Raw genomic sequence first — 288,358 nt, 5'->3', positions numbered from 1 at the left:
AAGATAAAACGTCAAGAATGGTCCAAGAAATATCTTAAGACTGATTTTTCAAAGGTTTTATGGACTGATGAAATGAGAGTGATTCTTGATGGGCAAGATGGATGGGCTAGAGGCTGGATCAGTAAAGAGCAGAGAGCTCCACTCTGACTCAGACACCAGCAAGGTGGAGGTGGGGTACTGGTATGGGCTGGTATCATCAAAGATGACCTTGTGGGACCTTTTCGGGTTGAGGATGGAGTGAAGCTCAACTCCCAGACCTACTGCCAGTTTCTGGAAGACAACTTCTTCAAGCAGTGGTACAGGAAGAAGTTGGTATCGTTCAAGAAAAGCATGATTTTCATGCAGGACAATGCTCCATTACATGCATCCAACTACTCCACAGCGTGGCTTGGCAGTAAAGGTCTAAAAGAAGAAAAAATAATGACATGGCCACCTTGTTCACCTGATCTGAACCCCATAGAGAACCTGTGGTCCATCATAAAATGTGAGATCTACAGGGAGGGAAAACACTACACCTCTCGGAACAGTGTCTGGGAGGCTGTGGTGGCTGCTGCACGCAATGTTGATTGAAAACTGATCAAGCAACTGACAGAATCTATGGATGGAAGGCTGTTGAGTGTCATCATAAAGATATAGATGTGGCTATATTGATCACTATTTTTTTAGGATTTTGTTTTTGCATGTCAGAAATGTTTATTTCTAAATTTTGTGCACTGATATTGGTTTACCTGGTGAAAATAAACAAGTGAGATGGGATTATATTTGTTTTTTATTAAGTTGCCTAATAATTCTGCACAGTAATAGTTACCTGCACAAACAGATATCCTCCTGAGATAGCCAAACCTAAAAAAACCCCACTCCAACTTCCAAAAATATTAAGCTTGGATATTTATGAGTCTTTTGGGTTGATTGAGAACATAGTTGTTGATCAATAATAAAAATAATCCTCTAAAATACAACTTGCCTAATAATTCTGCACACAGTGTAAGGTCAGCTTGGCATAGTTTTACACAGACACTCCCTGTCCACATGGGCCCATGAAGGCACAGTGGGTGAGAGGGGGTGGCCCACACAGTCACTGATGTGGCACCACGCTCGCTCACATCCTTGACAGGCTGAGAGGCCCCTTTCATTAGCTCCAGTGAAATACAACCTTATCAGCCCGGTAGAACTACCGCCAGTTCCATGTTCGATATAAGCCCGGTCCGTTAACGGGAGTTATATCAGGCCATAAACCAGCCCCGTTAATATGGAAAATTAAACTAAGAAACGGACATGTGAATTTGTGGATCAAGGTAAAAGAGCAGCCCAAGGTTAAATTATATATTTAATCGCCTTAATGACACACTAGACAATACACTATATACACAATGGTTATACATATATCAGATGTCATATATTAGATATGCAAATACAGTTTATAGTACAAAAGATATAAGTAGATGGATCATGTCAATTACTGGTGTAAAGAAAGAAATGAGAGAAAAAATGAAGGTAGTTCCCGGCACAACCAACTGAATAAAAAATATATAAGTTTATTGAATCAAGTTAAAAGTGCATTAAAAGTTAAAAACTTCAACACCTGCACCTCAAAACCTCATCACCGTTGTGATGCTCGACTATGTGAGCGCGGGCCTCAGGAGGCATCGGCTTCCAGCTGGGTCCAAGGTTCTTCACAGCACGCTTAATCGACTTGACCCCACATTCCAAGTGGACTGCACTAGCTTTTATCCCCTTTTGGGTTACTCCCGTCCTGCCCTCTGGGCTGAATCTAAGTCACCACCCCGTGATCCTGACAGCTAAAGACTTCAAAACTTCAGATGGATCATAACTCCTTAATAGACGGTCCTAGGGAGGCGGTTCTGGTGCCATTGGATCCAGCCGGGTCCCTGCTACGCATTAAGACCAAACACAGCTTTGCTATCTGTTTTCTACTAGCTATTCTACGTATCTCCCCACCCTGTTGGGCCATAATGGATCAAGACCCTGGAAGGTGTCCGATCCGATCTGGGGAGCTCGGAAATATACACGATGTACGGCTACGATGTAGAGTATCTCCATAACTCTTTATGAAATCATAGCTGACTTAAGCCAATTTAGACCACACGGTATCCACATGGCAAGCAAGCCTTTTGTTCAGAGCTGACCTGCTCAGGGTGTGAGATCTGTCACTCACAGCCTTTGAACATTTGACCCCCCCCCCCCTGCTGCTGCTGGGTGTTCAGTTACAACTGCACACTGAAGGGGTTTATATAATCCCATGCCAAATAGGATAAAAATGATTGACATGGAATTATATCTCCAATATTCTATACAGGAGATACGTGTCACTGAGGATGCTAGCTTCAGTGATATGAACCTGGAAAAATGTTCCAGCACACTAAGTTCTGAGAGGGGTTACTAGGCCATGTTAAGGGCTGGGTTTTTGTGGACATCTGAAAAGTGAGTGGGAGGCTGTGCTCATGCTAAAGAGAACTGAACCATGTCTTTTGTTATCATGAGCGGCCAGATCCCCACAGCCAAGCAGACTGTACTGTATGCTATTTTTATTTTCCCGTTATGCCAGAGGGCCATGTTTATTTCACTTAACTTAGCACTGGTTTATGCAATACGTTCTTTAGTAAACCAGTGGAAGATTTAAACGAAAAGCATTCCTGTGTCTACCACTGTGAGCAGCCGAGTAAGCTGATCTGCCACACAACCTATAAAATAGACTAAGTGCCCAGAGGCAGGTCACACTTAGTCTAATGCAGAGGCGTCGCTAGGGGTTCAGCTCAGTGGGGGCGAAACTTCTAAGTGGGCCCCTAATCAGGCAAGCATGTTTACAACTACGGAGGCATACACTATTAGTGGGTATCGGGGAACCTCAGCAGATGACCACGATGTTGATGACAATAAATCACTATGCAAAGACCAATACCAATATTACCGCCATATGGTGACATATAGTGGTAGTTACCAGTCCTGAAGGACATGTAAGAATACTGTGCAGTTATATAGAGTGACTTACAGCTGACGTTCTTTCTGATGGAGTCATTCATTATTCCCGTCTTTTCCATCTGGTCCAGACCGACATAACAACTTCTCCAGCCACAATTTATGTGCAGAGTTTACACACAGAGTTTACAGAGACTTCTCACATTTCCAGCACCGTCCTCATCTATTCCGAACCTGCACAAACTCCTCATCATGCTGAAACGCCAATGCTGAGCCGCTGCTGCCGTATGTGTCCCTATTACTACACCTGGTTTGAGGTACAAAAACAGTACTCCTCTTACTTCCCCACATAATAATACCTACCACTGTGCCCATTGCAAAGTAAAACGCCTCCCTTGTGCTCTCTAATTGGTAAAACAGATCCCTAGAATATATTAATGCCCTTTGCAAGTTCCCTAGAAAATAGTACCCATACTTTGTCTCCTAAAAAGTAATAATGCCCCTTGTGTGACTGTTTGACGCTCACAATAACCTGAGTGTCCCTATAGTAATAAGTGCTCACTTAATATTTAATAATGTCCCCTGAGTCCTCCTGTACAGCTCCTCTATACACAGTATGATGGACCCACAGCTCCACCTACACAGTATGATATCCCCACAGCTTCCCTCTACACAGTATGATGTCCCCACAGCACCCCTCTACACAGTATGTCCTCACAGCTCCCCTATACACAGTATGATGTCCACATAGCTCCCTTATACACAGTATAATGCCCACACAGCTCTCTATACACAGTATAATGGGCCCACAGCTCCACTTTGCACAATATAATGTTGCCTCAGATCCTCCAACACAGTGTAATGCCCCACAGCTCCCCTATCCACAGTATAATTGTCCCACAGCTCCCCTATACACAGTATGTTGTCCCCACAGGTCCCCTCTACACAATATGATGTCCCCATAGTTCCATTTTACACAGTAAAATGTCCACACAGCTCTCTATACACAGTATGATGGACCTACAGCTCCCCTATACACAATATAAAGTCAACACAGCTCCTTTATGCATAGTATGTTGGGCATACAGCTCCCATCTACATAGTATGATGTCCACACAGCCACCCTATACAGAATTTGCTATCCCCACAGCTCCCCCTATACACAGTATGATGAGCCCACAGCACCCTATACGCAGTATAAAGCCCCTCAAATAGTATGATGCCCCCACAGTAGTCTTCACTCTTTATGATGGGCCCTACAGTAGCCCTCACACTGTATGATGGCCACACAGTAGCCTCCACACTGTATAATGGCTCCGTAGTAGCCCCTACACTGTATAATGACTTCCATACTGTGTGATGGCCTCCACAATAGTCCACACACTGTATCATGGCCCCCATAGCAGCCCCCATTTTGTGTGAGAGCCCCCATAGTAGCCGACACTCTGTATGAGGGTCCCCTTAGTAGCCCCACTATATATGAGGGCTCCCTTAGTTTCCACCACTATGTATGAGGGCACCCTTAGTAGCCCCCACTATGTATGAGGGCCCCCTTCGTAGCTCCCACAATTTATGAGGGCCCCCTTAGTAGTCCCCACTATTTATGAAGATCCCCTTAGTTGCCTTCATACATAATGGCCCTTACACAATATTAAAATAAAAAGGTAAATATGAAGTTGACGCACCCCCTGGGCCGCGTGTGTGTGGGGATACCCGGAACCGGACCCGTTGTGGATGCTGGGGGTTGTAGTCCTTGCATGGCGGGGACCCGGTCCCGTGGCTCAGGGTGGTCAACCCAAATGGCGGTCTATTTATGTGGTTTTTATGATTATTAAATGTCCGACTACGCCACCCGTGGATTGCAGGGCAGACCGCTGAGGCTGATGTTGGGAGTGCAGCAGAGGATAGTATAACTCCCCACGGGAGGAGTATAGCCTCAGGGCAGCAAGTGTGGATGTTGGGGGTGATGGCGCGCGGGAGCAGCAGTAACGACACAGAGTCCTGTAATGCAGTCCAGGGTATTTACTCACAGTTCTTTATCCACGTTACTACAGCTGGTCATAATGTCCCACGTCGCACTGTGTTCACTAGGTGAGGAGCTCGGCCTACTCCCAGATAACTTTGGAGCGTTTCACAGGACCCCCTTTATGTGTCCTTTCTCTGGCCTGTCGTACCCCGCCAGTGACCTCGCTTCTGTCCCGCTGCCTCGGGCCTTCTTTGGTAAACCTTGGCGCTAGTTTCCCTGACCCTATATGGTGCCTTCCTAGCGGGTGTAGCGAGGGGCTGCACCACATGAAATGTCACAGCCTCCGGTTTCTAGCTGAGGGTAGTTCCCCGCCTCCACTAGTTTCGGGGACCGGTCTCCCCCTTTGGCCTGACCCCCCCTACGCAGGTAGATTCGGGCGTGCGGTGGCGACTCGCCGGTCCACACCCCTCGGGTCCCTTCGTTCCTTGTTCCTGGAGCCTCCTCTGCTCCTCTTCCTTCCTCCTCCTTCCTCCAGGCTCCGGCCGCTCTCTCAGGCCTGCCTGTGGAGCAGAGCTCGTCCTGAGCCTCTGCTCCCTGTCTTCTCCTCTTACTGAACTGAACTTCTCTCTCTTTGCTCTTTCAGTGCTGGCTGGGCCTCACAGGCTAGGCCCGCCTCCGGAGCAGAGCCCCATGCAGAGGCCCTTACTCTGTCACTTCTTCTCTCTGACTGAACACTGAACTAAGATGGTGCCCACTTTTTATACCTCCCTCTCAATGCACCCAGGAACTGCCCCCTCCCTCCTATGCACTACAGGGTTCCCCCCTTCCTTGATGTTCCCTCCCCCCACTCCAGCCAGGGACAGGGACTATCGTGCTCTACTTGGAGCATATCGGTGGCCCTGCCCCCCGGAAATGTGGTGTAATGCATGCAGGTGTCGGGGTCCTGATCCACACTCCATCCTTACCTGGAAGTGAGATATCGCACATCTGGTTGAGATGCAATACCTCTGTAGCGGCCGAACTCTCGGGGCGCTACAATATTCTCACCAAACTCTGGTGAGTCCAGCTACAGGGACTCTGAAATCGTGTGCATGTTGCCACAATGACGTTATCACGTCACTCCGTCAGGGACCTGCAGTTCTGGAGGTTGCAGGCCTAAAGTGTATAACATGTGCTCCTAAGTATATATAGGACCATGTTCTGGGTTCCTAAAGTGACCTGCGGTCTACAGAACTGAGAGTGGTAGTGCAGGGAGACCATATCTCCCCGCTCTACCGGAGAGTTTAACTGTATCGGTGTGCGGCACAAGCCAATACAGTTAAGGGTGGTGGTCGCTCCAGGTGGGCCCCTTCAAATCAGGGGCCCGAGGCAACCGCCTCCTCTGCCCCCCCAGTAGCTAGACTACTGACCTATCCCATTAAGCCCAAGGACAATGTCATTCTTACACTAATACCTTCAGTAAAATGACACATTAACCTTTTGAATTCCATACCAGTGACACGATAACATTAAATGTTCCATTAGACTGTAATCTGATTACCCAAATTGGAAAAGATTTGAACAGCTCATTCCTCCTCTGGAATACTTCAATTCCTTCTATACCGGATCATTAATTTCCCCGTCCAGCTTTTCAATGAGACAGGCCTAAAGTCATAAATAGGAACAATGCATTTTCTTAAAAAAAACACAATTAAATTGTAATGGTGAACCAGACTGAAGAGAACAAATTAATGTAATTTGGTTTGGCAGCGCTGCCATGTTTAAATTTGCACTGAATCCAGTTTAACAATTTTGTTTTATTGGAACAACATTGAGGTCTCATTTGTAGTAATAATGATAGAAGACGCTTCCAGGAACGCTCGAAAACCTGACAAAATACGGGACAACTGTGGCGGCTGCATGTGCTGGATGTAATCGCTGGATTTACATGTGCTCCTGATTAATGGAATGCTTTGAGATGTTAAATCCATCTCCACAAATGCCTAATTAATCTGCTAATCTCCACTTTCATTCCAGCCTCCCGAGTGTAAATATTTGTAATTATTTCAAACATGGCAGAATCGCCCCTCAAAGGAACATTTTGTTCTAATGTACCCTGTGTTATGCTAATACGCTGAGATCTGTCTCCTTTATTGCACATTTTCATACCTTGTAAAGTGCAATCTGCTAAAAACACAATGCAAGGAAAAGCGTCGCTGCTAACGCAGTTAATAAAGCAGAATGAATGTAGCGTGTCAGGGAATAAGACACTGGGGTTAAAACTAAGACAAATAACACTAAATGCTCCTCTTTAATAAATTACATTTCTCATGAAATAACAATTCTGGTTTACATGTTCTTAAAATCCATAGTTTTTGTTACTTAAGTAAATTATGAAAGTGGATCCTTATGGCTGAATATGTATTGTGCTAGCTAGACTGGGGTTCCCGAGTCTACGGTAATATATGGTTTTCATTCTTAACTCCCGCAAGGACTTTGCTATAGGAGGATCTCCATGTTACAATTGCAACAGTGATGAAAGAACAATAGCGAGATCAAACATGGAACATTACATAGCATAGAACCATGATGCCATGACAGGAATATCAAGCATGGAAAAGAACTGTGGTCACAGGAAAGAAAAATGGTCACTGATCAAAAATAGTCACAGGTCAGAAAAATGGTAAAGAACTCCAAGAAGATGGAGAAAATGTAATGAGGAACATGGAGGACCAGAACAAGCTAAGGTCAGAATCAGGTGATACTAGGAACAGTGACCAGGAGCAGACCAGAGTCCAAACCAGAACACGCCAGGAACATTCACCAGGGGGAGGACAGGGTCGTACCCAGGACAAACCAGGAACAGAAACACCAGGGTCGTACCCAGAGTATATAAGGAACAGCACCGGGGGTAGGCCAGGGTCATATCCAGGAGATAGGAGGAACAATGACCAGGAGCAGACCAGGATTGTAACCAGGAGATAGAAGGAACAGTGACCAGGATCAGGCCAGGGTCATAACCAGGAGATACCAGGAACAGTGACCAAGAGTAAGCCAGGGTCATAACCAGGAGATACCAGGAACAGTGACCAGGAGTAGGCCAGGGTCATATCCAGGAGATAGGAGGAACAATGACCAGGAGCAGACCAGGATTGTAACCAGGAGATAGAAGGAACAGTGACCAGGATCAGGCCAGTGTCATAACCAGGAAATAGAAAGAATAGTGACCAGGAGAAGGCCAGGGTTGTAACCAGGAGATACCAGGAACAGTGACCAAGAGTAAGCCAGGGTCATAACCAGGAGATACCAGGAGCAGTGACCAGGAGCAGGCCAGAGTAATACCCAAGAGCTAGAAGGAATAGTGACCATGAGCAGGCCAGGGTCATAATCAGGAGATAGAAGGAAGAGAGACCAGGAGCAGGCCAGTGTCAGAGCCAAGAGATATCAGGAACAGAGACAAGGGGCAGGTCAGAGTCATACCCAGGAGAAAGAAGGAACAGTGACTAGGAGTAGGCCAATGTCAGAACAAGGAAATATCATGAACAGTGACCAAGAGCAGGCAAAGAGTAGAATGAGGAGATACCATAAACTACGACTAGAAGTAGGCACTGAACGAGGTAAGGAGATACCAGTAACAGCGGCCATGAAGAGGTCACAAAGGAGCCAGGAGAAACCAACAACAACATCCTTGGTAAGAAGTGAAAGGTACTAGGAATAGACAGAACTAGGAGAACACATTAAGGCAGAATACACGAGCCAGTCCTGGCTAGAAACTGAACCAAAAGGTCTTTATCCAGTGAACAGTCAGGATGAAATAAAACAAGCAGAGGGCTCTGATTCCTGAGCAAAACAACACCATCATAAGGCAGAATAGCAATGGTGTAGGGAGTTTTGTGCCTTTTCTCTGTTAATAATCCTGGAAAATTTGATTTTGCAATTTCCTATGTCAGTGGGGTCACTACATACTTTGAAAAGTCCAATCAGTGATGAGTTTAAGACTGTGTAGGGACACATCTGATTGACAAGGGAAATGGTAGCACTCAGTTGTCAATTCTTTGAGTTTCAGGAGGAATAACAGAGGAACACATAACACAGACGTTTTTTTTTTAAAGTTGCCCCAGAATTGTTATTGTCTGAGTCTGGGGTTGGAATTTATTATAGGTCTGGGTTCAGAAATTATTTGGGGGTCTGATCTGAGCAGCATATTTCTCGGGATATATCTCACAGAACATTTCTGGGACAATGAAGTCCAATGATCACTGTCACATGGTGCTGACACAGCATTTTCAGGATTTGCCCTCGCTTTTATCCACATGTAGTTGCCATGTAAACATGAAAACTCTTTTTGTCTTGAGCGGCTTTCTAAGAGGGCCGTCAAGATAATTATGTTCTGTTTTGGAAGTGACTGTACCCAAGGGGATACCGTAGATCTCTTGAGGCTTATAAAAGATTCATCAAGATCATAGTGGTTCTGCATCAGTTATTACGACATCACCAGGTTGTCCTCGATGAAGACACAGCAACGTCAAGACAAGACATGAGTACAACAATAGATCCTTGAATGTGTCGTCCGCTCTTTTATTAACGCTTTAATATGCTGTCAACCTATTCAGGGGCATTGAGTATGGATATCAGTATTGTAAGGCAGCGCTAGTCATCTTGCTTGGGGGACACTCGATTCACCGGGTCAATTAAAGCACACATGCAATGATTTTCCGGTATTTCACAATTCAGCATTTTATTACACTTCATAACTGCTTATAACCGAGTCCATCTCAGTGGCTCGCCGACATATTACACATATAATGTCCAAGAGCCTTTCCAGTGACCGATATGTCCACTTGGCTCCAGATACAGCCTTCAGCAAGGTAACAATATAAATGTCCACATCAAGTAGTGTTTTTACCTTTGCCGGGTCGTAGCTGATTCAGTCAGATTTGTTCTGCCACCGCTGTGGCTTTACGGCTTCCCATATGGGGGTCTCAAAGGCTACTGGTATGTTTTCACACATAACATCCAGCCTCTGCCTTCCAGGCTTCACCAGGCCTCACTAGGCCTCACTAGGCCTCACACTCTAATGGTTTCCCCCACAGGGAACAGGCCTCACACCTTTCACACCTGTTTCAAAACTACCAGGGTTTATATATCTTCCAGTGCACACAGGACCTGTGCTGATGTCAGTCATGTGATCAGTCACCTGAGGGGGAGGTACATGGTCAGCCAAAACACACCCTGGACCATTACAGTAATGCCGCAAGCCGCTGCATTACAGTATGTTCTAATAGATTGAATGAAGATAATGGAGACACACTTAAGACAAAAGAAAGCGTCATTTACCAACTAGAAGAACAGTGAATGTTCATGCTGCCCAAACCACTGGAAGCATGAAACAGAGCCTGGCTGCCTGATTCCAGATTTTCAATGTTTTCCTTAGTTTGAAGGAGCCAAGGAGCCGGACGGGAACGGCGTCAGACTACTCTCGTCTCTGCCTATGGTCCCCGTTTGGCTTCTGCCGGCACCACTTTAGTTGATTATTAGGTCTCTCTTGTGTGTACACATGGAGAGACATGTCTATCAATTAGATTAGTACAGGGAGAAGCCAGCCACGAACAGTGCCAGACAAGTCTCGACTGTGCCTTTGGCCCCATCCGGCTTCTGACTAGGAGGTGCATAAACATGGTGAGATGTCAATCAACTAGAGCAGTGTGGGGAGAAGCCAGCCGCAGACAGCGTCATCTAGCCTCATCTCGGCTTATAGTCCCTGGCCAGCTTCTGCAAGCGTCACTTTGGTTGATTTGATCTCTTGTGCGTACAAATGGAAAGATCATCAACTAGAGCAGTGTAGGGGAAAGCGCTATCTAGTCTTGTCTCTGTCTATGGTCCCTGGCCGGCTTCTGCTGGTGCCACATTAGTTAATTAGCAGGTCTCTTGTGCGTACATGGAAAGAGATGTCCATCAACTAGAGCACTGCGGGGAGAAGCTGGCAGTGTGCGGTGCCGGACTAATCCCATCTCTGGCTATGATCTCAAGGAGCTCTTCAAACTAAAATATACCAATTGTGCCGCCAGGCTCTGATTCATGCTGCCCGCAGTTTGGATACCATGAATCAGCTGATAAGTTTCCTTTTAACCTTTCCAACTGCTTTTTTTATAAATCACTCCTAGCGTTGGTGTAGCTTGGGCTCTGTTCACACTGCTGTCTTACCTGATGAAAAGTTTAGCTATTCCACCTGCCAAAATGACAGACAACGCAAATGTGGCACCCTGCTACTACAGGTACCACAGGACCCAAATGGGTGCATGGACGGACTTCTCCACAAGAGGCCCTCACTACATTACAAACACTTCCACCCTTCCACCTCATACGACCAGAGGGAGCCCTGTTAGGGATATATATATGGAGGGTTGAGTTAGGCAGATAGTGTGCTGGCACTTAGACCAGTGAAGAAGCAGCACGTCGGCTGCTGTATTGAGGGCCCCAAGTGTGGCCGGAGGCAAAGAGGAGAGAGGAGTTGAGGGGGCAGAGGAGCATCATAGGCTCACCCCAAGACACAAAACCGGACACCGGGTCCGCGCCTACAGGGTCCTCTATACCGAGTAGGGACAACCGGCATATCATGAGGCTTCCAGACCCCTGGTCATCCTGAAGCTACTAACAATAACAAGACAGGAACCACGAAGGCCCCGGCGTCCAGGCATAGTGGTTGCAAAAAGAAAGGTCCTACTACCAAGCGGTCAGGTGAGAGAGCAACACAACACAGAAGCTAGGCCAAGTTCCAGGCTTGCTAGAAGCTTAGAGAGAGGGAGACACGGATCAGGAGGCCTTATACCCGCTCACTGGGGAGAAGTCCTGAAGTGCACCCTTCCTAGCAAGTACCCTGGACCATACCTGCCGTTACTCCAGTAAAGGTACTGAAGCGAACCCCCTGTGTGCGTGTCCGTCATTCCCCTTGACATGGCCATCTTTCACCTGCATCCCTTCCATCAACTCTGCCCCGGGGGTCCGCTCCACCTGTGGGGAGCAGAAACATCCCAGGAGCCATTTATTCACCCCCGGAGGTCTGCAGCAGCGCCGATAACCATTACCGGAAACCACAGGTGGCGTCACGAAACAAACCATACACTAAAAAACCCTTTTTCAAGAGAGACCCCAGAGTACGGGCCCGGGAGCCGACTGCAGTGACATCCTAAGCAAGGTAAAAGGCCCGGGTACCGAGTCCCCTATATCCCCCTGGGTGACACACAGAACTTTCCCATTATCACCCAATGAGGTCCATCGAGCATCATTGGTGTCATTCATAAGATGGTCTGACTCTCTGTTATTTTAATTTTTCAGCTTCTGGAACGAAAAAGAAATAGGAAAATCTTGATGGTCGTGTGAACAGAGCCTTAGTTGTTACATGACTGTGTGCATCACTAACTAAATGTTGCTAGGATTGGTCAGGGTTTTTCCTCTGGGGCCCCCTATGAATTGTAGGTTGAGTGTTTCATTGTATGTTTTTGCTGCAGGAGGAAGTCCAGGAGCGCCACTGTAGAAAAGTGACTGCAGTATTAATGAAGCACCGCTGGCCATTCTTAGGACCAGTGGGGGCCCTACAGGTCAGGACTACCGATCATGAAGAGTTGGCATACCCTAGCCAAGCCATCACTTATAGACAGGAACACTCCTTTAAATGATCTGACCAGCAAGAAAATGATCCTAATTAAGGGGCTAAATAACTTCACTACACAATGCAGTTAAAACCATTGAATTGTGAATGCAGCTTTGGTTGTGAAAGGAGTAGAAAATATCAATCATGCAACTCAAAATAAATACAGGGGAAGTAAAAGAGTAAAGTTCCATAACCTAAGTTTTTTCATGTGTTAAAAAGTAAGAACATTGCCATTGTTTGGAGGTTACGTAACGCAATTTCTTCCTGTAGTTCCTGAATGACATGGCTCCTGTTCTGGATCTGTAGTGATCCTTTATTCTCTACCTGTCCTTTTATATAAGACCCTATTGAGTATTAACCGCCCTGCAGGCAGCTATTAATGAGTCCTAAAGCCTTGCAAGGTGGTAGCATCCATCTATAAATATCCCTGACACTACATAATACCCAGCCGCAGGGAGGAGGAGGCACAATGCTTTATACATAAATAGAGAAGGACCATTTTCTCACATCTGCACCTTCCTGACTTAATATAGCAGCAGAATTGTAAATAAATGACCCTTGTTTAGCTCTGGATGAATGAGACGGATGAGATGAGTGGGAACCACGTCTGTGAGACCGATGTCAGGCTTTAGAGTCACTTGTCTGAACCCAATATAAAAAGAGATGAAGTGGAAGTCATGATGAGACCTGTTCTCACCTTCTGCATCTCCAGATGTAGCAGAGCCAAGTTTGTCATTTAAAGGAGCTGCATAAAACAAAATTCTGATACAAACAGCGCCTCTATTGTCCATGGCTGTTTCTGTTATTGCAGCTCAATCTTAACCATACCAGACATAACCATGAACAAGATTAATGCTGTGTTTGGGGAAAAAAGATCATACAGTAACGGTCAAAAGTTTGGACACACCTGTTCATGCAATGGTTTTCTGCGTTCTTACACGAATGTGCACATTGTAGATTCAGACTGAAGACAGCAAAACCATGAGAGAGACGTGTGAAGACAAGAAGTAAAGAAACGTGTGAAATAAACAAGAATATGTGTTGAACTTTAGATTCCTCAAAACACCTAAGCACCCCCCATTTACTCTGATGACAGCTTTGCACCGCCATATCATTCTCTCAAGCAGCTTTATTACATAGTTACCTGGAATGGCATCCAATGAACAGGTATGCCTCTTCAAGAGTTCATTTCACTGGCCTTCAGAAAGTGTTTGTGAATATCAGGTGTATTTTACAGAGGCAGTGTTGATGCACAGCTCCATACAGTGCTGAGCCCTATTCCACAACTGTTCTACGCCAGAATAGGGAAAGAAGCACTCAACTGAGATTAACAACAGTCCATCTGGAAAATTGCTAGAACTCTAGAAAGTATCCTCTAGTGTATTTATGGAACCCATCAATTGGTATGATGAACCTGACTCATGAGAATTACCCTAGAAAAGGAAGACCAAAAATTACCTCTGCTGCTATTAGAACCCTCCTGTTTGTTTTTTCCATCTTGTGTTTTGCGGTCACATGACCATCTGCCTTTATATTCCAGCTCCGCCCTTCTGGCTGTGCTGGACTTCAGTGTTTGACTGTTTCTCTAGCCTGGTGCTTCGGTGCCTTTCTCTGTCAAGTTCGCTTGGTCCTCTGGGACCTCTAGTACATTTTTGTCAGTTTGTCTTTTTGTGTTCTGCAACAACTTCTCTGTTTAGGAGGTGTCCCATTTTTGTCCCAGTCCTTAGTTATTTTAGGGACCCCTCCCTTAATTCTATAGGTCTTCGTTCAGACTAGCCGAGGACTAAGGCGGGTCTGTTCACTAGGAACAGGCAGCCCGCTACATCGTAGGGATTCAGCTTAGTCTTACCGTAGGGACAGCTTTCCCCTATCTTTCCTTAGTACATGTTGCAGATCATAACAGTAAGTCCAGCCCAAAAAACTAAAAGGAAAGAAATTCGGGGATCAGTATGGTTTCTGTCCAGGATTTGGCTCAACGCCTGCAGGGATTGTCTCTGGAGGTGGCCGAGCTTCAGCAACTCATGAGTAGCTGTTCTGGAGCGCATGTTGTCTAACCCAAGGTAGGACTGCCTGATGTTTTTTATGGTAAACAGCAAAATTTTTTTTCCTTTAAAAATGCTTGTTTGTTATATTTTCATTTGAGACCAAGGTCCTCTGGGAATGAATCACAGCGCATTGGTTTTATTATGTCACTTTTGCGCAATGAACCACAGGGGTGGGCCTTTTCTCTCCAGCCTAATGATCCGTGTTTAAGGTTTGTTGAAGAATTTTTTTCTGCTATGGGGCTATTAGATGACGATCCTGATCAAATCTCATCTGCTGAATCAGAACTCAGACGTTTGAATCAGGGGTCAGATGATGTTGAAAATTATTGCACACACTTCAGTAGATGGGCTTCAGAAGTTAAGTGGAATGATCCTGCGCTGAGATGTTTATTTCTTGCTGGTCTGAGTGAAAGGGTTAAGGATTTGCTAATTGCATTCCCTGCACCTGAGACTCTGCAGGATGCTATGCAGTTAGCTGTTCGTATAGACAGGAGACTGAGGTGCAGGCTCAATGAGGTAAAGACTCCTGTAATGCCAGGTCCTAGTCCCCAGAAAATCTGCTCTGACGGCGGGGAACCGATGGAGGTTGGGGCGATGTCACTCCGCTCTCAGGAAAGAGACCGGAGGTTTACCGAGGGATTGTGTCTTTATTGTGGTAAAGCTGACCATTTGATTAAGTATTGTGAAGGTCGTTTAAGTAAAGAAAAAAAAAGGTCAGTTACGCCCGTATAGCTTGTTTACGCTCTGCAGCAGTATTTCTTTCTGGGTTGATTGAATTTCATGTATTTGTGGATTGTGGTTCAACACTTAATGTGATTGATAAAGGGTTTTTGGAAAACCTTAAATTAAAATCCAAACCTTTGTCATCACCTATTTCTGTGATTGCAATTGATAACACTCCTTTGAAATGTATTACTCACAAGACTGCTGTATTTCCCCTCACTATCAATGGAGTTCACCAAGAAAGTTTGGACTTGGTTGTTTTAGATAATTTACCCTCTCCAGTTGTTTTAGGATTGCCTTGGTTAAAACTGCACAATCCTTTATTGGACTGGTCTACTAATGTGATTAAGTCTTGGAGTCCGAAGTGCTATGATAAATGTTGTAATGGTCAAATTGCGGCTGTGGAAAAAGGGGAATTACCGGTACCTATTGAAGATTTTTAGAGGGTTTTTTCGGAGGAGGAGTTGCAAGCTTTACCTCCTCATAGGGATTATGATTGCGCCATTGAGTTTGTTCCGGGAGCTACTCTTCCCAAGAGTCGCTTGTTTAATCTGACTATCCCTGAAAGAAAGGCCTTGGAGGAGTGCATACAAACTAGCCTGGCTGCTGGTCACATTAGACCTTCTAAGTCGCCTGTGGCAGTTGGATTTTTCTTTGTTAAACTCCCGTGGGGAGTTATTCCATACTCGGCTGCGCAAACTACATCAGCCTCAGCGGTCTGCAGCGCAGCGGCAGTCCCCACTGACCGCAATCCACGGGTGGCGTAGTCGGACACTTGTTACAACATTAAGACTGCCACTGAATTGACCACCCTGGGCACGGACCGGGTCGCCGCAACACGGAGACTACAACCCCCAGCATCTTACAGAAGGCCCGGCTCCGGGTATCCCCTGCACAACACAGGCCCAGGGGGCGCGTCAACTTTTGGCGTAGTCGACAGGATCTTTACCAACCCGCCACAAGCGGGTATTGCGTGCCTGAAGAAGATTGTGCATGTACCTTGAAAAGAAGTCTCCCGCCATTTCCAGAAGTTTCCCGCCGTCCGGAGTCGTTTCCCGCCATCCGGAGCCGATTCCCGCCATCAGACGCCATCTTGGACCGTTTCCCGCCATCTTCATCCGTTTTTCCCGCCCTGGCAGAGCGGACGCCATTATGTGCGCACCAAAAGACAGCAGGAAGCCGCCTCCCATCGTGGGCCAGGTCCCAGAATGGCGCCAAAGAAGGAGCCCGCCCCCACCAGCCATGAATGCAGCAGTGGAGATGTCCATCAACGTGGGTGGGCTGCCCCTGAGGGTGATTGTCAGCAGATGCCCCCAAGACCACCCCCCATGGGGGCGGATAGGAAAGAAAACTGTGGAGCCGGGCGCGGCCTGGATCAGTCTGGACCTGCTGCACCCGGAGATGGAGGGAGCAACGAACCCCACCAGCACCCTGGCCCGCAGCCTGCTGCAAGCGGAGCCACCTTGCAGCCTGACAGAGTTGCTTGGCCAGCTGCCTAGAGACCCGGACTGCGCACGAGCTGCGCTAGAGGACCTAAACCAGAGGATGGTCCGGGCGCAGCGAGATGTGTTTGCCGGGTGGAAGGAGGAGTTGGCCCGGCAGCACGAAAACAGCCAGCAGAGGACCCCGCAAGAACCGAGCAGCGCGCCTGCCGCTGAGCGCGGTGAAGAAGGACCGGCGGTGGCAGACGACGCCGCGGAGGAGGCCGTCAAGACCAAGGCAGGTAACGGGGACGACACCACCCCAAGCCCTGAGGCCGCAAGCCTGCCTCCACCCTCCGCTGCGGGACCCGAAGCCCCGGGGACCGTACCTGACACCACACCTCCACCGCTGCCAGCTAGGCCTCAGGCTGCAAGCGTCGCTGACACGCCCCGCCCCGCGCTGTGCCCTCTGAACCCGGGCGCCATAAAGCAGGAGACGTCACAGGCCGGGACGCAGGGCCTAGTACACCCGGGCGCCGCTGCCCCACCAGCGTCCCCTACCGTGACTGTGCCATCCCCGGGCGCGACCATCAGACGACCGCCGGCCTGGTCGCAAGGCTGAGTGCCCCCGGGCGCTGCTCCCCAAAGGGGGTCCCGTGCCATACCACCCCTGGGCGCGGATCTCTTCGCCCAGCATACGGGCCCAGATGGAATGCCCCTGGTGTGGCCGGCCGAACTGACCAGCGGTCAGCCCTGGAGAGTTCCACCCCCGCGTGAGCCTCTGATACCGGCTCCGGAGCCCGCGGAACTCACCCAGCCCACACTACAAGAAACACAGGCGGACGCAGATCGTCACCTGGATTGCTGCCGTCAACAGCTGGCCACCTATGAAAGGGAGCGGCGGCAGAGGCGCATCAGGGAGGAGCGACTCCAAGCCCGGAGCGCAGAGCAGAAGAGGAGAGCCCGTCAGGACTCCCAAGCCATCCGCGGTCCCCGAGCCACCGGGACCGTAGTAAAGTTCCAGCTGGAGCACGGCTGGGGCTTCATCAGAGACCCGGAGGCTGACACCGACGTCTTCGTCACAAGATGGGACGTCGAAAGCCACTTGCCAGAGGGATATCACGGCCGTGACCTATACCCCGGCGACGTGGTCACCTACACCCGGCACAAGGGCGCAAAGGGATTGTACGCCCTCCATGTCCACCGTTTAACGGAGGAGGAACTATGGTACCGCCCAGACATGGACTACCCTGAGGGTCCGGACGGAAATGAAGACTACCCGGAAGAGCAAGGAGGACACCGTTACCAGTGAACGGTAAAGTGGAACTGTACATAGTTACCCGTCAGGGTATAGAAACTGTTATTGAGTGGAGTGTGGTCCCCGTTGGGACTAATGTGGACTGTTACCTGTGTGCCCCTAATCCCTAACCAGGCTGAGGACTGTGAGCAGCCATTCCCCTATCCCCACTGGCCGAGGACTGAGAGCGGCCAATCCCTTGTAAACAGTTGCGCTTCTTAAAGCGCCCCCTACTGGTTTTATACAAAAACTGCAACGTCTACCTCAGGACGAAGTAAATGGACTGTTGCACCTTTAAGAGAAAGTGAACACCTGGTCGCAAGTTGCACAGCGGCCAGAACAAGAATGTGTTTGTGGAAGAATGTTTTACTTGACAATGTTTTCTACTGAAAAAGTTTGATATGCTGCTAAAATAGAAATGCCAAAGTTTATATAGTGTTTTATAAAAGAGTTCCGGTGGCATTAGTAAGATGCTTTATAATGTTTTATACCTATAACGTTAAAAAGAGAAGAGTACCTCCCATAAAGTGATGAGTTTTTGGTTAATGTCTTATATACGAATGCATTCTAAAATTTTTGTATGTTTTAAATTGTTTTGCTCTTTTCCAGCCCGAGGACGTGCTGTGATTTACCAGGGGGGAATGTAGCACCCCGAGGGCTCGGCTGCTACAGGGGTATTGCGCCTCGAACCAGAGGTGTGATATTCCACTCCCGGGTAAGGATGGAGTGTGGACCAGGACTCGGTAGGCTGCATGCACCACACACACCCCATTTCCAAGGAACAGCTCAACGGTGCTCCCACTAGACAGAAGTGCAGGCACGACAGCATCTGTCCCTGGCTGGAGTGGGGAGGGGAAAGTACACCCAGTGGTGTAGGAGCAGATAGGGGTGGGTCTCTGGGCATAGGTAGGAGCCCATTGGTTGCTAGTCACCTGGGCTCACACATAGAGGGAGGTATATAAGGTGGGCACCATCTTAGATCTGGGTTCAGTTCAGTCAGGAGTTCAGCCAGAGAGGGCTGACAGGGAGCTGTGGCTCAATCTGGGCCCAGCTCCAGAGGCAGGCCTGGAGTGGAGGCCAGAAACAGCAGAAAGAGAGAGGAGAAGGAACGGAAAGGAAAGTAAGAAAGGAACTGGAACAGAGGAGAAAGGAAGCAAGGAACACAGAGAAAGGCCCAGAGACGCGAGTAAAGAAGGAACCCCATATGCCCAGGAGATACAGGGTGAAGGGTTGGCAGAGCAGGGTACTGGAACCCAAATTGGTGGAGGCAACAGATTCCTCAGCCAAAGACCGGAGGTCGTCACCACATCTTGGTGCGACCCCCCACTACATCCACCAGGAAAGCATACCGCATAGGGTCAGGGAAACCGGAGATAGGTTTCGCCAACAGAAGGCCCGAGGGAGCTGGACAAAGGTGGGTCACTGGTGGGGACGGCCAGAGAAAGGAAAGGAAGGGAGCCCTGTGCCTCGCTCTGGAATTGCCTGGGAGTTGGTCGAGTCCCTTGCCTGGTGGACGCAGCACGGCTTAGGCAGTCATCGCCTGCAGGATTGACACGAATAACAACTGTGAGTAAAGCATTGGAAACTGCAACGCTACGTCTCTGTGCTTCTTCACCGCACCAGCACTACTGGTGCTGGGACACTCGCGCACCATCACTCCCATCTTCCACACTAGCTGCCCTGAGGCAATACTTCTCCCGTGGGGAGTTATTCCATACTCGGCTGCGCAAACTACATCAGCCTCAGCGGTCTGCAGCGCAGCGGCGGTCCCCACTGACCGCAATCCACGGGTGGCGTAGTCGGACACTTGTTACAACATTAAGACTGCCACTGAATTGACCACCCTGGGCACGGACCGGGTCGCCGCCACACGGAGACTACAACCCCCAGCATCTTACAGAAGGCCCGGCTCCGGGTATCCCCTGCACAACACAGGCCCAGGGGGCGCGTCAAATGCACCTGCATTTTTTCAGAACCTTATTAATGACATCCTGAGACCTTTGATTGGTAAGAATGTGGTTGTGTATTTGGATGACATTTTGATTTACTCACCAGATCTAGAGTCCCATTGGCAGAGTGTACGTGAAGTTTTGCAGTTATTGAGTGATAATTCACTCTTTGCTAAGCTGGAGAGATGTGAGTTCGCTGTGCAGAAAATTTGTTTTTTGGACTACATTGTCTCCAGAGAGGGCTTTGAGATGGACCCTGTGAAAGTTCAGGCTGTGCAGGAATGGCCTAGGCCTACTGGTTTGAAATCTATACAGAGATTTTTGGGTTTTGCCAATTATTACAGGAAATTCATTAAGAATTTTTCTGTAATTGTTAAACCTCTAACCGATCTCACCAGGAAAGGTGCGAATACGGCCCAGTGGACTACTGAGGCCATTGAAGCGTTTGAGTATCTCAAAGAGAGGTTCAGTTCTGCCCCTATCCTTATGCAGCCTGATGAGACCAAGCCTTTTTTGGTCGAGGTCGATGCTTCATCGGTGGGGGTCGGAGCACATCCTTGTGCCTTCTTTTCGAAAAAAAATTCGGAAACCGAACTGAATTATGATGTTGGAAATCAGGAGTTGCTGGCTATTAAACTTGCGTTTGAACATTGGCGTCATTTTTTGGAAGGCGCTAGATTTCCTTTTCAGGTTTGCACAGATCATAAGAATTTGATCTATCTGGATGCTGCCAAGCGCTTGAATGCCCGTCAAGCTAGGTGGGCACTTTTTTTTTCTTGGTTTCATTTTTCTGTTACCTATATCCCTGGTACTAAGAATGTTAAAGCTGATGCTTTATCTCGCAGCTTCTCTTCTACGGTCGGTGCCGAGGCTGAGGAGAGCATTTTACAGAAAGGAGTTGTGGTGGCGGCATTGGACTCCGTTTTGGAGAATGGGATTCTGAAAGCTCAAGATGATGCTCCATCTAACACTCCCCATGGGAGCCTTTAGGAGAGATTTGTTTGTGGAGTGTCATGAGTCTCGGTTGGCAGGTCATCCAGGAATTTCGGAGACTAAGAGACTTATCAGTCGCAGTTTTTGGTGGCCTGGATGGCAGAAGGAAGTCATCAAGTGGGTGCGTCAGTGTACTGTGTGTGCTAGGTCAAAGGCTTCACATACTCCTGCTGCGGGGTTGCTTTGCCCTCTGGACATTCCTAGTGCGCCTTGGACGCATGTCACAATGGATTTTATTACTGATCTTCCTGTGTCCGAGGGTTTTACTGTCATCTGGGTGGTCGTGGACCGTTTTAGTAAGATGTGTCATTTGGTTCCATTCATTAAGTTGCCCTGCGCCAAGACCCTCACTAAGGCGTTTGTTAAGGAGATTGTCAAGCTCCATGGCGTTCCCACGGATATTGTTTCTGATAGAGGACCTCAGTTTGTGGCTCGCTTTTGGCGTGCTTTTTGTGACAGGTTGGGAGTCCATTTGTCATTTTCGTCTGGTTATCATCCTGAGTCTAATGGACAGACTGAAAGAAAGAACCAGGATGTTGAGCAGTTTTTGCGTTGTTTTGTGGCGGACAATCAAGAGGTGTGGTCTGAGTTTCTGCCTCTCGCAGAATTTGCTCTTAACAATCATACATCCTCCTCTGCTGGGTGTTCTCCTTTTTTTTGTTGTACTGGGAGACATCCGTCTTTTGGTTCGTTCTCCAAATTGGGGTCGGCAGTGTCGGAGGAGGAGAATTTTTCCGGTGATTTGGAGAGAGTTTGGCCTAATGTACGTTGCAACCTTCAAGAGGCTAACAAGAAATCCAAGAAGTATTTTGACAGGAAACGTAAAGAGGTTTTGTTTACTGTGGGTGACATGGTTTGGTTGTCCTCGAAGAACCTGTGGTTGAGGATTCCCTCTAAAAAACTGGGTCCTAAGTTTGTGGGTCCATTTAAAGTGCTTCAGGTTGCTGTTAGGTTGGATGTCCCTACTTCCTGGAAGATTAATCCTGTGTTTCATGTTTCCTTGTTGAAAAAGGCTGATGTATCTGTGGTGGAAGACTGCGAATATGAAATTTCTCGTATCTTGAATTCTAGATGGCATAGAGGGAGATTACAGTATCTTGTCTCCTGGAAGGGTTTCGGTCCCGAAGACAACTCCTGGGTAACGACGGATGATGTCTCTGCTCCTAGGCTTGTTAAACCTTTCCACAGGAGGTTTCCGGATAGGCCTGGGCCTGGAGGATACGGAGGATCCTCATAAAAGAAGGGGTACTGTTAGAACCCTCCTGTTTGTTTTTTCTATCCTGTGATTTGCGGTCACGTGACCATCTGCCTTTATATTCCAGCTCCGCCCTTCTGGCTGTGCTGGACTTCAGTGTTTGACTGTTTCTCTAGCCTGGTGCTTCGGTGCCTTTCTCTGTCAAGTTCGCTTGGTCCTCTGGGACCTCTAGTACATTTTTGTCAGTTTGCCTTTTTGTGTTCTGCAACAACTTCTCTGTTTAGGAGGTGTCCCATTTTTGTCCCAGTCCTTAGTTCTTTTAGGGACCCCTCCCTTAATTCTATAGGTCTTCGTTCAGACTTGCTGAGGACTAAGGCGGGTCTGTTCACTAGGAACAGGCAGCCCGCTACATCGTAGGGATTCAGCTTAGTCTTACCGTAGGGACAGCTTTCCCCTATCTTTCCTTAGTACATGTTGCAGATCATAACAGCTGCAGAGGATTAGTTCATTAGAGTTACCAGACAGAAATCGCAAACTGACAGGACGTCAGATAATAGCCCTTAAAAATGATGCACAGACATTAAATAGCAGACACATCTCAACTTCAAGTGTCCAGATGAGACTGCGAGAAGGAGACTTTTATGCTCGATTTGCTCCATAGGAGCCACTACGGAAGGCAGCAAACAAAAAGAGACTTGTTAGTGCCAAGTAGCGCAAGGACTGGACATTAGATCAGTGGAAATCTGTACTGTGGTCTGATTAGCATATGACTACCACATCATTCTGCAACTACATGCCATCCCATCTCAATAGGACCATCATTTTATTGCGACAGGACAATGACCAAAACAGACCTGTAGGCTATGTAAGGGTTATGTGACCAAGAAGGAGAGGGATGGAGGATGTGCCAATGACATGGCCAACCTCAACCCAGTTGAGACGAACTGGGATGAATCAGATGCAGAGTGAAGGCAAAATAGTCAAGTGCTCAGCACCTCTGCGAACTCTTTCAAGAATGTTAGAAGCTATTCCAGATAAAGCGCTGGAGAGAATGTGAAAGGGGCATAAGGCTAACGAGAGGTGAGTAGTGTGAACAATCTAAGGTTTAAGGCTGTGTGCCCACGATGCGTTTTTAAGCATTTCCGCAGCGGCAAAAACGCTGCAGAAACGCTTAAAAAATGCATGGTAGAAGGCCTGCCATGTTCCCCAATGATAATCCGCATGTGCTGTGCACATGCTGCGGAAATTTCCGCTGCGGATTATCATTGCGGAAAAAAACGCAGCACTACCAATTATTTTGCGGAAGCGCTGCGTTTTCGCCGCCATTGACTTGCATTAGATCGCATGGATTCCGCATCACTGTATATGTAGATGCGCATTCCATGCGTTCCAATGTGTGGATGGTACCCGGGTGTGGAGGACAGGAGACTCTCCTCCAGACCCGGGTACCATAGAACCTGTGAAAAAAAGAATAAAATAAAAAATAAATGTTATATTTACCTTCTGACGGTCCCCGCTGCGTTTGTCCTCTCATGCCAGCAGATCGTGGTGGACTGAAGGACCTGCACTAACGTCATAGTCATGTGACGGGTCACGCGATGCTGACGTCGGCAGGTCCTTCAGTTTACCGCGATCTGCCGGCAGCCAGAATGGAGCGAAGCAAGACTCCGGGGGCCATCGGAAGGTAAGTATAGATTTATTTTTTTATTTCTAACCACTCTTTCGGTCACACTATATAAATCCATGCCGTTTGCATAGATTTATATAGTGTGACCAAGTTGTCAAGCACTTTCCAAGTGATGCTAAAATCGCTTGGAAAGTGCTTGTCAACCCGCGTAAATGCATGTGAAGAACGCTTCACATCCGCATGTCCCTGGCAGGAAAAACGCATGTACAATCCGCATGTACAATCCGCATGCGTTTTTTCTGTCAGGGAGATGCAGAAACGCTCAGGAAAAATCCGGAGCATTTCTGCATCGTGGGCACATAGCCTAACACATATTTTGGTTTATTTCCCACGTGTTTCTGAAAAATCTATATATTGTATACTATACAGACATGTTGGCTCCTCCATCGAGGGTAAGGCTATGTGCCCACGTCCGTCCTGGCTGCCGGCAGATCGCAGTACACTGAAGGACCTGCCGACGTCAGCATCGTGTGACCCGTCACATGACTCTGACGTCAGCGCAGGTCCTTCAGTCCATCGCGATCTGCCGGCATGGGAGGACGAGCGCAGCAGGGGCCATCAGAAGGTAAATATAACATTTATTTTTTATTTTATTCTTTTTTTACAGGTACTATGGTACCCGGGTCCGGAGGAGAGTCTCCTGTCCTCTAGACCCGGGTACCATCCGCACATTAGAATGCATGGATTCCGCATCTACATATGCAGTGATGCGGAATCCATGCGTTCCAATGCAAGTCAATGGCGGCGAAAACGCAGCGCTTCCGCAAAATAATTGGTAGTGCTGTGTTTTTTTCCGCAATGATAATCCGCAGTGGAAATTTCCGCAGTATGTGCACAGCACATGCGGATTATCATTGGGGAACATGGCAGGCCTTCTACCATGTGTTTATTAAGCGTTTCTGCAGCGTTTTTGCCACTGCAGAAACGCTTAAAGAACGCATCGTGGGCACACAGCCTTACACGCTGTTTAGCTGCTCTCTACTCTGGATAAGGAGTAGACAGTTAACAGGAGGATTGGTGATAACTTGTTTAAATGAGAATTCCTTTTATATTACATATTGAGTCCTAGATAAGAGTAAATATAGAAAATGAGCCGGCGGCTAAACATCCAAAAAACCCTAAAAACCTGAAATGAATCTGCTACTTTCCTCAGTCTCATTTCTTGTTCTTCTCACTTCCTCAGTGCTAACTAACTAGAAATACAACCAAAATCTAACTATACAAAAAGTTCCCCCCAATAATAGATAGCTTTTATTTATCACAATTCAAATCACCTCATTATCATACATTTGTTAGTCTAACTAGAAATACTCCAATTATAATAATATTAATTTGATGGTTCAATAATCGGATGCCTTAAAGGGAAAGAACGTAATTAACCCCGACAGCTACGGATGTATAAAAAAATGTAGAATATATTATAGCTATTGATGCAGGGTCAAATCACTGAATACCAAGCAATTATTGCCTTCCCCCAGTCCCGGAGGGCTGCCTAATTCTACACAGAGGCAAATAGCATGATTTTATTTGAAGTTGTTTCTATTAAATTACTAATTCTTCATTCTCTTAAACGTCAGGGTTTTTTGGTAATGTTTTTGTTTTAATGGTGCCAATGTGTTGTTCAATGAGTCTTTATAGAAGCATTGCTTACTTGCAAAGAGAATTGTTCATAGCTACTTGCATTGGGTTGCAGTGTAAAGCATGGGGGAAATTTCAGACTCCTTTCAAATTCAATAGTCAGTGCAACTATGTTGGAGTTACTGATCACAGCTATTGTATTTGAAGCTGCCAAGTAGCTGATACAAAAGGAAATGCATAGCATTACCCATAGGTAGTAACTTCAATGGCTCAGCTATAACATAGGGTTGAACCAGTACCACTCGTTTTCATGGGCTGCGGCTAATATTGCAGCTCAGTCTCAGTTAAGTGAATAATGCTCAGCCGCAATACCAGAGATGACCATACATATAGGTGGCACTATTTCTAAAAGGAAGTTCTAAGTAAGTCCAAATTAAATGTTTCCCCCTTACTGTATCATATCTCAAAAAATCAGCCATGCTACATTCTCCCATTAGTGGCAGAAATTGGCAGTTACAGGGCTGTTAGCTGTTATGTAAAAGTCCCCTATACTACAGCTCCTTAGAGATGTCTAGGAATACCCCTTCATAATATAATAGTTGATGCTGCATTTGCCTTTATTTTATATTTCAATTTTGTTAAACATTTTTAAGATCGCGTCTCTTTAATGTCAAATCCCCATGTATTGTGTCTTCACTAATCCATTTCAATCTAGTTCAGGAGCCTTAGATCACAGTGCAAGCAGATCTGCCATCCTGCACGCCAACCCTGGGCAATGGCGCACTTAATCACAAGATTATCACCCATTAGAACCGAGGCAGGATCCCTGCACCTTTTCGTCTATGAAGATGGAGCGTGCAGTAAGTTCGGAGACAGGTGTTTCTTAAGTTCCAGCATATTGCAAGACACCGCGGCAAATTTGTATAGAAGGATAAAGAGGGAGATTAGTTAAACAGAGATTTCCTATGTTGTTAAATGACTCTTAGTGGAAGCAGATTATATATGTTCTTGGAGTTCAAGTAGCATTGATCCAGTCTTCACACCTGTAAGACGCTTCACAGTGAAAGGGATCAGCTCCAGCAAAAAGACCATCAAAAACATAGGAGCAAGGTCTAAGATTGATCCAAAGCATACATGTCAAACTCCGGCCCGTGGGCCAAATCTGGGCCGCAGGGTGATTATATTTGGCCCACGACACCAGAACCACCACCCCTATGTGGGGCCCATTATTCTGTATGGAGGACTATGTGGGGCCCATTATTATGTATGGAGGACTATGTGGGGCCCATTATTCTGTATGGAGGACTACTTGGGGCCATTATTCTGTATGGAGGACTATGTGGTGCCCATTATTCTGTATGGAGGACTATGTGGGGCCCATTATTTTGTATGGAGGACTATGGGGGGGGGATTATTCTGTATGGAGGACTATGTGGGGCCCATTATACTGTATGGAGGACTATGTGGGGCCATTATTCTGTATGGAAAGCTATGTGGGGCCCATTATACTGTATGGAGGATGATGCGGAGCCCATTATTCTGTATGGAGGACTATGTGGTGCCCATTATACTGTATGGAGGACTATGGGGGGGATTATTCTGTATGGAGGACTACGTGGGGCCATTACTCTGTATGGAGGACTTTGTGGGGCTAATTATACTGTATATAAGACAATGTGGAGCCCATAATACTATATGGTGCACTATGTGGGGCCCATTATTCTGTATTGAAGACCGTGGGGGACCCATTATTCTATATGGAAGACTATGGGGGGGGGCCATTATTCTATATGGAGGACTATGGGGGGCCCATTATTATGTATGGAGGACTATGTGAGGCCCATTATTCTGTATGGAGGATTGTGTGGGGCCCATTATACTGTATACAGGTTGGCAAACGACTTTGCCCGAGTTTTTTATTTTGGCCCTATGTGTGTGTGAGTTTGACATCCTTGATCTAGAGGGAAACACAGGATCTGCAATATGTTTCTGATAAATGTGCATTTGGGACCTGCATCCCTCTCAAGAACAGGTTCCTGTCTCATGCCACCATGAATGGAGAAGTCTCTGGCTATTCTCGTAACCCCTATACATGTGAATGGAGGGACTAGTGTGGCAACTTCTCCATTCAGAATGGTCTGAAGTGTGGACACTGTTCCTGAGATGAATATGAACCTAAGAGGCAGTACCCACATCTATAAGACATTTATGGCATATCAATAAATGTTTGAAATGGAAACACCCCTTTACAGTAAAGTTTTAACATCATACCACATTTAGAGAGCGCTTACTACATACTACTATTTTTTTTTTTTAAATAAATGGTTTTAATAAAAAGTGAATATGGTAGCAGTGATATGCATATGCATAAATAATAAAGATTCAAGCTGCCTGAAGCTACCACCAGAGGGAGCTTATGAGCTTACTGCATGCTGTTTCTATAGAGCATAGAATGCACTAATCTCCCCCTAGTAGAGATTTCAGACAGCCACAGTTGTATCACTCAATTTGACAATGTAAGGGAAATGGATCTATGAGCACTATATATATACCATATGTTAATGTTAAACTGAAGGGATGATAAAAGGTGAATAATCACTGTAAAGATGATTTTTCAGTATTTTCATAGAATCCCAAGCAGAGTCACAGGAGGATGTCTGTGGTCTTGTAGCAGCCAGTAAAGTGTGAAGTGTCTGATGGGTGAACAGAGCATCAAGGGAATTATTTGGGTTCTGTCTCTCTTCAGTTGCACTGATGAGTCCGGTACTCTGCTCTGCCTTCTGTATACAGCCCTCTGGGATTTGTGATAATGTAATTGCAAATCACTGTGTGGACAGATTTGTGGAGATGATTCAGACCATTTTTTGTGGGTGAAAATCTTCACTTGGAACAGAAATCAAGAAAGAAAGAGAAGAAGACTGTCAGAGCTCTAAATCACACTCCCCATATCAGCAGATTAATTCATGGACAGACCAAGGACATGGTCAATACTCCGCAGCTCACTTTAATCCAAATAATAGCAGATTTATAAACCATGCTGACTGAGAAGAACTGCTAAATATGGGGGTAGTATTGTTGCATATTCTTGCTATAGAGACATTACTATAGCAGTTATATTCTTGTACATAGGAGGCAGTATTATAGTAGTAGATATTTTCTATGAGGCAGTATTATAGTAGTTATATTCTCGTTCACACGAGCAGTATTATAGTAGTTATATTCTTGTACATAGGGGGCAGTATTATAGTAGTTATATTCTTGTACATAGGGGGCAGTATTATAATAGTTATATTCCTGTACATAGGGGGCAGTATTCTAGTAGTTATATTCTTGTACATAGGAGCAGTATTATAGTTGTCATATTCTTGTACATAGCGGGCAGTTTTATAGTAGTTATATTCTAGTACGAAGTGGGCAGTATTATAGTAGTTATAGTCTTGTATATAGGGGTCAGTATTATAGTAGTTATATTCTTGTACATAGGAGGCAGTATTATAGAAGTTATATTCTTGTACATAGGGGCAGTATTATAGTAGTTATATTCTTGTACAGTACATAGGGGCAGTATTATAGTAGTTATATTCTTGTACATAGGGGCAGTATTATAGTAGTTATATTCTTGTACATAGGGGGCAGTATTATAGTAGATATATTGTTGTACATAGGGAGAGTATTATAGTAGTTATATTCTTGTACATAGAGGGCAGTATTGTAGTAGGAAAAGGAAGGTACATCCAGCACTGGGTCCTCATAAAAAATTATTCTTTATTGCAAATCCATAGAAACTCCAGACATAGAGTAATTGCAGATGCATTTCAGACAGTACGTCCTTAGTCATTGCATACAATGAATTTGGAATAAAGAAGATTTTTTTACGAGGACCCAGTGCTGGCTGTATCTTCCTTTTCCTTCATTGTTTCTTGCTATGCTACAAGACCATCCGTGCAGAGGAGATCCTCGGTCTGTGGGTGAGCTGAATATCAGGTTACCGCAAGGTTTCCTATGACTTCACAGTATTATAGTAGTTATATTCCTGTACAAGGGGGCAATATTATAGCAGTTATATTCTTGTACAAAGGGGGCAGTATTATAGTACTTATGTTAATTATGTTCTTATATGTAGGGGTCAGTATTATAGTTATATTCTCGTACATAGATGGCTATACACTGCCCCTATTGGACAAACAATCAGTAGATTTGGGTTCCAGTATAATCTCTATGCTGACATCACCCAATTATACACTTCCTCTCCTGAAATCACCCCTACCCTAATACAAAATACCAAGGATTGTCTGTCTGCTATCTCTAACATCATGTCCTCCCTCTATCTTAAACTGAGTCTCTCCAAAACTCAACTTCTTGCGTTTCCTCCCTCTACAAACCCAACTCTACCTAACATTGATATTACCTTGGAGGGTTCAACCATAACTCCCAAGCAGCACGGCCGCTGCCTTGGGGTCATATTCGACACTAAACTTTCCTTTACTCCCTATATCCGATCACTCACTCGCTCTTGTCATCTGCATCTTAAAAACATCTCCAGAATCCGACCTTTTCTCACCTTTGAAACTGCTAAAACTCTTACTGTCGCTCTTATTCTCTCTCATCTGGACTACTGCAACTCTTTTCTGATCGGTCTCCCTCTTACCAAACTTTCTCCTCTCCAATCCGTCCTGAATGCGGCAGCCAGGGTCATATTTCTGTCCAGCCATTTCACAGATGCCACCATCTTGTGCCAGTCATTACACTGGTTACCCATTCGCTATGTGGCACCCCAGGGGTCTGGTTCCCACAGTAATAGCAATATTACGTCTGTGAGCAGGGGGGAGGTTTCCTGGTCAGACATCCTATGCATGCCACACCTCCTGCCCAGTCCTGGGAGGGGAAGAACTTCCCCTATATAAAGCTGGGGCTGAGGCAGGGTTAGGGAGAAAGAGCAGAGAACACAGACAGAGACACAGTCTGGTCTGGAGTGGAGCAGCTTTAGGAAAAAGAAAGATCAGGAGCTCAGTGGGAGCAGTGCTAAAAAGAGATCAGGGGCTGGAAGCTGTAGAGCTCGCCCTGATTGAAGAGTTCTTACCGGACCCGGAGTCCGAGGCTGTGGGGACGAATTCTTACCCCGCAGCAGAAACCGCCCGGCAGGGGATTTCAGGTCCTCTGGCCAAGAAACCCGAAGGCACGGTCACACGCAAGGGACCAGCACCGCGACGTGGAGCGGAAGCTACCAAAAGGCCCCGAGTCACCGGCCATACGGGTGAGCACCACACGGTACACTCAGGGACGTGGGCTACTTTTATCAGCCTCTAGCAAGGTAGCCAGAAGAGTACGATTAGTTGGGGAGGCCTACAGCTCCGCCTGGCCAGGGGAGATCCCATCTGCTCGCGGACTGACCAGGCCCCGATCGCTAGCCAGTACTCCGGGAGGGTCTACCTTTGCCACCAGTAAAGACCCTGAACTACACCGCACCGTCTCTGAGTGGTTCCTGGTGCCTGCGTGCAACTCTGCTAACCCCATCATTCACGTCGGCTGCCCTGAGGCCATACCCCTCCCGTTGGGGGTTATACCATCCACGCTGCACATCCGTACCACCGGCCTCAGCGGTCTGCCCTGCAGCGGCGGCTTCATAGCCGCATTCAACGGGTGGCGTAGTCGAACACTCTAACATCTACTGCTAAAGACTGCCACTCAGCTTGACTCCCTGGGCACGGACCGGGTCACCGCCATGAGACTACTACCCCTATCAGATCCGGCTTCGGGTAGGCTCCCGCGTGCGCAACGCTGCGCGACTCAGGCCCAGGGGCGCGTCAACTTTTGGCGTAGTCGGCAGGATTTCGTGCCCGCAACCACCGGGTACTGCGTGCCTGAAAAAGAGACTTTTCAACTTACCTGTGGTGAAGATTCCCGCCATCCGACGCCATCGTCTACCTTCTTCCCGCCATCCGTGGAGTTTTCCCGCCGTTGGACGCCATCTTCTGCCTTCTTCCCGCCATCCGTGGAGTTTTCCCGCCGTTGGACGCCATCTTGAAGACACCGCGCGGGAAGAAGAGGGGCGTGGACTCCAAAAAGCCCGCGAGAACTGAAGCCCCGCCTCACGTCCGGACGTTGCGTAAGGTCCTGGAAGGAGCCCAGCAGACGCCGACGTCATAGGAGCGCGACGGAAGGTCCTCAACCCTGACGATCCACTGCGGAGCCGCGGCCTACGGAAGAGGATCATCGCAAGGTAGGCCACGGTCCACTAGGGGGGAGGAAGATGTCGGATACGGAGGAGAGCTTCACTGCCGCAGCCACCGCCAGCGCCACCGCTGCTGCGGTCATGCCTTTCACTATGCCCTATATCCCGGGGGCAGCCTGGCTACCCCAGTACTCAGGGGAGTCACATACCCTGAATGACTTTAGAGAAAAGCTGGATAGCCTCTTCCAGGTGTACCCCCTCACAGAAGAGCAAAAAGTGAGCATCCTGGTGGCCCAACTAACCGGGGCAGCCCAAAGGGAGGTAAAGTCCTGGCCACCTGGGAGGAGGACTGTCGCAGGCATATTAACCCGGCTGAAGGACACCTTTGATACCCGCACCTCAGCTGAGATTAAGCTTAGATTCTACGGGTGCAAACAGCGAGCACATGAGAGTATAAGAGACTATGCTTTAAATCTACAAGAGGCCCTGAGAGCCATTAAGCAGACCGACCCTGACGGCGTGGGAAACGAGGACAGGCTGTTGACCGAACAATTTATAGAGGGACTATATTGCAATGCCCACCGAACCCAGTTGCGGGCAATGGCCTTACAGGATCCTCATCTAGACTTAGCACAGTTCAAGGACAGTGCCATTCGGGTGCTCCGAGAACCGGCACCGGGTGGCGTTGTGACCCACAGGCGCCCTACTACCGCTTACCACCAGGAGGCGGCGCCCTTGTCGGCAGGGCCTGTGGGGGCTGATGCGCAGGCTTTGAACAATGACCCGGCTCCAGACCTGCACCATCAGGTCCAAGAGCTAGCTAAAAGCGTAGCTGCGCTAACCCGAACTGTGCAGTCGTTACAGGTTTCTGCTCCAGGGAAGATCCAGTTGGCATCCGGACCGGAGGACATCCCGTGGCGTCGACCAAGGAGGACCCCACCGGCCAGAGGAAGACCCAGCGACCGGTACAACGAGGACGGACAACCCATCTGCCGCCGCTGCAATCAACCCGGACATATGGCAAGGTACTGTCCTTTAAACTGGCACAACCTGGGGTAGAGGGCCAACCCCCAGGAATAAGATCACCAGGCCCATCGAACTGGCGTGACAAATATGTGGGAGGACGTCCAGTCTTGCCTGTGGTACTGGATGGCATTCCTATGAGTGCCCTACTTGACACCGGGTCACAGGTCACCACCATCCCGTACGTGCTCTTCAAGCAGTACTGGAATGACTCGGATATAACCCGCTACCCTGACGACGACTTGAGTATCATCGCCAGCAATGGTCAACCCGTGCCACAGATCGGATTCAAAGAGATGACCATTAAAATCGGTAGAGTCGAACTGGCAGCACAGGGACTGATCATTGTAGACATTGACAAGCGCGAGAGTCACCCAAAGATAACTCTAGGAACTAATGTGATTGAAAATTGTCTTGCAGAGGTGATTTTCATTTTACAGCAGGTTGCCAAGAACGCCAGCTCCGGCCAGCAGCGAGTGCTCCAAAAAGAGATCCAGGCAATGATGCGACGGCAACAGGTGGAACTCTCCGGTGGTGAGATTGGAAGCGTGAGAATGTGTGACCCTTTCCCTATTGCCATGCCCCCAAAAAGTGAAATGATGATTTGGTGCCGGGCAGCTATTGGTCTAAGAGGTAGAGACTACCAAGCAATGGTAGAACCCGTCTACTCAGACAGTAGGCCCACCATTCTGACAGCACGGGGGGTGGTTGATGTACGCCATGGGAGGGTGCCCGTTCGCATAATAAACATCGGGAAGAGAGAAGTACACCTGCTCCGGTATGCCACGCTAGTTAAATCGTTCACCATAAACCAGAATTCTGTACAGGCCGTGGAACCCTTGCCTCCATCTCAACCAGAGGAAGGTAACGGCTCTAAGAAACCAATGGAGGACTGGTGTCAGCAACTACATCTGGGTACTGACTCCACTCCCTCACACCAGAAACAAGGAGTCTATCGGGTGGTTCAAGAGTACGAGAGAGTGTTTAGTAAACACCCGTTAGACTTCGGGCGAGTAAAGGGGGTAGAACACCACATCCCCACGGGAGACCATCCTCCCATAAAGGAGAGATACCGACCCGTACCCCCTGCACACTACCAACACGCCAAGGGGATGCTTAGAGACATGAAGGAGGCTGGGGTAATCAGGGATAGCTGTAGCCCCTGGGCAGCTCCACTAGTCTTGGTTAAAAAGAAAGACAACACCATGAGAATGTGTGTAGATTACCGGAAAATCAACCGTATCACACACAAAGATGCGTACCCCTTACCAAGGATAGAGGAGTCTTTGGCTGCTTTAAAATCTGCTAACTTCTTCTCTACTTTGGATCTCACTAGCGGGTACTGGCAGGTTCCTGTAGCAGAGGCGGACCGGGAGAAGACCGCATTTACCACCCCGATGGGACTTAGCGAGTTTACCTGCATGCCGTTCAGACTCTGCAACGCACCAGGAACCTTCTAACGGTTGATGGAATGCTGTCTGGGACACCGAAACTTCGAGACGGTCCTGTTATACCTGGATGATGTCATCGTCTACTCCAAGACCTACGAGGACCACCTGAAACACCTGGCAGAAGTGTTCGAAGCCCTGGCAAACTACGGCCTAAAGGTGAAACCCTCCAAGTGTCACCTCCTGAAACCAAAGGTGCAGTACCTGGGACACGTGGTGAGTGCTGACGGAGTGGCTCCCGACCCTGATAAGATCACCGCAATTAAGGAATGGCCAAGCCCCTCCAGCGTAAAGGAAGTGCGGCAGTTCCTCGGGTTGGTAGGCTACTACCGAAGATTCATTCCCGGTTTCACCAAAAAGGCAGCTCCTATGCAGGACCTCCTGATAGGCCAGTCCAGGAAGGCCAAGAACCAGAAGCCACCCTTCAGATGGGAGAAGCTGGAAGAAGAGTCCTTCCGCCAGCTGAAGATGGCCCTCACGGGGGATGAAATCCTGGCGTACCCGGATTACAGCCAGCCCTTTATCCTCTACACTGACGCAAGTAACATCGGGCTAGGAGCCGTACTGTCCCAGATCCAGCAGGGGAAAGAACGAGTAATTGCTTACGCCAGCCGAAAACTGCGACCCACCGAAAGAAACCCTGAGAATTACAGCTCATTCAAGTTAGAATTCCTGGCAGTGGTGTGGGCAGTCACCGAACGCTTTAAGCACTACCTCGCCTCTTCCCGGTTCACCGTGTACACGGATAACAACCCGTTGACACACCTGGACACAGCAAGACTCGGTGCCCTGGAGCAGAGATGGATGGCCCGCCTGTCCAACTTTGAGTTCACAATCAAATACCGGGCAGGACGCTCCAATACCAACGCGGATGCCTTGTCCAGAATGCCAAACCTACCGGACGTGGGGGAAGATCCAGAAGAACTGGAAGAGGTTGAACTTCCCGCGTTCCACCGGCATGGGACTATCCAGTATTCCCACCGGGTAAGGAGTAAGCAATCCGCTACGTTCAACCCCTTACCTCATTACAACTGGGCGGAAACGCAAGACAGTGACCCCGCCGTCCGACTGGTGAAGGAGATGCTGACTCAGCCAGATGCCCGCCTTGACCCAGACGCTCCGGAGGAGGCCAAGCAACTGTGGATTGAGAAGAGTCGACTGTTCCTTTACAAGGGGAAGTTGTGCCGCAGAATGGTTAACTCCCGGACGCATGAACTGATCTGGCAAGTAGTGGTGCCAAGAAGAGACGCGGCTATGGTACTGGAGGCATACCACGACGGAGCTGGGCACTTCGGATGGAGGAAGCTGGAGTTCCTGCTGCGTGGCGGTTCCACTGGGTAGGCATGAGGGGAACCATCGAGAGGTGGTGCAGAGACTGTGGACCGTGCCACCTAAGAAGGAAGGACCGTGCCAGCCAGAAGACTCCCTTGCAGCCCATCATCACCCGACAGCCACTGGAACTGGTAGCCCTGGACCATGTGAAACTGGCTCCAAGCAGATCTGGGTATGTCTACGCCGTCACAATCGTAGATCATTACTCCCGGTTCCTGGTGGTGGTCCCGGTCAAGGACTTAACGGCTCAAACAGCAGCTAGAGCCTTCCAGCAGCACTTCTGCCGTCCACACGGATACCCGGAGCAGGTGCTGACGGACCAGGGACCTGCCTTTGAAGCGGAAGTCTTCCAGGAGTTCTGTACTCTGTATGGCTGCCGGAAGATAAGAACAACACCCTATCATCCGCAAACCAATGGGCTCTGCGAGAAAATGAACCAGGTGGTGATAGATCTTCTGAAAACATTGCCCCTGGAGGAACGCAGTCTGTGGCCTGAGAAACTGCCTGATCTGGTGGACCTATACAACCACATCCCGGTAGGTTCTACCAACTGTACCCCGGCTTACCTAATGAGAGCAAGACCTGGTAAGCTTCCTGTTGATCTGGAGATGGGAGTCCTGACACCCGAGGACACTTCACCAGAAGCAGACTGGGACACAGAAAGGCAGCAGCAGTACCGGAAAGTACAGGAGAGCGTGGAGCGAAGTCTCTGTCAAGCCAGAGAAAGACAGGAGAAGACTTACAACCAGTATGCTCCCGCTGTTCCCCTGGTACCTGGAGAGCAGGTCTTGAAGAGGAAGAGACGCCTCCACAAGTTGGACGACCAGTGGGAGAAGGACCCGTACACCATACTGCCCTCAAGCCATGAGAACCCGAAAGTCTGCATAATCAGTAAGGATGGAGGAGAAACCACAGCCATTGTATCCCGAGATCACCTGAAGAAGTGTCCCGAACAGCTACGAAGCCCTGAAGAAGAACAAGAAGACCCTCGACCCGCAGAGGAAAGGGAAGATATGGTTAGTACTGTGCTCGGAGACTTCCCTCGGTCTTGGACTCAAGTCAATGGCGCAGTTGTGGTACCCGTCCTCACCTTCCTCCAACCAGCATCTCAAGTACCTACGGAGAAACAGGTAGAGCTGGAAGAGCAGCCGGTCCAGGAGGCAGAAGACCCCACACAAGCAGACCAGGAGGATCAACCCTCTGCTTATAGTGAGCCTGCCATACCCCTAGTGAGCCAAAGAGCCCGTAGACAGCTGCCCAGTTTATCTTTGACAGCTCCTACACCCCGTAGCTCAGGACCAGTCAGTCAGCTCCGTAGGTCCACTAGAGCCACTAGAGGCCAGTTACCCGTACGTTGGAGGATCTAAGTGTTTAGACTGTTTATTTGTATTTACCTGTTTTCTGTTACTTGTAAATAATTGTGTATTTCTAGTTAGTTTATAGGTGTCGTTTATGGATTATCCGGAATCCTTTGTACATATGTTTGGAGCGTAACCCGGGAATGGACTAAAGACTGTTAAGGACTCGGGGTAGGACAGACCCCTACCTGGTTACGGCTCCCTGTCTCTTGGTGAAATGGACACCTTTGTTTTCTTCAAAGACTGCACCCGGTTGCGGACACGCCGTGACCATCATAATGTGTTTTTCTTTGTTATACTGTTTCTGTTTTTACTTGTTATGTTTTACAAAAGTATGTTTAGTCCCGGAGTACTAAATTTCACTAGGGGGGAATGTGGCACCCCAGGGGTCTGGTTCCCACAGTAATAGCAATATTACGTCTGTGAGCAGGGGGGAGGTTTCCTGGTCAGACATCCTATGCATGCCACACCTCCTGCCCAGTCCTGGGAGGGGAAGAACTTCCCCTATATAAAGCTGGGGCTGAGGCAGGGTTAGGGAGAAAGAGCAGAGAACACAGACAGAGACACAGTCTGGTCTGGAGTGGAGCAGCTTTAGGAAAAAGAAAGATCAGGAGCTCAGTGGGAGCAGTGCTAAAAAGAGATCAGGGGCTGGAAGCTGTAGAGCTCGCCCTGATTGAAGAGTTCTTACCGGACCCGGAGTCCGAGGCTGTGGGGACGAATTCTTACCCCGCAGCAGAAACCGCCCAGCAGGGGATTTCAGGTCCTCTGGCCAAGAAACCCGAAGGCACGGTCACACGCAAGGGACCAGCACCGCGACGTGGAGCGGAAGCTACCAAAAGGCCCCGAGTCACCGGCCATACGGGTGAGCACCACACGGTACACTCAGGGACGTGGGCTACTTTTATCAGCCTCTAGCAAGGTAGCCAGAAGAGTACGATTAGTTGGGGAGGCCTACAACTCCGCCTGGCCAGGGGAGATCCCATCTGCTCGCGGACTGACCAGGCCCCGATCGCTAGCCAGTACTCCGGGAGGGTCTACCTTTGCCACCAGTAAAGACCCTGAACTACACCGCACCGTCTCTGAGTGGTTCCTGGTGCCTGCGTGCAACTCTGCTAACCCCATCATTCACGTCGGCTGCCCTGAGGCCATACCCCTCCCGTTGGGGGTTATACCATCCACGCTGCACATCCGTACCACCGGCCTCAGCGGTCTGCCCTGCAGCTTCATAGCCGCATTCAACGGGTGGCGTAGTCGAACACTCTAACATCTACTGCTAAAGACTGCCACTCAGCTTGACTCCCTGGGCACGGACCGGGTCACCGCCACGAGACTACTACCCCTATCAGATCCGGCTCCGGGTAGGCTCCCGCGTGCGCAACGCTGCGCGACTCAGGCCCAGGGGCGCGTCAGCTACAGAGTCCAATATAAACTCGTCGCTCTCACCCGCAAAGCTCTCCACAGTTCCGTACCGCCTTATATCTCCTCTCTTATCTCTGTCTATCGCCCTACACGTGCCCTCCGTTCTACACATGACCTAAGACTAACATCCCCCATAATCTGAACCTCGCACCTCCGTCTCCAAGACTTCTCTCGTGCTGTGCCAGTTCTCTGGAATGCTCTACCTCAGATGATCTGACTGATGCCTAGCCACCAGGTCTTCAAGCGTGCTTTAAAAACCCATCTCTTTAAACAAGCCTACCACCTCAACTCAGTAAACTAACTTTCCCCTGTTCCCTCCTTCTAAATATTATTCAGAATCTGTTCCCTACTATTCATCTGTCTCCACACCCTCCATGTACATGATAACTACACTCGATACTTGATTATTGCACTTAAACATACTGACTGGTGACCTGATCATGCAGCCTTATATGAAAATCCCTATTTATTATAATTGCCAGACCTGAAATAACAAGCACTTTTCACCTATTGTGTCCCCCCTATTCCCTTGTAGATTGCTTGTGAGCAGGGACCTCACTCCTAATGTAACTGTTTAAACTGTCTTACCTTGTAGTGAATTTATTGTCTGTACGTGTCCCCGCTTAATTATAAAGTGCTGCAGAATATGTTGGCGCTATATAAATAAAAATTATTATTATTATTATTATTACTAAAGAATCAGAAATTTGACAGCATTATATTTAAACTCTAAAATTCTCTGCATTTTACCATTAGTATTGGTGAGCTTTAAGACACTGTAGGAACTGACAACTTGATGTCAATTAACTAAATAACTTTTGACCTTTCATTTGTCTAGGTTCATAGTCAAGTCTCCTTTTGGGACAATGATAGTGTTAATCATTGGTGATCTCGTGACTCCGAGTCATTTACTTTGCGCCATCATTCTTCATCCTAATTTATTTCCATGCTACTAGCTTACTATCTGTCATCTGACTCTTTGCCCTAAAATGTTCATCTCATTAGCTGTCATTGGTTTTATATAAAGTGTCATGTCTCCGAGTACCCAACTTTAAATATGATGGAGTGTCTTCTGTGACCCTTTGGTACCTGGTGTCTGATGGCGTATCTGATTTGCAATACTAGTCTAGTGCAAATGTCCAATGATAAATACAGACTTATAGAAACATAGACTTATATGCACAGAAAGGGAAAGACAGAAATTTAGCTCTTTGTAGTAACGGAAATCTATCTGTCCTTAATCTGTAACACCAACAAAGTATCAGCATTAAGAGGGTTTTTCTATACTGGGCATAATTGTGAAAAAATATCAAATGTCTTCTTAATAGTCAAAAGCGTTTCTATTCACTGACAGCAATGTTGAAAATGGGGAGGAATTGAAGCTTAAAATTGGATGACCTTTTAAAAATATTAAGGAAATTCGTAAGCCCAAAATTATGAATGATCATAGATAATGTACCATTGATGATTTTATAGTTGCTTTTATGCACAAAAATTTTAGTGGAGCTGAGTTTGTGATTTGGCACAGCTCCTGGTAAAATATGATATTTCTAAACGTGCTACCTTATATCTTCTTAAAATGCTGCTACAAAAAAACCTACCCATGCTATATCCGAACACTAGTACGCTAATAAGTCTCATCCTATGCCCTTATGCCTTTCTGTTCACCCTCTCGGCAGCATCAGGAGTGCGAGTGAGCGGGTGATGAGGAATTTACTAATTTATTCTTGACTTTTTATTCTTAATCACATTGTTATTCTGTATCAATGAGAATAGCACCACAGCGGATTGTGGAGCCTCCTGCCCATCATCCTGATTAGTTACCTGGCACATGATTCCCTGGTATCACTGCTTGATTTGGCATCTTCTGCCTTTCTGAATGAATTATAAATTAAAGTGTATCAGCTCCGTCTAAGATTAAAGGGAGTCTGTCACCCCCAAAACTCAATTTAAATTACTTATACAGTCCTGCAAGGAACTTAGACACTATAAAGATCGTCCTCGCAGTATATTTTTCACTTTCTTAGTTGTTCAGAAAAAATGTTTTCTTTCTTATGCACATGGGGGTGCTTGGTGTAGCATTCTGCCCTCTCAATTACTGTGATGCGCTCCTCCTCTTATGTTGATTGACAGTGCTCCCTGGCTCTACCTAAACTGAATCTCTAGATCTCAGCATGTGCACTGACACCGCAAGAGTCCAATAAACAAGTGCACATTAGGACAGGCACACTCTCAGCATTCTCTCTTTTTAAAACAGACAAATAGAAGAGAGGGATGGAAGCACATCCACTCTGACACTGTGAGCACCCATACGGCTCCTTCAGTGTCAGTGCACACTTGTAGAGTCAGAGATTCAGTTCAGACAGCACTTGGCCCAAGTAAGTGAGCATTGTCAATTAACGGGGGCATAACTATTGTACATGCAGGGGATGCAATCGCACCCGGGCCATGGAGACTAAGGGGGCAACAAAGGTCCCTTTGCCCCATATGAAAAGACTAAAACTATTAAACACCAGTGTAAGTTGGGGGCCCCATTAGAGATTTTGCATTGGGACCACGGTCAATCAACTTAAGAGGATGTACACGATATGGCAGTTAAAAGGTTTTCCCACAAACAAAAGTTCATTTTAATCAATAGATCTTGGAATATTGATAAGAATGACTTCTACAATTGGATGTGTTTAAATTAAATGTTCCTGTGCTGAGATAATCTCATAAATGTGCCCCTGCTGTGTACTGTGTAATGGCTGTGTCTGACCGTACAGGGACATGGTCTGATCATACCACATCTCCTGGGCAGGGGAGGAAGCAAAAGAGTATACAGGCATTACAGCATGGGATCTCAAACGATCTTTTTTTAAAGTAAAACACTCACAAAAAGAATCCTCTGTGATCCCCTGCTGTAATGTCTGTATACTCTTTTCCTTCCTTTAGAGTCATAGTGAGCTGCATTATAGCCAAAGAGGTGAGTCTTATCATTAACTCAGTTGCCCACACTGCAAACCCATACAGACAAATGCTCCTTACTCTCTCCTTCTTGCTAATTCCCCTTCACAAGTCCATATAAAACCAGTACCGGAAAAAGCAGTACCGGTGTCATCAGTGTTTTGGATCAGTGTGACATCTGTGTTTTTACAGTATGGATAAAGAAAAAATGAAATAGCAAACCTTCTCCTATACTTTGCAAGTGTTAAACTTGCACACGTACAGAACACGAACGCCATATGGATGCCATCCATGCGCTGTACCTTTTTTTCACGAAACTTCTGTATTGGCCCTTGTCACATCCAATAGATAGCTAGAGGTGTCAATCAATACATCAATTATGCGACATAAACCCAACACAATAATCTTGTATCAAGTCACGATATCATAACACAATTATACTGCATTAATACTAATTTATATCCTTCAAGATAATCAGATAATATAATCATTGCTCAAAGGGGAGCAATTACCTATAGAAAGAGTATAAATAGAATTTTAATAATAGCTATTAGCCACTGAATAAACTATCGGTGACAATTATTAATGCATATAAGGTAACTCAATCCACTAGTGACATATGTTGTTTACAGTCGGGTGAGCCATAGACACCAAATATGGATGTGTGACACCCCAGGGGTCTGGTTGCCACAGTGATAGAGATATTACGTCTGAGAGCAGGGGGGAGGTCTCTTGGTCAGGGATCCTATGCATGCCACACCTCCTGCCCAGTCCTGGGAGGGGAAGAACTTCCCCTATATAAACCTAGGGCTGAGGCAGGGTTAGTGAGTAGAGAAGAAGTAGAGACAGAGAAGAGAAGTGTAGCACCCTGAGGATTCGGCTGCTACAGGGGTATTGCACCTCAACCCAGAGGTGTGATATTCCACTCCCGGGTAAGGAAGGAGTGTGGAACTGAGCTCAGATAGACTGCATGCACTACATACATCCCATTCCAGAGGAGCAGGCCGACGGCACTCCCACTTAGAAATGTGCAGGTGCGACCGAGCCTGTTCCTGGCTGGAGTGGGAGGGGGGAGGAACATCCCATGTAGTGTAGGGGCAGATAGGGGGAGCAGTCTGGGTAGTGGTAGGAGCTCATTGGGTGCTGGTCACCTGAGCTCACACATAGAGGGATATATAAGGAGGGCACCAACTTAGAATCAGGGTCAGTCAGTAAGCTGCAGAGGACAAGTCAGATGCAGAGAGCAGGAAACAGCAGCCCTGGAGAGAGAGAGAGTGGAGTGAAGAAAGACCCAGAGGGGGACAAAGAAGGGACCCAAGAACCCAAATAAGAACACCGGGTGAGGAGTCAGCAAGAGGGTACCGGAACCCAAGCTGGTGGGGGCAAAGACATTCCCCAGCCAGAGACCGGAGACCGTGGGCAGTGTCTGTCACGGTCACCCACTACATTCACCCTGAAGGCACACCACAGGAAGGGTCAGGGAACCTAAGGCCAAAGGTTGCCCAACAGAAGGCCCGAGGGAGCTGGACTTAGGTGAATCACTGGTGGGGACGGCTGAAGTAAGGACAGAGGGAGAGCTCAGGGCCACGCTCCGGACTTGTTTGGGGGTTGGCCGGATCCAGGACCTGGTGGACGCAGCACGGCTCGGGAGGTCACTTGGAGCTAGAGTGACCAGGAACATCTGCAGTAAGTAAAGACCCTTAACTGCACTACCCGAGTCTGTCATCATTACCGGCTGCACCGCACCACCACAACCCCCATCCTCTGCGCCTGTCCCCTCTGAGGCTATACCCCTCCCGTTGGGGGTTATCCCACCAAGCTGCGCATCCACCATCAGCCTCAGCGGACCCTGCTGCAGCGGCGGCCACAGTGACCGCATCACAACGGGTGGCGTAGTCGACACAACGAACTTTAATAACATCAGTAAAGACTGCCACATAACCCTGAGCTTGACGCCCTGGGCACGGGACCGGGTCACAGCCGCTCGGAGACTACAACCCCCCATCTGATCCGGTGCCGGGTATTCCCCTCAAAAAGGAATATGTCCCAGGGGGCGCGTCAATTTTGGCGTAGTCGGCAGGATTACGTGCCCGCAACACCCGGGTACTGCGTGCCTGAAGAAAAGTGCAAGTTTACCTCAGAAAGGAGTCTCTCGCCGGTTCCGGAGGGTCCACGCCATCGGACTCCATCACCAGTCGTTTCCCGCCGATTGTCCGCCATTTCCAGCTTGTTCCCGCCATCTGCAGAGTTTCCCGCCACTGGGCGACGCTTCCCGCCAAAACCGCAGATTTCCCGCCTTGGAAGAGCAGCGGACGCCATTAGGGGCGTGCCAAAGGAGGGCAAGAGGCCACCTCCCATCGTGGGCCAGGACAGAAAATGGCGCCAAAAGTGGAAACCGCCCCCACCAACAGAGACTGTGATGCTGGAGGTGTCTGTCAGCATGAAAGAACTACCCCTGGAGCTGACAGTCACCGAGTTGCCCCGGGACCGCCCTCGAAGTGGGAGGAGACGAAAGAGAAGAGAAAAGATGGGTGTCGCTTGGAGCGGTCTAGAACGAGCGCACCCGGAGGCGAGGTGTCCAGAGCAAGAGCACCCGGAGTCGAGGAGAGAAAGAGTAGACCCGGGAATGGAGCGGCAGCAGTGCAGCACCGGCCCGCTGGCCAGGAGCCTGCAGAAGGAAGAAGGAGGAGAGCAGAGCAGCACCGGCCCGCTGGCCAGGAGCCTGCCGGAAGCAGAGCAGAGCAGCACCGACCCGATGGTCAGGAGCCTGCTGGAGTCAACAACCCCGCTAGGCTTAGCGGAGATCCTGGCGCAGCTTCCCCGAGATCGGGAGTGCGCGCGGAGTGCCCTGGAGGGCCTCGCGGGAAGGATGGCCCGAGTGCAGAGGGAGATCCTGGCGGAGTGGGGCCGGGAGATGGCCCAGCAAGCTGGAATCCGTCCACGGAACCCGCTCCCTTGGAAGAAGACACCGACTACCTCTGCGGATGACGCGGGAGGACCCAAGGCCGGAGACGGCGCAGAAGAGGGAGCGAGACGTATGGCAGCAGGTAAGGGGGACGCCTATACCCCATACCGGAAGACCACCCACCTGCCCCAGCTCCCCGTCGCAGAGCCCGAAAGTCCCCCTGCCGTACCCGAGACCGCCATGACACCGCCACCGACTAGGCCACGACCGGAAGCCGCCGACGCGACCCCAGTGACGTCACGCGTCGTGACCCGGAGCGTGGCGCAGGAAGAAGAGCCTCCGGCCTGGTCACAGGGCCTAGCGTTTCCGGGCGCCGCATCCAAAGCAGAGCCATCTACCTCCGCGGAGCCTCCGGCCTGGTCGCAAGGCCAGGTAACCCAGGGCGCCGCCGTCCTAACGGTGCCCTTCACCTTCCAGGTGCCCCAGGCCTGGCCGCAAGGCCTGGGCAACCCGGGCGCCATCACCACCGCGCCCGCGCCCGCAATACCAAGGGTGCCACACCTGGGGGAGGACCTCTTCGGCCAGCTCACATGGCCGGACGGGCGGCCCTTCATCTGGCCCGAAGGGTACCCTGAGCTAGAGCGGCAGCAAAGACTAGGGCCCTTGTGTGAGCCCCTGATCCCGGCTCCAAAGCCCGTGACTCGGGTCTCGCCTCCACTCGAGGAAGCCCAGTTCGTGTGGGACCCCACGGGAGAAGATTTGATGGGGTTCACCGGAGAGACTCGGGCAGCTGCAGCAGAGCGTACCGAGTGTTGCCGTCAACAGCTGGCAGAGTTCAAGAGAGAGCGGGAGGAGAGGCGGGCCAGAGAGCAATGGGCCCAGACCCGCAGCGCGGAGCAAAAGAGTCGGACCAGAAGGGACCCCTATGCAGCAGATCGTCCCCGTACCATCGGGACGGTAATAAAGTTTAATGCGCAGCATGGGTGGGGCTTCATAAAGGACCAGAACACCATGGGTGACGTCTTCGTTACCCGACGGGATGTCGAGTCTCACCTGCCAGAGGGTCACAAAGGCCGTGACCTCTACGTCGGTGACGAGGTAACGTTCACCCGGCACAAGTGTGCCAAGGGACCTTACGCCCTCCACGTGCATCGCCTGACAGAGGAGGAGTTGCGGTGTAGGGAGGAGGAGCCAGAAGACCCGGACGGGTTCAAGGCTAGAAGGTACTATGACTGAAATAGTACAAAGGAGATGTAAATAGTTACCCGTCGGGGTACCCAAGTAACCGTGGCTGCTTTAAAGTTTAGTCCCCGTTGGGACCAGTGAACAGTTTAACCCGTGTGTCCCCTACCCAAACCAGGCTGAGGACTGTGAGCAGCCATCCCATTCCCTTTACTTGGCCGGGGACTGAGAACGGCCAAAACTTCCCTGTACATAGTTGCGCTTCCTAAGGCGCCCCCTACTGGTTTTATGAGAAACTGCTTATCAAAAGACTGTCGCACTTTACCTGGTCACGAGTTGCACGGTGACCAGAGGAGGAAGAAAGAAAGAGACGACGAGAATGTTATAATGATGTCTATATGAAAAAGTTTATATATATATAATATTTTATATGTTTTATATGTTTATAAAAATTTGTATGTTTTGGTGTTTTTGTCTTTGCAGCCCGAGGACGTGCTGTGATTTACCAGGGGGGAATGTAGCACCCTGAGGATTCGGCTGCTACAGGGGTATTGCACCTCAACCCAGAGGTGTGATATTCCACTCCCGGGTAAGGAAGGAGTGTGGAACTGAGCTCAGATAGACTGCATGCACTACATACATCCCATTCCAGAGGAGCAGGCCGACGGCACTCCCACTTAGAAATGTGCAGGTGCGACCGAGCCTGTTCCTGGCTGGAGTGGGAGGGGGGAGGAACATCCCATGTAGTGTAGGGGCAGATAGGGGGAGCAGTCTGGGTAGTGGTAGGAGCTCATTGGGTGCTGGTCACCTGAGCTCACACATAGAGGGATATATAAGGAGGGCACCAACTTAGAATCAGGGTCAGTCAGTAAGCTGCAGAGGACAAGTCAGATGCAGAGAGCAGGAAACAGCAGCCCTGGAGAGAGAGAGAGTGGAGTGAAGAAAGACCCAGAGGGGGACAAAGAAGGGACCCAAGAACCCAAATAAGAACACCGGGTGAGGAGTCAGCAAGAGGGTACCGGAACCCAAGCTGGTGGGGGCAAAGACATTCCCCAGCCAGAGACCGGAGACCGTGGGCAGTGTCTGTCACGGTCACCCACTACATTCACCCTGAAGGCACACCACAGGAAGGGTCAGGGAACCTAAGGCCAAAGGTTGCCCAACAGAAGGCCCGAGGGAGCTGGACTTAGGTGAATCACTGGTGGGGACGGCTGAAGTAAGGACAGAGGGAGAGCTCAGGGCCACGCTCCGGACTTGTTTGGGGGTTGGCCGGATCCAGGACCTGGTGGACGCAGCACGGCTCGGGAGGTCACTTGGAGCTAGAGTGACCAGGAACATCTGCAGTAAGTAAAGACCCTTAACTGCACTACCCGAGTCTGTCATCATTACCGGCTGCACCGCACCACCACAACCCCCATCCTCTGCGCCTGTCCCCTCTGAGGCTATACCCCTCCCGTTGGGGGTTATCCCACCAAGCTGCGCATCCACCATCAGCCTCAGCGGACCCTGCTGCAGCGGCGGCCACAGTGACCGCATCACAACGGGTGGCGTAGTCGACACAACGAACTTTAATAACATCAGTAAAGACTGCCACATAACCCTGAGCTTGACGCCCTGGGCACGGGACCGGGTCACAGCCGCTCGGAGACTACAACCCCCCATCTGATCCGGTGCCGGGTATTCCCCTCAAAAAGGAATATGTCCCAGGGGGCGCGTCAGAAGCAGATCTAGGAAAAGAACATCAGGAGCTCTGTGGAGCAGTGCTATAAGGAGTCAGGGGCTGGCAGCTGCAGAGCTCGCCCTGACTGAGAAGCTATCACCGGACCCGGAGTCCGAGGCTGTGGGGACTAATCTTTACCCAGCAGCAGAAACCGCCCGGCAGGGGATTTCAGGTCCTCTGGCCAAGAAACCCGAAGGCACGGTCACACGTGTGGGAACAGCACCGCCGTCGTGGAGCGGACGCCACTAGAAGGCCCCGAGTCACCGGCCATACGGGTGAGCACCACACGGTACACTCAGGGACGTGGGCTACTTATACCCGCCTCTAGCAAGGTAGCCAGAAGAGTACAGTCAGTTTGGGAGGCCTACAACTCCGCCTGGCCAGGGGAGATCCCATCTGCTCAAGGACTGACCAGGCCCCGATCGCTAGCCAGTACTCCGGGAGGGTCTATCTTTATCACCAGTAAAGACCCTGAACTACACCGCATCTTCTCTGAGTGATTCCTGCTACCCCCATCATCCACGTCGGCTGCCCTGAGGCCATACCCCTCCCGTTGGGGGTGATACTATCACGCTGCACAATCCTACCACCGGCCTCAGCGGTCTGCGCTGCAGCGGCAGCTCCTTCGCTGCATTCAACGGGTGGCGTAGTCGTCCAACATCTACCGCTAATACATCGCCGCTCAGTTTGACTCCCTGGGCACGGACCGGGTCACCGCCACGAGACTACGACCCTCAACAGATCCGGCTCCGGGTAAGCTCCCGTGCGAGCGACGCCGCGCGACGAAGACCCAGGGGTGCGTCAACTTTTGGCGTAGTCGGCAGGATCTCGTGCCCGCAACCACCGGGTACTGCGTGCCTGAAAAAGACTGTTCAAACTTACCAGTGGTGAAGATTCCCGCCATCCGTGGAGGTTTCCCGCCATCCGGCGCCATCTTCTACCTTCTTCCCGCCATCCGCGAAGTTTTCCCGCCATCCGGCGCCATCTTCTGCCTTCTTCCCGCCATCCGTGGAGTTTTCCCGCCGTTGGACGCCATCTTGAAGATGCCGCGCGGGAAGAAGAGGGGCGTGGACTCCGAAAGCGCGCGAGAACTGAAGCCCCACCTCACGTCCGGACGTTGCGTAAGGTCCTGGAAGGAGCCCAGCAGACGCCGACGTCACAGGAGCGCGACGGAAGGTCCTCAACCCTGACGATCCACTGCGGAGCCGCGGCCTACGGAAAAGGATCATCGCAAGGTAGGCCACGGTCCACTAGGGGGGAGGAAGATGTCGGATACGGAGGAGAGCTTCACTGCCTCAACCCCCGCCAGCGCCACCGCGGCTGCAGTCATGCCTTTCACCATGCCCTATATCCCGGGAGCGGCCTGGCTACCCCAGTACTCAGGGGAGTCACATACCCTGCATGACTTTAGAGAGAAGCTGGATAGCCTCTTCCAGGTGTATCCCCTCACAGAAGAGCAAAAAGTGAGCATCCTGGTGGCCCAATTAACCGGGGCAGCCCAAAGGGAGGTAAAGTCCTGGCCACCTGGGGGGAGGACTGTTGCAGGGATACTAACCCGGCTGAGGGACACCTTTGATACCCGCACCTCAGCCGAGATCAAGCTTAGATTCTACGGGTGCAAGCAGCGAGCACACGAGAGTATAAGGGACTATGCCCTGAACCTACAAGAGGCCCTGAGAGCCATTAAGCAGACCGACCCTGACGGCGTGGGAGACGAGGACAGGCTGTTGAACAATTTATAGAGGGTTTATATTGCAATGCCCACCGAACCCAGTTGCGGGCAATGGCCTTACAGGACCCTCATCTGGGATTTGCACAGTTCAAGGACAGAGCCATCCGGGTGCTCCGAGAACCGGCACCAGGTGGCGTTGTGACCCACAGACGCCCCACTACCACTTACCACCAGGAGGCGGCACCCTTGTCGGCAGGGCCTGTGGGAGCTGATGCGCAGGCTTTGAACAATGACCCGGCTCCAGACCTGCACCATCAGGTCCAAGACCTAGCTAAAAGTGTTGCCGCGCTAACCCGAACTGTGCAGTCTTTACAGGTTTCCACTCCAGGGAAGATCCAGCTGGCATCCGGACCGGAGGACATCCCGTGGTGTCGACCAAGGAGGACCCCACCGGCCAGAGGAAGACCCAGCGACCGATACAACGAGGACGGACAACCCATCTGCCGCCGCTGCAATCAACCCGGACATATGGCAAGGTACTGTCCTTTAAACTGGCACAACCTGGGGTAGAGGGCCAAACCCCAGGAAAAAGATCATCAGGCCCATCGAACTGGCGCGACAAATATGTGGGAGGACGTCCAGTCTTGCCTGTGGTACTGGATGGCATCCCCATGAGTGCCCTACTGGACACCGGGTCACAGGTTACCACTATCCCGTACGTGCTCTTCAAGCAGTACTGGAATGACTCGGATATCACCCGCTACCCTGACGATGACTTGAGTATCATCGCCAGCAATGGTCAGCCCGTGCCACAGATTGGATTTAAAGAGGTGACCATTAAAATCGGTAGAGTCGAATTGGCGGCACAGGGACTGATCATTGTAGACATTGACAAGCACGAGAGTCACCCAAAGATAACTCTAGGAACTAATGTAATTGAAAATTGTCTTGCAGAGGTGATTTTCCTTTTACAGCAGGTTGCCAAGAACGCCAGCTCCGGCCAGCAGCGAGTGCTCCAGAAAGAGATCCGGGCACTGATGCGACGGCAACAGATAGAACTCTCCGGTGGTGAGATTGGTAGCGTAAGAATGTGTGACCCTTTTCCTATTGCCATGCCCCCAAAAAGTGAAATGATGATTTGGTGCCGGGCAGCTATTGGTCTGAGAGGTAGAGATTACCAGGCAATGGTAGAACCAGTTTACTCAGACAGTAGGCCCACCATTTTGACAGCACGGGGGGTGGTCAATGTACGCCATGGGAGGGTGCCCGTTCGCATAATAAATATCGGGAAGAGGGAAGTGTACCTGCCCCGGTATGCCACGCTAGCCAAATTGTATACCATCAATCAAAATTCCATACAGTCCGTAGAACCCTTGCCTCCATCTTCCCCGGAGGAAGGTAACGGCTCTAAGGAAACAATGGAGGACTGGTGTCAGCAACTACATTTGGGTACTGACTCCACTCCCTCACACCAGAGACAGGGAGTCTATCGGGTGGTTCAAGAGTACGAGAGAGTGTTTAGTAAACACCCGTTAGACTTCGGGCGAGTCAAGGGGGTAGAACACCACATCCCCACGGGAGACCATCTTCCCATAAAAGAGAGGTATCGACCCGTACCCCCTGCACACTACCAACACGCCAAGGGGATGCTTAGGGACATGAAGGAGGCTGGGGTGATCAGGGATAGCTGTAGCCCCTGGGCAGCTCCACTAGTCTTAGTCAAAAAGAAAGACAACACCATGAGGATGTGTGTAGATTACCGGAAAATCAACCGTATCACACACAAGGATGCGTACCCCTTACCAAGGATAGAGGAGTCTTTGGCTGCTTTAAGATCTGCTAACTTCTTCTCTACCTTGGATCTCACTAGCGGGTACTGGCAGGTTCCTGTAGCAGAGGCGGACCGGGAGAAGACCGCATTCACCACCCCGATGGGACTTAGCGAGTTTACCTGCATGCCGTTCGGACTCTGTAACGCACCAGGAACCTTTCAACGATTAATGGAGTGCTGTCTGGGCCACAAAAACTTCGAGACGGTCCTGTTGTACCTGGACGATGTTATCGTATATTCCAAGACTTATGAGGACCACCTGAAACACCTGTCGGAAGTGTTCGAAGCTCTGGCAAACTACGGCCTAAAGGTAAAACCCTCCAAGTGTCACCTCCTAAAACCAAAGGTGCAGTACCTGGGACACGTGGTGAGCGCTGACGGAGTGGCTCCCGACCCTGATAAGATCACTGCAATTAAGGAATGGCCAAGTCCCTCCAGTGTAAAGGAAGTGCGGCAGTTCCTCGGGTTGGTAGGCTATTACCGCAGATTCATCCCCGGTTTCACCAAAAAGGCAGCTCCTATGCAGGACCTCCTGATAGGCCAGTCCCGGAAGGCCAAAAACCAGAAGCCGCCCTTCAAATGGGAGAAGTTAGAAGAAGAGTCCTTCCGCCAGCTGAAGATGGCCCTCACGGGGGATGAAATCCTGGCGTACCCTGATTACAGCCAGCCCTTTATCCTCTACACCGACGCAAGTAACATCGGGCTAGGAGCCGTACTGTCCCAGATCCAGCAGGGGAAAGAACGAGTAATCGCTTACGCCAGTCGAAAACTGCGACCCACTGAAAGAAACCCTGAGAATTACAGCTCATTTAAGCTAGAGTTCCTGGCAGTGGTGTGGGCAGTCACCGAACGCTTTAAGCACTACCTCGCTTCTTCCCGGTTCACCGTGTACACGGATAACAACCCGTTGACACACCTGGACACGGCAAGACTCGGTGCCCTAGAGCAGAGATGGATGGCCCGTCTGTCCAACTACGAGTTCACAATCAAATACCGGGCAGGACGCTCCAATACCAACGCGGACGCCCTGTCCAGGATGCCAAACCTACCGGACGTAGGAGAAGATCCAGAGGGACTGGAAGAAGTCGAACTCCCCGCGTTCCACCGTCATGGGACTATCCAGTATTCCCATCGGGTAAGGAGTAAGCAAGCCGCTACGTTTAACCCCTTGCCTCACTACAACTGGGAGGAAACGCAAGACAGTGACCCTGCCGTCCGACTGGTGAAGGAGATGCTGACTCGGCCAGAGACTCGCCTTGACCCAGACGCTCCAGAGGAAGCCAAACAACTGTGGGCTGAGAAGAGTCGACTGTTCCTTTACAAGGGGAAGTTGTGCCGCAGAATGGTTAACTCCCGGACGCATGAACTAATCTGGCAAGTAGTGGTGCCACGAAGAGACGCAGCCATGGTGATGGAGGCATACCACGACGGGGCTGGACACTTCGGATGGAAGAAGCTGGAATTCCTGCTGCGCGGGCGGTTCCACTGGGTAGGCATGAGGGGAACCATCGAGAGGTGGTGCAGAGACTGTGGCCCGTGCAACCTGAGAAGGAAGGACCGTGCCAGCCAGAAGACCCCCCTTCAGTCCATCGTCACCAAGCAGCCGTTGGAACTGGTAGCCTTGGATCATGTAAAACTGACCCCAAGCAGAAGTGGCTACGTCTACGCGTTAACCATTGTGGATCATTACTCCCGGTTCTTGGTTGTCGTCCCCGTTAAGGACTTAACAGCTCAAACAGCAGCTAGAGCCTTCCAGCAGCACTTCTGCCGTCCACACGGGTACCCGGACCAAGTGCTGACGGACCAGGGACCTGCCTTTGAAGCGGAGGTCTTCCAGGAATTCTGTAATCTGTATGGCTGCCGGAAGATAAGGACGACACCCTATCATCCGCAAACTAATGGACTTTGTGAGAAAATAAACCAGGTGGTAATGGATCTTCTGAAAACGTTGCCCCTGGAAGAACGCAGTCTGTGGCCTGAGAAGCTGCCCGACCTGGTGGACCTATACAACTACATCCCTGTAGGTTCCACCAACTGTACCCCGGCTTACCTAATGAGGGCAAGGCCTGGTAAGCTACCTGTTGACCTGGAGATGGGAGTCCTGACACCCGAGGACACCTCACCAGAAGCAGACTGGGACACAGAGAGGCAGCAGCAGTACCGGAAAGTACAGGAGAGCGTGGAGCGAAGTCTCTGTCTCGCTAGGGAAAGACAAGAGAAAACTTACAACCAGTATGCTCCCGCTGTTCCCCTGGTACCCGGAGAGCAGGTCTTGAAGAGGAAGAGACGGCTCCACAGGTTGGACGACCAGTGGGAGAAGGACCCGTACACCGTACTGCCCTCAAGCCACGACAACCCAAAGGTCTGTACCATCAGTAAAGACAGAGGGGAAACCACAGCCATTGTATCCCGGGATCACCTGAAGAAGTGTCCCGAGCAGCTACGGAACCCAGAAGGAGAGCAAGAAGACCCTCGACCCGTAGAGGAAAGGGAAGATATGATTAGTACTGTGCTCGGAGACTTCCCTCGGTCCTGGACTCAAGTCAATGGTGCAGTTGTGGTACCCGTCCTCACGTTCCTCCAACCAGCATCCCAAGTGCCTACGGAGCAACAGGTAGAGCTGGAAGAGCAGCCGGTCCAGGAGGCAGCAGACTCCACACAAGCAGAACAGGAGGATCAACCCTCTGCTCATAGTGAGCCTGCCGTACCCCTAGTGAGCCAAAGAGCCCGTAGACAGCTGCCCAGTTTACCCTTGACAGCTCCTACACCCTGTAGTTCAGGGCCAGACAGTCAGCTCCGTAGGTCCACTAGGGCCACTAGAGGCCAGTTACCCGCACGTTGGAGGATTTGAAGTGTTTAAATTGTTTTATTTGTGGTCACCTGTCTGTTACTTGTAAATAATTATGTGTTTCTAGTTATTTTTAGGAGTCCTTGGTGGATTTACCGGGAATCCTTGTACAATTAGTTGGAGCGTAACCCAGGATGGACTAAAAGACTGTTAAGGACTCGGGGCAGGACAGACCCCTACCTGGTTACGTCTCCCTGTTTTGGTGAAATGGACACCTTTGTTTTCTTCAAAGACTGCACCCGGTTGCGGACACGCCGTAACCATCTTTATGTGTTTTTCTTATTGTATTATTATTGTTTATACCTTGTTATGTTTTTCTAAAAATATGTTTAGTCCCGGAGTACTAAATTTCACTAGGGGGGAATGTGACACCCCAGGGGTCTGGTTGCCACAGTGATAGAGATATTACGTCTGAGAGCAGGTGGGAGGTCTCTTGGTCAGGGATCCTATGCATGCCACACCTCCTGCCCAGTCCTGGGAGGGGAAGAACTTCCCCTATATAAACCTAGGGCTGAGGCAGGGTTAGTGAGTAGAGAAGAAGTAGAGACAGAGAAGAGAAGCAGATCTAGGAAAAGAACATCAGGAGCTCTGTGGAGCAGTGCTATAAGGAGTCAGGGGCTGGCAGCTGCAGAGCTCGCCCTGACTGAGAAGCTATCACCGGACCCGGAGTCCGAGGCTGTGGCGACTAATCTTTACCCAGCAGCAGAAACCGCCCGGCAGGGGATTTCAGGTCCTCTGGCCAAGAAACCCGAAGGCACGGTCACACGTGTGGGACCAGCACCGCCGTCGTGGAGCGGACGCCACTAGAAGGCCCCGAGTCACCGGCCATACGGGTGAGCACCACACGGTACACTCAGGGACGTGGGCTACTTATACCCGCCTCTAGCAAGGTAGCCAGAAGAGTACAGTCAGTTTGGGAGGCCTACAACTCCGCCTGGCCAGGGGAGATCCCATCTGCTCAAGGACTGACCAGGCCCCGATCGCTAGCCAGTACTCCGGGAGGGTCTATCTTTATCACCAGTAAAGACCCTGAACTACACCGCATCGTCTCTGAGTGATTCCTGCTACCCCCATCATCCACGTCGGCTGCCCTGAGGCCATACCCCTCCCGTTGGGGGTGATACTATCACGCTGCACAATCCTACCACCGGCCTCAGCGGTCTGCCCTGCAGCGGCAGCTCCTTCGCTGCATTCAACGGGTGGCGTAGTCGTCCAACATCTACCGCTAATACATCGCCGCTCAGTTTGACTCCCTGGGCACGGACCGGGTCACCGCCACGAGACTACGACCCTCAACAGATCCGGCTCCGGGTAAGCTCCCGTGCGAGCGACGCCGCGCGACGAAGGCCCAGGGGTGCGTCAGATGCTCCCAAGGGGATGGGCCCAACAGACCCCCCACTGCCACTACGGACCCACAGTCCACGACCGGACCACGGCAGTGCGGAGCATTGCCCTGGATCCGGCCACAGACCGCAGGTCCAGAGCCGCCACGGGCGATCCGCAGGACCCACCCCCATCAGGGCATCATCTTACAACGGACATATCCACCGTATCACACCCACAACATATATGGCCACAACCCCAAAGTCCAATGCACATATTCACAAGAAGCCAACAGTAAGGACATAATATTGAAGACAATATATATAGTTATCACAATAATACATCAAATTTAAGTTGACATAATACAGAGCTCACAACACTCTATCATACTAGATGTCAGCATGCTCCATGTAGTGGCGTAAATTTCCTTTCACAACATTTTTGTTGATAACATAAAGCCATCGTGTCCAAGTAATGTAGACCACACCATTCCTGAGATGATTCTCCAGAAATGCATATGAGTGATGAACTGTGAACAATAAAATAATGTTAAAATAAATAAAACCAATACACATGTATGCAGCAGACAGAGAGTGATCAAAGGAAGGGAGCAAAACTCAGGTTCTCGTTTAATCCATTTGGCTGTACCGTATTCCAAATCCATCGAGACTCAAGCTGAGCCAACCGTTGGCTCAGCTTACCACCGCGAATCCAAATTCTAAGTGAGTCAATCCCCCTCACTCTAAACAAGGAACTGTCACAGCCATGTACTAACTTAAAATGCCGTGGTATAGTCCTGAGTGTGGAAGTGTCAGTGCAGTTAATGGCCGCAATAATACCCAATACATGTTCCCTGATCCTCACTTTCAATTGGCGTGTAGTCAAGCCAACATATATTAGTCTACATGGACATGTGGCATAATAGATTATATACCGTGAGGTACATGTAATACGACTTTTGATTTCATATGTTTTAGAACCAGACGAGTTTGTAAAAGTGTTGGCTCTTTCCATATTTGGACAAGCGACACATCGACCGCATGGCACACTCCCAGGCTCAGGACCTATAATACCCAAGAAGGCATTTTTGGATTCTCCCTGGTAGTGGCTATGTACGAGATGGTCACGTAAATTCTTGGACCGACGTATGGTAATACATGGCTGGTCCGAAAGAATTTTTGCCAAAGTAGGATCTGTCAATAAAATTGGCCAAGCCCTTGTTAAACAGTCCCTCATACGCCCAAATTGTCCATGATTGCCTGTGATGAATCTCACTTTGTCTTCCATCCTGAGATTCCTAGTTTTATACAATAAATCGTGACGGGCAGAATGTTTTGCGCGATGATATGCTCTCTTCACCATACGTCTGCTATATCCTCTCTCATAGAATCTATGTTTCAAATCATCTGCCTGTTTACCGAATCCTTTATCATCAGAACAAATTCTCCTCAGTCATAGGAATTGACCGATGGGTACTGACTCGATCATGTATGAGGGATGAGAGGATGCTGCCTGGAGCAACATATTGGTGGAAGTATCCTTCCTATAAATATTAGTCTGGATACAATTGCTCTTGTCTCTCTTAAGAGTCACATCTAAGAAATTAATTGAGTCTCTGCCCCAAGTATATGTAATATGGATATTCATATTGTTATTATTAAGAGACTCCATGAACTCTAGCAGAGCTTCAACAGAGCCCTGCCAGATCAGCAGGATATCGTCAATGTACCGAGTCCAAAAGGGGACGCAGTCCATTGACGCCCGCCGATCTGACAGGGTAAGGTCCCTCTCCCACAGCCCCATGAATAAATTAGCAAATGCCGGGGCAAAAGCTGCATCCATGGCTGTACCCTGGAGCTGTAGGTAGAAGGACCCTTTAAAAGTGAAAAAATTATGTGTCAACGAAAATTCTAAGAGTTCCATCACCAATTCTGCCACATCACTGGGTACGTTAGATGACTTTAGATAGAAACCAACAGCCCTTAGTCCATCCTCATGCTTGATATTTGTGTACAGAGATTCCACATCTCCTGTCACCAATATCATATCATCACTCAAGCATAGGCCATCTGCTCTTTTTAACAATTCTCCTGTGTCAAGGAGAAAAGAAGGGAGACTCTCTACCAATGGTTGTAATTTACTGTCGATCCAATGGTTAATATTTTCTAAAAAGTTCCCCGCACCTGAAATAATGGGGCATCCAGGTGGTGTGAAAATACTCTTATGAAGTTTGGGCAACAAATATAATGTGATAATGGTAGGTTCACTGATGTGTAATGCCAAAGCCAGTTCCTTGGTGATGACCCCATTTGTTACTGCTTTATTTATAATCTTAGGTAACTGTAAAGAGAAGGAGGATAATGAATTAAAGCGCTTATAACAAGTTCTGTTGTTCAATTGTCCAAAAGCCTCCTTCTCGTATATATCTTTGGGCCACAGTACGATGTTCCCACCTTTATCGGCTGGCTTTAGCAGCACATCAGGAAGGTTTTTAAGTGTCGTTAAATGTTCTCGTTCACCCCGAGTAAGATTATCATTCTGAACGTATCGCGGGATACGTTCAAACTCCTTCGTTACCACCTGAACAAAAAGATCAATATTTGCACAGGTGGATAATGGGGGGAATTTTTTTGACTTCATTTTAATTGCTTCTGGAATCTTACCTCCCTCTTCAGTATTATGTTCTATGGCAAGTTCCTCTAATGTTTGTATGGCTATTTGTTCTTTCTCTGTGGGAAATAGAGTGTGAAGTTGGTCATCAAAAAAATGTTTTTTGAACATCACAGACCTTGCAAGTCTTTTATTGCCGTAAATAGTTCAAATCTACTTTTTGGTGAGAAGGAAAGGCCCTTGCTCAACAAGGTAAGATCTGTATTAGTTAATTTATATTTACTTAGATTAATTACCTTGTTATCTCCGTTGCCCATAAATGGCTGTTTGTATGGCCTACCTCTGTATGGGTTGAAATTGGTATCACGAGTTCTTTTAAGACTTAGTCCAGATCTTGTGGTGATAGAGGAAGATGACATTCCTGATGATTACCTACCTGGTAATTCAATCTATGAACACATGTGCTTAATGACACACAGCCCTTTAAACTATCACCATCTCATATATATGTGGTGTATAAAGTGCTTAAGTATATATCCCTGGTATTCAGTGAAAATGACCACCAGAAAGGCTATTTTAGAGGTATTTACCTTAGTAGAGGGCTGTGACCAGATGAGCACATGTGGAGTCTGATGTCTCTCCACCCCAACGCATGTTTTGTGTTCAATACTTCCTCAGGGGGCACCCTGCTCATCTGATCACAGCCCTCTACTAAGGTAAATACCTTTAAATATAGCCTTTCTATATATAGCCTTTCTATATAGCCTGTATTATTTTCATTCACTATTGCTATTTATTTATTTATTTACTGCAAGGTATTTGCTTATTATGCTTTTATCTTAGGTTTTATAAGTTATAATGGGTATGAATGGGATCCATGAAAAAAACAGATGCCACCCGTACCAGAAACACGTATGTGACGATCCAGCCTATAATCTTAATAAGCCAGACGTTTAGATTTGTTAATCCAAGACAAATACACTATTATCTTTGTGTTGACTTGTAAATGTATGTGTATTTCTGTGGCTGGTCAAGAAGGACATACTATTATTTGTATAAAACTGCATGTTGACTTGTCTTCATTTGGAAACAATGATGTTTGCTAATATGCTAATGACATATTGTACTAAAAGCCAGCTAGATGTTGATTTAAAGAGCCCCCTCCTATACCAACTATGTAAATTGATTAAATGCACAAACAATGAGACCTGAGACCTGTGGAATGATATCATCCCTAACACTTGACCTGTGGATGTGTACTTAAGAAGGAGATATGCTTCTGTAGCAGTCAGACTTGAAACAAAGAATCAGAGAGAGGACTTTCTGAGACCATCAGCTTGGTAGCATGGCTTTAACCAAAGAGACACAGATTTGGATTCTACATGATTCCGGCCTAAGGGTATATGGCACTGACTGGAAAGATAAAGATCTGCTCCAATGACCATCAGAGAGCCCATGGATACATTTGTGGAGACCAGATTGGAGCGATGAAGTTATTTGTCCCCAAGAATATGTTTTTTGCAGTTGCCAGGTGGGACCCTCCAGTCGCCAGGAACCCATGGAGACATTCGGAGAAGCAAGATTGGGACCAGTTAGTCATCTGGCCCCATAGAAACTCTTGGAGAGACCAGGGTGGGACCATCGGGTCTTCTGGCCTTGTACCTTGATGAACTGCTACATTCCTAAGCTTACTGCTACCTTCTCTCTGTGGGGGCCCTCCAGAAGCGGGGGACCACTGGTTGAGGTAGTTGGCCCTGGAAGTCCCAAAGTCGCAGCTGTTCTATCCCAGGTGGAAGAGTGAGACTGTGTAATGTTGTACCATCTCGGGTATTTGCTGGGACAGTTCTATGTGTTTATTGTCCTATTTGTAGTTCAATAAAGTATTGCCACGCTGTTTTACCGGCACCCTGTGTTGTCTGAGTGATGCAGATTTACATGCGTTTTTTCTGCCAGAGAGAAGCGTTTTTTCAGCGTTTTTACATGCGTTTTCGCATGCGTTTTTTCAAGCAGTTTTCCAAGCGATTTTGAGCATCACTTGGAAAAGTGCTTGACAAGTTGGTCACACAATATAAATCCATGCAACCGGCCTGGATTTATAATGTGTGAACAACTGATGCTTTAAATGCAGCATCTATACTAAAAAAAAGAGATGGTCACGCGACCATCACCTGACCGCTGACGTCAGCGGTCGCGTGACCATCAGGTGACTAAATGACGTCACCGTAGGTCCTGACAGTACACCGCGGGACGCCAAGGAAACAGGACGTGGCTGGGAGCAGACTGGAGGAGACCGGAGAGCAGACCGGGGGCCGCCGGAGAGGTGAATATACAGGTTTTGTTTATTTTTACCTTTTTTTTTTTTCACCGTGTGGTAGCCGGGATGAAGAGGAGTTATAGTCTCCTCTTCATCCCGGGTACCAAACGCACCGCGATTACGCTGCAAATTCGCAGCCATTAAATTTAATTGAAACGCAGCAAATCCACATATACCGTGGCATTTTCGCAGCCGTAAAAACGCGGCAAAAACGCTACAAAAACGCTACGTGGGCACTTAACCTTACTCTGAGCACAGGAGAGCATGAAAGCACCTGCAAATGGCAATTCAAGGTGTAATAAAAGATAAAGAACTAGAAGTTTGTAACATATGCAGGAAATTATGGCAAAAAGGACGCACATTTTAAACCATAAATCCACTCTTTGTGATATTACACTAATTTTCTACGAGTGAGCAGATGACATGAGATGTTTTCTATCAGCTCGCAGGCTGCCACATACCACAGAGAGTTTCTTGGCAGACACAAGGCATGTGAGATGTGTTTGCCCATTAATATCACAACTACATGAGTGAAGTTTCCATTCTATTGTTGATACTGGCGCTGTCACATCTCCAGTGTTCCCACAAGGTATAATGGGATAATTGGTATAATCACAACTGTCTGAACAAACAATCGTCTTATCTGAGACATTGTGACCGAAATTGAACAAACAATTATGCCACAGACTGATTGATCTCGCCAATCATCATAGGTATTTCACTGGTATTACTGACATGCATGCACTGTTTGGCTGTCTGGTGGCGCCTCTCTACTGTACAGTGCGGTACTGCATGTCATGTAATAGCTGTGCCAGGATGAACTGCATTATGTCTTTTTATTATGTTTTCTTTTACATAGACAGTGATTTACAGCTTCCAGCGGCTCTCTAGGACTTTTACATGGAAGGATCTGCTTTATCTGTAAGAGTTATCCGTGTTTTTTCTTTAATTTGGACAATCTCTTCTTATTGGAAAGGTGCCCTATCATTAAATTAGTCACAAAGTCTCATCCTGCTCAAACACCAAGTGTTTAATTGTAATCTGTGTGAAAAACTAAGCAATTAATATCTCTGCAGCGCCATCATTAAGGGTTACACAATGTCAAGTCAATTCGATAGGTTATCTGTGTAGTGCCGGACAGGACAGGTCCTCCAGAGCCAGAGGCATTCATTGTAACTGCTCCCTACTGTAGCCAAGAGATGAGGATCCCGTAACAGTGAATCCCCCACCCTATTAATTCATAATTTACTCTAACGGGAGTGAAAAATAATTTTCTAAAGGAAAAGTCCCATTTTTCTTATTCTGAAAACTTTGAAACCAATTACTAGTTAAACTTTCCATAGACTTATGGTCTCTCAAGTTACCATGTTTCCAACTTATAATGGTCATGCTGGAAGAAATTAATATTGTAACTCGAAAGACCACATTACAGCAGAGGAGGGACACACTGCTAGCGGCTTCTTAAACTTTTGTAATTGATTTCCCTACGTCATACTGACAGTAACCTGGTGTCATTGTCATTTACTCTCCCTGACCTGAACGGCAACCAATTTCCCTGTAAAGGTGACTCTTTCCTACACCCCACTGCAGAGCAGGAATATTGCTGCATTTCTGCTCCAGTGATCATATAATTATACTGGAACACGGGACTGGAATAAACACACAAACGTAACACATATCCAATAAATATGGATTTATCATCTATCTGTCTCCTATATATTTATCAATATATCTATCTTTTTATCAATATATCTATCTATCTATATATATTTGTATCTATCTATCAATATATCTGTTTATCAATATATATTTGTATCTATGAATTTATCTATCAATATATATTTGTATCTAATTTATCCATCTCTTATCTATCCTGTATTTATCTATCTACCTCCTATCTATCTCCTATCTATCTCTTATCTGTATCTATCTATCTATCTCTCCTTCTATCTATCTATCTATCTATCGATATACAGTATCAATGTATCTTTCTATGTATCTAATCTTACTAATCTATCCATCTCCTATCTATCTCTTATATATCCTGTATCTTTATATCTATTCTATATCAATATATCTTTCTGTCTATCTAATCTAAATAATCTATCTATCCGTCTATCTCATATCTCTCCCATGTCTATCTTTTCCACCTGTGACTGTCTATTTTGCTTTTAGCTCATACCTATCCATTCTTTTCATCCCTTCCCCTACGTCATGTCATTGTTTTCACCAGTATATCTGTAAATGTCACCCTGTTTCAAGGTCTGTTTTGCAAAAAGAACATGAAAAACAGAATGAATGGATAATGCTTTTATTTGACATTTTTGTGAAAAACAATACTACTTCATTTGTAATTTTTTAAATTTTGTTTTCTAATCACATCAGGAATATAAGATAATGTCACAAAACAATAAAACATTTATTTACAGACTTATAATAACATAAACAACTGTTGAGTGACCTTGGACTCCAGAGACTGAAAGAAAGAGTATCTATCTATCTATCTATCTATCTATCTATCATCTATCTATCTATCTATCTATCTATCATCTATCTCTCTCCCTCTCTATCATCTATCTAATCTATCTATCTCTCTCCCTCTCTAGCATCTATCTATCTAATCTATCTATCTCTCTCCCTCTCTATCTATCATCTATCTATCTAATCTATCTATCATTTGTGTATCCTTCTATGGATCATTAACTATAGGACAATCACCCTGTACCAGTAATATTGTATTACAAGGTCTTACCTGCATTCCAGCATTTAAGCATAAGTACAGAGTGAAATAGAACTGTGGAGTGAGAGAAAAGAGTGAAGAAGAAGGAGGGAGAGGAAACAGCCAGAGAAAATCACTGGAGCAAGGGGGAAGACGACACAGAATCACATAGACTATAGAGGGAAAGGAACTGAGCACAGTACACCAGGAAAAGAGACTGCTCAGTGAGGGGTGGGGAAGGGAGGACTGGTGAGTGGGCTAAAAGAGGCAGGTTCTGTGAATGAAAAGATTAAGAACACGACTATGGAACCAGGGAGGAACAGAGAAGTGAAGGAGAAGGTGAAGAGTCAAGGTTTTCTCCACCCAAGTCCTGTCTGATTCTTTGCTTTCCACATTTTTGGAAGTGGCTGAAGAGCAGCGTCTCATCATTTGTGAAGCTTTTTCTGCCTGCTGATGGTCAACCCTTGTGAAGCTTCCTCTATATATTGATGGACATCCCATGTAAAGGGTCTGCTCCAGTGTGACGAAGATCTTCTTCCTACACTTAACCAGTCAAGAAGCAATTGTGTTGATTCAAACCCAAGACCCTGGTTCATCTAGGCATCACCATGCACTTTAACGCAACTCTGCAGGTACCTCTAGCAGATGGGGTGCAGTCCCTTCATGCTCAGGACTTTGTAGTGCCGACCACATTTCTCATGAACATCACAAACATCAGCACCCAGCATGTTATGGCAGAAGGAGACCTAGATGTCAACACAGACATCTATTCCAAGATCCTGGTGACCATCGTATACTTGTTCTTATTCGTGGTTGGCTGCACTGGCAACATTATCACTGCCTACACCCTGGTGAGGAAGAAATCCTTGCAGAACCTGCAGAGCACTGTCCACTACCACCTGGCCAGCCTAGCACTCTCTGACCTCCTCATACTTATCCTCAGCATGCCCATTGAACTGTACAACTTCATATGGGTCCACCATCCCTGGGCTTTTGGCAACGCAGTGTGCAAGGGTTACTACTTTTTAAGAGATGCCTGCACCTATGCCACTGCCCTCAACATTGCCAGTCTCAGTGTGGAGAGGTACATGGCAATGTGCCACCCCTTCAAAGCCAAAAGTATCATGTCCAGGAGCCGGACTAAGAAGCTCATTACTTTTATCTGGCTAGCATCGCTTCTTCTAGCCACTCCGATGATATTTACTATGGGGGAAACCTATGGCTTGGGCATAGAAGACCCAGACCACCTTGTCTGCACCAGGATTGTGGAAATGTCTTCCTTCAAGACTGTGATCCAGGTAAGTACATTGGGATAGCCATTTTCCTTTAGATGTAGACCACTAGACTATTGCCAGAAGAAGTGGAGACTGAGCATTTATACATTAACTATTTCACAATCTCATAGTAAATGTGTTATAACCAATGTGCGCCAAAAAGGGTGATTATTAGTGATGGGAAACAAAACTCACATATCCCATCTACCTGGTATTTATTTTTTTCTTTCTTTACTTCTTTCTTTCTCTATATATGTGCTATGTATCTATCCAGCTTCTATCTATCAATAATAATATTCTTGTATTTTAGTTAAGAAAATGAGTTTAAGACTGAGGTTATTAACCCTTTTCAGCCCACAGACCTCTTGAGTAATCTAAAGAAATCAGAATAAATGTAACATTTTGGAGCAGTATTGAGCATCTATGCAATTTTAGATTAACTTTATGTACCTACTGGGACCTCTCCAGGGACCATTTGGGGGTTTATTTCCCCCAGGTTAAAAAGCCTTGATCTATGGGTAGCTCTCCTGCTTTTGTCATGAAACCACAACAGGAGCTGCAGGCTATTAGTCCATGCTCAGAGCATTAGTTTTACAGCAGCAGTAGAGCTACAGGTTGAAGACCATTGAAATATCATATCAACTAGGTACAACCCCATAAATATCCCAAATGGCTAATAGGAGATCTTTAAAGACTCATATTGGCACTTACTCTTTCATTCACATCAGATTAATCATATTCCGCTTGCAGCATCCACATCTCTGACTGCAGCATAGAGCAGATTAGTTTTCTCCATTGTGGTTTATTGATCCTGTCTGTAGTGAGGACATAGTTTAATATTATGTGACACATGATATACATCTATAGTATGTCTACCCTGTGGTTGTAACAATTCAAGCTTTTCCTGCCTTTATACTTGGATGATGACCAGCTGGAGACAGTCAGGATGTTTCTCCTTAGATACATTGTATGAATTGTGCAATATTGATTCTGTATTAAATACCACAGCAAATGCAACAAATCAAAACGCAGCAAACACATGACATTTAGGATGACCTATTGCGCCACATTTTACCCTAAATTCCATATTGACATATAGACCTGATATTACCAAGGACAACATCTGCAAGGAGTTTGTATGTTCTCTCCATGTTTGTTTGTGTCAGTTTCCTCCGGGTTCTCCGGTTTCCTCCCACACTCCAAAGACCTACTGATAGGGAATGTAGATTTTGAGCCCCAATGGGGACAGTGATGATGGTGTCTATAAAGTGCTATGGTGCTATATAAGTGAGTAAAGTAAGTAAATATTGTCCAATTGTTTACTCCAGTATATTGACACATGTGCAGAGCCAAATCATGGTTAGTGGAAGACCATGGACAAACAAATTAATGGTGAATCTCACTGATATGTATGGGTCCATCTCATTTTTAGAGCAAACAAGGCTCAGAATGTTGTATTTTGTCATGCCTGTTACTGCAGATAAGTGTCACCCATGTGTTTGGCAGCTACTTATCACTATCTCTCTTTGGCAATAAACATGCAACTGAAGCAACTATGTATTTCTACTCTTGCTGCTGAGAGGGTCTAGAAAGGACGGCAAAGAACTAGGTGGTCGGGAGAAGACTCCTAGACATTTTCCCATTTAGCTTCCCCTATAAACTGATCCTGGGTGTAAAATCAGACTTATAAAGCAGGTAGCACTGTGGCTCAGTGGTTAGCACTGCAGCCTTGCAGTGCTGGGGTCCTTGGTTCAAATCCCACCAAGGACAATATCTGCAAAGAGTTTGTATGTTCTCCCCATGTTTGCATGGGGTTCTTCAGTATCCTCCCACACTCCAAAGACATACTGATAGGAAATCTACATTATGGGGACCAATGGTGATGGTATCTGTAAAATGGTTTTAATTTGAACAATTAAAGTAAAATAAATAAATGAATGATGCAGTGTTTTGCGAAGTATTGTCTAGCACTGCCAGTCTGCCACTATTGGTACCCGCCTCACAAAGTTAGCCAAAATGTGGACTGATAATGTAGAATAGATATTAATCAAAAGGTTAGATTGCTCCATATGTATCACAGTGGTGCATATTACTCCTCCTTATGCCACTGCATAAACTTGGCACATCTCATGTAGTCAGTATTTTGGCACAGTTTGCCAATTTGCAGCAGAGTTGTGATGCATTTTGCTTAGAAAATCTCGCCAAATGTGCAGTTTTTGGTAATGATTTTGGGGGTCATGAACTAGGGTCATTTTTAAAATAAGTTATTTGAGTAATAGACCAGTCAAAGCCATCGGGTTTTGCTCTAAATTTACATAATGTTGCACAATGTTTTAAAAATTTGGCGAAACTGTAAACATAAACACTTATGTCTAAAACTTTACTTTAATGACAACCACCTCTTGTACTGAGCTTGCAAATTTATTTTCAGACTTTTTTAAACGCACCCAAGCCCACTTTGTAAAAGGGAAAACAACTGTAGAATGTGACAAAATGGAAATTTCGGTACAAGACTACAATAAATTTGGCGCATGTTAACAAACCACCACAAAATGTCAGATTTTACTCTAAATAAATGGAGTAAAACCAATAATACATATATGATTATACAGTACTAGTAAGATCACAGGCAGCATCTGATACATGTACTAAGCAACTATAAGTGACGATTATATTGTGCACAGACAACCTTTGAAATAAAAACACCTCTAAATGTAAAAAAAATGAAAAATGTTCACCATATAGATAGATAGATAGATAATATTGTCCATCTGCTTCCTTAATGCCTTTTAGATCATTTTGTGACACTTTTATATTACTAATAATAAAAAAAAAAATTTCCATGGCAACACATCACAATATAAGTGTGTCGTTACGTTACCATGTCAGCTATTACTACATATGACTCAAAGCCAGTGTCCGAATCCCACATATTTTTCCTCCTCCAAGGGGTTAATAGGAATGTATGACTCTGCATAGCACACATATTAGTGTATTAGTAAAATGATCTAATATATTTATTTAGTGATTATTAGTTTATTTATCATAGAGAAGTAATATACAGATGTGTATATGACTGTACATGAAGAAGAGATATATGAGGTGTGTATATCTCTGTATATGGAAGATAAGAGACGTGAGATGTGTATATCTATATACATGGAGAAGAGATATGTGAGGTGTGTATATCTCTGTACATGGAGGAAAAGAGACCTCTGAGATCTGTATATCTCTGTACATGGAGGAGAAGAGACCTGTGAGATGTGTATATGTGACACCCCAGGGGTCTGGTTGCCACAGTGATAGAGATATTACGTCTGAGAGCAGGTGGGAGGTCCTTTGGTCAGGGATCCTGTGCATGCCACACCTCCTGCCCAGTCTTGGGAGGGGAAGGACTTCCCCTATATAAACCTGGGGCTGAGGCAGGGTAGGGAGTTCTGAGAGGAGAAGACAGGGAGCAGAGCTGCTCTATGGGCTCTGCTCCACAGGCAGGCCCTGTCCTGGGGCCTGAGCCTGGAGTCAAGGAGAGTAGAGACAAGAAACAGCAGAAGCAATACTACTACGAGTCAGGGGCTGGCAGCTGCAGAGCTCGCCCTGACTGAGAAGCTTTCTTACCGGACCCGGCGTCCGAGGCTGTGGGGACTAACTCTTACCCAGCAGCAGAAGCCGACCGGCAGGGGATTTCAGGTCCTCAGGCCCAGAAACCCGAAGGCACGGTCACACGCGTGGGACCAGCACCGCCATCGTGGAGCGGAAGCCATTAGAAGGCCCCGAGTCACCGGCCATACGGGTGAGCACCACACGGTACACTCAGGGACGTGGGCTACTTATATCCGCTTCTAGCAAGGTAGCCAGAAGAGTACAGTCAGTTTGGGAGGCCTACAACTCCGCCTGGCCAGGGGAGATCCCATCTGCTCAAGGACTGACCAGGCCCCGTTCACTAGCAAGTACTCCGGGAGGGTCTATCGTTGTTACCAGTAAAGACCCTGAATTACACCGCACCGTCTCTGAGTGGTTCCTGCTACCCCCATCATCCACATCTGCTGCCCTGAGGCCATACCCCTCCCGTTGGGGGTTATACCATCTACGCTGCACCATCCATCCACCGGCCTCAGCGGACTGTCCTGCAGCGGCAGCTCCATAGCTGCATTCAACGGGTGGCGTAGTCGTCCTACATCTACCGCTGTTACATCGCCGCTCAGTTTGACTCCCTGGGCACGGACCGGGTCACCGCCACGAGACTACAACCCTCAAGAGATCCGGCTCCGGGTAAGCTCCCGCGTGCGCAACGCAGCGCGACACAGGCCCAGGGGCGCGTCAACTTTGGCGTAGTCGGCAGGATTTCGTGCCCGCAACCACCGGGTACTGCGTGCCTGAAAAAGAGACTTTTCAAACTTACCAGTGGTGAAGATTCCCGCCATCTGTGAAGATTCCCGCCATCCGTGGAGTTTTCCCGCCATCCGGCGCCATCTTCTGCCTTCTTCCCGCCATCTGAGGAGTTTTCCCGCCATCCGGCGCCATCTTCTGCCTTCTTCCCGCCATCCGAGGAGTTTTCCCGCCATCCGGCGCCATCTTGGAGACGCCGCGCGGGAAGAAGAGGGGCGTGGACTCCGAAAGCGCGCGAGAACTGAAGCCCCGCCTCACGTCCGGACGTTGCGTAAGGTCCTGGAAGGAGCCCAGCAGACGCCGACGTCACAGGAGCGCGACGCCAGGTCCTCTACCCCGACGATTGACTGCGGAGCCGCGGCCTACGGAAGAGGATCTCCGGAAGGTAGGCCACGGTCCACTAGGGGGGAGGAGGACACCAGGAACGGACAGCAAGATGGCGGACCGGCAGCAGACTAAGCTGCCCAGCATCGGCAGTGCCCCAGTCGTCGCCGGCCCCGACCAGTGCCGGGAGAAGACGCGTGACGCAGGAGCGGTCGCGGGAGCAGGTAAGAGGAGTCTCCCTGTCCCGGACGCTGCCAGCGTCAGCCTGCTCCCGGGCCCCCTGGTGGAGCCGCCGATTCCGGGCGCTGCAGACACCGACCTGCTCCAGCCCCCGCAACAAGCCCTGCGGCCAAGCCCTCCAGCCCTGGGCACTACCACCACCAGCCCGCGCCCAGGCCCAAAGTCGCACTCTCTGACCCCGGGCGTCATCAACGGCGACCCTCTCCAGGCCCGGTCGCAAGGCCTAGTGAACCAGGGCGCCGCTGTTCCAACAGTGCCCTCTACTTCCAAAGCACCCCCGGCCTGGTCGCAAGGCCGAGTACCCCCGGGCGCTGCCGCCCCTACGGCGCCCTCAACCTCCACAGTGCCACCCCTGGGCGCAGATCTTTTCGCACAACATGCCAGCCCGGACGGGCACCGCAGACGTGATCTCTATCCGGGTGATGTGGTTACTTTCACCCGGCATAAGGGTGCCAAAGGACTGTACACCCTCCATGTACACCGTCTGACTGAGGAGGAGCTGCAGTACTACCAATACGAGGAAGGCCAAGAGGACCCGGACGGGTCTGAAGCCTACACACAAGAAGGAGCAGGAGGATGCCGTTACTGAAGTACGGTAAAGTGGAACTGTACATAGTTACCCGTAGGGGTACTTGTGTTGCTAATTAAAATATGGTCCCCGTTGGGACAAGTGTGAACTGTTCCCGTGTGTCCCCTATCCTTAACCAGGCTGAGGACTGTGAGCAGCCATCCCATCTCCCCACAGGCTGAGGACTGTGAGCAGCCAATCCTTATCCCCACTGGCCGAGGACTGAGAGTGGCCATATCTTGTAAATATTATGTGTTTCCAGTTATTTATAGGAGTCCTTGGTGGATTTACCGGGAATCCTTTGTACAGTTAGTGGAGCGTAACCCAGGATGGACTAAAAGACTGTTAAGGACTCGGGGTAGGACAGACCCCTACCTGGTTACGTCTCCCTGTTTTGGTGAAATGGACACCTTGCTTTTCAAAACTGCACCCGGTTGCGGACACGCCGTAACCATCTTATGTGTTTTTCTTATTGTATTGTTATTGTTATACCTTGTTATGTTTTTCTAAAAAAATATGTTTAGTCCCGGAGTACTAAATTTCACTAGGGGGGAATGTGACACCCCAGGGGTCTGGTTGCCACAGTGATAGAGATATTACGTCTGAGAGCAGGTGGGAGGTCCTTTGGTCAGGGATCCTGTGCATGCCACACCTCCTGCCCAGTCTTGGGAGGGGAAGGACTTCCCCTATATAAACCTGGGGCTGAGGCAGGGTAGGGAGTTCTGAGAGGAGAAGACAGGGAGCAGAGCTGCTCTATGGGCTCTGCTCCACAGGCAGGCCCTGTCCTGGGGCCTGAGCCTGGAGTCAAGGAGAGTAGAGACAAGAAACAGCAGAAGCAATACTACTACGAGTCAGGGGCTGGCAGCTGCAGAGCTCGCCCTGACTGAGAAGCTATCTTACCGGACCCGGCGTCCGAGGCTGTGGGGACTAACTCTTACCCAGCAGCAGAAGCCGACCGGCAGGGGATTTCAGGTCCTCAGGCCCAGAAACCCGAAGGCACGGTCACACGCGTGGGACCAGCACCGCCATCGTGGAGCGGAAGCCATTAGAAGGCCCCGAGTCACCGGCCATACGGGTGAGCACCACACGGTACACTCAGGGACGTGGGCTACTTATATCCGCTTCTAGCAAGGTAGCCAGAAGAGTACAGTCAGTTTGGGAGGCCTACAACTCCGCCTGGCCAGGGGAGATCCCATCTGCTCAAGGACTGACCAGGCCCCGTTCACTAGCAAGTACTCCGGGAGGGTCTATCGTTGTTACCAGTAAAGACCCTGAATTACACCGCACCGTCTCTGAGTGGTTCCTGCTACCCCCATCATCCACATCTGCTGCCCTGAGGCCATACCCCTCCCGTTGGGGGTTATACCATCTACGCTGCACCATCCATCCACCGGCCTCAGCGGACTGTCCTGCAGCGGCAGCTCCATAGCTGCATTCAACGGGTGGCGTAGTCGTCCTACATCTACCGCTGTTACATCGCCGCTCAGTTTGACTCCCTGGGCACGGACCGGGTCACCGCCACGAGACTACAACCCTCAAGAGATCCGGCTCCGGGTAAGCTCCCGCGTGCGCAACGCAGCGCGACACAGGCCCAGGGGCGCGTCATATATCTCTGTGCATGGAGGAGAAGAGACATGTGAGATCTGTATATCTCTGTACATGGAGGAGAAGAGATATGTGAGGTGTGTATATCTCTGTACATGGAGGAGAAGAGACATGTGAGGTGTGTATATCTCTATACATGGAGGAGAAGAGATATGTGAGGTGTGTATATCTCTATACATGGAGGATAAGAGACATGTGTGATGTGTATATCTCTGTACATGGAGAAGAAGGGACATGTGAGGTGTGTATATCTCTATACATGGAGGAGAAGAGACATGTGATGTGTGTATATCTCTATACATGGAGGAGAAGAGATATGTGAGGTGTGTATATCTCTGTACATGGAGGATAAGAGACCTGTGAGATGTTTATATCTCTGTACATGGAGGAGAAGAGACATGTGAGGTGTGTATATCTCTATACATGGAGGAGAAGAGATATGTGAAGTGTGTATATCTCTGTACATGGAGGATAAGAGACCTGTGAGATGTGTATATCTCTGTACATGGAGGAGAAGAGATATGTGAGGAGTGTATATCTCTGTACATGGAGGAGAAGAGACCTGTGAGATGTGTATATCTCTGTACATGGAGGAGAAGAGACATGTGAGGTGTGTATATTTCTGTACATGGAGGAGAAGAGACATGTGAGGTGTGTATATCTCTGTACATGGAGGAGAAGAGACCTGTGAGGTGTGTATATCTCTGTAAATGGAGGAGAAGAGACATGTGAGGTGTGTATATCTCTATACATGGAGGAGAAGAGACATGTGAGGTGATTATATCTCTGTACATGGAGGAGAAGAGATATGTGAGGTGATTATATCTCTGTACATGGAGGAGAAGAGACCTGTGAGGTGTGTATATCTCTGTACATGGAGGAGAAGAGACATGTCAGGTGTGTATATCTCTATACATGGAGGAGAAGAGACATGTGAGGTGTGTATATCTCTGTACATGGAGGAGAAGAGATATGTGAGGTGATTATATCTCTGTACATGGAGAAGAAGAGATATGTGAGGTGTGTATATCTCTGTAAATGGAGGAGAAGAGACCTGTGAGATGTGTATATCTCTGTACATGGAGGAGAAGAGACCTGTGAGATCTGTATATCTCTGTACATGGAGGAGAATAGACATGTGAGATGTGTATATCTCTATAGATGGAGGAAAAGATAGACGTGAGATGTGTATATCTCTGTACATGGAGGAAAAGAAACCTCTGAGATCTGTATATCTCTGTACATGGAGGAGAAGAGACCTGTGAGATGTGTATATCTCTGTGCATGGAGGAGAAGAGACATGTGAGATCTGTATATCTCTGTACATGGAGGAGAAGAGATATGTGAGGTGTGTATATCTCTGTACATGGAGGAGAAGAGACATGTGAGGTGTGTATATCTCTATACATGGAGGAGAAGAGATATGTGAGGTGTGTATATCTCTGTACATGGAGGAGAAGAGACATGTGAGGTGTGTATATCTCTATACATGGAGGAGAAGAGATATGTGAGGTGTGTATATCTCTATACATGGAGGATAAGAGACATGTGTGATGTGTATATCTCTGTACATGGAGAAGAAGGGACATGTGAGGTGTGTATATCTCTATACATGGAGGAGAAGAGACATGTGATGTGTGTATATCTCTATACATGGAGGAGAAGAGATATGTGAGATGTGTATATCTCTATAGATGGAGGAAAAGATAGACGTGAGATGTGTATATCTCTGTACATGGAGGAAAAGAGACCTCTGAGATCTGTATATCTCTGTACATGGAGGAGAAGAGACCTGTGCGATGTGTATATCTCTGTGCATGGAGGAGAAGAGACATGTGAGATCTGTATATCTCTGTACATGGAGGAGAAGAGATATGTGAGGTGTGTATATCTCTGTACATGGAGGAGAAGAGACATGTGAGGTGTGTATATCTCTATACATGGAGGAGAAGAGATATGTGAGGTGTGTATATCTCTATACATGGAGGATAAGAGACATGTGTGATGTGTATGTAGCACCCCGAGGACTCGGCTGCTACAAGGGTATTGCACCTCAGACCAGAGGTGTGATATTCCACTCCCGGGTAAGGATGGAGTGTGGAACTGGGCTCAGTTAGCTGCATGCACTACACTCACCCCATTTCCGGGGGACAGACCAACGGTACTCCCACCAGATAGATGTGCAGGTACGACAGCTTCTGTCCCTGGCTGGAGTGGGGGGGGGAGGAACATCCTAGTGGTGTAGGAGCAGAGAGGGGAGGGACTCTGGGCATAGGTAGGAGCCCATTGGTTGCTCGTCACCTGGGCTCGGGTGTCAGAGGGAGTATATAAGGTGGGCACCATCTTTGATCGGTGGTGAGTCCAGAGAGGAGCTCAGCCAGAGAGGGCTGACAGGGAGCTGTGGCTCAGTCTGGGCCCAGCTCCAGAGCCAGGCCTGGAGAGGAGGCCTGAAGCAGAGAGAGAGAGAAAGGAGAAGAAGGAGGAACAGAAACACCAGGAGGGGCCCAGAGACGCAAGAGAAGAGGGAACCCTGAGATCCCACGAGTTAACGGGTGAAGGGTTGGCAGAACAGGGTACCGGATCCCAAACTGGTGGAGGCCAATTATCCTCAGCCAGGAACCGGAGGTCGTGGACAAGTTTTGGCGCGACCCCTCGCCATATCCACCAGGAAGGCATACCACGTATAGGGTCAGGGAAGCCGGGAGAGGTTTCACCACCAGAAGGCCCAAGGGAGCTGGACAAAGGTGGATCCCTGGTGGGGACGGCCAGTAGAAAGGAAGAGAGGGGAGCTCAGGACCACGCTCTGGAACTGCCTGGGAGTTGGCCGAGTCCCGCACCTGGTGGACGCAGCACGGCTCGGGTGGTCACTCTTGGCCGATATGATCTGAACACCAACTGTGAGTAAAGCTGTGAAAACTGCAATGCACGTCTCTGAGCTTCCTTGTCACACCACTACCACTATCATCTCTTCCTGCTTCATCAGCTGCCCTGAGGCTATACCCCTCCCGTTGGGGGTTATACCATCCACGCTGCACATCCGTACCACCGGCCTCAGCGGACTGCCCTGCAGCGGCGGCTTCATAGCCGCATTCAACGGGTGGCGTAGTCGGACACTAATACCATCATATCAATAACGCCACTTAGTTTGACACCCTGGGCACGGACCGGGTCACCGCCACAAGGACTACTACCCCTATCGGATCCGGCTCCGGGTATTCCCCGCGCGCATGCGCGCCGCACCCCAAACATGGCCCAGGGGGCGCGTCAACTTTGGCGTAGTCGGCAGGATTACGTGCCCGCAACCACCGGGTACTGCGTGCCTGAAGAAAAGTTCACATTTACCGCAAAAAGGAGTCTCCCGCCAATTCCAGAGGGTTCCCGCCATCGGACGCCATCTGGGGTCGTTTCCCGCCGTTTGCCCGCCATCTGCAGTCTTTGCCCGCCATCAGCGAAGTTTCCCGCCATCAGGAGACGATTCCCGCCATCTGAGACGATTTCCCGCCCTGGCAGAGCGGACGCCATTGTGGGCGTGCCAGAGAGTGGCAAGAGACCACCTCCCATCGTGGGCGCGGTCCCAGAAGGGCGCCAAAAGCGGAGACCGCCCCCACCAGCCGAGACTACCACCATGGAAATGTCCATCAAGGTGGGGGGTCTGCCCCTGAAACTGACTGTCACTAAGTTGCCCCGGGACCACTCCCAAGGGGGGCGGATAGAGAACAAAACGGAGAAGATGGGTGCAGCCTGGAGGAGTCTGGACAGATCGCACCCGGGGATGGAGGAAGAGACAAGCGGTACCGACCCCGTGGTCCGGGGCCTGCTGCAGGCGGCCACCCCAGAAGGCCTGGTGGAGATCCTGGCACAGCTCCCCAGAGATCGGGAGCGTGCACAGACCGCGCTGGAGGCCTTGGCCCGGAAGATGGCCCGAGTACAGCAGGAAGCACTGGCCGAATGGGGGAGGGAGATGGCCCAGCAGGCTGGAACCCGCCAGCAGAGGACGCCACCCGCAACGTGGAGCATGTCTGCCCCTGAGGATGGTGCAGGAGGGACGAAGGCCGGAGACGACGCCGCGGAGGGAGCCGCAGGGATGGAAGCAGGTAATGGGGACGTCACCACCCTGAGCCCAGTAGCCGAAAGCCTGCCCCAGCTCCCCGTCGCAGAGCCCGAAGTCCCACTCACCGCGCCCGTTGCCGCACCGCCACTGCTCCCAACTAGGCCTCAAGCGGCCGGAGCCGCGGTCACGCCCCCTTCCGCGCCACGCCCCTTGACCCTGAGCGCGGCAAAAGAGGAAGTGCCCCCGGCCTGGTCGCAAGGCCGAGTACCCCCGGGCGCCGCGGTCTCAACAGCGCCCTCCTCCCGGAAGGCGCCATACTTGAATCCAGACAGGATGCCTACGGCCTGGACACAAGGCCGAGCACCCCCGGGCGCCGCTGCCCCTACAGCGCCCTCTACCTCCACCGTGCCACCCCTGGGTGAAGATCTGTTTGCACAGCATACTAGCCCGGATGGGCTGCCCTTCGTTTGGCCACCGGAGTACATCAATCCCCGACTCCGGAGGGAACGGCCCCTGTGTGAGCCTCTAATCCCGGCTCCGGCGCCCGCCAAAATTGTCCCGCTCCCGTTGGAGGAAGCCCAGTTTGCATGGGACCCCACCGGTGAGAACCTAATGGGGTTTACCCAGGAGACCCGGGCGGACGCAGCCCGGCGTGAGGAGTGCTGCCGTCAGCAGCTAGAGGTCTTCGGGAGAGAACGACGAGAGAGGCGGATCCGCGAAGAACAGCTGCAGGTCCGGAGCGCGGAGCAGAAACGCCGAGCCCGACGAAACCCCCGTGCGGCCCACGGTCCCCGCACCAACGGGACCGTAATAAAGTTCCAGTTGGAGCATGGCTGGGGCTTTATCCGGGATCACCGAACCCCCGGCGACGTCTTTGTCACCCGCAGGGATGTTGAGAGCCACCTGCCGGAGGGACACCGCGGACGTGACCTCTACCCGGGTGATGAGGTCACCTTCACCCGGCATCAGTGTGCTAAAGGACCGTACGCCCTTCACGTACACCGGCTGACTGAGGAGGAGATACAATATGAGGAAAGCCAAGAGGACCCGGACGGGTCTGAAGACTACCCTCAGGAGGAGGCAAGAAGAGGATACCGCTACTGAAGGAAGTAGCATAAACAAAGTACTGTATATAGTTACCCGTCAGGGAATGAGAACTGTTGCTGAAGTTGTTGCTGAGTGAAGTGTGGTCCCCGTTGGGACTAGTGTGGGACTGTTAAAGAACTGTTTCCTGTGTGCCCCTATCCATTACCAGGCTGAGGACTGTGAGCAGCCATTCCCCTATTCCCACTGGCCGAGGACTGAGAGCGGCCATACCCTGTAAATAGTTGCGCTTCCTAAAGCGCCCCCTATTGGTTTTATAGAAGAACTGTTTTCCTACTACAGAATTAGTGACTGTTGCATTTTACCTGGTCACAAGTTGCACGGTGACCAGAGATCAAGAACGTGTTGATCAAGAATGTTTTAAATGAAAAAGTTTTTATGATGCTAAAAGAGTTAATGGCATTTTCTGATAATGTTTTCGTAATGTTTTATACCTGTAAAGTTAAAAGAGAAAAGTACCTCCCATAAAGGGACGAGTTGTAGTTAATGTCTTATATGTGAGTGCACTTTCAAATTTTTGTATGTTTAATTGTTCTGCTCTATTCCAGCCCGAGGACGTGCTGTGGTTTACCAGGGGGGAATGTAGCACCCCGAGGACTCGGCTGCTACAGGGGTATTGCACCTCAGACCAGAGGTGTGATATTCCACTCCCGGGTAAGGATGGAGTGTGGAACTGGGCTCAGTTAGCTGCATGCACTACACTCACCCCATTTCGGGGGGACAGACCAACGGTACTCCCACCAGATAGATGTGCAGGTACGACAGCTTCTGTCCCTGGCTGGAGTGGGGGGGGGACGACATCCTAGTGGTGTAGGAGCAGAGAGGGGAGGGACTCTGGGCATAGGTAGGAGCCCATTGGTTGCTCGTCACCTGGGCTCGGGTGTCAGAGGGAGTATATAAGGTGGGCACCATCTTTGATCGGTGGTGAGTCCAGAGAGGAGCTCAGCCAGAGAGGGCTGACAGGGAGCTGTGGCTCAGTCTGGGCCCAGCTCCAGAGCCAGGCCTGGAGAGGAGGCCTGAAGCAGAGAGAGAGAGAAAGGAGAAGAAGGAGGAACAGAAACACCAGGAGGGGCCCAGAGACGCAAGAGAAGAGGGAACCCTGAGATCCTACGAGTTAACGGGTGAAGGGTTGGCAGAACAGGGTACCGGATCCCAAACTGGTGGAGGCCAATTATCCTCAGCCAGGAACCGGAGGTCGTGGACAAGTTTTGGCGCGACCCCTCGCCATATCCACCAGGAAGGCATACCACGTATAGGGTCAGGGAAGCCGGGAGAGGTTTCACCACCAGAAGGCCCAAGGGAGCTGGACAAAGGTGGATCCCTGGTGGGGACGGCCAGTAGAAAGGAAGAGAGGGGAGCTCAGGACCACGCTCTGGAACTGCCTGGGAGTTGGCCGAGTCCCGCACCTGGTGGACGCAGCACGGCTATGGTGGTCACTCTTGGCCGAAGTGATCTGAACACCAACTGTGAGTAAAGCTGTGAAAACTGCAATGCACGTCTCTGAGCTTCCTTGTCACACCACTACCACTATCATCTTTTCCTGCTTCATCAGCTGCCCTGAGGCTATACCCCTCCCGTTGGGGGTTATACCATCCACGCTGCACATCCGTACCACCGGCCTCAGCGGACTGCCCTGCAGCGGCGGCTTCATAGCCGCATTCAACGGGTGGCGTAGTCGGACACTAATACCATCATATCAATAACGCCACTTAGTTTGACACCCTGGGCACGGACCGGGTCACCGCCACAAGGACTACTACCCCTATCGGATCCGGCTCCGGGTATTCCCCGCGCGCACGCGCGCCGCACCCCAAACATGGCCCAGGGGGCGCGTCATGTATATCTCTGTACATGGAGAAGAAGGGACATGTGAGGTGTGTATATCTCTATACATGGAGGAGAAGAGATATGTGAGGTGTGTATATCTCTGTACATGGAGGATAAGAGACCTGTGAGATGTTTATATCTCTGTACATGGAGGAGAAGAGACATGTGAGGTGTGTATATCTCTATACATGGAGGAGAAGAGTATGTGAAGTGTGTATATCTCTGTACATGGAGGATAAGAGACCTGTGAGATGTGTATATCTCTGTACATGGAGGAGAAGAGATATGTGAGGAGTGTATATCTCTGTACATGGAGGAGAAGAGACCTGTGAGATGTGTATATCTCTGTACATGGAGGAGAAGAGACATGTGAGGTGTGTATATTTCTGTACATGGAGGAGAAGAGACATGTGAGGTGTGTATATCTCTGTACATGGAGGAGAGGAGACCTGTGAGGTGTGTATATCTCTGTACATGGAGGAGAAGAGACATGTGAGGTGTGTATATCTCTATACATGGAGAAGAGACATGTGAGGTGATTATATCTCTGTACATGGAGGAGAAGAGACATGTGAGGTCTGTATATCTCTGTACATGGAGGAGAAGAGACCTGTGAGGTGTTTATATCTCTGTACATGGAGGAGAAGAGACATGTGAGGTGTGTATATCTCTGTACATGGAGGAGAAGAGACATGTGAGGTGTGTATGTCTCTACATGGAAGAGAAGAGACATGTGAGGTGTGTATATCTCTGTACATGGAGGAAAAGAAACATATGAGATGTGTATATCTCTGTACATGGAGGAAAAGAGACCTGTGAGATCTGTATATCTCTGTACATGGAGGAGAAGAGACACGTGACTGTGTATATCTCTGTAGAGGGAGGAAAAGAGACGTAAGATGTGTATATCTCTGTAGACGGAGGAGAAAAGACGTGAGATGGGTATATCTCTGTAGACAGAGGAGAAGAGACGTAAGATGTGTATATCTCTGTACATGGAAAAGAGACTCTGTACACGGAGAAGAGACACGTGACTGTGTATATCTCTGTAGAGGGAGGAAAAGAGACGTGAGATGTGTATATCTCTGTACATGGAGAAGAAGAGACATGAGATGTGTATATCTCTGTACATGGAGGAGAAGAGACCTGTGAGATGTGTGTATCTCTGTACATGGGGGAGAAAAGACGTGAGATGTGTATATTTCTGTACATGGAGAAGAGACATGAGAGGTGTGTATATCTCTGTACATAGAGAAGAGACATATAAGTATCCATCTGTACATGGAGGAGAAAAAACACATGAGTGTGTATATTTCTGTACAAAGAGAAGAGACACGTGACTGTGTATATCTCTGTACATGGAGGAGAAGAGACCCATGAGATGAGTGTATCTCTGTACATGGAGGAGAAGAGATGTGAAATGTGTATATCTCTGTACATGGAGGAGAAGAGACGTGAGATCTGTATATCTCTGTACATGGAAGAGAAGAGATGTGAGATGTGTATATATCTGTACAAGGAGAAGTGACATGGGTATATGTCTACACATGCAGAATTCTCAGAGACACGTGAGGCGTGAGAAGAGATGTGAGATGTGTATATTTCTGTACATGGAGGAGAAGAGACGTGAGATGTGTATATCTCTGTACATGGAGGAGAAGAGACGTGAGATGTGTATATCTCTGTACATGGAGGAGAAGAGACGTGAGATGTGTATATATCTGTACATGGAGGAGAAGAGACGTGAGATGTGTATATCTCTGTACATGGAGGAGAAGAGACGTGAGATGTGTATATATCTGTACATGGAGGAGAAGAGACGTGAGATGTGTATATCTCTGTACATGGAGAAGAGACGTGAGATGTGTATATCTCTGTACATGGAGGAGAAGAGACATGTGAGGTTTGTATATCTCTGTACATGGAGGAGAAGAGACATGCGAGTGTGTATATCTCTATATATGGAGAAGAGACGTGAGATGTGTATATCTCTATATATGGAGAAGAGACATCTGAGATGTGTATATCTCTGTACATGGAGAAGAGACATGTGAGTGTGTATATCTCTGTACTTGGAGCAGAAGAGACATGAGATGTGTATATCTCAGTACAAGGAGAAGTGACATGTGACGTGTATATGTCTGTACATGGGGAAGAGACACGTGACTGTATATCTCTGTACATGGAGGTGAAGAGATGGAAGATGTGTATATATTTGTACATGGAGGAGAAATTACAATGGAGGTGTGCGTATATATCTCTGTACATAGAGGAGAAGAGACATGAGGTGTGCACATCTTTGTACATGGAGGGAAAGAGACATATGAGGTGTGTATATCTCTGTACATGAAGGAGAAGAGACCTGTGAGATGTGTATATCTCTGTACATGGAGGAGAAGAGACATGTGAGATGTGTATATCTCTGTGTATGGAGAAGAAGAGACATGTGAGATGTGTATATCTCTATACATGGAGGAGAAGAGATATGTGAGGTGTGTATATCTCTGTACATGGAGGAGAAGAGACATGTGAGGTGTGTATATCTCTGTACATGGAGGAGAAGAGACATGTGAGATGTGTATATCTCTGTGTATGGAGAAGAAGAGACATGAGGTGTGTATATCTCTGTACATGAAGGAGAAGAGACCTGTGAGATCTGTATATCTCTGTACATGGAGGAGAAGAGACCTGTGAGATGTGTATATCTCTGTGTATGGAGAAGAAGAGACATGAGGTGTGTATGTCTCTGTACATGAAGGAGAAGAGACATGTGAGGTGTGTATATCTCTATACATGTAGGAGAAGAGACATGTGAGATGTGTATATCTCTGTACATGGAGGAGAAGAGACATGTGAGGTGTGTATATCTCTGTACATGGAGGAGAAGAGACATGTGAGGTGTGTATATCTCTGTACATGGAGGAGAAGAGATATGTGAGGTGTGTATATCTCTGTACATGGAGGAGAAGAGATATGTGAGGTGTGTATATCTCTGTGTATGGAGAAGAAGAGACATGAGGTGTGTATATCTCTGTACATGAAGGAGAAGAGACCTGTGAGATCTGTATATCTCTGTACATGGAGGAGAAGAGACCTGTGAGATGTGTATATCTCTGTGTATGGAGAAGAAGAGACATGAGGTGTGTATATCTCTGTACATGGAGGAGAAGAGATATGTGAGGTGTGTATATCTCTGTGTATGGAGAAGAAGAGACATGAGGTGTGTATATCTCTGTACATGAAGGAGAAGAGACCTGTGAGATCTGTATATCTCTGTACTTGGAGGAGAAGAGACGTGAGGTGTGTATATCTCTGTACATGGAGGAGAAGAGATATGTGAGGTGTGTATATCTCTGTACATGGAGGAGAAGAGATATGTGAGGTGTGTATATCTCTGTACATGAAGGAGAAGAGACATGTGAGATGTGTATATCTCTGTACATGGAGGAGAAGAGACATGTGAGATCTGTATATCTCTGTACTTGGAGGAGAAGAGACGTGTGAGGTGTATATATCTCTGTACATGGAGGAGAAGAGACATGTGAGGTGTGCATATCTCTGTACATGGAGGATAAGAGACATGTGTGATGTGTATATCTCTGTACATGGAGAAGAAGGGACATGTGAGGTGTGTATATCTCTGTACATGAAGGAGAAGAGACCTGTGAGATCTGTATATCTCTGTACATGGAGGAGAAGAGATATGTGAGGTGTGTATATCTCTGTACATGGAGGAGAAGAGATATGTGAGGTGTGTATATCTCTGTACATGGAGGAGAAGAGACATGTGAGATGTGTATATCTCTGTACATGGAGGAGAAGAGACATGTGAGATCTGTATATCTCTGTACTTGGAGGAGAAGAGATATGTGAGGTGTGTATATCTCTGTACTTGGAGGAGAAGAGACGTGTGAGGTGTGTATATCTCTGTACATGGAGGAGAAGAGACATGTGAGGTGTGTATATCTCTGTGTATGGAGAAGAAGAGACATGTGAGATCTGTATATCTCTGTACATGGAGGAGAAGAGACATGTGAGATCTGTATATCTCTGTACATGGAGGAAAAGAGACATGTGAGATCTGTATATCTCTGTACTTGGAGGAGAAGAGACGTGTGAGGTGTGTATATCTCTGTACATGGAGAAGAAGGGACATGTGAGATCTGTATATCTCTGTACATGGAGGAGAAGAGATATGTGAGGTGTGTATATCTCTGTACTTGGAGGAGAAGAGACGTGTGAGGTGTGTACAGTCATGGCCAAAAGTATTGAGAATGAGACAAATAGTAATTTTTCCAAAGTTTAGTGCTTCATTTTTTGTAATGGCAATTTGCATATACTCCTGAATGTCAAAGAGTGATCAGCTTAACAGCAATTACTCTACTTGCAAAGTCAATATTTGCCCAGAAAATGAACTTTAACCCCCAAAACACATTTCAACATCATTGCAGTCCTGCCTTAAAAGGAGCAGCTAACATCGTTTTAGTGATTGATCCATTAACACAGGTGTGGGTGTTGATGAGGACAGGGCTGGCGATCAATCAGTCATGATTAAGTAAGAATGACATCACTGGACACTTTAAAAGGAGGCTGGTTCTTGGTATCATTGTTTCTCTTCAGTTAACCATGGTTATCTCTAAAGAAACACGTGCAGGTATCATTGCACTGCACAAAAATGGCCTAACAGGGAAGAGTATCGCAGCTACAAAGATTGCACCTCAGTCAACAATCCATCGCATCATCAAGAACTTCAAGGAGAGAGCTTCCATTGTTGTCAAAAAGGCTCCAGGGCGCCCAAGAAAGACCAGCAAGCGCCAGGACCGTATCTTAAAACTGTTTCAGCTGCGGGATCGGACTACCAGCAGTGCCGAGCTTGCTCAGGAATGGCAGCAGGCTGGTGTGAGTGCTTCTGCACACACTGTGAGGCGGAGACTCTTTGAGCAAGGGCTGGTTTCAAGGAGGGCAGCAAAGAAGCCACTTCTCTCCAGAAAAAATATCAGGGACCGACTGATATTCTGCAAAAGGTGCAGGGAGTGGACTGCTGAGGACTGGGGCAAAGTCATTTTCTCTGATGAATCCCCTTGTCGATTGTTTGGGACATCTGAAAAACAGCTTATTCGGAGAAGAAGAGGTGAGCGCTACCACCAGTCTTGTCTCATGCAAACTGTAAAGCATCCTGAAACCATTCATGTGTGGGGTTGCTTCTCAGCCAAGAGAATCGGCTCACTCACAGTCTTGCCTAAAAACACAGCCATGAATAAAGAATGGTACCAGAATGTCCTCCAAGAGCAACTTCTCCCAACCGTCCAAGAGCAGTTTGGCGCCCAAAAATGCCTTTTCCAGCATGATGGAGCACCTTGCCATAAAGTAAAGGTGATAACAAAATGGCTCATGGAACAAAACATAGAGATTTTGGGTCCATGGCCTGGAAACTCCCCAGATCTTAATCCCATTGAGAACTTGTGGTCAAACATCAAGAGACGGGTGGACAAACAAAAACCAACAAATTCTGGCAAAATGCAAGCATTGATTATGCAAGAATGGACTGCTATCAGTCAGGATTTGGTCCAAAAGTTGATTGAGAGCATGCCAGGGAGAATTACAGAGGTCTTGAAGAAGAAGGGGCAACACTGCAAATATTGACTTGCTGCATTAACTCATTCTAACTGTCAATATAACCTATTGGTACTCATAATATGATTGCAATTATATTTCTGTATGTGATATAAACATCAGACAAACACTAATAAAAACCAGAGGCCAGCAAATCATGTGAAAATATAATTTTGGTGTCATTCTCAAAACTTTTGGCCATGACTGTATATCTCTGTATATGGAGAATAGAAATGTGAGATGTGTAAATCTCTGCACATGGAGGAGAAGAGTCCCACAAATTGTATATATCTTCGCTCATAATTATAATGGCATGGCATTCACTTACAGTTTTGGATCATCAGGGCTCATCTATAAATAGCAGTATGCATAAATAAATCTATAGACATTCAAAGGTCCTATCTTTATGCATAAGCTGCAGTAATCTCCTCTTCACAGATGTGATGGCTTTGGAGAGCGAGCACACATTATGCTTTGACATGTAGCGTAGATCTATGTCATAAGCCACTATTTTTTTTCAGTAGCAGAGGAGATCTAGAGACAGTAAGACAGAGGCAGAGAAGTACGGTATGTCTGGTACAAAAATTGCTACACAGGAGACTCAGTATAAGCCATTAAAGTTGCTGTCCAGGATTTGAAAAATATGACTTTTTTTTATTACCAAGAATAGCGCCACACCTGTCCATAGGTTGTCCGTAGTATTGCAGCTCAGTCGCATTCACTTCAATTGAGCCGAATTGCAATACCAGAATCAACCCATAGACAGGTAACACTGTGTTTTTTCTGGTCAATCCCTTTAAAAGCCACCTATTTTTGTTTCTTCTGTCCTGTAGCAGCGCACTGACATGGTCAAATAAAAGTACAAATGTCCAAATAATAAAGCTTTACAGCCCCACAATGCTTAAATCATATGTATATAGTATATAAAGATATATACACATAATGACCACATAATACTGCAATATACTGCAGATCAGTGCAGAGCAGGAGAAAGAGAAGACACCGGATAGCCATCAATGAGTGCACCTATCTTCCTTATAGTGCATGGGAGTAGTAAAACGCTCGACTATTTCAGCAATTCACATAAACTTTCTGGAATGAGAACATGGGTCTAAGGAGTAACATGTCTCCTTGTGCAGAGTGATATGCCTGACATTCCACTGTAAGGAGACTTATAGGCCATGCAGTGCTCCTCTGGGAAATTAAATATGCAAATTGCCTCTTCAGAGAGGAAGATGACTTGAACTCTATTAGAAGGAGTAATCCTAAAAGTCACTATCGATCCCGAGCTTTGTCATATGGAATTAGAAAAGGGGAAACCTCCATTCTCCTTAAAGGTTGGAATCTTGAAATCAGCACCATGTCTCTAATAGTAACACCCCTTCAATTTTTTTTGTAGGAATTGTGAGTGGTTCCATGTGGCCTTCAGACCAGAAAATGTTGTCCATCTCTGCTCTAAGTATTTACTAGTTTATCATCCCAATAAATCAACATGGTTCATTAAAAGTTTGCAAGTTGGCATTTTGAAATTTTTGGATTGCTATGGATTTGAGAGATTTCCGGAGGCTATGTGACAGATGCGACAATTGTATACTTTTCGATTGTGATGTTTCCTTGCAATTTTGATTTTCTCTTGTTGAAGCTTTGATGTGTCATGCATGTATTTAGCATATCCTCTTCAGCTTATTAAGTATGTGCCAAAGCGTTGACAAGTAGATCGAATGCACTGAGAAAATCTCCAAGAACATGATTATTTTTGATGGATGTCACTGCGCTCTCTAGTGTGTACCAAGCAAACAATGCAACAAGAATCCAAATGATAGGATAGGCCTTATTTACTGACCTCAAGTATGGAGGCACTCTTACGTTAAAAGTTAAACAACAGCAGAACTTTTCCACAACTATGTATAATGACTACTTTTACCATATTTACTGACGTGTCTGAGCTCACGACACCACTGGACTTTATACCCACTCTGTCACTGGCAGTCAGTCGTCTCTGGTTCCAGTTAGGTTCACTCGGAAACCAGTATATTCAATTGCTCTCTCCATCAGTCACTCTAGACCAGTGTTTCCCAAACTCCAGTCCTCATGGCCCCCCACAGCTCATATTTTCATGATTTCCATATTATTGCACAGGTGAGACAATTCCTGATTCCTTGATGATACTTCCACCACCTGTGCAACACTAAGGAAATCCTCAGAACATGATCTGTTGGGGGCCGTGAGGAATGGAGTTTGGGAAACACTGGTCTAGACCTCACTTGCATGTATAGTCCCCTCCTCAACGTGCACTCCAGACCTTTGTCTTCACAATGTCCCTTGCACAACTGTATGGCTTCCTCGTGAAATACTAAACTCTTCAACATGTTTTGCATCAATGACAACTTCAGGTGCAGCTATCTGTTTCTCTGTTGATTGCTAGCTGCGCTCACCTGGCTTTGGCTATGGGAGCCACTGGTACATACTTTCACTCTTTCTCTGTTCTGCTCAAATTAACTTTGATGAAGCATGCATTTGTCCTCCTTTACCAGATACTCTCATCAAGGGCAGTCTCTTCCTCCTCTCTTTAACTTGTCGACCGGACCCCTTCACCTTGGACAGTCGCAGAGGCAATCTTTCCTCTGTAACCTGGGTCAATTTACTATTCCAGATCTTCCCACTACTCATACATTAGACACAGCTTCAATGCTCAGCTCTACTCTACATGCTCTCTGCAACTGACAACATCCATGAGCGAAAGCAGCCCCTAAAGAACCTCTGCGTGTCACTTCCCCTGTCTGCCCAGCCTCTCTTGGTCTCCTGGACAATAAACAAATTTTAACTCCTACGCTGAATCACTTTGCATTCCTTATAGGCAAACAGAACACACAAAGAGAATGGAAAATGAGCAAGTAATTAAGCATAGACAAGTGCACTGAACATAAGTCCATCTTCACTATCTTACACGTTCTTGCAGAAAGTTGAAGAAGGTATAGCTGCTTGACCAGTTGACGGTACTCACCTCCATAGTATGGACAGCACTGACCCTTCTGGAATTATAAAAAAGTCTTACAGACCTCCTAATGCACACTTTCATAGTCACATCTCTGCACCATTGTGGACAGGGATGATAGAGACAGTGGCAGCCAATACTTACCACTTGATTACATATTTCTGGCTGGATATCAATTTACTTACTTTTTACAAAAATCAAAAGAGATGAACTGGCATATAAATTGGTATGCATGCAACGTGTTCATACTGGACACTAAACAGACAAAACGTAAGATAAAAACAAAATGAGCAAATACCCTGCAGTAAATAAATAAACAATAATAGTGCAAATAGTGAAAATAACATAGGGTACTTAATTTTGATTAAAAAAAATGGGGTCTCAGTCCTGCTCGGCCCTTATTCACATTTACGTCATTTGACATATTGTAAGGTTTTAACACTAGAGGTTAGGACCTTTCCGAATAGGGTCACCTTGATGCAGTGGGATGGTTTTTACGCTTTTTTGATCAAAATTATGTTAACTAAGCACCCTGTATTATTTTCAGGGTTTTGTTTTTATCTTAGGTTTTACTTACTTTTTAGTATGGGAGTGGATTGGCAGGGAGCTTCACCTTTTAGGGGTTTTCTAAACTTATTAAGTTATTGCATATTGCTTTTTATGTTGATAATCAAGGGGTTCCTAAAGGTCGAACCATTTCTAAAGGACCACTGTTATGCCTAGTGTTGATCCTGTGTTGCTGAAGAATGATATTCGTTGAATCTCTGTGCCATTTTTAGTGCCAGGTCTAAGGAAACATGATACAATTTATTTTCAATTTTAGTTATTTTTAACAATGGCATTCATACAATTGGGGTCACACTGCCTAACTGAAAGCCAAAAAAACCTCTCGTGGCCCAAGGCCATGATAAACTAATGAGCCCTAAAGGTCCTGCAAAAGACAAACTCTTTTGAAGGCGCATACAGATAGCAGTGGCTCTAATTTGTGCCCTCTTTGGAGGCAAGAAGGTCTTACTGATACAAAATGTTCCATATATTCCATCCTTATGATACAACTGTGAGCTCTACTTTGGTGCAAGAACTGACTCAGCTTGGAAACTTTTGCTACCGTAACTGCTAATCCCAAAATCAGACTCCAAGTAGCAAGTCATGTAACGCTCATCTCCAAATTTCTACACATTGCAATCTGTAATCTGGCTCTGTGCAGGGATCCTATATCTAATAGACATATCTGTGTTAATTGCTTTCTGTTTCTTAAATCCACCATCAAAGAAACAGATTTACATCCTGATTAAACGCCGAAAAAAGCAATTAACTGAGAGGCTTCTGTATCAAACAAGCAGTAGTGCAGCCATAACAGACATGGTTCTGTTTGGCATGTTGGCATCTTGTGAGGGTCTTGGAGAGAAGATTTTGTGATATGGAGGACGATCTTAGAGAGGAGCAGCAAGATGTTGAATTCAAGAGGATAGATCAGGACGCCAGCTGTCACCTATTTGGGTAAACTACATATATGCCCATGTAATGCTTGACTGTGCCCTCTGGCATTACGCTATTCTGGGTCACATTAATGCACAAATATAAATTATTTTAAAGACTCACCTTAAAGATGTTCATATAAGATCATGAGTTTATGCTAAAAATACAGAGGCGCTATGGGCCACACATCTGTGACGTTATAGGGCACACATCTGTCACTGAGGTGCAGTTGTGCACAATTCTGTGGTAACGAGGGCACACATCTGTGACCGAGGCGCTACAGGGCACACACATGTTGAAAAGGCATTATAAGGCACACACCTGTAGATAAGTCAGTATAGGCTGATAATAGGGCATATACTTGTAACTAAAGCTCTATAGGGTGATTCTGGCTGACGTGCTATGAGGTACCCATCTGTGGCACTATAGGGAACACATTTATAGCTGAAAAAACCATGGGGCACACATCTAGTGTTATAGTGCAGTATCTGAGGTTCTATAAGAATCACACCTGTGGATAAGGCACTACTCGGCACACGCGTGTGGATAAGGCACTACAGGGCAGCCACCGGTGGATAAGGCACTACAGGGCAGCCAACTGTGGATAAGGCACTACAGGGCTGCCACCTGTGGATAAGGCACTACAGGGCTGCCACCTGTGGATAAGACACTAGAGGTCAGCTACCTGTGGATAAGGCACTATACGGCAGCCACCTGTGGATAAGGCACTACAGGGCAGCCACCTGTGGATAAGGCACTACAGGGCAGCCACCTGTGGATAAGGCACTACAGGGCAGCCACCTGTGGATAAGGCACTACTCGGCACACACGTGTGGATAAGGCACTACAGGGCAGCCACCTGTGGATAAGGCACTGCAGGGCAGCCACCTGTGCATAAGGCACTACAGGGCAGCCACCTGTGGATAAGGCACTACAGGGCAGCCACCTGTGGATAAGGTACTACAGGGCAGCCACCTGTGCATAAGGCACTACAGGCAGCAACCTGTGGATAAGGCACTACAGGGCAGCCACCTGTGGATAAGGCACTACAGGGCAGCCACCTGTGCATAAGGCACTACAGGTCACGCACCTGTGGATAAGGCACTACATGGCACACACCTGTGCATAAGGCACTACAGGGCAGCCACCTGTGGATAAGGCACTACAGGGCAGCCACCTGAGGATAAGGCACTACAGGGCAGCCACCTGTGCATAAGGCACTACAGGCAGCAACCTGTGGATAAGGCACTACAGGGCAGCCACCTGTGGATAAGGCACTACAGGGCAGCCACCTGTGCATAAGGCACGACAGGTCACGCATCAGTGGATAAGGCACTACATGGCACACACCTGTGCATAAGGCACTACAGGGCAGCCACCTGTGGATAAGGCACTACAGGGCAGCCACCTGTGGATAAGGCACTACAGGGCTGCCACCTGTGGATAAGGCACTACAGGGCAGCCACCTGTGCATAAGACACTACAGGGCAGCCACCTGTGGATAAGGCACTACATGGCAGTCACCTGTGCATAAGGCACTACAGGCAGCCACCTGTGCATAAGACACTACAGGCAGCAACCTGTGGATAAGGCACTACAGGGCAGCCACCTGTGCATAAGACACTATAGGCAGCAACCTGTGGATAAGGCACTACAGGTCACACACCTGTGGATAAGGCACTACATGGCACACACCTGTGCATAAAGCACTACAGGGCAGCCACCTGTGGATAAGGCACTACACGGCAGCCACCTGTGGATTAGGCACAACAGGGCACACACCTGTGCATAAGGCACTACAGGGCAGCCACCTGTGGATAAGGCACTACATGGCAGCCACCTGTGGATAAGGCACTACATGGCAGTCACCTGTGCATAAGGCACTACAGGGCGGCCACCTGTGCATAAGGCACTACAAGCAGCAACCTGTGGATAAGGCACTACAGGTCACACACCTGTGGATAAGGCACTACAGGGCAGCCACCTGTGCATAAGACACTACAGGGCAGCCACCTGTGGAAAAGGTATTACTGGGCAGCCACCTATGAACAAGACACTACAGGGCAGCCACCTGTGGATAAGGCACTACAGGGCAGCTACCTGTGGATAAGGCACTACAGGGCAGCCACCTGTGGATAAGGCACTACAGGGCAGCCACCTGTGGATAAGGCACTACAGGGCAGCCACCTGTGGATAAGGCACTACAGGACAGCCACCTGTGGATAAGGCACTACAGGGCACACTCCTGTGGTTAAAGGGTTGCACTATCACTTTTCATTCCAGTCCTTGGTTAGTATCCTTATTACCCAATTGAGAAACACACCTTTGTAAAGACCATAAAAATTAGCACCAAATAAAAAGTCACATATCTCTGGAACTATCTAGTGTAATTTATAGAAACTAAAATCAACATACTCAGGGTACAAGTGGGAATAAAATAAGGCCAAAAATGGGCCAATTTTAACCATGTTAACCTGGAAAGCAATACTACTACTACTAATAATAATCTCTTTATTTATATAGGGCCAACGTATTCCGCAGCACTTTACAATTTAGACACATTATCGGCACTGTCCCCATTGGGGCTCACAATCTAAATTCCCTATCAGTATGTCTTTGGGGTGTGGAAGGAAACCAGAGAATCCGGAGGAAACCCACACAAACACGGGGAGAACATACAAACTCCTTGCAGATATTGTCTTTGGTGGGATTTGAACGCAGGACCCCAGCAGTGCAAGGCTGCAGTCAGAGGCATATCCGGGGGGGGCAAGCAGGTCAGCCGCCCTGGGTGCAGCCAACAGGGGGGGCGCCATCGGGCCGCCTGATGCGGCAGTCCGAGGTGTCACCCCGGTGGCTGTATTCTGTCGCCCCTCACACTGAAATTCGGCTGTTCTCTGAGCTGGCTGTCAAGCTGACAGCCAGTGCAGAGCGCCGGCTCCCAGGGATCAATAGTACTAGCGTACAGAGAACTATTGCAGCCCTGATCGTCGGCACTTTCTGGTCAGGGCAGCGTCAGCAGCGTGATCAGCACATGTGATCACGCTGCTGACGTCACTTGCCGGCTCTGCAGAAGCGAAGACGGCAGGAGACAGCGCAGGCGTTGGTGGTAAGGGCTCCAGCCTCACAAATGGAACGGATGACACCAAAGATAAAGCTGGACATTTTAAAGACATACTTTGGGGGAGCTAGGAAGGGATGGATGTACAGAGGGGATGAAATTTGCATTCACAAGCAATATGAGGAGCAAGGGAGAAATGGTGGAGTATGTGAGAGAAAATAGTAGGAGTGGGGGATGGGTTCAGACACATGTATGGGGAGCAGTGGGGGCAAACTTTGACAGTATGGGAGGAGAAAGGAGGCTGGATGGGTGCAGACACATATATGGAGGAGAAAGGAGGCTGGATGAGTGCAGACACTTGTATGGAGGAGAAAGGAGGCTGGATGGGTGCAGACACTTGTATGGAGGAGAAAGGAGGCTGGATGGGTGCTGACACATGTATGGAGGAGAAAGGAGCCTGGATGGGTGCAGACACATGTCTGGAGGAGAAAGGAGGCTGGATGGGTGCAGACACATGTATGGGGGAGAAAGGGGGCTCCATGGATTGTACAGGTGGGCTATTTATTCATTGTGCAGGGGGGATATTTATTGTGCAGGGGGGATATTTATTCAGTGTGCAGGGGGGATAATTATTCAGTGTGCGGGGGGGATTTATTCAGTGTGGAGTGGGGATTTGTTCTGTGTGGTTGGGGGAGATTTTTTCTGTGTGGAGGGGGGAGATTTAATCTGTGGGGAGTGAGTGGGGGGTGGGTGCAGACACATTATGGGAAGCGAGGGTAAAAATGTGTGCGGACACAGTATGGGGAGCGAGGGTGATGGGATATGTGTAGACACAGTATGGGGAGTTGGGGGGGATGTGTGAGGAGGAAATATGAGGAGGTAGGGGAAACATGTAAGGAGACTATTGAGGGGAATAGTGTGAGGAGACTGTATGGGGGAAGAAAAGTGTGAGTAAGCACAGAATAGAGACTGAATAGTGGGTGGGGGGTAGCATGGGGGGACAGTGTAAGGTCACAGCCAGGAAGGAACGGTATACCAAGGAGGGGGAGTGTGGTGAAGGGGCACAGTATAAAGACTAGGCCCTATAGGGGAGACCCAGTGTGAGAGGACAGTGTGAAGAGGGGGCCCAGTATGGAAAGGAGGGGGCAGTGTGGAGATCATGTACCATAAGAGGGACATTGTGGGGGTGATATTTTGCGCAGGGAATATAGCGACGAGCAATCATTTATTCAGGGGCTCAGCATAGGGCAGATATTTTTTATTCAGAAGCATTATAATGACACTGCTATCTTTAAGGGCATCGTGTGGGGATGTGCTGCAGAAGACCGGAGAAGACCGGAGTCTGTAGAGACGAGCTGTGGATGAGGAAACTCATCATGGCGTCTAGACAAGATGAAGAAAAGAAACAGTACGACTTCAGAGACAATGTCATCTATAAGGTACCTGGATGTAAATGTTTTTTGTGATGCTGACATTTTTATATTTTTATTTATGTTAGGAGCATTAAAGATGTTGTCCACGTTTGTGATGAGTCTGCAGTCATTCTATGTGACTGCAGACTTTTGAATTCTCACAATGCGCACTGCACGCTGTCAGGATTCTCTGATGCTGGCGATTTACATACATGCGGTCACATGCCGACTAGACATGCGTGGCCTCACTCAATGAAAATTAATTGAGCGAGGCCAGACACATCTAGTCAGAATGTGGCTAGAAGTGTACAAAACTCATACTTGTGCTCACATCAGGGCCGGGGCCCTGAGCAGGCGGGGGGGCCCACTCGCCGTCGGGCACCCACTGCACTATGGGACCTGTGAGCGGAGGAGAGCGGTTCCAGCGCCCGCTCCCCCCCGCTTGCTTAGGGCCCCAGCACAATACTTACCTTTCCCCGTGCCTCCTGTCTCTTCCGCGGCTGCTGCACAGTGACGTCTCAGGTCAGAGGGCACGGTGACGTCTTTACACCGCGCTCTCTCCTGAACCGTCACAGCGCACAGCGGGAAGACGCTGGCGCGCGTGAGGAGTCCGGAGCAGCAGCAGCAGGTGAGGAGAAGTGAGGTGAGTATTTGATTTTTTTTTTATTATTGTATGGAGGCATGGGGCATTATAAGCGGGGAGGGGGTGTGTGACATCCTGCATGGGGCATTATAAGGGAGGGGGGGTGACATCCTGCATGGGGCATTATAAGGGAGGGGGGGTGACATCCTGCATGTGGCATTATAAGGGAGGGGGGGTGACATCCTGCATGGGGCATTATAAGGGGAGGGGGTGTGACATCCTGCATGGGGCATTATAAGGGAGGGGGGTGACATCCTGCATGGGACATTATAAGGGGGGGTGACATCCTACATGGGGCATTATATGGGGGGAACAGCCTGCATGCGGCATTATGTGGGGGGGAACAGCCTGCGTGGGGCATAATGTGGGGGGAACAGCCTGCGTGGGGCATAATGTGGGAGGAACAGCCTGCTTGGGGCATAATGTGGGGGGAACAGCCTGCGTGGGGCATTATGTGGGGGGAACAGCCTGCGTGGGGCATTATGTGGGGGGAACAGCCTACGTGGGGCATTATGTGGGGGGAACAGCCTGCATGAGGCATTATGTGGGGGGAACAGCCTGCATGGAGCATTATGTTGGGGCACAGCCTGCATGGAGCGTTATATGGGGGCCAGTATTCTGTATGGAGCGTTATATGGGGACAGTATCCTGTATGGAGCGTTATATGTGGGTCAGTATCCTGTATGGAGTGATTCACCAGTTTCTGAGCTATTGTAGAATTTATAATAGATATCACTCATGTAATGTAAGAAGTGAAATCTTTGCCTTGTACTATATATATATATATATATATATATATATATATATATATATATTATTACTCTGTGGTATCTGTGCATCATGAATCGTGGTATGTGTTAAAGGGGCCCACTGAGACTCTTTCGCCCAGGGCCCACAAAAACCTGGAGCCGGCCCTGGCTCACATGACAGTCCACTCTTGCCACCGGCAATAAAGAATCCTAAAAGTGTGCAGTGCATGCACTGTGATAATTCAGAAGCCTGCAGTCACAGAGAGTGACTTCAGACTTTCATCTCAAACCTGGACAAGTCCTTTAATTATAGAATGAAGCCCTGTAGCATGGCAATCCTTACAGCGTGTAATATCCTCACTGTCAGGATTCAGCTCTACTTGCAGGTTCCATCAGTCATCACATGGCCACTTCACTCGATTTTCATACGTACGGTCATATGACAACTAGCTTTTCTTCCTGCTTCTGTGGCGCCCCTGAGGGTTCAGTCGCCACAGAGGTAATGCACCTCACCCAGAGGTGTGGTATCTCCTTCTCTCAGGTAAGGAGGGAGTGCTGCCCGGAACCCTAACACCTGCATCCAACACTACACTGCTCCAGGCCAGCTGGAAGGGCAAGATGCAATGTGTTTTCCTGCTGAGCCCTGTCCCTGCCTGGAGTGGGGGGAACCCAAAGGTAGGGGGAACCAGTAGTGCGTGTGGGTGGAGGAAGTAGTTTAGGGGAGCACCATAGTAGTAGATATATAAAGGGAAGCCATTTTAGGGTGGCAAGTCAGTCAGTGGAGAGTTGATTAGTAAGAGGGAGAAGTCAGTCAGGGAGCAGAGTCTCTTTAGGAGCTCTTCTCCACAAGTAGGGCCCAGTCCTAGAGGCCCAGGTAGGGAGCAGAGGAGTAGGCTCCGATATAAAGAAGGGATCCCGGGGGGTACGGCGAGTGCAGGACGGCACCCGTACGCCCCGAATCTGTCAGAAGACAGAGGGATCGTAGGCCTCAAGAAGGGGACCAGCCCCTGGACCAGTCGTGTAACTCCAAGTCTAGGCTGGAAAAACCGGAGGCTTCTGGCTTTTATAGACCAGTTGCCACAGCCTTATTCTAATCTCCGTGAGGGTCAAGCAGGTCTGGGAACTCCAGCAAGACAGGAGGGACCTCAGAGCACCCGAGCGGGATTGAGAGTAGGGAAGCGCAGGGCAAGAGGGAGAAGACCCAGCGTGAAGACGGTTTAGCTAGGAACACAAGAAAGTGGGGTTCTGTCAGGTGCTCCTTATGTGCCTGAGGAAGAGCTGAACCCCTGCCTGGTGAACGCAGTGCGACGTGGGAGGCTGGCACCCGTACAGTGCACCAGTGGAACTGTCATAAGAACTGTGAGTAAAAACTTGGATGACTGCACCGTACTGCCTCCGTCCATTCTTTAATCTGCTCCCTCTTGCCTCCCGGCACTACAACGCCCAGCGCAACTTACACATCCTACACTGCCCTGGAGCTAGCTCTACCTGTGGAGAGCCACACCATCCCTGCAGCCGCAACACCAGCTACAGAGGACTGCTCCGCAGCGGCGGCTCCCTTTGGCCGCATTCCACAGGTGGCGTCACGAACACTTTACAAATCCCCTACAAATTCCCCCCCTTTTATTGACCGCCCTGGGCCACGGACCGGGTCAGCCACCGTGATATCCCCCACCGGCATCCAGAGGCCCGGCTGCCGAGTACCCCACGGCTCTGGGGGCGCGTCAAATCTCTCAGAGAGAATTAGGAAGAGCAGCTCGTCTGCATGTGACTAAGGCCACAGCCCCTCTATCAGTATTTGGTCAGTATTCGGTCAGTATTTTTTCTCAGGAGTGGGAGCCAAAACCAGGTGAGGAACAATCAGAGAAAAGGTATAATAGAAACTAGTCACCAATTCTGCACTTATCACACACTCCTGGTTTTGGCTCCCACTCCTGAGAAAAAATAATGACCGAATACTGATAGTGGGGTCGTGGCTTTAGTGTGCAAATCACGTATGTGGTGGGGAGGGTGGGGGGCGCCAAACTGAATTCTTGCCCTGGGTGCTAGAAGACCTAGATACACCTCTGGCTGCAGTGCTAACCACTGAGCCACCGTACTAATAGCTCCAGTCAAAAAATTTTCAGCCCATTGCAGAAGGGTTATTCTAAAAGGAAATAGAGACGTGGGTGTCCCAAAATATATTATTTTCAAGGGGAGAGAAGGCAAACAATGCAGATACAATAAAGACCAGGGGCAAAACTATAACAGGTACAGAGGTTGCAGTCACAACCGGGCCCTAGAGTGTAAGGGGTCCAAACAGTCCCTTTGTCCCATATTAGAAGATCAGTACTGATCCAAACCAATAATTGATGGGAACCCTGTTGGAGACTTTGTTTTGGGACTTACAAGATTCAAGTTCCACCTTTGCTAAAGACCTTAGGTGAAGACCAATCATACTAAGGACCATGGGTGAAAATCAATGTCATAAATGCCTAAGTAGCGAATACCTCTTTATTAAAAAAACATGTCAGGAACGCTGACAGATCCTCTAATTATTATATATTTTGCCGATGACTGCATACGATTAGTGCTATATTCTCTAGTATTATTGGCCATATTGTTGCTTGCATACAGGAAGCATACACATATCCTTGACTGAAAAAGTTTTGGCTTTCAGAATGCAAAGATAAGAAAATATGAACAAAATCGCAGCTTCCTTAACCCTCAGCTGTGTTCTTAAGGTGTTAAAGACCGACAAATAGAAAGAATGTATGGATAATAAAGTCCCTGGGGATTTCTTAATATCTGTGTAGCCCGCTATTAAAGTCATAAATGTCTCCAATATGCTAGAGACAGATGTATCTGCTTAGATTAGACCATGAGAACAGAGAGATACTGCACACAGCCCCGAGATAAGAGCCTTCAAAGAGCCAGCCGGCCCTTCTTCAGGCATGTGGCTCATTTAAGCTTCTTCTGCAGCCGATAATCCAGAAACCTCTCAGGGTCCTCAGCTCTGGCTCATTGTGAAGTTCTTCCTATTGATGACTGTCGGAAGTCGCCAAATACATCACAAGATTGCACTCTTCTCAAGAATCCATTCCGTGAAGGCTAACATTCAAATCTCTAATATTCACCTGAAATGGACACCTTACAGGGGTCTCTTGGCTCTCTCAGGAACTAGATACCAATTGAGACTTCAACCTCTTCATCCTCAGTGGCTATGTCTGATCCAGGGGTGGACATAGCACTCGTGCAACCTCTGAAGTCGTACAGGGGCCCAAGAGATAAGGAAGCCCATTTCTACCTCTGAAGCAGGTGAAAATGTGCATTATGATGCACTATTAGAATGCAAAGGACCAATACACTGTTCTTGCCCAATGGCCTCTTCTGTCTGTGTCCACCAATGATCTATAATGGCTCCTTCACTGAATCCCATTTCAGCCCTGCCTGGTACCTCGGCTGCTGTCAATGAATGGATCACCGTTTGCGCAGCTCCCTCCATTGAGTTTTAAGGGTGATCCAAAAATGGTTACCATGGAAACTCTTCAGTACCCCATGATCGTGTCACAGGGGGGGGAGACAGAGTTATGTGTCCCCATCACTAAAAAGAACAATCTAAGAAAAATCGGTTCATCTACCTAGAAGCTGTTGATTCCTGCAGACATTATTTTAGGAGGTAGGTAGGTACAGTCCTGCTGGGACCTTCCTCCTCAACAACAGTACCGTAAAACTGCATTTCTTGCTGGAGGGTTGTGAATAAATAGCAGGTCTGGATGAAAAAACAATTGGCGCACGTAGTACTTGACAAATGGTAATTTTTTTTGTCAACCTTTTAAAGTTTTTTTAAAAATTTTTCTATATCTCCCAACTTTTTTGAACGTATGATAAGGATTGTGCTTTTTTTCAGTGGAGTTTCTTTTTCTTCTTCTTAATGGGATTTCTCTGCGAAACTGACCTCAAAGGGGTCAGGATCTACGGAAATGTGCCTCAAAATGGGTCTTTCTAGGAGTTTTTAGGGGTGTTGCTGTGTAGAGGTAAAGAGTAGGTCTTAAACAATCCTACAAGTAGTAGGACCACTCATCTAGGGGTTTGGTTTGCAGACATTATTTGGTCTCCAGTGACTGGGAAGAAGCTTATTCTGTATGTTTACAGGCCTGTTAGGGTTTCTGGGGTAAAAGCACTTTCATGCTTTTGTGCCATCTGCCCAATGTCTGTACTGATCATTACATACAGCCTTGGGCAGTATCGCACAGAAGCATTTACTATATCCGAGTCTTGTCTATAAGAGAGATTGAATGTTCCCGTAATTTCCTCTGGTTTCGTGTCCGGTAATCCTTTTCTTGTATCAATCACTTCATGCGGTGCAGAAATTGACGGTGAAAATGAAAGAATTTCTGTCAGATTGGAAAAATATATCTATGTGTAGATGAGTTTGACGTGTGGTTCTCTGAGACTCTACCACATGAAAGGCTTAGATGCACAGGCCTTGTAGATGCTATTAATTCTACTCATGATAGGCATTGATACACAGTTTTACCAGACAGTATCACACATGATAGGCTTGGATACTAAGGCTCAGCAGACAGTGTTGCCCATGATGGGCTTAGATACACTCAGCATATACACTGCTCAAAAACAATAAAGGGAACACTTAAACAACAGAATATAACTCCAAGTAAATCAAACTTCTGTGAAATCAAACTGTCCACTTAGGAAGCAACACTGATTGACAATCAATTTCACATGCTGTTGTGCAAATGGAATAGACAATAGATGGAAATTATTGGCAATTATCAAGACACACTCAGTAAAGGAGTGGTTCTGCAGGTGGGGACCACAGACCACATCTGAGTACCAATGCTTTCTGGCTGATGTTTTGGTCACTTTTGAATTCTGGTTGTGCTTTCACACTCGTGGTAGCATGAGATGGACTCTACAACCCACAGAAGTTGCTCAGGTAGTGCAGTTCATCCAGGATGGCACATCAATGCAAGCTGTGGCAAGAAGGTTTGCTGTGTCTGTCAGCGTAGTGTCCAGAGGCTGGAGGTGCTACCAGGAGACAGGCCAGTACACCAGGAGACGTGGAGGGGGCTGTAGGAGGGCAACAACCCAGCAGCAGGACAGCTACCTCCGCCTTTGTGCAAGGAGGAACAGGAGGAGCACTGCCAGAGCCCTGCAAAATGACCTCCAGAAGGCCACAAATGTGCATGTGTCTGCACAAACGGTTAGAAACCGACTCCATGAGGGTGGTATGAGGGTTGTGCTCACAGCCCAACACCGTGCAGGATGCTTGGCATTTGCCACAGAACACCAGGATTGGCAAAGTCGCCACTGGCGCCCTGTGCTCTTCACAGATGAAAGCAGGTTCACACTGAGCACATGTGACAGACGTGGCAGAGTCTGGAGACTCCGTGGAGAGCGATCTGCTGCCTGCAACATCCTTCAGCATGACCGGTTGGCAGTGGGGTGGCATTTCTTTGGAGGGCCGCACGGCCCTCCATGTGCTCGCCAGAGGTAGCCTGACTGCCATTAGGTACCGAGATGAGATCCTCAGACCCCTTGTGAGACCATATGCTTGTGCGGTTGGCCCTCTAATGCAGGACTATGCAAGACCTCATGTGGCTGGAGTGTGTCAGCAGTTCCTGCAAGATGAAGGCATTGAAGCTATGGACTGGCCCGCCCATTCCCCAGACCTGAATTCGATTGAGCACATCTGGGACATCATGTCTCGCTCCATCCACCAACGTCACGTTGCACCACAGACTGTCCAGGAGTTGGCGGATGCTTTAGTCCAGGTCTGGGAGGAGGTCCCACAGGAGACCATCCGCAACCTCATCAGGAGCATGCCCAGGTGTTGGAGGGAGGTCATACGGGCACGTGGAGGCCACACACAATACTGAGCCTCATTTTGACTTGTTTTAAGGACATTACATCAAAGTTGGATCAGCCTGTAGTGTGTTTTTCCACTTTAATTTTGGGGGTGACTCCAAATCCAGGCCTCCATTGGTTACTAAATTTGATTTCCATTGATGATTTTTGTGTGATTTTGTTGTCAGCACATTCAACTTTGTACAGAACAAAGTATTCAATGAGAATATTTCATTCATTCAGATCTAGGATGTGTTATTTGAATGTTCCCTTTATTTTTTTGAGTAGTGTAGTATAAAACACCATATATCTAGATGCATAGGCTCGGCAGACAATGTCACTTATGACAAGCACACTGGCTAGACAAACTGTATCACAAATTATAGGCTTAGAATAGTACCATATCTCACATGACAAGCTTAGTCTAGTTGCACAATATGTGTCAGGTGCGTATGCCAGATAGTGGCCACAGTCTGGGTGAATGTTTCTGTATCTGTCCACCATGGAGAGCCACTGTAAAAAAATATAAATAGTGTTTGATGTGATTTTGAGTTTATGATGGAGGACAAGGCCCATACATGCATTAGATCAGCAGTGGAATCCCCCTGTGATCAGCTGTACTCCAGGGGGCCGGCCCACCCAAAGTGGACAGTCTTTTTCTAAGGGGCTACTATAAGATGCCTATATTTAAGAACCAGGTTAGAAATCTGTGAACATCTTACTCCTGTTACATTATCAGTAGATAAAGTTACAGCCTTTCGTGTGTTGACATTGATATTGGCATACATTTGATATACAGTACAGACCAAATGTTTGGACACACCTTCTCATTCAAAGATTTTTCTGTATTTTCATGACTATGTAAATTGTACATTCACACTGAAGGCATCAAAACTATGAATTAACACATGTGGAATTATATACTTAACAAAAAAGTGTGAAACAACTGAAAATATGTCTTATATTCTAGGCTTTTGCTTTGATTACTGATTTTCACACTCTTGGCATTCTCTTGATGAGCTTCAAGAGGTAGTCACCGGAAATGGTCTTCCAACAATCTTGAAGGAGTTCCCAGAGATGCTGAGCACTTGTTGGCCCTTTTGCCTTCACTCTGCGGTCCAGCTCACCCCAAACCATCTCGATTGGGTTCAGGTCTGGTGACTGTGGAGGCCAGGTCATCTGGCGTAGCACCCCATCACTCTCCCTCTTGGTCAAATAGCCCTTACACAGCCTGGAGGGGTGTTTGGGGTCATTGTCCTGTTGAAAAATAAATGATGGTCCAACTAAACGCAAACCGGATGGAATAGCATGCCGCTGCAAGATGCTGTGGTAGCCATGCTGGTTCAGTATGCCTTCAATTTTGAATAAATCCCCAACAGTGTCACCAGCAAAGCACCCCCATACCATCACACCTCCTCCTCCATGCTTCACGGTGGGAACCAGGCATGTAGAGTCTATCCGTTCACCTTTTCTGCGTTGCACAAAGACATGGTGGTTGGAACCAAAGATCTCAAATTTGGACTCATCAGACCAAAGCACGGATTTCCACTGGTCTAATGCCCATTCCTTGTGTTCTTTAGCCTAAACAAGTCTCTTCTGCTTGTTGCCTGTCCTTAGAAGTGGTTTCCTAACAGCTATTTTACCATAAAGGCCTGCTGAACAAAGTCTCCTCTTAACAGTTGTTGTAGAGATGTGTCTGCTGCTAGAACTCTGTGTGGCATTGACCTGGTCTCTAATCTGAGCTGCTGTTAACCTGCGATTTCTGAGGCTGGTGACTCGGATAAACTTATCCTCAGAAGCAGAGGTGACTCTTGGTCTTCCTTTCCTGGGGCGGTCCTCATGTGAGCCAGTTTCTTTGTAGTGCTTGATGGTTTTTGCAACTGCACTTGGGGACACTTTCAAAGTTTTCCCAATTTTACGCACTGACTGACCTTCATTTCTTAAAGTAGTGATGGCCACTCGTTTTTCTTAACTTAACTGCTTTTTTCTTGCCATAATACAAATTCTGACAGTCTATTCAGTAAGACTATCAGCTGTGTATCCACCAGACTTCTGTACAACACAACTGATGGTCCCAACCCCATTTATAAGGCAAGAAATCCCACTTATTAAACCTGACAGGGCACACCTGTGAAGTGAAAACCATTTCCGGTGACTATCTCTTGAAGCTCATCAAGAGAATACCAAGAGTGTGCAAAGCAGTCATCAAAGCAAAAGGTGGCTACTTTGAAGAACCTAGAATATAAGACATATTTTCAGTTGTTTCACACTTTTTTGTTAAGTATATAATTCCACATGTGTTAATTCATAGTTTTGATGCCTTCAGTGTGAATGTACAATTTTCATAGTCATCAAAATACAGAAAAATCTTTAAATGAGAAGGTGTGTCCAAACTTTTGGTCTGTACTGTATATATACCTAGCACTTTAAGGCCTCTTTCACACGTCAGTGTTTAAGCACAAACGTGGTAAAACAGTACTGGTATTTTCCATCAGTGTGTCCGTTTTTACCATCAGTCTGTCATCAGTGTTTTTCCAGTATAAATAAAGAAAGAATTAAATTATAAAGCTTATCCTATACTTTGTAATGTTAAATATGTACAGCACACATATGACATGCTGATGCCATCCCTGTGCCGTACGTGTTTTTCACGGACTCATAGACTTGTATTGGCCCTTGTTATCTGTGCTGCTGGAAAAAAATGGACATGTGCACAGCACCATATGTTATAATGGATATGTGTGGTATCCGTGCAAAAAAACAGATACCACATGTAATAGAGACACGAACATGTAAAGGAGGCCTTAGAGCAGGGGTGCACGTTTTTTGGTCCAAGGGTCACATTGTCATACTGAACCAATCCGAAAGGTCGCAAAAAAATTTAAAGGGGTATTTACATGAATACAGCTGCAGAACCAAGTTTTGAGTATTTAAGAAGGATTTTGAGATTTTCTGCTCCAAAAAAGTAATGTGAACACACCGAAACTTTGCTTTAGGAGCAGAAACTCAGTTAAATCCTCCTCATAATCTCAAAACTAAATTTTGAGGATTTTTCAGTTTTAACATGAAGCACGGTATGGATTTCTACATGATCAGAACCACCGTCAGTATATGAATACATCACCAAGCTTAGTACAGTGATCAATTCCAGTTTCAGGTCAGTCCCATATACACTTGCATCACGTAAACCTTCAACTCCCAGTATGCCCTCAACAATGGTAAGGAGATACTGGGAGTTGTTGTTACCAGCCATCATCAGACTGTGGACCATACAGGAACCACAGTATTAATGAGATGCAAGAAGGATCACAAATAAACATTTACATTCAGGCACCTTATAGCTGTCATGTTCTCTGATCTTTCCCATCCCTTTTGTCTCCACGTAGTACAGATGCCATGATGAGATTTCATGCACAGAGCTTGTCTCTGCAAACTTCCCTCTTCTTTAGCAGCACATCCCAACAAGGTGCCCTTAAAAATGAAAGTATCAATATACTGCCGCATAAATAAAGATATTCCCCAAGCTGCACCCATGAATAAATATTTTGCCCTTACTGTGCTTCCTGCACAAAATATCCCTTTCACACTGCCTTTCTCCATAATATCCTCCCCTCACTGCCCCTTTCCATAATATTCCCCCCACACTAACCCTCTCAGTAATGTCCCCCCACACTGCCTGTCTCCATAATGTCCCCCCACACAACTCCTCTCTGTAATATTGCCCCCCCACACAGCTCCTCTCCCTAATGTTCCTCACACAACTCCTCTCTGTAATATTGCCCCCACACAGCTCTTCTCCGTAATGTTCCCCACACAGCTCCTCTCCGTAATATTCCCCCCACACAGCTCCTCTCTGTAATATTCCCCCCCACACAGCTCTTCTCTGTAATCCCCCCACATAGCTCCTCTCCAGAATATTCCCCCCATGCAGCTTTTCTACTTAACATTCCCAACATAGCTCCTCTCCATAATTTTTCGTCCCACGCAGCTCCTCTCTGCAATTTCCCCCCAAAACAGCTTCTCTCCGTAATTCCCCCACATAGCTCCTCTCCATAATATTCCCCCCACACAGCTTCTCTCTTTTACATTCCCTCACACGACTCTTCTCCGTAAATATTCCACCCCAAACAGCTCCACTCCGTTATTTCCCCCCTCCCCACACAGCTCCTTTCCATAATATTACCCCCCCACACACACACACCCTGCCCCTCTGCATAATGTACCTTCTTCACAATCCTGTCCCACATTGCCCCATAATGTGGCCTCATAGTAACAGCAACCCCTTCCTCCAATTGCTACAATAGGATGTTTCATTTTCCGCTCCTCCTGGAGCGCTTACTTTTTCCGGCGCATCCTTGCCTCTTCTGCGCTGGGGCGCCGGTGACAGCAGCAGTGTGATGAGGTCACAGCGTGGCGTGATGACCTTGTCACGCTGCTGCATGTCGGGGCTGGGGTTGACGAACGCTCCTCTGCTCTGCCCCGGTCCTGGCGCAAAAGTGTTTAACTTTATTCGCGTCTGAAAGAGCAAATACAGTTGAATGTAGGGAGGAGGTAACCGGAGTTTCCCAGTTCTCTGCGAGTTGCACAACATCCTTCAGCGGGCCGCATGAGGCCCGATGGCCGTATGTTGTGCAGGCCTGCTTTAGAGAGAGTTAAAAGTTAGAAGGCACTGAAACAGGGTAAAAGTTTAGTTAAAGAAGCACTCCGAGCAAAAACGGTTACTCACTAATCCCTTCTAGACATGTCTATAATGTAGTTTAAGTGAAATAAAATTCTTAACGATCGCCATCTTCCCTGGTTTCCAACATTGCTCCAGTTCTTTGTTGGACATGTATTACCACCACAGCTGATGCCTACTTTGTAGCTTCTGGGCCCAATACATAATAACATTCGACCCTCTACCATGTGCCAGTTGTGGCAAAGGGGCCTGTGCATCTCTTATTTCTGTTCTGCGGTGCCCTTTAAGAAAAGTGATCGTTAAGAGTGAATCAGCTCCACAACTACCACGTCCTCTTCGTTTTCTATAAACTGCTCATTAAGCACAAGTTACAGCAGCCGGCTCAGATCCTACCCCCCCCCCCCCTCCTCTGTCCTCGCATGGTACCGGGCTATGGTTCTGCATCTCTAATAGCTATGTGCATACAAAAATCTGCTTGAAAGCTGGAATCATCCCCTGGTATCTTTTCTCTTGCTAATTAACATTTACTGGGATTCTTCTAAAAATTCCGCCAGTCTCCATATGGCTTCCAGTCAGGGTACAATGCTCGGGTTTTTGCGCATTTACATACAAAAACCTTATTTTTCTTCAATGTACTGAATGCAGAACATGAAGGAGAAACCCCTTATTCCTGGGGACCAATGACACCTCTAAATGCCTTATGGTATTACAGATACTATTCAATGTGATTCTTGGGGACAACAAACTGTCCAGGTAGTTATCAATGATACAATTAATGAGGCAACTCGTTTCTGATCTGTACGGTCCTTAATAGCCAGAGACTAAGGACCGTACAGGTCAGAAACGCATTGCCTGGTTAATTTTCTGTGGTTTCCCTCCATGCCTCGTGGAATACCACTGTGTAATTTTCCTTGATTTTATCATTGATTTAAATTAAGCCCCCTTTTTTATGGATGACGGGAGAGCTGGTCTCTTTCTGGACTTTCTGCCTTGAGCTTTTTTGACGGTGCACTAAAATAGGTGAGCTGAACAACCATTTTTTCTATTTGTCCAGATAGGCTGTACCTTGTCCATATAGTCATTTCATTGAGATGGAAGGTCGTGGTGGGACTGTACCTTGTCCATGTAGTTTTTTCATTGAGGAAAAAGGTCCTGACTGGGCTGTACCTTGTCCAGATACACATGTCATTGAGGAAGAAGGTCTTGGCCGAGGCTTTACCTTGTCCATATAGTCATTTCATTGAGAAGGAAGGTCCTAGCAGGGCTGTACCTTGTCCATGTAGATACGTAATTGAGGAAGAAGGTTGTGTCAGAGCTTATATTGTCTAGATAGTCATGTCATTGATGAGAAGGTCATGAATGGGCTGTACCTAGTCCATGTATTTATGTTAATGAGGAAGAAGGTCTAGGCCGGACTGCACCTATATAATACCTGTTGCAATCTGGTCAGAAATTTATTGAGCTCATAGTCTGGCAGGATCTGTTTCAGGGGTGGTAAATGAAAAAAGACTAAGGTGCATATTTCCTAAGGTCCCCCTAGGACAGACACCCCAGACTATTGCTCTGCATTGTATGTTGGTTATATTGCAGTATTATATGGGAACTGGATGGCAGTATTATTGTGACTTTTTCAGGAATTTTTACTTAAAGGGAATCTGTCACCATATAAAAACCCCAAGGTACTACAATAATGGTCCCAGAAAAACTATCCAAGTGGGTGTTCTTACTTAAAATTACCTGTCTCGTAGCTTATTAAGTCCACCATTGCTCTCTTACAGAACTAGATTTCCTGCTATAGTCCCATGGCAAGCACATTAAATAACTTCCTATAGGCTGTTGGCCACTTCATGACAGACATGTACCGAGCTGGGGCATTAGCAGAGTGGAGACAGTGACAATGTAACTGACATTCTAATGCAGTTTATTTCTGAATCAGGGTGCGTGGAAAGGTGGGTGATGATGACCCTAGTGTAAGATGTGCAAATTGTAAGAACTGTCTTATTTATTTGCAGTCTTCTTTCACTGCTACACCTGTACATGACAATAAATTCTGCCATGCCAGCTTGATCTACACTATGCATTTGAAATAAAGAATGAATCACCGGCCTATTACATTCTGTCTCCAGTTCCATCCTATGAATCGCTGTCTCTTCAGCAGCGAAACAGGGAAATTAATTTTTGGCTTTTTTACGCCAGCTTAAAACAAAATCATCAGAGCTGTGAGTTGTGAAGGAACATGTCCCATTTATGGTAGGGCGCGTGGTGCTTGTGCTCCGTTATACTGCAAATCTGCAAATAAAAGCCAAATTATGCTTCTAGGCATGGCCCAGCAAACACAATATGGGTATCTAAGCCTAGCATGTGTGGCATGTGCTGATTATCTAATGTATATAAGCCTATCTGGGGGGGGGTATCGCACGGTGGACGTGAGCTTGGGGGGGTGTCGCAAGGCGAACGCGAGCTTGGGGGGTGTAGCACGGTGGATGAGAGCTTGTGGGGTGTCGCACGGCAGACGCGAACTTGGAGGAGGTTTCGCGAGGCAGACATGAGCTTGGGGGGGAGTCGCACGGCGGAAACGCACTTGGGGGGAATGTCACACAGCAGACACGCTGTGGCTCAGTGGTTACCACTGCAGCCTTGCAGCGCTGGGGACCTGGGTTCAAATCCCACCAAGGACAACATCTGCAAGGAGTTTGTATGTTCTCACTGTGTTTGCGTAGGTTTCCTCCGGGTTCTCCGGTTTCCTCCCACACTTCAAAGACATACTGATAGAGAATGTAGGTTGTGAGGGCCAATGGGGATATTGGAATAATGTCTGCAAAGTGCCTGAATTGTAAAGCGCTGCGGAATATGTTGGCGCTATATAAATAAAAAGATTATTATTATTATTATTGTGTATGATATGTCCTGCTGAGTCACTGTGTCTAAGGCTATCATGTATGATATGTCCTGCTGAGTCAGTGTGTCTAAGGCTATCATGTGTGATCCTGTCTGCTGAGTCACTGTGTCTAAGGCTATCATGTATGATATGTCCTGCTGAGTCACTGTGTCTAAGGCTATCATGTATGATATGTCCTGCTGAGTCAGTGTGTCCAAGTCTGTTATGTGTGATACTGTCTGCCCAGCTGACGTAGTTAGGCCTGTCTTGCTGTGTTCTCAGATTATGTATCTAAACCCATCATGTGTGATGTTGTCTGCTGTGGAAAGGCAGCAGTGCAACTATAATGTGTGCAGGGGTTTCAGTTGCACCCGAGTCCTAAAGCCTAGGGGGGCCCAAAAGAGACCCATGAAAGTTGGTGGCACCATTGGAGATTTTGCATCGGTGTCCACAGGCCCCTAGTTACACCATTGAGTAGAGGTATCTAAGCTTTTCATGTGTGATACCTCCGTCACATAGGACATTTTATGCTGGCATTATTTGAGCACTGCATGGTCGTGTAGAAAGCTATGTTGGCAGTATATTGTTTTTGTAGTCTATGGTATTGGCAGCACTTAGAGGACTTGTATGAATGTGTTAATTGGTTAGTGTATGACACCATTATGTATGCATCCTACTATATGACACTCTTAATTGGGTACAGGTTAGTATAGTTATCTTCATAGTGTATGACAATATACCGTATTATACTATAGGATGAACTAAACGTACTGCACAGGAAATCATCTAACGATCGACCGACACTTGATAAATAAATCCATTATATCCAGTTTTCTGTCAGTGAATGATGCATTGTTTAGCTGCCATCCTAGACCAACCACTGAGGTCTAATGTTTGTAGATTGTGTTATGGCCGGAAACTCTAAATATCTGTTTTTATTCCTGACAATGTGCCAATGGGTGGTTAATATACTGAATATTTTGCTATTAGAAAGACATCAGCAGCTAAAGCTTCATCCGAAAACTTTACTGCTCCAGGCTCCTACACTGCACATAATACCATGCCGAAATCATCATACATCACTTCTGACTGCAATTCCAATGTAGACCATGTATATCTGTGGGGACTTGTAATAAATGTACTTACTGTGAGTAGTTTATCTATCTATCTATCTGTCTGTCTATCTATCTATCTATCTATCTATCTATCATCCTATCTGTCTGTCTATCTGTCTATCTATCTATCTCATATCTATCTATTTATCTATCTATCTATCTGTTAATGAATCAATCTATTCACCTCAAAATGCTACTTTTACTGACTACTGCAGTCTCAGAATTAGGGTTCTTTCAGATGTCCATTAGGAGATAAACAGACCGCGTTTCATCAGTGTTTTTGATCAGAGTTTCATCCCAATTTCAGCAGAGTGTCATCAGAGTTTGATTTGAGTTTCAACAGTTTGTATCACTTAACAAAAAATAATTGTTTATCCAGCTTCTCTTATGAACCTCGATTTTGTATGGACCAGTCGGTCCGAAAAAAAAATCAGGCATGTGAACAGCCCCATAGACCACTATAAGTACAAGTGCTATCCTTGAAAAATACGGAGAGTGCTCGTATGAAAAATGGACGTCTGAATGAGCCCATACTCAACCTCCGATCACAATCCCTTATAAGCGAACACATTTGTTTTCAGCACCTGATGTAAAAATTGCAGGCTTAGTTAATTACAGAGAACTACAAAAATAGATCATTGCCTTGTATGAACAATAAAAAAGGGAATAAAAAGATACAAAGACATTGGCTCTGATGCTTCAAGATGTTTTTACCAGAATTCTGTTGTGCAACACTTTGAAATGTTGCAAGATTTTTGCAATACTCAATTTTGCAACTTGTGCCATTTTTATCTCAACCTGCACAAAGCCAAATGTATCCGGCACTTCCCACTAAGCAACAACAACCTACAAGAACTTGGCCATTTTTAGAAGCTGTATCTGACTATTCATCATATTTTCAGTGGGTCATAACAGGGGCTGTACTAAGTACTAAAGACGCTTGTCATCAAGGGGGTGAATAAATCAGAGACTGCAGTAGTCAGTAAAAGTGGCCTTTTGTGTTGGATTTGGAGATTATATTAGATGTATTCAGCTATTTACATTGTTCTTGTTTCAATGGATTATTGCAAACAAAAGTAAGTTTGTAACTTTTACTTAGAAAGCTAATTAGCAATGGGGGACTGCTTAATTTTGATTGCAACTCTCTCTGTATACAGTTATATGAAAATGTTTGTTTCCCCTATTAATCATAAGCTTAATGTTTTCTTAAAATTGGTGTTTTTGCAACAGCTATTTCAGTTTGATATATGTAATAACTGTTGGACACAGTAATGTTTCTGCCTTGAAATGAGGTTTATTGTATTAACAGAAAATGTGCAATCTGCATTCAAACAAAATTTGACAGGTGCATAAGTATGGGCACCCTTATCATTTTCTTGTTTTAAATACTCCTACCTAATTTTTACTGACTTACTAAAGCACTTTTTTTGGTTTTGTAACCTCATTGAGCTTTCAACTTCATAGCCAGGTGTATGAAATCATGAGAAAAGCTGCTTAAAGTGGCTACTTGCAAGTTGTTCTCCTGTTTGAATCTCCTCTGAAGAGTGGCATCATGGGCTCCTCAAAACAACTGTCAAATGATCTGAAAACAAAGATTATTCAACATAGTTGTTCAGGGGAAGGATACAAAAAGCTGTCTCAGAGATTTAACCTGTCAGTTTCCACTGTGAGGAACATAGTAAGGAAATGGAAGAACACAGGGACAGTTCTTGTTAAGGCCAGAAGTGGCAGGCCAAGAAAAACATCAGAAAGGCTGAGAAGAAGAATGGTGAGATAAGTCAAGGACAATCCTCAGACCACCTCCAGAGAGCTGCAGCATCAACTTGCTGCAGATGGTGTCACTGTGCATCGGTCAACTATACAACGCACTTTGCACAAGGAGAAGCTGTATGGGAGAGTGATGCGAAAGAAGCCGTTTCTGCAAGCACGCCACAAACAGAGTCGGCTGAGGTATGCAAAAGCACATTTGGAGAAGCCAATTTCTTTTTGGAAGAAGGTCCTGTGGACTGATGAAACCAAGATTGAGTTGTTTGGTCATACAAACAGGCGTTATGCATGGCAGCAAAAAAACACAGCATTCCAAGAAAATCACTTGCTACCCACAGTAAAATTTGGTGGAGGCTCCATCATGCTTTGGGGCTGTGTGGCCAATGCCGGCACCGGGAATCTTGTTAAAGTTGAGGGACGCATGGATTCCACTCAGTATCAGCAGATTCTTGACAATAATGTTCAAGAATCAGTGATAAAGTTGAAGTTACGCAGGGGATGGATCTTTCAGCAAGACAATGATCCAAAACACCGCTCCAAATCTACTCAGGCATTCATGCAGAGGAACGATTACAATGTTCTGGAATGGCCATCCCAGTCCCCAGACCTGAATATCATTGAACATCTGTGGGATCATTTGAAGAGGGCTGTCCATGCTCGGCGACCATCAAACTTTACTGAACTGGAATTGTTTTGTAAAGAGGAATGGTCAAAAATACCTTCATCCAGGATCCAGGAACTCATTAAAAGCTACAGGAAGCGACTAGAGGCTGTTATTTTTGCAAAAGGAGGATCTACTAAATATTAATGTCACTTTTCTGGTGAGGTGCCCATACTTATGCACCTGTCAAATTTTGTTTGAATGCAGATTGCACATTTTCTGTTAGTACAATAAACCTCATTTCAAGGCAGAAACATTACTGTGTCCAACAGTTATTACATATATCAAACTGAAATAGCTGTTGCAAAAACACCAATTTTAAGAAAACATTAAGCTTAAGATTAATAGGGGTGCCCAAACTTTTTCATATAACTGTATCTAGCTGTCAGTCTATCTGTCCGTCTATCAGCACATCTTACTGTTGGCATTAGGCTGGCACTGATGCCATCTGTAGCCATGTATTAAACACTGTTTTCTTAATCTCCAAGGATTTGATATTTTCAGAAAATCGCACAGTAACTTTATTTCTAGTGTCAGAAGTCCCTGTAGATGAGAGAAACCTGCAATACCCTGATTATATTAGGTGTCAGAAACCGATAAAGGGTCATGTGCTTCAATATCCTCCCTACCCCACAGAGGCTGCGATCTGATAAACATAACACATTTTGCTGCGAGCCCCCAATGACTTCCAGTAATGAATGTCTGAATTCACATCCCTCGAGGTGAAATTTCTCGAAAAAAAAAAAAAACAAGTTTCCAGTTTCCAGTGATGAAGCCGATCAGCGCAAAGTGAGGATTGCAGAAGCCAAATCTTTACGTAGGTAATAGTTATTGGGTGTTGGAAGGGATAAAGTGTTCTCTCCACTCACCTCGGTTTATTATTATACCCGCCAAGTATCTTCTGATGACACTTGGGGATAAAAGAAGACAAAACTGACATGCAACCGCCTCAACCAAACTTCCGAAATCTAAATAACCGAAGACAGCTGGACGTACAAGGAGGAGGCATGCCGACCTGTCAGCAGATTAAAAATTACCTTTTTTAAAAAAAATTCCTGCTGCTCTCCAAAGTATTCATTTTGTGTTGTTTTTGTTTAAATCCGCCATACAGTTCCAAAGATATGGGCCTTTTTATTTAGTACTAATCGTTATGGTCTTTACAAGGAGGCATGGCTCACAGGATTCTCTAGGGGCGTGTCCTTAAGCTGCTCTGTACAATTACCCTCTGAGCCACGCCCCCTTGGTAAAGACCATAAAAATTAGCCCTAAAAAAAGATTTTATATCTCTGGAACTATATGGCGGATTTAAAAAAAAATCCGACTGAATACTCAAGGGAACAGCTGGAATAAAAAAGGAGCAAAATCTGTTCACTTTTGTCCCGGTGACAGGTCCTCTTTAAAAACATCTGTCATAAACTTACTTCTGAGCTAATCCAGGCATGGGTGGCACAGTTGTGTCTACTGCCTAAATGTTTGCATGCATTCTGCGGACCATTACTTAGGGTGCATTTACACTGGCTGATTATCAGGAATAAGTGTCTCTAACAACAACCGCCATATGGTTCCAGAGATATTGGCTTTTTTAATTTAGTGCTAATATTTATGGTCTTTACCAAGTGGGTGGGGCTCACAGGGTAATTATGCAGAGCAGCCTAAAGACACGCCCCAAGGAATCCTGTGAGCACCACCAGAACTGTATGGCTTAAAAAAAATAAACAGAATACTTGGGGGTGCAACAGGAATAAAATAAGAGCAAACCCTGGCCACTTGTGACCTGGAGACAGGTTCTCTTTAAGCAGGCAATTAACCAACCTTTGATTGACCTAAAAGTAGTTGTCATTTAACGACTGCAATGGTTTAGTGGAAAACTGCCATTACCAGAAGAGCTTATCTGACCTCTGACATCAGGGACTAGACACATATAGATGAGACACAAGGGCCAAATTCGTCATTTCAGAGTTATTTTTGAGTCCCTTCTCTTTTTTTTTGTCTTGCTGTACTCGCTGAGTTTAGAGGGGCTCTAAACCACTAGACACCAGAGACAAGGTCAATACAAAGTCAATCAATATTAGAGATTGATACAGTAAGCCTCTAAACACCAGGGACAGGGGGCACTGAATCAGTATGCACCAGGGACAGGGGCATTAAATCAGTGGGCACAGGGGTCAGAGAGTACTAAATCAGTGAACACAAAAGACAACAGCATTAAATTAATGAACACCAAGAGCATGAACAATCAGCACAGGGGATTGAGGAGCTAAGGACCCCATACATATTAAACAAATGGCTGACCCCACTGATATCGACAGGTTTGACCGATACTCTAATGTGTATGGGGATGCTGGCCAACTGATGATCGGGGGAGATGTCAATCGAGCATGTCCGATATTGGATTGCTTATCGCATTGTTCTCCTTGAGATAAGGGTACTTAGGGGTACTGCCCCTCGTCAGTGCAAAGTGTGAGTTCTGGTTTGGCTGGGTAAGAGGCGTCAGACGCTCTCCGCAAGGAGAAATGTAACCCTTTCATACCGGTCTGACGACTCTCACCCAGCCAAACCAGATCTCACAGTTTGCACTGACGAGGGGCAGTACACCGAAACACAGTGTCTGCAAATTGAGCTTCTGGTTCTGGCTTATATCCTATTCCTAAGTCATGTGACAAGGCTTGTTAAAGGGTCACTATTGACTTTTAGGATTGCTACTTCTTATAGGTAGCACTAGAGTTCTAGTCTTCTTCCTCTCTGAAGAGACAATTTGCATATTTCCCAGAGGAGCATTGCGGCTTTAAAAGTCTCCTCACCGTGACATGCTTAACATGTCACTCTCCGCAAGGAGAAATGTTACCCCTTAGACACTATTTTGTGAAATGATTGTTTGACCCCAGGAAGTATTAAGGGAATATGAATATGTGTGCTCTACTTAAAGGGAACCTGACAGCTGATACATGCTGCTTGAACCATCACCATCGTATATCAGACATTGGCACTATAATTTCAGTCAGGAATGTTTTATTCTAAAATGCTGCAGGTCTTCTGAGAAAAACATACATTTAAAAGCCGTCAAGGAACCAAGCCACACAGGTGACTAGTCCAAGAGACCTGGTCCTGATGGTGTCTTCTCCCCGACCTCTAGACTGACAGGTCCCTCCCTATACCCATACATTAAAAGACCCATCACTCAAGGGGATCGGGAGGAGAGAAGCCATCAGGAAACGACCTCTAAGTGGTTCGGTTCCCAGCCGACTTAAATGTATGTTTTACCTGAAAGTATGCACTAATTCAGAATAAAACATTCCTGACTGAAGTGTCAGCCAGTGTCTGATACGTTCTGCCCATGGTGCTGGCAGCATGTATACGCTGTCAGGTTCCCTTTAATTGCAATGTGTTACTATAATAGTAATACAAGCTAATAGGGTTTGTAAGACTGTGAAAGGCATTCGCTCCACGGAACATTATTAGCACGAAGTGATGACTTTTACAAACCACAAGCTATAATTATTTCAGTTTAGTCTCTGTTCCTGAAAAACTTTATGCTAATTTCTTCCGTCTTCTGCACTTCTTACATAAAAGAGGTAATTGCTTCATACTCGCTAACAGCACATTAATATAACCAATCATTTATATCTAGAAATAATCCCACTAATTCAGTGTGATATAAAACAGCATTTTGCCAATTGTGCACATAGAGGTTTACACATAGAGGAGCCAAGTCTTCAATCTGCGCCAGGATTGTGGTTTAAAACTGTTTGAGACGTCCTTCCTATCATCCATATAGGGCTTATATGTATATTTAACAGGTGAATGAAAAAGAAAAAATATATACATACACACAGCAGTTGAAGGCGAAAATGTTCTTTAATCAAACTGTCAGGTCGACTCAATCACTCTCCACCACCAGAGTCCAACATAAAGTAATTAAGGATGGTCTGCACCATCTGCGCTGCCCCCTCTGTGTAATAACGTCTGTTATATTTGGTTCCCTGTAGTTTTATCCACAAGAACAACTTCAGGGTTTTCTTAATTTTGCAAAGCTAGAAAAGAAACCAAAAACCAGGGCAGGGGTGACCCGTGAGATATCACTTACATAGCCAGAGCCATACAATAAGATCAGGGCTGCAGGGGAATCTGAAGTATTATTCTCCCCAGTGCGACCTGCAGTTATTGGTTATTTAATATCCTTCCTGTAGCAACTGAAAATATTGTTCTGTTTGATGTGAATTAGATACATTGGATACACCCCAAGTATATTAGATACAGTACAGACCAAAAGTTTGGACACACCTTCTCATTTAAAGATTTTTCTGTATTTTCATGACTATGAACATTGTACATTCACACTGAAGGCATCAAAACTATGAATTAACACATGTGGAATTATATACTTAACAAAAAAGTGTGAAACAACTGACAATATGTCTTATATTCTAGGTTCTTCAAAGTAGCCACCTTTTGCTTTGATGACTGCTTTGCACACTCTCGGCATTCTCTTGATGAGCTTCCAGAGGTAGTCACCGGAAATGGTCTTCCAACAATCTTGAAGGAGTTCCCAGAGATGCAAAGCACTTGTTGGCCCTTTTGCCTTCACTCTGCGGTCCAGCTCACCCCAAACCATCTCGATTGGGTTCAGGTCTGGTGACTGTGGAGGCCAGGTCATCAGGCGTAGCACCCCATCACTCTACTTCTTGGTCAAAAAGCCCTTACACAGCCTGGAGGTGTGTTTTGGGTCATTGTCCTGTTGAAAAATAAATGATGGTCCAACTAAACGCAAATGACTAAATGAAATTGCAAGCCGCTGCAAAATGCTGTGGTAGCCATGCTGGTTCAGTATGCCTGCAATTTTAAATAAATCCCCAACAGTGTCGCCAGCAAAGCACCCCCACACCATCACACCTCCTCCTCCATGCTCCACGATGGGAACCAGGCATGTAGTGTCCATCCGTTCACCTTTTCTGCGTTGCACAAAGACACGGTGGTTGGAACCAAAGATCTCAAATTTGGACTCATCAGACCAAAGCACAGATTTCCACTGGTCTAATGTCAATTCCTTGTGTTCTTTAGCCCAAACAAGTCTCTTCTGCTTGTTGCTTGTTCTTAGCAGTGGTTTCCTAGCAGCTATTTTACCATGAAGGCCTGCTGCACAAAGTCTCCTCTTAACAGTTGTTGAAGAGATGTGTCTGCTGCTAGAACTCTGTGTGGAATTGACCTGGTCTCTAATCTGAGCTGCTGTTAACCTGCGATTTCTGAGTCTGGTGACTCGGATAAACTTATCCTCAGAAGCAGAGGTGACTCTTGGTCTTCCTTTCCTGGGGCGGTCCTCATGTGAGCCAGTTTCTTTGTAGCGCTTGATGGTTTTTGCAACTGCACTAGGGGACACTTTCAAAGTTTTCCCAATTTTTCTCACTGACTGACCTTCATTTCTTAAAGTAATGATGGCCATTTGTTTTTCTTTACTTAGCTGCTTTTTTCTTGCCATAATACACACTCTAACAGTCTATTCAGTAGGACTATCAGCTGTGTATCCACCTGACTTCTACACAACACAACTGATGGTCCCAACCCCATTTGTAAGGCAAGAAATCCCACTTATTAAACCTGACAGGGCACACCTGTGAAGTGAAAACCATTTCCTGTGACTACCTCTTGAAGCTCATCAAGAGAATGCCAAGAGTGTGCAAAGCAGTCATCAAAGCAAAAGGTGGCTACTTTGAAGAACCTAGAATATAAGACATATTTTCAGTTGTTTCACACTTTTTTGTTAAGTATATAATTCCACATGTGTTAATTCATAGTTTTGATGCCTTCAGTGTGAATGTACAATTTTCATAGTTCAAGAAACCTCGGCACTCAAAAAGTCCTTTATATGTGAAAATTTATTTTAGCATGATAAACACACAGCAATATTACAACAAAACGTTTCGGTCATGATGACCTTCTTCAGTTGGCAAATAGAACTGCTGGTGTAGGTAGAGGGATAGGGTCCCAAACGGGCTGCCTTAGAGGAGCGTGCGTAGGCTCCAGTTGCGCATCGCGGTGTACACCGCTCGATCGGTGGTTGCTTGAACTGTGTCCTAAAGGGTTCGGCCCCTGCTCGAGCACCTACAAAGGGAGTGCAGTGATATTTATTTTCACTACCTGTACAATTTTCATAGTCATGAAAATACAGAAAAATCTTTAAATGAGAAGGTGTGTCCAAACTTTTGGTCTGTACTGTACATTGGATATAGACAATTAAAGAAACACTGAGTGGTATTTTTCACTAATATCCTTTATAGAAAATTTAGCCACATCTGTTGTAATATAAAGGCGGAAGAGGCCATGTTCCTGGGTGGCTTTTTTTTGTGCAGAATTTCTGCTGCAATTAACATCTCAAGCAAAGTGAAGTGGATGTGAATTTGTGAAAAGTCATATCCACTGTGCGGCTAAAGACACTATTGAACTGTGCGTATTTTGTTGTGTTTTTTTTTCCATATAGGCTTCTATAGCGAATCTGAAAAAAGATATGTAAAAATTGCATTTTCAAGTACGGAATCTCAGCATTTGTGCACTAAAAAAACAAATTAACAAAATGCTGCATCAAGTCTGCACCAAAATCACATAAAAAAAAGGAAAATAAATTAAAAACGCAACAACCAGAGCAAATTGCTATTGTGTAGTTTTGTGCGGACACCTGCAGAAAAAAAACAGCGAAAAAAAGTGCATTTTGGCACGTGTGACATTGGTCTAACAGTTCTAAGTTAATATAGTATCGCCATACTGTGCCGATTCAGGTCCCTATTTATTAATACTGACGTTTTCTATGCTAGTTTTAAAGAGAAACTGTCAGCAGCTTTTACACCCCAAACTATTAATTTGTGCAAGATAAGTCCAGCAATAACCGAACATGGCCAATCTGTTCCTCTGTTACTGAGAAATCAGGGCTTGAATTGATATTCAAATTAGGCTGAAGAGCTATTTGTAGATCTGAAGCCTCTGTCACTCCAGCTCTATTCCCCGCCCAGTGCCACCTCCTCTTGCTTTACTGTCAGTTCCTTTGCACACAGCATAGAAGCTGTCAGTCAAACAGAAGGAGGCTACACTGGACAGGGAATAGAGCTGGAGTGACCTAAGCTTTAAATCTACAGCCTCATTTGCATATCAATTCCGAAGATGATTTTTCAGTAATGCGGGAAATAACTGGACATGTAGTGGTTTTGATGGACTTGTCTTGGAAAGAGCTACATGTGGATATATATAGTTTGGGGGGAGTGAAATCCTGCTGACAGATTCCCTTTAATGAAATAGTGCTCTGGAGTAAGAGGAGCCAAATCCATTAAGAGGTGTGCATCACTTGGCATGCTCAACCAGCAGAAATGCACGCCAGTCAGGGGCAGGCGATCATTTAGTGTGATGGCACATTTGGGGCGTAAGTTATGATCAGTTTTCGGGCACTGTCCCATCTGAGCTCTGCCCACTTTTCAAAAAGCCATAAGTGACAAAAATTTTGCGAAATTCTGAGTTGCTCAAAAATATGTGACATTTCAAACACTTATACCAGAATTCTAGCAAAAACTGCTTGATGAATTTGCTCCTAAGTCCATTTTCACACATCATATTTCTTTCCCATACATGTAATATGGTCCATATATTTTTGTGCTGGAGCCATTCTTGGTCAGCTTTGACAATCCTTGTTGCATCTGTTTTTATCGCACTAAGAAACTAAGAAAAAACTTTGCTTCTACTAATTAAACAGATAAATAGTATACTGGCCGCACTCGGTCTTCGGATGACATCCGTGTGCCAACCATTATTCACGCCACATAGAGATAAGATACAGTGTAAATACTAATTTTACAATGTGCTCAATGACAAACCCTACCTTTTCACAGAGGTGACAGACTCATCCCTGCTACATCTATCAGTTATCTCTGCTACATCACTCACAGAAAGCCCTATTACCTCTGTGCGGTAATTTGACAAGCACGCTCCTGCCTGACTGCTCGCCTCTGCTGATTTATTAATATCAGGTCTCCTATATTGGGAGAACCTTGTTCAATTACACCTGACAAACTCATCACTACATCTGGCAGACACAGCTCTGCTATGTCTGATAAACTAAACTCAATCTTACTACACCCGACTAACTCAGCTCTGCAGCTCGAACAAACCCAACCCTGCTGCATTGTGTAGAATGTGCTTTATTATATCTGACAAACTCGTGACTGCTACATCTGGCAACTTTATCCCTAATAAGCGAAGATTGCTGCAGGTTACAAACTCAGCTCCGCAACATCTGCCAGACACTGCTGCAAGCATTAATAATTTCTGCAAAAAAAAAAGAATATTCTTGGAGGAGTCTGGAAGCAGATCCAGAGTAAAGTGGGGGATAATGTTGATGGTCTGAATCATGGGGAGCCCCCCGGCACTTATGTGACATGTAAAGGGGGGCTGCACCACGTCAGAAGAAGCTTCCTAATGTCAGGCAGACAGCACTATTCAGCACGAATGTCAGGCGGGTTTTTGTTGCTAAAATATAGTGAAGCATGGTGTCTGTCTCCCGCAGAGATCTCTTCTCATCTAGTCATAGCTGTCCATAAAACATCTACTGGAGCCGACATCAGACGCAGCCCGCACTGTACACTTATAGGAGTTGTCAAGGATTAGAAGTAGATGGCTTGTTCTTTCCAAAAGCAGCGCCACACCTGTCCACAGACTGTGTGTGGTATTGCTGGTCAGTCCCATCCACTTGAATAGAGCTGAGCTGCAATACCAGATAACCCGTATAGCAAGGGGTGGCGCTGTTTGTGGAAGAAAGCAGATATTTTTTTTATAGGAAAAACCCAGTCACTTTCAGAACCCTTTATTTGTCTTTAAGACAAAGGACAGAATTTATTAAATTACCAAAATAAATTGCTATTTAGTAATTTGCATTTTTTAGTAAATTACCATTTGGGTCTGGGCCTGGAGCTTTCATGATGTTTGCTTTTAATAGCACACCATGTGGTTAGGAGTGGTACTACAATTTTTGTAACTTAGGAATTGATCCAGTTTCCAAAATAATCATGGCTTGACAGGTCATCATTGTTATGTGTCACTTGGTGAGGTGAGTCACACTCTATGTGACTGTAAACTTAAGAATCCTCACATCATGCACACTGTGCACTGTGAAGATTATCCGGTGCCGACACCATGAGTGGCGGGCGCGTGCCTGCAAGTATGTGATTTGCATACATGCGGTCATGATACGACTAGTTGAGGGATTCCTCACTCAATGGAAGTGTATTGAGTGAGGCCAGACACAGTCTAGTCGGAATGTGGCCGGAATTAAGCAAATTGCATGACTGTCCAGCGCCGACACCAGAGAATCCTCACAGACAGCAGTGTGCGTAATGTGAGTACTCACAAGTCTGCAGTCAGATAGCGTGACTGCAGACTTGCAGCCTAAGGCTGGACAACCCCTTTAACAGCTGTAGAAGAGATGCCCAATTAGTGAAGTAGAGCTGGAACAGCGATGAGTGATGTAGCAGAGCTGAAACCAGGATGACTGGAATAGTACAGTTGTAGCAGTGGTGGCTAATGTAACAGTGCTGGAAAAGCGATAACCAAGATAGCAGAATTGTTTGCGCTGGAAGCACAATGTAGCACAGTAGTGCAGCGGAGGCTGATATAGCAGTGCTGAAAAAAGGGATAGCAGAGTTGAGGCAGAGAGGAGGTACCCAGCACAAAGTAGTGTCAGGATACTAACTACCTGAATACTCAGGTGGCATCCCATCACCTGAGCCAAAATAAGTAGCTTAACGAAAAGATGTCCTAGTTGCTCATTAGGTTGCCATGGTAATCCAACACGCAGGAGTGGAAGCTGGTTGGTCTTATTCTTATATGCTGCTAATAGAGCTAGTTATCAAAAGTGTAAGTAGGCAATGTAAGGTGATGAAGGGGGTATTAAGTGGAGTTGCATGATAAATATACTGAAGCTTGGTTTATTCTGACGTTATGTTGCTTATGTCTTGAAGTTTTTATATTTTGTGCTGATTAGTTTTGTAATATAACTATATAAATATGGTTTCTAAATCATCGCTAAAAAGTTACACAATAAAAATATAATGTGTCTGCTTACAGTCACCACTAGGGGGAGCGTTTGAGCTTTACTGTGTACATTATATAAACAGTATGCAGTGAGCTCCATGCCTCTCCTAGTGGTGACTAGAGGCCTGCAGAATATTGTCGTTTACCTGTGACTATGTAGGAGATTTCTGTATCAGAAAGCCAAGTTATATTAATAAATCGATCAGAATACAACTTTGGTCCTACTTAGATGAAAAAACAATGTGGACACTGGTGGAAAGTCCCTTTAATGGTGATTTAAAGGAGAAGTGCTCATTAAAAATAAATTGGAACCATATAGTTGAAGAAAAAAACATGTCATTAGTGTGTAGATTGCTGCCAACTATTACCAAACATGTCTTTAATAGATCTTTACGGGTTTATTACAAGAAGGGTCATAGGTCTGGTTGATTTCTTGCCTGCTCGCGTGTACTGCGACCGATGCTTTAAATAACGCTGTAACATAATGAAATTTCATTGAGTTTTCTATCGACTTCCACTTTTATTGTGTCATGCACAGCACAGAACACACAACGCTACCTCATCATTCACAGGCTGCCACTATTAGGTGTGTGATGTGAGGACGCGCTGACAGCCTCCGATCAATAGTGCGCTGAACTAGTTAGAAGGGGTCATGTGACCTTCCGTAACAATCCTTGTCAGATGAAGCTCCTCTATTACTGGCATGTATAGTAAGGCTCATTTACGAGTGATAGAGCATGCTGGTATAACCTGGGCATCCTATGTATATAATTATATATGCACAGCTGGTATAACCTGGGCATCCTCTGTATATAATTATATATGTACAGCTGGTATAACCTGGGCATCCTCTGTATATAATTATATATGCACAGCTGGTATAACCTGGGCATCCTCTGTATATAATTATATATGTACAGCTGGTATAACCTGGGCATCCTCTGTATATAATTATATATGCACAGCTGGTATAACCTGGGCATCCTCTGTATATAATTATATATGTACAGCTGGTATAACCTGGGCATCCTCTGTATATAATTATATATGCACAGCTGGTATAACCTGGGCATCCTCTGTATATAATTATATATGTACAGCTGGTATAACCTGGGCATCTTCTGTATATAATTATATATGTACAGCTGGTATAACCTGGGCATTTTCTGTATATAATTATATATGTACAGCTGGTATAACCTGGGCATCCTCTGTATATAATTATATATGTACAGCTGGTATAACCTGGGCATCTTCTGTATATAATTATATATGTACAGCTGGTATAACCTGGGCATCCTCTGTATATAATTATATATGTACAGCTGGTATAACCTGGGCATCTTCTGTATATAATTATATATGTACATTTGGTATAAGTTATACATCTTCTGTATATAATTATATATGTACATTTGGTATAAGTTATACATCTTCTGTATATAATTATATATGTACATTTGGTATAAGTTATACATCTTCTTATATACAGTGGGGAAAATAAGTATTTGATACACTACATAAATGGGGTAAAGGAAAAAGGGGGGAGAATATTATAAACACACAGCAATATAGAAGCAAACAAGAAAAAAATAAAAGCAAAAAAATTTAAAGGGATGAAAGATATAGGCAAAATAAAGGGAGGAAACAGTTAAGGATGAGAAGGGGAAAGAAAAATATGGTTTATTAAAGAAAATGGGAAAAAGGGAAAAGGAAAAATTAAAGGGATGGAAGGAAAATGAAAAAGGTTATGTACAGGATAGGCAAGGGAAAGAGGTAACAATACAAATAAAAGATAGCTTGTATATAAAACATTTAAGGGGGAGGAGGGAAAGAAAAGGAACGGGAAAGGCAAGAAAAGGGAAAGGAAGAACACCTGTAAAAACAGGTGGAGAAACAAGAATAGAGAGAAATACTAACTTTTAAATATTGTAAAATACTGTTTGTGGAGTTCTAATAAAAACTTTATAATAGTCGGCATTGTAAAAAAAGAAGTGGTTAGTAAGATGAAGCAGAGATTTTAACGCTTTTTTTAATAGTACAGAAAAGCTTTGATTCTGCGCTTAAAAATGCAACAGCGTATTTTTTTATGCGTTTTTTTCATAAGAAGCCTATAGAGAAAAAATGCACCGAAACCACAGAGTTCAGCAGTGTCTTCAGACCACATGGGGAAGAGATTTCATGGAAACACATGACAATGTTCACATGTAGAGTAGATGCTGCGTTTTTTCTGCGGCTTTTTTTGCACTGAAAATCTGCTATGTTTAACTGTCCAAGCAAAGTGGATGTGATTTCATGAAAAGTGCGCCTGCTGTGCGTCTAAACACGCAGCTGAACTGTGCGGTTTTGGTGCTTTTTATTTTTCTCTTGACTTCTATGTGGAGCCTAAAAAAATTGTGTGTGAAAAACTGCAGATACTTTTTTAAGTGCAGAATCAAAGCTTTTCTGTACTATAAAAAACACATTAAAAACGCGGCTTCACATCTGCACCAGAAACACATCAAATAAGGAGGAGAAGAAAAAAAAGAACACAGTATTTCTGCAACATGTGAACGCGGCCTTACAGACACAAAAAAGCCAGATGTTGTATAGTGAAGCTACATAAAGATGAGAAAGTTCTGGCGGCTCTGACTTCGAAGAAATGAACAAAAAATAAATCCACACGTCCCAACTAGAGATGAGCAAAACGCACAGATGACGTCGCACTGCCCTGGCGAATCAGAAGCTGCACCGGGGACGCCGGAAGGTTAGAGAATCGCGGCCTCCCATCAAGCTGCGAATCCATCCGCTCATCCCTAGTCCCAACTGTCCTGGATCCAGTGGACAGTCCCGGATTTGGGTTTGCGCCCTGCAGTCTTGAGCATCTGCTGAATGTCCCTCACTGTTACCGCCCCTCTGACAATTCCTCCTGCCAGGGGAGAAAGAAATGGTAAATGGGCGTTTTCCGCACCGCGCTACGAACGCCACATCATCGGTCCCTCTTTCTGTTCTTCAAAAGTTGGGAGCTATGCATACTGGTATAACCTGGGTATCTGCCGTGTACAATTATATATATACAGCTGGTATAAGTTACAGTGCTGCTCACCATTATTGGCACATCTTTATTTTTTTCATAGACTGTACGATATCTTCAGAAATAAATAGAAATGTACAAAAGTTATATCCTCAGGATTTTTTAATTAGTGATCCAAAGTAATACAACAATAAAACATTGTTTTTCAACTTTCATGTTGCAATTTCAAAGAAGAAGCAGAATAAACAGCATGTGTAGCAATAAAGGCACCCCTAATTAATACTTGGTTGCACACCCTTTGGCATTGATGACAGCCTCCAAACATTTCTTGTAGTCATCTATAAGCTTCTTGCACTTCTCAGCTGGAATTTTCTCCTACTCTTCTTTTGCAGTTTATTCAAGCTCTTGAATGTTTGCAGGGCTCTTTTTCCCAATGGCAGATTTCAGCTCACCCCAAAGATTTTCAATGGGATTGAGGTCAGGACTCATTGCTGGCCATTTTAAAACAGTCCATTTTTTCTTTCTCAACCATTCCTGTGTACTTTTGGATGTGTGCTTTAGGTCATTGTCTTGCTGGAGGACCCATGATCTTTGACTCAAACCAAGTTTTCTTACAGTGGGTAGAACATTTCGCTCTAAAATCTCTTGATAATTCTCTGATCTCATGATTTCTGTTATACGGTCAAGGTCTCCAGTACCAGACACAGCAAAGCAACCCCACAGCATTATGGATCCTCCACTATGCTTAACTGTTAGTAAGGTGTTCTTTTCGTTATAAGCTTCATGGCGCCATCTGTAAACAAACTGTTGCATTGCATTGCCAAAAAGCTCTATTTTAGTTTCATCTGTCCACAGAACATTTTCTTAGAAGGATTGTGGTTTGTTAAAGTACTCTTTGGCAAAGATCAGTCATTACTTTTTATGTCTTTTCTTCAGCAATGGTTTCTTCCTTGGTCAACACCCATAAAGCTCTACTTGGTTTAGTGTGCAGCATATGATACTTGTTGAAACCATGACCCCAGACTATTCTCGGCTGGTCTTCAGGCCTTTGGATGTTTGATATGGTGTTTTTTCCACCATTCGCACCAACCTTCAAAGGCATCTCTTGTCAATTTCCTTCTTTCCTCACGTCCAGGGAGGTTCTTGATGGTTCAATGCTTGGCAAACTTCTTAATAACATTGTGCACTGTTGAAATTGGGATAACAAGGTCTTAGGAGATGGCTTTATACCCTTTGGAAGTCTTATGTTTATTAATAATAGCAGTTCTGATGTTCTCAGACAGCTCCTTTATCTTCACCATTGTGACTAAGGAACAGGACCTACCATGTAGATTTTTAAAACACTGAGTTTATCATTCATTGACTAATTCATATCAGATGAAAACCGACAATTAATCACAGGTGAATCTATTTTGTGATTTACCAGAGGCGAGTCAAAATGTGTTTCCATACTAAATTAATGTAAAGGGTGCCAATACCAGTGACACAGCAAGCTACAAGTTTTTCTATTTTTCCCTTCCATTGTTTTTATTTTAAATTATTGTTTATCATTTACTCTCTTGTAATTAACACGAGTGCTCTATACAAAAAACTGTTTCACTTGATTCATTTTTTTCAAGAGATATTCCACATTATGTACGTAAACTTCATGGGTACCAATAATGATGAGCAGGACTGTATACATCTTATTGCATATAGTGATATGGAGCACGTTGGCATAACCTGGGCTTTTTCTGGTATATGCCGCGAGACTGACTGTGCTCAGCAGACAGATGTAACTTGTCTTGTGGTTGAAATAACATCGATCCTCCCTCTTCACGCTCCTATCATTTATCTTCTTGATGGATCTTTATTTTAGGTGAGTAGTAAAAAGATAAAGCAAACAAGTCTTTATCCAGCGCAGGTTCACAGTAAGGACAGTGAAAGATAAAATCACAAAATTCTGACCTTCCATTTTGTTACTGTGTCCAACTCTTTCCTCTTCCTGTCAGTAGATAGGCCCTAACATCCTGGCTCCTTTCTACAATAATGTCCTCTATCCTGGGCCCCTTCCTGGTATAATGTTCTCCATCCTGGGCCACTTCCCGGTATAATGTCCCCCATCCTAGGACTCTTCCCTTAATAATGTCCCCCATCCTGGGCCCCTTACAGTAATAATATACCCATCCTGGGCCTCTTCCTGGTAATATGTTCTCCATTTTGAGCCCCTTCCAATAATAATGTCCTCCATCCTGAGCCCCTTCCAGTAATAATTTCCCACATCCTGGGCCCCTTCCAGTAATATTGTCTCACATCCTGGGCCCTTCCTGTAATAATGCCCCCATCCTGGGCCCCTTCCAGTAATAAAGGCATCTGTTCTTCCGATCTTCTTCAACACATTTAAAAAATTATAATTCTTCTTACCTTCCCCCACTCCCATGACGTGCGGAATTCTCTTCCAAAACCAGCTCAGAAGCCGGCAGCTGACTATGGCGTGTCTGCCATGAGCGACGCATAATGTCACTTCCTTGCATGCCGCCATAAGCTGCTGGCTTCTGATTGGCCAGCGGTACGTATTGTGGTGCAGGAAGCAAGTGGGTCTCTTGACCGCAATACATTTCAGGATGCACATCCAGGTGAAATAGGTGTTGGCGGAACCCCCATCCCACACAATCAGTCATGGTCGCACCCTCTGCAACTGCAAACATTATACCCTTGGGTCTCAGATCAAAACCTGTAATTGTTTGTAAACCATACTTAAAGGGGTATTCTCATCTCCAAGATCATATCCCAATGTGTAAGTAGATATAGTAATAATAATAATATTAGCAAATACCTTCAGTTAGAAATATAGTATAGTTGTTCTGATTTACTATGTTGTTTACCCCATGTGCAGGGCATTGCAGTAGCTTAGGTATCCATTGTTACGACCACTAACAACTGTCACTTTATGAGTAGTCTTAACGATGGATACCTAAGCTACTGCAGTGCATTGCACATGGGGTAAGCGACATAGCGAATCAGAAGAACTATACTACATTTCCAATTAATATTATTAATATTACACCTATTACATATTGGGATAGGATCTTGGATATGGGAATAACCCATAACGATTATTTCCTTACTTGGAGAAATCAGCCAGTATAGCCGCCATTACAGTTCTCATAAGGTTTGTCACCTGGCTGGGCTCCTGAATGGAAAATACTTCATGATAAATCCAACTTTCTGCTATTGCTACAAAACTGGTCCTATCTGTGTTTGAAGAGTCCAGGAAAGTTGGGTGTCAGCTAGTATGGCAGCCATATTTTCTTTCTCCTAACTCTCCAGTAATACTAACTGACAGATCCGTTCAATTATGCAGCAATAGGTTATGAAATTGGTTGTATTGGCTTGCAGAGGTCCAGGAAAGTTGGGTGACATGTATGGAGGGAGTAAAGTGGTGCAGTGAAAGCTCTGGATTTTATCTCCTAGTATATCAGATGTGTCACTGTGGCAGGAGGATTTTATAACACCGTCATATTGACTTTTCATTGATTTGCTTTTGACGAGTTTGCGCAGATTTATTCTGCCAGTTCGACTACTGTATGAGTCAAGGCATGGCATTCCTTTACACAAGGTGCCTACCAGCTTATTGTGCCCCTGCCACCTAGCACCCAGGTTATATATCACACCCCAACTTCAAGCTATGTCCCTGTGAGTTAATAGCAGTGGAATATTCCTTGTTCTTTCTTGCTGTCCACAAATCTGAATGATTGTAAGGACTAGGTGATAGACCCTTAGAATCAGTGCCAGTCTGAATGAAGGGGGTTCTAGAACTTGATATCTTTTAGGGCCAAACATACCTTTGAACTGCCCACAAAGGCTTGGGTGGCGGCAGGGAGGGTGTCTTAGGGACCCTCCTTTCCTACATCCCTGCCAAGTTCCAGGGTTGGCAACTCCAAAGTTTTGTGACTTCTCTCATTCCCCTCTGGATGATAACAGAGAACAATAGACTTTAACTAAAAGTGTATGCAAAGATAAGATAGATTTAGGTGCAGAGTTCCTATAACAGAGGTCCTCTGAAGTGACCCCACAATCTTTAAACTCACGCACCACTTCATATTTATTTTATCTTCCTAAGCGGGAAAAAAAAATTCCCGGGGTATAAAATTATAGGCCACTGATGGAGATTTATCTGTAATGAGAGCCATTGTAAACCAAAGCCGCAAGTTCCATAGTTTCCAGCTTCATTGCAGAGTTATTTTATTTGTTTTTATACCTAGATACTAAATTATGCATTGTGCATCTAGATTTTCACTAATGGGTAAATATTTGCTCAGACGCTGGTATAATTGGAGTAATCTCACACCCACACTGAGTGTATTCCAGCACTGAGGTTGGAGGTGACTCACACTGGCTTACTGCTACTTTTATTGCTGGAAACAGCGCTACCTTTGTTCCTTAGGCTCAGTTTGGTATTGCAGCTCAGCAGCAAGTAAATGGAACTGAACTGCATTATTGGATTCAGCCATAGACAATAGTGGAACTATTTATGTAACAGAAACAGATTCTAAAACGCAGCTTGTCTTCTGTAAATAAAAAACGCTACATATGCACATGTCCTTAATGACACATTTTGATTTCTTTATGGAAACAGAGACAAGACCCAAGTGTCATGGAAAAAGAATCAATCCAAAAAAAGCTCACCTCATTGGTGAGAATGCTGCAATACCAGATATAGCCAACAGATCAGCTATTTAGGGAGGAAAGACACCTTGTTTAATTGTGCATTAAAGGGGTTAAGTCCTTTAAAATTGATGACTTATCCTTAGAATGGTAGCGGTCTACTATTGACACCCCCTCTGATCAGCTAACTGGGCAAGAACAGTATATTGGCCCTTTGCAGTCCAATAGCTCATCATAAAGCACACGTCCACCCGCTTTGGAGGGAGACGTGGCCCTCTTACCTCCTGTGAAGAGCCGAGGTTGTGGGTTGTAATAATCACTTAGGCAGGTTAACGATGCAACTATTTTTTATTCCTTACATCCATGGTTTTACAACAACTTCGGGTAGATGGCCAAAATACATTGCCCTCAGTCCATGAGATCCCTTCCTCAGAGGCGGTAGTTTGTACAAGGTAATACTCACTGTCTCCCAACTTTTGGTTGGCCCACAGATTTCGTACCTCCAGCCAGTATAGTTTGTAGTCACAGTCTACGCTCCTCCAGATGACAGATAAAATGATAGAAACACGGGTATCCAGCAGCAACAGTCCTTAAGAAAGTTCATCAAATCCAGACGATAGATCCCACAACTGTAGCATGTTTATCCAGCCCAGTCGGCAACCGATCTCCAAACTCCATAGGAGATCCATTCCATGGGCTCCAGGACCTCAGCCTAGATCCTCTTCCTTCGACGTCATTTCACACTGCTCACTCAACATGTGGCTTATTTTCCTCCCTCCCTGGGATCAGCCCCCTGAATGGGCAGAAGTGTTCACACCCTCTCCCCCAATGTTAACTATGCTTTGGTGGAGATATTTTTGTCAGGTGGAACCCATCACCTGGGACTGCATGTGATACTCCCTGTGGTGACAGCTCCTCTGGGTCAGCTATCCCCATCCATGCAATGCGACTAGTGGCTGGGAGAACAATGGCTTGAGGCCCCTGAGACACTAAAGAGATTAATGTCATGATTGCTTTACATTTACCTTTACCAAACTCCTGTCTGGTCTTACGTATACATAAGATCGAACCAGCACGACTTCCTCTGCTTACTGTCACTGAATGGAAACATCGATTCCTGAAGCTGAACACTTTCCAGGAGAGATTTGTGCACCTTAAACTGATGAGCAAGCAAATCTCTAATAAACACAACAATAAGATCGACGTACCGATGCTCCATACTGGAAAAAAGTCTGTCGCCAGCTCCTCACACCCTAGATGGACCCGATGCAAAATTTGGACCTAAGAACCCCACCCCCTCCTGTTGGTCAGATGTATGGGCCCTTCTAGCGTTCTAAATCCTATAAGAACGTATGTATCCCCTCCATCCCTCATTATGTAATAATGTCCCCCATCCTGAACTAACGTCCCCCATCCTAGGCCCCTTCTTTGTATATATGTCTCCCATTCTGGTATATGTGTCCCCCATCCTGGGCCCCTTCTTGGTCTACATGTACCCCATCCTGGTATGTGTCCACCGTACTGCTGCTGTTTTTAATGCAGCTCCAACGATGCACAGCGTCCTCTTCTGTAGCTGACTTCAACATGCAAGCGAAAGGTAGTTCATGACATCACTGAACAGTCAGTAACTTGCACTTGCTCTGATTGGCCGGCGCCGTGTATCATGGTGCAGGGACCTGGGGGGTCCCTGTGCTGCCACGCATTTTAGATGCACATCCAGTTGAAATATGCACACAGGCCCGGTCGCGGTCGTATGCCTCTGGCCACATCACTGATGTGAAAAGTACAGAGCAAGCAAGTACATAAAAGTCTGCAGTCTGATGGAAACGAGCGCAGCATGCTCTTCAAACAGCTATTCCGATATTCGGACACCTACCAACCTGATATTGGTGGCCGATCCTAAGGATTAGCCATCAATTTAGGAGGATTGATAACCTCCATCCTAATTTGAGATGCTAGGTTACATTGTACATCTGTATACTGCAATAATTATTCATTTCCCTTGACCTTGTCTGTGACTAGTATTATAGCACTTCAGATATTACTGATATTTCCCTTGTTTGCTTGGATTAATCAATAGGTGTAGTGTGGAACATGATGTGGACGTGACATATTGATGCTGGTGCTAGTAGAATCGCCTCCCATCCAAATTCCTGAATGTAGCATAGAGAAACTTTAAACAGAATGTGCTGCCTGATTTACTGTGTAACCCCTTCCCTTTAAGCAGCCTTGCTAAGTACACATTGTGCTGCCAGGTGGGGCTCCTCGAATCTACACCTAACTCTAGACCCCAGAGTCCACCAAGATCAATGAACAGTCATGGTCCATTCCATTCTTCTCTTACATTAGGTCATCCTATGACTTTACTAGATTTAAAAAAAATGTGATAATTGGGTCAATGGTAACCCCTCCTACAAAGGAAATGTGTTGTCACAAAATACACAAAATAACCTTTTGTTTAAATAAGATTTTTGTGTTAAATGCATTTTTAAAACATTTTGGGAAATTATTTTTTTTCCATTTCACTATCTATATTAAAGATAAAAAATGAGAAATCTTAAAATGTTCACATTGGCCACTTAGGTTTTTTTAAGACTCTTAACTTCCTTCTGTTTCCAGAAATTCACATGCACATTAGCCACAGCAGACTCATTCAAACCCTATCTGAAGCATCTAATGAGCGTGTGCAAGGGAGGGGGCAGCTGTGACATCGCTTATTGTGATTGGTAGATCCTGTGTTATCAGCTGTGTACAGTGATGTTAACAGTCATTAAAATCCAGCCTCTGCTGATAAGTAGCCTGCTGGAAACTCTTTCTGAAAGGACAGTAGCCAGTGTGAAAATATTCATGACTTATATTTTGTTCTCTAATCCAGATCATGATATGTGAAAAAAATACCATTTGAAAAAAAAATGTTTTTTTTTTTCACGAAAACCTCATTTCCTATTTTCTGACTTGTCTATTTTCTGACAATACATTCTATTTAAAAGGAGTTGTGCACTATTAGAAAAACATGATTGCTCCATTTCTAAGAGAACGCCACGCCATAGGTTGAGTCTAGTATTACAGCTCAGCTGCATTAGTGTAGATAGGTGTGACCTGCAATACCACACACAAGCTGCAAACATGTGTGGCGCTGTTTCCTTTTTTTCTTTAATCAGCCTGTCCCTGTACAATCTGTGTAAGGCTCTCTGATGCGACTGTAGAAGTTGAACTACAGGATGCCATTACGCTGACTAAATTCCCATCTTGACATGCAAATTATGAGGCGACAAAAAAGTCCACCAGAAAGGATACCATAACTGCTATATGTGGGCTGTGTACACTTTACGGGAGGAAATTACACACATCAGTCTGCTATTTACTGTAATTTTGAGCGTCTGCATCAGCTTTAACAAAAATTGCTGTTTATCCCAGCTGGAGCGCATCACATCTGTTAATTTCTTGAACTCCTTTGATATTTTGCTCACCTAGTAGAAAAGGTAATTCCAGAACGTCCATGGTAAATAATCCAGATGTATCATTTGCAATGGGCCAATGCGCCTGATCTTAAAGTGATTTTCCACCAGTAAAAGAATTTACACATAGATGAGATTTAAACTAATTCTTAAAGCGCACCTACCATTATTTAATTAAAAAAAAAAAAACTACAAAAAACAAGAAGTATAACTCTCAAAAGTGAAATCAAATAATGTTTATTAAGCAACAGCAATTAAGAACATATAAAAATTAAAAATGGAGATTGTGTACAGAGAAACTATGTCGCTCAAGTGTCTCAGGAAATAATCACAATAGTCACAACAAATGTTACATACTGTATATGCCAGAAATCCCCAAATTATACAGTGTACTAAATAGTGGTAAATACTGCTACAAAGTACTTAGCAAAAAAGATACAGTTTTATATTGATGAAATAACTATAATTTGTATAGCCACAGAAGAAGAATAAATGGCAGACGTTAGAAAGACACTGTAAAAAATATAGACTTTGAAAATACTTAGGTATAGCAATTCACAATAGAGATTTTAATGCCATCAGATAGGTGGTAGCAGGACTTGTGACAATGAAGTGCAATGTCTAATAGTTACAAAGTCAAAAAAAGAGATTAGGACTAAGTGACCATATAGGGATGAATGTATCATAGTTCAACACTTCTGTGCATAGTATGATATAGTATAAAGACAAAGAAAATTAACCTATTTGTACAAACATAGAGTACATGATAAAATATAAGTAGCTAAGGGATGAGGCAAAGCTGGCTAGTAGAAGGACCCGACGCGCGTTTCGCGTTAGCTTCTTCGGAGGGGGGTAAGAATAGTGGCTATGAAGGAGACAAAGTCTATTTGTGGTGGAACTCACGAATCATGGCTTAGAATGGGCATCATTTAATTTTCTATGAACTACCAGAATTCATGAATTGAAGTATAAATAAAAAGCATTCTCAGGTTTAGACACTGTATTTTTATCAAAAATCTTTCCTGTTAATACATTAGTGTAGGGGTGTATCCCTGTTTGGACCTCTAGTGATCAGCTGATCTGTGGGTCAATATGAAAGTGTATAATTTACCTGCAGCACCACTAAAGGTGAAATGAAGTATTGCACATTTCCTATTAAAATTACTGGCCTGCATGCACACGCCAGGTCCTCCAGAAAAAGAGACACTCTTAGGCTATGGCCCCACTATCAGTATTTGGTCAGTATTTTTTCTCAGGAGTGGGAGCCAAAATAAGGAGTGTGTGATAAATGCAGAATTGGTGACTTGTTTCTATTATACCTTTTCTCTGATTGTTCCTCACCTGGTTTTGGTTCCCACTCCTGAGAAAAATACTGACCGAATACTGATAGTCGAGCTGTGGCCTTAGGAAAGAATCAGATGGGCGTATAACTAGGACGGGGATCAGAACGCAATGCTCGGACTGGCCGTCAGCTTTCCCACTCCAGGCGTGACAGCTGCATAGAAATACTTGCTGTCACATTCGGGTCTTTCCCTATAGCCACTCTCTGCCTCTTGACTGTTAGATGAGGCTCCTGGAAACTCACACCCAGTCCCTTAATAAACCAGGCTCCCAGTCCATTTATTATGTTTTTTCTGTGGTGTCAAATGATTTTTCACTCACAATATGTCTTTTTTCTACATGTAATTCTCTAATTACAACACAAACATGCGGCTGACATGACATTTGATTTCAGGTTGGTAATTGTGGAACTCGTCTCTTTACATTGAGGATCAAAATGCTTTATTCAAGTAATTGTTATTCCCGCTAATTTGATCAGTCGAGCAAAGATTTTCCTTTGTACAAATCAAACATCGGGAAAGCTGTTAATGGAAGCGGACTGACTTGTGAAGAATGTGCATTAAAAGCATCTCTGGCCGTAGCACGCGCCATACTTTAATGGTTTTGTTTATTTCCTAAAAATAGATTCCCAAGGCCGTCATTTGGATTATGGGTTGCGTTACCTTCCATAAACCTTTTTAGGTTTACAGATTAATCTTAGCCTCTCTGCAATGATTTTACTCTCCTTTGTGCCCCTGTGGTTACTGCATTTTTTGAGGTAATAAAAAACTGGGCAATTGCTAAGTGTTGTAGTTTCATCATGAGCCCCCCTTAGTAAAGAACCCTAATAACAAGCTACAGCATTGCAGCAGTAGCGTAGCTACTGGGGGGGCAGAGGGGGCAGTCGCCCCAGGCCCCGCGCTCTGTGGGGGCCCACCTGGAGCTACACTATTGTAACTGTAGCGGCGTGAGCAGCACACCGCTACAGTTACACTCCGGGCAGAGCAGGGAGACTCAATGTCCCTGCACTGCCTGGCGGCCGCTATGGGGCCCTTGAGCAGGAGGGGGGGCCCCGATGCCAGCATCGCCCCCCCCCACCATTATTCACCGCAACGGCAAGCTCAGTGATGGGAGAGGGAGCAATTCTCCCTCTCCCATCAGTCCCCATTGCGTCCTCTGTGTCTGACGTCACTGACGTCACCACTTGGCGCCCGGCACACTGTGCTGAAGATGTGTGCGGGCCGGGCGCTCCGAGCAGCAGGGGAACCAGGGTGAGAGAGAGGTGAGTATTGTGCTTATTTATTTATTTTTTCTTAAGGGGGGGATTATGCTACAGACTGCTTATGGGGGTGGGGGATTATGCTACAGACTGCCTGTGGGGGGATTATGCTACAGACTGCCTATTGGGGGGGGGAGGCATTATGCTACAGACTGCTTATGAGGGGGTTGGGGATTATGCTACAGAGTGCCTATAAGGGGGTGGGGGGATTATTCTACAGACTGACTATGGGGGGTGGGGGGATTATGCTACAGACTGCCTATGGGTGTGGGGGGAATTATGCTACAGACTGCCTATGCTGGGGTGGGGGGATTATGATACAGACTGCCTGTGGGGGGATTATGCTACAGACTGCCTATGGGGGTGGGGGCATTATGCTACAGACTGCCTATGGAGGGGTGGGGGGATTATGCTACAGATTGCCTGTTGGGGGACTATGCTACAGACTGCCTATGGGGGGGTGGATGGATTATGTTACAGACTGCCTATGGGGGGTGGGGGGATTATGATACAGACTGCCTATGGTGGGTGGGTGGATTATGCTACAGACTGCCTATGGGGGGTGGGGGGATTATGCTACAGACTGCCTGTGGGGGGATTATGCTACAGACTGCCTGTGGGGGGATTATGCTACAGACTGCCTATTGGGGGGGAGGCATTATGCTACAGACTGCTTATGAGGGGGTTGGGGATTATGCTACAGAGTGCCTATAAGGGGGTGGGGGGATTATTCTACAGACTGACTATGGGGGGTGGGGGGATTATGCTACAGACTGCCTATGGGTGTTGGGGGAATTATGCTACAGACTGCCTATGCTGGGGTGGGGGGATTATGATACAGACTGCCTGTGGGGGGATTATGCTACAGACTGCCTATGGGGGTGGGGGCATTATGCTACAGACTGCCTATGGAGGGGTGGGGGGATTATGCTACAGATTGCCTGTTGGGGGATTATGCTACAGACTGCCTATGGGGGGGTGGATGTGTAGCACCCTGAGGACTCGGCTGCTACAGGGGTATTACACCTCAAGCCAGAGGTGTGGTATTCCACTCCCGGGTAAGGATGGAGTGTGGAACTGAGCTCAGATAGCTGCATACACTACATACATCCCATTTCCGGGGGACAGATCGACGGTACTCCCACCAATATATGTGCAGGTACGATAGTGTCTGTCCCTGGCTGGAGTGGGAGGGGGGTGGAACATCCCAGTAGTGTAGGGGCAGATAGGGGGAGCAGTCTGGGTAATGCTAGGAGCTCATTGGGTGCTGGTCACCTGAGCTCACACATAGAGGGAGTATATAAGGTGGGCACCATCTTAGGACAGGGTCTTTTGTAGAGTGAGTCAGTCTTTGTGGAGTCAGAGGAGCAGAGCAGAGAAGCTCAGCCAGAAGGGCTGACAGGGAGTTGTGGTTCCGGCTGGGCCCAGCTCCAAGGCCAAGTCTGAGAGAGAGAGAGAGGAGTCAGAAGGACCCAGAGAGAAGAGGAAGGAACCCCAAGACCCCAGAATACAAACAGCAGGGTGAAGGGTTGGCACCCAGGGTACCGGATCCCAAGCTGGTGGAGGCCACTAATCCTCAGCCAGAGACCGGAGGTCGTGGGCAGGATCTGCCACGACCCTCACTAAATCCACTAGGAAGGCATACCAAGTATAGGGTCAGGGAACCCAGAAGAGGTGTACCCACCAAGAGACCCGAGGGAGCCGGACATAAGTGGATCCCTAGTGAGAACGGCCAGAAGAGAGGGAAAGTCAGTCAGGAGCTCAGGACCACGCTCCAGAATTGCTTGGGGGTTGGCCGAGTCCAGGACCTGGTGGACGCAGCACGGCTCGGGTGGTCGCTTCAGGCCAGAGTGACCATAAGAACACCCGTAAGTAAAAACCCCTGAACTGCACAGCCCGACTCTGAGTCTTCTTGCTTAGCTCTCCTGCACCTTCACAACCACCATCCTCTACATCTGACCCCCTGAGGCTATACCCCTCCCGTTGGGGGTTATACTACCACAGCTGCACACATACCACCAGCCTCAGCGGACCCTTCTGCAGCGGCGGCCTTTTGACCGCAAATCAACGGGTGGCGTAGTCGACACTAAGAACACCAATAACATCTATCAAGACTGCCACACACTGAGTTTGACACCCTGGGCACGGACCGGGTCGCCGCCACTCGGAGACTACAACCCCCATCTGATCCGGCTCCGGGTAATCCCCAAACAGCACTGGCCCAGGGGGCGCGTCAATTTTGGCGTAGTCGGCAGGATTTCGTGCCCACAACCACCGGGTACTGCGTGCCTGAAGAGAAGTTCAAATTTACCTTAAGAAGAAGTCTCCCGCCGGTTCCAGAGGGTCCCCGCCATGGGACGCCATCACGGATCGTTTCCCGCCGGTTGCCCGCCATCTGCAGCTTTTTCCCGCCATCCACGGAGTTTCCCGCCACTGGGAGACGATTCCCGCCATTTCCAGAAGATTTCCCGCCTTGGAAGAGCAGACGCCATTATGGGCGTGCCAGAGGGTGGCAAGAGGTCACCTCCCATCGTGGGCCAGGTCAAGGAATGGCGCCAAAAGCGGAAACCGCCCCCACCAGCAGAGACTGTGATGCTAGAGATGTCCATCAGCGTGAGAGAACTGCCCCTGGAACTGACAATCACAAAGTTGCCCCGGGACCACCTTCAATGTGGGCGGAGACAGAACAAGAGAGAGAAGATGGGTGCAGCCTGGAGGAGTCTGGAGAGAGCGCACCTGGAGACAAGAAGTCTGGAGAGGACTCCGGAGAAGCCGTACCCGGAGATGGAGGGAGAGGCAGGCAGCACCGACCCAGTGGTCAGGAGCCTGTTGCAAGCGACAACCCCAGAAGGCTTGGTGGAGATCCTGGCACAGCTCCCCCGAGACCGGGAGCGTGCACAGACCGCACTGGAGGGCTTGGCTCAGAGGATGGCCCGAGTGCAGCGGGACGTACTGGCCGCATGGAGCAGAGAGATGGCCCAGCAGGCTGGAACCCGCCAGCGAAGCACGCCACCCGAGACGAGGAGACAGACCGCCTCTGAGGATGGTGCAGGAGGAGTGAAGGCCGGAGACGGCGCCGAGGAGGGAGCTGAACAGATGGAGGCAGGTAAAGGGGACGTCACTACCCCGAGCCGAGAAACCGCGTGCCTGCCCCAGCTCCCCGTCGCAGGGCCCGAAATTCCCCCTGCCGTGCCCGTCGCTGCATCGTCACCGCTCCAGACAAGGCCTCAAGCAGAAGCCGCGGCTGCGACCCCTGTGACGTCACGCGCCTCAACCCTGAGCGCGGCAAAGCAGGAAACACCACCGGCCTGGTCGCAAGGTCTATTACCCCCGGGCGCCGCAGTACCAACAGCGCCCTCTACCTCCACTGAGCCACCGGCCTGGTCGCTGGGCCAAGTAACCCCGGGCGCCGCCGTCTTCACGGTGCCCTTTACGTTCAGGGTACCCCAGGCCTGGTCGCAAGGCCTGGCGAACCCGGGCGCCGCCACCACCACCGCGCCCTCAACATCTAGAGTGCCGCACCTGGGTGAAGACTTGTTTGCCCAGCACACGTGCCCGGATGGGCAGCCCTTTGTGTGGCCACCGGAGTTCCACCATCCCCGACTCCGGAAAGAAAGACCCCTAGATGAGCCCCTGATTCCGGTTCCGAAGCCCGTTAAGATCACCCCACTCTCGTTGGAGGAAGCGCAGTTTGCGTGGGACCCCACCGGAGGAGACCTCATGGGATTCACCCAAGAGACTCGGGCGGCCGCAGCTGAGCGTGCGGAGTGCTGCCGGCAGCAGTCAGAGGTCTTTGACCGGGAGCGAAGAGAGAGGCGGGTCCGAGAGCAGCGGCTGCAGGAACAGAGTGCAGAGCAGAAGAGCCGGACCAGGAGGAACCCCCATGCAGCCCACGGTCCCCGTGCCACCGGGACTGTAATTAAATTCCAACTGCAGCACGGTTGGGGTTTCATCAGGGATCATCACACCCCCGGCGACGTCTTTGTCACCCGCAGAGACGTGGAGTCCCATCTGCCGGAGGGACACAGAGGTCGTGACCTATATGTAGGGGACGAGGTCACGTTCACCCGGCACAAGTGTGCCAAAGGACCCTACGCCCTCCATGTACACCGGCTGACGGAGGAGGAGCTACGGTGTGAAGAGGAGCAAGAGGATCCGGACGGGTCTGAAGGAGGAGCAGGAGTACGCCGTCATTAAAGTACGGTAAAGAGACTGTACATAGTTACCCGTCAGGGTATAAGAACTGTTACTGCTGCTAGTTAAAATATAGTCCCCGTTGGGACCAGCAAATTGAACTGTTCCAGTGTGTCCCATCTCCCCACAGGCTGAGGACTGTGAGCAGCCATCCCTTTTCCCCACTGGTCGAGGACTGAGAGCGGCCACCTTCCCTTGTATATAGTTGCGCTTTCTAAGGCGCCCCCTACCGGTTTTATAGGAAACTGTTGTTTTTACTACAAGAGACTGTCGCACTTTACCCGGTCACAAGTTGCACCGTGGCCGGAGGAACAAGAGTGTTATTTATGAAAAGCTTTATATGAAAAGTTTATGCTGATAATATATGATGTTTTATATGTTTATGTTTTATGAAAAAAATGTATGTTTGTGGATGTTTTTATTCTCTTACAGCCCGAGGACGTGCTGTGATTTACCAGGGGGGAATGTAGCACCCTGAGGACTCGGCTGCTACAGGGGTATTACACCTCAAGCCAGAGGTGTGGTATTCCACTCCCGGGTAAGGATGGAGTGTGGAACTGAGCTCAGATAGCTGCATACACTACATACATCCCATTTCCGGGGGACAGATCGACGGTACTCCCACCAATATATGTGCAGGTACGATAGTGTCTGTCCCTGGCTGGAGTGGGAGGGGGGTGGAACATCCCAGTAGTGTAGGGGCAGATAGGGGGAGCAGTCTGGGTAATGCTAGGAGCTCATTGGGTGCTGGTCACCTGAGCTCACACATAGAGGGAGTATATAAGGTGGGCACCATCTTAGGACAGGGTCTTTTGTAGAGTGAGTCAGTCTTTGTGGAGTCAGAGGAGCAGAGCAGAGAAGCTCAGCCAGAAGGGCTGACAGGGAGTTGTGGTTCCGGCTGGGCCCAGCTCCAAGGCCAAGTCTGAGAGAGAGAGAGAGGAATCAGAAGGACCCAGAGAGAAGAGGAAGGAACCCCAAGACCCCAGAATACAAACAGCAGGGTGAAGGGTTGGCACCCAGGGTACCGGATCCCAAGCTGGTGGAGGCCACTAATCCTCAGCCAGAGACCGGAGGTCGTGGGCAGGATCTGCCACGACCCTCACTAAATCCACTAGGAAGGCATACCAAGTATAGGGTCAGGGAACCCAAAAGAGGTGTACCCACCAAGAGACCCGAGGGAGCCGGACATAAGTGGATCCCTAGTGAGAACGGCCAGAAGAGAGGGAAAGTCAGACAGGAGCTCAGGACCACGCTCCAGACTTGCTTGGGGGTTGGCCGAGTCCAGGACCTGGTGGACGCAGCACGGCTCGGGTGGTCGCTTCAGGCCAGAGTGACCATAAGAACACCCGTAAGTAAAAACCCCTGAACTGCACAGCCCGACTCTGAGTCTTCTTGCTTAGCTCTCCTGCACCTTCACAACCACCATCCTCTACATCTGACCCCCTGAGGCTATACCCCTCCCGTTGGGGGTTATACTACCACAGCTGCACACATACCACCAGCCTCAGCGGACCCTTCTGCAGCGGCGGCCTTTTGACCGCAAATCAACGGGTGGCGTAGTCGACACTAAGAACACCAATAACATCTATCAAGACTGCCACACACTGAGTTTGACACCCTGGGCACGGACCGGGTCGCCGCCACTCGGAGACTACAACCCCCATCTGATCCGGCTCCGGGTAATCCCCAAACAGCACTGGCCCAGGGGGCGCGTCAGATGGATTATGCTACAGACTGCCTATGGGGGGTGGGGGGATTATGATACAGACTGCCTATGGTGGGTGGGTGGATTATGCTACAGACTGCGTATGGGGGGTGTGGGGATTATGCTACAGACTGCCTGTGGGGGGATTATGCTACAGACTGCCTGTGGGGGGATTATGCTACAGACTGCCTATTGGGGGGGGGAGGCATTATGCTACAGACTGCTTACGAGGGGGTTGGGGATTATGCTACAGAGTGCCTATAAGGGGGTGGGGGGATTATTCTACAGACTGACTATGGGGGGTGGGGGGATTATGCTACAGACTGCCTATGGGTGTGGGGGGAATTATGCTACAGACTGCCTATGCTGGGGTGGGGGGATTATGATACAGACTGCCTGTGGGGGGATTATGCTACAGACTGCCTATGGGGGTGGGGGCATTATGCTACAGACTGCCTATGGAGGGGTGGGGGGATTATGCTATAGATTGCCTGTTGGGGGATTATGCTACAGACTACCTATGGGGGGGTGGATGGATTATGCTACAGACTGCCTATGGCGGGTGGGGGGATTATGATACAGACTGCCTATGGTGGGTGGGTGGATTATGCTACAGACTGCCTATGGGGGGTGGGGGATTATGCTACAGACTGCCTGTGGGAGGATTATGCTACAGACTGCCTATGGGGGTTGGGGGGAGTATACTACAGACTTACAGACTGTCTATGGGGGAGTGGGGGAATTATGCTACAGACTGCCTATGGGGGGGGTGAGGGGATTATGCTACAGACTGCCTATGGGGGGTGGGAGGATTTTGTTACAGACTGCCTATGGGGGGTGGGGGGATTATGCTACAGACTGCCTATGGAGAGATTATCCTACAGACTCTGCCTATGGGGAGTGCATTACACTATATTGAGGACTATGTGGCGCATTATACCATATGGAGGTTATTTATACAGTGTGGGGATTACAGTTAGGGTCATACAATGTGGGAGATTATGTGGGGCCTTTGCACAGTGTAGGGGCCATCATACAGTGTGGGAGATAATGTGGGGTCTTTGTATATTGTGCAGGCCATCATACAGTGTGGGAGATAATGTGGGGTCTTTGTATAGTGTGGGGGCCATCATACAATGTGGGAGATAATGTGGGGTCTGTGGTGTTGTTATGCAGACGAAAGGAACTCCAGAAGGCCACACAGAGATGCTGGATGGTAGGTTTAAACAGCCATACTTTTATTCTCTTGCTTCCGTTCCCTTCTCTCTCCGTTACCCGCGCGCTACCCTCCTCCTGCCTTGTCCCCTCCTCCCCATTACATCATCGTTACTAGGCAGAAACTGAAACAAGGATAACAGCCAACCAATCACAGATGTAGTAACAACATCACATCTCTCCTCTTCTCACAAAACAAAACAACAATAGAACTGGATAACGGTTCAAAAATTCACATTAGTACAAAGGGTTTTTTTTTTTCTTTTTACTGCAGAACATAGTCCAAGAGGTGGGCTGGCGGTCTTCGATTTGCCCTCGCTGGATAGCGGTGAGACATCTCAGTCCCAGATGAACTTTCCGAGTCCTCTGAGGTATCCTCCCTTGGAACTGCTGAGCTCTGGGGACCCGGCAGGACGTCATCGCCATCTGCCTCGTCTGTTTCTGGGATATAGTCACAAAGTTTTTTAAAATGTGACACGTTCCTTGTGATCTGGCGACCGTGATCTTGAGCAGTGACCATGGTGCCTTTGACTTGTGTGACCTGAAAGGGTTCAGGATAGTATCGTGATGCAAACTTGTCACTAGGTCTTAGTCTTTTTACAAGGACCCAATCTCCCACCAAAACTTCCGGCGGCTTGCAACGATGACTGCTCTTATCTGCATACCTCTTCATCTTCTGTTTGGATATGGCATCCTTAGTAGCAATTGGTGTTTGAACAGGACTCAGCGGAATGCTCGGGAGTTTGACACGCATAGGCCTGTTGAACAGCGCAGTGGCGGGTGGTACCCCGGTAGTAGAATGGGGTGTAGCTCTGTACTGTCTAAGAAATCTGTGTAGCTCTTGCTGTAAATCCTTGTGCTCCATGGTAGCGATCCTCAAAGTTTTGTTGATTGATTGCATGAACCGTTCCACTTCACCATTGGCCTGAGGCCAGTAAGGAGTTATTTTCCTGTGAGTGAAACCCAGATAGGTTGCGAATGATCGAAAGTCTGTGCTATTAAAAGGTGGTCCATTGTCGGATTTCACTGTTTCCGGTATGCCATATGCCGAGAAGATCTTGTCTAATTTTGGTATAACAGCCCTGGCAGAGGTTGTCGAAACATGTTCAATGACTGGGAACCTCGAATAGTCATCCATGACAACCAGCAGATAGGAGTGATCCGGTAAAACACAGAAGTCAACACTAACAGCAGTCCACGGGCCCTCTGGCAGGGGTGTCATTTGTAAGGGTGCGTGTCTATGGTCAATTGTAGTTGCTTGGCAAGGTATGCAAGTTTCAATAAGTGCCTCTACTTTTTGTCTAGTCCTGGAAACCAGACTTTCTCTCTCAGTAATTGCTTTGTTTTCACCACCCCTTGATGAGCCTCGTGGGCCAGATCCAGTACTCTGCTTTGAAGCTTCAGGGGTATCACCAGCCGATTGTTACGCAACAGTAGATTTGAATCAGACACGGAGAGAGCATGTCGTGCATTAAAGAAAGCTGTCAAGTAGGTTGTTTGATCTGGTGTTTGGAGGCGGGCTTCAGCAAGAAAATTGCTCCAATTTTTAGATCGAACAGTCTCTATAACTAACTGAAGTTGGTGATCGGAATCCACCGTTTGTTGTATTTCCTCCATAGTCATGGCTTTTGGCACAGAATGTGCAACAATAAAATTGATATGTTCCTCTGCAAGGATAGTTGCTGAGATGTCGTCCTTGGTAGTTTGTGGTGTTGGGTGTCTCGAGAAGTAGTCTGCCGGATTACCAGCTCCTGCCTCGTATCTCAACCGAAACTGGTAGTTCTGTAGGCGGAGCAACCAGCGTTCAAGTCGTGGGGGAGGCTTTGAAGAATGTTTGTTGAAAAGCGGAATGAGCGGTTTGTGGTCACTTATCACTGTGAATTTATGTCCCATAAGGTACAGATGAAAATGAAGGCATCCCCATACAACCGCAAGAGCTTCCCTTTCAGTTTGTGAATAGCGTTGTTCTGTCTCTGTTAAGGCTTTGCTTGCATAGGAAATGGTAGAGACGTTGCCTGCTTTGGACACTTGTGTGAGAATTGCACCCAGGCCCACCGGACTTGCGTCCACGATAAGCTCGGTGGACTTTAGAGGGTCAAAATAGGCCATGACGGTGTCGCCAGTTAGACTGGACTTCATGGAGTCGAATGCTGCTTGGTGTTCAGTAGTCCATGTCCAAGGAGTGTCTTTTTTCGTGAGTAGTCGCAGGGGTTCGGAGACCGTGGCCAGATCAGGTATAAATCGTCCACAGTACGTGACTAGTCCTAGAAAACTGCGAACCTCTGACACATTTTGAGGTTGGCTAGCTGACTTTATGGCAGAAATTTTCTGAGGATCTACTGAAACTCCTTGCTCAGAAAAGATATATCCAAAGAAGCTTAATGACTTTTGGTTAAACTCACATTTTGACGGATTGACAGTTAGATTGCAGGCTTGCAGTCTCTGAAACACTTGCTCTAAGTGACTGTCATGTTCCTCTTGGGTTGTACCATATATAAGAATGTCATCACTGACGTTTAGGACTCCTGCTATTCCAGATAGAACCTGACTGATAACGTTCTGAAATATTTCTGCCGCAGATGAGATACCAAAGTTCAACCTCTTGAATCGTCGTAAACCCACGTCGGTACTAAAAGTTGTAATGTATCTGGAATCTGGATGCAACTCAAGTTGATGATAACCTGATTTTAAATCAATTTTAGAGAATACTTTTGCACCATTCAGGTCTGCGAGAATGTCATCAATAGTGGGCGTGATGTGCCTTTCTCTTTGAATAGCCAGATTGGCATGCCGCATATCCACAAATAGCCGGATTTTACCAGGCTGCTTTGGTTTTGGTGCAACAACAATGGGCGATACCCAAGGGGTCGGGCCTTCAACTCGTTCAACAACATCAGACGCTTCCAGATCTTGCAGTTCTTGCTCCACAAGTTTGCGGACATGAAATGGGATGCGCCTGTGAGGTTGAACAGACGGCTGTATTGACTGGTCAATATGCAATTTTATCTGAACGTCTTTTAGCTTACCGAGACCTTTAAAAAGATTGGGGTACCTCTGCATGATGTGTTGGGCCGAAGGACCCGTGACCCTATTGACCAGGTTGACCAGACCCAGAGATATAGCAGTACTGCAGCTGAGAAGCGTGTCTGCGGAGCACTCTACTACATATACAGTGTCGGTGATGGACTTCCCGTCAGCTGCAAGTTCTGACTGAAATTTGCCGCACAGGGGTAGTGCCGATGCTGAACCATAAGGAAAAATCTTTAGGCTAGTGCTTTGTAGAGCAGGTCTGTTCGAGAGTCGGCTATAGACTGCACGGCTGATGACGTTTACTGAAGCCCCCGTGTCTACTAGGGCTTCCACCGGACTGCCATTTATCAGGATAAGTCGCCTTGGACTGGTAAGTGCGTGCAGTGTTTGAGATCCCTCTGCAGTTACTGAGAATAGATAAGTACTGTGAGGCTCGTCAGTAAGCTGCAGCGTTTGGACTTTTTGTGACCTGGGTTGTACTGTGGGATGAGGGGATTGTGGTTTGGATCTACACACTTTTGCAAAATGGTTTTGTTTTCCACAATTATGGCAGGTCCCCCCTTTTGCTGGGCAGACATTCTGGTGAGGATACGACCCTCCGCAGTTGTAGCAAGTTGCCCCCTGCGTACGAGGCACAGGCGGTCTCTGTGTTAGCTTTGCTATACAACAGGGGTCTCAAACTCGGCTGGGTATATGGGCCGCACATGGAAAAAATTTGAATTTGGGGGGCCGCATTCTTTGTTCAATGTGGCATTTTTAGTGATACCATTTTTTTTGTATACACCTTTTGAACATTTTTGCCGTGTTTATTTTTTTATGGCTTGGGTCGTTATGGATGTGGCGATAATAAACGTGCACTTTTTTGTGTTTACTTTAGTTTACATATAAAACAGCATTTTTAGTGCCCAATATTTTTTCATGCTTTATTTTATTTTTTATTTTTTTTACAATTTTATTTCCCCCAATTGGCCACATACAGTAATATTGTCTTACAATTAGCATCATATAGTAATAATGGAAAACATCTTGTAGTAATGTTCCCCATCCAAGTCCCCATCTTGTACTAATGTGCCCCATCCAGGTCCCCATCCTGTGGCTATGTGCCCCATCCAGGTCCCCATCCTGTGGCAACGTTCCCCATCCTGGTGCCCATCTTGTACTAATGTGCCTCATCCAGGTCCCCATCTTGGGGCTATGTGCCCCATCCAGGTCCCCATCCTGTGGCAATGTTCCCCATCCAGGTCCCCATCTTGTGGCTCTGGTCCCCATCTTGTGGCTCTGTGTCCCATCCAGGTCCCCATCTTGTGGCTCTGTGCCCCATCCAGGTCCCCATCTTGTGGCTATGTGCCCCATCCAGGTCCCCATCCTGTGGCAACGTTCCCCATCCTGGCGCCCATCTTGTACTAATGTTCCCCATCCAGGTCCCCATCTTGTGGCTATGTGCCCCATCCAGGTCCCCATCTTGTGGCTATGTGCCCCATCCAGGTCCCCATCTTGTGGCTATGTGCCCCATCCAGGTCCCAATGTTGTGGCTCTGGTCCCCATCTTGTGGCTCTGTGCCCCATCCAGGTCCCCATCTTGTGGCTATGTGCCCCATCCAGGTCCCCATCTTGTGGCTATGTGCCCCATCCAGGTCCCCATCTTGTGGCTATGTGCCCCATCCAGGTCCACATCTTGAGGCTATGTGCCCCATCCAGGTCCACATCTTGAGGCTCTGTGCCCCATCCAGGTCCCCATCCTGTGGCTATGTGCCCCATCCAGGTCCCCATCTTGTGGCTATGTGCCCCATCCAGGTCCACATCTTGAGGCTATGTGCCCCATCCAGGTCCACATCTTGAGGCTCTGTGCCCCATCCAGGTCCCCATCCTGTGGCTATGTGCCCCATCCAGGTCCCCTCTTGTGGCTATGTGCCCCATCCAGGTCCCCTCTTGTGGCTATGTGCCCCATCCAGGTCCCCTCTTGTGGCTATGTGCCCCATCCAGGTCCCCATCTTGTGGCTATGTGCCCCATCCAGGTCCACATCTTGAGGCTATGTGGCCCATCCAGGTCCACATCTTGAGGCTCTGTGCCCCATCCAGGTCCCCATCCTGTGGCTATGTGCCCCATCCAGGTCCCCTCTTGTGGCTATGTGCCCCATCCAGGTCCCCTCTTGTGGCTATGTGCCCCATCCAGGTCCCCTCTTGTGGCTATGTGCCCCCTGTGCTGTTCTTCACACACATAAAATAGAAAAAAAAAAAGATGATTCTCACCTGTCCTCCGTTCCCTCGGCGGCCTTCCTGCAGATGTGGCCCGCAGGCACCACAGAGTCCGACCCCTTGACGATCCCGACCTGGTCCAGGAGGAGCCGCCGACAGCAGCGCTGCATTGCTGCACAGAGACTGTCTCCCAGCACAGCATTTTCAATGTCAGCCGCCGGCCAATCAGAGGCCAGCAGCTGACATCTGCATATGGCAATGACGTCATACTCGCTGCGCCGACACGCAGATATCAGCTGCTGGCCTCTGATTGGCCAGCGGCTGGCATTGGAAATGCAGTGCTGGGAAACAGTCTCTGTGTGGCAATTCAGCGCTGCTGTCGGCGGCTCCTCCTGGACCAGGTCGGGATCGTCAAGGGGTCTGTGCCTGCGGGCCGCATAAAGCAGCCTCAGGGGCCGCATGCGGCCCGCGGGCCGCGTGTTTGAGACCCCTGCTATACAAGATGGTGCTTCCGCCTCGCACTCAATGTTCTCTATGAGTTTAGCTTGTTTTTCGGCGGTATCATTTACACGTGCTGTTTCAAGCAATTTTGCTAAAGTCATGGTGGGATCTCTAAGTGCTAGTCTCCGTAATTTAGAGGAGATGCAGCCTTGTAAAATCTGCATTTGGATCTCTTTGTCGACATCTGCAAATTCACAGTAAGCTGCAAGGTGCCGTAGTCGGACATGATATTCATCAATATTTTCTGTTGCTGACTGCTTTAATTGTCTAAACTTGAAGATTTCAAATGCCGCATTTCTGTGTGGGGAGAAGTATTTGCTTAATGCTGCCTTGCTGAGCTCATAGTCTTTGTCTTCTCCAGTATTAGGCAGAGTAGTGAAGATATCATAGACTTGTTCCCCTGCATAATGTAATAGCATGGCTTTCTTCCTGGTATCATCTGATATGTTCATGGCTTGTAGGAATATATCAAAACGCTTCAGCCATTTCTCCCAACATGCTGCTAGGTTAGCTGGGGACTGATGTACATCAAAAGCAGGGAAGGCAGGTAAACAGGCCATTGTTGTAGAGCTGAAATACCTTTAGTTGATGATGAACGCTTCCTCGTCGCCAGTTGTGGTGTTGTTATGCAGATGAAAGGAACTCCAGAAGGCCACACAGAGATGCTGGATGGTAGGTTTAAACAGCCATACTTTTATTCTCTTGCTTCCGTTCCCTTCTCTCTCCGTTACCCGCGCGCTACCCTCCTCCTGCCTTGTCCCCTCCTCCCCATTACATCATCGTTACTAGGCAGAAGCTGAAACAAGGATAACAGCCAACCAATCACAGATGTAGTAACAACATCACAGGGTCTTTGTGCAGTGTGGGAGCCATCATACAGTGTGGGAGATAATGTGGGGACTGTGCACAGTGTGGGGGGCCATCATACAGTGTGGGAGATAATGTGGGGACTGTGCACAGTGTGGGGGGTCATCATACAGTGTGGGAGATAATGTGGGGTCTTTTCACAGTGTGGGGGCCATCATACAGTGTTGGAGATAATGTGGGGTCTTTGCACAGTGTGGGGGCCATCATACAGTGTGATAGATAATATGGGGTCTTTGCACAGTGTGGGGTCCATCATACAGTGTTAGAGACATCAGTTTGAAGGCTGGGTACTATACAGTGAGGGGGCATTATACTGTGTATAAGGCTATGTGCCCACGTTGCGGACCTGAAGCATATTTTTTACGCTTCTCCCTGGCGGGAAAATCGCATGCGGATATTACATGCGGTTTTCCCGCCAGGTAGAAGCGTTTGTGAGGCGTCTTTGCATGCATTTCCGCATGCGGGTTATCAAGCACTTCTCCAAGCATCACTTGGAAAAGTGCTTGACAACTTGCAACTTGTTCAGAATGGTAAAAAATAAAAAAATAAACTTTATACTCACCTTCTGATGCATTCTCTGCCCCGTCCGGAGTCTTGAGCGGCTCACTCTGTTGTGTGCAGGACCTGCGGTGACGTCATTGAGTCATGTGGTGGGTCACATGACTCAATGACGTGGCAGGTCCTTCAGACAACAGCGCGACGGAGGGAAAACATCAGAAGATAAGTATAAACTTTATTTTATTCTTTTTTTTACAGGTTCTTTGGTACCCAGGTCTGGATGAGAGTCTCCTCTCCTCCAGACTTGGGTACCATCCGCACATTGATTCCGCAGCGCTTCCGCAAAATTAATGAACATGCTGCGGATTTTTGACTGCAGCATATACGCTGCGGAAAAATCCGCAGCATGGGCATTGACATTGCGGAATGCCATTGGGGACCATGGGGTGCGGATCTACATGCGTTTTTCAAGCGTTTACGCTGCGGAAATTCCGCAGCATATACGCTTGAAAAACGCTACGTGGGCACACAGCCTAAGAGAGCATCGTACTGTGTATAGAGGAGCTGTACATGGGGGGAGATTCAGGACATTATTAAATGTTAAGTTGGCACTTATCGTTATAGGGGAACTCAGGTTATTGTGACTGTCAAAGGGGCACACAGAGGGCATTATTACTTTCTAGGGGGCAAAATGTGGTCACTGTTTTCTAGGGCACTTGCACACTGCATTACTATATTCTAGAGGGTTGTTTTACCATCTTGAGAGCACACAGAAGGTGCAGTAATAGGGACACGTCCAGCAACAGGCTCAGTATTGGGGTATCAGCAGGATGAGGTGTTTGTGCAGGTTGGGGATAGATGGGGACGGGGCCTGAAATGTAAGGAGTCAAATGTGTCTTTGTTGTGATCTCTGCAATCCAGAGACTCTGAGTCCTGGATGGAGAAGTCGTCGTGTCGGTCCTATGCCAGATGGAAAAGACGGGAAAAGTGAACAATTTAATCAGAAAGAACGTCAGCTGTAAGTTGCTATATATAACTTTGTCGTGATCTCTTATATGTTCTGCAGGACTGGTATCTAGGAATATGTCACCATATGGCAGTAATAGCAGTGCTGGTCTTTGTATAGAGATTATTTTCAGTAACAGCGCTGTGATCTGCTGAGGTTCTCCTACATCCACTATCTGGGTGCGCCACCATTTTTGTAATCAGGGTTACCTAGTTAGGGGCACACTCAGAAGTTTCGCCCCCCCGAACCAAAACCCTGGCTACGCCTCTGCATTGCAGTACCAATTATCTGTGTATCGTGTTATAATATGGAATATTATTTGTAGTATCTTATAGGATCTACGTAGCAATATTATGTGAGCTATGAACCTGTCATATCGGGTACCGCTATTAACCTTCAGATATGGGGTTAATCTGAAAGTTGATAGCATTATGAAGGTGCCTGGCCACTGGACTGAAATTGCGGCACCCAGGAGAAAATGAACTTTATTCGTCGATGGAGGAGGGAGCATCAGTTGACACTCCCTCTCCCATCATTTACCCTCTACGTCTGACATCTCAGCGCAGCAGGCGCGATGTTGTCACTACATGGCGCCTCAGCGCTGAGATGTGCGCGCGCTTCAGAACACTCGCCTTGACCAGAACAGTGGGGAAATGAGGAGAGGTGAGTATTGTTTTGTTTTTTTAAATCAATGAGTAAATTGTAATGGCAATGATACTATATGGAGGACTATGGGGAGTGCATTATACTGTATGGAGGACTATGGGGAGTGCATTATACCATATGGAGGACTATGGAGTGCATTATATTATATGGAATATTGTGAGGAGTGCTTTATGCTATATGAAAGACTATGGGGAGTGCATTATACTATATGGAGGACTATTGAGTGCATTATACTATATGGAGAACTATGGGGAGTGTATTATACTGTATAGAGGACTATGGGGAGTGCAGTATACAGTATAGAGGACTGTGGGGCATATTATACTATATGGAGGACTATGGGGAGTTCATTATACTGTATGGAAGACTATGGAGAGCATTATACTAAATGCAGGACTATGGGGAGTGCATTATACTGTATGGAGGATTCTGGGGAGTACACTATACTATATGGAGGACTATGGGGAGTGCATTATACTATATGGAGGACTATGGGGAGTGCATTATACTATATGGAGGATTATGGGGTGCAGTATGCAATATGAAGGACTATGGGGCCCATTATACTATATGGAGAGCAATGTGGGACCTATTATAATATTTGGAGGGCTATGTGGGGGCCATTATAATATTTCAAAGCTACCTGGGGGGCATTATAATATTTGGAGGGCTATTTGGGGGCCATTATACTGTATGCAAGCAATTATACAGTGTGAAGGTTTGTGTGAGGGCCATTATACTGTTTAGAGAGCTAGTGGGGGCCATTATACAGTGTGGTGAGGTGTGGGGGCCATTATATTGTGTCTAGGCCCATTATACATTACTGCATGGAGAGCTGTGTGGGGATCACAGTTGGGGGATCATACTGTATTGGGGTCACCATACTTTGCCGGGGAAGTTGAGATGGGGTACAGTAGGGTCATCATACTGTGTTTGTGGAGGGTACTGTGGAGGAATTCACTGTGGGGGTATCATACAGTGTTTGTGTGGCACTTTTGTTTTCATCATACTTTATGGGTGCAATGAAAGGGGAATCCAGGGCTTCAATAGGAGGAAAATTACTCTGTGAAAGCTGCAAAGTTGTGAGATATGCTCTTCTGTGACCACACCAAATATTTTTTGCGTATGTTGGGGAGGAGGGGCAGTTAGAACTTCTGCTATGGGGACCCACGATTTCTTTGTAGGCCCCTGCCAGAAAGGGGATGATGTGCTTGAAAATCACCAGAAAGTGGATGATATGCTAGATAGAAGATCACGGGGAAGAAGATGATATGCTAGATAGAAGATCACGAGGAAGTGGATGATGTGCTAGATAGAAGATCACGAGGAAGTAGATGATATGCTAGATAGAAGATCACAAGGAAGTGAATAATATGCTAGATACAGTGGAATGTAAACGTTTGAGCACCCCTGGTCAAATGTGAACAGTTAAGCAAGTTGAAGATGAAATGATCTCTAAAAGGGCTAAAGTTAATGATGACACATTTCCTTTGTACTTTAGGAAAAAATATATATATATTGTAATTTTTTACATTTTAAAAATTGCAAAAAGGAAAATGGGCCAATGCAAAAGTTTGGGCACCACTGGAGATTTGTGTGCTCAGATAACTTTGACCAAGGTTTCAGATCTTAATTAGCCTTTTAGGGTTATAGCTTGTTCATTATCATCGTTAGGAAAGGCTAGGTGTTGCAGATTTCCCAGCTCTATAAAAACCCAGCCTCCTTTAACCTTGTACCAAAAAACTGCAGCCATGGGTTCTTCTAAGCAGCTGGCTAGCACTCTGAAAATGAAAATGGTGGATGCCCACAAAGCAGGAGAAGGCTATAAGAAGATAGCAAAGCATTTTCAAGTTGCCTTTTCCTTGGTTCGAAATGTAATTACGAAATGGCCGTTAACAGGAACAGTGGAGGTGAATATAAGGTCTGGAAGATCAAGCTAAATTTCAGTGAGAGCGGCCCGTAGGATTGCTAGAAAGGCAATTCAGAACCCCCGCTTGACTGCAAAAGACCTTCAGAAACATTTAGCAGACTCTGGAGTTGTGTTACATTGTTCTACTGTTCAGAGACACCTGCACAAATATTGCCTTCATGGAAGAGTCATCAGAGAAAACCTCTCCTGCGTCCTCACCATAAAATTCAGCGTCAGAAGTATGCAAAAGAACATCTAAACAAGCCTGGTGCATTTTGGAAGCAAGTCCTGTGGACCGATAAGATTAAAATAGAACTCTTTGGCCACAATGATCAGAGGTATGTGCGAAGAAAAAAAGGGCACAGAATTTCAGGAAAAGAATATCTCACAAACCATTAAGTATGGGGGTGGATCAATCATGCTTTGGGGTTGTGTTGCAGCCAATGGCACGGGGAACATTTCATGAGTAGAGGGAAGAATGCATCCAATTAAATTTCAACAAATTCTTGATACAAACATAACACCATCTGTAAAAAGGCTGAAGTTTTAAAGAGGATGGCTTCAACAAATGGATAATGATCCTAAACACATGTCAAACTCCACAATAGACTACCTTAAAAGGTACAAGCTGAAGGTTTTACAATGGCCTTCACAGTCCCCTGATCTGGACATCATTGAAAATCTTTGGCTAGACCTCAAAATAGCAGTGCATGCAAGACGACCCAGGAATTTCACAGAAGTGGAAGAATTTTCCAAGGAAGAATGGATGAAAATCCCTCAAACAAGAATTGAAAGACTCTTGTCTGGCTACAAAAAGTGTTTACAAGTTATAAATGTGTCATCTTGAACTTTTGCCCTTTTAGAGATCATTTCATCTTCAACTTGTTTAACTATTCACAATAACAGTAATTTTGACCAGGGGTGCCCAAACTTTTACATGCTACTGTGGAAGCTCACCAGAAAGTGGATGATATGCCAGAATCTCACCTGGAAATTAATGATATGAAGTAAGACCACTAAGAAGTGGACAATGTGCTAGAGGATCACTAGAAAGTGAATGATGTCCTAAAAGATAACCAAGAAGTGAATGATGTCCCAAAAGATCACCCGGTTAGGAATAAAGTGCTAGAAGATCGGCAGGCAGGGCCAGCGTTGGGGCGGGAGGAGCAAACTGGGCAATTGCCCAGGGGCCCCAATCTTCCAGGGGTTCCTGACGTCTACAGCAAAAATTAGATTGATACTGAGACTGCTTAATGACCTTCGGTGACATCACAGTCATGCGACTATGATATGAAAAAATGCAAGAGCGCAATCCAATTAATAATTGTTACAGAAGTATTAAAAACTGCTCATCTAGTAGGGTTGTGTGGGACACAACACCTATAAAGCCTGGACTCCAGATGCTGCAGCTCCCTATGGATATGTCAGAGATAGATGCTGGGAAAGGAAGTTGTCTCTGGAGTCTCGACAAACCATTAGTATGGATAAAAATGTAGGTTTAATGTCTACGTGTTTCAGAGTCCATGACTCCTTCCTCTGGACAACCATACATAACACTATTATTTTATTATGTGACTGTGATGTCACCACAGGTCTTGCAGTCTTGTACTTTGTGGGACTACAGGATCTTTGGTGATATCACGATCACGTGACCAGTCATGTGATGTTGATGTCACCACAGTTCCTGTACAGTGCAGGAGTTTAGAAGAACGGAAGAAGATGGGACTGATGAGTATTCTATTGTGTGTTTGTGTGTCTCAATGACCCATTAAAACAGCTGTCCATGCTTTACTGGAAGGTCACAAGAAAAGAAGTGACACCCTATTAAGTCAACAGATAGTGGGTCTAAATGAACTACTAGAATAGCATCCTAGTTGGTTACTCTCCAATGGCCCCCAGTGGGATGGTGGCCCCGCTTAGTGACCTAATAGACCACTCAGTACACTAGAATACTAGAATCCAAGATGACTCTAAATATTCTCATTCACAACATACACTTTACTCATCTAACCAAATGCCTGTCACGGGTGTGTTGCCACGAAGATCGTCACGAGTACACAGCCTGACTTCTCGCAGCTGACTTGTTGGTGCTTTGTGTTTTCTCGGCAGTGAAGGAGTTAATTCTCTCTCTCTCTGGGCTAGCTGAGGTCCAGCCTCGCCCAGCTGCAATCAATGCTTCGTTAGTGAGACTCCTTTATATTCCTGCAGGTCTGTTTGTGAGGTGTCGGTGAAAGCTTTTCATTCAGACTTACAGAGCGGATCGTGGTGTTTGGAGTTGCTGAGATAAGTGTATTTGGAAGTTTTATTTCCCTTTCCTCGCTTTATCATTTATCTCCTTTCCCGTTGGTGTTCCCTCTGTTGTAGTTGTGTTGAAGTTGTATGCAAGGTGGTTTTGGTTTTTCCCTTGTACTGTCTCGTTCGTCTAAATACTGTGTGTGGGCATATTATTGCTGGTTCCCAATTGTTGTGATCGGGGTCCTTCTCAGGACTAGATTACTGTGGTGCAGGGATCCTCAGGAGGTAGGGGTTACGCTGGTGGCCTGGACCTCTGTACCTTTAACAGTACCTCCAGGATGAGGGATTAGTCAGGGCCCCAGCTTAGGGTCAGCTTAGGCCCCCTACCTCCAGTATTCTGTGACAGTGTGACATTTTCACCGACCCACTTAGTTTTTCTCCAGCTACCATGGATCCAGTAGCTGGTCTAGCTCGGCAGTTGCAGAGTTTGTCCATGGGGCTGGCGGACGTTAGGTCCAAGGTTTTGCATCCTCTGGAGCAAGCCGGACCAGAACCTAAAGTAGCTCTCCCTGACAGGTTCACTGGGGGGCGGGACAAGTTTTTTGTTTTCCGGGAGGCATGCAAATTGTACTTTCGGCTGCGGCCTCGGTCATCGGGCAGTGAAGAACAAAGGGTGGGAATTGTCATCTCGCTCCTACAAGGGGACCCACAATCTTGGGCGTTCTCTCTTCCCCCAAGCTCCCCGGTTCTCCAGTCAGTGGATAGGTTTTTCGCTGCTTTGGGACTCGTATATGATGACCCAGATCGGATCTCCCTTGCTGAGTCTAAGTTACGTAGGATTCAGCAGGGAGATCGTCCGGCGGAGGAATTCTGTTCGGAGTTCCGTAGGTGGGCCACGGACACCCAGTGGAATGACCCGGCTCTTAGGAGCCAGTTTTGTCATGGTTTATCCGACAAATTACAGGATGTGTTGGCACAGTATGACTCTCCCGCGTCACTGGAAGCCGCTATGGCCCTTGCTATTCGCGTTGACAGACGGCTTCGGGAGAGGTGCGGGATAACTCTACCCCCTGTAATGTCTCCACCTCTTACAAGGTCCCCTCATATGGTGGTTCCCCTGGTCAGTCCGGAGGAGCCTATGCAATTAGGAGGGACATCATTTCGGGGAAAGGGACCGGTGGTGCGCCATAAGACAGGAAGGTGTTTCCTCTGCGGGAAAAAGGGACATTTTATTGGGGGGTGTCCATCCCGCCCCTTGCAGAGTAAAGAGTCGTCGAAAAAACTGTTGATCCCAGGTTGTGTGGTGGACGGCAATCTGGGAGTAGGTATTTCGTCCCTAGGTTCGTCTCAGTTTCTCGTACCGGCGGAGGTGGTGGTGGGTACGAGAACTGAGAGGATATCTGTTCTTCTGGATAGTGGGGCCGGGGCTAATCTGGTTGATGCTCGGTTTGCCCGGGTTCAAGGTATGCGATTGAGTGAGTTGGCTAAACCCATCCCCATATTCTCGATCGATGCCAGGCCTCTCGGTCAGGGAAGTTTTTTGCAAGCTGTGCATGGCGTAAAACTTCAAGTGGGGGCAATACATAAAGAACTGTTGTCTTGCTACGTGTTGGAGGGTCTTCCCACTCCTATAGTGTTGGGCCTTCCTTGGTTAGCTAAGCATAACCCTGTTATTAATTGGCAAACCAGAGAGATAAGCCAATGGAGTAAATTCTGTAATAAAAACTGCATGAACACGGTCATCGGTGCGGTTACTCCTTGGGTCTTACCTCCATTTCTGGCAGACTTTGAGGATGTATTCTCGGAGAATGGGTGTCAGGAACTACCTCCTCATCGCGAGTATGACTGTTCTGTAAAACTGCTCCCTGAGGCCAAGTTACCTAAAGCTAGGTTGTATAACCTTTCTGGTCCTGAGAGGCAGGCCATGAAGGATTATATTTCTGAAAGTCTGGCTAAGGGGCATATTAGACCTTCATCTTCACCGGTGGCCGCGGGGTTCTTCTTTGTTAAGAAGAAAGATGGAGGCCTACGCCCTTGCCTGGATTTCCGTGAACTTAATCGGATTACGGTCCGAGATCCGTATCCGCTCCCACTTATTCCCGATCTCTTTAATCAGATCGTGGGCGCCAAATGGTTCTCTAAGTTGGATCTCAGGGGGGCGTACAATCTGATTAGGATGAAGGAGGGGGATGAGTGGAAGACGGCTTTTAACACTCCGGAGGGGCATTATGAGAACCTTGTCATGCCATTCGGTCTGACTAATGCCCCGGCGGTGTTTCAACACTTTGTTAATGATATTTTTCGCCACCTGGTGGGACAGTTTGTTGTCATCTATCTGGATGATATCTTAATTTACTCGCCGGATCTGGTGTCTCATCAGGAGCACGTTAGACAGGTGTTACAGATCTTGCGGGATAATAAACTGTATGCCAAGTGGGAAAAGTGTGTGTTCGCCGTACAGGAACTCCAGTTTTTAGGCTTCCTGGTTTCTGCGTCCGGTTTTCGTATGGACCCTGGGAAAGTGCGGGCAGTTCTTGAGTGGGATCGGCCGGAGAATCTTAAGGCACTACAACGTTTCCTGGGGTTTGCTAACTATTACCGGAAGTTCATTCGTAATTTCTCGTCCATGGTTAAGCCTCTCACAGACATGACTAAAAAGGGGACGGATTTTTCTAGGTGGTCTGACAAGGCTTGTCAAGCATTCTCCTCCTTGAAAAAATGTTTTGCCTCGGCACCCATACTCATTCAACCTGATGCGTCTCAGCCATTCTTTGTAGAGGTAGACGCTTCCGAGGTAGGGGTGGGAGCAGTATTGTCACAGGGTTCGTCCCCTGGTAAGTGGCATCCGTGCGCCTTTTTCTCTAAAAAATTGTCGTCCGCTGAGAGGAATTACGATGTCGGCAATAGGGAACTCCTGGCCATTAAGTTAGCTTTTGAGGAGTGGCGCCATTTTTTGGAGGGGGCAGTTCATCCGGTCACCGTCATCACCGATCACAAGAACCTGCTATATCTGGAGTCCGCTAAACGTCTGAATCCCAGACAAGCTAGGTGGTCATTGTTTTTTACCAGGTTTAATTTCGTCGTTACATATCGTCCTGGGTCTAAAAATGTAAAGGCGGATGCCTTATCTCGTAGTTTCCCTGGGGCCGGGAATACAGACGACCCGATTCCTATTCTTCAGGAGGGGGTGGTGGTTTCGGCAGTATGCTCTGAGCTGGAGGAGGAGATATTGGAGGCTCAGGGGGACGCCCCTGTTGGACCTTCGGGGAGACTGTTCGTTCCAGATCAGTTGCGACAAAAGGTGATCGAGGCACACCATAACTCAGTTTTTGCAGGACACCCGGGGAGTAAAGCAACTGTGGATCTCCTCTCGCGTCGGTTTTGGTGGCCTAACTTACATAAAGAGGTGGTAACTTTTGTCGCGTCCTGTGGGGTTTGTGCGCGCTCTAAGACCTCACATACCCGTCCGTCTGGGGCCCTCTTACCTTTGAAGATCCCGGAGCGTCCTTGGACTCATCTGTCTATGGACTTTATTACGGACCTCCCTCCGTCTTCGGGTAAAACGGTCATACTCGTTGTAGTGGACAGGTTCAGCAAGATGGCACATTTTATCGCTCTTCCGGCTCTCCCTAATGCTAAAACTCTTGCGCAGGTGTTCATTGGGGAGATTGTGAGGCTTCACGGGGTACCCTCCGAGGTGGTGTCTGATCGGGGGTCTCAGTTTGTGTCCAAGTTCTGGAAGGCGTTTTGTGCACGGCGGGGGATGCATTTGTCATTCTCGTCGGCTTTTCATCCTCAGACCAATGGTCAGACGGAACGTATGAACCAGAGCTTGGAGACATATCTTCGGTGTTTTGTGTCAGAGAACCAGGAGGACTGGGCTTCTTTCCTACCTCTGGCAGAGTTTGCTCTCAATAATAGGCGAAGCGAGTCCACTGGTAAGTCCCCGTTTTTTGGGGCATATGGTTTTCACCCCCAGTTTTGTACTTTCAGTAGGGGGGGCTCTTCGGGGGTTCCGGAGGAGGAACGATTTTCCTCATCTCTCGCTTCAGTATGGAGAGGGGTGCTGAAGAATCTGAATACTATGGGGAACCGATACAAACGTATGGCTGATAGGAGGAGAGTGTCTGGTCCGGACCTAAGTGTGAACGATCAGGTATGGTTGTCTACCAGGAATATTAAACTTAAGGTTCCCTCCTGGAAACTGGGTCCCAGGTTCATCGGGCCGTACAGAATCAGTTCTGTTATTAATCCGGTGGCATTCCGTCTTGACCTCCCCCCTACGTTTAAAATTCACAACGTGTTTCACAGATCATTGCTTAAGAGGTATGTGGCGCCGGTGGTACCGTCACCTTTACCTCCCCCTCCTGTGGTTGTCAATGGCAACTTGGAGTTCCAGGTATCGAGGGTCATTGATTCACGCTTTAATCGCCGGTCCCTTCAGTACTTGGTTCATTGGAAGGGGTATGGTCCTGAGGAGAGGATGTGGGTTCCTGCATCGGATATTAACGCAGACCGATTAGTTCGGGCCTTCCACACGACTCACCCGGATAAACCTGGCCCTGAGGGTCCGGAGGCCCCTCGTAGAAGGGGGGGTACTGTCACGGGTGTGTTGCCACGAAGATCGTCACGAGTACACAGCCTGACTTCTCGCAGCTGACTTGTTGGTGCTTTGTGTTTTCTCGGCAGTGAAGGAGTTAATTCTCTCTCTCTCTGGGCTAGCTGAGGTCCAGCCTCGCCCAGCTGCAATCAATGCTTCGTTAGTGAGACTCCTTTATATTCCTGCAGGTCTGTTTGTGAGGTGTCGGTGAAAGCTTTTCATTCAGACTTACAGAGCGGATCGTGGTGTTTGGAGTTGCTGAGATAAGTGTATTTGGAAGTTTTATTTCCCTTTCCTCGCTTTATCATTTATCTCCTTTCCCGTTGGTGTTCCCTCTGTTGTAGTTGTGTTGAAGTTGTATGCAAGGTGGTTTTGGTTTTTCCCTTGTACTGTCTCGTTCGTCTAAATACTGTGTGTGGGCATATTATTGCTGGTTCCCAATTGTTGTGATCGGGGTCCTTCTCAGGACTAGATTACTGTGGTGCAGGGATCCTCAGGAGGTAGGGGTTACGCTGGTGGCCTGGACCTCTGTACCTTTAACAGTACCTCCAGGATGATGGATTAGTCAGGGCCCCAGCTTAGGGTCAGCTTAGGCCCCCTACCTCCAGTATTCTGTGACAGTGTGACAATGCCATAATCCACTTGTCTTCATTCCTCCGTTATTTCGACCTATGACCAATATACACTTCTGCCACTACGTAATTCATTAGAGGACCTTGTCTATTTACACATTGGGGTCATCCTGGTTGTCTGACACCTGAGCAATTATCACACGAATCCAGAAGGGAATCACAAGAGAATCGCAACCAGCTAATTGTGCAGCAAGTTCAGTAATTATCCTCCGGGCACTAATTACATCCTCTCTCAAAGGTCAGATGTTGGAGACATGCGGCATTACGTGGGAATTATTGTTTTATATCCAGCACTGATTACATTAATTATGATAATTGAGATTCAGTTTGAGGTATTTTAGTTATCAGGAAGAGAAATGATGAGGTCTGACTGTGAACTCCTGTGGACGTATGTAGACAACTATTGAACAGAAGAAACATTACCCCCATGCATTAATTGTCATGTCCACATTGCAGAACCAAAAACACAATTCTTGCTAATTAACACAGTTTAAAGGGCTCGGAGGACAGTTTTATGTAAATGAAGCTTATTTATTGTATATTGAACTGGTGTGGATTTTTCTAATATACATTGTGATTTAATCTCTTACCAAGAACTTTACTTTCTGTCAGTGAATAGTGACGTTCCTCTTTACGTCCCAACTCAAAAAATTTGCGCAGACCTAAAATGTCTCAATGCACTGTAGGCAATCCTCTATGGGCTTATCTTCTCAGCTGCACAATTCTCTCTTATGTCTGAATAATTTGTTACAGTATTGGTGCCCTTGAAAAATATACGGTATAAACAATTTCTCAGCTGTTAGAAGAATTAAGTCTGTATAGATTTTTCAATGTAAACAATGTTCCCATTTACCTCCTGTTAGAATAGGTCATCAATGTATGATCGGTGGGGTACAACACCCATCACCCCCAGCAGATCCGCTGATCCCAGTGTCCGCAGCAGCCAGAACTGCTCAGTTACGGAGCTGACAGTCTACAGAATAGTGGCAACGGTCAGGTACTGCACATCCACCCCCTATTGATTTGAATAAGGGAAGGATGTGCAGTATCCGGCCGCAGCCACTGTACAGTTGAAGGAGCAGTGCTGTGCAGCTCCGCTACTGAGCAGTTCTGGTCGCCACCAACACCGGGAGGCCATCAAGGTTGCGGACAACACCTTTAATATGGGTGACACCTAAAGGTAGTCATACTCTTAGCAGTTGACCAAACGTGCATGTGTTTGCATTGAGGCCCATTTAAATCATTCAGTAAACAGTGACCAAGCATTTGTAAGAACACTGGTTCCTGACTATTGGACTGTCTAAACCTTCCAGCAAACACCAAGAAAACTACTTGTTCGTAGGGTGAAATGATTTTAAGCTGCCTTAAATATCATAATTCTCAGCAGCAAATGTAAACAGGTGATATGCTACTGATAACATTCTATTCTATGTGCACAGATTGACTGTATTAACAATTGTTCTGTGAGCTTAGAATTGTGGTTGGCCAATTTAAAGAGGCCATTAATCGTCAGCTAATCTGTTTGCATGTCGTCGATTAGAGGTCAATGTCACCAGGTTTTTGCTATGTAATCGGAGTATGATGTAGAAGTAGAGACCTTGATTCCAGTAAAGTGTCACTTACTGGACTGCATGTGTCATTTTTATTGCAGATCTAGCAGTGCTCAGAATGTTGAGCACTGTATAACCCCGCCCACACTTCTGATTGGCGGTTTTATGTGTACACTATAAATTGTCAAAAAGCTGCTAATCAGTGGTGGGGTGGGGTTATGCAGAGCAGTTGACTATGAGGCACAAGACACCTAGTCCTGTAGTGATAATCTCCTGCTGATAAAAATGATAAAATGCTAATTTTATTGAAACTGCAATACACAGCCCAGTAAGTGATACATTGATGGAATCAGGCTTTCAGCCTTGACAGCATGCTGTTCTCTGATTACCTAACAAAACGTACTGACGGATTCCCTTTAAAAGCCACGGTCAAACCGTCTTAGCCCAGCATTCGGGAGTGCAGATTAGTCCACTCCCATACTTTTCAGGCAGTAGGTTTTCTGGTACAAATCGAACATATCTGATATATGGTTCCTTCAATATCTGTATCAGGGAATATTCAGGAGACTCTTATGCACATTAGTCAATTGATCCCAATGAGAATTATGGTTTCGCTTGACTAATATCTAATGTTCCTAGGAAAAGACACATTCCTACCCTAGCTCTTTTTTTATCTTTTTGTAAAACTCCATGATTTAAACTTTCATGGCTCATTTGTTCTCCATAATTCATGTATCTATTCCTAGAGGAAAAATTCATTTTTACAGTTGAAACATTATATTTCCACATCTCAGATAAGTAATACAGCTCGGTTGTGTATAACCTGCGCTCCCGGGGCATTGAGCACATTTAACACTGGATTTCAGAGACTTGTTCATGGTTTGGCCACAGGGCTGGAACAGTTACTGATCTACTGCGCGTTCAGATGAAAAATTGATTTGTTTTCCCAACAAATCCAGAGATTTGAGGACTATTGATTTCTACAAACTCTGTCTAAAATTGTTTTCCGGGCTACAAGCCTCTTGTACTAATTCACAAGTTATGTCTTAGGAATCACAGATAGCAAAGTGGGGGACGGAATGATGATAGGGAGGCAGGTGTGGACCTCAAGGCCACTGACAAGGGGTAGTTAAAAAGATTACCCTCAAATCCACTAGTGAGCTCATCAACTGCACACATAGCAGTTAGTCAAGGAAGTGGGGGTAGATGGTGCCTTAGGGTGTCCATACACCGTAAATAGCTGTTGGCTAAATAATGATGCCTTCCTCCACATTTGCTATCAACAGAGAATCTGGACGCCAACATACACATTAGATGGTCAGTTGGTCCCGCAGAAATGATCAGATTTTTTCAATGACCTGGCTATTTTAAGATTAGGATTTTATCATACATAATCCTTTGTTCCCGTGGATGCAACAAGTGCTCAATACCTCCACAACTCACTGCTCCACTCTCCACTGGTCCTTCAGTTGATGACATCATGTCTACTGATGACATAATGTCTCCATTGGGTGGCAAATGATGACATCACAACCACCAGTAACTTGACTGCTGAAGTCACACATTGGCTGAAGGGACAGATGATTGGTGGGTTGGACGTCATTACTCCTGTCCATAGGAGTAGCAGGGCTGGAGTAGAAGGTGGATTTTGAGGGTAGTCTTTGCAATCTTTTCAGAACAGGTAGCTTTAATAAAGAGTGGAAAACACCGGTAACCCTTTTACTACAATAATAGTCACAATTACATCCCTTAAAAATAAGCAGTGATCCCTGACTTGAAAGGAAAAGTTTTAAAAGGAACAGCGACCAATTGAGTGGGGGGATTAATTGGCACAGTTGCATCTACTACGTTCTTTTATTAAAAGGAATGTATCTCTGATACTATTTTTTAATCTTTAGAAACCAGATAGTGATAAATATTCATTTTTTTGCTAAGTTGTTTTTATTTTCTCAATATAAATATTTTTTATTTTATTTACATGCTTATAAAGGCAGCCATCCTGCCTGAGCTGCTTTTAACTGCAATTTGAGATGGTCTTTATTAGAAACATGGATAATGGCAGAAATAGACAGGCTCTGACTCCTTGACTTCTGTAGCAAAGCTATCTAGGCATGTTCAGATCTGTGCAGAGGTCATTGTGCAGGGAGAGGGAGGAGGAGATCTGTGCTATCACCTATTGTGAATTGTGTGGCCATGTGTTATTTACTGTATATAGGAAACCTAATATTAGTTTATGAAAATTAAAGTTTTCAGAATTTTTTTTGTATATAACATAGATAGTGATATAGAAAATAAAAAAGGTCCCTAAAAATATTAAGAAATGCATTTAACATGAAAACTTGATTTAAACAATAGGCCATTTTCAGATAAAATGTTCCCTTTAAGATTATTTTCTATGCAATGATGATCTTTTCCAAAGCCAAATGTGTCTTTGTTTTTACACTTCTCTTCACCCGTGTCTTCTCCCTAACCAGTTGCCATTATGTCAGTTCGGATGTGAACTACTTGAGAGTCATTTCCTTGAATCTAATTAAAGAATACATTGTAGTAATGAAAAAAGGGAATGGGGCGATTAATCCTATGGGGTGGAGGGAAAGGCATGCAACGAGCGGCAAATGTATTACAAAAAAATCATCAGGAGTAATTGTGTGGATGGAGAAAATAAAAAGAGCTCAATGACTTTCCCCCGACGCTGGCTGTACAGCGACTGGCAACAAAGGCTCGTAAAATTGTGTGCAAATAGCGGCTTTGTAAATGTTCCCATATAACTGAACGTCTGCTGCGAGCCGAGAACACAAAGCCATGAAATCCCACAAGTGGTCGGAAGGGGGGCACAATTTCCTGAGCTCTTCTTAGAAACACTCTGAAGTGTCTTTACCAGGTTAAATCGCAGAAAGAGCAGGAAATCCGTAAATACAAACAGGATCTACATCGCAGGTTACAGATATGATGTAACCCATAGAAACCAAACACACACATATATACATATATATATATATATATATATATATACACACACACATTCCTTTATATACAAAAGGCTGAATTGTTAAGAATAGATGTATACCGCATGGAAGTGAATTGTAACCCAATGAGGAGCTTGTATTGCTAGCATCTTGGATGCATGTGGGCTGTCATGTGGTTGTGCCCACTCCTGTGGAGAAGTGCCAACACTTTTGGATACTTATCCCAGTTAGCAAAGCTGGGGCATAGGCAATTTTTGGGTTTGCATTAAAAACTTAGTAAAAGCAAGCCCAAAAGTTGACTTTTGGGGGGTACATTTCTGGGATGAACTTTAAGGAGTTATACACTTTTAGGGCAACTTCTTCTTATATAGTATACTCCCCTTTGTAAAATAAAAATTCCTTATACTCGCCTCCCTCACCTCCTGTACGAGCTGCTGTGTGCCCAATTGTTTCGAATCTACCTCGGACGTCTGGTGGAAGAGTGAGCTCTGCAGCCCATTAACAGCTGCTGTTTGGCTGCAGGGCTCACGTATCATAACAATGTCACATGAGCCTTGGGAGACTTGGCGCCAACATTGCCGAAACGGCAACGGTATGTAAGGTGAGTATAAGGTGTTGTTATTTTACAAAGGGGAATATAGTGATGAAGAATGGGTTGTCTGAGTAGTGAACAACCCCTTTAAATATATGGATTTTGTGGTGTAATCCTGGGTGAATTTGACAGTGGTATACAGCAGAACCTTCAGTCGGAGGTGCATAAAACAGATCTTTCACATGAATACAGATGTAAAGCTCATACGTGTTGTGCACATAGCCTAATAAATACAATATTCAGCAGCCCTGGGAAGAGAAAAGGTGGGTGCATGAGTCTGTGCATATTTGAGAGGGTTGACCAAACCCATTTATCAAAAGTATCTAAAAGAAAGGCAGATGCCCATAGGAACCAATCACGGTTAAGCTTTCATTTCTTAACCATCTCTGTTAAAAAGAAAGCTGCACTATGATTGGCTGCTATGAGCAACAAAGACAGTTTTGATAAACAAGGCCTAGGGTTTTCCATAGTCTTCCAATGGCTGGCATACGGTATACGGCAACTTGTTTAATTGAGGACTGCTGCTCTGGAGCATAAACTACTGTCATATCAAAATACTGTGCAACACCTTTCAACATCCCATTTTCTAATAGAGACGTCATCGTTTTTGTTCGGGTGATCAAAGACAGTTTCCTTGGCAAAATGGCGCCACTGTGCTGAAAATTTTCTGTCTCTGATTATAGACAAAAAAAAAAACAGCCTGGAATTAAATTCCTAGTGAAACTGTATCTGCAATACCATTTTCACGCATAGATAGGCCTGACCATTCACACCTAAGTCAACTATATATCACATGCTACACAAAAATTCCCATTGCAATGTCATATATTATATGAGCAATGTCTGAAATATTACTGATCTGCGGTGCTGGACTCATTGCATTGCATAAAATGATGTGGGGAAAAAAAAATGGGGGAAGATTCAGCTGTAATTGCTCCCCAGTCTTTCTGGTAATAAAGAACAGTTCCAGTAAGTGGAGTTGATTTCAGTCGCTAAGTAGAAACTTTAGTGTCAGGAGAATTTACTATTATCTGCCGGTGCTGACACAAGGCACATAAATCTCCAACATCTCCTCCAGCTCCGACCAGAAATCAGCTCAAGTTACTTTATAGGGTGCAGATAAAAAATAATGGGCAGAAGTTATAGTGGAGGATTGGAGCTGCATTAACCCCATGGCACCAAAGCTCATTTTGTTCTTTATGACAAATTTGTTTTTTTGTACACTGCTCAAAAAAATAAAGGGAACACTTAAACAACAGAATATAACTCCAAGTAAATCAAACATCTGTGAAATCAAACTGTCCACTTAGGAAGCAACACTGATTGACAATCAATTTCACATGCTGTTGTGCAAATGGAATAGACGATAGATGGAAATTATTGGCAATTATCAAGACACCCTCAATAAAGGAGCTGTTCTGCAGGCAGATGAGGACCACAGACCACATCTCAGTACCATAGAATCATAGAATCATAGAATGGTAGAGTTGGAAGGGACCTCCTGGGTCATCTGGTCCAACCCCCTGCTCAAAGCAGGATTCACTAGATCATCTCAGACAGATGTCTGTCCAGCCTCTGTTTGAAGACGTCCATTGAAGTGGAACTCACCACCTCTCGTGGCAGCCTGTTCCACTCATTAATCACCCTAACTGTCAAAAAGTTTTTTCTAATATCTAATCTGTGTCTCCTCCCATTTAGTTTCATCCCATTGCTTCTAGTCTTTCCTTGTGCAAATGAGAATAAAGATGATCCTTCTACAATGTGACAGCCCTTGACATATTTGTAGACAGCTATTAAGTCTCCTCTCAGTCTTCTTTTTTGCAAGCTAAACATTCCCAAATCCTGCAACCGTTCCTCATAGGACATGGTTTGCAGACCAGTCACCATTCTGGTCGCTCTTCTCTGAACTTGCTCCAGTTTGTCGATGTCTTTTTTAAAATGTGGTGCCCAAAACTGTACACAGTATTCCAGATGAGGTCTGACCAAAGAGGAGTAAAGACCGATAATGACTTCACGTGATCTAGACTGTATGCTTCTGTTAATACATCCCAGAATTGTATTTGCCTTTTTTGCTGCTGCATCACACTGTTGACTCATGTTCAGTCTATGATCTAATGCTTTCTGGCTGATGTCTGGCCAATGCTTTCTGGCTGATGTTTTGGTCACTTTTGAATGTTGGTTGTGCTTTCACACTCGTGGCAGCATGAGACGGACTCTACAACCCACAGAAGTTGCTCAGGTAGTGCTGCTCATCCAGGATGGCACATCAATGCGAGCTGTGGCAAGAAGGTTTGCTGTGTCTGTCAGCGTAGTGTCCAGAGGCTGGAGGCGCTACCAGGAGACAGGCCAGTACTCCAGGAGACATGTAGGGGGCCGTAGGAGAGCAACAACCCAGCAGCAGGACCGCTACCTCCGCCTTTGTGCAAGGAGGAGCACTGCCAGAGCCCTGCAAAATGACCTCCAGCAGGCCACAAATGTGCATGTGTCTGCACAAACGGTTAGAAACCGACTCCATGAGGGTGGTATAAGGGCCCGACGTCCACAGATGGGGGTTGTGCTCACAGCCCAACACCGTGCAGGACGCTTGGCATTTGCCACAGAACACCAGGATTGGCAAAGTCGCCTCTGGCACCCTGTGCTCTTCACAGATGAAAGCAGGTTCACACTGAGCACATGTGACAGACGTGACAGAGTCTGGAGACGCCGTGGAGAGCCATCTGATGCCTGCAACATCCTTCAGCATGACCGGTCTGGCAGTGGGTCAGTAATGGTGTGGGGTGGCATTTCTTTGGAGGGCCGCACAGCCCTCCATGTGCTCGCCAGAGGTACCCTGACTGCCATTAGGTACCGAGATGAGATCCTCAGACCCCTTGTGAGACCATATGCTGGTGCGGTTGGCCCTGGGTTCCTCCTAATGAAGGACCATGCCAGACCTCATGTGGCTGGAGTGTGTCAGCAGTTCCTGCAAGATGAAGGCATTGAAGCTATGGACTGGCCCGCCCGTTCCCCAGACCTGAATCCGATTGATCATATCTGGGACATCCATCCACCAACGTCACGTTGCACCACAGACTGTCCAGGAGTTGGCGGATGCTTTAGTCCAGGTCTGGGAGGAGATCCCACATGAGACCATCCGCAACCTCATTAGGAGCATGCCCAGGCGTTGTAGGGAGGTCATACAGGCACGTGGCGGCCACACACAATACTAAGCCTCATTTTGACTTGTTTTAAGGACATTACACCAAAGTTGGATCAGCCTGTAGTGTGTTTTTCCACTTTAATTTTGGGGGTGACTCCAAATCCAGGCCTCCATTGGTTAATAAATTTGATTTCCATTGATGATTTTTGTGTGATTTTGTTGTCAGCACATTCAACTTTGTACAGAGCAAAGTATTCAATGAGAATATTTCATTCATTCAGATCTAGGGTGTGTTATTTGAGTGTTCCCTTTATTTTTTTGAGCAGTGTACATTTATTTTTCTGTAGGCAGAGATCTATGAGGACAAGCTCTAATTTTTAGGCCCCGTTGATGCGATCAGTATTTGGTCAGTATTTTACATCAGTATTTGTAAGCCAACACCAGGAGTGGGTGATAAATACAGAAGTGGTGACGTGTTTCTATTATACTTTTCCTCTGATTGTTCCACTCCTGATTTTGGCTTACAAATACTAATGGAACGTGTGAACGTGACCTTGCCTGTAGCATTTTTGGGTTCATATGACCCTGTTCAATTTTCAATTAATTTTTTGGTAGGTGGCATGAAAAAAAACACAATAAATTTTAAATTGTTTTTCAATTTTATTTTTTAGAGAGTTACCTGTGCAGCAAAACTGACATGTTAACTTTAATCTGTGAGTAGATACAATTACAGTAGTATCCAATTTTTTTCTTTTCTTTATGCTTTACTACTTCTGCATAAGGATACACTTTGTAAAAAAAAAATATTTTTTTAGGCAATCAAATTGAGAGAAACTTTAAGGCGTTGCGTTTTATCAGCTTTTTTTTATGCGTTTTTTATGCAAATTTTTACCTGCGTTTTACAGTACCAGCAAAATCTATGAGATGTCAGAAATCTCATGCACACAGCTTGTTTTTTTGTCCTCAGTATTTTGTCAAATACCTTGGTTGTTACTTTCTTCATTTTTTCAGCATTTTTCACCCATTGAAAACAATGAGTAGTGCAAAAAATGCTGAAAAGACGCAGGTATTAGGTTTTGCTTCATTTTTGGTGCCAAAACCTGAGGGAGTTGAATCAGGTTATTTTTTTGCATTAAATTTTATCATCATGCGCAAAAGACAAATCTACCCTGAAAAAATGCTGTAAAAAATGCAGCAACGCAGTAAAAAACACAACAAAATCTCATGAAAACCTGCTTTTTTGACTCCGTTTCTTTACTTCCAAGAGATCAGGTTTTGCTGCAGAAAAAAAACACGCAACGTGTGAACATAGCCTAAGTGTAAGAGAACTTTTTTTTTTTTTTGCATAACGAGCTGTAGTTTTCATTGGTTCATTTATGGGAAACAAACAACTTTTTGTCACTTTTTTGTGAGATAAGCATCAACAGCAATTTGGGCATAGTTGTTCATGTTTTTTTTTTAACAGCATTCACCATGCGGAAAAAGTGAAAATATAGTTTTATAGAATGGGTTGTTATGAAAAATGACATGAAATATATGTTGTTTTTGCACAAGATTGTTTTTTTTTTACAAATAAACCTTTATTATTAAAACTTTGATTTTGTTTCTTGCTTATAGTATATCTATATTTTTACTCTTAATATTTTTTTATTTATTTTATTTTACAATACTTACTACTCCCACAAGGGGACCTGAAGATGTAATCCTTTGATCACGGTGATCTCTCTGGCGATTACCTCACATGCCGCTGTCACTATTAACAGGGGCATCTGAGGGGTTACAATTCTGGGATTGGAGCTAACTCTTGCGCCAGCACACACAGCAGGAGCTTAGCTGTGTATTACAGCCGGTTCCTGCTGCGCATGGCATGGGCACTATTGCTGTGCCAGCACAATGAATTACCGTACTTGCAATCAGGACATGCAGTTACATCCATTTGTGGTAATGAATTAAAGGGTATTGTCCCAATCTAGCAAGTTATTAACCTATCCACATGATAATTGATAACTTGCTAATTGCTTGGGGTCTTCCCAATTCCAACATGCAAAAATACGTACTTCACCATTGTCAAATAGTTTCAGACCCCAATAATAGCCCTTTAAAGAGGACCTGTCACTTGCCAGAAATATGTCACTTATTTTTTTTTTACCTGATGAAAATGACACTTTTCTCCTGAATCTAGCGTCAATTTTTCTTTTGTTCCTGAACTATGGCCTCTTCTTTGTAAATCTACTCATTTTAGATAAGCTGGCATTGCCCTAAACTCTTTTATATGGGAGTCTTCTATAGGACCACGCCTAGTTGTCTATAAAGAGATGAGATCTAGATGCAGGAAAGAGGGGGCCATATCTTAGGAATCCAGAGGCATAGGAGCAAAAAATAACCAATGTCACATTCAAAAGAACATCGGCATTTACACTAGATTTAAAAAAAATACATATTTAAGGCAAGTAACTGTTTTCTTTAAGGTATCCAGAATACTCAAAGCTCCTGGAATTCTGGATGGGAGACCCCATGCCTCCAACTAATTGTAAATCACTATTACTGTGCATCAGTTTAGGACATTATAATACATTGTATTCTGTATATTTTGAAAGCAAATCGTGTGCAGTACGGAGTGAATTGTAATATCTCAATTAAATATCATAGCAGTCATATAAAGTTATAAACTACCTGCTCATTTACAATTATCTTCCTCTAAATCTGACACTTAGTCTGCTATTCCTATCCTAGTCATAAGCTGCTGTGCTCTCGAAGATCACTATGATTTAAAAAGACTAAGGACGAATTCAGATGTTTGTATATCTTGGTCGGAGTGCGGCCAAGAATTTCAGGATTGACCATAGGTCTCTTGACCCTAACTCAACAGCCCCATATACTCCTTTAAGGCTGTTGAGTTTGGGTCAGGAAACTCAAGGTCAGTCCAGAAATATGGCTGTGAGCTGGAACTGTAACTAATGGTCAGAATTAAAGGATCGAAAGAGTGTGCCATCTTGAGGATCCTGCACCGCCTTGATTGGCATTTGGTGATTGTATACGGAGAAGAGATGGTGGTCTGTTTCTGCCATTCCTCATGGTGCCCCAGGTATTATCAGATCCTACCTTGTAGCCAATGGTGCAACTTGAAGCTCTTGTGCCCCAGTACAAAATATCCAACAAAGCACCCAACTATCATGGGTCTTTAATAGAATTGGTTCTCTCATATGCGCCAAAGAAACAATTGGGCCCCCCTAGGTTGCAGGGCCTGGGTTCAACTGCAACCCCTGCACCCACTATAGTTATTCCCCTGCTTGTAGCCTACCTACCTTGTGTGAATATATCCTAATAATGTCAAAGGGGTATTGGCGTATTGGGCATTATTGGTCTTTTATTCTGAGTTGTTCACCGTGGTTTCCATCCAGCTTTCCAAGAACTATGGATGGAAAATATCTTAGTTATGCAACTATATGGGAACCAGGAATGTATCACAGCATTATTAGTCATCAGGGGCAGACTAGACATAAGAGCAGTGCCCATAACTAAAACCACCCACAGTCTGAGAGCCAGATGCATAAACATTTAAAGTTTTTTTTCCCATCAAAAACATTTATGGAATGTCCCCAGGATATATCATGCTGTTCGAAAAAAGCCCTATAATCCCCATTAGCCAATGCAGGCTGGCCGCTGTCCATTGAAATCCATGGCAGTCATGATATGTACAGCCCACACCTATAGGACCACACCTAGGGCATTATTCATAGGAATACACCTAAAGGCCGGGTGCACACAAGCATATACAAAATCGTAAGAAAAAACTCACGCATTTGCATCCGTATTGTGTATTTTACATTCATGTACCATACATATGTCCATTTTGTCCACCCACATTGCATACAGTTTTTACATGAACAGTTCAGTAAATAATAAAGGTCATATACAGTTTTCCTATGTTAATATTTGTAATGGATCCATGATAAATGCATGACATATGGATAGTGACCCGTTTGCTATCCATTTTTTGCACACCCATTGATATACATTGCAAGGGGCAAGTCTGAATACGTTTATCTGAACGAGCCCTTAGGTGCTGCTTAAAGGCGCTGAATTGTAAGGGACGTTGAGCCATTTTTTACAGGTTCTCCAGATCTCCATAAACAGGATAGATTTCCTAAGCTGGATACCTGTATAATCCCTGTGAGGGCTGTTGATGATGTACTGTATATGGGTTATCACAGTGCGAGACAAAGACAGAAAAGGGCCCCTGTGCAAGAACAGTATATGAGCCTGCTACAGTCCAACACTTCTGTCTATGACTGAACTGCTTGTTGCTTTGTAGGTGGAAGTTGGCCCCCTACCTTTTGGGCCCCTGTGTGGCTGCACAGGTAGTAACAATGATATGGCCGCCTCTGGACTTTCCAAAAAATAGAAACAAATTAGGAACAGAACAACATATCAGGACTAGTGATGAGCGAATGTGCTTCAAAAAGGGGTTAACTGAGCATGCTTGGGTGCTGAGTATCTTCGGCATGCGCGAAAAATAGGATTGAGTTGCTGCAGCTGTTTGACACGGCAACACATGCATGGATTGACCAACAAACAGGCAATCCATACATGTGTTGCAGCTGTCAAACAGCCACGAGACATGCAGCTGCAGCGACTTGAACCTATTATTCGAGCACACCGAAGATACTTGTGACGCGCCCCTGGGCCTGTGTCGCGCTGCGTTGCGCACGCGGGAGCTTACCCGGAGCCGGATCTCTTTAGGGTTGTTGTCTCGTGGCGGTGATCCGGTCCGTGCCCAGGGAGTCAGACTAAGTGGCGGTCTATGGCAGTAGATGTTAACTTGATTGACTACGCCACCCGTTGAGTGCGGCTTTGAAGCCGCCGCTGCAGAACAGTCCACTGAGGCCAGGTGTATGAGGATGTGCAGCGTGGTGGTATAACCCCCAACGGGAGGGGTATGGCCTCAGGGCAGCAGGGATAGATGATGGGGGTGATGGTGGTACACGAGCGCAACAAAGACAACTCGGAGTCTTGGTGGTGCAGTTCAGGGTCTTTACTCACGGTTACTCGGTTACTGCTCCAGGCCACCGCTGCAGAGGTGGCCGCCTGTGTCGCGCTGTGCTCACCAGGTGAGGGGCTCGGTTAACTCCCAGGTCTTTCTGGAGTGCTTTGCAGGACCCCCTTTATGTCCCCTGTCTCTGGTCTTCAACCCCACTAGTGACCACGCTTATGTCCAGCTGCCTCGGACCTTCTTGGTGGGCAAACGTTGGCCTGCGTTTCCCAGGTCCTATGTGGTGCCTTTCTAGTGGGAGTGGTGAGGGGCTGCTCCACATGTAATGTCGCAGCCTCCGGTTCTTAGTTGAGGGTAGTTTCTCTCCTCCACTAATTTGGGATCCGGTTCCCATCTTCTTGACCTGACCCCCCTACTCAGGTAGCGGCGGGCGTGTGGTGGCTACCAGCCAGTCCACACCCCTGGGGTCCCCTCTGTCCTTCCTGGAGCCCAGTCTGCTCCTCTTCCTCCTTCTTCCCTCCTCCAGGCTCAGGCCTCCTGACAGGGCCTGCCTGTGGAGCAGAGCCCATAAAGCAGCTCTGCTCCCTGTCTTCTCCTCTCTCAACTCACTCCCTTTCCAAGATGGTGCCTCCCTTTATACTCCTCTACAGAGTGCACCCAGGATCTACTTCCCCCACGCACACACTACCGGGTTCCCTTCTCTAGGTGTTCCCTCCCCCCACTCCAGCCAGGGACATGCTCACTCGTGCCTGCATAACTAATGGGAGCACCGTCGAGCTGTCCCCCGGAAATGTGGTGTAGTGCATGTGGGTGTTAGGGTCCTGAGCCACACTCCATCCTTACCTGGAAGTGAGATATCGCACATCTGGGTGAGATGCAATACCTCTGTAGCAACCGAACCCTCGGGGTGCTACATTCCCCCCTGGCAAAACCCAGCACGTCCGCGGGCTGGAACTGAGCAAAAGACAGGGTATACATTAGAACATGCAAATTTTTCATAAACAACAAGTATAACAGGTATCAACATTCAGTTTCCCTTTATGGGAACGGCTCTCTCTTAAACGGTATAAGTGCATATGTACTGTTCTGGAACTCTTTTTCATAGTAACACATTCTAGCATATAAATTTTTCATATAAAACATTTCTAGCAGCAGATCCACGAAGAAGTCTCTTTATAACAGGTCACAGTTTATTCTGCAACCAGGTGTCCATTTTCCTAAAACAGGGAGACGTAACCAGGTAGGGGTCTGTCCTGCCCCGAGTCCTTAACAGTCTTTTAGTCCATCCTGGGTTACGCTCCACTAACTGTACAAAGGATTCCCGGTAAATCCACCAAGGACTCCTATACATTACTAGAAACACATAATTATTTACAGGATATGGCCGCTCTCAGTCCTCGGCCAGGTAGGGGTGGCTGTTCTCAGTCCCCAGCCAGTTAGAGGGAAAAGGGGGTGGCTGTTCTCAGTCCCCAGCCAGGTAGAGGGAAAAGGGGGTGGCTGTTCTCAGTCCCCAGCCAGGTACGGGGTAAGGGAAACAGTTCTCTTTCTGTCCCAACGGGGACCACACTCTTAGTGGAAACAGTCCCACAACAGTCCTTATACCCGGTCGGGTAACTATTTACATCTCCTCTTTTACCGTTTACGATTAACGGTGTGCTCCACATGCTCCTTTCTCTTTCTCAGGTTCAGACCCGTCCGGGCCCTCTTGGTACTCGGGGTCTGAGTGGTACTGTTAATGACGCCCGGGGTCAGGGGGTGCGACTTTGGGCCTGGGCGCGGGCTAGTGGTGGCAGTGCCCAGGTCTGGAGGGCTCGACTGCAGGGCTTGTTGCGGTTTCTGGAGCAGGTCTGCGTCTGCAACGCCCGGGATCGGCGGCTCCACCGGGTGGCCCGGGAGCAGGCTGACGCTGGCAGCGTCCGGGACAGGGAGACTCCTCTTACCTGCTCCCGCGACCGCTCCTGCGTCACGCGTCTTCTCCTGGTGCTGGTCGGGGCCCGCGACGGCTGGGGCGTTGCCGATGCTGGGCAGCTTGGTCTGCTGCCGGTCCGCCATCTTGCTGTCCGTTCCTGGTGTCCTCCTCCCCCCTGGTGGACCGTGGCCTACCTGGCGATGATCCTCTTCCGTAGGCCGCGGCTCCGCAGTTGATCATCAGGGTCGAGGACCTTCCGTCGCGCTCCAGTGACGTCGGCGTCTGCTGGGCTCCTTCCAGGACCTTACGCAACGTCCGGACGTGAGGCGGGGCTTCAGTTCTCGCGCGCTTTCGGAGTCCACGCCCCTCTTCTTCCCGCGCGGCGTCCTCAAGATGGCGCCCAATGGCGGGAAAACTCCACAGATGGCGGGAAGAAGGCTGAAGATGGCGCCGGATGGCGGGAATCTTCACGGATGGCGGGAAGAAGGCTGAAGATGGCGCCGGATGGCGGGGAAAACTTCACGGATGGTAAGTTTTAAAAGTCTCTTTTTCAGGCACGCAGTACCCGGTGGTTGCGGGCACGAAATCCTGCCGACTACGCCAAAAGTTGACGCGCCCCTGGGCCTGTGTCGTGCTGCGTTGCGCACGCGGGAGCTTACCTGGAGCCGGATCTCTTTAGGGTTGTAGTCTCGTGGCGGTGATCCGGTCCGTGCCCAGGGAGTCAGACTAAGTGGCGGTCTATGGCAGTAGATGTTAACTTGATTGACTACGCCACCCGTTGAGTGCGGCTTTGAAGCCGCCGCTGCAGAACAGTCCACTGAGGCCAGGTGTATGAGGATGTGCAGCGTGGTGGTATAACCCCCAACGGGAGGGGTATGGCCTCAGGGCAGCAGGGATAGATGATGGGGGTGATGGTGGTACACGAGCGCAACAAAGACAACTCGGAGTCTTGGTGGTGCAGTTCAGGGTCTTTACTCACGGTTACTCGGATACTGCTCCAGGCCACCGCTGCAGAGGTGGCCGCCTGTGTCGCGCTGTGCTCACCAGGTGAGGGGCTCGGTTAACTCCCAGGTCTTTCTGGAGTGCTTTGCAGGACCCCCTTTATGTCCCCTGTCTCTGGTCTTCAACCCCACTAGTGACCACGCTTATGTCCAGCTGCCTCGGACCTTCTTGGTGGGCAAACGTTGGCCTGCGTTTCCCAGGTCCTATGTGGTGCCTTTCTAGCGGGTGTGGTGAGGGGCTGCTCCACATGTAATGTCGCAGCCTCCGGTTCTTAGTTGAGGGTAGTTTCTCTCCTCCACTAATTTGGGATCCGGTTCCCATCTTCTTGACCTGACCCCCCTACTCAGGTAGCGGCGGGCGTGTGGTGGCTACCAGCCAGTCCACACCCCTGGGGTCCCCTCTGTCCTTCCTGGAGCCCAGTCTGCTCCTCTTCCTCCTTCTTCCCTCCTCCAGGCTCAGGCCTCCTGACAGGGCCTGCCTGTGGAGCAGAGCCCATAAAGCAGCTCTGCTCCCTGTCTTCTCCTCTCTCAACTCACTCCCTTTCCAAGATGGTGCCTCCCTTTATACTCCTGTACAGAGTGCACCCAGGATCTACTTCCCCCACGCACACACTACCGGGTTCCCTTCTCTAGGTGTTCCCTCCCCCCACTCCAGCCATGGACATGCTCACTCGTGCCTGCATAACTAATGGGAGCACCGTCGAGCTGTACCCCGGAAATGTGGTGTAGTGCATGTGGGTGTTAGGGTCCTGAGCCACACTCCATCCTTACCTGGAAGTGAGATATCGCACATCTGGGTGAGATGCAATACCTCTGTAGCAACCGAACCCTCGGGGTGCTACATTTGGTTAGCACCCGAGCATACTCAGATACCCCCTTCCCTGAGCACGTTCGCTCATCACTAATCAGGACGACCCAAGGATCTATAATTACTGTCTCAACAGTCAAGGTCGCTTTACATCCATTCTCTGACGCTGATAAGAAATGTCACTGACAGCAGTGCAGATGGGGAGATAATTGCAGGGGATGTGACTGTAGAGGACCCTGCCATGTTAAGCTGTCTAGAAAATTTTGAGGAACCCATCTTAAGACATCCTGTGACTCAGAAATTAAAATCCCTGCATCACGGGATGACTCTGACACATGATAAAGTCACCCTGTGCACTGCAGACTCAAGGGCCTCTTGGATTAGTGACTACGGCATGACTTGTAATAAGCCTTCGTCTGGAGGAAGGGGTCTGTAATTAGAGGGGTACGATGATATTCAGTACATTAGTGATGCACAGAGATAGAAAGTGATGAGTTTGACCCTTGCAAGGATTTCATCCAATAAAAGAAGATACCAAAGGCTGAATGAAGGCTTAATCATCTAAATGATACAGTAAATACATCAGCGTTTTTGTTTTATGGGTTGTTACAATGTATCAGTGCAAGTAAAATGTAGCATTCAGGGGTCCAGGCTGATTAGCTTACATAGCAATGCCTAGGGTGGATGCCATAGTGCAAACCTTCAGCTGTCAGGATAGATTTTCTCTTGATTATTGACATGAAGCAGAGATAGTCAAAATAATGAATTAAAAAAAAGAATATTAGCTTTATTAAAGGGAACCTGTCATGTCAAAAACACTATTTACCTGCAGATATGGGGTCAATCTGCAGGTTAATAGTGTTCTAAAGATGTGCGGCCCCCACACTGACAGCCCAGCTACCAAGAGGAAATGAACTTTATTCCTTCCGGCAGTCTCAGGCTTTCAGTTGTAGAAGCACGGCCGGTGCAACTTCAGTCATCGCTCAGTACATAGCGAGTGGCAGCTATAACCGCGCCCGTGGCACTGACCTGAGTGTTGGCAGTTTTTTCGCAGACAGCATTCGGACTGAAAATACTCACCTTCTCCGAGTCCAGGACGAATTCCTCGCCGCTGCTTCAGATGTGACTGTCTGCAGCGCTGATGTCACGTCACAGTCAGTGTGCTCAACAGCTCTGAGGGACTCAAGCTGTCTACTTGTGCAAAGCCACTGAGCTGCAGCGTTATCAAAATTACGTCAGCACTGCAGAAAATAACAGACCCTGGGAGCAGCAGCAAAGACTCAGCACAGGACCCGGGGGGTACAGTTTTGGTTATTTTTTGCAGCCAAGGGACAGGGGTTTTCTAAAACCGGAAAACCCCTTTAAGCTGCAATGCCATACAAAATCCATAGAAAGTTGTGGTGCTGTTTCTAAACAAAACCAGACATGTTTTTCTAATCCTATTCCACCCCTTTAAATAGGTGCAGATACCTTTAGGCTAAGTTCCCAGGATGATCTTTTGGTGAGCTTTTGACGCTGCGTATTTTTGCTGCGTCAAAAACGCATGTTAAAAAATGCATTAAAAAAACGCAAGTAACCTAATTTAAATGATAGGTGCAGAAATTCCGTAACATCAAAAACTCAATAAAAGCTCATCGTGTGTAGCTCCAAATACAGTTTAACATCACGATCTCTGTGCGGTGTGATAGATGCTGGTTTTATCTCAGCTGTTGGCTACCTGCCGCGAAAAAATCCTAATGTGAACTCAATACATTTCAGAAGCAGTGACCAAAGCGGCAGGAGGGCTCCCGCAGTGTTACATTGCTGGAAGACAGGCATTTCATTAAAATACCACTGTAATGAAGAGACATTCATAAACAACCCAAGACGGTCTGTGCATTGAAATATTATATGGACGCCTCCGGCTAGTAGAGATGTCTTTATAATAACTCTTCTCTATACAGCCGCTATGCCATGTACTCAACTGAAAACTAAACCTCCTGCACTTTCTTGAGGTTGTGATGGATCTTTGGATTATACATTCTTGTCTACAATGTCTACAAGACAGGTTTTCATAAATCCCAAATACCTTAAAAAAATGTATTGATAAATGATCATTTATCAATCAGGTTTGATGAGTGATCTTTGCAGTGAATGACCTAGTCAGCCATTGCCTTAGCAGCGTTATAGTCTATGCAGTCAAACGTCTACAGTTTACTATTAGCTACAGGTTTGTACTCAGTAGTATGTAGAATTGTGAATGAAGTGCTGAAGTATTATCCTGGCTGAAACTGCAATTACTGATGTAACTTTGTGTTCATCAGCAGAAGAGTGAGTGCAGCTCTGGAGTATAATACAGGATGTAACTCAGGATCAGTACAAGATAAGTAATGTAATGTATGTACACAGTGACTCCTTCAGCAGAATAGTGAGTGCAGCTCTGGAGTTTTATACAGGATGTAACTCAGGATCAGTACAAGATAAGTAATGTAATGTATGTACACAGTGATTGCACCAGCAGAATAGTGAGTGCAGCTCTGGAGTATAATACAGGTTGTAATTGAGGATCAGTACTTGATAAGTAATGTCATGTACAGTATATACACAGTGACTCCACCAGCAGAATAGTGAGTGCAGCTCTCGAGTATTTTACAGGATATAACTCAGGATCAGTACAGGATAAGTAATGTAATGTATGTACACACTGACTCCACCAGCAGAATAGTGAGTGCAGCTCTGGAGTATAATACAGGATGTAACGCAGGATCAGTACAGGATAAGTAATGTAATGTATGTACACAGTGACTCCACCAGCAGAATAGTGAGTGCAGCTCTGGAGTATTTTACAGGATATAACTCAGGATCAGTACAGTATAAGTAATGTAATGTATGTACACAGTGACTGCACGAGCAGAATAGTGAGTGCAGCTCTAGAGTATAATACAGGATGTAACTCAGGATCAGTACAGGATAAGTAATGTAATGTATGTACACAGTGACTCTGACGTGCCCCCTGGGCCTGTGCTGTGGTGCAGCGTTGCGCACGCGGGGAATACCCGGAGCCGGATCTGTTGGGGGTAGTAGTCCTCGTGGCGGTGACCCGGTCCGTGCCCAGGGTGTCAAACTAAATGGCAGTCTTTAGCAGTAGATGTTAGAGTGTTCGACTACGCCACCCGTTGAATGCGGCTATGAAGCCGCCGCTGCAGGGCAGACCGCTGAGGCCGGTGGTACAGTTGTGCAGCGTGGATGGTATAACCCCCAACGGGAGGGGTATGGCCTCAGGGCAGCCGACGTGAATGATGGGGTTAGCAGAGTTGCACGCAGGCACCAGGAACCACTCAGAGACGGTGCGGTGCAGTTCAGGGTCTTTACTGGTGGCAAAGGTAGACCCTCCCGGAGTACTGGCTAGCGATCGGGGCCTGGTCAGTCTGTGAGCAGATAGGATCTCCCCTGGCCAGGCGGAGTTGTAGGCCTCCCCAACTAATTGTACTCTTCTGGCTACCTTGCTAGAGGCGGGTAAAAGTAGCCCACGTCCCTGAGTGTACCGTGTGGTGCTCACCCGTATGGCCGGTGACTCGGGGCCTTCTGGTAGCTTCCGCTCCACGACGGCGGTGCTGGTCCCTTGCGTGTGACCGTGCCTTCGGGTTTCTGGGCCAGAGGACCTGAAATCCCCTGCCGGTCGGTTTCTGCTGCTGGGTAAGGATTAGTCCCCACAGCCTCGGACTCCGGGTCCGGTGAGAACTCTTCAATCAGGGCGAGCTCTACAGCTTCCAGCCCCTGACTCCTTTTAGCACTGCTCCCACTGAGCTCCTGATCTTTCTTTCCTTGCTTTTGCTACACTCCAGACCAGACTGTGTCTCTGTCTGGGACTCCTTCTCTTCTCCCTAACCCTGCCTCAGCCCTAGTTTTATATAAGGGAAGTTCTTCCCCTCCCAGGACTGGGCAGGAGGTGTGGCATGCATAGGATTCCTGACCAGGAGACCTCCCACCTGCTCTCAGACGTAATATTGCTATTACTGTGGAAGCCAGACCCCTGGGGTGCCACATTCCCCCCTAGTAAAATTTAGTACTCCGGGACTAAACATATTTTTGTAAACAAAACAAGTTATAAACAGAAACAGCATAACAAAGAAAAACACATTATGATGGTCACGGCGTGTCCGCAACCGGGTGCAGTTTTTGAAGAAAACAAGGGTGTCCATTTCACCAAGGAACAGGGAGCCGTAACCAGGTAGGGGTCTGTCCTACCCCGAGTCTTTAACAGTCTTAGTCCTTTCCTGGGTTACGCTCCGAACATATATACAAAGGATTCCGGATAATCCATAACTGACACCTATAAAATAACTAGAGATACATAATTATTTACAAGCAACAATAAACAGGTAAATACAAATAAAACAGTTTGAGCACTTTAAATCCTCCAACGTACGGGCAACTGGCCTCTAGTGGCTCTAGTGGACCTACGGAGCTTACTGACTGGTCCTGAGCTACAAGATGTAGGAGCTGTCAAAGGTAAACTGGGCAGCTGTCTACGGTCTCTTTGGCTCACTAGTGGTACGGCAGGCTCACTATAAGCAGAGGATCGATTCTCCTGGTCTGCTTTTGTGGGGTCTTCTGCCTCCTGGACCGGCTGTTCTTCCAGCTCTACCTGTTTCTCCGTAGGCACTTGGGATGCTGGTTGGAGGAAGGTGAGGACGGGTACCACAACAGCGCCATTCACTTGTGTCCAAGACCGAGGGAAGTCTCCGAGTACAGTACGGACCATCTCTTCCCTTTCCTCTGCGGGTCGAGGGTCTTCTTGTTCTTCTTCAGGGTTCCGTAGCTGTTCGGGACACTTCTTCAGGTGATCTCGGGATACAATGGCTGTGGTTTCTCCTCCATCCTTACTGATTGTGCAGACTTTCGGGTTCTCATGGCTTGAGGGCAGTACGGTGTACGGGTCCTTCTCCCACTGGTCGTCCAACTTGTGGAGCCGTCTCTTCCTCTTCAAGACCTGCTCTCCAGGTACCAGAGGAACAGCGGGAGCATACTGGTTGTAAGCCTTCTCCTGTCTTTCTCTAGCTTGACAGAGACTTCGCTCAACGCTCTCCTGTACTTTCCGGTACTGCTGCTGCCTCTCTGTGTCCCAGTCTGCTTCTGGTGAAGTGTCCTCGGGTGTCAGGACTCCCATATCCAGATCAACAGGCAGCTTACCAGGTCTTGCTCTCATCAGGTAAGCCGGGGTACAGTTGGTAGAACCTACCGGGATGTGGTTGTATAGGTCCACCAGATCAGGCAGTTTCTCAGGCCACAGACTGCGTTCTTCCAGGGGCAATGTTTTCAGAAGGTCTATCACCACCTGGTTCATTTTCTCACAGAGTCCATTGGTTTGCGGATGATAGGGTGTTGTTCTTATCTTCCGGCAGCCATACAGAGTGCAGAACTCCTGGAAGACTTCCGCTTCAAAGGCAGGTCCTTGGTCCGTCAGCACCTGCTCTGGGTATCCGTGTGGACGGCAGAAGTGCTGCTGGAAGGCTCTAGCTGCTGTTTGAGCCGTTAAGTCCTTGACCGGGACCACCACCAGGAACCGGGAGTAATGATCTACGATTGTGAGGGCGTAGACATACCCAGATCTGCTTGGAGCCAGTTTCACATGGTCCAGGGCTACCAGTTCCAGTGGCTGTCGGGTGATGATGGGCTGCAAGGGAGTCTTCTGGCTGGCACGGTCCTTCCTTCTTAGGTGGCACGGTCCACAGTCTCTGCACCACCTCTCGATGGTTCCTCTCATGCCTACCCAGTGGAACCGCCCGCGCAGCAGGAACTCCAGCTTCTTCCATCCGAAGTGCCCAGCTCCGTCGTGGTATGCCTCCAGTACCATAGCCGCGTCTCTTCTTGGCACCACTACTTGCCAGATCAGTTCATGCGTCCGGGAGTTAACCATTCTGCGGCACAACTTCCCCTTGTAAAGGAACAGTCGACTCTTTTCAGCCCACAGTTGCTTGGTCTCCTCCGGAGCGTCTGGGTCAAGGCGGGCATCTGGCTGAGTCAGCATCTCCTTCACCAGTCGGACGGCGGGGTCACTGTCTTGCGTTTCCGCCCAGTTGTAATGAGGTAAGGGGTTGAACGTAGCAGATTGCTTACCCCTTACACGGTGGGAATACTGGATAGTCCCATGACGGTGGAACGCGGGGAGTTCAACTTCTTCCAGTTCCTCTGGATCTTCCCCTACGTCCGGTAGGTTTGGCATTCTGGACAAGGCATCCGCGTTGGTATTGGAGCGTCCTGCCCGGTATTTGATCGTGAACTCATAGTTGGACAGGCGGGCCATCCATCTCTGCTCCAGGGCACCGAGTCTTGCCGTATCCAGGTGTGTCAACGGGTTGTTATCCGTGTACACGGTGAACCGGGAAGAGGCGAGGTAGTGCCTAAAGCGTTCGGTGACTGCCCACACCACTGCCAGGAATTCTAGCTTGAATGAGCTGTAATTCTCAGGGTTTCTTTCGGTGGGTCGCAGCTTTCGGCTGGCGTAAGCAATTACCCGTTCCTTCCCCTGCTGGATCTGGGACAGTACAGCTCCTAGCCCGATGTTACTTGCGTCGGTGTAGAGGATAAAGGGCTGGCTGTAATCAGGGTACGCCAGGATTTCATCCCCCGTGAGGGCCATCTTCAGCTGGCGGAAGGACTCTTCTTCCAGCTTCTCCCATCTGATGGGGGGCTTCTGGTTCTTGGCCTTCCTGGACTGGCCTATCAGGAGGTCCTGCATAGGAGCTGCCTTTTTGGTGAAACCGGGAATGAATCTTCGGTAGTAGCCTACCAACCCGAGGAACTGCCGCACTTCCTTTACGCTGGAGTGGCTTGGCCATTCCTTAATCGCGGTGATCTTATCAGGGTCGGGGGCCACTCCGTCAGCACTCACCACGTGTCCCAGGTACTGCACTTTTGGTTTCAGGAGGTGACACTTGGAGGGTTTCACCTTTAGGCCGTAGTTTGCCAGGGCTTCGAACACTTCTGCCAGGTGTTTCAGGTGGTCCTCGTAGGTCTTGGAGTAGACGATGACATCGTCCAGGTATAACAGGACCGTCTCGAAGTTTCGGTGTCCCAGACAGCATTCCATCAATCGTTGGAAGGTTCCTGGTGCGTTGCAGAGTCCGAACGGCATGCAGGTAAACTCGCTAAGTCCCATCGGGGTGGTGAATGCGGTCTTCTCCCGGTCCGCCTCTGCTACAGGAACCTGCCAGTACCCGCTAGTGAGATCCAAAGTAGAGAAGAAGTTAGCAGATTTTAAAGCGGCCAAAGACTCCTCTATCCTTGGTAAGGGGTACGCATCTTTGTGTGTGATACGGTTGATTTTCCGGTAATCTACACACATTCTCATGGTGTTGTCTTTCTTTTTAACCAAGACTAGTGGAGCTGCCCAGGGGCTACAGCTATCCCTGATTACCCCAGCCTCCTTCATTTCTCTAAGCATCCCCTTGGCGTGTTGGTAGTGTGCAGGGGGTACGGGACGATACCTCTCCTTTATGGGAGGATGGTCTCCCGTGGGGATGTGATGTTCTACCCCCTTTACTCGCCCGAAGTCTAACGGGTGTTTACTAAACACTCTCTCGTACTCTTGAACCACCCGATAGACTCCCTGTTTCTGGTGTGAGGGAGTGGAGTCAGTACCCAAATGTAGTTGCTGACACCAGTCCTCTATTGTTTTCTTAGAGCCGTTACCTTCCTCTGGATGAGATGGAGGCAAGGGTTCCACGGACTGTACAGAATTTTGATTGATGGTATACAATTTGGCTAGCGTAGCATACCGGGGCAGGTACACTTCCCTTTTCCCGATGTTTATTATGCGAACGGGCACCCTCCCATGGCGTACATCAACCACCCCCCGTGCTGTCAAAATGGTGGGCCTACTGTCTGAGTAGACGGGTTCTACCATTGCTTGGTAGTCTCTACCTCTTAGACCAATAGCTGCCCGGCACCAAATCATCATTTCACTTTTTGGGGGCATGGCAATAGGGAAAGGGTCACACATTCTCACGCTTCCAATCTCACCACCGGAGAGTTCCACCTGTTGCCGCCGCATCAGTGCCCGGATCTCTTTTTGGAGCACTCGCTGTTGGCCGGAGCTGGCGTTCTTGGCAACCTGCTGTAAAATGAAAATCACCTCTGCAAGACAATTTTCAATCACATTAGTTCCTAGAGTTATCTTTGGGTGACTCTCGCGCTTGTCAATGTCTACAATGATCAGTCCCTGTGCTGCCAGTTCAACTCTACCGACTTTAATGGTCATCTCTTTGAATCCGATCTGTGGCACGGGTTGACCATTGCTGGCGATGATACTCAAGTCGTCGTCAGGGTAGCGGGTTATATCCGAGTCATTCCAGTACTGCTTAAAGAGCACGTACGGGATGGTGGTGACCTGTGACCCGGTGTCAAGTAGGGCACTCATAGGAATGCCATCCAGTACTACAGGCAAGACTGGACGTCCTCCCACGTATTTGTCACGCCAGTTCGATGGGCCTGGTGATCTTATTCCTGGGGGTTGGCCCTCTACCCCAGGTTGTGCCAGTTTAAAGGACAGTACCTTGCCATATGTCCGGGTTGATTGCAGCGGCGGCAGATGGGTTGTCCGTCCTCGTTGTATCGGTCGCTGGGTCTTCCTCTGGCCGGTGGGGTCCTCCTTGGTCGACGCCACGGGATGTCCTACGGTCCGGATGCCAGCTGGATCTTCCCTGGAGCAGCAACCTGTAAAGACTGCACAGCTCGGGTTAGCGCAGCTACGCTTTTAGCTAGCTCTTGGACCTGATGGTGCAGGTCTGGAGCCGGGTCATTGTTCAAAGCCTGCGCATCAGCTCCCACAGGCCCTGCCGACAAGGGCGCCGCCTCCTGGTGGTAAGCGGTAGTAGGGCGCCTGTGGGCCACAACGCCACCCGGTGCCGGTTCTCGGAGCACCCGAATGGCTCTGTCCTTGAACTGTGCAAAGTCCAGATGAGGATCCTGTAAGGCCATTGCCCGCAACTGGGTTCGGTGGGCATTGCAATATAGTCCCTCTATAAATTGTTCGGTCAACAGCCTGTCCTCGTTTCCCACGCCGTCAGGGTCGGTCTGCTTAATGGCTCTCAGGGCCTCTTGTAGGTTTAGTGCATAGTCCCTTATATTCTCATGTGCTCGCTGTTTGCACCCGTAGAATCTAAGCTTAATCTCAGCTGAGGTGCGGGTATCAAAGGTGTCCTTCAGCCGGGTTAATATCCCTGCTACAGTCCTCCTCCCAGGTGGCCAGGACTTTACCTCCCTTTGGGCTGCCCCAGTTAGTTGGGCCACCAGGATGCTCACTTTTTGCTCTTCTGTGAGGGGGTACACCTGGAAGAGGCTATCCAGCTTTTCTCTAAAGTCATTCAGGGTATGTGACTCCCCTGAGTACTGGGGTAGCCAGGCTGCCCCCGGGATATAGGGCATCGTGAAAGGCATGACCGCTGCAGCGGTGGCGCTGGCTGTGGCAGTGAAGCTCTCCTCCGTATCCGACATCCTCCTCCCCCCTAGTGGACCGTGGCCTACCTTGCGATGATCCTCTTCCGTAGGCCGCGGCTCCGCAGTGGATCATCAGGGTCGAGGACCTTCCGTCGCGCTTCTGTGACGTCGGCGTCTGCTGGGCTCCTTCCAGGACCTTACGCAACGTCCGGACGTGAGGCGAAGCTCCAGTTCTCGCGCGCTTTCGGAGTCCACGCCCCTCTTCTTCCCGCGCGGCGTCTTCAAGATGGCGTCCAACGGCGGGAAAACTCCACGGATGGCGGGAAGAAGGCAGAAGATGGCGTCCAACGGCGGGAAAACTCCACGGATGGCGGGAAGAAGGTAGAAGATGGCGTCGGATGGCGGGAATCTTCACCACAGGTAAGTTTAAAAGTCTCTTTTTCAGGCACGCAGTACCCGGTGGTTGCGGGCACGTAATCCTGCCGACTACGCCAAAAGTTGACGCGCCCCCTGGGCCTGTGCTGTGGTGCAGCGTTGCACACGCGGGGAATACCCGGAGCCGGATCTGTTGGGGGTAGTAGTCCTCGTGGCGGTGACCTGGTCCGTGCCCAGGGTGTCAAACTAAATGGCAGTCTTTAGCAGTAGATGTTAGAGTGTTCGACTACGCCACCCGTTGAATGCGGCTATGAAGCCGCCGCTGCAGGGCAGTCCGCTGAGGCCGGTGGTACAGTTGTGCAGCGTGGATGGTATAACCCCCAACGGGAGGGGTATGGCCTCAGAGCAGCCGACGTGAATGATGGGGTTAGCAGAGTTGCACGCAGGCACCAGGAACCACTCAGAGACGGTGCGGTGCAGTTCAGGGTCTTTACTGGTGGCAAAGGTAGACCCTCCCGGAGTACTGGCTAGCGATCGGGGCCTGGTCAGTCTGTGAGCAGATAGGATCTCCCCTGGCCAGGCGGAGTTGTAGGCCTCCCCAACTAATTGTACTCTTCTGGCTACCTTGCTAGAGGCGGGTAAAAGTAGCCCACGTCCCTGAGTGTACCGTGTGGTGCTCACCCGTATGGCCGGTGACTCGGGGCCTTCTGGTAGCTTCCGCTCCACGACGGCGGTGCTGGTCCCTTGCGTGTGACCGTGCCTTCGGGTTTCTGGGCCAGAGGACCTGAAATCCCCTGCCGGTCGGTTTCTGCTGCTGGGTAAGGATTAGTCCCCACAGCCTCGGACTCCGGGTCCGGTGAGAACTCTTCAATCAGGGCGAGCTCTACAGCTTCCAGCCCCTGACTCCTTTTAGCACTGCTCCCACTGAGCTCCTGATCTTTCTTTCCTTGCTTTTGCTACACTTCAGACCAGACTGTGTCTCTGTCTGGGACTGCTTCTCTTCTCCCTAACCCTGCCTCAGCCCTAGTTTTATATAGGGGAAGTTCTTCCCCTCCCAGGACTGGGCAGGAGGTGTGGCATGCATAGGATTCCTGACCAGGAGACCTCCCACCTGCTCTCAGACGTAATATTGCTATTACTGTGGAAGACAGACCCCTGGGGTGCCACAACTCCACCAGCAGAATAGTGAGTGCAGCTCTGGAGTATAATACAGGATGCAACTCAGGATCAGTACAGGATAAGTAATGTAATGTATGGACACAGTGACTCCACCAGCAGAATAGTGAGTGCAGCTCTGGAGTATAATACAGGATGTAACTCAGGATCAGTACAGGATAAGTAACGTAATGTACAGTATATACACAGTGATTCCACCGGCAGAATTGCAGCCAGAATGCTGGTAATTAGTAGCATACAAGGGTGTATAGGATGTTGATGGAATGATCGTATGGAAATCTATTTCTACTCTTTCGCCCATTCATATATGATAACCTTATCACTGTAAACGCAACAATTAATTTATGGATTGATCATTAATTACTATTATTACATCCATGGCCATTTTATTATACAATATGGAGGTTTATGTCTCCAGGTTCATCTGGTTCCCCTTCTAGGCCATAGAATGACCTCCATGTACCTGAGGTTGCCCTCTAATGATGTATATAATGCATGTAGTATTTATAGAGTACAGTACTTATAGTGATGTGTATATAAATGATCTGAAACATCTGCAGGCAGTGGAGAGAGCACGTAGACTACATTAAGCTGACATCCTCCTGTCTCCTGTCCTAATAAATGTGTATGTTTACCAGCAGACCCTGTCTTCTACATCAGATAAATGTTCTGCACATTCAGCACAGGCCGCAGAACAAACAACCAGTATAGATGTGGGACTACAAATCCCAGCACCTAGGGCGTAGCTATTGGATGTGCAGAGTTAGAAGTTACACTAGTTGTCCTTTGACACATCAAAAGACAGCAGTATTACAGATGGCTCATGGTAGGTGGTGGGTGTAATAAGGAATGGCAGGTGTTGCCGTGCTTTACTAAGCCTGGCCTAAATAGCTTGGAAGTTTTTCCTGGTCTCAATCTTCAGTCCTGGATTCCTTTTAGAGATCCAGGAAGATTACTTAGGATATAGAAAAAGGCTTCTATAGTAACAGGGGGGAATATGAGACGTTGGTGTCAGAAGGTTATTAATAAATTTGGATGAGTAGAAAATCAATACAGACAGGAAAAAAGTTCTTTGAATAATACTTTGCATAAACCCCCTCTTTTCTGATACAGACATAACTTTTATTAGATTTTATCTAATAGCTGAGCTTGAATCTTCATCTTACAGTAATGTCTCTTTGTAGCTGAACCCATTTCATCTTATTTTAGATCTGCCTGTTCCCGGTCTCAGCACATACTCTCTAGAAGCATCTAAAATGGTCATGAGCTGTATAATAAAACAGAATGTATAATAACATGGATGTAATGACTGAAATACATGCTGGATTTAAGCCGGAAAATCCAAACTTCAGATATTGCTACTAACAAAAATTTAATGCAATGTGGTACATTTTAGTTTATTTAAAAGGAATGTCAACAGGTTTTTGCTATGTAATCTGAAGATAGCAGGGGATAGAGGCTGAAACACAGAATTTAGGGATGTGTCACTTTTCAAAGTGCGTACTATTGTTTACTAAATGTGAAGGATTTATCAGTAACATTTCTGGACTACATTAGCCTAGCAACGCCCACTCCTGTGATAAGCACCTCACTCTCTATGGACATTGTATCTACAGAGCCTGGTGTGGGTGGGGTTAGCTGTGGTGTGGGTGGGGTTAGCTTTCTCAGCTCTGCTGCATTCTAAATCGAAAAGCTCTGATTGTGTGAGTACGGCTGCACCCAGTAAACTAAGTGATACATTGTTGGATTCAGCTTCACTTTACCTACATTACGTTGCTGTCAGATGAGGTAGCAAAAGCTTGCTGACAGATTCCCTTTAATGAATGTTTTAAAGCTGCTTACAACGTAGCAAATAGGCACAAACACCAGCCAAAATTCAAGTAATACACTTGTAGATTCTAAACTTCTAAAGCAGGGCCAAGAATATGACTACTCCATTACTGTCTCCTGTGTACAAGAATATAACTATCATAATACTACTACTTATGTAAAAGAATATAACTACTGTAATACTGCTCCCTATGTACAATAATATAACTACTAATACTTCCTCCTATGTATAAGAAGAAAACTTCTATAATAATGCCCCCTATGTATAATAATAAAATACTACTCCCTATGTACAAGAATATAACTACTTTAATACTGCAACCTGTGCAAAAGAATATATTATAATACTGCCACCTAGACCTAGAATATAACTACTATAATACTGCCCCTATGTACAAGAATAGAACTACTATAATACTGCCCTCTATGTACAAGTATATAACTACTATAATACTACCCTCTATGTACAAGAATATAACTACTATAATACTTCCCTCTATGTACAAGAATATAACTACTATAATGCTGCCCCATGTACAAGGATACAACTACTATAATACTGCCACCTGTGCACGAGAATATAACTACTATAATACTGCCCCTATGTACAAGAATATAACTGCTATAATACTGCCCTCTATGTACAAGTATATAACTACTGTAATACTGTCCCCTATGTTCAATAATATAACTATTATAATAATGCCTCCTATGTATCAGAATATAGCTACTATAATACAGCCCCACTGTACAAGTATATAACTGCTATAGTACAGCCCCCTATGTACAAGAATATCACTACTATAATACTGCCCTCTATGTACAAGAATATAACTACTATAATACAGCCCCATTGTACAAGTATATCACTACTATAATACTACCCCATATGTACAAGAATATAACTGCTATAATACTGCCCCATATGTACAAGAATATAACTACTATAATACTGCCTCTATGTACAAGAATATGTCTACTATAATACTGCCCCCTATGTACAAGAATATAACTACTATAATACTGCCTCCTATGTACAAGAATATAACTACTATAACACTGCCCCTATATAAAAGAATATAAGTACTGTAATACTGCCCTCAATGTACAAGAATATAACTACTATAATACTGCCCACTATGTACAAGAATATAACTACTATAATACTGCCCCCTATGTACAAGAATATAACTACTATAATACTGCTTCCTATGTACAAGAATATAATTACTATAATACTGGCTATGCTATGACTAAGAGCACACTACATGCACGAAACGCGTAATATTCTCTTCCCTGTTTCATGTGCAGGATTTCTTAATATTTTTTTTTCTTAAAATAAAGAAATTATTTTATCCATCTACTGAATTTGCAAGAGTGCTGGATTTCTCCTGGTTTTTTTTCACTGCTAACAATGCCGCATCATATCTGTGCTCCTGTCCCTTAGATGAGCTGGCTATACACTTGTTTTGTTTACTATAATACTGGTCCCTATGTGCAAGAATATAACTACTACAATACATCATATTCCTATTTTCTTCATGAAGAATAAGAAGCTTGGGCAGCTCGGTGGCTCAGTAGTTAGCACTTTATGGTGGCTCGGTGATTAGCACTGTTGCTTTGCAGAGCTGTGGTCCTTGGATCAAATCTCACCAAGAATAACATTTGCAAGTAGTTTGTATGTTCTCCCCGTGTTTGCGTGGGTTTCCTCCAGGTTCTCTGGTTTCCTCCCACACTCTGAAGACATTCTGATAGGGAGTTTAGATTGGGAGCCTGAATGGGGACAGTGATGTGGTATCTGGGAAGTGCTGTGGAATATGATGGTGTAAAATAAATAAACTCAAAATAAACCTATTTCAGACTGTTCTAAAAAGAAAAATAAAAAGGTTTGGTACCATGTTACCCAGTTGAAAAAAGATTACTCTCAGTGGGAAAAAAAAGATATTCTTGCAGTCATGATACCTTTTAATGGCTAACAAAAATAAAATAAATGATGTTACTAGGCAAGCTTTTGAGACATCTTAGGACTTTTCCTCAGGCATGGTATAACAAAATATATGAAGAAACTCAAATATATGCATACACACAAAAAGAATAATGCAGATGCATGGCATAATAAATGGACATTTAAACAAACAAGCTGAGCTTAGAGAATGAATCCTTAATTGGATTAGATTAGTGGTGTGAAAGTTTTATGGTCCCAATATCCATGTAAGATCAGAGGCCTGATGTCCTCACTGTCTCTGGAGCAGATTCCTCAGATTTTGTAGTGAGACATAAATCCTTCTGACAGATTGAGTCCTGTAGGGAGTGTATCAAAGACCCTAATCAGTTTGTATTCCCAGACCCTTTGATGTTTTGCGATTTAAAGTTGCCTTTTAATATGACAACTTTCATATCGTTGATGTTGTATCCTGGACCACAGAAATGTTTGGCCACCAGTACCTGGGTTTTTTGTATCTGTAATCGTGTGGCGATGAGACCTCATCCTTGCTCTCAGTTTTTGTCCTGTTTCTCCCACATAGAGACCCTCAATAGGACATATAGTGCACAGAATTAAGTACACCGCATTGGAAGAGGAACATGTGAATGTCCCGGGAATCTTATATTCCTGCTATGTGCTGGGAATCTGTATCCTGTCTTTGGTCTGTACATGGGTTCAGGTTTTGCAGCTCTTAACATTGCAAGGAAAAGTTCTTCTTGGTGTGTCTGAGGACATTGAACTTCGGATCATGATGTTTCTTAAATTTGGAGGTTTCCTGTAGCACAACAAGGGAGGGTCTTTGAATATTGTTTTTAGATGGTCATCTTTGTGTAGGATGTGGTGAAGTTTTTAAGCCGTTTTTCTCAGTACCTCAAGCTGTGGGTTGGAGGTCACCACCAGAGGTACACGATTATTTTCCTCTTTTTCTCCGTATTGAAGTAATTGACTGCTAGGGATCCTTGTGGCTCTAATGATCTTGTCATCAATGGACATGGGGTGGTAGCCTTGGTTAAAAAATGTCTATTTAAGATGGGTTAAGTGTTCATCCCTGTCTGTTGGGCTGGATCAGATATGATGATATCTAAGGGCCTGGCTGTAAACGATGGACTTTTTAATGTGTTTCGGGTGGAAGTTGTCCCATCTGAGGTATGTGGGACGGTCAATTGGTTTCCGATACACCGATGTCTGGATTGAACCATTTTGAATTTTCGTGGTGATATTCAGAAAGTTGATTTCCGTTTTTGAGTGGTCCATTGTTAAGTTTATGGTGGGATGAAATGTATTGAATTTGTCATGGAATTTTAGAAGTTCTTGTTCGGATTATTAAGATGGCATCAATGTAATGGAAATAGGCCAAGGGTTTGATGGAGCACGATGCTAAAAAGTAATTTTCCAGTTTTGCTATGGAGGGTGACTCAGTCAATCAGGGGTGACCCAGTGACGCGCACCCCCTGATTGATGGGCTGTGGGCGGGGTTTCACTGCACGTCACAGGTCATCATCCAGCACGCGCTTTCCCAACGAAAGCAGAGGAGAGGGAAAGCGTGCAGTGGATGATGGGCTGTCACTGGGTCATCCCCAGCTGCAGCCGGAACTTGACGTGACATCAGCGGATGTCGGAGCCAGCTGCAGCCGGGGGTCACATGATGCCTGGTGAGTGGCCAGCAATAGCGCCACTCACAGGAATAAAGACAATGGAAGGTAATTACAAAAAGACTTGTTTACACAATTTAAATCGATGGGGGCATTGTTAATAGTACTGGACAACCTCTTTAATAGCTGTTACTGTAAAAAAAAGGACAGCACACGGATGACAAACGGACAGCACACGGATGACAAACAGACAGCACACGGATGACAAACGGACAGCACACGGATGACAAGTGAGAAAAAAATCGTCTCACTTTTCTGGATGAAACTCTGACCAATTTTATTATATGCTCATGTGAACCTACTCTGAATGTAACATAATAAGCCCCATTACATCTCTAGAAATGGAGGCTGCAAACTTGAATTTGTCATTTAGAAAATATCATTCAGAATTTACACTTTATAATATTTGATTTTTCAATGATCTGCATGCAAAACTTGTAAAAAAATAAAAAATTATCACCAAATTCAGCTCTGCTACATCTTTGAACCAGACTTTGCTGCCTGTGCTCTTCTGAGATGGATTAGTAGTCAGGTGTGAAGACAGAATTCATTGCATATGCACAAAATGCATCAAGGGGTCATCCAGTGCAAAGGTATCAGCAGCCATCGCATGATTGATGGTTGAGTTGTATCACAGCAACTACGGATGTAGCAGAGTACAGCTAGAAGTTGTGCTAAATAACAATAAGTCATGTCTGCTTTTTACTTGGTACTTTAGGTACTGCTTAACGAAGGATCCAGTCCTAAAGAGTTAAATAGCAGTAGCAGATGTAGCAGAGCCAAGTGTGTTATCACTCAGATGCATCTGGATTTCATTGCATAAAATGCAGCAGTGGATATAGAAATCACTCCCAGACATTATCAGACAAAAATCTTTTATCTGACCCTCTGATGAGAACAAAAACAGGTTATTAAAACTCAGACATGGTAGAAAGAACGGATCCTGCGGGGAAGACATCTTTCTTCTCAAAACTCATGCTGAACGCTTGCGGTCCAACCTCCAACCAAGACCATTGATAGGAGCGTGTCTGAGTGTTTGTTTTGGATCTCAAGATAAATCAAAATGTTCTAAAAAACAGGATTTCATTACTGATAAGGGAAGCTGGAAGATTTCACACTGTATGAAACCTAACAGGCAGCACAGGATGGTGGGGGTATGTGATTTGGGAGGGGTACTATAGATGAGTGCACGGCGAGTGAGGGAGGAGTTGTACTTTATCCAATGCTCTAACATAGAAGGATCTATATAAACAGTAATTCCCTATAGTCATGAGAAAAAGTAAGTGTGGCGCCCTGCTGCGCATTGGTGCCACCCAAAAGGGTGCATGGATGGACTTCTCCACAAGAGGCCCTCACACATTCACACACCTCCACCCTACCACCTCAGACCACCAGAGGGAGCCCGTTAGGGACATATATAGGAAGGGTGGAGCCAGGCAGCTCAGATTAGTGTTCAGAGACAGAGAGGAACACAGCTCAGAGTTGAGCAGAGAGCGTGTTGACGCTCAGAGAGCAGTGAAGAGGCAGCGAGCTGGCTGCTGTGCTTAGGCGAGCCAAGGCCTACAGCACGTGTGAAAACCTAGTGAGGGCCTTGAATGGGCTTAAGGCGAGAGGAGAAGGAGGAAGTAGCAATGGGGCAGAGGAGCATACCAGGCTCACTCCAATATATATACCGGACACCGGGTCCGCGCCTACAGGGACATTTATACTCAGTAGGAACCACCGGAACCCCTGGAGGACTACAGGTCCCAGGTTCACCAAACGCTCCAGGCAGGTCAGAAGCTTAGAAAAGAAAGCAACGGATCAGGAGGCCCTATACCCGCTCACTGGGGAGAGTCCAAAAGTGCGCCCTTCACCTGGAGTACCCTGGACCGTGCCTGCAGCATCACCAGTAAAGGTACTGAAGCTTACCCCCGTGTGAGTGTCCGTCTTTCCTCTGGGACCGCCCTGCCGTCTCTCCCCTGCACCACCATCCATTATATCCCACGCTGCCCTGGAGCTAGCTCTACCTGTGGAGAGCCACACCATCCCTGCTGCCGTAACACCAGCTCCAGAGGACTGCTCCGCAGCGGCGGCACCCCTTAGCCGCATTCCACAGGTGGCGTCACGAACTGTTCAAATCCCCCATATCTGTCCCCCTTTTTACTGACCGCCCTGGGTCACGGACCGGGCCAGCCACCGTGATATTCCCCGGCAACCAGAGGCCCGGCTGCCGAGTACCCCACGGCCCAGGGGGAGCGTCATAAGTACACCCTGTGAGATTCTATAGTTTTACATATTAGGACATAACAAAAAAAAAACATCTGGTCCTTAGGATGTCTTAAAATTAGATAAATGCAAGATTAGATAAGCAACAACACGTCACAAATTACATTGTGTCATTATTTATTTATCAAAAATGAGGCTAAAATGCAGAAGCAGTGAGTGAAAAATGAAGTACACCCCATGAATCAGTAGCATTTAGAACCACCTTTACCAGCAATAACTTGGAGTAAACATTTTCCATATGACTGTATCAGTGTCATATCGTTCTGCAGGAATTGTAGCCCAGTCTTCTTTACAGCATTGTTTGTGAACATTCATTTATACACAACTCTCTTAAAGAGATTCTCTAGTAACAGAAAAAAAAAATTAAAGGAAATGTCATTATAGCTAAATTCCTAAAATATTTTACTTAGCAAATCACAATAGTTTGGTCTAGGGAGGAAATCACTGTAGAATTAAAGGGAATCTGTCAGCAGGCTTTTGGTATGTAATCTGAGATGGGGCCGAGACACCGAATTCAGCGATGTTTTACTTATTAGGCTGTGTGCTGTTGTTTACTTATAATGAAGGTTTTATCACTAGGACATTATCATTGCTGTGACTAGCTGCCACTTGAGCACTGGTCAGATACCGCCCCCTCCTGTGATAAGCAGCTCACTGTCTATACAGTACAGACCAAAAGTTTGGACACACCTTCTCATTTAAAGATTTTTCTGTATTTTCATGACTATGAAAATTGTACATTTACACTGAAGGCATCAAAACTATGAATTAACACATGTGGAATTATATACTTAACAAAAAAGTGTGAAACAACTGAAAATATGTCTTATATTCTAGGTTCTTCAAAGTAGCCACCTTTTGCTTTGATGACTACTTTGCACACTCTTGGCATTCTCTTGATGAGCTTCAAGAGGTAGTCACCGGAAATGGTCTTCCAACAATCTTGAAAGAGTTCCCAGAGATGCTAAGCACTTGTTGGCCCTTTTGCCTTCACTCTGCGGTCCAGCTCACTCCAAACCATCTCGATTGGGTGCAGGTCTGGTGACTGTGGAGGCCCGGTCATCTGGCGTAGCACCCCATCACTCTCCCTCTTGGTCAAATAGCCCTTTCACAGCCTGGAGGTGTGTTTGGGGTCATTGTGCTGTTGAAAAATAAATGATGGTCCAACTAAACGCAAACCGGATGGAATAGCATGCCACTGCAAGATGCTGTGGTAGCCATGCTGGTTCAGTATGCCTTCAATTTTGAATAAATCCCCAACAGTGTCACCAGCAAAGCACCCCCACACCATCACACCTCCTCCTCCATGCTTCACGGTGGGAACCAGGCATGTAGAGTCCATCCGTTCACCTTTTCTGCGTCGCACAAAGACATGGTGGTTGGAACCAAAGATCTCAAATTTGGACTCATCAGACCAAAGCACAGATTTCCACTGGTCTAATGTCAATTCCTTGTGTTCTTTAGCCCAAACAAGTCTCTTCTGCTTGTTGCCTGTCCTTAGCAGTGGTTTCCTAGCAGCTATTTTACCATGACGGCCTGCTGCACAAAGTCTCCTCTTAACAGTTGTTGTAGAGATGTCTCTGCTGCTAGAACTCTGTGTGGCATTGACCTGGTCTCTAATCTGAGCTGCTGTTAACCTGCGATTTCTGAGGCTGGTGACTCGGATAAACTTATGCTCAGAAGCTGAGGTGACTCTAGGTCATGCTTTCCTGGGGCGGTCCTCATGTGAGCCAGTTTCTTTGTAGCGCTTGATGGTTTTTGCAACTGCACTAGGGGACACTTTCAAAGTTTGCCCAATTTTTCGGACTGACTGACCTTCATTTCTTAAAGTAATGATGGCCACTCATTTTTCTTTACTTAGCTGCTTTTTTCTTGCCATAATACAAATTCTAACAGTCTATTCAGTAGAACTATTAGCTGTGTATCCACCTGACTTCTGCACAACACAACTGATGGTCCAAACCCCATTTATAAGGCAAAAATCCCACTTATTAAACCTGACAGGGCACACCTGTGAAGTGAAAACCATTTCCAGTGACTACCTCTTGAAGCTCATCAAGAGAATGCCAAGAGTGTGCAAAGCAGTCATCAAAGCAAAAGGTGGCTACTTTGAAGAACCTAGAATATAAGACATATTTTCAGTTGTTTCACACTTTTTTGTTAAGTATATAATTCCACATGTGTTAATTCATAGTTTTGATGCCTTCAGTGTGAATGTACAATTTTCATAGTCATGAAAATACAAAAAAATCTTTAAATGAGAAGGTGTGTCCAAACTTTTGGTCTGTACTGTACGTAGAAATCTATGGTGTGGGCGGTTGCAGCTTTTCAGCTCTGCTACATGCTGCAGCTAAGAACTCTGATTGTGTCACAACTGCTGCACCCAGTAAACTATGTGATACACGCTGGAATCAGGGTCTCTTTTTCTACATGAGACTGCTCTCAAATGAGGTAGCAAAAACCTGCTGACGGATTCCCTTTAAAAATGCTGCCATCTTATTACACTGACATAAACCTGTCCCAGAATGTAAGGATACGTGCCTGTGAGCATTGCATGGTGTGACTTTGGCGAGTGATTTTTCTAGGATGTCCACTCAATTCCAATTAAGGCTATTTGCACGCGGTCAGTACTGTCAGCGCTTTGAACGTAGTATACTTCATGCTGTGTCCAAAGCGCTGAATGCAGGTGAATCCGCATGTGTTCATTGAACCATGCGGATTCACCGCATCCTATACATTACAGTGATATAATTTCTCTTGCGGAGACTAAATTGACATGCTGTGGTCTATAAAGATGCTCCCCATGTCTGTGTGTGATCCACAGGTGTACGGAGACGCATAGTGGGCATGGGATTTCTACAAATCCCATCCACTATGCTGTAACATCTGGCCGCTGCGGATTGCATACAGCGCAAGTGTGCTGCGTACAATCTGCAGCAATTACTGATCGTGTGCACATACCCTTACTGTTGAATCATGGACTCCTAATTATTTGGAAACAGCCTTATAATCAATATCCTCCCAGATTGATGACCAGTAACAATTGTTTCTCTAAGATCACTGATATCTTTCCTTTTTAGCATTGTGTTAACACAAGCCTTAAGCCCCCGTCTCACATAGCGAGATCGCTAGCGAGATCGCTGCTGAGTCAAGGTTTTGGTGACGCAACAGCGACCTCACCAGCGGTGTCGCTATGTGTGACACTTTGCAGCGATCAGGCCCCTGCTGTGAGGTCGCTGATCGCTGTAGAATGGACCTTTTTTTGGTCGTTGCCCTCCCGCTGGTCAGCACACATCGCTGTGTGTGACCAGCGGGAGCAGCGATCAGGCTGGTAACCATGATAAACAGCGGGTTACTAGGTGCGCATGTGCCCCTAGTAACCCGCTGTTTATCATGGTTACCAGCCTGCTCCTGCTTCAGCAGGCTGGTAAACAGGAGCAGGACATCGTGGAAAGATTCTTTCCACGATGTCGCTGCTCCCCTGATCGCTGGTGAGCCTGCCTGTTTAACAGGTCACCAGCGACCACATAGCGACGCAGCAACGATCCCTGACAGGTCGTATCGTTGTCGGGATCGCTGTAGTGTCGCTAAGTGTGATGGGGCCTTTAATGCTCCAGACCAGCCAACTGACAAAACTTTTGCTTTTATAGACGTGCTCACACTTTCTGATGAACATTTTATTAGCAGAGCTTGTGACTCGCCCCCTGGGCCGTGGGGCACCCGGAACCGGGCTTCAGTGCGATGATGGGGGTAGTAGTGGCAACCCGATCCCTTGGCTCAGGGTGGTCAGACCAGTGGCAGTCTTCTATAAGTTTTGCAATGTCCAACTACGCCACCCGTGGATTGCGGTCAGAGCGAACCGCTGCTGCAGAGCAGACCGCTGAGGCTGGTGTTGTGGGTGCAGCAGGGAATAGTACAACTCCCCATGGGAGGAGTGTAGCCTCAGGGCAGTGAGCGTAGATGGTGGGGGTTGTAGTGCAGGGCGTCCCAGTACCGTTAGTGCTGGCGTGGTAAGAAACACAACGACAACGTGTTGCAGTCCAGGGTCTTTTACTCACAGTTCGTATACTCCAAGCCACTTCTGTACAGGCAGTGACTGCCCAAGCAGTGCTGCGTCCACCAGGTGAGGGGCTCGGTCAACCCCCAGGCAATTCAGGAATATGGCACAGAACTCCCTTCTATCCTTCCTCTGGCCGTGCCCCACCAGTGACCAAACTTCTGTCTGGCTGCCTCGGGCCTTCTCTGGGAGAACTTGGCGCCAGCTTCCCTGGCCCTGTGTGGTGCCTTCCTAGTAGGTTTAGCGAGGGGTCGCACCAGTAAATGATCACGACCTCCGATTCTTGGCTGAGGATTATTTGCCTCCACCAACTTGGGATCCGGTACCCTTTTCTTGCCTGACCCGTCACCTGTAATCTCCTGGGTCCTTAGGGTCCCTTCTACCTTCGTGTTCCTGGGCCTTGCTATTCTGTTCCTTTCTCTTTCTGTTCTGTTCCTTTTCCTTCTCTCCCTCTCGCCCTGCCCGTGTCCCTAGGCCTGGCTCCGGAGCAGAACTCCAGCGGAGCCTCTGCTCCCCTTCTCCTCCACTCTCACTTCCTCCTCACAGACTGAACTGAACTCTGTTCTAAGATGGAGCCCACCTTTTATACCTCCTCCTCCGTGTCTGAGCTCAGGTGACCTGCATCCAATGAGCTCCTTCCTATGCCCAGAAACCAGCCCCTATCTGCTCCCACATCACTAGGGTTCCCCCCCTCCCCACTCCAGCCAGGGACATAGTCAGTCGTGCCTGCATACTAATGGGAGCATCGTAGAGCTGTCCCTCGGAAATGAGGAGTGTATATGTGTGCAGCTAACTGAGCCCTGGTCCATACTCCATCCTTACCCGGGAGTGGAATACCACACCTCTGGTTGAGGTGCAATACCCCTGTAGCGGCCGAACCCTCGGGGCGCTACATTTGTCTTCTACTACACATCTTAATTCCAATGGAAGCAGTAAGGGTGTACTTAATTTTTCACACACTTCTTCTGCATTTTGGCCTAGTTTTTGTTAAATACCGTAAATAATGACACAGTGTAATTTGTCATGTGTTGTTGTTCATCTGAGGTTCATCTGAGGTTGTAGTAATCTAATTTTAAAAACAGATTTTTTAGATCCTTATATGTAAAAAACATAGAATTCAAAGGGTGTACATAGTTTTCCCCATAACTGTAGGTTTTCAGATCCTCAACAGACATAGACTGTTTTATGGCAATCTGTGCTTGGTCCTCCTTAGACAGAATACAGGCTTCCGTAAATAGCAATCTACATTCTGCTGACTAATTATGAACTGAAATGTATTCAGTTCTCTAAAGTCATATTAAAGGGTGTTTGACCTTTTTCAGCAGAATTTTTACTGCTTCTATGAATCCCAAAAAATATGCTGTTTGCAAATATTCTTGGTAAAAAAAATCCTTGGGTTTAATAATCTTAAAGGGAATATGTTACCAGGCTACTAAAACCAATTCTGGCATATAATGCGGTCCGATGGGTGTCTTTATTTCTTTTCTTGGCGCCTCCTCCACATTAATAATGCCAGGAAGATTGTGATTCTGCACATAGAAGAGAAAAGAAAACAATATGCCCATTGGACCAGATTGCGCTGTATGCCATAAGTATATAAGGTAATTTTTGGCATATGCAGGGGGGGTTTAGGGCTTAAATACAGGATGATGGATTGCAGTATTAGAGCAGATAAAGGTAGAGGCTTTAGTTTATAATGGGAAAATCTGGTGACAGGTTCCCTTTAAGTAAACCTATATGCCCTCTTTGTTACCGACTGAAAACCAACCTTATGTAGTCTGATTCCACAGTGATGTGTTTCTCCACCCAGTCTGCCCCATCCTTTAATAAGTATGGTATAGTTTATCAAGTAGATGGAGAGAGTAAGACTAAGTTCCCACAATGACCTTTTGATGAGTTTTTGATGTTGCAGATTTTCTGCACTATTTCTACACCCATTAAAGTAAAATAGGTTACTTGCATTTTTCGAAAAAACTCAGCAAAAACTCATTGTGGGAACGTAGCCTAAAGCTAGCTATGTACATGAGTTAACTGTCAGCCAAACGTTCATATGTCCTGAATCCCCCACACATATGAAAGCATTTTTGTGTTTTCAATGGGGATAGGAGAGAAAGCTGCTGCCAGACAGCTCTGTTGACGGCTTATCTTTCTTGACAACAAGAGAAAATCAACTGCTCAAACTTTCTTTCTTTGGACATCAACTGACAATGTTGATGTGACAATCTGGAGACCCCCATACACATGAAATGGTCGGCCAAAATCAGTAAGCTTGAATTATTTTAATTCAATGTGTTTGGGGGGCCGTAACTATTCCAGGATCAGCCTATATAAGGTTTGCTTTGTAGTCTGTAATTGGCAGACACATAGGTCTGTGACGCGCCCCCAGGGCCGTGGGGTACTCTGTAGCCGGGCCGGTCGGTGCTAGGGGATGTCACAGTGGCAGTGACCCGGGGCGGTCAATAAAAAGGGGAATTATTTACAGGGGATTTATAGTTCTTATATACAGTTTGTGACGCCACCTGTGGTATGCGGCTATACGGAGCCGCCACTGCGGAGAAGGTCCTCTGGTGCTGGTGTAAATGCAGCAGAGTTGGTTCAGCTCTCCACAGGAAGAGCTTAGCTCGAGGGCAGTGTAGATGTTGCTGTTATGGAAGTAGCACTCGTGGTGCAGTGTAGTGCAGGGGGTCATGGCGCAGCAGTAATAATTGACAGAGACAGTGGGGTGCAGTCTTCCGGATTTACTCACAGTTCTCACTTTGCTCCTGGTTACAACTGCAGATCATAACTCCCCACGTCATGCAGCGTTCACCGGGCAGGGGCTCAGCCAACCCTCAGGTACCTCCGGAGTACGTAACGGGACCCCCCTTCTGTGTGCTCCCTCTGTCCGTCTCCCTGCACCTCACACCTAGTGTCCCAATCCAGTGACCGCGGACCTTGCTGGGCGATGTCTTCTCTGTCCCCTGGGTCCTCTATGGCCATCTTCTTGGTGAGACAGATGTGGATTGTGGCTGCAGCACCTGAAATGCTGCAGCCTCCGGTTACCTAGTTGAATATTGTAATTCTCACTAGTTAGGGGCCGGTCCCCTCTGCGACCCGATCCCTCCACTGCCTGGTAGACTCGGGTGTACAGCTGGCCTCTAGCACTGCCCTTACCCCTGGGATCCTTTCTTCACTCCTGGAGCCTCCTCTCTGCTCCCGTTCCTTCCTCCTCTCCTTCTCCTGGGCCTCCTCACTCAGGCCCGCGCTTTCCCTGAGCAGAGCTTCTGCAGAGCTCCTGCTTCCAACTCTTCCTCTCACTGAAGAACTGAACTGTCTCTAGATAGTTCCACTCTCTTTTTATATCACTTCTTACTGAGCTCCCCTGAACTTCTTCCTCCACCCACACCCACTACATGGTTCCCCCTACTTTGGTTCTCCCCACTCCAGCCAGGGACAGGGCTCAGCAGAGACGCAACGCATCTTGCCCCTCCTGCTGGTCTGGAGTAGTGTAGTGTTGGATGCAGGTGTTAGGGTTCCGGACTGCACTCCTTCCTTACCTGAGAGTGAGATACCACACCTCTGGGTGAGATGCAGTACCTCTGTGGCGACTGAACCCTCAGGGGCGCCACATCTGCATGGGAGCTGTATACACAAAATAGATTTTTTTTTATAAAGACCATTTCACACCAGACACCAGGAACCTAGTTATGTGGATGAGTGAGTCACAGTGAGCCTTCTGTCTACCATGTCTATGTGGATCACCATGGGCCCCCCTCTAAGCCCAGGTTTTCCGGTGCAGACAGTGGCACAGTCCCCAGTGATGTAGCAATAAATGGTTCTGAGGTTCCCCTCATGAGGAGAGCGATGGCGCATGATGGCCTGAGGATCACTCTTATTCTACATTTTTAGATCATTCATCAGATGTTTCGAGCTACGCCTCTCGGGTCACCTATTTAGTTTTGAGTGTAATTGCTATGACTGTACCCCTGGCTCTCCTTCCCCCACTCAGGGATTTCTTTATATTGTCTTCAAGGACGAGCACGAGCCAAATCTCCATCATATTTAATTAACATTTATATAAACCAATTAACCCGGCAGCAATTAGCAGTGAAGTGGAGTCTCTCAGAGTAGCAGCGCACACGTCGGGCTTGCTAATAACCTACTGGCCATAAACCTGAGTCCTATAATGGATTGCTCACTAGTTTTACATTTAATTAGATGGATCCTGCAGAAATATCGACCATTCATCTCCATTTGTTGTAATATTAATTTTATATTATTATCTCTGTCACTGTCCAGCTACTGAATTATTACACTTAATAATGTCACTGCGGTCCGTTATAGTGAATGAGATTTGGGATATATTTTATCTCCGTGTCTACTTACATTGTGGTGGAAGGGTCATTTGCCACTAGATGGCATAGTCCTAAAAGTGCAGTGAGCAGGTATAACTGTGACTACAGTGACTACATGATTGTGACCACTTCTAGAACAGGAGCTAGACTGGTCCTTCACTGAGCCATGCCTTGTGCAGCACCCTATGTTGGTGCCTCTTGTATGGTATACGTCCATACATTGCACACATAACCATACAAAACAGTGTCTAATTATAGTGCCACCACACAGCTTAGTGAACATACACCAGCGTCATATAGTAGCCTAAATAGCAATCCAAAGCTTTAAAAATATATACTGTACAGTGCCTAAATAATAGTGCCACACTGGGCTCCATACCACTATACAGTGCTCATATCTTACCCCTATACAGGGTGCAAATACTAGCTCCATATGTAATATTTTATAGCACTGTTATAAAAGTACTCATGTTGACCCCAAGCGTGAGGTTACCGAATAACCTAATGACCAAATACATACAGGTGCCTAAATAACAATGCTACACCCTAAATAATGCGCAATATAATGAGCAAATACCAATGCCGTACATATTTGATTAAAGCAACATGGTAATACAAATACTCATGTTGCCCACAAGCTTCAGGTGCCAATCATTCTATAGCGCCCCCTTTAGCAGGAGTGGCTAATGTTACTTGTGTGACCCCACACATAGTACACTCTAAGGGCAGGTGCTGACGACCATTTTTCTCTCCATCCAAGTAAAAGGTCTGATTATGCTGATCAGAGTCTGATCAGTGTTTCTTGGAGGTGGAGAGGAAAAAAAAGTTTCTCCACCTTCTCCATTCAGTCAGTCCATAATGTTTTCCACAGACCCATAGACTTGCATTGCCGATTTTGATCTGACACTTGGAACAAAACTGGACATGTCACCAATTTTTTTCCTTGGACCAATTGTTCAAGGAAAAAATTGGACATGTGCATAGCCCCATAAAATAATGTTGGTAAGAGTGCTATTCGTGAAAACCACAGATAGCACTCCTTCAACTTAAACGGTCGTGTGCACCATCCCTAAAGGTGAGCCCAATGTGTAAGCTTTGATAAGGGCAGAATAAAAAGTGGCAACCAATTTTTTAAGGCAGAAATATGTTCAGAACAGTTGTCGTTCCTGTAGGTGGCTCTTACACAGGACATTACTAAGCTGGGAGAGACTGTGAGCACAAGAAACAAGAACATAAGAAACATAAGATACCTCGTCTTGTGCCATGATAGTATTATGATACTGGCATAGTACTGCTGGAAACCAGTGGTCGAAGGAGCACGTGCAGCAAAAGCAAGCAGTAGTAGAAGTTATTGGAGTTAGCAATGGAGTTGTAGGAAACAATCTGTAGACAGGTGAGAAAAGTCTGGGTAAGAATGTTCAGGAGCTGGAGACTGTATCTAGGCTAACAGCTAGACACAATACTCAAGCAATGAGTGAGTGATCCATGTGGTTTTAAGTAGACCCAAACAGGAAACAAGATGGATCCCATAGGCTCAGAATCTGCCATCTTAGTAAAGGGCAATTGCAGAACTCAACAGCAGTCTCCAGTGGTAAGAAGTGGGATTGCAGCACAATAATTAAGGTGAACAATAGCAGCCACTAGTGGTCAAATTGTAGAGGGACAACAGGATTCTGACAGGTGGGGGGAATACAGGGGCCTTAAACATATTGAGTCAAGACCCCTTCAAATTGCTTTATTTCTCCTCCTAAACATCTTGTAGTCTTAATGGATCTTGTCTGCTTATTTCCAGGTTAACGCCTTCCTCTCCTTCGTGTTTCCAATGGTTGTTATCTCCGTCCTGAACACCATCATAGCCAATCAGCTTATTATAATGGTAAAGCAGGCGCATCAGGAGAACCAAGTGTGCACTATCGGTGGCCAGCAGACTGTCCTCAGCATGTCCATGGAACCCAGCCGCATACAGTCCCTCAATCATGGCGTGCGGGTCTTGCGTATGTATTTTATCTTCTTTTAACCAAAATTTGTAATGTCTACTTTGTGTTTCCGGTAATTAACATTTCATATATTTCTTCTTGCTGTAAAAAATGGACCGATTGTCTTCTAGATAAGGATGAAATGAGCCCCTGTTTGCCAAAGTGAACGTCAGTAAAAATGTTTTCCCATTGAATTCAATGGAGTGATGTCCGTGCTGGCAAATTGATCTCAACAATTAAGGCTATGGGCGTTCTATAGACCTTAACGGATAAGAACGGCCACTTTTGTTTTGGATGTTATAGGGAAAAATGGCCATTTTGAGTTGTATCCCAACTAGTGAAATGCTGAGATGCAACATACTAAGAAAGACAATCTGAAGCCTTGGTGCTGCTAATAGTGCAGCCAAATCTTAGTAGATATTAGTGATATTTCCTCCTTTCTGCTACTCCAAATACTTTTCTAAAAGTAAGTGGGACATAGAAAGAGGGATGGACCTGATGGAATGCTATTATGCACTTCGGAAATTATGGCAGAACTAGATGGTGGCCCGATTCTAATGCATCGGGTATTCTAGAATATGTCTCCCGACGGTGGCGTACTTATTTTAAATCTGCCGCCAATTGGCCGGAGACCATGTTTAAATTTCGCGCCGATATCGCTGATTGGTCGCGGCCGGTGGCTGCGACCAATCAGCAAACCGTGTTAGTGAGGACCGGGGAGCATCTACCTGCCTTATAATGCCCCATGCAGGATGTCACTCCCCCCCCCATATAATGGCCCATGCAGGATGTCACATCCCCCCCTCCCTTATAATGCCCCATGCAGGATGTCACTCCCCCCACCCCCATATAATGCCCCATGCAGGATGTCACATCCCCCCCTCCCTTATAATGCCCCATGCAGGATGTCACATCCCCCCTCCCTTATAATGCGCCATGCAGGATAATGCCCCATGCAGGATGTCACATCCCCCCCCTATATAATGCTCCATGCAGGATGTCACATCCCCCCCTCCCTTATAATGCCCCATGCAGGATGTCACATCCCCCCCTATATAATGCCCCATGCAGGAAGTCACATCCCCCCTATAGAATGCCCCATGCAGGATGTCACACACACCCCCCTATATAATGCCCCATGGAGGATGTCACATCCCCCCCTCCCTTATAATGCCCCATGCAGGATGTCACCTCTCCCTCCATATAATGCCCCATGCAGGATGTCACCCCCCCCCTTATAATGCCCCATGCAGAAAGTCACATTCTCCCTATATAATGCCCCATGCAGGATGTCATTCCCCCCATATAATGCCCCATGCAGGATGTCACATCCCCCCCTATATAATGCTCCATGCAGGATGTCACATCCCCCCCCTATATAATGCCGCATGCAGGAAGTCACATCCCCCTATAGAATGCCCCATGCAGGATGTCACCCCCCCCCCTTATATAATGCCCCATGGAGGATGTCACATCCCCCCCTCCCTTATAATGCCCCATGCAGGATGTCACCTCTCCCTCCATATAATGCCCCATGCAGGATGTCAAACCCCCCCCTTATAATGCCCCATGCAGAAAGTCACATTCTCCCTATATAATGCCCCATGCAGGATGTCATTCCCCCCATATAATGCCCCATGCAGGATGTCACTTCCTCCCCATATAATACCCCATGCAGGATGTCATTCCCCTCCCTATATAATGTCCCATGCAGGGTGTCACATCCCCCCTCCCTTATAATGCCCTATGTAGGAAGTCACATCCCCCTTATATAATACTCCATGCAGGATGTCACATCCCCCCCATAGTGCCCCATGCAGGATACCACACCCCCCCTCACTTATAATGGCCCCTCCACGATGTCACACACCCCCACCCCACCATTTAATGCCCTATGCCCCCATACAATAATTAAAAAAAAAAAACAATACTCACCTCTCTTCTCAGCTGCTGCTCGGGACTCCAGCGTAGCCGGCATCTTCCCGCTGTGCTCTGTGACCGCTCAGGAGAGAGCGCGGTGTAAAGACATCACCACGCCCTCTGGCCTGAGATGTCACAGAGCTGCAGCGGAAGACACAGGAGCTGCTGCGGAGGCACGGGGAGGGGTAAGTATGATGCTGGGTGCCAGGACCCTGAGCAAGCGGGGGGAGGGGAGAGGAGGAGAGGGGAGGGGAGAGGAGGGGAGAGGGGAGGGGAGGGGGGGCGTCACACTTGCTGTCGGGAGATAAGCGGCCGTAGCCGCTGATCTCCTGACGGTAGCCACATAGAAGTCAGCGGCGCCTCCGGTCGGGGGAGTTAAGCTGCGAGAAGCCGGCTGCATCGCCACTGACCTCCGTGCGGCAGATAAGCCGCTAACGTCCGCCATCTTTTTCTGAAATGCCACGTCGCTGATTGGCCGCGGCCGGACCAATCAGCGACGCGGGATTTCCTGGACAGAAGGACAGACGGGATAAGACAATTATATATATTAGATTTAAGGCTGGTTCACAGATGATGTAGATTCGGGTTGAGATACATGGGCTACCCTAGATGCCCCAAATCCATTAAGAGAATTGCTTTTCTTATTTCCTTTGGTGCATCTTACTCCAGCATGGTTTGATTATGACCGTACAATACAAAAATGGTTCATGATGGCAGTAAGCAACACTATCCACACCAATGGTAAAGAACCTGTATAGGGTTTTCTCCACCATCTCTAGTCCAGTCTGTCTAGTAGACATAGCCAAAATCAACTCGATTTCTGCTTGAAATTGGGAAGATTTTACAACATGTGACTACAGAATCAGACTACATAGAGTTTGCTTGTAGTCTGCTGCCATGGAGACACTTCAGTACAGGAATGGTATATACAAAACTGTGGGAGTTTTCTTAATCAGAACGATTTACAAAATTGATTCATTTTATTTTGTGATACTTTGGATAAATAGTTGCAATGATTTACAAATCCAAAGCTATCAGGATAGTATAGCATAACATACAAGCCCAGTGGTGTGATGATCCTGCAGAAATTCTAGAAAGTCAAACACAATAATAATTAAAAATCTCATTCATAAACAGAAAATTGTAATTTTAAGCAGTGTCAAGATCTCCAGGGTAGAATTAAATAAATTCAATAATTTTCCCTTTCTTTGAAAGCAAAGGGAAAGATAAACAGCCGCAGTCTGGAATTATCTTCAGGGAAACAACGAACCAAATTTATTTTTATCTAAACTGGAAGAAATTTCTATAAACAAACAAAACACAAAGACATTTGTCATCTGCCTGCGAGATTCCTGGACCGGCGCTTATTAATTCTGCATCACAGTGCACACCAGACTTCAGCTTTGTTCTCTTCAATGACTACAAATGCCATTGCTTTTACCGATTCCACACAAGTCTGCTCCAACTGAGCGGATTACTGATGGAGGGGAGCCTGTCTGCAAATGTAACAAATTGTTCCCATTTACTTCTTCTTGTACACAATGGGGATACACAACGTTTGCTAGAAGAGGCATTCTGCTACAGTGCCACCCCTGAGCTGATGTCCACTTGCCTCCACCCCATCCCAAACAGACTGTGATGTTCCAGATTAGGGCTTATCTCCCAGATCCTTTTCCTTCTGCCCCACGTTTTCACTGTCAACCAGTTAATTGGCGCAGTTTGCTGCACCTCCATGCTTTCATTCCCACCACCATGTGACCTCGTGAGTGCCTCTTAGCGAGCAGCAAACTTCTCCCCGTGTTATCTCTTGCCTGCAGTGTTAACAGTTGTTCAATAGAATTTGGGCCTCTAGATGGACGAGTCTCACTCACCCTAATCAACAACATGGTCGAAAGGTTGTTCAAGGAGCGTACTTGGCCCAGTACATACACAGGGTAGCACTGGCACTAATGGAATTAATTTCAATTAATAGGAATCAACATCATTGTCATTGTCCTTTACCCCAAGTGTCAGTGCCATTGTCCTCTACCCCAAGTGTTAGTGTCATTGTCCTCTACCCCAAATGTCAGTGTCATTGTCCTTTACCCAAAGTGTCAGGGTAATTGTCCTGTACCCTAAGTGTCAGTGTCATTGTCCTGTACCCCAAGTGTCAGTGTCATTGTCCTTTACCCAAAGTGTCTGGGTCATTGTCCTGTACCCCAAGTGTCAGTGTCATTGTCATGTACCCCAAGTGTCAGTGTCATTGTCCTGTACCCCAAGTGTCAGTGTGTCATTGTCCCGTACCCCAAGTGTCAGTGTCATTGCCATGTACCCTAAGTATCAGAATCATTGTCCTGTACCACAAGTGTCAGTGTCATTGTCCTGTATGTACCACAAGTGTCAGTGTCATTGTCCTGTACCCCAAGTGTCAGAATCATTGTCCTGTACTCCAAGTGTCAGAATCATTGTCATGTACCCCAAGTGTCAGAATCATTGTCATGTACTCCAAGTGTCAGAATCATTGTCATGTACCCCAAGTGTCAGTGTCCTGTAGCCCAGGTGTTAGTGTCATTGTTCTGTACCCAAAATGTCAACATGCCATTGTCCTGTACCCTAAGTGTCAACATCCTGTACCCCAAGTCTTAGTGTCATTGTCCTGTACCCTAAGTGTCAACAGGTCATCGTCCTGTATCCCAAGTGTTATTGTCATTGTCCTATATCCTAAATGTCAGCGTGTCATTCGTCTGTGCCATAAATGTCAACGTGTCATTGTCCTGTACCCCAAGTGTCAGTGTGTCATTGTACTGTACTTTAATTATAAGTGAGTCATTATTCCGTACCCCAAATGTCAACATGTTATTGTTCTGTACGCTAAGGGTCAGCGTGTCATCCTTCTGTACCCCGAGTGTTAGTGTCATTGTCCTATGCCCCAATCAGTGTCATTCTTCTGTACCTCAAATGTCAGAGTCATTGCCCTCTACCCCATGTGTCAGTGTGATTGTCCTGTACCCCATGTGTCAGTGTCATTGTCCTGTACCTCAAATGTCTGTGTGTCATTGTCCAGCACTCCAAGTGTCAATAGGTCATCATCCTGTACACGAAGTGTTAGTGGGTCATTGTCCTTTACCCCAAGTATCAGTGTGTTGTTATCTTGTATCCAAAAGATCAGGTGTGTTATTGCACTGTACCTCAAAAAATAGTGTGTTGTTGACTAGTACCCCAAGTGTCATGCTCATTGTCCTGTACCCTAAGTAACTGTGTCATCATTCTATACCCCAAGTGTCAGTGTCATTGTCCTGTACCCCAAGTGTCAGTGTCATTGTCCTTTACCCAAAGTGTCTGGGTCATTGTCCTGTACCCCAAGTGTCAGTGTCATTGTCATGTACCCCAAGTGTCAGTGTCATTGTCCTGTACCCCAAGTGTCAGTGTGTCATTGTCCCGTACCCCAAGTGTCAGTGTCATTGCCATGTACCCTAAGTATCAGAATCATTGTCCTGTACCACAAGTGTCAGTGTCATTGTCCTGTATGTACCACAAGTGTCAGTGTCATTGTCCTGTACCCCAAGTGTCAGAATCATTGTCCTGTACTCCAAGTGTCAGAATCATTGTCATGTACCCCAAGTGTCAGAATCATTGTCATGTACTCCAAGTGTCAGAATCATTGTCATGTACCCCAAGTGTCAGTGTCCTGTAGCCCAGGTGTTAGTGTCATTGTTCTGTACCCAAAATGTCAACATGCCATTGTCCTGTACCCTAAGTGTCAACATCCTGTACCCCAAGTCTTAGTGTCATTGTCCTGTACCCTAAGTGTCAACAGGTCATCGTCCTGTATCCCAAGTGTTATTGTCATTGTCCTATATCCTAAATGTCAGCGTGTCATTCGTCTGTGCCATAAATGTCAGTGTGTCATTGTACTGTACTTTAATTATAAGTGAGTCATTATTCCGTACCCCAAATGTCAACATGTTATTGTTCTGTACGCTAAGGGTCAGCGTGTCATCCTTCTGTACCCCGAGTGTTAGTGTCATTGTCCTATGCCCCAATCAGTGTCATTCTTCTGTACCTCAAATGTCAGAGTCATTGCCCTCTACCCCATGTGTCAGTGTGATTGTCCTGTACCCCATGTGTCAGTGTCATTGTCCTGTACCTCAAATGTCTGTGTGTCATTGTCCAGCACTCCAAGTGTCAATAGGTCATCATCCTGTACACGAAGTGTTAGTGGGTCATTGTCCTTTACCCCAAGTATCAGTGTGTTGTTATCTTGTATCCAAAAGATCAGGTGTGTTATTGCACTGTACCTCAAAAAATAGTGTGTTGTTGACTAGTACCCCAAGTGTCATGCTCATTGTTCTGTACCCTAAGTAACTGTGTCATCATTCTATACCCCAAGTGTCAGTGTCTAATTGTCTGAACCCTAGGTGGCAGTGTACTAAAATAAACTTCCTTTTGATATGTTTGGCTCTTTGATTCTTACATGGTATGGTACGTGTGATATAAAGGAGGAAGGTTTTGCTGCCCTTCAGTGTAGGGTATACATAGAGGTAATAATAATACAATCTGACTACAGTGGTTAATATATTATAGTCTAGTCTGTGATTCACTCATGAAATGTTTCAAATTTAATCACTGTGATTGCAGCTCTGACAGCCAAAACTAGAGCCTGCCTGCTATAAGAGCCAGATCAGAAACGGGAACAGAGCAGTAAAAGCCGTCTGCACAGCAAGATGGCAGAAAACACACATAAATATTTTAGGAATTTTACAGAATTACTGAATGATTTATCAGCTTTAAATACAGAAAGACAAAGCGAAGATTTCATAGGATGAAGAGGAAACAATGCACTTACATTAACTATTCAGATTTAAAAAACTTTAGCTCTAACATATACTTGACCTGTGTCCAACTAGATATAGTTAAATGTTACACAAACCCATAAATTATCAAAAACTCCACACTAACTATAATACTGCTATGTAAATAAGAACATGACTGCTATAATACTGCCCCTTAGGTACAAGATTCTGACTACAATAATACTACCTCCTTTGTCAAAGAATATAACTATTATAATATTGCTCCTATGTACAAGAATATAGCTGCTATAATACTGCCCCTTTTGTACAAGAATATAACTACTGTAATACAGCCCCTTATGTACAAGAATATAACTGCTATAATACTGCCTGTTATGTACAGGAATATAACTACTATAATACTGCCCCCTATGTACAAGAATATAACTACTATAATACTGCCCTCTATGTACAAGAATATAACTACTATAATACTGTCCCTTATGTACAAAAATATAACTACTATAATACTGTCCCTTATGTACAAGAATATAGCTGCTATAATACTGCCTGTTATGTACAGGAATATAACTACTATAATATTGCCCCCTATGTACAAGAATATAACTACTATAATACTGCCCCCTATGTACAAGAATGTAACAATTATAATACTGCCCCATGTACAAGAATATAACTATTATAATACTGCCCCCATGTACAAGAATATAACTAATATAATACTGCCCCTATGTACAAGAATATAATTACAATAATACTGCCTCCTATGTACAACAATATATCTACTATAATACTGTCTCCTACGTACAAGAATATAACTACTTTAATACTGATCCTATGCACAAGAGTATAACTACTATAATACAGCCCCAAATGTACAAGAATATAAGTACTATAATTATAACACTGCCCTATGTACAAGAATATAACTACTATAATACTGCCTAATTACAATAATATAACTACTATAATAATGCCCCATAAGTACAAGAATATAACTACTATAATACTGCCCCCTAAGTACAAGAATATAACTACTATAATACTGCCTCTATGTACAAGAATATAACTTCTGTAAAACTGCCTGTTATATACAGGAATATAACTACTATAATACTGCCCCTATGTACAAGAATATAACTACTATAATACTGTCCCTTATGTACAAGAATGTAACTGCTATAATACCGCCTGTTATGTACAAGAATATAACTACTATAATACTGCCCCTATGTACAAGAATATAACTACTATAATACTGTCCCTTTTGTACAAGAATATAACTGCTATAATACTGCCTGTTATGTACAGAAATATAACTACTATAATACTGCCCCCTATGTACAAAAATATAGCTACTATAATACTGCCTGCTATGTACAAGAATATAACTACTATAATACTTCTCCCTATGTACAAGAATGTAACCATTATAATACTGCCCCATGTACAAGAATATAACTACTATAATACTGCCTCCCTATGTACAAGAATATAACTACTATAATACTGCCTCTATGTACAAGAATATAACTACTATAATACTGCACCCTATGTACAAGAATATAACTACTATAATACTGCCCCCTATGTACAAGAATATAACTACTATAATACTGCCCCCTATGTACAAGAATATAACTACTATAATACTGCCCCCTTTGTACAAGAATATAACTACTATAATGCTGCCCCCCAGTGTATAAGAATATAGCTACTATAATACTGCCCCATGTACAAGCATATAACTAATATAATACTGCCCCCATGTACAAGAATATAACTACTATAATACTGCCTCCTATGTAGAAGAATATAACTACTATAATACTGCCCCCTATGTACAAGAATATAACTACTATAATACTGTCCCTTATGTACAAGAATGTAACTGCTATAATACCGCCTGTTTTGTACAGGAATATAACTACTATAATACTGCCCCTATGTACAAGAATATAACTACTTTAATACTGTCCCTTTTGTACAAGAATATAACTGCTATAATACTGCCTGTTATGTACAGGAATATAACTACTATAATACTGCCCCCTATGTACAAAAATATAACTACTATAATACTGCCTGCTTTGTACAAGAATATAACTACTATAATACTGCCCCCTATGTACAAGAATGTAACCATTATAATACTGCCCCATGTACAAGAATATAACTACTATAATACTGCCTCCCTATGTACAAGAATATAACTATTATAATACTGCCTCTATGTACAAGAATATAACTACTATAATACTGCCCCATGTACAAGAATATAACTATTATAATACTGCCCCCATGTACAAGAATATAACTAATATAATACTGCCCCAATGTACAAGAATATAATTACAATAATACTGCCTCCTATGTACAACAATATATCTACTATAATACTGTCTCCTACGTACAAGAATATAACTACTTTAATACTGATCCTATGTACAAGAGTATAACTACTATAATACAGCCCCAAATGTACAAGAATATAACTACTATAACTATAACACTGCCCTATGTACAAGAATATAACTACTATAATACTGCCTAATTACAATAATATAACTACTATAATAATGCCCCCTAAGTACAAGAATAGAACTACTATAATACTGCCCCCTAAGTACAAGAATATAACTACTATAATACTGCCTCTATGTACAAGAATATAACTACTATAATACTGCCCCCTATGTCCAAGAATATAACTTCTGTAAAACTGCCTGTTATGTACAGGAATATAACTACTATAATACTGCCCCTATGTACAAGAATATAACTACTATAATACTGTCCCTTATGTACAAGAATGTAACTGCTATAATACCGCCTGTTATGTACAGGAATATAACTACTATAATATTGCCCCCTATGTACAAAAATATAACTACTATAATACTGCCCCCTATGTACAAGAATGTAACCATTATAATACTGCCCCATGTACAAGAATATAACTACTATAATACTGCCTCCCTATGTACAAGAATATAACTACTATAATACTGCCTCTATGTACAAGAATATAACTACTATAATACTGCACCCTATGTACAAGAATATAACTATTATAATACTGCCCCCTATGTACTAGAATATAACTACTATAATACTGCCCCCTATGTACAAGAATATAACTACTATAATACTGCCCCCTATGTACAAGAATATAACTACTATAATGCTGCCCCCCAGTGTATAAGAATATAACTACTATAATACTGCCCCATGTACAAGAATATAACTAATATAATACTGCCCCCATGTACAAGAATATAACTACTATAATACTGCCTCCTATGTACAAGAATATAACTACTATAATACTGCCCCCTATGTACAAGAATATAACTACTTTAATACTGTCCCTTATGTACATGAATGTAACTGCTATAATACCGCCTGTTATGTACAGGAATATAACTACTATAATACTGCCCCTATGTACAAGAATATAACTACTATAATACTGTCCCTTTTGTACAAGAATATAACTGCTATAATACTGCCTGTTATGTACAGGAATATAACTACTATAATACTACCCCCTATGTACAAAAATATAACTACTATAATACTGCCTGCTATGTACAAGAATATAACTACTATAATACTGCCCCCTATGTACAAGAATGTAACCATTATAATACTGCCCCATGTACAAGAATATAACTACTATAATACTGCCTGATTATGTACAAGAATATAACTACTATAATACTGCCTCTATGTACAAGAATATAACTACTATAATACTGCACCCTATGTACAAGAATATAACTACTATAATACTGCCCCCTATGTAAAAGAATATAACTACTATAATACTGCCCCCTATGTACAAGAATATAACTACTATAATACTGCCCCCTATGTACAAGAATATAACTACTATAATGCTGCCCCCCAGTGTATAAGAATATAACTACTATAATACTGCCCCATGTACAAGAATATAACTAATATAATACTGCCCCCATGTACAAGAATATAACTACTATAATACTGCCTCCTATGTACAAGAATATAACTACTATAATACTGCCCCCTATGTGCAAGAATATAACTACTATAATACTGTCCCTTATGTACAAGAATGTAACTGCTATAATACCGCCTGTTATGTACAGGAATATAACTACTATAATACTGCCCCTATGTACAAGAATATAACTACTGTAATACTGTCCCTTTTGTACAAGAATATAACTGCTATAATACTGCCTGTTATGTACAGGAATATAACTACTATAATACTGCCCCCTATGTACAAAAATATAACTACTATAATACTGCCTGCTATGTACAAGAATATAACTACTATAATACTGCCCCCTATGTACAAGAATGTAACCATTATAATACTGCCCCATGTACAAGAATATAACTACTATAATACTGCCTCCCTATGTACAAGAATATAACTACTATAATACCGCCTCTATGTACAAGAATATAACTACTATAATACTGCCCCATGTACAAGAATATAACTATTATAATACTGCCCCCATGTACAAGAATATAACTAATATAATACTGCCCCAATGTACAAGAATATAATTACAATAATACTGCCTCCTATGTACAACAATATATCTACTATAATACTGTCTCCTACGTACAAGAATATAACTACTTTAATACTTATCCTATGTAGAAGAGTATAACTACTATAATACAGCCCCAAATGTACAAAAATATAACTACTATAACTATAACACTGCCCTATGTACAAGAATATAACTAATATAATACTGCCTCCTATGTACAACAATATAACTACTATAATACTGTCTCTATGTACAAGAATATAACTCCTATAATACTGACTGCTATAGCCATGTTTTATTTTAGGCTAGTTATGGAAATACCTTGCATATTGCATGATTCAGCACTGGGGCTTTGGGTGCTTTAAATACTGTTTCATTTGATAAGTGATGTCATTTGTTTGAGCTTTCACTGTCTGTCGTACTCTGTAAATGTCGCAGTCTGTGAAGCTTCTCATTTTAATGGCAGCTCCTTGTGTTTGTGCTGTATAAGCCACTGGTGTTTTCCTTTATCCATTCTTGGCATTTGATATAAATTAAACAGGAGACAGACAAAGGGATGACAAGTCTTCTCCGTCCCTTCTCCAGTGAAGTTCATGTCTTCTGTAAACAGTGGTGGATCATAAGCTAAATGTTTATAAGAACGCTGTGAGCGGCCATCACCAGTGGTTTTATATGACCAGCCTGGGATGGGAGCCAGAAAACGCTATACATCATCTGTTCTATGGAAAGCATCCTCCATATTCATATTCAGCCATTACAATATATCTATACTATTTATTATTCAAGAATTCCAGTAGCTAGTGAGTGAAAATGTAATATTTAGTGTCAGTCAGCTGCTGCTAAAGCTTATAAAATAATGTTGTGCAGAGCAAATAAACTTTATTGGTATATAAAATCATTTAAATATCTGGATATAGAGTAATGGATATAATTGTGGGTGCCTATCTTTAGGGATATATATTAATAAAATTACAAATTTACAGATCAGTGTAGCCCAACCTTTTAGTCACTACTTCTGCCTCTTCTTGATATCCCTGCAGTAGAAGAAGGTGAAGAGTGAGGGAAGTAACACACATAATTGCAGCACAGATCATATATGGTTTCTTAGCAGTCTGCAGACCATAGAAACAGTTTGGATTTTTACAAAAAAAATTCAGTTTTGTGTTTACAGCTCCTATTATTACCTATTATTGAAATTGCTTTACTTTCAAGTTTACAAGTACTGCAAGACTAAAGCACCACTTGCAATAATATACATTCCCTTTATGCCCCCCGATTTATCATTTGCAGGGTTTTTTATGTTGGTTTCCTTCTTTGTCTTGTGGTATTCGTTGTCTTTTTTTGCGCCAAAGTCTTCAAAATGGCGCACGCAGTTCATGAATTTGGAGCAAAGTGAAAAATGGTATTTTTTTTTTCTGAATGAATTGCGAAAATAATGAATAATGAATTGGGTGCAACCAAAAAAAATAGGCGCAAACCACACAAAAGTATTTAAAGTGCAACTAGAGCTAATGCTACAGATGCCAGAAATTAACAGATTTTCACAGTTTGTAGCACATTTCTTCTGCTGATATGACTTTAGCTGACAGCAGCCAAGAAATCCCTTTATATTGTCAGTAGGAGACATACCTGGGTGTTCGTGCTTCCACTGTGAAAATAACAGACAGAGCCACATGTTACAAAATTATCTGCTAAAACATTTTCAACATAATTTTAAAGATTAATAAATAGGATTAAATTTCATGTAGAGCCTAGAATTTAAAGACGGTATCAAGGTGTGGATACAAATACATTAAAGGGTATGTGGGAGGTAATAAGAACAATGCCTTCTTCCAAAAACCATACCACACATGCCTATGGTTGTATCTGGTATTGCAGCTCTGCTGCATTTACTTGGGTGGGGGGTAGCACTATAGCACTTATATTCTTGTCGATAAGGGCAGTATTATAGTAGTTATATTCTTGTACATAGGGAGCAGTATTATAGTAGTTTTATTCTTGTACATAGAGGGCAGTATTATAGTAGTTATATTCTTGTACATAGGGGCAGTATTATAGCAGTTATATTTTTGTACTGTGGTAGGACGACTCGCTCAGCCGCTTCCGGAAGTATACTCAGGAACTGGGTTTTCTCTGCAGGCTTTATTATATGGCATAAAGCCCTGCAACTCCAGAAGGAATAAACACGGCCTTACTGGCAAAACAACAAAACAAAAGATAAATGATAGCACAGTCCATATGTATGTGTGTGTGTGTGCATGTTTAAATGTTCAGAACTGAACATTTAAACCTTGCTCAGCCACACCCTGAGGTGGAGGTATGGGGAATGACTTCCCTCCCATCTCTACGTCATTCCCATAAAACCACACCCTTTAATAGAGGTAACCCCCAGCATATAACATGCTGGCAGAAATTCAGTAGGTCTCAGTTCAGACAGGAGAGCATCCTCAGTGACACATACCTCCCCTCGCATATAATACCAGTGACTCTGTCACATATTCCCCCCCTCTGCCCAAAGCCGGGGGTTTGGGCACCTTCGGTCACTAAGCGGGAATTCTGGAGCGGGCATCAGAATTAGCGTGTAACTTCCCGGGTTTATGCTCCACGTGAAAATTAAAGTCTTGGAGATCTAAGAACCACCTAGTTACCTGGGCTTTCTTACCCTTCTTTTCCCTCAACCATCTCAAAGAGGCATGGTCTGACACCAATTTAAACTTTTGGCCAAGTAGGTAATATCTTAGCGTGTCTGTGGCCCATTTTATGGCTAAGCATTCTTTCTCCACAATGGCGGAATTTTTCTCACAGGACGAGAGCTTCCAGCTCATATACAGGATGGGATGCTTTTCCCATTTATCTCCTGAAACAGCACGGCTCCTAGGCCAAGTTCTGAGGCCTCTGTCTTGAGCACAAACTCTTTAGTAAAATCTGGTGCGACCAGGACCGGCTGCTTACAGAGTGCCAGCTTCAGCTGTTGGAACGCCATCTCGGTTTCAACCGTCCATTTCGCCATCGTTGATTTTGTGCCTTTCAGAAGGTCCGTCAGTGGTGCGGCAATCAAAGCGAAATTTGGGATAAACCGCAGGTACTATCCCACGATTCCAAGACACGCTCTCACCTGCTTCTTGAAGAGCGATTGCGGCCAGTTGTGAATTGCCTCGATCTTATTGACCTGTGTCTTAATTTCGCCTCTCCCGACGTTGTAGCCTAAGTACTTGGTCTCCTTCTTCCCAATGGCACATTTTCTCGGATTTATCGTAAATCCTGCCTTTCTTAGAGCATTCAGATCCGCCTGTACCTTTGGCAGATGACTAGCCCAGTCTGGGCTAAAGACGACAATGTCATCAAGATAGGTTGCGGCATACTTCTCATGTGGGCCGAGGATCCGATCCATGGCCCTCTGGAAGGTGGCTGGTGCCCCTTGCAGTCCGAAAGGCATTTGGGTGTACTGGAAGCACCCATCAGGTGTTGAGAAAGCTGTTTTCTCCTTGGCCTTCTGGGACATGGGGATCTGCCAGTAGCCCTTCATCAAGTCGAGGGTTGCAGGTCCAAGCCTCTTGATTAGTTCATCGATGCGGGGCATCGGGTATGCGTTACACTTGGAAACCTCATTCAGCCTGCGGTAGTCATTACAAATCTCCACTCGCCATCGGGCTTTGGCACGAGAACAATGAGACTCGATCATCCACTCTTCGATTCCTCTGTCACGCCGAGGTCCAGCATCCTCTTCACCTCAGCTGAGATTACCTCACGGCGGGCTTCAGGAATCCTGTAGGGTTTGAGGTTTACCCTAACATGCGCTTCCATCAGCACGTCATGCTCGACCACCTCCGTATGCCCTAGCAACTCCAAGAACAGGTCACGGTTCTGTTGCAGCAGCTTTCTACGTTGTTGCTTCTGTGCCGGCGATAGAGTCTCTGCTATTGTGACTTCCTTGACTTTGGCTTTCAGACTAGCTCCCAAACAAGAAGCCCCCAGCGTTTCCCGATCTCGCCACGGCTTGAGCAAGTTCATATGGTACACTTGGTGTGGCTTTCTTCGGCCAGTCTGGTGAACTTTGTAGTTCACTTCACTGAGTTTCTCCACCACCTCATACGGGCCTTGCCACTTGGCCAGGAACTTGCTCTCAACGGTGGGAATAAACACCAGAAAGCGATCCTCAGGCTGTAACTGTCTCAGCATCGCTGACCGGTTATAGACCCTTGCCTGGGCCTCTTGTGCTTGGAGGAGATGAGCCTTTATGATAGGCATCACTTTCACCATCCTCTCCTGCATCTGGGCGACATGTTCTATGATGCTCCAGGTGGACGTAATCTTGGCTTCCTAGGTTTCCTTGGCAATATCCAGGAGCCCTCTCGAATGTCGTCCGTACAATAGCTCAAATGGGGAGAAACCTGTAGAGGCTTGTGGGACATCTCTGACCGAGAAGAGCAGGAATGGCAGCAGGTAGTCCCAGTCACGACTGTCCGTCTCTACGACCTTTTTGAGCATTGCTTTTAAGGTTTTATTCAAGCGCTCCACCAACAGGGGATCATAGCTGGGTAATCTGAAGGACTTTACACAGCTCCTTCATTACCTTGCTCATGAACGGGGTTCCTTGGTCCTTTAGGATCTCCTTTGGCAGTCCGGTCCTGACAAATATAGGGACAAGTTCCGGGGCAATGCTCCTACTCGACGAGTTCCTCAGTGGTGCCGCTTCTGGGTACCGGGTCGCATAGTCCATGACCACCAGGATGTATAGGTGGATCCAGGCCGATTTGACTAAGGGCCCCACTAGGTCCATGGCAATCCTCTCAAAGGGGATTTCTATCACAGGTAGGGGGATTAAAGGACTACGGAAGTGGGAGGAGGGCTCGGTTATGTGGCAGGTGGGGCAGGATGTACAATAGTTCAGGATTTCCCGGTAACACCCTGACCAATAAAACCTCCTCAATATCCTCTCCTGAGTTTCCTCGACCCCCAGGTGTCCCCGCAGAACATGTGAATGGGCCATATCTAAAACCCTCTGTCGCTCCACTATCTCATCACCCCTTGGTTTGGTCACCCGATACAATAACTCCCCCTGAACTGCGAAGTGTGGGTACCTGGTGTCTGCCCCCGGCTCTTGAGCAACCCCATTACAGACAGTAACATTGTTCCATGCCCCTTCAAGGTCAAGTCCCGAACTTGAACAGACCCAAAGTTCTCTCCGATCACCTCTAACTCAGGGAGGTCGGCCTCCTCTGTCACAGTCTCGTCCTCGTCGCCGGCAAGGACACACAATGGAAGCTCATCCCCTTCAGATATCGACGGGGGTATTTCCTTAGGGACCTGGAATTTGTCCATGCGACTCAGTCCGGTTCCTTTCCCCCACAAGTCCCAGAACAATGGTAAATCGAGCCCCAATATGACGGGATGTATCAGGTCCTTACCACCCCGACCTCGTGGGATTGGGCACCACAGTCTGTTCCCACTGTCACTGTGGCTACAGGGTAGTCCTTTGCGTCCCCATGTATGCAGCGAACGCCCACAGTCTTGGCAGAGATCAGCTGGTGGGGAAGGTTGGCACTGATTAGGGTCACTAGACTCCCTGAATCCAACAGTCCAAGCACCATCACCCCATTAATGGAAACGGCACATGCCTGCGGACCCTTGCCGGGCCGAGAATCCACACTGCAGGCGGGATATGCATAATAGACTCGTCTGCCTACGCTGCAATCCATGGGCTCGGGGGACATATGACACCTGGCGGCTACGTGTCCAGGGTTGTGACACCGCCAACAGACTAGATCTTTAGCAACAGTCCTTGTGGCGCCTTCAGTGGGAGTGGGACGCCCCCCAGTGGTGGCTCCAGACCTCTTCCATGGTGAACCTGCCCCCTTTTGGGTATCCCAGTACAGAGAAGTGACTGTTTCTGGTTTCCCGAGGGATTTCTCAACCACCTGGTACCTCTCTACCAGGCCGATGAAGTCATCTGCGTTCCGGGGATCACCCTGTGCAACCCAAGTCTTTACTGGCTTACGAAGGGAGTGCACAAATCTATCAATCACCACCTGCTCAACCATCTGGGCCAGAGTGGAGGACTCTGGCTGCAATCACTTCTGAACGAGATGCAGTAGGTCAAACATCCGCGAGCGAGGGGGTTTGTCGCTGGCATACACCCAATGGTGGACTCATTGGGCTCTCACCGTCATATTCACTCCCAGGCGTGCTAAGATCTCTGTCTTTAGCTTGGCGTATTCCTAGGCACCCTGCAGTGCCAGGTCCTAATATGTCTTTTGGAGTTCCCCCAAGAAATATGGTGCCAGAACCTCTGCCCACTGTTCTGGTGGAAGTCTCTCCCATTCAGCCACCCTCTCAAAAACAGTCAGAAATGCTTCTATATCATCCCCAGGGGTTATCTTCTGTATGGCCCATCTTACCGTCTTCCTGACGTGGGAGTCATTAGTTGGCCCTGGGGGTGGGGTGGTTGCCCTGCCCTGGATGGCGTCCGGCAGAAGCTGTATCTGCTGCTGCTGTTCCTGCTGGTGCTGCAGCTGCATCTGTTGCAATAACAGTTTGGTCATCTCCTGGTGCTGCTGCTGGCTCTGCAAATGCTGTTGGTGCATCTGTTGTTGGCTCTGCACCAGGTGCTTAATGAGCTCCTCCATGCTGCCAGACTTCTCTGGCTGGCTGCCGGACTTCTCTGGCTGGCTGGCGGCCTTCACCCAGGACATCCACCGGTCTCTGTGGCAGGTACACGTCTTCCTCTAATCTTGCACACATTCTCACACCAACAACAAAACAAAAGATAAACAATAGCACAGTCTATATGTATGTGTGTGTGTGCGGTTCGCCCACATAGGTGATGTCCAGCCTCCAGCTCTGTTCTGAGCTATGACTGTTCAGTCTGGAGACCTTGCCTCTCCAAACACAACCCAGAGAAAAAAAACAGGACTGAACATTTAAACCTTGCTCAGCCACACCCTGAGGTGGAGGTATGGGGAATGACTTCACTCCCATCTCTTAAGTCATTCCCATAAAACCACACCCTTTAAAAGAGTTAACCCCCAGCTTATAACATGCTGGCAGAAATTCAGTAGGTCTCAGTTCAGACAGGAGAGCATCCTGAGTGACACATACCTGACCCTCACATAAAATAACAGTGATTCTGTCACAGTACATAGGGGCAGTATTATAGTAATTACACCGCGTGCAGAATTATTAGGCAAATGTGTATTTTGTTCACTTCGATACTTTTTATACATGTTGTCCTACTCCAAGCTGCATAGGCTTGAGAGCCAACTACCAATTAAGTAAATCTGGTGATGTGCATCTCTGTAATGAGGAGGGGTGTTGTCTAATGACATTAACACCCTATATAAGGTGTGCTTAATTATTAGGCAACTTCCTTTCCTTTGGCAAAATGGGTCAGAAGATAGATTTGACGGGCTCTGAAAAGTCCAAAATTGTGAGTTGTCTTGCAGAAGGATGCAGCAGTCTTGAAATTTCCAAACTTTTGAAGCGTGATCACCGAACAATCAAGCGTTTCATGGCAAATAGCCAACAGGGTCACAAGAAGCGTGTTGGCCAAAAAAGGCACAAAATAACTGACCAAGAATTGAGGAAAATCAAGCGTGAAGCTGCCAAGATGCCATTCGTCACTAGTTTTGCCATATTTCAGAGCTGCAACGTTACTGGAGTATCAAAAAGCACAAAGTGTGCGATACTCAGGGACATGGCCAAGGTAAGGAAGGCTGAAAAACGACCACCTTTGAACAAGAAACATAAGATAAAACATCAAGAATGGGCCAAGAAATATCTTAAGACTGATTTTTCAAAGGTTTTATGGACTGATGAAATGAGAGTGACTATTGATGGGCCAGATGGATGGGCCAGAGGCTGGATCAATAAAGGGCAGAGAGCTCCACTCAGACTCAGACGCCAGCAAGGTTGAGGTGGGGTACTGGTATGGGCTGGTATCATCAAAGATGAACTTGTGGGACCTTTTCGGGTTGAGGATGGAGTGAAGCTCAACTCCCAGACCTACTGCCAGTTTCTGGAAGACAACTTCTTCAAGCAGTGGTACAGGAAGAAGTCGGTATCGTTCAAGAAAAAGATGATTTTCATGCAGGACAATGCTCCATCACATGCATCCAACTACTCCACAGTGTGGCTGGCCAGTAAAGGTCTAAAAGAAGAAAAAATAATGACTTGGCCCCCTTGTTCACCTGATCTGAACCCCATAGAGAACCTGTAGTCCATCATCAAATGTGAGATCTACAGGGAGGGAAAACAGTACACCTCTCGGAGCAGTGTCTGGGAGGCTGTGGTGGCTGCTGCACGCAATGTTGATCGAAAACAGATCAAGCAACTGAAAGAATCTATGGATGGAAGGCTGTTGAGTGTCATCATAAAGAAAGGTGGCTATACTGATCACTAATTTTTTTGTGTTTTTGCATGTCAGAAATGTTTATTTCTAAATTTTGTGCACTGATATTGGTTTACCTGGTGAAAATAAACAAGTGAGATGGGATTATATTTGGTTTTTATTAAGTTGCCTAATAATTTTGCACAGTAATAGTTACCTGCACAAACAGATATCCTCCTAAAATAGCCAAATCTAAAAAAATTCCACTCCAACTTCCAAAAATATTAAGCTTGGATATTTATGAGTCTTTTGGGTTGATTGAGAACATAGTTGTTGATCAATAATAAAAATAATCCTCTAAAATACAACTTGCCTAATAATTCTGCACACAATGTATATTCTTATGTATAAGATATATAAGAGGAAATATTATAGTATTTATATTGTTGTACATAGCGGCTGTGTTATAGTAGTTATATTCTTGTACATAGGGGCAGTATTATAGTAGTTACATTCTTGAACATAGGAAGCAGTATCCTAGTAGTTATATTTTGAACATAGGGAGCAGTATTATAATAATTACATTTTTGTACATAGGAAGCAGTATTCTAGTAGTTACATTATTGTACATAGAAAACAGTATTATAGTAGTTATATTCTTGTAATTAGGAGCAGTATTATAGTAGTTATATTCTTGTACATAAGGGCAGTATTATAGTAGTTACATTATGGGACATAGGAAGCAGTATTATAGTAGTTATATTCTTGTACATAGGGGCAGTATTATAGTAGTTACATTCTTGTACATAGGGGGCAGTATCATAGTAGTTATATTCTTGTACATAGGGGGCAGTATTATAGTAGTTATATTCTTGTACATAGGGGGCAGTATCATAGTAGTTATATTCTTGTACATAGGGGGCAGTGTTATTGTAGTTATATTTTTGTACATAGGGGGCAGTATTATAGTAGGAAAAGGGTAGAGTTCTGGCACTCTCAAATGGATAAAAAATGAGGAAGCTTTAGCATGCAAAAATAGAATAAAATACAGCACACGGAGCACAAGGAATTTATCTTCCGCATTTTGAACATGATGTGTGTTCTTAGTCGTAGCACATGCAGTATTATAGTAGTCATATTCTCATTCATAGGAGGCAGCATTATAATGGTTGTATTCTTTTACATAGGAGCAGTATTACAGTACTTATATTCCTATTCATAGGAACCTATATCATAGTAGTTGTGTTCTTCCTAATAGGGGATAGTATTACAGTTGTTATATTTTCCAACACAAAGCGCAATATTATAATTGTTGTATTCTTGTAGAGGGCAGTATTATAGCAGTTATATTCTTGTACACAGAGCAGTGTTATAGCAGTTATATTCTTGTCTATAGAGGTCAATATTATAGCAGTTATATTCTTATATGTAGGGGGCAGTGTTGCAGTAGTTTTACTTTTGTATATAGGGGCCAGTATTATATTAGTTGTTTTCTTGCAAATCACCCCCACTCTAATATAAAATACCAGTGATTGTCTTTCTGCTGTCTCTAACATCATGTCCTCCCTCTATCTGAAACTGAAGCTCTCCAAAACTGAACTCCTTGTGTTTCCTCCCTCTACTAACCTACCTATACCTGACTTTACAATTTCCTTGGGTGGTGCCACCTTAACTCCCAAGCAGCACGCCCACTGTCTTGGAGTCATATTTGACACACAACTTTCCTTTATTCTCCATATGCAATGACTCACTTGCTCTTGTCACCTGCACCTTAAAAATATCTCCAGAATCCGACCCTTTCTCACCTTTAATACTCCAAAAACTCTTACTGTCACTCTTTTTCACTCTCGTCTTGACTACTGCAACTCTCTTTTGATCGGTCTCCCTCTAAAAAAACTCTCCAATCCATCCTGAATGCAGCAGCCAGGGTCGTATTTCTATCAGGCCGCTTCACCGCCGCCTCTACCCTGTGCCAGTCATTGCACTGGTTACTCATTCACTATAAAATACAATACAATCTCATCTCTCTCACCCACAAAGTTCTCTACAGAGATATCTCATCCTTCATTTCTGTCTATCACCATTCCCATGCCCTCCGTTCTGCAATGAATCTAAGATTAACATCCTCCTTGATTCGAAACTCACACCTCCGTCTCCAAGACTTCTCTTGTGCTGCTCCAGTTTTCTGGAATGCATTACCCCAAACGATGCGACTCTAGCCCCCATATTTTTAAACGTGCTTTAAAAACACATCTCTTTAGACAAGCCTATCACCTCAACTCACTAACCTAACTCTCCCCTGGTCCCTCCTAAATGTTAATCTTAATTTTCTCCTGCCTATTCATCTATCTCCATATCCTCCATGCACCCAATAGCACACGGTAACTGCACTTAGACAGATACTGGTTGATGACCATGTTCTACCTACTGTGTCCTCCTTTTTCCATATAGATTGTAAGCTTGCGAGCAGGGCCCTCACTCCTCCTGTAACTGCTGAAATGTGATACATTGTATTGAATTTATTGTCTGTACATGTCCCTACTTAATTGTAAAGTGCTGCGGAATATGTTGGCGCTATATAAATAAAAATTATTATTATTATTAGAAGGCAGTAATATAGTAGTTAGACTTGTAACTTGTATATATTATATATAGTATTATAGTTGGTATTTTCTTGTACATGGTATTATATTAGTTATATTCTTGTACATAGGGGCAGTATTATAATAATTATATTATTGTATTTTCCTTTTTACAATAATCTTAGCCATGCAACTTCAGGTTATTTACTGCACCGTTGCTGTTTTGACTGGAATTGACCTTTTTAGTAGAACAGTAGATGGCTGAGAAATAGTTAATTTCCATACAGTGCCCTCGGGAAATGTCATTTGAAGGATTGGTATTTTCTAATTCCAATGAAAGCGCAAGGCAGAACCTGCTCCTTTCCATCCATTCTTGTCTATTGGAAAGCAATGATTCTCTCTTATGGTTGCCCTTTAAAAGACGCAGCGGGCATCCTGCTTTTTTCTTGTCTAAGACTTTTAATTCTTTGAACATTTTTTTCTCTAGCCAGTTGGTAGAAAGTTTCTACTCTTCACATATCTCCCATAGAACAGTAGAGAGTTTTCAATCACCCTGTCTCTGATCTCTTGTGGGCACTTATAAAGTCATGCCACACAGGACACTGTCTACATCGCTGGCAGTGGAATCATTAAAAGAACAGAGTGATTCTGAGAAGAAAGTCTGCCTTGGCCCCTGTAGCAAGTAGTCAAGAAGAGCGCATAAAGCAGATTGCAAATAAATAGAAGTGCTGCCCCTCGAAATGGATCTACACTGTAGGGAATGGAACTGCACTATAGGGAATGGATGATCTGCACTATAAGGAATGGATGATGTGCACTATAGGGAATGGATGATGTGCGCTACAGGGAATGGATCTGCACTCTAGAGAATGGATCTGCACTATAGAGAATGGATCTGCACTATAGGGAATAGATCTACACTATAGGAAATGGATGATCTGCGCTATAGGGAATGAATCTGCACTATAGGGAATGGATCTGCACTATAGGGAATAGATGATCTGCACTATAGGAAATGGATCTGCACTATAGGAAATGGATCTGCACTATAGGGAATGGATCTGCACCACAGGTAATAGATGATCTTCACTATAAGGAATGGATGATCTGCACTATAGGGAATAGATCTGCACTACTGGGAATGGATATACACTACAGGGAATAGATCTGCACTATAGGGAATGGATCTGCACTATAGGGAATGAATCTGCACTGTAGGGAATGAATCAGCACTACAGGGAATGGATCACTTTATACTTGCCCCTTGAAAAGTCATACAGTCTCTGTCCTAACTGGGATTTGGTGGAACCAGGAGATGCCAAACTTGGACTAGTATGCCTAGATTAAGAAGGACTCAAAATGCATCACAATGTAACTTTTTTAAACCTGGTTTACTTCACTCCCTACCCCTGACCTGTGTATTTAGGAATTTTAGGATCCTCTGAAAGAAGCTTGTACTCATCATTTGCCTGAAAAAAGGTAAAAGGGAAGCAAAACATGTTGCAAAGTAAACGGCTAGCGTTTATTCTAATGACAGCTTTATGTAAGGTTTCCACAGGTGAATATATTCTAGTAGCAGAATACAGCAGCACAACCTATGGGAAAATTCCGTTGTTAGCAGTGATTACACTGGTATATGGTAATTTTGGTGCCAATGATGTCTGAACGGTTTTAATCTCTCCATCTACTCCATTTCCTGTCTCAGTGTATATTGGACTGCACTCATATGACATCCGAGTGCAGTCCAATGCTTTGAACGCACCCATTCAGTTGCATGGGTGCACGCCGTGCGAGATATGTGGCCGAATCGGCATGAGAAAAAAAATCACAGATCTGCTCTGCCTCATTAAATAACACTGGGGTCCGTGCGAGATTTTCTCGCATTACACTCCTCCGTATTATACGCCAATGCGAGCAAGCCCTTATATGTAGGAGAGTCTGGAATTATCTGTTTCATTCATCTACAGCACCCCCACAGGAGAAATGAAGTATTGCACATCTCCTACTAAAATCAATAAGCTGTTCGTGTAACGCATGGAAGTGCCTGAGATCTCCAGGGCGAAAGACACTCTTTATGGAGTGGGGTTATCCATATTTATGCTGTGTTGTCCTTATACAGTATAGAAGCTTGTGAAGTTCTAGTTCAGTTTTGTCTGCATCTGTTATCACAAGATCTTTTTAATAGACGTAATTATTTTTTTTACTAATAGATTTAATAAAAGAGGAGAGAAATTGACTTGAGTATAAAACAGAAGCAAGACACACGGGAACACTTATAGTGGAGGTCTGGAAATTACCATAACAAATAACATGAGGCCATTTAAATCCCAGCCTAGTAACCTACACAGTCATAAAACAAATCAATGTTGCAATTCATGAGCAGAAATGAGATGCAGAGAGTAAAATTACCAGGGGCAGAGCAGAGATGTCCACTAAAATCACTCTCTACATACAATTTTTGTATTGTGGAGAGCTTGATAAATTATATCATTGTGGCTACCACCACAAGAGGGAGCTATTTGCAAATGGTTCATACAGCTGGTATTGAACTCAATGGGAGCTGTATACATTTGTATGCAGTGGGTTACCACTATTGGTGGCATTCATAAGCAACTGAGATAGAAACACTGTATGCAGAGAAGAAGTCTGGTCCCATAGCAGTTGACGTTGTAATTTTACTCAGATGCAAAAAGACAGATACACAGAAACAGTGCTGCATTTTCTAGTGTTTTATCTCACCCCAGAGGTGGATTCACAGCTACACTGCTCAGTACTGCTGTATAAGATCCTCCATGCTGCTGCTGATGCTCTGTACATGTGATACGCACAGTCTGGAGAGCAACAATTTCTTATGTCTGTATGTAGTGTGTATGGGAGACATCATAGCAGACAGTCTACACCCACCAGCTCAGAGACGACTGAACAATAGAGATAAAGCCTTTCAAAGGGGAAAACTGGTGAATAGGTGATATAATAGCCAGAGGTAGTGTTCTTCCTCGTGTACACACACAACAGCTTATTCTGAAAAATAACTTGAAGTGACAGGTGCGTTTTATGTCTTGTATGTAAGTTATGAGGTGCAACCTCAATGGATTGGACTTTTCCAGCACATCCCATAGATGCTCGATTGGGTTGAGATCTGGGAAATTTAGGAGCTAAATCATCATGTTGAACACTTTATCATGTTCCTCCAACCATTCTGCTCATTATCCTGGTGAAAGATTTCACTTCCATTAGGTACTATGGCTTTTCATGTGCCCAGAGTAGGCACTTCGATGGTGGAAGTCCGTCAGCATGGGCACTTTTACTAGTCTGTTGCTATACAGCCCTATATAGAACAGCAAGCTGCCATGCTTTGTGTGATTTTATACCTTACTATTATAGCCAGCAGGAACTTTTTGAGCAATTCATAGTACAGTAGATCTTATGTGAGATTGAACCAGATGGGCTAGTCTTTACTCCCCATATGAATGAGTAAGCCTCAGGTGCCCATGATCTTGTCACCATTTGACGTTAGAAAACTTTTGGAGATGTTCTGACCAGGTCTCAATGGATTAATCCTGATGACATTTGTGTTTTCATGATGAAATGTTTAACTATTTGCTGATGTGAGGTTATTGTGAGCCTAGATGCCTACACCAGGGCTCAATGCTGTTCAGTGCTACTCAACCCAGCACCCTGGTCATTAGGATTACATGCCTCTTATCTGGTCCACCACTTGCAGTAATTAAGCTTTGTCGCCTTCCATTTTTTATTCTCTATCTAAAATTTCCTTTAATCTCATCCCAGGGTTCCTGAGACAGGATTTACTACATCTTAAGACAAGCCACTTAGCAGCTTGTTGGAGAGGAACTGTGGGTAAAGCGAATCTGCAAACTCTTCTATTCTCCGCACAATAGAGACGTCGCCCTCACACCCGGCAGCCAGTGCCCTTCTCATTTCTTCAGATTTACTTAGGATGGGAGACTTCTTAGGAAGCATCTCTGACAAATTCTCTCCAGCTTTATTGATTTAATAGGTCAAGCAGGATTTGTGAATCTTTCACGCTGCGCTGGCGGATACGTTGGCGGTTTTATCTCATCATATAATCCGTACACCTCATCATTATCTTCTGTAGAGGCTAATAGCCACCTAATGCCACAATGTACAGGGCATCCAGTCACATTATGTCACAATGTATATGGAGCCTAAAGTTTGCTTTGTTGCTTTTATTAATATGCCAATGATATTGCAGAGCCGATTATGCCACTTGGAAAACTGGAATGAGTGATTGGACACCCCAAATTATGTGGACATAAGTAGGGCACAAATCCAGTAATAATCCAGTGGAATCTGCATTGGTACAGATGAAGAAGATCCTTTATTGAATGAGTCTCCATCTACAACGCGTTTCAGGCCTCCTTTATCAAGTAGTCTCTCTCTTTTAATAAATAACGGACCCCGCGAGCCATGAAACGCGTTGTATGCAGAGGCCCACTGAATAAATGATCCCTTCATCTGTACCAATATGGTTTCCACTGGATTATTACTGCATTTGCGCCCTACTTATTTCTACGTAATTTGGGGTGTCCAATCACCTGTTTTACCATATTACTACTTCCCAGCTTGGCTTGGGAGACTTGGCTAAGAAATAGGGAAAAGCATAAAGTTAAAAGTTCACCAGTTCCTGTAGATTGGCTGTGATGTATCCTGAAATGCTCAGCACGGAAAGTAAAAGCCCTTGCTTGGATTAAGATGCAGACAAAGCAAACAAAGGTATCCAGCCATTTGGATATGAAACTTCACCAATTTATTAGTGCACCTTAAAAGGTTCCAGTTACATTAAAAATATTGCATCAAGGTAAAATCCGACGTGTTAGAACTGTCCTTAGTCACGGTATGCTAAGAAATAAGGACATCGGCAGCGTTCATACCCAGTTTTATGCCTACCATGGTGTTGTGCCTATTCTACCACAACCCTGTAAGGTGTGCTGCTCTAACCGAGATCTAACAGTTGTTTTTTTGCCCAGAGGTGCTAACTAACCCCTATGTGTCATATTTCTGGTTTACTTTACATGAAATGATTATGCCACTTGGCACTTCTCTTTGACCCTGTTTCAGCTCTGCTTAAATTGTATGGGGTCAAGGAGCCATTGGAGATAACAGACTGCCTTCTTGATTAGATAATACAGGCGCATCTCACTAAATTAGAATATCATCAAAAAGTTAATTTATTTCAGTTCTTCAATACAAAAAGTGAAACTCATATATTATATAGAGTCATTACAAACAGTGATCTATTTCAAGTGTTTATTTCTGTTAATGTTGATGATTATGGCTTACAGCCAATGAAAACACATAAGTCATTATCTCAGCAAATTAGAATAATTAACAAAAAACATCTGCTAAGGCTTCCCAAGCGTTGAAAAGGGTCCCTTAGTCTGTTTCAGTAGTTTCAATGATGGGGAAGACTGCTGACTTGACAGATGTCCAGAAGGCAGTCATTGACACACTCCACAAGGTCCCAGAGTTACAATTTTCATTTGGAAATCAATGTTCCAGAGTCTGGAGGAAGAGTGGAGAGGCACACAATCCAAGCTGCTTGAGGTCTAGTGTGAAGTCTCCACAATCAGTGATGGTTTGGGGAGCCATGTCATCTGCTGGTGTAGGTCCACTGTGTTTTATCAAGACCAAAGTCAGTACAGCCGTCTTCCAGGAAATTTTAGAGCACTTCATGCTTCCCTCTGCCAACAAGCTTTTTGGAGATGGAAATTTCATTCTCCAGCAGGACTTGGCACCTGTCCACACTGCCAAAAGTACAAAAACCTGGTTTAAAAACAACAGTATCACTGTGCTTGATTGGCCAGCAAACTCGCCTGACCTTAACCCCATAGAGAATCTATGGGGTATTGTCAAGAGGAAGATGAGAGACACCAGAGCCAACAATGCAGACGAGCTGAAGGCTGCTATCAAAGCAACCTGGGCTTCCATAACACCTCAGCAGTGCCACAGGCTGATCGCCTCCATACCACGCCACATTGATGCAGTAATTGATGCAAAAGGAGCCCCGACCAAGTATTGAGTGCATTTACTGAATATACATTTCAATAGGCCAACATTTCAGATTTTAAAATAATTTTTCAAGCTGTTGTTATAAAGTATTCTAATTTACTGAGATAATGACTTTTGTGCTTTCATTGGCTGTAAGCCATAATCATCAACATTAACAGAAATAAACACTTGAAATAGATCACTCTGTCTGTAATGACTCTATATAATATATGAGTTTCACTTTTTGTACTGAAGAACTGAAAGAAATTAACATTTTGATGATATTCTAATTTTGCGAGATGCACCTGTATATAGGCTTCAAAAAGGTTGAATACCAGTTGGAAGCTAGTTCATCCATGTGATAGGACAGAGAAAAACAGAATAGATAGATAGATAGATAGATAGATAGATAGATAGATAGATAGATAGATACATTTTTAGAATACACCATGGAGCTCAGCTTCATTTTCATTTGGATGCAAGAACTCATAGCAACCAATTGGTATTCAAGCTTTGTTCAAGTCTAAGCAATCAAGTAGACAGTCTGTTGGCTTAAATGGGTCACTGACTCTCTGAAGATGTAGCAGAGCTGAGAAATTACAATGTCCTTTTACTAGTCACTTACCTTGTTTTGCATGCATTTTAGTCAAAGCCATTATATTTGTTTTTTATCTAAACCAGAAAAACATTTTGTGCATATTCTTTTCTTTATATATCTGTTTATCTGATACAGAGCACCAAGATTTCCAAGATCAGTATATTGATGACTTATCCTTAGGATGGGCCATGAATATCAGATCGGTGGGTGTCTACCTCTTGGCAACCCCTGCACTGTCTACAGCCTCATCAGTGTTTACTCTCCACTTACCTCTATCTACCTGCATGCATCTTCTTAGTTGAGGTGCAGACTATTGGAACCATGTCCTACTTACTTTAGAACATACGCATCAAACTCCGGCCCGTGGACCAAATCTGGACTGCAGGGTGGTTATATTTGGCCCATGACACCATGACCGCCACCCCTATGGGGGACCCATTATTCCATATGGAGGACTATGTGGGGCCCATTATACTGTATGGAGGTCTATGTGGGGACATTATTCCGTATGGAGGACTATGTTGGGCCCATTATACTGTATGGAGGACTATGTGGGCCCATTATTCTGTATGAAGGACTATGTGGGAGCATTTATTCTGTATGGAGGACTATGTGGGCCCATTATTCTGTATGGAGGACTATGTGAGGCCCATTATTCTGTATGGAGGACTATGTGGGGCCCATTATTCTGTATGGAGCACTAAGTGAGCCCATTATTCTGTATGGAGGACTATGTGGGCCCATTATACTGTATGGAGGTCTATGTGGGAGCATTATTCCGTATGGAGGACTATGTTGGGCCCATTATACTGTATAGAGGACTATGTGGCCCATTATTCTGTATGGAGGACTATGTGGGGCCCATTATTCTGTATGGAGGACTATGTGGGGCCATTATTCTGTATGGAGGTCTATGTGGGGGCATTATTCCGTATGGAGGACTATGTTGGGCCCATTATACTGAATGGAGGACTATGTGGGCCATTATTCTGTATGGAGGACTATATGGGGCCCATTATTCTGTATGGAGGACTATGTGGGGCCCATTATTCTGTATGAAGGACTATGTGGGGCCATTATTCTGTATGGAGGACTTTGTGGGGCTCATTATCCTGTATGGAGGACTATGTGGGGCCCATTATTCTGTATGGAGGACGATGTTGGGCCCATGATTCTGTATGGAGGACTATGTGAGCCCATTATACTGCATAGAGGACTATGTGGGGCCCATTATACTGTATGGCTGTGACTCACCCCTTGGGCCGTGGGGTACCCGCAACCGGGCTTCTGTACGATGCTGGGGGTAGTAGTGGCAACCCGATCCCGTGGCTCAGGGTGGTCAGACCAAGTTGTGGCAGTCTATCAATCAGTTCTTTAAATGTCCGACTACGCCATCCGTGGATTGCGGTCAGGGATAACCGCCGCTGCAAGGCAGACCGCTGAGGCTGGTTTTGGTGTGCAGCACAGGGGTAGGATAACTCCCCACGGGAAGAGTGTAGCCTCAGGGCAGTGTAGGTGGATGCTGGGGGTGATGGTGCAGGCACAGCAAAGATCACACTGAGTCCAATGGTGCAGTCCAGGGTTTTTACTCACAGTTGTTATCCATGTCACTTCTGTCAGCAATGACTGCCCAAGCCGTGCCGCGTCCACCAGGTGAGGAGCTCGGTCAACCCCCAGGCAATTCAGGAGTATGGCACAGGACCCCCTTCTGTCCTTTCTCTGGCCTCTCGTGCCCCACCAGTGACCAAACTTCTGTCCAGCTACCGCGTATCGGGCAAGTGTAGCACCCCGAGGGCTCGGCTGCTACAGGGGTATTGCACCTCAAACCAGAGGTGTGATATTCCACTCCTGGGTAAGGATGGTGTGTGGACTAGGGCTCGTTAGGCTGTATGCACCACACACACCCCATTTCCGAGGGACAGCTCAACGGTGCTCCCACAGAAGTGCAGGCATGACAGCTTCTGTCCCTGGCTGGAGTGGGGAGGGGGAGGAAAACCCAGTGGTGTAGGAGCAGATAGGGGTGGGTCTCTGGGCATAGGTAGGAGCCCATTGGTTGCTAGTCACCTGGGCTCGGGTGCTAGAGGGAGGTATAAAAGGTGGGCACCATCTTAGGACAGTGTGAGTTCAGAGAGGAGTGCAGTCTGAGGAGGAGTGACAAGGAGCAGAGCTGCTGCATGGGCTCTGCTCCCCAGGCAGGCCTTGTCAGGAGGCCGGGGCCTGAGAGAGAGAGAGAGAAGAAGGAACAGAAAGGAAAGTAAGAAAGGAACAAGAACATCAAGAAAGGCCCAGAGACACGAGGACAGAGGTAACCCCAAAGGCCCAGGAGATTGCGGGTGAAGGGTTGGCAGAGCAGGGTACCGGGACCCAAATTGGTGGAGGCAACAGATTCCTCAGCAAAAGACCGGAGGTTGTGACCACATCTTGGTGCGACCCCTCACTACATCCACCAGGAAAGCATACCATATAGGGTCAGGGAAACCGGAGATAGGTTTCGCCAATAGAAGGCCCGAGGAAGCTGGACAGAGGTGGGTCACTGGTGAGGACTGCCAGAGAAGGGAAGAGAAGGGAGCCCTGTGCCACGCTCTGGAATTGCCTGGGAGTTGGTCGAGTCCCCTGCCTGGTGGACGCAGCACGGCTTGGGCAGTCATCGCCTGCAGGATTGACACGAATAACAAAAGTGAGTAGAGCATTGGAAACTGCAACCCCACATCTCTGTGTTTCATCGCCGCACCAGCACCATCATTACTGGGATCCTCACACCATCACTCCCATCATCCACACTAGCTGCCCTGAGGCAATACTCCTCCCGTGGGGAGTTATCCCATACTTGGCTGCGCTTACAACATCAGCCTCAGCGGCCTGCAGCTCAGCGGCGGTTCCCACTGACCGCAATCCACGGGTGGCGTAGTCTGACATTTGTTATTACACTAAGACTGCCACTGGTCTGACCACCCTGAGCCATGGACCGGGTCGCCGCCACACTGAGACTACCACCCCCAGCATCCCACCAGAGGCCCGGCTCCGGGTTCCCCACGCGGCCCAGGGGCCGAGTCATAAGCGTTGGCCTCCGCTTCCCGCTATCCTATATGGTGCCTTCCTAGCAGGTTTGGCGGGGGGTCGCACCAATAAATGATCACGACTTCCGGTTCTTGGCTGAGGGATAATTTACCTCCACCAACTTGGGAATCCGGTACCCTTCCACAGCCTGACCCTTCACCCGATATAACGCGGGTTTGCAACGGTTGCTGTCTGTTCTGCTCTCTTAGGGTCCCTTCTGCCTTCTTGTTTCTGGAGCCCTTCTACTCCTCTGTCTCTTCTCTGGCCCCGGCCTTCTCTCTAGGCCTGCCTCGTGGAGCTGAGCTCAGGCTGAGCCTCGGCTCCCTGTCAGCTCTCTCCCTTCTGCTCTGACTGAACGAACTCTAAAGATGGCTCCCACCTTTTATCTGCTTCTCTGTGTCTGAGCTCAGGTGACCTGCACCCAATCAGCTCCTTCCTATGCTCCAGAAACCGTCCCCTTCTGCTCCTACATCACTGGGTTCTCTCCCCCCTCCCCACTCCAGCCAGGGACATGGTCAGTTGTGCCTGCATAAAATGGGAGCACCGTCGAGCTTTCCCCCGGAAACGGGGTGAGTGTGTGTATGCAGCTAACTGAGCCCTGGTCCATACTCCATCCTTACCTGGGAGTGGAATATCACACCTCTAGTTAAGGTGCAATACCCCTGTAGCAACCAAACCCTTGGGGCGCTACATTCCCCCCTGGTAAACCACAGCACATCCTCGGGCTGGAAAAGAGTAAAAACATTTGATTTACAAGACATGCAGAATTAAAGTTTTTTTTTTGTTGTTGTTTTTTTTAACGTTACTGCCACACATTTTCTCTTTCAGCAATATTATAAAACATTTTTCTTATAAACATTCTTCATGTAAAACTTTTATTAACTGGTCACAGCGCGCTTTGCGACCAGGTGTCCATCTTTCTATTAAGTGCGAACTCATGAACAGAAACACGAGGGACCCGTTCGTAAACCCTCAACGTAGGCCCTGGGGTGGCTGCAGGGCATAGCTGATCCAGCTGCTGGACCTCACCTTCAGCCACCTCTAACGGGTTTTTGTTCTGAGGTCAGTTGTTGTAGTTTCCTTATAAAACCAGTAGGGGGCACTTTAAGAAGTGCAAATATATACAAAGTTGACCGCTCCCAGTCCTCGGCCGGATAGTTCACTAAGTTGGCTGCTCCCAGTCCTCAGCCGGTTATTCAAACGACATACAGGCAACAGTCTCTTTACCCTGACGGGTAACTATATACATGTGTACGCTGCCGCTCCTTAGTAGCGGTGTCCTCCTTGCGCACCTTCTTCCTCCTCGTATTCTTCAGACCCGTCCAGGTCCTTCGGGTAGCAATGCTCCTGGTACTGTTCCTCCTCCACCCTCTGGATGTTAAGGGCGTACCACCCTTTTAGGCCTCGATGTCGGGTGTATATTACCCGATCCCCCGGGAACAACTCCCGCTTCGGGTGACCCGCTGGCAGGTGACCCTCCACATCCCTCCTGTCGACATGGAGGTCTGTGGCTGTGGCAGAGTCCCGGATAAACCCCCACCCTTTCTCCTGGTGGAACTTCACCATGGTCCCAGCTGTTTTAAGGCCGCGTGCTGCGTGGGGGCTTTAACGAGTCCTCGTCTTCTCCTCCGCGCTCCGGGCCTGCAGCTGCTCCCTCTTCCGGCGCCGCGCCCGCTCCTCCTTTGCAAGCTGCTCACAGATCTCTTGCCTGCGGACTGCAGCCGTCCGCGTCTCCTGTGCAAACCCCATCACATCCTCCCCGGTCTGGTCCCATCCTATCTGGACCTCTTCCTCCAGGAGCTGAGAGACGGCGACTGGCTGTGGTTGGGGCAAGAGCAGAGCAAGCGGGGCCTCGACCTCTGCGGACAGGTTTTTCCGCTGACTGGGGTGAACCCATCCCTCGGGTACAGGGACCGGCTCTCCATCGGGTCCGGCGAGCTGGCTGTACAGGTCAGTCCCAAGGGGTGGTGGCTTCAGGACCGGGGGCGCACGCGGTTGGGAGGCGCCTGGGAAGGCCAGGCCTTGCGACCGGCCCGCTTCCGACCGCCTCCGGGGTCAGGGGTCACGATGTGGGGCGTGGTTCAGCGGTGGTGTTCGCGGCTTTGGGCCTACGTACCGGCGGCGGGAGCGTGGAAGCTGCAGCGGCTCCCGGGACTTCTGGCTCCACGGCGGGATCCAGGGGTAAGCCTTTGGTGTCAGGACCCGGGGCAGGGGTGTCTTCCTTACCTGCCTCCGCGGCAGCGCTGTTCTCGTCCTCCGATCTCCTCTCTCTGTCATCGGGGGCAGGTGCACTGCCGGGTGTTGGCAGCGTCTCTTGCTGCCGGGTCGCGACCTGCCGGGCCATCTCCTCCCTCCATTCGGCGATGACTTCCCTCTGCGCCCGGACCATCCTCCGGTCCAACTCCTCCAGCGCAGTCCGCAGGAACTCAGGGTCTTCTGCTGGGAGCTGAGCCATCAGCTCCGTAAGGCTGTACGGGGTCGCCTCGGCCTGCAGCAGGCCGCTTGCCAGGGTGCTGGAGTTGATGCTCCTCTCCATCTCCGGGTGTGATCTGGCGAGACTGATCCAAACCACACCCTGCCCCTCGGTTTTCTTCTCTTTCCGCCCCTGTTGGGGGTGGTCCTGGGGCAATCTGCTGACAATCACTCTCAGGGGCAGCCCCCCACCTTGATGGACATCTCTACAGCCGCACTCATGGCTGTTGGGGGTGGGCTCCTTCTTTGGTGCCATTCTGGGACCTGGCCCACGATGGGGGGTGGCTTCCTGTTATCTTTTGGTGCGCACATTATGGCGTCCGTTCTGCCGGGGCGGGCGCCATTTTCAATACAGTGAAACAGTCTCTTTTCAGGCACGCAATACCCGTTTGTGGCGGGTTGGTCACAATCCTGCCGACTACGCCAAAGCTGACTCGCCCCCTGGGCCGTGGGCTACCTGGAACCGGGCTTCTGTACGATGCTGGGGGTAGTAGTGGCAACCCGATCCCGTGGCTCAGGGTGGTCAGACCAAGTTGTGGCAGTCTATCAATCAGTGCTTTAAATGTCCGACTACGCCATCCGTGGATTGCTTTCAGGGATAACTGCCGCTGCAAGGCAGACCACTGAGGCTGGTGTTGGTGTGCAGCACAGGGGTAGGATAACTCCCCACGGGAAGAGTGTAGCCTCAGGGCAGTGTAGGTGGATGCTGGGGGTGATGGTGCAGGCGCAGCAAAGATCACACTGAGTCCAATGGTGCAGTCCAGGGTTTTTACTCACAGTTGTTATCCATGTCACTTCTGTCAGCAATGACTGCCCAAGCAGTGCCGTGTCCACCAGGTGAGGAGCTCGGTCAACCCCCAGGCAATTCAGGAGTATGGCACAGGACCCCCTTCTGTCCTTTCTCTGGCCTCTCGTGCCCCACCAGTGACCAAACTTCTGTCCAGCTACCGCGGACCGTGTTGGGTAAGCGTTGGCCTCCGCTTCCCGCTATCCTATATGGTGCCTTCCTAGCAGATTTGGCAGGGGGTCGCACCAATAAATGATCATGACCTCCGGTTCTTGGCTGAGGGATAATTTACCTCCACCAACTTGGGAATCCGGTACCCTTCCACAGCCTGACCCTTCACCCGATATAACGCGGGTTTGCAACGGTTGCTGTCCGCTCTGCTCTCTTAGGGTCCCTTCTGCCTTCTTGTTTCTGGAGCCCTTCTACTCCTCTGTCTCTTCTCTGGCCCCGCCTTCTCTCTAGGCCTGCCTCGTGGAGCTGAGCTCAGGCTGAGCCTCGGCTCCCTGTCAGCTCTCTCCCTTCTGCTCTGACTGAACGAACTCTAAAGATGGCTCCCACCTTTTATCTGCTTCTCTGTGTCTGAGCTCAGGTGACCTGCACCCAATCAGCTCCTTCCTATGCTCCAGAAACCGTCCCCTTCTGCTCCTACATCACTGGGTTCTCTCCCCCCTCCCCACTCCAGCCAGGGACATGGTCAGTTGTGCCTGCATAAAATGGGAGCACCGTCGAGCTGTCCCCCAGAAATGGGGTGAGTGTGTGTATGCAGCTAACTGAGCCCTGGTCCATACTCCATCCTTACCTGGGAGTGGAATATCACACCTCTAGTTGAGGTGCAATACCCCTGTAGCAACCGAAACCTCGGGGCGCTACAGATGACTATGTGGGGCCCATTATTCTGAATGGAGGACTATGTGAGCCCATTATTCTGTATGGAGGACTATATGGGGCCCATTATTCTGTATGGAGGACTATGTGGGGCCCATTATACTGTATACTGGTTGGCCCGAGAGTTTATCCAAGTATTTCATTTTGGCCCTCTGAGTGTTTAAGTTTGACATCCCTGCTTTAGAGGGACAACAGTGCAATACCCTGGACAACCTCTACAAAGTAGACTGGTGCAGTAAAATGGAGGGATGTGATCATTGTAGAACCTGCAGTGCTACCACCTAGTGACAGTGCAGCATCCCCTAGTGGCAGCCAATCAATATTTTGATCCTGGAAACCCCCTTTAATAATTAAAGGGAACCTGTCACCAGAAAAAATGCTATTAACCTGAAGATATGGGGCTAATCTTCAGGTTAATAGCATTATTGACGTGCCCGGCGCCTGCACTTAGCAGAACGCTGCGGGGAGAAAATTAACTTTATTCTCCCCAGCTGCGTTCAGTTTTAGTCACAGGGGCAGCGTTGGCGCGGGTTCAGTCACAGCTTTAAGAATATTCAGAATACAGAGCGGCAGCTGTAACTGATCCCCCGGTACTGACTGACTGCAGGTCCCAATGCAGAGCTAGTGTCAGTCGTAGCCAGGGGTGCGGTCACAGCGGCCGCTCTGTATTCTCAGAGTGGTGACTGAACCTGCGCCGACGCCGTCCCCATGACTGAAGCCCGAACACTTCCGGGGGAAATATAGTTCATTTTCTCCCCGCAGCATTCGGCTAAGTACAGGCGCCAGGCAAGTTAGTAGTGCTATTAACCTGCAGATTAATCCCATATTTGCAGGTTAATAGCATTTTTTCTGGTGATAGGTTCCCTTTAAATTCTTTCTGCTTTCTGCCACCATTAGAGGGAGCTCTATTTTATTATTGAGCTCAATGTATGAACTGCATGCAATAAGTCCCCTTAGCGGCCGGGGTAGGCAGTCATAATGTTGTGATTTAATACTAAATCTGTGCGGGTATTTTGGACATCTGTTTTTTTAAAAAAAAATCAATATCTGACCCCCTAGATTGATATATTAGGAAATTATTCTTCAGAGAATATTTCACCTAAAAATAACATTTTGAAAAAATATGGACATTCATCATAATTATGGTGACTGACTTGTTGCAGCCCCAATTGCACTTTTATACTTGTAATGGCCCTTTAAATTTAACTCTTTCTGTATAATATAGTATTTAGAAGTGACATTATGTGATGTTCTTTGGTTTGAAAACTACAGATTACAGTTTATAGATTACAAAGCGCAGGCTGGGAAAGATGTTACTAGTGTAATTGAATTTGCAACATGTAATTACCAATTAATTTAGTAACATTCCAGAATGGTTGCAGACTGCTCAAACTGGAATTTAAAGGGATTCTATGAGATTAGAAAAATATGGCTGCTTTTTGCTAGAAACTGTCCACACTTGTCCACAGCCTGTATAGCAGCATCATTCACTCCAATGGGGCTAAGCTGTAATACCTGGCACAACCCATAGACAAAAGTGGCGCTGTTTCTGGAAGGAAGCAGCGATGATTTTCTAATTTCTTACATCACTTTTCAATTGTTTGGTTCATGCTTCATGCTTGGGCAAAAGGAACATCAAGGGATAAGCAACATTCACGACTGTAGTGGGTGTACTTTATGAGGAACCTGCAGTTATTGTGGTCACACACATATTTTCCATTGATTTCTAATTGTCTGAGGAAAGGGGCAAAGTTGCACCGGAGTAAAAATAAACTCATGGCCGCTTCCATTATTGCACCTAATGGCGTCCCAAACTTGCATGACCTACTCCCAAATCAAAGTGATAGCCTTCCACCATGCTTCTGAAAAGCCTAAGACCCTTCAACCCCACGGACATTGTTGTCCTGTGCATATAACTATTGTTAAGAGAACGTTTCAGGCTCCTTCAGCAGTTTCGCCTAAGGCAGAACAGAAGCTTCTTGTCAGTGCCAGGAATAGGACGCCTTGGGGCAAACTCCTGCATCCATTATAATGTGAAGATGTTTTTTACACCACACTTGTGGTTTTCATGATTATAGTACATCTGTACAGTTGCATGTTCCCAGTCCCATATTGCTGTATGACTCAGAGATCTGGAATATCTGGGTGATGGCCACTTTCGGGATGCCAGTGTTGGTCAAATTTCATACTGTAGAAATGTCCCTATTATAGGATGCCCCGCTACCAAGATGCCCCCTGTTTCCAGGTCATACACCTCTATACCTATTCCACACCACCCAATATTAAGGATCAGCCTGTAGCATGTGAAAAGCAGAAAAGGACACATGCTATATAAACAGGGATCACCATGAATGAAAAAGAATACATTTTATTGGAACAAACAACAGACAAATTAGAATTAAAAACACTTAAAAGTCAAAAAAAGATCCAAATGACAGAAGCCCACAATAAGGCTTCTCCCCGCCAAACAAGCAACCATGTAAATCAACCAAATATAACAAAGAGCGACAGGAACATACAAAGTAGAATATTTGCATGTGTTGTCTGATTCAATAGCCACCTGTACTGTTATGGAAGGCGTGCGTAGAAAAGGTAATAAATATGAACACTGCCCACAAAAAAAGAAGGACATTTGTATGAGCAACAGAGCAATAATGTACTAGCACTCGGTGAAAGTGCTCATTACAGAAGGCTCACAATGCTAAACCAATATAATAAATAGCAATATAGATTTATGCATTGATGTGTCAGACAGTCCAACATATAGAAAAGTACTATAAAGCTGAATTTAATCGCATGCATGTAGAAACAAAATGACATCCATAGACCAATTGCACTGCAAGGCAGATACTATGCAATCTATCAGATGCAATGCCTACAAATAACTGCTAATTTGTGCCTGACATAAAATAATGCCTGCAGAGAGCCATATTAACCAGAATAACAGAAATAAAGGCAAAAAAAAAACCTGCACTACATCATAATTGACGTTTGGGCCCCTGAGGAAGCCACTGTGCTTGGCGACACGCGTTGAACACTTATTCTTCGTTTTCTTTTGTCAACCATGATTTAGTGCAGGGTTTTTTGCCTTTTATTACAGTATAGGTTGCTATTTAATCAGACCACACATGCAAATATTCTTCTTTGTAAGTTCCTGTCACTGTTTTATTTGGTTGATTTGCATGGTTGCTTGTTTGGCGGGGTGAAGCCTTATTGTGGGCTTCTGTCAGTTGTGTCAATTTTTTTTAATTTTAAGTGTTTTTAATTCTAATTTGTCTGCTGTTTGTTCCATTAAAATGTATTATTTTTCATTCATGGTGCTCCCTGTTTATATAGCATGTGTCCTTTTCTGCTTTTGACAAGAAAAAGTATAATAGAAACATGTGCAGCACTTCTGCATTTTTAACCCACCCCTGGTAAAAAAAATATTCGCCAAATACTAAATAACTTGTGCACATGGCCTAAAAGAGAGGGCTCCTTAGTGAATCACTGGTGGGCTCACCATTCCCTAGATAATCTAACCCAAACCTTTCTCCTCCCCACCATCCGTCGTCCACTGGAGATCACCAGCACTATGGGCAGTAATGTCTCTCACCTCCCTGACAGCGATGGCACTGACTGACAGACTTCCAATGGGTTTGAAATATTCTTCTCAGTAATCTATATAAATTATTATTATTATTATTATTATTATTATTATTATTAATAATAATATAAATTGGAAATTTCCCCCTTAAAGAAACTTTGAAGTAAAACATTTTATAATAAAAGTAGATACTTCTTGTCTTCTGGTAACAATGTATTAGAGACCAGGAAATATACATGGTATTTAGAACAGGCAATGGTATGAGGAGGAGGAGGAAGGTTGTATCAGCGCCCAAAAGAGCAAGAATATCCTCAGTGTTCTCAGTGGACGTCTGGCTGCCTGTCCAAAAAGTACCGGTGCGAGGTCAGAGCAGCGAGCATCTCTGGAGTCTCCTCTATTCTGCCAAATCTGATTTCTTCCAGACAGCTGCAATATGCTGTCTGCCAGGAGCCTGAAAGAATAGAGGGAAAATAGCGAGGGCGACAGTCGTAGGCCCCTTCATTACTGAACGGTGCCAAGAAATCCTTGTGGATTGTAGCCACATCTCCCAGTTATAGTTCTATATTCACTGCTACAGAAATATTTATACCATAGCATTATACTCTTAGCCCAGCTTTCCTGGTATCCTGAATGGAGGCAATATAATGAGCATGTATCACTGCATGGACAGACTCACGGTCATGCAGGAATATGAGAAAGCTGGATTACAACCACCATACGATCTGTATTTCCTAAATATTACACCTTGTAACAATGCTACTCACTAGGGAGCGATCTGAGCCATCACAGGAACCATTTCTATTTAAAGTCCGGCTGGTTTATTTAAGTCTTCATAAACTGCATCACAGGAAAACTTAAATACAGCCTTTCTCCAGCACAAAATGAAACATAAAGTAACAAGTCCATATAATAGTGCTGGTTAGCTCGCCTGAGTCCAGCGTCTTAGTCCTTTAGCAAAGGCACTCAATCCAGGAGGTCTGCACACCTCCATACACACATATGTGACACAAACAGGTCTCATTTTACTAAGTGAACCACACCTAGAGGAGGAGATATGGTGAGCAACCATCTCTCCCAACTCTTCAGCTGCTCATAATCAACTTGCCATGGCCGATTAACCCCTTTTAGTCCGATATGTACTAAAGCATTACTCCAGGTTTATCTCCCTAAAACCACTTTACAACCTTAAAAGCGATGACATTGATGGTATATCCATTGAAAAGGCCTTCTGGTTGATCGGTGGGAGTCCAACCTCCGGCACCCTTGATCAGCTGAGCAAAAGTGCTGAATAAGCGCCCAAACTTCATTGCTTACAGGGTACAGTGTTTTTGAGAAGTATTGTGCCTGTGCCTGATACTGCAGCTCTGTCCCATTCATATAGGTTGTTCTAAACTGCATTAGCAGGCACAGCAACAACTTTTTCATTTAGCTGATTGGCATGGGTGTAATGTGATGGACCCCCACAAATTAAACACTCTGTACAAAGTACCAATGTGTAAATTCTAGAGAATCCCTTTTAAAACATGGGAAATACCACTTAGAACAATACCAAACCTTACCCTGTATAACATAACATCTTTACACTTCAATTGTTTAAAGTAATAATCTCGAAAACCAGCTGAATATTGAATTCAGTTTTTATTCCACCACCAGACTATGGATTGCTGTTCTACAGTATGGATGGTGGGTGTCACGAAACGTTCTGACAAAACATGTGGTGCTCAGACAAGCAAATTACAGCCAGATACAACGCTGTAGCTCCAACTAATGTGTCCAAATACACAACTCTTTGTACTTAGCACAGATGGGCTATAATGGAAGACGACCAGTTCTTGTGCCATTGTTGTCCAACAGAAAGTCAAGACTTCAGTGGGAAAATGAGCCCAAATATGTGATCACTCAGCAGCTGAAAAACAATATATGGTCAAATAATCCATATTTGTGTTACAGCCGATGGGAGGGGAAGAATTTGGTGCATACAGTCACAGTTCAGTCTTGTTTCTAGGACATTGACTGTGAATTTTCCTTTCCTTCTTGGTCTTTACAGTTCTCAAATCTTAATCCTATCCAGTCCACAAGAGTCCATATTCCTGCTGAATATCAGTTACTACACTGTGTTCCAAATTATTATGCAAATAATATTTTCGCAGTTTTTCCCAAATTACCTATATGAATTGCAGTCATTGTAATTTTCCAGTCAAATAACTATTAGAGTACAATTGAAAGGTTTTTGTACAAACTGCCTATGATAACAGTATATTTTAAAAAAAAATAAAACACTCAAACTGCACTCAAAATGCATGTTCCAAATTATTATGCACAGCAGAGTTTTCAACCTTTTCATTTGAATAAAGAACAAAAAAATGGTCATTTTTGAAATTATAAGCATTAGCAGGTTATTACAAACTGAAATCAAACAGTTTTCAACTCAAAACTTTATTCTAGGTGATGTAACATTTGCACATAGGACCCCTTGTTCGAAAGGAGCTTCTGAACTCTCTCATTCATTGAATTTGTCAGGTTTTGGATGGTTTCTGCTTCAATTGTTTTGCATGAGGACAGAATACCCTCCCAGAGCTGTTGCTTAGATGTGAACAGCCTCCCGCCATCATAGACACTCCTTTTGATGATGCTCCAGAGGTTCTCAATGGGGTTGAGGTCAGGGGAGCATGGGGGCCACACCATAAGTTTGTCCCCTTTTATGCCCATAGCAGCCAGAGATGCAGATGTGTTATGTGCAGCATGAGACGGTGCATTATCATGCATGAAAATGATCTTGCTGTGAAATACACGGTTCTTCTTGAACCATGGCAGGAAGTGCTGTTTGAAAAACTCCACATACATTATGGAGTTCATCTTTACCCCTTCAGGGATCCTAAAGGGGCCGACAATCTCTCTCCCCATGATTACAGCCCAAAACATTACTCCACCTCCTTGTTGGCGCCGTAGCCGTGTTTGCATGGGGTGTCCATGAACCAGCCATCCTCCACTCCATCCATCTGGACCATCGAGCGTTGCATGGCACTCACCGGTGAACAAAACAGTTTTGAAGTCAGTCTATATGTATTGTTTGGCCCACTGGAGCCGTTTCTGCTCGTGTGCAGTGGATAGAGGAGGTTTACAGGATGGCTTACGCACAGCTGTAAACCTCTGAAGGACCCTGCATCTTGTTGTTCGGGGGACGTTGGAGGCACCAGCTGCTTCAAAAACTTGTCTGCTGCTATGACAAGGCTTTTTTGCCGCTGCTCTTTTAACCTTAAGTAATTGCCTGTAGGAAACAGTCCTCAATTTTCCCTTATCAGCACGCACACGTGTGTACTGTGAATCAGCTACATACTTCTTGATTGTGCGATGATCAGGATGAAGTGTCTTGGCAATGTTGATTGTAGTCATGCCTTGACCTAAACACTCCACAATTTGTTGCTTCTCAGCAGCCGACACATCCTTTTTCTTTCCCATTTTGGCAGAAAATGTAGGCTGCTTAATAATGTGGGACAGCCTTCTTAAGTAGTCTTGCCTTTCATTGGACACACCTGCCAAACTAATTAGCACAGGTGTCTGCAATTGCTTACAGTGATATAAAGAACCCTGACACACATCACCATCAATGAGTTTAACCGACTAACAAAAAAATTCTTACCTTATCACTCCTAAACACTTTTTGCATAATAATTTGGAACACAGTGTATATGAGACTCTATACCATGGCAAATTGCTGCGATTCTGAATGTCGAAGGACGTCAAATGCAGTGCTAGATGGGCATCTGCAATAAAGTAGCTGTTTGTGACTTTACTTTCCTTGTAGATTTGTATTATGTGTAAACTGTAAATTTATAATCAAAAGTGAATATTCCTTTTAATGAGATTTTTCATCCCAGGGGAATCTTTCAGCAAGAAGTTCAGATTGCCAAATACTAACACTGTGTAATATATTCACTGTTAGGATTCGGCTCTGCTAGCCAGTTCTAGCTATCATCACAAAGCCGCTAATATGCAACTTGCTTTCTTCCATTCAGGTGATGACTGCTCAAACTGAGTAGCAGAGCAAATCTTAACAGTGTATATGTTACATTTTACATTGTTTACATTTAGTATTCAGCGAGCTGTACTGTTTACTGAAAGTTTGCCTTGGGGTGCAAACTCGTTTTAAGGTGCCTTTTGGACGACATTGTTTTGAGTACGTGTGGTGTCCGTTTCTACATGTACTGGAGACACTGACACAGGTAAGACCCATTCAAATGAATGGGTCTGTGCACATGTCAGTGTATTTCCACGGACCCTGTGTCCGTGGGCAAAACACGCTGACATGTTCCGCACACGTGCACACTGATGGCACATGGATGACATCCGTGTGTCATCCGTGTGACTCGTACTGGAGCTTGGGAATCAGTGGTACAGTTAGCTCTGTTCCCAAGAGCCCTCATCATTGTCCCCTGCCGACGCTGCGATCAGTGCTGGCAAGGGACAATGATGAGAGTAGTAGTCTGCTCCCGCTGCGTACTGGTCTAAAAATAAAAATTAAAAAAATCCTTACACTCACCTGTCCGAAGATGTTCCCTGCTGTAAACCATCTAACCGCTCACACCGACGAGCCAGGATGAATGACTCACTACAGCGAGAGGGCTCCAGAGCTGAGCTCAGTGAGTGACAGGACACTGCTCACTGAGCTCAGCGGAGGACAGGGGCCCGCTCGCTACAGCGAGTCATTCTCCCCAGCCCAGCTCCTCGGCGTGAGCGGTCAGGTGGATTACAGCGGGGGACATCTTCGAACAGGGGAGTATAAGGATTTTTTTAATTTTATTTTTATTTTTACACCAGGACACAGTGGGAACAGAATACTACTCTCATCATTGTCCCTTGCTAGCGCTGATCGCAGCGTCGGGAAGGGACATTGATGAGGGCAACGTTTAGCACCTGGCGCTTGGAAACAGTGCTAACTGTACCGCTGATTCCCAGGCGCCGGTACGTGTGATCCTGATGCGGCACACGGTTGCCACACGTATTACACACATGGACACGGATATCTCCAGCACTGTTTTTTCCAGTACCGGAAATATCCGGACGTGTGAAAGAAACCTAAGACAGTGACTACCAAAAAAAAAGTACTTAAAGGGGTTGTTCCATGAACAAAGTTCATTTTAATCAATAGATCTTGTAATAAACTAGGTATGGGATTGCAAATTATTCTTTCTTTGAGGTAAAATCGTGCTTAAAATTAGGCAGGGAAATGATTTAGCTTAGGCCACCTTCACACATTCAGTAGTCAGTATTTTACCTCAGTATTTGTAAGCCAAAATCAGGAGTGAAACAATTAGAGGAAAAGTATAATAGAAACACGTCACCTCTTCTGCACTCCTGGTTTTGGATTACAAATGCTGATGTAAAATACTGACCAAATACTGATCGTGTGAACGTGGCGTTACAAAAAGAAGCAGCTGCGATCCCAGGCTGTAATGTCTGTTTACTCTTTTGTGTCTATATCATGGCGTGGGGCGGTAGCCGTGGGCGAGGTACTCATCTCTTGCGCCCCGGCACGTTACATGAAATTGGGGGTCGTGGCTGGGTTTGTGGACTTGTGCTGTGAGGGTCGTACACCCGTGCAAGCCGCATGTAACCAATGACGCTGATTTGCCAGGACCAGATGTTAACCAGTTCATGAAGGGAGACCACCAGTTCTTAACAAACGAAGCTTTACTAAACAGCCATTGCGTGGAAACTATGTACAAAAGATAGCGGGTACACAACTTCTCGCATGTTTATTCATTAATACAGAGCATCTCAATACACAGTCTCATTACTTCCTCAGCCTCACATATTCCTGCCTCCAGTGGTCTCATTTCCTTCACCACCACCCAGTTTAACACGCGATTTCGTATTTGAATCTTCTTGTAGAGGAGTGGGTTTGCCAATATGGCCGGGCTAAGCTTCAAGCTATCTAACACCTAGGGAACTCCTGCCCGGGACACTCACTTCGTCTCACATTCTATTCCTTCCTGGCCTGTTACCTTTAGGAGCTGTAAGTTGCTTAGGACCTTGCTGCTAGGCGTACCTTTTCCGGATCCTGCTCACTTGGTCACTGTGCTCTCTGGTCAGTCCTCTCAGCTGGCACTGTCCTTTGCTCTGCATCTTTGTAACTCTCTCTGTTTCGGTCTGTTCCTCAGGATCATGCTATCTCTGTGCCGATCTCCTTTCTCTCTTGTCACAAAACACCCACTACATGCCGCCTTGCTGAGCACTCAGATCAAACATCTGCTCTAGCTGCAAGCTAGGCCCTGTCTGAGTCACTACCAGGAAGTCCTCCCTGATCCTGCTACATAGTCCCTCCCTCTCTGGACTAGTCACAACACTTAACTATGTCTTACCCTATCTTACTCACTCTCTATATACCGCGAAGGAAAAAATGCGATCAAAGCTACACAGCAGGTAGTTGATCATAAAATATAGCTTTTATTAAATATATGATTTAAAAAAGAATACATCACATAATATGGCAGAACAGTGCACAACGTACATAACAAAAATATCTTAAAATACCATCATGCTCAATGGACAAAGAAGTCCACACGTGAGGCGCCCACCAAAAATATATATAGTATAGACACTAGTGGTCCTGATCAACAGATCTCTAATGTATATGTCCAAGTAGTGTATCATTGGTGGTCAGCTAGTGCTGCCCAACTGTATAGCAAGATACCCATGTCAGTGACCATATAATGTAAAAGTAAAGTCTACCTGGACAGAGGGCTGACAACGAGAGTGCTCACATGTGGACCACGCGTCCACCCCGACGCGCGTTTCGGCGTTACCTTCTTCAGGGGGCGTGGTTGCAAACCGGGGGTGTGTCCTTAAGAAGCTATCGCTGGCCAATAGGAAGGTGTGGGCGGACATCTAATGACGCGCCCGGCGTCTCCGCTGCCTCGGCAACCCGCGATGCCGGCGTCATGCGAAGGACCTCCCATGAGTCACGCGGGCCCACGTGACCCGCAGGTCCTAGCATAGAGACGCCGGACAGCGCGAGCCAACCTCAGCAACCGAGAACGCCTGCACGTACCTGTCCAAATGCCGCACCTTCAGTAAGACATTCATAAGCCCAACTAGAGATCCATCTGAAAACTGCCCACAGTTATTCCAGGGATAACAAATAAGGATGTATGTGGTAAAGTGTCCAATTGTAAGATTATAGCTACCCACATTCATCCAATGGTAGAGCATAATATAGGAATCTCCCATCGAAGAGGAATACATATATGCCTCGCAATATATATCCATATAGGGACAATTTTACGCATACCATGGACCTCACTATATGTGTCAAATCGCTCACGACATTGGCACATCATCACTGCATAGAATGCTTATCAAATATACATGATCATGATGGACAAAATGACATAATATTTTAGTACAAGATATATGATCACGGTAATGTTATGTCAAATAAATTACAATAACAATGTTGTCCAACAGACAGGAACAATAACCACACATATAGTGGACCCAACCACACACATCACAATATATAATCACATAAAAGGTGGGAATGATACAGAATGCAATAATTCATTTAGACAAAGTACACAATGTGAGAAAAGAGGTATATCGGCCTTGGCGATTGCTGTATGACGATGTCATGAATCCTTCTTCTCCTCCACAAGCACTCATCCATAATGGAACGAATACGGACACAACCCACCAAAAAGAAAGTTCACAGACCAAAAATGATGGATAGAACTGTAAATAATATGTAATAAAAATAAAATTAATAAAAACATAAAAATACAAATGATATGTACTAGGTAGAGGGAATATCAAAGAAACGGAGCGAAACTGAGACTCTCATTCAGTCCATACGGGTGTACAGTGCCCAATTTCCAGATCCATCTGGATTCTAGCTGGGCTAGACGTTGGCTAAGTCTACCTCCACGAATACCAATCCTCAAGGCGTCAATCCCCCTCACCCTCAGTAGTGAACTATCACAATTGTGGCAGAGTTTGAAATGTCGTGGTATCGTCCTGAGTGTGGAGGGATCCATACAGTCGACTGCCGCCGAAATCCCCAACACATGCTCCCTAACTCTTACTTTAAGTTGCCGTGTGGTTAAGCCAACATAGATTAATCCACATGGACATGTGGCATAGTAAATAATAAACCGTGAGGTACATGTAATACGACTTCTAATGACATAGGTCATTGTACCCGCGGCATTAGAAAAGGTATTAGTACACTCGATATTCGGACAGGCGACACAACGGCCGCACGGAAAACTTCCACACTCATTATCATTAAGGGACTGCATGAATATCTTCAAGCCTTCAGGGCTCCACTGAAGGCTTGAAGATATTCATGCAGTCCCTTAATGATAATGACAGGAATATACGTATTACCTATACATGGGACAGGGATGTGGTGAATTTTCTGGATGTGGCTCTAATTAGAGATCAGGACAATTTTATAAAAACAAATATCTACCGTAAAAATACCTCCACGAATATGCTGCTTCATGCGTCATCCTCCCACCCTCCTTGGGTGATACAGTCTGTTCCCATTGGACAGTTTCTGCGGTTACGTAGACTCTGCTCGGATGATGGGGATTTTGCCAGACAGTCCGAAGATTTGAAAAAGAGATTTTATGAGAGGGGTTACAGTAAACGCATGGTAAAAAGGGCATATCATCGTGCCAAATATTCTAACAGACACGATGGATCTGGAAATTGGGCACTGTACACCCGTATGGACTGAATGAGAGTCTCAGTTTCGCTCCGTTTCTTTGATATTCCCTCTACCTAGTACATATCATTTGTATTTTTATGTTTTTATTAATTTTATTTTTATTACATATTATTTACAGTTCTATCCATCATTTTTGGTCTGTGAACTTTCTTTTTGGTGGGTTGTGTCCGTATTCATTCCATTATGGATGAGTGCTTGTGGAGGAGAAGAAGGATTCATGACATCGTCATACAGCAATCGCCAAGGCCGATATACCTCTTTTCTCACATTGTGTACTTTGTCTAAATGAATTATTGCATTCTGTATCATTCCCACCTTTTATGTGATTATATATTGTGATGTGTGTGGTTGGGTCCACTATATGTGTGGTTATTGTTCCTGTCTGTTGGACAACATTGTTATTGTAATTTATTTGACATAACATTACCGTGATCATATATCTTGTACTAAAATATTATGTCATTTTGTCCATCATGATCATGTATATTTGATAAGCATTCTATGCAGTGATGATGTGCCAATGTCGTGAGCGATTTGACACATATAGTGAGGTCCATGGTATGCGTAAAATTGTCCCTATATGGATATATATTGCGAGGCATATATGTATTCCTCTTCGATGGGAGATTCCTATATTATGCTCTACCATTGGATGAATGTGGGTAGCTATAATCTTACAATTGGACACTTTACCACATACATCCTTATTTGTTATCCCTGGAATAACTGTGGGCAGTTTTCAGATGGATCTCTAGTTGGGCTTATGAATGTCTTACTGAAGGTGCGGCATTTGGACAGGTACGTGCAGGCGTTCTCGGTTGCAGCGGAGACACCGGGCGCGTCATTAGATGTCCGCCCACACCTTCCTATTGGCCAGCGATAGCTTCTTAAGGACACACCCCCGGTTTGCAACCACGCCCCCTGAAGAAGGTAACGCCGAAACGCGCGTCGGGGTGGACGCGTGGTCCACATGTGAGCACTCTCGTTGTCAGCCCTCTGTCCAGGTAGACTTTACTTTTACATTATATGGTCACTGACATGGGTATCTTGCTATACAGTTGGGCAGCACTAGCTGACCACCAATGATACACTACTTGGACATATACATTAGAGATCTGTTGATCAGGACCACTAGTGTCTATACTATATATATTTTTGGTGGGCGCCTCACGTGTGGACTTCTTTGTCCATTGAGCATGATGGTATTTTAAGATATTTTTGTTATGTACGTTGTGCACTGTTCTGCCATATTATGTGATGTATTCTTTTTTAAATCATATATTTAATAAAAGCTATATTTTATGATCAACTACCTGCTGTGTAGCTTTGATCGCATTTTTTCCTTCGCGGTATATGTATCATTAGCGATTTGCCTACAGTAAATGTCATTAGGTGCTAGCCATGGAGCTCTAATTATTAGTTAATATGCACCTGCTGAGAAACTTTGATTATACTTACTCACTCTCTGTTGTTGGGCAGAACTCATCTTCCTAACAGTACAGTGCAAAACATTACAATACATCACCATTACAACTCACATTACGTATCTCCATCACAATAACGCATGACATTACACTTTACATTATAACAATAATAATGATGTTTTCAAGGGGGAACAGGGCAACATGTCCATCTCCTTACATATCCTCCCCTGCCCAGGAGGTATGGTATGATCAGGCCATGCTCCTGTACAGTCAGACACAGCCAATTCACAAGACATAGGAGGGGCACATTTATAAGATTATCTGAAGACAGGAACATTTTTTTAACAAATCCAATTGTGGAACTTATTTTTATTCAAAGATCTATTGATTAAAATAAACTTTGTTCATGGGAAACCCCTTTAAAGTTAATTAGCTCTTGACAGTCCTGTCATGTTCTTGGCTCACTCTTGACACGTTGTCTCGAGAAGATAAACAGCACTGGCCATAAATATTGGATGAACAGTTTCTGTGATTTGATACAGGAGCCAGAGATCTCAGATAGATTATTTTTCATGTTGATGGAAAATGTAATACTTTCAGCAACATTTCATCAAAGCTCGTAACTTCTCCACCAGACGCTGCCGCTGATGAGCAGAGGCTGCGCCGTGCATGAAAGGAGCCATCCTATTGGCCACTAGGGATGAAAGAATCTTGTCCTTTGTGACAAAGGGGATCAAGAAATAATGTTACAAAATTCTATAAACTGGAATTGAACAAGGTTGTAACATCTTAGGTGGTCCAACCCACTAGATTCAGAAATGGGGCAGGAGCAAGAAAGTGGAAAAGGGGCTCCTTGGCAAATCACTTCACCCTTAAAGAAGCTGGTTCCAGAAAAGGGTCTCCCTCCCTTTCTTCTTAATGGAGATCGGTATGACCTTTGGGTTCGCCCTTCTCCATTTGGTGAAAACCTGTACAGATTCATAAAATCCACCTGGGGCATAAAGAACAAGTCCATAGCTGTCAACATTTGTGAATTTCTATCAAGGAAACTGTAGAGTTGTGTAAATCCACCACTAACCATGCGATAAAGTACCCCCATATACAGTGCTGGCATAGAATGAACAATTTATAATTCAAGAGTATCCCTATAAACAGTGTCTGCCCCATGAACAGTATCGGCAGAGAAAGATCCCATAAAGGTTTCAGGCATAGAGTGATCCTATAAGCAGATCCAGAGTTCCCCCATGAACAGTGTTTGACACAAAGTGATCCCATAAACAATGGCGGCATTGAGTCACCCCATCAATAGTGCTGACATATCACTATTGATGTTGACCCATCATCTGTTCTAGAGTGACCCCCATAGAGCATATCTGTGACAGAATGACTTTATTCACATTACTGGTGCAGAGTGACACCATAAACCAGCTGGCATAAAGTGTCTCAATGGGTCTAGGGTGACCCATTAATAAATCCAGAGTACCCCCATAAACAGTGTCTGTCACAGAGTGACTCCATGAACAGTGCCAGCACATAGTAACCCTATACATAGTGACTGTCACAGAGTGTCCGCCAGTGTAAGGAGACTTATAAGCATTGCAATGCTCCTCTGGGAATTTAAATATGCAAACTGCCTCTTCAGAAAGGAAGAGGACAGAAACTGTAGTGCCACCTATTGGGGGTAGCAATCCTAAAATTCAATATCGACCCTGTAACGAGCCTTGCCACATGACTTAGCCAAATAAGACCTCCTGCTTTGCACTGATCTGATGAAGGGCAAACACCCTGAAACATGTGTCTGCAAATGGAGCGTCTAGTTTGGCTTTTTATCCAAAGTCATGCGGCAAGTTCAAGTCCTCTTCCTCTCTAAAGAGGATATTTGAAAATATGGATTAGTCAGTGACTAACAATACAGAAATGTTGGCATTTATAGACAGATGTAAGCTAGGCCCTATGACCTTTATCTGAGCCATATGCAGATGACCAATTTGGAAGATGTGTGCACCAGACGTGTACCACACAGGATACTGGGGTCTCACTGCTACATCCCAGAGGAATATATAACAGATTTATAGATCAGGGCAGGAGCATTGCAGAATATGAGGCACTACATTACTTGTCTCGTTAATATGCTAATAAGCTGCGTGCTTAACGAGCTCTGACTTTATAGTGCACAGGGACAGGAAGACGAAGAGATATTTATTTTCTTCTGGCAGCAAAGTCTGCAATATCCGCTCGGATCACGCTGTGAGATTGAGCATTGCTGTTCTCGAATGTTAAACCAACTTTACACAGATGTAGCAGAGCGGATTCTACCTTTACTAGAGCTGGGCTTTCTCAGATATAGTTGATCTGAGTTTGTTATTCATAATGCATGGTGATACCCAACCGTAGCCTGCACAGGGCAGCAGTTTATGCTTCAGAGCTGCTCTTCCTGAGGTTATAATTGCACTCAGCCATGTTGGAGGTTATGGTTATGCCGCCCTACGCTACTGGGTTAAAGGGAATAATTTATTGTCACCTTCATGTACACAAGTATAGACATTACCCCCTCCTTCCTTTCCTCTAGATGGCGGATTTGAGTTAGAAACATTCCACTTGACAGCCCACATTCATCATGGGAGCTAGAAATGCAAATATCTCCTTTTATGAATTTCTATTTATTTTAATGGAAGGAGCATAAAAGCGCCATAATAATAATAATAATAATAATACAAGATTGGTAAGATATGGGAATTATAACTGTTGTTTTGTTTTTATACTGTACCTTCTGGCACAGATCTATAAGCATAGAAATGGGAAATTACAGATCTTGTCTACTGTGCCACATATAATCAGTAAATGATTGTTGGCCTGGTACCCGCTGGTACAAAAATTTTAAGATTTGTATACTTTGTTCCATACAGGGAAGGGAGTGGAGAATAAAATATGCAGAAGATTTTAGATACTTGTATAATTATGACTTTAAGATTTGTCAAATAGACGGGCCATGGAAGCTGAAGTTATGATTTTAAGTCATTTAAAGGGACAATAATTTTACTCTTGCATTAGTTTCTATGGAAAAGATTTAATATCTGCAGTGGTGAAAAATGCTACTGCAACAAAACAAACATTTCTTTAAAGAATTTAAAGGGAATCTGTCAGCATTTTTTTGCTATGTAATCTGAAGACAGCAGGAGATAGAGGCCAAAACAGAGAATTCAGGGATGTGTCACTTGTCAAAATGCGTGCTATTGTTTACTAACTGTGAAGGATTTATCACTAAGGGGTTAACGTTCAGCAACTAAGCACCTCACTGTCCATGGACTTAGTACACTGAGAACCTGGTGTGGGTGGGGTTAGCTGTGGTGTGGGTGGGGGCAGCTTCCTCAACTCTGCTTCATTCTAAATCTAAAAGCTCTGATTGTGTGAGAACGACTGCACCCAGTAAACTAAGTGATACATCGTTGGATTCAGCTTCTCTTTGCCTACATCAGGTTGCTCTCAGATGAGGTAGCAAAAACCTGCTGAGAGATTCTCTTTAATAGCTGATAGGTTGAGAAACACTCAATTATCCTTGGTTAAACCTTCTATTCAGACAGTTCTTTATATATAGTAACGAGTATCAGCCTAGAGTATATGACCATTTTGCATTTCAGAAGATTGGAAACTGGTTCACTCCCTTGATTCCAACCAAAATGGCTGGCATTATAGCCCTAAGAAAGAATGTCATCTACAGTAGCTTAATACTTCCTACTGATCTGGGCAGGGATATCCCTATGACATGGGTGTTAGGGGGACACTATGGCCATTCGTCCAAAAAAAATATTTTTCACCCAGCTTTACAGTTTGAGCAGACTAAAAATCACATCTAATGTCTCAGCTTCCTACGGGAAAAGAAAAATTTTAGGTGAGATAAGCTTTAAAGGGAAACTGTCTGAACATTTTACTTATGAAAGTAGCATTATGGCTGTACAGGGTGCCAGTTCTCCTACAAAAGAAATAAACCCCTTTGTCATAGAGATCCTTTGTGCCAGGCGTGAGAAATCGAGTGTAGAAACCATATGGTGATCAAGTGAGAATTGTGGGCGTGTCACTGTACTTAGATGGCTTCTTCCAACTGAATTGACACGCCCCAGTGCAGTTTCAGACTAATTTACATAAAGTTTCTTCGCTAGATTTCTCATGACTGACATATCGGATCTCCATAAAAGTGGCATCACTTTTATAGCGGGATAAGTGCTATACAGCCATTCAACTACTTCCATATGTAAAAATGTGCTGACAGGTTCCATTTAGAGGATTGGTCAAGTTTGTACAACTTTTTATTAGTAAACTAGAATTCTTTTAAAGAGGTTGCTTAAACAATAAAATATTTTTTTAGGTATGAATTGATTAAAAATAGCACGGTGGATCCAAAAGTCTCCTCTGGCTCTGGAAGCGGTGTCTGCTCCTTTAGTAAGGACCCACAACACTGCAGCCTATAATTTGCTGTAGCGGTCCGGTGACTAGAAGAGCAAGTCATCAGATGTTTCTCTGCATGGGACTGACACCGTTTCCATAGCCGGCAGAGACCTCCAGAACAGCCAGTGATGGATCTGCACAGGTAGGTATGCCTTCCGGGGGCGTAACTATAATAGGGGTTGCCTTGAATCCAGACCCTGCAACCTAATGAGCCCAAACGGTCCCTTTGATCCCTGTTAGAAGACCAATACTATTAAAGACTTATGATAGTTAGGGCCCCTGAGCTTCAAGTTACACCACTGATGCCTCCGTTGATCATTTTAAACCTTCAATCAGTCACGCCAAAATTGGCCCCGTTGGATCTCAAGTACCTCGTTGTGGCACGTATAGTTGACGCCACGTCTTGTGATGCACTCAGGAGGGAGGAGCGCCCAAGCTAGGAAGCTATCGAAACAGATGGTTTCTTACCTTCCATACTTGCCGAAATATGACAAAAACAAACTCACTCGGGGTCCAATGGACCCCACACATCTAACTAAAGGTTAATCAATCCATGCCTAAAAAGTTATTTTACTGTCGGACTACCTCGTAAAGATTTTGCCTTACTGTCAGCAAATTGAAAGAGTTTTATTTACCACTAGAAGCTAAAATTATTGCCTGCCCTATTCTTGCTTCTCTGGGCTAAACACAAGAGCAACACAATTTTTGCTACTTTTTATCTAAAAATGAAAACATGATATTTAATACATAAGATGGAGGTGAGTATAAGGATGTTTCCACATTACCAGTTTAGGATTAGAATTTTGCCTCATTTAGTAGGGACTGCGTCACATCTCTAGGTTTCGTCAGCTGCTGCCGGTAGAGTCTTTCCCGGGAGACCCATCACTTTCCATTGCTTGTTATTGCAGCAGTATCTTTGTTGCAGCCACAACTGTGATTATGTGTTTCGCTCTCAGCACTACTTGGAACAATGTAATCCAATACAAAAGCAGATGCAACTAAAACACCATCTGTTCTGCCTATCACAGTGTCAACCTGTGCAGATTGTGATTCACGTCCTTCATAGAAAGCTGCAAAGCTGATGTTTTTATTGTTAGGCTTTGTTCACACGGAACATATATGCTATGGACCTCCAGAAAAGGAGTGAAACCCACGGCAAATATCATTGCGAAAAAGGTCCAGGGAAGCCACACATTTCATCCTTTGCGTGGCAATGGGTGAAAATCACACCTATAAGTAAATTAACATGCTGCAGATCTCAAACCAGCAGCTCCTATCAGTTTATGCTGCAGATATATTTCAGAACCTAAGATAAAAACAAAATGAGCAAATACCCTGTAGTAAGTAAATACATAGTAATAGTACATGTAAATAACATAGGATACTTAGTTAACATTGTTTTGATCAAAAAAACATAAAAGCCAGCCCACCACGACAAGGTGAACCCAATCGGGGCGGACCCTAACTCTTGTAGTTCACCTCACTATGTGTTAGCAGACGTAAAAATAGATGAGGGCAGAGTAGGAGATGGGTCCTGACTGTTCAGACACCCACCGGTAGAAAGCTATATAAACAAAATGAACAGCCCAAAAAAAAGGGGAGCCATGCCCCTTGTTTTACAAAGTACAAAAAACTAAACCAAAACCCAAAAAAATTGAGCCTGGCTCAAATTTTCTTTAGTTTTGCAGATACTGTATATTTTGCAGGCTGGTCATGAGATTTCTTAAAATTTCATGCCCTTTGCTGGTACTTTAAGGCTACGTGCCCACGATGCAGAAATGGAGCAGAAATTTACATGAGCATTTCTGCATCTCCCTGGCAGAAAAAACGCATGCGGATTTACATGCGTTTTTTCTGCCAAGGAGAAGCGGTTTTTAAGCGTTTTTGCATGCATTTCCGCATGCGTTTTTTTCAAGCGCTTTTCCAAGCAATTTTGAACATCACTTGGAAAAGTGCTTGACAAGTTGGTCACACAATATAAATCCTTGCAACTGGCATGGATTTATAGTGTGTGACCAACTTATGCTGCTTTAAATGCAGTATCAATAGTAAAAAAAAGAATTAAAACATAAAAAAAAACATTATACTTACCTCTCCGGTGGCCCCTGGTCTCCTTCTCCGGTGGCGTCCTCTGTCTTCGGCGTCCCGCGGTGTTCTGAAAGGACCTGCGCTGACGTCATTTAGTCAGCTGACAGTTCACGCGACCGCTGACGTCGGCAGTCGCGTGACCATCACATGACTAAATGATGTCAGCGCAGGACAGAGGAGACCGGGGGCCGCCGGAGAGGTAAGTATAATGCTTTTTTTTTATTTTTTACGTTTTAATTCTTTTTTTACTAATGGTACCCGGTCTGGATGAGAGTCTCCTCTTCTCCAGACCTGGGTACCATCCGCACATTGAACTGCATAACATCCGCATGCATACATGTATACATGCGGATGTTATGCGGATCAATGCAAGTCAATGGTGGCGATTACGCACAAGAAATGGTTTTGCTGCGGATTTTTCTGCAATGATAATCCGCAGTAGAAATTTCCGCAGCATGTGCACAGCACATGCGGATTATCATTGGGGAACATGGCAGACAACTTACAGTAACATGCATTTTCGCAGCAGAAATGGTGCCGCAGAAACGCATTAAATCCACATCGTGGGCACACAGCCTAAGACACAAAATCTGCTGTGTTTTCACAACATGTGAATTTAGCCTCAAAACCCAGAAAAGAAGTCCAAGGTGAATGTAAATTGGGGGAAAAGTACACATTTTGCATTAAAGTTTTAAGTTGCTCATATTTTTATTGCAATGTGGACACAGACAGCAGAGGATTCCTGTGTGTGGACCATATGTGTCTCATTTGCTCTCTACCTTATATCTATGAGGCCACCCTGGCAATCTCCATTATGGTTTCCCAGCATCTCTCACAGTTAGGCCATGTTCACACCAGTACATAAAAAAGCAAGCATCTGTTTTACATTCAGAAAAAACGGACATTTTTCATGTGTATTGTCATCCATATGGCGTCCGGACTTATACATCAGCAGTTGTGAAAATTTACAAGACCAAAAACAGTTTCCTATAACTGCAATGTGTCCATAAAAAAAGGATGCTGCACAGTTGATCCTTATGGGATGTGATTTTTTTTTGCACACTCATTATCTTGAGTATACAAATCTCATATGAAATAAGGAAGAGACTACTGTATGCTGTGATTTTTTTTTTTACATAGTCATTTGGTCTGTGAAAAAAAAGCGGTCATCTAAACAGCTCAATCAAATAACATTGGTCCGAATGCTGTCTGTTTTTTACACAGACAGCAATTGGACCAAAACTACAGTCTTGTGAATATATGTAGATTCGTAGTTGGTCCTCTAGTTCAAGGACATTGGGCACCCTACTCTCTGGTATCCAGTGTTTTTGTCACTCTAATCCATGGTATCGAGTAAGGTTTGGTACTGTAAACCCAGGTGTTCAGTGGTGTTTGGCGCCGTATTCCCATGTGTCCAGTTGTGTTTGGCACCATAGCCCTTTGTGTCCAGTGGTATTTGGAACCGTAGCCCCTTATGTTCAGTAGTGTTTGGAACAATTGTTCCATGTGTGAAGTTCTGTTTGGCATCTTTGTCTCTTGTGTCTGGTGGTGTTTGGCATCCAAGCGCCAGGTGTCCAGTAGTGTTTGGCATCATAGTCACTGGTGTCCAGTGGTGTTTGGCACTGTAGTAATTCATGTCCAGTGGTGTTTTGCACCATACTCACTTGTGTCTGGTGGTATTTGGCACTCAAACTCCAGGTATCCAGTAGTGTTTGGCACCTTAGTCTCTGGTGCCCAGTGGTGTTTGGCTGTTTGGCAGTGTAGTCCTTCATGCCCAGTGGTGTTTGGCACTGTAATTCTTTCTTGCTCAGTGGTGTTTGACACTGTATTCCTTCATGCCCAGTGGTGTTTGGCACTGTATTCCTTCATGCCCAGTGGTGTTTGGCACTGTAATTCTTTCGTGCTCAGTGGTGTTTGGCACTGTAATTCTTTCGTGCTCATTGGTGTTTGGCACTGTATTCCTTCATGCCCAGTGGTGTTTGGCACTGTAATTCTTTCATGCCCAGTGGTGTTTGGCACTGTATTGCTTCATGCCCAGTGGTGTTTGGCACTGTATTCCTTCATGCCCAGTGGTGTTTGGCACTGTATTCCTTCATGCCCAGTTGTGTTTGGCACTGTATTCCTTCATGCCCAGTGGTGTTTGGCACTGTATTCCTTCATGCTCAGTGGCGTTTGGCACTGTATTCCTTCATGCCCAGTGGTGTATGGCACTGTATTCCTTCATGCCCAGTGGTGTTTGGCACTGTATTCCTTCATGCCCAGTGGTGTTTGGCACTGTATTCCTTCATGCCCAGTGGTGTTTGGCACTGTATTCCTTCATGCTCAGTGGCGCTTGGCACTGTATTCCTTCATGTCCAGTGGTGTTTGGCACTGTAATTCCTTCATGCCCAGTGGTGTTTGGCACTGTATTGCTTCATGCCAAGTGGTGTTTGGCACTGTAATTCTTTCGTGCTCAGTGGTGTTTGGCACTGTAATTCTTTCATGCTCAGTGATGTTTGGCACTGTATTCCTTCATGCCCAGTGGTGTTTGGCACTGTATTCCTTCATGCCCAGTGGTGTTTGGCACTGTATTCCTTCATGCCCTGTGGTGTTTGGCACTGTATTCCTTCATGCCCTGTGGTGTTTGGCACTGTATTCCTTCATGCCCAGTGGTGTTTGGCACTGTATTCCTTCATGCTCAGTGGCGTTTGGCACTGTATTCCTTCATGCCCAGTGGTGTTTGGCACTGTATTCCTTCATGCTCAGTGGCGTTTGGCACTGTATTCCTTCATGCCCAGTGGTGTTTGGCACTGTATTCCTTCATGCCCAGTGGTGTTTGGCACTGTATTCCTTCATGCCCAGTGGCGTTTGGCACTGTATTCCTTCATGCCCAGTGGCGTTTGGCACTGTAATTCCTTCATGCCCAGTGGCGTTTGGCACTGTATTCCTTCATGCCCAGTGGTGTTTGGCACTGTATTCCTTCATGCCCAGTGGTGTTTGGCACTGTATTCCTTCATGCTCAGTGGCGTTTGGCACTGTATTCCTTCATGCCCAGTGGTGTTTGGCACTGTATTCCTTCATGCTCAGTGGTATTTGGCACTGTATTCCTTCATGCCCAGTGGTGTTTGGCACCTTAGTATCTTGTGTTCAATGTTTTTTTCACCCTAGTCTCTAATGTCTAGGATTGTTTGGCTCACTGATCCCTGGAGGCCAATATTGTTTGGCATCTAATCTATATCCAGTGTTGTTTGGCATCCTAGTACATGGTGTCCAGTAGGTCTGTTATTACAGTCCACCAAAATATTCGCACTCACATGAACTTTCCTTTAAAGGATTATTCCTAGGAATCCCAGGAACGTGGCACTGGGAACCCACCTCTGCAGAGCTCCATCTTACATGGAGTGGAGGTGCACATGCTTGGCTTTCTTTGACAGTCCTATAGTCAATGAATAGGTCGAAGGTCAAGCATGCACATTTGCTGCCTATGTATTGTGTGCATGCCTGATTAATTCATCCTTTACAACTTAAGATTTAAATATATTAATGAGAAACCTTAGAGGAGTTGGAAAGGACAACAAAAACATGTCTGCTTTCCTCAAGGAACAGCTCTTTCACAGGCACTGTTTGGTTTCGCATCTGTGCCCCATCTTAATTAAGTTCAGCTGCACTACCACACACAAGCTGTAGTCAGGTGGGGCGCAATTTCTTCACAAAAGCAGTTGTGTTTTTCTGTGAATACCTTTAAGACTTCATGCATGGCCGATAGCAGACACAGCTAAACATTGCTAAATACTTTTCTCAACTTGCAATAAACTTGGTAATCGTCCTCCTGGATCCCCCACTGGGGAGAATCATTCATCTCCTCCCCATTTAATAAACTGCTTAATACTGGAGTGTTCCCTCCACGGCTTTGCATTCGACGGCTTTTGTGTTTAGCTTAAGCTTTTTAGTCTGCTTAATCAATTCTCATTTACCCAGTCCATTCTTTCAAGTCGCTCTCTCAAAACCAATTTGTCGGTTTTTGGGTTTTTTTTAGTTTTTTTTTTTTAATAATGTTGGTTAGGGATAAATTATTTCAGACATGAAGCAATTAACTCATGGAGAAGAAGAGTGGCCTCGCCAGTGTGATGCTGGGAGAAAGTGCAGATAATATTGCTGAAAAACAAAGGCAAAAAGCAAAAGGAAATTTTCTGTAAGGCCGTCTACAACCGCCTCTATCATCACCTATGGGTGGAACGCAGCCAAAATTCTTAGAGGCTGATTCATTAAGAGGCGCATGCCACTTACTGAATTTGGTGAATCTTTCTTGTGACGTGCGCCTCACCAGAAATACTACACCTGGTCTTTTTTACTTTGATTGCCGTTGTTTTTTTTAACAGTTTTTAGCATTTTCGTGGCGTTTTTTTCTCACTGATTCAGGCGTTTTTTAACTCCAGTTAACAATAGAGAAGAAACCTCTAATGTTTTTTTGTACAAAAATAATGTCTCAAAAAGACAATGGGAAAACAAAAGTTGACCCATTGACTTTTATTGGAAAAAATGAAGCGATTTCAGAGCGGAAAAGCGTGAAGAATGGACCGGACATTTCTTTTAACTGGTTGTCATCTTTGACAACCTGAAGCTATTAAGACACCCTAAAGCCTGAGCATATGAACAGCAAGTCCTTTTTACATTCTTTTGAACGTTTCAGTAGCACTTTTTCAGGGGGCTTCGGAATGGAATCTGCCTGAAAAATACTCATATCCCAAGATGCATCAAAAAGGGCATAAAGACATAAAGACACACACTGTCAAAATAGTTCCCCCACTCATTGAGACTCATTGAGACGTCCGTTAATCGTGTATTTGTTATGTGTGGTTTTCATGGACAGAACACATACCCAGGATAATCTATAGAGCTGTTCACATGTCTGTCTTTTTTTACTGCATGTCTATAAAAAAAAAAATTCAGATATGTCCATTTTTAATCGGTGTCACAAATCAAAATTATCTCCATACAAATCTATGGGTCCATGAAAATCACGGACTGCACACGGATTTCCGTGTGCGGTCCGTGATTAACAATGTTATGAATAGGAGAAGCTTTGTCATTTAGTTACTTTTTCATCTGTGAAACACTGGTAGTAAAACCTGACACATGGACCAAATACTGGTGAAAACTGGATGAAAACACTGATGAGACCGTTTTTTTGTAATAAACTTGGTAATCATCCGCCTGGATCCCCCACTGCGGAGAACCATTCATTGCCTCCTAATAAACTGCTTAATACTTTAAAATGGAGTGTTCCCTCCATGGCTTTGCATTCAACAGCCTTTTTTGTGCATATGAGAAATATCACTGATGTCTGAATGAGGCCTGTCAGACAATTTTTGATGACAATTTACAAGAAAGACATAGCCCAGCTGAAGCCGATTCTGAAGTGAGCAACTTAAATAACAGTATATCCCTACAAAACACCTCCAAGGAATAAAATATAATAATAGTTATTGATAAATATTAAGCGATTTACATCATGATATCATAAATATTAAAAGGAATCAGGGGAATACAAAACATAAATGCGGACATACATAGGTAAGGGTATCCAATGTTGAGCAGAGGGATCTGTGCCATCATTCGTATATCAATCTTAAATAAATACAAGCAATGGGTTAATGTACAGCATCAAAGGATGCATATGATATACCCCTATACATATAATAATAATAGTAAAGACATTATCAGAGGTATAATGTATGGAGCTTGTTTACCGAAGAGCCACAAGGATGATTGCACCCCAATGCATGTTCCGCCCGCTGCGTTTTGAAAGGTGAAAAAGCAGCAGGCGAAACGCGCGTTGGAGTGCGATCATCCTTGTGGTTTTCGGGTAAATAATGCTGCACATTAACCCAGTATTCATTTAATATTGATTATTGGCATAGATCCCTGTGTTAACAATTTGATACCCTTACCGATGTATGTCCTCATTCATGTTTTACATTCCACTGATTCCTTTTAATGTTTATGATATCATGATATCAATATTTATTAGAATCATTATATTTTATTCCTTAGGCGTGTGAGATATTAGTGTTGTAGGGATATATAATTAATTTTGCACATCTTGAATCTATATTGTTTTTGTGTATAGACTTAAGTATCCAGAAAGATGAAAGATCATAATTGGGCTTATCCAGGATTGATCCTGATAGGAAGTTTCTCCTGAGAAGGAAAATTGTGTACAGCTGTATGGGGTCTTTTGCTTTGTCCTGAGTCCACACAACTCTACAATATCTTTTTTTCAACTTGGCGAGATAGAGGCGAGATTTATTGGGACATAAACCTTTCGTGGATTGAAGTATGGGACAGAATAGGTTCGAGATGAATTTATTAATGGCATTTCGGTAGTTACTGGCCCTTTAATACATCAGAGCTAAACATAATGGGATAAAGGTCTGGTTTCCACTAAGATAAAGGAAGTTATTTTGCCATTTGTGTCATCAAACTATGTCCAGTATGTCTCTGTGATCTGACTCTTTCCATCTCCGCAGCGCTCCAGCCATATACTAGTCTGTGATTGTAGATATAGAGCAGTCCCCAGCTGGACACCCGCTAATAGAAGGAGATGGTGAGATGTGAGAAGTCAGATCTCCCAGATGCCTCTTCAGTCTTCATCTCACTGATTTTCAGTCTTTCTTCTACAGGCAAGAATAACAAAAAATTCAATTTTCTCATGATCCAGTCTAGCGGCAAATCCCATAGTGCAATAATTTGATTTTAAATCCTGCATAAACTGATGGAATCAACGCTTTGCTCGAGATTATCTCACTTGCCTTCCTGATACTTCCTCTTATACTGTTGTTATATATTTTTCTTTTTTCCCCTCTGGTTTACAACTTGAAGTCTTTATATATAAAGCAGTCAGACAATTCACTGGAAACAATAGACTTAGACTTAAGACATATTACTCGTCATTATGTGTGTGTACATGAGAAATAACACAGTTTCTGGCCATTATATGAGTTGTGTTGTGCATTTCTCAACAATTTTCTCTTCTGCATGTCCGATCGCTAATTTCCAGTTGTCTCTGAGCTGCTGTGATTTCTCCCAAACATATCACACAGACATGAAGCATTCCTGCTCTCTTGTCTCTATGTAGCATATCACAGCTTCAGCAGCAATACTGAGCAGTGTAGATGTGAATCCTGCACTGGGGATGAAATTCCGTAAAACTCTTACCAGAGCGCAGCAGCACCTGTTACCTCATCCCCCATAGCTTTTGTCTAAAATTGAATCACCATCTTCCAAATCCTTTTCATTATTTATGGGCGATTTCCTTCTCTTGATACACCCTGTATATAGATTCCATGCTCCAGGGCCCAAGTGAACTTCAAGCTCTGCTGGGCAACATAAAATAAAGGGGGCTGGAATTGGGTAATAACAGAACCAAAATAGATTAATACTGTATATGCAATAATATAATGAAATACTAAATGCATTTTCCTACCTTTTCCACTCTTGACCATGTCATCTATTATAGTAATGTATCATTAATATAATAAGGATCAGGATATCGTATGCTGCGGTTCTGAATTTCCGTGTCTGTAGGCAGTCAGCAAAATGGATGTATTTATCATAGCAGTTCACAAAGTAACACCAATATCTTGCTAGACTGGATAATCAGTAAGTATTTACCCATACAAAAAAGCAGGGTAGATTTTAAAGGTTGGCAAACTGAGTATGACCCATGAACAGGACCAAGCTGAGGTAGCAACGTGAGCATGGGCCATATGGTTCTTCACTGCTAAGGACCAGCAGTCACTTTACCATTAGCCTGTTCACTACTAATGAATTGTATGACAATATTATTTTGACTCTGAATTTAAGTTTTATTTGGCCATTGACAGTATTGTGTGAGACTGTATAGTAGCATTGTTTGAATACTGTATGAAGTTCGTATTTAGTCATTGCATGGTGGTAACATTTTTTCATTCAATGGCAGTATTATGTAGGAATCACAGAGGGTACAGAAAGTATTCAGACCCCTTTACATTTTTCACTCTTTGTTTCATTGCAACCATTTAGTAAATTCTAAAAAGTTCATTTTTTTCTCATTAAAGTACACTCTGCACCACATCTTGACTGAAAATAACCAGAAATGTAGAAATATTTGCAAATTTATTAAAAAAGAAAAACTGAAATATCACATGGACCCTTTGCTCAGTATTGAGTAGAAGCATCCTTTTGAGCTAGTACAGCCAGGAGTCTTCTTGGGAATGATGCAACAAGTTTTTCACACCTGGATTTCGGGATCCTCTGCCATTCTTCCTTGCAGATTCTCTCCAGTTCCGTCAGGTTGGATGGTGAACGTTGGTGGACATTTTCAGGTTTCTCCAGAGATGCTCATTTGGGTTTGGGTCAGGGCTCTGGCTGGGCCAGTCAAGAATGGTCACAGAGTTATTCTGAAGCCACTCCTTTGTTATTTTAGCTGTGTGCTTAGGATCATTGTCTTGTTGGAAGGTGAACCTTCAGCCAAGTCTGAGGTCCAGAGAACTCTGGAACAGGTTTTCATTCAGGATATCTCTGTACTTGGCCGCATTCATGTTTCCTTCAATTGCAACCAGTCGTCCTGTCCCTACAGCTGAAAAACACCCCCATAGCATGATGCTGCCACCACCATGTTTCACTGTTGGGATTGTATTGGGCAGGTGATGAGCAGTGCCTGGTTTTCTCCACACATACCGCTTAGAATTATCACCAAAAAGTTCTATCTTCGTCTCATCTGACCAGAGAATCTTATTTCTCAGTCTGGGAGTCCTTCATGTGTTTTTGATCAAACTCTATGCGGTCTTTCATATGTCTTGCACTGAGGAGAGGCTTCCGTCGGGCCACTCTGCCATAAAGGCCCGACTGGTGGAGGGCTGCAGTGATAGTTGACTTTGTGGAACTTTCTCCCATCTCCCTACTGCATCTCTGGAGCTCAGCCACAGTGATCTTGGGGTTCTTCTTTACCTCTCTCACCAAGGCTCTTCTCCCATGATTGCTCAGTTTGGCTGGACAGCCAGGTCTAGGAAGACTTCGGATGGTCCCAAACTTCTTCCATTTAAGCATTATGGAGGCCTCAATTCTGTGTCTGAGCTCCTTGGGCAGTTCCTTTGAGCTCATGATTCGCATTTGGTCTGACATGACATGCACTGTGAGCTGTGAGATCTTATATAGACAGGTGTGTGCCTTTCCAAATCAAGTCCTGTCAGTTTAATTAAACACAGCTGGACTCCAATGAAGGAGTAGAACCATCTCAAGGAGGATCACAAGGAAATGGACAACATGTGACTTAAATATGAGTGTCTGAGCAAAGGGTCTGAATACTTATGACCATGGGATATTTCAGTTTTTCTTTTTTAATAAATTTGCAAAAATTTCTACATTTCTGTTTTTTTTCAGTCAAGATGGGGTGCAGAGTGTACTTTTTTTTAAATCAGATACATTTTTATTAAACATAACAAAATTTTGAACAGATATTGCATGACAATACTCGTTTTACAATATTACAGTAAGTCCCCCCCCCTTCCCTTACCCCCACCACCCACATGGAGACCTTTCTTTCTCTTCTTTTTTTTTTATTTTATTCACCCCTTCTTTCCTGTCCTTTTCTTCCCTACTTTACTCCTTTTCTTTCCTTCCCCTATTCCCTTTCCTTCTCTTCCCCTTTTCTTCTTTCCTTCTTCCCTCTCCACTCCGCCATGCAGCTTACCAAGAGTTTTACTCTACAGTAGTATATATAGGTGTACTCTAATTAATCCTATCCAACCATGGCTGCCATAATTTGTGGAAGTATTCCTGCTTATTCCTCTTGGTGTAAATACTTTTTTCAAGTTGAATTATATAGTTTGTTTGGACAATGAATTCGCGTCTGGACAGGGGCTCCTCTCTAATCCAATATTTTGCAATCAATTTTCTGGCAATAAACAATAATGTCGCAATTGCTATTTTGGTCATGTTGTCTGTTTTTATTTCCTCAACGTACCCTAATATATATGTCAGTGGGACCCTAGGGACAATACACCTATACACCTTTGCAATACGGTTCAACACTAAGATCCAGAAGGAGGACAAGCAGAGTGCACTTTAATGAGAAAAAAAATGAACTTTATAGAATTTACCAAATGGCTGCAATGAAACAAAGAGTGAAATATTTAAAGGGGTCTGAATACTTTCTGTACCCACTGTACATAGCAGAGCAATGTGGCACGACACTAAAGGGTGGATAGTAGGGATTGTAGTAAAGTTCAGGCATTATTTGTAATTATTTAGTAAATATTTTTTGGCCAAGTAAAACTTTCAGGAAAAAGTACCTATGTTCTGTATTTAGAAATTATGAGACCAGGAACATGGTGATGGGATGGGGGATTTTTTGCTTGTTGCACAATTTCCCCATAAAAATAGTGCTTATATATATAGTTTATGAAAGATTAGTGTGCTTGCAACCACTTTGACAGATGAAGACCAGTTCCTTACATAGAGCTACATTTAGAACCAATGAAAAAAGATTTTCAAGGGTCTGACTCTGCAGTCCCGTCGATAGTTCATGAATCTCCACTACCTGCTGGCATATCTGGATCTTCCTTTGGTTAGTAGACCTAACACATCATCATGAGTATGTTACAAGGCAAAAAAGATGTTTTGCGTGGCCTACTAATCAGAAGAGGCGCCGAGAATGCTGGCAGGTAGGAGGAGGTTTGCACGGCTCTTGTCCGATTCCAAAATGGGCATTAGGCCAGGGTCCTACAAATCTTTTTCATCAACTCTAACTACATTTATTGAACTGGTTACAAAAGTGTTCTATCTGCACTACAAGAGACTGATTGTTAATGCTACGCTGGTCAGCAAATAGCAAGAACAGATATTGTGCAATGTTATATTATGCAACTTCAAGACTATTGGGAAGAGGTGCAGCAGCAGAGAATGGCTTAGGGACTGCAAACTTAATGCGGTGGTCTCTGACTTGTGGTTCTGGAGATGCTGAAAAACTGCGATTTCCAGCATCCTGAAAGTTGTAGTATTGGAGATCTCTGATTCAGCTTGACATGCATGATGATTTGGGACCTTCATTCTGTCCTTCTCTTTGTCCTCCAGGTGTGGTAGTCATTGCTTTTGTTGTCTGCTGGCTTCCATATCATGTGAGGCGTCTCATGTTCTGCTACGTACCGGAGGACCTTTGGACAGAGTAAGTACAACTACTGTATATCACTATTTCAAAGAAGACAGCCATTAACAAAAATACTAGGACTACTAGACAAACAGTAGAAGTCTAATTAAATTTCAACATATACACCAAACTAGGATGATGTTGACATCAGCATCAAGATCTATAGTTTTGCCTTTGCTCGATTCCCAATAAACAATGTTCTGCCTCTTGCAAAAATACAAAAAGTCTTAGCACTCTCTGACAGCTTCTACCACACCAGGAGAGACATAGATTGAGGACCTTATCGACTACACATATTCTTAGAGAAGTAGGGTCATGTCTCACAAATACATTCCCACACTGCTTGATGCAAGGAGAAATCAAATTCACACTCACCTACCAGTTTTGGTTGGAAAAGCCATTTAAAAGCTTCTATACGATCTTCTTCGTAGTCTTGTTAAACCTCCAGACTACTCTCGGGGTAAAAAGGGGCCAACATGGAGGACGTGAGATAACATATCAGAGTTGACATATCTTGTTTTTTTTTCTCTTCACCCACATATTCCTCACACCAAGACATCAGGTGTGCCAAATTAAAGTTGATCAATGTCCCTAGTCATCCCACCACAGGAAACTGGACAACCTGAATTCTTATAGTAGCCACTTTTAGACAAAAGGGATGAGCATGCCTTCTCCACTGAAGCCTATGGAGTTATGGATTATGTGAAGGTGCACAGCATTCCACCAGTGGGTGATGTTCTAGTAAGGTCTAGTCCCCTTGGCTAGTGTTACAAAAAACTTGATACTCACTGATATGTTGCAGTGGTGTTTAAAATTTATTAACGGCAATCCATCAATTATTAGGTAGCATTTCAGTCAATACCATGACCGGGGGGGATAAATAAAATAAAGCAGCCCTGGCAAAATGGGACCTATGCGTCATCACACCAATGGAAGCCCAACTTGCCAACGCTGCCTCATCCTATAAATCTATCCCTCTACTCTATCGCAATCCCATTTTCTTAGGAAGGTTATTATATTTACCAAAACACTGCATAACAATTGGCATTAATAGTTTTCAAACACCTTGTAGATATGTATATGAGTGCCTAGTTTTTTGCAACACTGATCATAGGGAGATCTGAAAACATTTGAGCAATTGACTTCAAAACTTCAAAAGGGTTAGATGCATCAAACTACAGCTCTTCTTGTAAATTTGCCCAAAAAGAACTATCAGAAGGACCTTGTTTTTATGCATGCACCTGGCCAGTGAGAGTGGTGGAGGCCCTCTAGGACCCTTAAGGTGGTGGAGACCCAACAGTATGTTCCCCTTCTGGATTCCTGAGAATCTATCCCTGAGGAGTATTGGTATGGTAGTGCTCGAAATTCAACCTAGAAACCGACAACAAATTTCCCATGAAGTCTGAAAGTGCGCCAGCTGGCAGATGAATTATTGAACAACCTCTGCAGTGCTGATGTTCACAGTCAGCTGAGTTTCTTAAACAGGTATTGAAAATGCTCCTATAAACTACAGGTTGGACACCACTGGACAGCAGAGCCTCGTTATTAAACCACTGAACACATTTGCTGCACCTGTGTATCCTGCCCAATACAAGTCAACAAGACAAGATGTTGGTCAAGTATTGAGGAGCAACCCAAACTTGTGGCTAGCAGCCATTGTTGGATGCTGTCCTCCCTGTATTGTGTCACTGTTTAGTAAATCAACTTAGAAAGCAAATTGAATATGAACTAGGACAAGTGAAGAAGTGGAACCCATTTTTCAATCCAGCAAATATCCCACGGTGCACACTTTTTACTGGGTTTTTTAGCTTGTTGGCAGGGGAGCAATGACAAAGCGGTCAACATATATACAGAATCCAGTTGAATATTTTCCAAACATCCACTTAAAAATGTTAATTTCATTAATTTAATAAGATGATGGAATTTCTTTAATTTTCTTTACCCCTTCCTTGCTGGAAAATGACATAATCAGGAGTTCTGTAGCAGTAAAACTAATTGCCTTGGAGAAAACAACATCGTTTTAACAAAGTAATAACATAAAATAGTCTGTTAGATCAGTGTCTGACAATTGTAATAAAGCTTGGTGTTTGGGTCAATATCACATCTGGAAGCCCTGTAGTTCCTCTGAATATTAGAATGGAATGGGACCAAATGTTACATGTAGAATAAAGACATTTTAGAGGAAGTTTGGAATCACATGGCTTAGCATTACATTACCAAGGTTCAGGTCAATGTGTAAGTCAGAGTCATTAGATTGTCTATCGGTTGCGATATTGACATACTGTCTACACTGCTTTGCTACAAGGTATACATTTGGTATGGACAACTATTTCTCACCCCAAAAGATTCCTATTACAACCACATGCAGAAGAGGTGGATACACTTTCATGTAGCGCCACACAATTAAGTAATTGTTGGTCCTAGAGACAGCCAAGCAAAACTTTGTAGATAAAACAAGCCTAGGAAAGGCCTAAGGGAGCATGCTCATTTTGCAAATATGATATAGGCTTTCCCAACTACAGACCTTGGAAAAGGGTCTTTCAACACCCAGAATGCCATCCTCACACTTTAGAAGCCCCACCATCAAATCTAAAGTACTAGTATTATAAGAAGTAACCACACTTTTTTGTTATTCACAGTGAACTTCATGACTTCTACCACTACTTCTACATGCTGACCAATGTCCTCTTCTACGTGAGCTCTACCGTCAATCCAATACTCTACAACCTGGTATCTGCAAACTTTCGACAGATATTTGTTTCCACCCTAAGTTTTTTATGCCCACCATGGAGAAGAAAGAAAAGGCACCCCGGTTTTACCAGGAAATCCAACAGTATCTCTAGCACGAACCACACTTTCTCTACCCAGATCACCAGAGATACTCCATACTGAAGACAACAGAAAGGAACCTTCCAAAACTTTCATAATTTGATCTTCTAAAAGTCCATGGTTCTCATTGTCAAGAGCGTCTGGCGCATATTTTGCCAGAACAGGCGCTGGAGACATCAATCTTCAGAAGTTAAACTCATTTATCTCCAAATAATATATATATCAGACCCTTCGCACAAAACTGTAACCAGCAGAAGCCGTGTCGTCTCGAAAGTCCTCTATAGACACGTGGATGCATGAGTTATAAATATAGTACAAATTACTGCAGTTTTTATGTGGAAGGATCTCTACCTGACAAATCTTGCACTGGTTGTTATGAATATGTTGGGTGTTCTATTCATGATTTCTTGTAGTTTACATTGCTTTTGAATAACAACCAATATGGCTGCCATTCCTGCTTCCAAGAGGGTTAACGCTCAGCTTTACAAAACATCCAAAGGCTAAATTTGCCAATTAATGCAATAATATGAACATTATAGCTTAAAATACTTATGTCACTAGGATTGAAGCCAAACTGGGTCCTGCTTGAGAAAAGCTCTGGTGATCAGCTTCAGGGAAAATGTAGCATAGCATGCTGACCATGTAATGCATGAACCAGAGAGTATGGTCTTGGGTACAAGTGCTAAATCGATTTAAAAAAAAAAAAAAGACCACCAACTATGATAAGACTTATTTATAGACCTGTTCTTCTCATATGGGCCAGAAAGACACTTGGGCCAGTTTGGCATCAGGGCTTGGATACAAATACAGCATTGGCACCCCCAGTCTCCTTCTTCTCTTTCTTAGCAGATGGCCCTCAGTGGGAGACCTATCACAATTTATGTCCATGTCACCTAATAGGATATAAGGAAAAGGGGTTGTCGTAAACCAATTTAGCTAGACAGATTCATAACTCTACAATAGGTTGTTGACAACCCTCAAGAGGCTGGATTGGAGCAATATTGTTTGTCAGATTCCTCAACTCTTGGTTTAGTCATTCTACAACATGGCAGAATTCAGTAGACCAGAAGTTTTTTGTCTAGGGGGAAGGAAATGATTGAATTTTTTTGTATATTATTTATAAGGCTTTTATGTTACGGTCGATGATGTGAAGTAAACCAAAAAGGACTGTGCGTCTCTAAACCTGAGGAACCCGCAGGCAAAGATGTTCTGTCAGTAACACACAGACAGATGGTGATAGGGTTTGCTGTATCTGCCTTACCAAGCCATCCATTACTGTGAATGCCAGAACTCTGTAAATAACAGCTGACGGAGTAAGGCTGGGACCACTGATCTGCACCCTCCTTCATCCGCTCTGCAAATACTAGCGGAAAAATCCATTTCGGTACAGCAAACGGTAAGCATATTAACAGGAGGAAAGGATGTACAGAGGAAGGGTAAACCAAGGCGAATATCACAGTGCAATTTACTGCATATTGTAAAGGTTTGTTGTGATGCTGACTTCACTCTTTATAGTAGTGGTCTCCAAACCGCTGGCATGAAGAGAGTTGCATGTAGGCTAAATCCGATGAGCAAGAGGTTTGAGACATCTGCTTTATGATATGTTGACCTTCCTCCTGCTATGACAAGTATGATCTGATAAGACACAAAATGGTATTGGGTTTCAGAATGAGATTTTCTCTTTTCAGATTTTTTTTGTGAAGCTCCAAAAGAACCAATGTCATGTTAACAATTGTGTAAAAAGCTTAGCGTGCAATTCCAGTCAAACATGTGGGAGTGTGATAACAGCTACCGTATATTCTTAGATACATTAAAGGCAGTATTATGGTATTTCTTTTACATAAGGGTGGTATAATTGTAGTTCTATTCTTGTACACAGGAACAATATTATAGTAGTTATATTCCTGTACATAGAAGCAGTATAGAAGCAGTATTACGGTAGTTATAGTATTATTGTACATAGGGGCAGTATTATAGTAGGTATATTCTTGTACATAGGGGGCAGTATTGTAGCAGTTATATTCTTGTACATAGGGGCAGTATTATAGTAGTTATATTCTTGTACATAGGGGGCAGTATTATTGTAGTTATATTCTTGTTCATAGGGGCAGTATTATAGTACTTATATTCTTGTATATAGAGGGCAGTATTATAGTAGTTATATTCTTGTACATAGGGGCAGTATTATAGTAGTAATATTCCTGTACATAGGGGGCAGTATTATAGTAGTTATAGTTCTGTACATAGAAGCAGTATCACGGTAGTTATAGTATTGTACATAGGGGCAGTATTATAGTAGGTATATTCTTGTACATAGGGGCAATATTATAGAAGTTATATTTTCTTCTTGTACATAGGAGGTAGTTAGTTCTTGGTTCCTGAAAAGGGATACAGAAGATGACCATGACATGGATAGTAAACACATCACTTGTTGCAAAATCTACTTTAAAGATCAGTACTGACTGGAGTTGCACTTTAACCTTTTTCCTTGACACTACACCAATATCATGTATTTCTTGCCTTGATATTGGATTATTGTAGATATATCTATCATTCTGTGCTATAGTGATATTTTTCATTCTATCATTAGTTGGGGTTATTATATTTTTATTTCACTGCATTTACTTTTGGTTGCGGGGTAAGGGAGACTTGCACTGTGCATGCATGTAGCAGAACCCATGTTTTGAGTTGTGCTGTCTGATAAATATATCCTTACAAGGAGCGAACCAATACAGATTTGTCTTGACTACTGATCCCCATAGTGGGCTGTCCAGGCCGGGCGCTCTCTGGTTATGCCTCACTGTACATACTGATCATATGATGTATATAGTTGTGATCCTCCATGTTCTGTTGTTTGTAACTTTTGCTTGCATTTCAATACTTGCACTTTATTTCTTCCGCCCATCTTCTTATTTATGTCAGATCAGATGGGTGTTGATGTTAATAAATATGTATGTTCAGCGTCCTGTCTAATAAATGTGAGAGATGTTTGTAAAGTAACTGACTCAATTGAGACATCCACTATGGAGATGGAATCTTTTTGTTATGCTCCATTCATTTTTTCAGTACAGAGAAGACATGATGTGCGCATCCAGCCGTGAAGATTTCCATACATATCCTTCCTCTAAGGGGAGACATGTTCTGGTCCCTGTGAGCTTAGAAATCCAGTGGTCTGTTATACGTCTATATACTACAACTCCCAACATGATCATACTACAAATCTATTATTTTCTCTAAATAAAACACTCCAACTACCAACATGAACAGACCTCTGGACTTGACCATAATACAATTCAGTTACTCATGAGGCCCTTGGGTCTAAACATGGCTCACTGATGGTCACAAACAGGGTGCTTTCCACTTTCACAAAGGTGGCACCCAAACAACAAACACAGATGGTACTCACCCTCCCTGAACCGCTGAACTCAGTGATTGGTTGCAGCGCTAATTTGCTGATATCATGAAAGCACCGCTGCAGCCAATACACCAAGATTGGATTTCTGGGGAGAGAGAGAGTATCTTCTGCTTTTGTTGCTTTACAACTATTCAATAACTTGGGCGTCACTTTTGTGAATGTAGAAAAATCCTTTAACTAGAACTTTACGAAGCAGGCAAGCGTAATGGTTACGTCTTTCAGCCAGGGCATGAGCTTAAAGGGAACCTGACAGCTGATACATGTTGACATGTTGCCCAATCCACAGGCAGCATGTATCAGGCACTGGCTGTATGATTTCAGCTATGTATGTTTGACGCTGTGGCATTTCATAGACAAATATACTTTAAAAGCCAGCTTCTCCCCGCCTGCTGCCAATGACAGACAGGTCTCTCCCTGTGTGCATGTATACGGAGACACCTGTTGCAGGCAGGGAGAAGCTGCCAGGGACCCATCTTTTCAACTAGTCTACCATTTGGCTTGGGCCCTGGAAAGCTTTTAAAGAATGTTTTTCTATAAAGCATACCTGGCTGAGATCATTCAGCCAGTGTGATATATGCTGCCTGTGGTTCGGGCAGCATGTATCAGGTGTAAGGCTCCCTTTAATAGTTACACAGTGACACATGTACAGTACATATAGTGGTTACCTGTCATAATGGAGGCTCAGAGCTTGGTGGTTACAGTACAACTGATACACTGATACAACTGATATTCTTGCTAGTTACACTTCAGTATTGGATTTTGGCAGATTCAGAATGACAGGTGATACAGGGCACAACTAGTCTGGGAGACACACCCTGCCTGCTGACATCTCATGATGTGGGCCACCCTCTCAGGGCTTTGGTTCTGTGGTTGGTGGTGATGAGCTTTGCAATCAGCAACCAGATCATATCATATTTAGAGCTCCTTCACATGTCAATGTTTTTTATTGTACAAGTGCTAGCCATGTTTTTCACTGATAGCACTTATGTTAGTTTATGGGGTAGTTCACATGTCCGACTTTTGCCTTGGACCGAGAGCATGGAGAGCACAAAATCATGGAGACACGTCCAATTTTATTCTGAGTGGGCAGTTTATTTTGTTTCTATAGCTGGCAGGTGTCTGAACAGTCGGGACCCATCTGCCCTCATCTATTTTTACGTCTGCTGATACACAGTGAGATGAACTACAAGAGTTAGGTACCATCCCGATTGGGTACACCTTGTCGTGGTGGGCTGGCTTTTAGTTTTTTTTTATCAAAACAATGTTAACTAAGTACCCTATGTTATTTACATGTACTATTACTATGTATTTACTTACTACATGTTATCTGCTCATTTTGTTTTTATCTTAGGCTCCGCTTGTTAAATGGCCACAGTGTGAATTCACACATACACATTGCACTTATACCAACATATGCTCTGGCTCGATTTGTTTAGGTTTTGATCAAATCAAACTCGCAAATGCAAGTCTATGGGTCCATGAAAAAATCAGACAGTACTTGGATGCCATCCATGTATTGTCCGTTTTTCATGGACTGTTTGATAGGAGGAACTTGAGAAACCTCCATCAGTTTTGTTTTTCATTCAAGCAAAACTGATGAAACTCTCACCAAACTCTGATGGTAAAAACTAACACACTGACCAAACTGTGATCAAAATATCTGATGAAACTTCGACCATTTTAAGCGTACGAGAAAAATCACTAACATGTGAAGGAGCCCTTACAGGTTCCTGGGAAATTTCCTGGCCCACTATGCTAACAGGACCATAGTTAGACATTTCACGTAACAAGTGCTTCTCTATGAAAAAACTTGAGCTGAATCACATTTCTATAGACCAGAATTGAGGTTTTTTTTTCATTGTATCAAGAATTTTAAACAAAATCAGTGAAAAATGGAATTAGTAAATGAAGTCATGCCCGATACAAGTCATCAGATAAGAATGGCTGCCAATTTGTAGATAGGATGGTTCTGCCATTGTCTCCGCCATCCAGGATGAAGATTGTGTTCAGAAGAAGTAACAGACATGGTGGAATCAAGACCACCGGGGAGGGTTGTAAAATATTCGGCAAAATATGGATATTATATTCCAGTCCATCTTCGTTCGCTCTCACTTTGCTGCACTCATATCCTTCTCATCGGTGAGGTATATTGGCCCTCGTATCAATGTCTCCATTAACCACTTTTTGGGTTGAAACTAATGCAAAAAAATCACCATCTATGTTGCACCCATGGCTTCAAAGTTCACAAAATAGGTGGCATGTTGCCTTCCCGTTAGGTAGGTCCTAGGCTGCTGCTTAAGTCCAAGATGTATGGTAAACCCAAGGGTGAATATTCTGGAGAATTATAGCTATGCACAGCCCTCCTGCCCCAGGATGAAGCGGAATGATGGCCAACCAGTGCCTGCAGGCGACCCCACTCCCCAATGTGCTCCCCCATAGCTATACATATCAGCTTAGCAAATCACAGTTTCAGGGCTTCGAACGGAGAATAAATCTTCTGAAAAACTATTACCTGACAAGGGAAGAGTTAAAAAAAATTCTGAATCCCTTGACATTGTGAAGTCGGTATCCTTGCATTTCTATGTATTAGGCTGCGGTGTAGAGCCAGAGCCGTACAATGGATTGTTGTCACTGACAACCGGCTGCCATAAAGAAACTTCCCATGATACAATGTGGCTTGAACCGTGAGGTTTTGGATACATAATAATAACCTGTATAAATGAATAATAAAGGACCAGACTGAACAACATGTAAAGACTGCGCGTGATGCACAAAGGAGGAGATCGGCATTGAACCCATAATACTAATAGTAGTAATAGTGAGTGCCACACAATCATGTCCCCAACTCATCTCTTAAGATAAAGTGGCCAGTGTCTAATGGAATTCTCCAGGATTAAAAGGACATTTCTACTTCTAGAAATAGCGCCACACTAGTCCTGTATATGGTATTGCAGCTCATCTATACTGTAGTGAATGGGATTGAGCTGCAATACCACACATACTTCATAGACTAGTGTGGCGCTGTTTTTGTAAGAAAGCAGGCATATTATTCTAATCTTGATACATAAAACCCTGTACAATTCCCTCTGAATGTCTGAGGGCCCATCAAACTCACATGAACAAGGTCGCTCCCAAGTCAAATAGAGCGTCCACACTACATCCTTCCACCCTAAGGCCACATTCACACGTTCAGTATTTGGTCAGTATTTTGCGATCAGAGGAAAAGTACAAAAGAACAACATGTCACCACGTCTGCATTGTTCACCCACTCCTGGTTTTGTCTTACAAATACTGATGTAAAATACTGACCAAACACTGAACATGTGAACGTAGCCGAAGAAAAACAAGCGGGACATGCCAACAAGGACGTTCAGCATTGGTTCAGTGAGGCACAACTAACCACAACACATCCAGGCCCATGCCACAATCAACATTGTATACTGCCTGATCCCCAACTAGGTCTCGACTTCATTGTACCATAGGAGATTATCTCTGAGGTCCGCTTCCCTTCTGAGCCATCTCCTTTAGGGCGCATTCATATGTCCATGAAACATGGTCTGAGTACAGACTGCGATGCGTGGATCAGTCATGGGTCTCCTGACCCGAAATAGACAGTCTAATAGAGACGGCTGGATTCAGGTCAGGAGACCTGCGGCAATTCCATACAAGGACCATGTTTCACAGAAGTCTTAATTCATCCTTAAAGACATCTTGTAATAAATGAAATTGTTACCAGGTTATTTGGGCAGTTCTTGCATTAGGAAAGCCCAGCAGTTTGGCTATTCTGACTGTTCTGTATTTTTAGGGCCTCTTTGACCTACCCAACATTGGACCCCAGTCATACCAATTAGGAGTCTCTATCTTCGACCTCTATGGCAGCTAAATCAATGACCCTATCGATGGACCCTCCCTCAGTCTTCATCTGTACCTATGTCACTACCAATAACACAACAGCAGGGTGCCTTTCTCACCCACAGACAAAGTCCAATTGCTAAATGTTTGGCAGCAAATACAACACATATCTAGAGGTGTAACTTGAAGTTGTGGGCTCCTGTGTAAAATCTCCAGCAGGGACCCCAACTATCACAGGTTTTTAATAGAATTAGTCTGATCACATGGGACAAAGTGACATTTTGGGCCTTCTTGGCTTCCCGATCCTGGCGCAAATTTACAATTTTCATAATTCTAACTCAGCCCCATGAAAGTCAATGAGTATAAGGTGCAATACTGCACACAGTCTAAGGCTGTGGTCAGATTATGCTAATGACACTAGGCTCAAACTCTGTCAATTTGATCAGAGTATCAGCTTAGTGTGATCTGATTCTCTCGCATGAGAGAATCGCAGCACAGGTGCAGAGAAGACAGAGAACTTAAGGTCAACCAGTCACCAGTTTTTTCCAATATAGCCTACGGTCACCACCTTTCAGCAGGGTGTTACAGTATTCTATAATGCTTAACATATGACTCCAATTCGCCCTGCAAGGCAAAAAAAGACCTTTTATTATATTCACCTACGGGGTGGTCCGGTCTGATGGGCGTCGCTTGTCTTGGTCCGACGCCTGCACAGAAGCGCATAGAGGAATGCTATGTGAATGGCGTAGGACACGTCAACCACACGAAGCACAGGAGGAGGAGGCCTCGCAAGAAGAGCGGAGGCATCAGACCAATACCAGCGATGCCCATCGGACCAGACCGCCCCGTAGGTGAGTATAATAAAAGGTCTTTTTTTTTGCCTTGCAGGGCAAATTGGAGCCATGTGTGCAGCATTATAGAATGCTGTTACATGGGGTTGAAGGGTGGTGGCCGTAGGTTATATCAGAAAAAACTTGTGACATGCTCCCTATAATTTCTCCATATTTTCCATTGTCTGAGTCAGTGGATGGCGGACTGCACTTGGAACACATCTGAGTGCAGTCCAATGTTTCACACGCACCCATAGACTTGTCCGATCAATGTATGCACCCACAGCATGCTGCGATTTAAAAAAAACACTAGTCGGGACTGCCCCATACTATAATATTGGTCTGAATGCTATCCGATATTACGTTGAATAGCACTCATATGAGTTATACGCTCGGGTAAGCAAGCCCTAAGAAAGCATGTGGTGCCATTTTAAGAAAAAAAATGCTGTGGACTCAAACACCATTGCATACGTACAAAGCATCTGACTGCAATCCAATATACACTGCTCAAAAAAATAAAGGGAACACTTAAACAACAGAATATAACTCCAAGTAAGTCAAACTTCTGTGAAATCAAACTGTCCACTTAGGAAGCAACACTGATTGACAATCAATTTCACATGCTGTTGTGCAAATGGAATAGACAATAGATAGAAATGATTGGCAATTATCAAGACACACTCAATAAAGGAGTGGTTCTGCAGGTGGGGACCACAGACCACATCTCAGTAGCAATGCTTTCTGGCTGATGTTTTGGTCACTTTTGAATGTTGGTTGTGCTTTCACACTCGTGGTAGCATGTGACGGACTCTACAACCCACAGAAGTTGATCAGGTAGTGCAGCTCATCCAGGATGGCACATCAATGCAAGCTATGGCAAGAAGGTTTGCTGTGTCTGTCAGCGTAGTGTCCAGAGGCTGGAGGCGCTACGAGGAGACAGGCCAGTACACCAGGAGACGTGGAGGGGGCCATAGGAGGGCAACAACCCAGCAGCGGGACCGCTACCTCCGCCTTTGTGCAAGTAGATAAAGGAGGAGCACTGCCAGAGCTCTGCAAAATGACCTCCAGCAGGCCACAAATGTGCATGTGTCTGCACAAATGGTTAGAAACCGACTCCATGAGGGTGGTATGAGGGCCCGACGTCCACAGATGGGGGTTGTGCTCACAGCCCAACACCGTGCAGGACCCTTGGCATTGTCACAGAACACCAGGATTGGCAAAGTCGCCACTGGCGCCCTGTGCTCTTCACAGATGAAAGCAGGTTCACACTGAGCACATGTGACAGACGTGGCAGAGTCTGGAGACGCTGTGGAGAGCGATCTGCTGCCTGCAACACCCTTCAGCATGACCGGTTTGGCAGTGGGTCAGTAATGGTGTGGGGTGGCATTTCTTTGGAGGGCCGCACAGTCCTCCATGTGCTCGCCAGAGGTAGCCTGACTGCCATTAGGTACCGAGATGAGATCCTCAGACCCCTTGTGAGACCATATGCTGGTGCGGTTGGCCCTGGGTTCCTCCTAATGCAGGACAATGCCAGACCTCATTTGGCTGGAGTGTGTCAGCAGTTCCTGCAAGATGAAGGCATTGAAGCTATGGACTGGCCTGCCCGTTCCCCAGACCTGAATCCGATTGAGCACATCTGGGACATCATGTCTCGCTCCATCCACAAACGTCACGTTGCACCACAGACTGTCCAGGAGTTGGCGGATGCTTTAGTCCAGGTCTGGGGGGGGGGGAGATCTGTGTGATGCTCGCAGCCCTACCCTGGGAAGATGAAGGGATTACTCAGAGCCGGGGATTGCAAGTCTCCAACTGCTATGGCCGCACCTTGTTGTTTTTCCATTCCCTCCTCTTTTTGGGGCGGCTCCAGGGCGGTAGGCTGACAGGCACACCTTCGTTCAGCCCATCCGTTTTGACGGGCATTACCCCGCGGATAGTCTCTGATGGAGGGGGCGGTCTGCTCTTTTGGCGCCATGGCAGAGCCAAGCCCACGATAGGAGGTGCTAGGAGACTGTCTTTTTGGGGAACTATGGCGTCCGTTCTTCTTGGGCAGGCGCCATTTTAAGTGGAAACAACAGTCTAAGGTGTAAGACACACAGTACCCGGTAGCAATGGGCAATTTCCTTTCGTTGCTGCGGGCACGCGATCCTGCCGACTACGCCAGTTGTGTGACGCTCGCAGCCCTACACTGGGAAGATGAAGGGATTACTCGGAGCCGGGTCAGATGTTTTGTGGGGTTGCAGCCGTGGCCTGGGCCCGGTCCGTGCCCAGGGTCGTCACATTAAAAAAAAGATGTAATGGGCTTTCAGGGTTGAGTGGTTGCTAACGACTATGCCACCTGTGGTACCTGGTGAAGGCCACCAGCGCTGCTGCAGTCCTCTGAGGCGTGATGTTGTGGCAGCCGTAGTTGACACTACTCCCCACAGGCGGAGCAGGGCCTCAGGGCAGAGACGAGAATGGAGGGAGTTGTTGTATAGGAGGTCTGGTGCTGCGTGGTGCGGTGCAGAAATAAATAGTCAAGAGGCCATAGGGGTTGACTTCCAGGGATTTTACTCACGGTGGAGAGTGCAGCTGAAAGGCTTCTCCCTGCTCCTCACGGAGTTCTGCGGTCACCAGGAATGGGGGTCCGACAACCTCCGAGTAATTCAAGTGCTTAATCAGGACCCCGCACCAGATTGTTCCTAGACTTCAGACTGAGTCCTCTCCTGTCTGTGTGTGTGGAAAGGCCGGATCTCCCTCTGGACTACTCTCAGAAAAAGGGTACGAGTGGCGACTCCGCTCCTTCCATTACCCAGTGGGATCCTCTAGGCCTGCCGGGCTTCCCTGACTAGGACGTGGAGTAGCAAAGTCAGGTATCGGGGGCCGGTACCCATCTTGCAGCCCGAATCCCTCTGACTAGGCCAGAATAGCGAGGACAGGTGGCGTATACCGCTCCGTCTGCATCCCCCTGGGATCCTTTTGTGGTGGAGCTACACTCCTAAGCTCCAGGCCTTCTTGGATATGGTCCTTGACCGGGTTGAGACATTCATTAACTCCAACCTGCCCCTCGACTCAAGGCCAGAGTACGAGGGCCGTGTCTCCATCCGCTGCAGGTTCACCCAGAAGCCACGTTCAGGGATGGAGATCACAATCAAATAACCATGAGCCCAAGATGGCTGTTTATTAAATATGAAATATTAAGTGTAACTAAATGTGCGTCCTCCACCCTCACCCACTAAATGGTTCCCCCTATCTCTTGGTTCCCCAGTCTCCCATTTTCCAGTAGGGACAGTGTTAGAACTCTCCTGTTAGGTTTTTTCTAGTTTGCTGGTCACATGACCTTTTTTGCCTATTTAATCCTGCTCCGCCCTCCTGGCCTTGCTGGACTTCATTGTAATTTCTACTCTTAAGTTAGCCTGGTGCTTAATTACCTTTCTCAGTCTGTTTAGCTTGGTCTTCGGACCTTTATGTTCTATGTTGTGTGTTTGTCTTTTACTGCTACAATTTCTGCTAGGAGGTGCCCAACTTTATCCCAGTCCCTAGTTCTTGTAGGGATCCCTCCCTTGCATCTATAGGTCTTCGTACAGACTAGCCGAGGACTTTAGCGGGTCTGATCGCAGGATCAGGTTCCCCGTTACATCGTAGGGATCTAGCTTAGTTCTATTGTAGGGACAGATCTCCTTTCTTTCCTTAGTGCTTGTAGCAGATCATAACAGTAAGTCCAGCCCAAAAATATCTCTAAGGAAAGACTTCCAGTTTCCATCATGGTGTCGGTTCAGGATTTGGCTCAACGCCTGCAGGGACTCTCTCTGGAGGTGGCCGAGCTCCAACAACATGTGAGTAGCTGTTCTGGAGCACATTTTGTGGAGCCAAAGGTACGTTTGCCTGATTCATTCTTTGGTGATCAACAGGAATTTTTTTCCTTTAAAAATGCTTGTTTATTGTATTTTCGTTTGAGACCCAGATCCTAGTGGTGATGAATCACAGCGCATAGGGTTCATAATGTCACTTGGTTCCTTTCATCAAGCTGCCCTGCGCTAAGACACTCGCTAAGGCCTTTGTCAAGGAAATTGTTAGACTACATGGCGTTCCTACTGACATTGTTGCGGATAGGGGACCTCAGTTCGTGGCTCGTTTTTGGCGTGCTTTTTGTGACAGGTTGGGAGTTCATTTGTCGTTTTCATCCGGATATCATCCTGAGTCTAATGGCCAGACAGAAAGGAAGAATCAGGATGTTGAGCAGTTCTTGCGTTGTTTTGTGGCAGACAATCAGGAGGGGTGGTCTGAGTTTCTGCCACTTGCTGAGTTTGCTCTTAACAACCATACATCCTCTTCTGCTGGTTGTTCGCCTTTTTTTTGTTGTTCTGGGAGACATCCGTCTTTTGGGTCATTCTCCAAATTGGTATCGGCTGTGCCTGAGGAGGAGAGT

The 288,358-nt window shown here is 45.7% G+C and overlaps 1 protein-coding gene across 1 annotated transcript; it reads left to right on the top strand.

The window, feature by feature from the left end:
- The first annotated feature begins 62,323 nt into the window (after positions 1-62,323).
- Positions 62,324-278,852, top strand: NTSR1 (neurotensin receptor 1). The gene is made up of 4 exons (XM_073682967.1): positions 62,324-63,541; positions 205,399-205,600; positions 272,955-273,045; positions 275,667-278,852. Exons 1-4 carry the CDS (start codon positions 62,852-62,854, stop codon positions 275,917-275,919), a joined length of 1,236 nt encoding a protein of 411 aa, XP_073539068.1. The 5' UTR covers positions 62,324-62,851; the 3' UTR covers positions 275,920-278,852.
- The last annotated feature ends 9,506 nt before the right edge of the window (positions 278,853-288,358 follow it).

Source organism: Phyllobates terribilis, unplaced genomic scaffold (genome assembly GCF_046119375.1).
Source record: "Phyllobates terribilis strain yellow unplaced genomic scaffold, ASM4611937v1 Scaffold_5__5_contigs__length_657084704, whole genome shotgun sequence".
NCBI classification, from domain to species: Eukaryota; Metazoa; Chordata; class Amphibia; order Anura; family Dendrobatidae; genus Phyllobates; species Phyllobates terribilis.
The sequence above is the reverse complement of the archived record's forward strand: the minus strand, read 5'-3'. Positions and strand labels throughout refer to the sequence as shown.

What these genes read in the sequence shown, in the direction of transcription:
- NTSR1 (XM_073682967.1), top strand. Translation starts at nt 62,852, where the DNA reads ATGCACTTTAACGCAACTCTGCAGGTACCTCTAGCAGATGGGGTGCAG. An exon ending in CCTTCAAGACTGTGATCCAG is followed by an intron (nt 63,542 to 205,398) that starts GTAAGTACATTG and finishes GCTTATTTCCAG; the next exon opens with GTTAACGCCTTCCTCTCCTT. An exon ending in CCGGAGGACCTTTGGACAGA is followed by an intron (nt 273,046 to 275,666) that starts GTAAGTACAACT and finishes TGTTATTCACAG; the next exon opens with TGAACTTCATGACTTCTACC.